The 240,819-nt window shown below is 41.1% G+C and overlaps 8 protein-coding genes, 1 long non-coding RNA gene and 1 other non-coding gene across 23 annotated transcripts; 4 read left to right on the top strand and 6 right to left on the bottom strand.

Annotated features, from left to right (window-relative positions):
- Window positions 1–25,269: 25,269 nt before the first annotated feature.
- Window positions 25,270–28,582, top strand: LOC114443977 (protein CutA homolog). Its single transcript, XM_028418370.1, has 6 exons — window positions 25,270–25,508; window positions 25,851–25,999; window positions 26,557–26,616; window positions 27,269–27,314; window positions 27,412–27,461; window positions 27,910–28,582. The coding sequence occupies exons 1-6, from the start codon at window positions 25,410–25,412 to the stop codon at window positions 28,010–28,012; spliced, it is 507 nt and encodes a 168-aa protein (XP_028274171.1). The 5' UTR covers window positions 25,270–25,409; the 3' UTR covers window positions 28,013–28,582.
- Window positions 28,583–32,285: 3,703 nt separating this feature from the next.
- LOC114444113 (ras/Rap GTPase-activating protein SynGAP) lies at window positions 32,286–44,927 on the top strand. Its single transcript, XM_028418516.1, has 3 exons — window positions 32,286–32,343; window positions 41,758–41,882; window positions 44,790–44,927. The coding sequence occupies exons 1-3, from the start codon at window positions 32,286–32,288 to the stop codon at window positions 44,925–44,927; spliced, it is 321 nt and encodes a 106-aa protein (XP_028274317.1).
- Window positions 44,928–48,384: 3,457 nt separating this feature from the next.
- On the top strand, window positions 48,385–135,514 carry dab2ipb (DAB2 interacting protein b). Of its 11 annotated transcripts, none has more exons than XM_028418630.1 (17): window positions 48,385–48,605; window positions 80,031–80,149; window positions 86,520–86,638; window positions 111,016–111,169; window positions 112,040–112,138; window positions 113,034–113,588; window positions 120,953–121,097; window positions 121,876–122,020; window positions 122,119–122,355; window positions 122,447–122,648; window positions 123,273–123,460; window positions 125,248–126,124; window positions 127,641–127,778; window positions 129,967–130,017; window positions 131,704–131,906; window positions 131,985–132,072; window positions 132,903–135,514. In XM_028418630.1, the coding sequence occupies exons 1-17, from the start codon at window positions 48,566–48,568 to the stop codon at window positions 133,068–133,070; spliced, it is 3,528 nt and encodes a 1,175-aa protein (XP_028274431.1). In that variant the 5' UTR covers window positions 48,385–48,565; the 3' UTR covers window positions 133,071–135,514. The 11 variants fall into 11 exon arrangements, with proteins under 11 accessions (XP_028274431.1, XP_028274433.1, XP_028274428.1 ...); XM_028418632.1 differs by lacking the exon at window positions 48,385–48,605 and adding an exon at window positions 56,401–56,818; XM_028418627.1 differs by lacking the exon at window positions 48,385–48,605 and adding an exon at window positions 70,137–70,761 and having other exon boundaries at window positions 80,031–80,140.
- trnar-ccu (transfer RNA arginine (anticodon CCU)) lies at window positions 88,827–88,899 on the bottom strand. Its single transcript has one exon. It is a non-coding gene; the product is annotated as a tRNA-Arg (tRNA).
- Window positions 135,515–137,617: 2,103 nt separating the features above from the next.
- On the bottom strand, window positions 137,618–147,854 carry ttll11 (tubulin tyrosine ligase-like family, member 11). Of its 4 annotated transcripts, none has more exons than XM_028418605.1 (11): window positions 147,647–147,854; window positions 146,615–147,091; window positions 144,629–144,728; window positions 144,321–144,454; window positions 143,801–144,091; window positions 143,447–143,731; window positions 143,064–143,159; window positions 142,868–142,980; window positions 139,803–140,048; window positions 139,411–139,517; window positions 138,351–138,664 (listed from the first exon to the last, which is right to left on the bottom strand). In XM_028418605.1, the coding sequence occupies exons 2-11, from the start codon at window positions 146,966–146,968 to the stop codon at window positions 138,351–138,353; spliced, it is 2,040 nt and encodes a 679-aa protein (XP_028274406.1). In that variant the 5' UTR covers window positions 146,969–147,091; window positions 147,647–147,854. The 4 variants fall into 4 exon arrangements, with proteins under 4 accessions (XP_028274405.1, XP_028274406.1, XP_028274407.1 ...); XM_028418606.1 differs by lacking the exon at window positions 147,647–147,854 and adding an exon at window positions 138,842–138,927 and having other exon boundaries at window positions 138,529–138,664; window positions 146,615–147,151; XM_028418604.1 differs by lacking the exon at window positions 147,647–147,854 and having other exon boundaries at window positions 137,618–138,664; window positions 146,615–147,151.
- Window positions 147,855–149,765: 1,911 nt separating this feature from the next.
- Window positions 149,766–153,850, bottom strand: dipk1b (divergent protein kinase domain 1B). Its single transcript, XM_028418204.1, has 5 exons — window positions 153,433–153,850; window positions 152,472–152,606; window positions 151,449–151,565; window positions 151,035–151,211; window positions 149,766–150,939 (listed from the first exon to the last, which is right to left on the bottom strand). The coding sequence occupies exons 1-5, from the start codon at window positions 153,499–153,501 to the stop codon at window positions 150,127–150,129; spliced, it is 1,311 nt and encodes a 436-aa protein (XP_028274005.1). The 5' UTR covers window positions 153,502–153,850; the 3' UTR covers window positions 149,766–150,126.
- A 350-nt stretch (window positions 153,851–154,200) lies between these two features.
- Window positions 154,201–155,715, bottom strand: LOC114443995 (uncharacterized). Its single transcript, XR_003671488.1, has 4 exons — window positions 155,654–155,715; window positions 154,871–154,944; window positions 154,563–154,621; window positions 154,201–154,466 (listed from the first exon to the last, which is right to left on the bottom strand). It is a non-coding gene; the product is annotated as an uncharacterized LOC114443995 (long non-coding RNA).
- Window positions 155,716–156,001: 286 nt separating this feature from the next.
- Window positions 156,002–157,757, bottom strand: mrps2 (mitochondrial ribosomal protein S2). Its single transcript, XM_028418087.1, has 4 exons — window positions 157,633–157,757; window positions 157,326–157,442; window positions 157,125–157,245; window positions 156,002–156,997 (listed from the first exon to the last, which is right to left on the bottom strand). The coding sequence occupies exons 1-4, from the start codon at window positions 157,655–157,657 to the stop codon at window positions 156,451–156,453; spliced, it is 810 nt and encodes a 269-aa protein (XP_028273888.1). The 5' UTR covers window positions 157,658–157,757; the 3' UTR covers window positions 156,002–156,450.
- A 294-nt stretch (window positions 157,758–158,051) lies between these two features.
- On the bottom strand, window positions 158,052–164,521 carry ppp1r26 (protein phosphatase 1, regulatory subunit 26). The gene is made up of 5 exons (XM_028418185.1): window positions 164,193–164,521; window positions 159,664–162,865; window positions 158,427–158,541; window positions 158,247–158,331; window positions 158,052–158,162 (listed from the first exon to the last, which is right to left on the bottom strand). The coding sequence occupies exons 2-4, from the start codon at window positions 162,792–162,794 to the stop codon at window positions 158,251–158,253; spliced, it is 3,327 nt and encodes a 1,108-aa protein (XP_028273986.1). The 5' UTR covers window positions 162,795–162,865; window positions 164,193–164,521; the 3' UTR covers window positions 158,052–158,162; window positions 158,247–158,250.
- Window positions 164,522–195,179: 30,658 nt separating this feature from the next.
- On the top strand, window positions 195,180–196,542 carry LOC114444111 (uncharacterized). The gene is made up of 4 exons (XM_028418514.1): window positions 195,180–195,524; window positions 195,780–195,935; window positions 196,030–196,122; window positions 196,222–196,542. The coding sequence occupies exons 1-4, from the start codon at window positions 195,180–195,182 to the stop codon at window positions 196,540–196,542; spliced, it is 915 nt and encodes a 304-aa protein (XP_028274315.1).
- The last annotated feature ends 44,277 nt before the right edge of the window (window positions 196,543–240,819 follow it).

Below are 240,819 nucleotides of genomic sequence, written 5' to 3'. Positions count from 1 at the left end.
ATTTCACTGGGATCTATAGCCTCAATTGTTAATCATAACTGTTGCTAATGAATGAAATGAGAAAAGTGTGGAACAGAGACAAACCCATATGTGATGACTTTGGCCCTCCTGTGCCACAGCAGCAGTGATGTATAAAGAAGCTGCAGCCCATTAGCTTAGCCTAGCATAAGATTGATAAACACATCCAGCACCCTGAATGGTGACTACATATGACATGTAGTTCAGTCTTTGCATACATTAAACCAAACAGAATGCATATATTCTCTATGCTAAGCTAAGCTGCTGAATTAAGACAAAATATGTCTCCATATTTTAAAGCTGAACATTCATGAAAATCCATCAGGGGATAAACGCAGCACTGAATTATTTTCACTAGCTGCCGCAGCTGAGTAGAAATGTCATTAGCATATTTTAAAAAATGAAATCTAAATTCATGAGCAGTCATTAAAGCCACTTCTTTATTACCAAATCCAAGCAATAATTCATATTGGAGTGAGTATTGTCTCTGTCTGTATTAACTCTGCTCTCTGTGCTCAGGTCACTTATTTATGAATCAAAAAATTTGATAAAATGATTTGATATTTAGGATCGCAGGTAATGATCACATTTACACATGTACTCAGGTAGTGCAGATTAGATTTGTGAATTACTGCCCTCATGGGCATTAAAATCAGATTAAAATCATTATTTTTTGCACGCCTATTTGTAAAGCTACAGTGCAAAAACTTTGTCCGCCCCCCTTTATGGTCATCCCTCCATTATCTTAAGCAGCTTTGGTTGACACAGGGTGGTGGTGGAGGTTGGAGCCTTCCAGCTGTCAATGGGCAAGAAGCAGGTGCCAACAGGGAAACACAATCACACTCACACCTACGGCTAATTTAGCGTCCCCAGTTAAGCTTAACACAAATGACTTTGGAGTGTGGGAGGAGGCTGGGGACCATGTAGAACATGAAAAGTAGCACATGGAAGAGTTTCAGCTGGCGAGCAGGTTCAAACCAAGACTGTTTTTGGTTGTACTGTTTCCTAATTGATGCTTTTATATATTGTCCATAGCTGCTGCAGCAGTAAAAAGTCCCAGTTCAGGATTAATAAGGTACATCTATCTATATCTATCTAGACCATCAGCTATGTTACTCAATGTTACTCTTCGTCATTGCGTGGGAACATCACCACAGATTTATATCTCAGGTATTGACCTTAAGTAGGATTGTGTGCACAGGTAACACACAGTGCTGCTGAACTTTGCTAACCCTGTAGATTTTTCTGTATTTCTGCATAAATATGACCCAAAACATCACATTCCTGAAAGCAGATACAAAGAACCCAATCAACAAACAGAAATATAGATGCAGAAGAAAAAAAAAATCTTCACAAACGTCTGAGCACAATTGCATATATAAAAGTTCTGTAATGTAGCTTTAAACAAAAAAAAAAAAGAGTTTCTTCTCCAGGAAGAAGCCAAAAAGAGAAAGAAGCAGATGCTGCAGTAAGCAGACAACATTGGACAGGATATAATGCAATTTCATTAAGAAGTTGTTCCCAGTGTGGGAGTTGGTTCAAGGATAATAACCCAAGAGCCAAACAGAAACTGGCAGGTTTATCTCGCTGCTCATGGACATGTATAGGATCCATCTACCTTCACATTCCTCTCTTTGTTTCAGGATGCGTGTTGGCAGACACATGTTGGACAGCATTCACGCAGCAGCCATGTGCTGAGGATAGATTACTAGAATGAAAAACAATGTGCCTTATTAATTCCTGTCCCCCTCAAAAAAAACACATCACAGTTAAAATAGCTGTTTTAAAGTCCAGGGGAAAAAAATATATATTTACAGAAAGAGCACAGAGTCCTGACATGGAAGCACAAGAGCAAAACCTTAACTTCAAAGATAGTTACCGACCTCTCATCTCACGTCAATGACACCTAACATGTTTGTTTGGTTGCAGCCCCCTTACCAATCAAAACATCTTCACTTACCCTGTCATGCTTTGTGTGTAGAATCCGAGCTGCCTCCTTCATCCTTTTCATTCGCTTCAGGATCCAGCAATCACACGGCGGCTCTGAGAGTGTGTGTAGATTAAACAGGCTCATAACAAGGGGAGCAACATAAAAGTCAGATATGTCAGAGACCCCGCATTCAAAAGAAAAGCAGCGCACTGATAAATACAGTTTGTGGCTCCGCTTTTTGAAATCATGTAAACATAATGTATAAATATGTGTTTTTCCACTAGCACCATGTTTTTTAAACACAGCTTTGAGTATGTGTTTCCGATTCTTGCAGCAATTCCTTTTATACTTAAAACACTAGTTACACTGTCTTAAAGTCAAGATGGAAATATGTTTCTATGTTATGCCTATAATATCTTTCATTTAAAGATAGATAGATACTTTATTGAAATGGAAATTCAGGTATCCAGTAGCAACGCTGGAACAGACAGCATAGCATAAAGAAGGGTATAAACATAGGGTATAGTGTATGTACAGAAGAGACATGTGCATAGGTGGGGATAATACTGCTGTTGGATGCTCGGTACCAGCAGAAATATGAAATATAAGAAGTATTTACTATATATGCAAGATTATATTAATGAATGAGACTGTGAAGTGATGAGAAGACTGTATTATGCATTATGTCATTCAGGTTAAAGCTATAAAGAAAGAGGGATTGCATGATGAAACCTCGTTTGTGGATCTTGCACTTCCCAGTGATGAAGAACACACTGTGGGTCCTGTTGTTACATAACAAGACACAGGTGAGAACAGTTCAGTGATGGAAAGTAACTAAGTATTTGTACTTCGTTACTGTCCTTAAGTAATTTTTTATGTATTTATACTTAAAGTAAAAATAATAGTGCATACTTTATACTTTTACTCCACTATATTTTGCATGTGGCTCAATCATGATGCCGGTGCACTGCCTCAATTAGCTACTGTCTGCTAACACAAATCCATCCATTACTGTCTGATTACCAATAATCATAACTAAAGCAGGAATACTTACACAGTAAAAATGGTGAATCCCTGTTTTTTATCACCAGCCTCTCTGTTCACTTGATGCCCACAGCCTGCCTCATGACACACAGACCTGTCCATAGTTGGACTTTGATTATTTTAACCTGTTTATATATCCTTTGCAATAGAAATCAATAATATATATTGGGTGCATGATTACTTTTAATACTTTAAGTACATTTAAAAATAAGTACTTAAGACTTTTACTTAAGTAGTAGTAGTTGATGCAGCACTTCTACTTTTACTTGAGTATATATTTTGCTGGGTAATTTAATTTGCTTAAGTACCAAGCTTCAGTACTTCCTCCACCACTGGAACAGTTAGGGTGGGGCAGGTGATCCAAAATGGAGGTAGCACAAGAGGAAACAAAACAGACAGAGACACATGGGGGAAAGAGGACTTTCAAAATAAAACAGAAACCAAAAGGCACAGTAAAATAACACCTAAGAAATGAAACCATGACTACATCAAAACTTGCAGATTTAATACCAATATTCCCTCCTCCGTCTTGCTCCGTTGTGCACTCCAGGTGATAAGTGTTCCATTATGTTGACTGGCAAAAGCTGTTAACGGTCCATGTTTCATAAAAAAAAAGTATTTTAATAAAAAAAAAAGAACTTTCCTGCTCTTATGAAGTTGTGAAAAGAGACAGAGAATAGATTTTCTTTTAAGTGTTCATTAAAGACATTCACAGGCAATTAAATAACATTTTCTCTACTATTTCTGGCTGAGACCACTTTTTAAGCCCCAAAAAGTCTCTTAGAAAGCTGTCAAGATGTCATGTGGCTCTGACTCTGGCTATTGTATGGTTTCAAATATTGTTTGGAGAAAATGGCTCAGACTAAATGACGTGTAATAATCAATTAGACGTCTGGAGCTCAGAAAGAGCAGAACACAAAGAAGGCTAATCCAGACAGAACTGGCTTTATCATTTACTTTTTTATATTACAGATATATAATGAACTTTACTAACTGTACTTACTGGCTATTGTGAAATCTTAGCTTTACTTGTGTGTGTGTTACTGCTAATTTACTGCTAAACATCCACCTGTTTAAATCACCCCATGCTCATCTGAGCAGATGGTACGGTCCAGTTCAGATGCTGCATTCAGGATGTTGTAGAGCCTTTTATGACCTACAGCCCTTACGCATCACCACAGCCATGCTGCGCAGGTACCAGAGCTGCTTGCCAAACTGCTCAGTGTCTACTGTGCCCGTCCTCTAAGAGAAAATTATTGCACTTACCTAGGGTTACACCCACACAACACAAGTAATTGCACGTCTAGCTGTGACCTGCAACCTGCCATGTATTGTGTAAAACAGTGGTAGAAAAGCTAAGCTTTCAGAGAACACACATAAAAACACTCTGTCTCGCTCCACAGGACATGAACGCGGAGAAATGAGAGAATTATCTGTCTTATAAATAGGAAGCACACCATGGCACATGCTTGTGGCAGTGCATGAAAACAAAATATTGCAAAGTGTCAAAAGTGGTGAGGGAGGTCAAACACAGTAATGTGGAACAATTGCCTGAATCCATGGGCGTCAGGAGGTCATTAGACACCCTGAGGAGCACAGATCCAGTGCTGCGCTGCAGGGTGGACCGCCACAGAAATATGCCTCTTCCCCAAAATTCAGCCAAATCAGGAATAAAAACCTGGAAAAATAATCTGTGGACAGATTTCCCTGGTGCTTTTTTCTTTAGTGGAACAAACATCTTGCATATGCCACAAAGACAGGTATCAGAATGTGATGATGGGGGGGGGGGGCATTCAGTCACAACACACCATGCAAAATAGCAAAGTTAGAGTCAGCTCATGAACAAGAATAAACAGGCTTTCTGTAAAAAAGAGACAGATGAGCAACAGAAGGAATGAAAGCTGGATCTTTTTCTCCTGGGTAGGTAAGTGCAGTAGGGAAAGGTGGGGGCTTGTAGGAACTGAAAAAACCAGCCCATGCCGAGCTGTGAAGGTCTCAATCATACGAAGAGACAAAAGCCCATGTGGCTCATTATGTGTTTCACACAGCTAACGGGTTTGCAGCAGTGCTTCGTGACTCAGGACGAATTCTGTTGTCACCTTCTTTGTTTAATTCCATTAAAGCCGTGCGCAAAGTAAATACTCATTCAGCATTTAGGGAAGAGCAACAATAATCTTACAAAAGATCAATTTATGAAACAAGCATCATCACGAAAAAAAAATCATTAAAGGTGTTACAGGAGAGCTACTTGCTGCAGCTATTTTCAGCTCTGAAAACCAATTGCACACTCCCTGGCTGCCATCAAAACACACAGGCAGACAAATATTAGCATTTACCTGGTGAGCACAGGGAAGATAAAAAAGGCAGATATTTTCCTCAGCAGCAGCAGCACAGATAAAAGCAGAGTAAATATTAGCCTTCTATTCAGCACAAGTACAACTTCAAATCAGCATATTGCTGCGTCTCCAGGAGGGTAGTTAGGTTGAAGGTGAGACAAGAATAGTGTCCAGTTTGCATCTCCATGCCCCGCAGTTAACATGAATGTCATAGCAAAACATCATTTATCCATGTAAGATATAAAAATACTTCTGTCAGGTGTCTGCAAGTTTGACTCCACTGCAGGGTGACGCATGTCTTCTGTGTGATGACACAGGCTCAAACACCAAATCAGCAAATACATATAAGGTAAGTGAACTTTATTTTTGCCTTTTTCATCTGCAACTCAGTAGGTTTTAGTCATAGCGTGATAACGATTACACATTTGTATTCTTCAAAAATCAGTCTGATTTCATGTAATGTGTGTGTGTAGTGTTGGTATTATGGTATGAAAATGTAAGTTCAAAAAGATCTTTACCAACCCCCTAATGTCAACCAGTAGTTTTTTTTTTTTATTTTTAGTAAAACGAACCTTCTGGGTTAAAATGAAAGTTAACTGCAAGTGAAAACAAAACAGGTTGTGGTGTCAGGTGGGCTAAAAACCTGGATATCTAAGGCCACATTCACACTGGATAAAATCAATCCATCTAGAGTAGGATTGAATCTGGATAGCCTTTAAGCTGGATACGTTCAGACGTATTTTCAAATCTGGCTATCACACACGTGTGTCCGCGCTCAATCTTAACCCAGATTCACGTTGCTTAGACTAAGAAAAACAATCTGGATATATCCAGATACAGCCCGAATCTGGATTGATTGAAGTATAACCCCACACCATTGCAGCCCCCCCCCCCCCCCAACCTTTGGCAATTTAATAATATGTTCTGATAGCATAAATGTAACATATAGTTGTGTTTTGTTGGTATAAACATAACCATGTGTCGTATCTGCTGAATGTTAATTTGTAAGGACTTGTTTGGAATCTTCAAGCTGCCTCTTTTTTTCTTCTTCTTCCGGGGAATGGGTGTTTTTATTTCAACACAAAGTAAAACAAATTGGTAATTATTGTGTGTGTGTGGTCAAACAATTCAATATGTATCCTAACCTATAAATAAGCCTATACAGACTTAATTTGTTATATTTCTAGGCTCCTGCTTATTTTTTTTTTTTATGAATTACAGTGAGCGAAAACAAAGTGCCAGGCAAAAAAAGCAAAAAAAACATAAATAAATAAATAAATAAAGATAAGTACTTTTTGTGTTCAGCAAATAATGTGTGTGAGTGTGTCTGCCTATTCTTCTGATATGTGTGAATCATAAAATGTCTCTGTGTGAAACCTCTCAGGCAGAAATGTGAAAATCCATCTGCCCAACGTGAGCCAGCATTTTACTCATTAATGTCTTGAGAGGTTTTGCACCACAAATACAAAAAAAAACAGCCTGCAGAATGTCTGTCTTTGGTATGAAGATAACAGTATTTTGCAGTGCTGTTTGTATATCTGCATGCATTTTGTTTTGTTTGTTTGTTTGTTGGGTTTTGCCATGTGTCTTTTTCTTCATCCCTTTGTGTGCTTTGACATCCACACTGCACTCGCTTGGTGGAGGGACTGACTGTAATCTACAGTCCATTGTTGGTGAGTCACAGTCTTTTCAGTGCGGCTATTCATACATTTTCAATGGTCTGTCACCAATGAAACAGTGATTAAAAGAAGAGTCAATGAAAAGCATGGTAATGTCACAAAATGTGATATCTACTCGTAAACAGGCAGAACTCTGGAAGCCATCCATACCACAGTCTACTGACAAAACTCAACAAGGAGTCGGATAATTGCTGTAGAACAGTTAAAGTGGAGTAGCAGCTTTTTTGGGCACTCCAATGCATTGCTAATATTTAAGGAGGCTGTAAATAGCAGCCTGACACCAGATCTGTAAAGCAATGTGTCCTTTACTGTACGTGTGCTGGAATCAATCCTGGGCTTGGCCTCATGTTCGTGATTGCCTCAAGCCCGGCTCGTCCTGTGCGTCAGGACATTTGCATACACTTTCTCAGCTTTTCCCTTTGCAGTGCAGCTGGGTGTTTTTGTTTTTTTGTTTTTAGCTGTCAGGCTGAGCTGTGGCTCAGAGTTAACCTCTGGGGCTGAAACATAGAGCCAATGCAGAAGTGTGTGTGTAAAAATGGCCACAGAGTCAATCCCCACAGACTCCAACTTTATATCAGAAATAAACATGTAGAGCTAAAAGTTTTCTGCATACCGTACAGCAATTATAGCAACAAATTCCTCCGTTAACATGGATGAGGTGAGTGAACATAACGAAGAAACCTGTTACTCTCTGCATTTCCACGCATGAGCAGCCAAAGTGTTACTCTGACTGTGAGCACCAGACAAGAGGTTGTCTGGCATATCCATCCATTCCACCTACAAGGCTGAAGGTGAGAGACAGCACATGCAGATCTTAAAGCATCAGCTCAGTGTGCCTCCCACACACTAAATCTCTCATGCCCACTGGTCTCATCTTAGATATAAACATGAACCTGGAGTGAGACCCGAGCACAACACCAGACAGTCAGGAATAAATTTCCACTTCCCACCCCGTCCTTCCTGCAAAGGCAGAGTGTGGGAGGACAGCAAGCCAACAAAGGCAAAATCTAGTCAATGCTGCACATATGTCCTTCTCACGTTCCACTGATTTAGCCTGTTGATGCCAACAGGGATGGTTCTTGCCTGCCAGAATTTAAGCCTGACATATCATTGCCAAGACTATTTTTACACTGTGGGCTTCAGCCTTTGCTCTCCCAGGGCCAGAGATGCTGATCACCTGAAGCTGTGTTGCATATTCTTTTTTCAGTATAGTACAGAAAAGGTCCTTAAGGGCCCTCAAGCTGTTGATCAAGCAGTATGACAGGTGAGACTTTCACAAGGGCAGAGCTCTTAGTATAACTGTTACTACCCAGCACGCCACATGAGATACCTGGAAGACATCCCGCCGCCTCGGCTGGCATCACGCCACTCCCAGATGGCCGTTGTGTTGCTGGTGAGCGAATCGAAAGCGCTGCCGCTGTGGGTCAACCTTGATGACCAGGCTCGAGCCCGAAAAGAAGGGCAGCAAAGGATTGTCTGAATGGTGCGGCATACACATGGGAAATTCTCAGCTCACACAAATGCAAAGGAGATTGGTTAAGCCTATAAATCACCAGCACCCTTCTCTCCACTGGAACACAATGACAGGATGATGTCTGTCCCACCTCTTCCCGAGACAATCACAAGCCGGTCTGTTCTGCTTCAAACAGAATTCACCCAATCAGTGTTTCCAGGAGGAGGCATACATCTCTATCAAATGTTCACACCACTTTGTGCAATCATACTCCAGGCTTCGCCTGGATGACTGAGGTTCTCCTATAGATTTTAAAGAAAAACTTCTGTTAGCACTCAAAAGCTGCTGCTTCTGTCACCTCTTATACAACCCAGCTTCCATCTTTGATGCTTTCTTTGGCAGTTTCTTTGTTCTCCACCATGCAAACTCAGTAAAAGAGTTTTCCTAGCAAACTTGCAAAAGCCACTGGAGTAGGACAGCCCTCAGAATATCTGCTGCAGCGAATTTCAAGTGAACTATAAGACGGAGGCTGTCACCACTGAGGGTATTAGCCGAGTGTGATTTGGTATTTTCTGCTTTATGGGGCCTCAGTGCACTGTTATCTGCCAGTGGAACAGAGGACTTGGGGCTGTCATTTTGCATGGCATCAGCAGAGACACTGAGCTGATAGTGTCAGGGCTGGAAGATCACAGGTAGAAAGGGAGGTCTTTTCCTCTGGGATGGGAGCTGGTAATAAGACAGCATTAGAGAGGCAGGAAAATACAGGCCAGCACCTAGAACTTATCTGCACTGTCACTATGGTTCACTATATCACAATAATGTTACATGGTTATTCTCATGTCAAAGCTGTGGAGCCATATCCAGTCTCCCTATACATTATGTAATTTGCACTCATTACACAATGTTCCTTTTACACAATGCACCAACCTTGAATTGATTCGGCCATTGTATGATGATAATAATAACTGCAGAGCCTTGATGGTCTGACTTTTCCCATTTTAAAGGATCTACATCTCCATTAGATTACGTTGTAGTGACAATTTTCTACGATCCAGTATCTCGCTGTGCTGCTCTGTTGCTCTTGACAGATTGGACCTTGTTTGTTTGACTGCAGAAATGTCAGACAACAGAAAAAACAGCCAAATGTCACAGCCAGACTTTCACCTATAGCAATCTATCTCTGTCTGTCTGTCTGTCTGTCTGTCTGTCTGTCTGTCTGTCTGTCTGTCTGTCTGTCCACAAACACACACACAGGTATTTCATATTTACACTGAAGTCTTTCCAGGACTGCTCTCCTGAGGAAGGTAAATGTGTTTCTTAATCCACCTGCAGAGGTAAAATCAATAGTGTTTTGCTCACCCACTCCGAAAGAGATTGTGAACACGGTCTCATCTGTCCAGTTCACACGGCTAAATTGTTCCATGGTATTAATCCAAATATCAGGGCTGATGGGAGACAACATCCACAGAGTTTGTGGAGTAAGGCATAGTTCACAAAAGTTTTTTTTTTTTTATTTCAACGATTTACTTCAACTAATAGAGAATTACTTGCGGTATTAAAGGGGTATTACACCATGAAGACATACAGCAGCCAGTAGCAAACAGCAGAGTATACTTGGTCAAGTCATAAAATGAATTTTAAAGTTGTAGTTGAAAAACATTACAAAAGGCGGCCCGAAGCTGTTGGCATCCTTATATTTGTCATTAATATAAATGTGTAAGATTATCTGCACCATTTGTTCAGTGTTTGGTTGTCGTGTGTCATCCGTCCTTTCTTCCTGCAGATGCACATGTTCAAAGGTACAGCTTTACTGGTCTCTTTCACCACCTGCCTCTCTTTGTCTGTGTGTATGGACATCGTGCTCATGATAGACAGTCATGTAAATGCAGAGGCATGAGCCCGAGACGAAGCTTTGATGCCGGTGATTCATTCTTATGTGAATGAAGGAGCCCACCCTGTGTGTGTGTGTGTTTGTTTTTCACATGCGTGTACATAGCTGGATGGATTTCACACTTAAACCCCATTGTGCAAGAACCCACATGTCTGCATTGCATCGCTATTGATCGTATTGTGATGCACCGCGGCATCAAGAGTCCAAATGCATAAGGTCGCAGACGTCCCCCGTGGTTATACTGTTTCATTTCCCTCTTCTTCACTCTTCTTCTTCTTCTTCTGTCCTCTCTCTCTCTCTCTCTCTCTCTCTCTCTCTCTCTCTCTCTCTCTCTCTATTTGCTTCTGTTTCTGCCTTTTGGGAAAATCCATCAATCTAACCGCCGTGCCACAAAAAGACGAGCATCATGTTTGCATGTCTTTTATGATTCTACCTTATTAAATTCAAAACAGTATTAATTTTTAGCAGCACCATTTTTTTTTTTTGGGTACAACTCAGCTCCCAACAGTGTCACAACACAGTTGGCAATTGGTGTTTGGCTGCATGTTTTTTTCCCCTCTCTCCAGTAACAGACACACAAAGACACACAAAATCACAACAGCTACAGAGGAAGGAGCCCAGCCTCATCACCAATAATATTCATGACAGACTTTTCTGCAGTTTAAGATTTTAGACAGTAACAGTAAGTAGCTTTTGTTGCCAAGTGTCACAAAGTTTTCTTAAAAAATTTAGATTTCTACTACATTTAGACTCTGGCATCTGTCACTGCTACTAAGCAACGCTTCTTGCTAAATGTTTTGATGATTGTGTTGCTCAGAGACAGGGGAAGAAGGTATAAACTCACCTCGACATATTATTACCTTATTTCTAATATGTTAGAAAACAGTTTACACAACATGTTATGAGTTGCACCACCCTCTATAGCAATGGTGAGTGTGTTGAGAGGGGCCACACCTTCAGGTTCTTGGTGTGTTCTCATCTCTGCTGTCCTCTCCTGGACAGAGAACACCACAGCGATTATTAGGAAGATGCAGCAGCGATTGCACTTCCTGATGGTCCCTCCACTAATCTGATGCTGACCTTTCACCGATCATCCATTGAGAGACTGATGCCGTATATGGGTATCGCAGCTGCACTGAGGCAGACAGCAGGAGGTTTCAGAGTCACAAGCTAGTTCCCACGCTCTGGCAGGCATTACAGGTGTCTCAGTCAGAACAAGGAGCACTTCTTGCACTTTCAAGGAGCTGCTCCTCCTCTCTCATTGTATATTAACTATGTTGACAACATTTTATTCTATTCTTTGCTATCATTTTGAGAATTTTGAGTTAATCCACATTCATCAATACAAAAGGACCTCTGTTTGTTCATCATACTGTCAAATAGAAAACTTTCCTGGACTGTCTATTGATGATCATCAACACATTTGTGTAACTTTGCCACTGCATCACTCAGTTTAACACTGGAAAGTTCAAAAGAGGTCATTTTTTAAACCCTGCAGCAACGCACAAAGATTTCAGCAAGTTGTTCATTTTCATCTGTCTTTTTAAATTAGAGTTTAAACTACATGATGAAAATAAATAGGACTTGAACAAATACAAAATGCAGTTTGTAAAGTTTAATTACGCTTTCATCAAAACGCTCATATTCATTTTAATATTACATAATAAACTCTAAACAGTTCAAACAACAAATACATTTTTTAATTGGGAGGAAATACCATGACTTGCATAATAATGACATTTTACAGAGAGGTACAGAGACACAAGAAATCTTAATGTGGGTATTTTTCACTGTTACTTATTGAAAACATATTAATTGGAGGTTTTGAAAATGAAACATCTGAGTTTCTATGATATGTTATAATATATAATGATCACATATATTATTAGAATCAGAAATGATACAATGTTCTTCCTCAACTTTGCTTCCTCTCTCTTCTGTCATTATGTTAAACAGCATGGCACGTTATGATCAGTATTCAGGAAGTGGCTAGTTTCCCTATTTTGATTTTCTCGTATTGAAACCTAAATCTGTTGGCCACAAATTATATAGTACAAAAAAATATTCCAAATAATAATGCATAATAAAATGCAGTAATACACAACTGACCTGGTCCAGGATGAGATGTCTGTCTAAGAGTGTTTGAACTCTTAATGCAGAAAAAAAAACTACTGAAACATTTCAGGATTCAAACATCAGATCACTTCTGAAAAAGCTATTCCTGACATACATCCCTGTGGAGAAGGCGTGCATATGATTTAATTGTTGAATTTTAATCCTTGTTCATGTTTCATCTACTGGATTTATAGATGGCATCGCTGCAGGATTTATGCCAACATGACAGTGCAGCACCAGCATATGGACACAGATCTGTCTCTGCTGTGCCCCAGCCTGCTTGTGATGATGACACCCCCTCAGGATGCCCCTTATGGACGTGCTCATCCAGTAACACAACATTTGCTTTCTGTCTTTCTTTTGTCTTGTTTAATCTCTCTACAGACTCTCTCCACAGAGGTATGTCAGTAGTTAAAACTTTTATCCCTGCACCTAACAAGACTGCTAGCATTACCTCACAAGGTGAGGTAAATAACTCGTCCATTCTTAAACATAAATACTGCCACCTTGTGTATGGTTGTATATAATTTGGTGCATGTATGAGCTATACATATGAGCTGAACCTCAGGGGTATATAATCTGTCCTCCATCTTCCTCCAACATAGAGGGAAGAATTCATGCAGACATTGGAGCAATAGTGCATAATTTAAATATTATTAGTTTTGAAAGAATTGCAAATTTGAAGGAAAAAAAAAGTCACCAAACTTATTTAGTCACCATAAAAAAATTCAAAAAAATCACATTGCACTGTAGCTAAACGCCTCAGCAGTGCCCCCTATCTATGGAGTTTGGTATACATATGTGATCAATCCAATCAACCTGAAATGTAGTTTTATCATTTCTTTATGATTATTATATTGCTCTAACTCTTATCCGCTTATGTCTATTAAACCCTTTTACTTCTTTACAATACAGCTTCTATTAATACATTATAATTTTACAGCAGTCTGTTTCTAGCTGCAGTTGCATGGACTGATTGAGCGATCGGCCCATGTTCGCATGTCACATTTAAAAGTCTTTGGCAGCAGGACGCATTCTGTGAATTATTCTCACAAACCAAAGGTTTTGTAAAACTAATCACAGCTTTAACAGGAAGACGTTTTCTCAGGAAGTTGGAGCGACAGTCAGTCCTGAAATGTTTCTGAGAGGATTATTAATCATGAAAGCAGCGGGAGTCATTATAAAATATATGGCAAAGATTCAGATACATTTCTTTCTCTTATGTTTTCTTTTTTCATGACATGCAAGACTACTGTCAACATGTCATGTTTTTCTATCACGGTTAAATGTTATTTATGTGCTTGACATCAAAATAAGTGCTGGTGTAAATGACTGACAGCTGACACTTCCCACTGCTGTGTTTTAACACATATTGACATAATTGACATGTGTAGACAAGCAGAGGATTGTCAGTTTTTTTGCCTCCTATGTGTTTCTCTGATATTCTGATGAGTTTATCAAACGTCTGATGACCGTTTAGCATGCAGGCTGGGCTGACTGGCTGCAGAGGGCTCAGCATGACAGCCTACAAGGAACCTGGGTAGCTGACACTGTGGACTGTGCACTGCTTTGGTAGCTGCGCTATGAGTTGAGTTGACTAATCAAGAACATACGTTACTTTTTGTGATTAATAACTCTGGTTAATGATCTGACTGACAGTTCTAAACTTAGTCCGAGTACAGTTTTTTGTCTGCTGTGAAAATCTGTCAGTTGACTGCTAAGCCTGTCAGAGTGTGTGTGTGTGTGTGTTATTTTTCCTTCTCCTGCTCACCTGAACTGCTCTCTTCGCCATTCCAGGTACAACTGAGACTGATGCAACTGCCTTCTCCTCAGATGTACTTTGCAAAGCATGTCTTCAGGCAAGACATCACAAGCCTCCATCACATGTATATGCTGTTGTGTTTTTCAGGACTGCAGATTTTTCTGGTGCAAACTTCGGGATACTCACTGAAATATTTAATACTTATATTGCACATAAAGATGGCTGCTGTTGTGCATGTTAGTGAACTAAAATGTGTGCATAGCACATGCTGGGGAATAACAAAGTAACTTAATATGCATATTATTTAGGTTCAGTTTAATCAGTGGTACACAGACTAGATATCTTTCACTGTCTGTCACTGATTTCTTAGAAGCATTTGAAAGAGGCTTCAAACTTCAACTTTGGACACATTTATTGTCAAGTATGTACCTAACAAACCAACCACCCAATGGAGACCAGCCAAGATGTTGTGAGGACTTGTGAAGTCTGTGATTTCCAGTTCCCTTCCGGTTTCCGCTGCTGGCCGATTCCCGCCTCCAGGCTCTGGCCACGCCCAGACTTTCCTGTGATCCCCTGGGAACTGGAAACTATTTGAACACCCTGCTGACTACTACTCCCTGCCAGATCGTTTTGTGGATTTACCCTTGTGTTCCAGCATTTCCTCAGATTACTTACCTGTGTGTGCTACCCCCTTTGGACCTCGTTTTGGATTACTAGCGTGCTCCTTCTCGGTACCTTTGCCCTAGCCCTAGCCCTAGTTAGTTCTGGTTGACTGTGTTTTTCTCGCCTTGCCCTTATCTGTACTTCTGCCTCGGGGACTGATTTCCCTGGTTACCGAATTCTCGCCTGGACTTTGTCACTGCTTTGGTCAAGCTTCTGTACTGTTGCCCTGTAGACTGCCTTTGGTGTACCCACTTGTACGGACTCTCCCTCTCTGGTGAACCTGTTTGTGCCTGCTCTGGGGTCAAGTCTCAGTGCTACCTGACAGATGTGGAGTAAACCCTTCACTCCCCTGCAGATTTGCTTCACCAACCCAAACATCATCATCAGTAATCTGTGATAAAATACACTGTAAAAAATAATCTCTCCTAACAGTGTATAATTCTAAATGTTGGTAGCTCAGCTTTGTCAAACATCCTGGTCATTTGGTCGTGCTCTCTCATGACTCCCTGATGTGTGGCTCTTCTTTTATTCACGGAATACTTCAATAGTTTTGCTACTTTTCCAGTTTTCACCCACTCCCTTTCTGGCGCCACTCCCCCCCTTCAAATGTCACAGAACGGCTGCCTGCCGCATGGCGCTGCCTCTTGGGTAGCTCTTGTGTTTTTCATCTAAAACTAATAATAACGAGACAGGCCCTTGGAGGCGCTTTGTAATTTTTCTTCCCTTTTTCCCTTTTTCACAGATCACTACGTTTCTTTTTTATACTGCTACACATAAAATCCCTATTATAGGCCAGTCAGGGAGTACTGCCATCTCTAATTTTCACTTGGATAGTGATTTTATTCCAGTTTTATGTCAGGATATTTGCTACAGAGATTTTTCTGTTCAAGAGCCTGTGAAACTTTGCTTTACGTGACAAGGAAGATGAAATCTTGTCAAAGAAAGGATGATCGTCTTGGTTTCATGTCCCCCTTTTACCCACCCACCCCACATTTTGTACACTTTACACTTAATACTTGGAAACTTTTTACCCTCCTTGTTTTGAAAAATGTGACAATTAATGGCTCAGACTTATCTAAGCTTCAGTAAACAGTGAATGAGTGGTTTAAAAAGCCCTTCAGGTGTCATAAATGACTGCTGATATGTTTGACACTGGGCCAGTTGATTTATTCTGCTCTATACAGAATACACTGTGGCAATAGGTTTTCATTATTACAGACATTGATTTTCAATATGATGGAGAGAGAGAGAGAGAGAGAGAGAGAGAGAGAGAGAGAGAGGGTGGCAGAAATTCTCTAGTCCACTTGATATTATTAACTGCATCACCCCACAATGGTTATTACCTGGACCACTGCAGTCAGCAAAATGTTTTGACAAGTGATGAGATTGAGTGGGTGGAAAGAGCCGCTGATGGACAGACAAGGAAAAGAGCACGGAGCGAAAATGAAACTCATGTTGTTACTTTGTTTTGCAATTTGTCCTGACTTGCAAGGTTTTCCGGATTATTTTAAGGTCTGAGTGAAAATCAATGAACTCATTGTGTATCAGGAGTCCATATATCTAAAAGAGAGTGAAATTGGAAAAGCAATATTCTCACTATGTAGCAAAGTCTCCTGTGTGATGCAGTTAGCAATGACAACAAAACTAATGGTCCTCCGTAGTCAGTCCCAATGGGTTTGGAGTAGGCCAAACACATGAATCAAATGCTAAACTTGGTGCCCAGTTACTTCCTTGGAGTGTGAAGTACATCCTCACTTCATTACTCAAAGCCAGCCTGTTACATTCATTCATTATGTAGCCTATATTACAGGTTGATTATCTGAGGCATTAATAATGTATGGAGCTTGATCCAAGCTAAATATGATAGATTAGGCAGTTTTTCCACATAATTTGCTCTTCATATATATGTATGCATGGAGACTGATCACATATGTTGATCATGCTGATGGCTGCGGTGCCTCTTTCTCTGTGTTAGAGACACATTTGAATGTAGTCCATGCAGGTGTGTGACAGCCAGCAGAAAAAAAATATCAGACAAAACAGAGCACAGAGAGCACGTCTCAGAGCAGCTCGTCTGTCTTCATTGTGTCAGGAGGGAGAAACAGGCCACCGGGCCACAGCGCGAACACAGAGCAGGGGTCAGGTAGACAACAACAGGGGGAGAAATCTAAAGAACAAGGTATATATAGCTCAGACTCTACCTACAGTACACTGTACACAAGACACAGCTGTCTTCCCAGGCATCTCTGACAAATATAAGCTAACTGATGCAATAGAAAACCTTTTAAGGTTTCTCTCTCTTTCTCTCACTCTCTCTCTCTCTCTGTCTCTGCCTCCCATGCAGTTGCACACTAATGGATGTATTTTCCAGCTAAGAGTATCTTACCTAATGTGCTATACAGCATTAATAAACCATTTATGACTAGAAGTCTTCAAAAAGACTGATACGTCTGCTGTGAGTGCTGACAGGTTTGTTTGGTTTCAGCTGAAATAATGAGCCAATCAATGTATAATAGGTGCAAAATAAAAACAAAATATGTCCATTCATGTTTGAAACACCTTTTCGGTTTTCATCCATCAACTAACTACTATGTTATTTTGATATATCTTGTTACTGAAAATAAATCACCCAACTTCGTCTCATTATTGAATATATTATCAATTAGCTTAGCAAATGTCTTCTATTAGAAGATAAATGCTCTGAAATTGGATGTGCTATTCCTCCAGAGATGGAAGCTAGCTGTGTTTGCAAACAGATAATGAAATGTACCGTGGTTTAGAAGGCCAACAGGGCATTCGTCTGTGCAGTTTAGTGTTTTTTTTTTCTCAGTTTTTGAAGATCCATATCTGTGAAATAACCATATTATTGATACTCGTTAGTATCCAGGAAACCTGGAAAGAGAGGAGAGATTAAATCTCATCTGGCAGTCCCCTGTGCAACTTTTACACACAATCGGCTGACTGGCGTATCGCCAAGACATCACAAAGAATGGAGCAGAGCTGGAGAGCGGTGAAAACATTCGGTGGCGGAGAGTATTGTCTTGGAGTCTCGAGGTGAGTGCAGGCGATGAGTGCGAACCTCACATTCCTGGAGGAGGATTTTTCTGCCTGTGACTCCCTCTTTCCCCGGCCATCTGTTGGTTTATTCCCTCTCTCATCTGTATGGATAACAAGACACGCATTAGAATAACTAATACAACACGCCTCATATGGTGAATGTGCACTAACAAGGTAGCGGTGATTGCAGAGAGGATGCTCTGCTGGCGGTAAAGCATCATGAAATCATGCTTATTTTTACAGTTTAAAATATTTAATATTTGGTTGAACTGACTCCAGATTAAATACACAGTTTGGGAAGCTAAAGAACAGATGCAAATTACCCCTCATCACAAACAAAACAAAAAAAAAAGTGCAAAACCTGAAAGTGAGAATTCTGTTAGTAACAAAGATGTGATGCAATCGACAAAGAAACCTAAACAGCTGCAAAAGTAAAGAGGTACATGCAACCTGGCAGACTTTTACTCCGAGGTTTGAGTCCCCCTGACACTGCGGGCTCTTTTGTTTTCACCCAGTGTTAAGTATTGTTGTCACAAGGGTTAAAGATCGCCTTAAAAAACATGAATTCATAAGAAAATACCTTTTACAAAGAATACTTTTCCCATTGAGCAGCAGTGATTTTCAGCTGCCATGGTGATGAGTCTCCAGCCCTCCCTCCATCAGTCTTTATCAGCACAATAATTACATCACTGGGGCCTTCCTCCACCTGCTATGTGGCCAAAGTGCTTCGATTTCACATCACACATATATACATGTTCAGCTCACACATGGGAGAAGGTTATGGCGGTGCTGCTCCAACAGAGGGAGAGATACAGAGATGGAGAGGGGGGGGGGGATTCCTCAGTGGTAGAACAAAGTGAGGGTACCAGGGCTGGGCTGGAAGAAGCCGTCCCTCAGGATGAGCTCTGTGCTAAAAAGGAGAAGTGTTCCTGTCCTGAGGGAAAGGCCGTCCACGTCCAGATGTTGAGTGCACGGTTGATGACTGATGCCTGGAGGAAGCGTAGTGATTGCAAATGTGTTCACACACACACACATACGCACACAGTTAATGTGTTAGTCAGGGATTCTCACTAAATATTTCAAAGGGCCAAGAGAGAAAACAAAGGGAAAATGGATATCAGAATCTGGAGCAGCGGTCCCACAAGGGAAACCGAAGGAGGCCCCCTTCTCCCACTTACAACAGAAATAAAATCGTTTGATCTCCGCCGCTCCTGCTTCTATTGTTATCTGCTGTAAACCTCCCCCCCCGCCCAACTACCGGTACATTCATTGTAGCATTGTGCAACTGTTGAGGCCAATAAATAGGAGCGGATAAATAGGCAGAATAAATGTGTTTACTCATGCAACCTGCAAAATACTTGATATCACCAGAGACGCGCTGCTAATTTGTAGCATTTTAATGCACCTTCCCACTTTAATTAGCACTTTTACCGAACAACCCTGCTTTCCTTCCTCCAGCACCACACCTGAATTCATCAAATCATTTGATATTACTGATAGCATCCACGTCAGGAACCTTGTTTTTCTGAGAAAATCCATTGGTTAGGGTTCTATGAGGGTGCAGTGGTACAGTGCAGGGTGAAGTTTGAATGCTGTGAGCTTGGAGAGATGTCTGTTACACATGATAAAACATAAGCAACAGTTTTTGAGAAGCAGAGCGGAGGCTCTTTTTTTAACCATCAGCTCATGTTGGCTGTGCTTTTCTGACTCAGAAGTGTTATTGGTGTTATGAAAGTAAAGATTTTGTTTTTCCTCCTCGCATTGGCTGCATGTTTGGTTCATGCTGTTTCTGCTACATTTATCACTAAAGAGAGACAACTTCAGCTGTCTTAATGTGTTGCAGGAAAAATAACAGCGTTTAAGGATGTGAGAGATTTTGATGAACTTGTAATGCTCAAGGCTCATTTATATACGGAGGGATGCCACAGAAGTGCTATACTGTAGCAAAGATTGTTGAAAAGTGGTGCTTACTTTGTATTTGGCTGTGTAGCTGTGCCCATGCTGACCACGTGACAATGCAGCAATGAAAGGAGCTGGCTTGGTCTGATAAATTAGCTGTGAGTATGTGTCGAAACTTTTTTTTTGGGAAGAGATGGCAGCAGGATCCGCAAGCTGCCGCAGGCACAGTGATGCTCTGCTGGGACACATTGACATGTGCTAATCATCGTTTCCGACCATGCACATTCTTTTTTTTTTTTTTTTAGGTCAGGCCTTTTAGTACTGTGCACGTGTTTTGTACTGAATTGGCTGCCTTGTTTAAATCACAGGAAACCGGGTTGCTTAATACCACAGATATTGACCGGGGCTTTAGTTTTAAACCACTTCCTAATGAGAAGTGCAGGAGCGTGTTGTCCATCCTTGATACCAATCATCCTTATCTGTTTCTGGTCAAACTACATCCTGCAGCATTCTCTTAAACTTTCCTTATCATCACGTTGCATGAACGAACCCATTCATTAGCATTGATTTCCCTTTGAATTACCACAAATCTCTTGTTCCCTCCTCCCTTCTTCCTCCTTGATCTGTCCTACCACGTTCCTCCTCTGGCGCGAAAAAGGATCCATCCTTGAGGACCCCATACAGCAGGTGTACTTGTTAATTGCTCACGGCAACTGGAGGTTATCACCTGACTGGTAGTAAAGGGCTGAATAATAAGTGGAGCTAAACAAGACCCTGATGGAAATATCCAAGAATATGAAGGTGCTGCTTTCTGACTGAAGAGGATGAAGAGCAGATTAGATGAAGCGTTTGCAGGTTGAGGGGTGACTCATAAATAGGGTAAACAGGAGCAAAAGGCAGCCGGTTGGCTGATTATGGGCTTTCTATGAAAGGTTGCCCTAAGCATGCCTCTGGCTGCCCTTTTCATGGTGATTCCTGGATTTAAATAATGCCACTTTCTGATCGTTGAGTCTCGCACATACACGCCTAATATGCACCCAGCACTAAGTTTGATCTGCATTGGACAGCACATCAATGACTGTATTGATTTTTTTTTTTCAGTGCCATGTTTTTTTTCAATGACCTTGCTTTTGCAGACAGAACTTTCTATGAACTTTAAATGTATCTGTGAATTCTGATCTTTGTGCATCAGTGCATTCTGTGCTAGCACGACACCAACCCTGAACCCACCTGTATTGTTCATCGTTTATAATCCTCCTCAGTATTTCAGTTCATTATTTCGAATGCAATTTCAATGCAACTGCTGTGCAAAATACATGTAAGGATTTGTAGAGAAATAGCACAGTAGAGATGTGTTTATCTCCCTGTCTCCTTTTTTTTTTTTTTAGATGTAACCCCCTTTCTCACACTCCTCTTCCATTAAGTCTCCACTGTTCATCCTCCACATCATTGCCTGCAGGCACTCTAACTTGGAGTCTGAACTTATTATACTTCTCCCTTCTCTGAATTTTTTGGTGCACTCAGCTTGTGAATGGAGCGGGAATGAGCTCATTCTACCTGCGTCAGCACAAGGAATGGTTATGCTGCAGACGGCTTGGTGAGGAAAGTGTAATGAGGAAGCACAGGTTTCTCTGTTCACACGCACACACACTCTGGATAGGTTTCTCCCTCTCAGCCAATCAAGAAGGATGTAATTTAAGCCTCTCGCCGTTCCAGGTTAGCTCCATGAGAACAGATTTATGAAAATGTTTTTTTTTCTCTGTAAGCCTGCTCTGGGTTCTTTGTCCTCCTCTTGCAAACTCAATCAACCAAAATGCCCCATTTCACTCCCTTTGTCTTTGCTCTTATCTTTTCCCTCGTGGCAAGCCTCGAACTTTAATGCTTACCCACGGATTTCGGTATGAGGAGTCTGTTTATGTTGCTAAACAAACATAATCGCTCTCCTTTTTGCAATCTTTCGGAGAGCAGAGCAGAAACGAACATGACAGTTCAGTTTTCTGATCAATAGCTTTGTGTGCTCCAATACTTGAGACATGGAGAAAAAATGGAAAATGGAGCGAAGATCGAGGAAGTGAATAGAAGGAAGATGACAAGATATGGTGTTTGTCTGATCCTTGAGGGGAGAGAGGTTTCATTACCTGAGGGACTTCAGCAGGGGATGTCTTGGCGGTGGTGTATTTTTTTCCTCATTGTTTGTCTGAGTTGCGGTGCTGCTACATACACTTCTGTGTTTTTAGTCACTCTGGGATTTCAGTGGCACCAGCAGGAGTCAGACAGCCCAGGAATCATCTGTGATGGATGGCTTTGTCTGTCCAAGAGGATGGAGAGGTCACCGGGGTTCACAGCAGTGGTGGAGACACTTCCCTGCTCCGGCCTCCATGACTTTTTTAATTAACCTCCATGGGAGGAAGAGTCTAGGTAATCACAGCCTGGAAAGTTCCCGTCATTAGGACTTATCTGACCTCTGTGTGTTCAGTAGTGTGCCCAGATTCTTTCACTGCCTCCCATTCAGTGCAGTAATGGCACTGCCACACACAGGGAGGAGAACAACAGCATTCAGAGTCTACACAATCCTCGTATGTGGTGGCACATTGATTTTTTTCCACCGTCATCCTTTTCTGCATTTAAAAACATTGTTTGTGGGTGTGACATCATCATCACTGTCAAAGTGGCCACCACGAACCACCTTCTTTATCATTGGAAGGACATTAGTACTTTGAGGGTGACAAAACAACTAAATATCACAGACACTGCATGAGCACTGACATTTTAACTGCAATACCTCAAATGGCCACTTGAGGCTGGCCTTTAAATAGCAGGTCAATGGCACACATGTGGTCATATCTATGTCGCCCAGGGTGAGGCTTGTTACCATGACAGCCAGAAATGGGGAGAGATGGAACAATTTGGTGCGTAAAATGTGTTTAGGGATTGTGAAAAAAAAATCTGTTTTATCCCTTTTCTACCTTGACCAAGTAGTTTTGATGTCTAAAATATAAATTATAACCAAAGGTCAAGATGATTGCAGTAATCCGATAATCTGGTTGAAAGTCTGCAGTAACAATATAGACACCACCCACCCCTCCATCTCTCTCTCTGGACCTTTGGCTCCATGGTCAAACACATCCATGTGTCAAACTTTCTGCATAGGCACTCTAACGAACTGCACAGAATGCTTTATAACTCATCCCCTCCACCTTTAAAAAAAAACCTCTCCTCCAAGCACTTCAGAGTTTTCATTTGCTGTAACCTGTATTTCCACACACAGCTCACTCAAGGCTTTGCGTTCTGCTCTCTATTCATCTCTCTAATTCTCCCTGCTAGAGTTCACAGCAAGGCGGCTTCATTGATCCTCACCTAGAGACGATCACAGTTTAATGGCAAATTAGGCGAGGCACCACTTGCCAGATTCCTTTGTACCTTTTCTCTTCTCATCTCTCATTTTCTCCTCTCCACTCTCATTTCAGACCTTGTGGCCTCATTACATACAAACAGACAAGAGCATAGACAGAAATAAAAATTATCTTATTTTTCACATTAGACTTCTGAAGGGACAAACAGGCCTCAGCGCTCCGGGATGTGAACCCCTCTGTGCGATGCCCCAGAAGAAGCAGATCAAACGCCTCTCCTCTTGCCTCCCTTGCTTTCTTTTGGTCTCTCTATTTTGGTTGCCTTCTTTCATGTTGGGGAATAGTGGCTTAAGTGGCTCTATTGGAGCTCTCTGATGGGCTCTCAAAAGAAGCCTGTGTGAGCTGGGGGAAATAAATTGGTTTGTTCTGAGGCTGTGACTCCTGTGGTGCCCCCTAGTGGTTGAGCGGTCGAATCTGTGTGTTCAGAGAGAGGCTAAGAAAGGAGGAAGAAGAGGAGGAGGAGGAGGAGGACACACAAAACAATGCACACCAGGCTCATACAGCTTGCTGTGTTGAAGCATTTACATTTCATTTCTATCGATGAGAGATTCATACATGCTAAATGAACACTGCATTTCACTTATTCACACAGGGAGGAGATGAAGGAAAATTCATGAACCCACACCTCCCCCATGTGGCCATCAGTGACATTACAGGAATCACAGACAGCTCTACAAACAACCTGTTTTTCCTTTTCCTGCAGAGGATTGTTTGTGTGTGTTTGTTTGTGTGTGTCAGAGTTTTCCCCACTGTGTGTGTTGCGTTGGTGTGTGTCTGCCCTCAGCCCATCTGTGCGTTTGTCCTCTAGTCCTGAGAAGTAGCTACTGTTTTCTTTTGGTTCCTTTGCTGTTTAATATATATTCCTCATCATTCACTAGGTTGGAAATAGCACACACCACAGTGATATGTTTCACATCACTGTGGGTTTATTATTAATGTTTACCACCATAATATCACCAGGCCACCAGCAGGTGTTTTATAAGGCAGCAGTCGTGGGACTACTGAATGTTTCCTCAACCCTGTGGTTTGTTGACATTAGCTTTACTTCCTTATTGTGTGACATCAGCTGTGACATCAAATGTTTGTATTTTCAGATATACCTTTGTCTTTCTTTTGAGAAGTATGAAGGTAAATCTGCCACTTGTAAAATAAGGTGTAGTTCTGTTGTTGTTACAAATTTTTATGTGTCCCTGGCAGACAAAAAGTCAATCAATACTACTGCTAACACTACTATAAATAATATAAATATCAGATACAAACAAGTTTGATTGCTGCAGCTGAAGCATTGCTTTGAACGCTGATATGAAGGATTGCTCTGAATTGCTGGAGAATCAGAGCAATTCAGAGCTTTGTATGCCTCTGTGTGTCAGCCTGTCACCATGGTAACAGCAGAGGAGACCTCAAAAACCACTCCAACTTTGAGAGCCTGTCGTGTGGAAACGATTCGGAATTAGAAAATTCCAAATACAAATTTGATAGAGCAGCATCTAATGAGCGTTTTAAGACTAAAATGGAGTTTTAGAATTTGTAGGAGGAGATACATTTGGCAGATGACCCTCGTTGAAGGGCTCTCTCATAGACTCCCATGTTAAAAATGACACCGAAATTGCTTAATATTTGAAAAATTATAATTTTTTGAAAAAAACTTGTAGTTGCCCCGGAATGTCCTCTGTGAGATAGTTGAAATCGGTCAATGTATGCTGAAGAGGTTGCCTAGCAACGGCAATCAAACTAACAATAACAAAAGATTTTTTTTTAAACTTACTAAAGTTGTTTATTTTTATGAAACTACTGTACAGATGTGTTATGTGTATTGTGTTGACACTACAAACCCATGCTGCCTGTTAAAACTCCAAAGCCGATTATGACTAAGGCCCTGGAGGCGGAGCTGCAGTGCTAAAGCATCAATCCTATTGGTCAACAGCGTAGCAGGAAATGTTCAGCAGCCAATCACATGCGGCAGAGGTTCATCACGGTATTTGACCCACTGTTTAGTACCTGTCAGCGCCTGAAGGACTTCACAGCGTGGTTTCTGTGTCTGAAGTGGATTTATTAAACTTTAAACATTTTAAGAAAAGTCTGAGTGGATTCACATGGACAAAGTTTAGCACAGTTCGTCCCTCCTGTTAACTGCGCCGGCAGCACTCTGGGAATGACATTTCTTCCAACTATCAGAATGGAGTGGCTGTTACAGCGATGCCATAAAGAGGTGAACTCTGCCTTTCGCTTCGTGCTGCTCCTGTCATGTCTGGTGAGCTATCACTTTTTTAACTTCAAAACTTTTAGTAAAAGTCCTGCGTAAAAATCTGAATGTCATTTGTTCTGGATTGTCGTGCAAACCGGTGCGATGCTGTGCTGCCACAGAGAAGAAGTAGGGCAGATTATAAACTGGTCCCTGCGCCTGAGCCAAGGCCAGTACTCATTTATCTGTGACAGACAGCTCCAAATAATAAGAGGATAAATACTGAATCCAATCCAAACATGGCAATCCCGTCAGAGGGCAGAAGATAATTAAATTGAGTCATAGCTTCCTGTCTTTCAGACATAAAATATCATTTAACCACACATCTGTTGATGTTTTCAACACATCCAGGTTCTGGTCCTGTCTGTGTCCATGTACCCCGGGTTGTGGTCCATCGGGGTCCAGCTTCACTCATTCTTCACTGGGAGCTACGTACCAGGCCACCACTCTGTCCTTCTTATCAACAGTCCCAACGAACAGACAGCCAAGGATATCAGCAGGTATGTTGTACAACACAACACATGTGCAACATTCAAGGGGATTAAATCTCATGTTTACTCTAAAGCTCTAGATTATCCGGCAGATTAGCCAAAATTATTTAAACAAGTCCAGTATAAATTTGCCTTTGTCCCATCCAGAGATGAGACCCAGTGGTGTCAAACACCCCACAGGTGGGGTTAGAGCTCAGCGTTTGCACTCTCCTCTTCTTTTGTTGGCATTTTAAACTGCATGCAAATGAGCTCCATCCATTAAAGACACGTCAGGGGGAAAATAGCCACAGTGCACTTTTCTAGATATGTAAATCAGCTCCTTCAGAACCCCTGGCTTGAGGATGGGGCATGGCAAAGGTGGCAATAAAATATAAAATTAGCTGAGCTGCAGCAGAAAACAAAGTTTGCCGTCTGTTTCTTCGCCTGCATTTACATCATAAAGTCTTTGTGTGATGGGCAGAGTAATGAAGCAGTCAGTCTCACGCTGTCTTGGCTGGCTTGTTTTGATTCTCCTTTCCATGTTTTTTGCTATTCTGTCTTTTTTTTTTTTTTTTTTTTTTGTCCAGGGCAATCATGGAAAGACGGCTGGCAGCCAGTATTAACATTCTCTCCCGGACCTCCACAATGTAAATCACACTTGACCTCTACCTTGAAAAGTCCTTTCTACCCAGCTGATACACACATAACCACGAAGAGTAGCTTACTTATCATGTCTCTCACATGGATAGGTGCATAAATGGACATGCTGATTTCCTAGGAAACCACAAGTTGAATGCTTCTATCAGCTCTCCTATCAGCTGACAGGTGGCAGTTAGGCAGTTTTTTATATGCATGGATTAACTCTACCGTTAATGCGTAACCACAAAATGGAAATAGCTCAGACTTTAGAGGAAGGGGGAACAGAAAGGGACATTTTTACACCTGCAAATAGGGATTCAACCTAAAAATACAGGATGTGATTGAATTAGTTTTGGTGTGAGGCCGTCAGAGTGGTAAATTATGGCATTTATGGTGAAATATGCTAAAACATTGCTTTTTAGTTACATTCTACATCCCACAAAAGCACAATGTTTGAACACACACTGGCACTTTTGCACTTGACACCATAAAAGCCTGTCAGTGTGACGATAACACTGTAAAATCACAGTAGCTGTAATAACTGGTGAGGCCAGGTTAGATTGATGTGTTCTTTTTGAAAGAGTTTTCTATCAATGTTACACAGTTTAATTTTTTTAATACCCTCAATGACATGCGCCTCATGTTTTCTGATCCTTTTAGGTACTATTGGAGAGGCGAAATCCAGGAAGCAAGTGAAATCTTGATGGTAAGCCTGCTGAGGGGTGGCTTTAGCGGTCAGCTTGTTACTCAGGCATGTTGAAAGGAGAAGATCTCTGTAAGATGAGATGTCATTGTTGTTGCAGCTGGTGAAAACAAAGACCTCCAGGATCCAGCAAGTCACAGATTATGTGAGGTAAGAGGTTATACTCAGACAACATTTTTTTGTTAACACTCTGGCATGGCTGTGTTCCAGGTCGACTATTGCAATTCACTGCTACAGCATATAAATCATTCAACAAACAACATGCATGATAATCTGCTGGATAAGCAACACAATCTCAGCCTACTCCTCCAGCCTTTAGCATGCAAGAATACCAGTTAATCCTGGCTTCCAATGGTAGCTAGTTCTACCACGATAATTTAGAATTATGACTGGAAAAATCTTTATTTTCAATTCGGACTGAGGTCAGACTAGATGCTAAAACCCCCTCTTCTGGAGTATTATGATCTGAGGCTAGGTGCTTAGCATGCTACATCAGGAAATATCTGCAATACTGTCACATATTTTGTATACTTTGTTTGTTGTACAGCTTCTCTGTAATATTCATTCATGAAAACATTGCATTGTGGGACTTTTCAAGGTCTGTCCATCCCTATGCAAACCCTGAGGTCCTCAGTTTCCCAGTAGAGGACGGCAGCCTGGCTTACATGAAGTGGATGGATGAAGCAATTCCAGATGACTGATTGATCATTTAAATCACAGCCAATCTCAGCTTGGACTGCATCCCAACATGGAAATGGAGCCATGTGTGCAGACTGCTGTTTGAAGGCTTTGGATCGAAGGGCTCACAAAACATTCTGCTGGAATTACAGTTTGACATTTACACTGTTTTGTTGCTCTGGTCTTTTTCAACAGAAATTCTGTGTACTCTGGAGATTTCAGTCAATTACAGTTATACCTCAGCACTATAGAAAAACACATATTACACCTTGTGCAGTTATTTAAAACTGATTGGCCAACTGCAACAGTGCTGCACACTATGTTACAAGTTAGATGTGGATAAAGTGACCATTTAAAGAAAAGGTGTTAGTATGCAATACATTAAGAAAATAACACTCAGCATCATGCACTGTTTATCTCAGCTCACATGCATTGACACAACACTTCATTATGTAATATTGCTCATGCAGCACTGCTTGATCTGCACGTTCCTCTTTTTATAGAAGCAGGTGTGCAACACAATCACTGTTAAAATGGAAACATGGCATCTTACACTAAACACATCTATAGCAACAGGCTGTTCTTCACAAATAACAAACCACATAATGCCATAGGAACAGTACATTATATATATATATATTTCCATAATTCAGATTCCTGTATTATTCATAGTTGCTTCCAAACTAAAGGTTGCCAGAAAACAGAAATTCGATCAACATTCAGCCTGACAGGAAGTCAAAGCAGTCAGCGTGCAACTACAATTACATAGATTGTCTGTCAGGCTGTAGAGAGGTGCGGAACACAGAGGCACATTGTGCACATAGAGATGTTCCATTCATTTTTACTTGTGTCAAGGATGCAACACCAAGCAGTTTGCCTTGTTTACTGTTTGCACAGGGGGAAAAAAAATAACATAGTGCTGCTGAATTTCAGCCCATCTCTGCTCAGCCTGTACTAATAAAACATTTACTGCAGCCTCAGACAACATTCTAGAGACACACTGGGGATATATACATGGATAAGATTGGCAGTACATCCAGACTGTTTCCTCATCCGCTCTGTGTTTTTACATGTAGTGCTAATTGGGGCTCACAGCATTTGACTGTGTTACTCATTGTAGGTATACCGGTACTTGCTTTTACACATATGAATAAATATGACCAAAGATGTTGCACACATATTATGATGTGCGTCTAATCTGCCACACAAAAGTTGTCAGACATACAGGCTTACCTCATTAAAACCAAAATACACACTAAAGCCTCAGTCTGCAGAAAGTGTTTCCGGCGTGAGGCCCCAACAAAAGGGACGGCAGACATGGTCTTAGAGAGGTGTTGTGTCTGTGTAGTCAGAATAATCCTCACTGTCAGGTCCAGAGATCAGGCCATTTGGTGGCAGTGTGTGTGTGTGTGTGTGTGTGTGTGTGTGAGGTCGTCACTGTAACCACACTGTTTAATTCAGTACGTTTGATCTTGCCATACAAACAAAAGTGAGGACGGATACTTGTGTGCCTTTGTGAGTAATTGAGGCTCTACAATGTGAAATAAAGATTGCCATAAAAATACAATATGTTGTAATTTCATTAGATTTGCACTAGATGGTGCTGTTTCCAAGGTTCAAGACCAACCAATACTTTGACATATTGAATCCATGGAGGTTGGTTGTTGCTTTTGCACTTTGGCTAATAGAAAACCACATAAATCCACTCATTTTTCCACCACAGAAGAAAAGTGCTCATCTCAACACAAGTTTCTATACAATGCTATTATCATTGCACTGGTAATGATACATACTGTACACATACACAATTAGTCTGCAGCTCTCTGCATATAACTACGCTTCGAGACTCCTACGTTCAGTACCAGCCGTTTTAATTAATTAATAGTAGGTATGCCTATTATATGCCGCCTTAAACAGTTCTGACTAATTGGCAGCTAGGAGAAATGCCACGTACAGTATATTATCCACATGAATATTATTATCCAGGTTGTGTAAACACAAAGACATATGGCAGGCTCCTTTTTCTTCGCCGTGTGTGATTAAATTCTCAACGGGATGCAGAGTTAAGAACAGGATAATTAAGAATAATGTGAAGGAAACAGACGTTGATAACATGCTCCCACTGAGCAGTTCAATAAACTGGGTGTAACACACACACACACATGCACACACTCAAGATGTGCAACTAGTCTCCAGTTTATAATTTAACAAGAAATATTTTTGAAAAGTTGGATTAATACACATTTAAGTGCAGTTTTAACACTGTTGATTTAGGCTGTTCATTACATAATCATTTATAATGCTTCACATTTATAAGCCATTTATGGGTTTCCAGATTGTTGGGCTCCCCCTGCAGGATCAGAGTTGTCATTGACACCCTTTTCATTTCTCTCATGTTTACAGACATGGTGCATGTTTCACTGTCACATAATTTTTAATTTCCTGTTCTTCTGTGGTTTTACCTCACTAAAAAAAAAGCATGTCAATGTTTAAAGAATGATTTATCCAGTGATGTGATTGATACCTGATAGGGGTGATAAGCACTGTTTTGGTGACCACTGGTGCCATTTGGAAAAGAGACAGGGGAGGTGTGAATACAGTGCAGGTAGGAGGAATATATCAGGAACAGACACTTTAATAATGAGCTGGGAGGGAACCATTTTTTCCTGGGAAGGTGTAACATGATTATGCAGCACCCAAGATCTGCTTCCAAGGGCAGGTGGTCCACTTTTGGATTTTAGGATTATGCATTAACATTCAAAATTATCTTCTTCTTTCATTTAACAAAAACCTAAACATGTATTGAGTTATATCCCATCACAGAGGACCAAGATGGGATTTTTAAATAGGCTGAGAATGAGATTGTATATTGTATAAGCATAGCCATGGAAGAAATTGAACTTTTCACTAATTCATTTTGAGCATGTGTTCACACGGAGAAATATGTTAACATGCAGCGTACTATGAGTGTCCAGATGGTGTCTGATAAATGGCCAAAGAGTAAAGAAAACAGTGATGTCACTGTCAACAGATGCCATATTTCTTATGCTCATCAATCCATTTTCTTAACTCACTTTGTCCTGTGCAGTGTCACGGGAGGGCTGGAGTCTATCCCAGCTGTCAGTGGGCGAGAGGCATTGCACACCTTGGACAAGTTGCTAGTCTATCTCAACATTCCCAACTTGGAGAAAGCAAGCGAGAAGGAGTTACCATGTGGCTGTTGTTACTATATAGGCTGTCCTTCTACCTAACTGCCAGTACCGCCACATAACTTGTGGCCAGACAATATAAATTGTTGTGAGCCTGTGATGTCACAAAGTTTGAACTCTTTGCAGTTTATGGAAATTGTTAGTGCTTAGCCGTGTCTAAGCACTAACTATTTGTCTCATGCCTTAGTGACCAGGCATGCATAATGACATGCAAGTCTTCAGGCAGTTCACATGTGCACATATTATCCACGGTGTCCTGGAAACAGTTGTTGAATTATAGCTTGAATGCTAAAACTTGTCATCTATCTGGCTTTTAATCAAGTGAAAGAGAAGACATCACAGAAGTAGTGGAGGATGATATTATTATGTGTTATGTTTATTTAAATGACTGCAGAATGGAGCCTTAACGTGCCTGTCTGCACAACTAAAGACAAAGAATATAATGGCACATCTTCTAAGCAGCACCAGCCTCTGACAGTAAGTCTGGATTGCTTATGTGTTGACGTGCTGGCATTTAAGCTGCAAATTCACTAAAGATTAGATCTGCCACACACTGCCAAGCTGATGTAGTGCGTGTAAGCTTTGAATTGGCTTAGTGTTCTGCATTGCAAGGTTACGTAGAGGGGAGGGAAGAGTAATGGCTGAGTGCCTGAGAGAGTAAGCCTACACTATAAGGTGATTGCTTTCTTCCTTTTCCTCAGCACCTCCTCTTCTTCAGCCACTACAACTCCCTCCTTTCCTCATGCTCCTCCCACCTCCCTGCCTCTGTGTACCTCATGAATCTCTATCTGCAGTACATGTGCTTTGTATAAAAAGACACACACACACATCCAGTGTTGCTCAAAATGAGGACAAAAATGAGAGAAATTGAGAATGAGATTGGAGACACTTGGCGAGGTAATAAAGAAGCTCATTTCTTCTACCCATACCTACCTCCTGGCTCTGTTGCTCACTCACTCGCTCGCTTGCTTGCTTGCTCGCTCACTCGCTCCCTGAGCAGCTACACCGTCATCAAAACACACAGTGAGGCGTGCTGGCTTGCTCACTCTCTCTAGCTTGTGGACACACACACATGCACAGTCTTACAATGGAGCAAGCGTTCAAGATGCAGCAGCAAGATGGCATGTCTTCTGACTCCCTGTCAGGTATGTGCATAATGATAAGTGCATGTCTGTCTGTTTGTCATCTGTTCCCATCTTGTTTCACTCATGTAAATTGCCCAGCTTCGCTCTTCTGTTCTCTCCATCTGTCCATTTTTCTGTGGTTTGTTGTTGTTGTTGTGCTGTATGATCTAATAACCATGACAATTATTACTGTGGAAAACAGGAGGTGTGTCTCCATCCATATGGCAGTGCTGAAGGAGTACATTAAGGTGGAGCAGCTCCTGCTACTATGACCGCCTTACTTCCAGAGCGCAGCTGTGAAAGTGCATGTGGACTGGAGAATATTGCATTTTTTTCTGACCTAGATACAATAATATGGCGTGTGCTTTTTTAGCTGCATATTTTTGCCTGAACTTGCGTTGTTTAGTGTGTTGTAGTTGATTGCCAGAAAAGTATTGTTTTAAATGTGTTCTCCCACAGTGTGACAGCAGAATTTGAATGCTGGAAGCAATGGAAATTCAGGTCATGTGTGAATTTTAAACCATCATCAAAGGCAAGCAGCTTAGGGAGAGGAAGAGTGTGTTTACATGTGCTGTGTGTTTGGCCTGTGGAGGATGATAGTTGTCCTTGGTGATAAAGACAATCCTGCTGGATATTGAGTTGGGAACTTGAATGCTTTACTCTTTTTTTTTATTAGTTACATAATTCGTTTGATTAGAGGCAGTAAAACCATAACAGTTGTAAAATTAATTGCCAGTCAGAGCTGAATGCTAACTCACACAGCACAGTCAATGTGACGAGCTTTGGCCTAATTAAGTGTAAGCACTGGGCGTCACTTTGTGTGTGAGAAAAAAAAGTTGTGGGAGACCTAAGTGCTCAGATCAAAAACATCATTTTAAAATTTGATGCAAATGAGGGTGGGGGGGGGGGTTGAGGTCAGAAGAGGGCAAAAAAAGCATAACTGCTCTTACAGAGTCGAGAATAAGAACAAATGAACTCATCTATATGCACATCCACAGCTGCAACACCGTGCTGCCAAAATCCAATAAAGCTCCAGTGCATGTCAGTCAGTGGTAATGATATCCGACACTGCTGCCCTGAAAACATGACAAAACAGAAACAGAACAATAATGTTAACAATGTTAACTTAGCTAGAGATAACAAACATGATCTGCATGTGTGAGCACTCCAGATTCTAATTTTTCTTTTTTTTCTGCTTTTGTTTTATTAATGTGCAAAAGTCTTTATAAAGAGTTAATATTTTTGCATAACCTGTGGTTCACATTACTATGAAATATTTACATATACATACTCTATAAGTGCATTCATGCTTTTGGAAACACGGAATTATGTCTCCACTGATGTGAATTATGTACCTTGAGCACCGGCTGCATTACAACATTATCATTTCATCACAAGGCCCCTGCATCATGTTTTACTCTGACCCTGCTCTTCCATAGTGTGTCACATGTTCACCTTAAGTATAGATGCAGTTCACGAGCAAGGACCACATCCTGAATAGTGACTGAACAGCATTTATTGATCATAAGAAGGGCAGGATGCTGATGATAGATGAGGATGGTGGAGCTGGGTGTGAGCCACAGATAGTATGTGACTATGGATGAAGCGTCCATGATGTCAACCACTGGTTTCTGAAGTGGCGATTTGAGTGTCTGTAGGAGGCTCCGACTGTCCCAAACATCAATATGCATTGGGAATTGACGCCCACAGAGTGAGTTATTCATCAATAGAGACCAAAACCATTTATTTCTGCTATGAAGTTGGTCATTTTTACATTGGATTCTATGAGGACTTGCTTCTGGAGCCAGCCTCTAACTGCACTTTGTAACACTTCTGCATGGGCCTCATCCTTGCCACTTGGTGGGAGGCTGTGATTTGTGGAAGGTTTTGTATTGAGTATTGTGGCTGCTGGGCTTTGCTGATTCCCTAAGAGACACACGTGTGAGTATTTGTGACATTATCCTCAATCATGTCATTAGATAATCATGTCAGGCATCACTGTCATTCCTATATTATGTTTACTTAGTACCTTACATCTCCATATTGTATCCATGTATCATATATTGTGCTCATACCGCGTACTGTACTCTTTTTGGATTATAGTGACACTTATACTTATACTCTGTACTTAACTGCATTTAATGTAACTTAATACCTCTGGCACAAGAATTTCCTTCGGGATTAATAAAGTTTTATCTTATCTCTTATCTTATCTTAACTGCAGATAGAATTTAGTACCTATTAAGGACTGAAAATGCACTCTGTAAAAAACAAAAACGCTGATCGCTGAGTTTGTTTACAAAAGAAAAACATTGTTGTGACTCCACGGCAGTTGTACGACAAGATATAATGTTGTTGTGGCTGTGGCAGTGTTGTTGATTTACCCTCACATCACTCCTGTTCTGACACGGCGCCTGTCACCCGTCACCAGTTTCATCCGAGCTCCCAGGTGAAATCATTATCTGTATATCCTTCACTTCGAGCTGACTCACATCACCTTCGCTGCACTTCATCTGTGCCAATGAACCAGCAGCAGACACACAGCTCCGAGGTGATTGTGGCTGTACAGATGTACTGTGCACTTCACAGACAGATGGGGGTTATTAGTAGTGCGATCTCTGCATAAGGAAGAAAGGCATAATTTACCCTGAAGTGTGTGTTGTATTGGCCTACGGCTGTGACAATAGCTAAGTGGCTGAGCAGGATTGCATAATGTGAGAGAAATGTGAAGGTTCATAGGGAGTTAAAGATGAGAAATAAAACCTAAACCATCAGTGAAAATGAATGTTTAATGCACCACAGAGGTAAACAACATTCACTCTCAGCCTCTTCGACACTTCAGCAGCATTCTACTCTGGTTTTCTTTCTGACAGGAATCTTTTTTTTTTTCTTTTCTTTTTTTTTACAATTGCCTTGGCACAGTTTTCACAACAGTTTGAATGTGAAAACTTAATCAAAGAAACACAGAGCACTGAAAAGAACTGGCAGCCAGCACTTCCTGAAATAAGCTGCTCTGACTAAACATTGGAGACAATCTTCGGAATGATCGATGTTTTTGTTTCAAACTATTTACAAACGTGCACCATTTCCATTGTTGTTCAAGGTAACATCAAGTTAACCCAACACACGGTGCCTCACATGTAAATCATGCATTATTGTGTTTTGCAAGTAATCAAGTACTGAAACATCAGTGTAAACATCAGTGTGAGAAAATCCACAGAAAGTCTCGTTGCTGTCCGGTTGCTGGCACAGCATGCAACAGATAGAAACAAAGTCTGGTTTGCCTTGAACAGATACATCACTGCCCTTTAAATTACTTCCACATAGAAATTTGGTGATTCACAATAGAAAAAACAAAATGGCCAAAGCTTCAGCAGCTATTCTGAAAACCAAGTAACACCTTCCCCTAGTAGAACACACGTCTGTTTTTATACTAAAACTCACCCCTCCACCCAAACCCTCCATGACCACAGCTTATATTGGAGCTAAGCAGGTGCCAGCAATTGAGCTTGATTGCCCGAAGAGAGAGAGAGAGAGAGAGAGAGACAGAGAGAAACATCAACATGACACCTGAGCCAGGACTTTAAAAAGGGAGAATGTGGATTCAAAGTTGAAGGGGGTGCTCATATGAAATTGTCATATTTCCAGGCCACATGTGGTTGTATCTGCTGCACATGCTGCATTTTAAATGTGTTGTTGGACTCATTAATTAAAGAGAGATAGAAACCTATGGCCCTATGACAGGGGACGCCAAACCAGCTGGGTGCCATCATGATATGAAAAAAATACTTTTCATTCAGTATCTGTAGGGGTGCAGTGTGCATAATTTGTCTTTCTAACTTTAACTTTAACTGAGCTAAAGATTGAGTTTCAGTTGAACTTTCCTGTTCATTTAACCCTTTCCACCCTCATAAAGCAGCACAGTCGATAAGTTCATTTTCAAACAGGAATGGATCAGAAGCTAGCAGAGAGAGTTCAATGTCTGGGTCAGTCCGTATAACAAAAAAAACATCCTCTATTCCTGTCAAGTGCTGCATTACCTACGCAACTCCCACTCATCAGTTACAGTAGCAGAGATAACTCAAAATCTACTATTAAGTCAAAGCTATAAGTATGAAGGTAATCTGAATTCAAAGGGCAGAAAAGAGAAATGGCTCCCACTGCTCCATTCACTTGTTTGGTATTCAGAGATCAGCTCTCCTCCTCTGCTTTTGTTGTTGCCTTATCATCACATGCAGGCACACAGGGACACAGTGTTTCTTGCAGGCTGTGTGTTTTCACATATACTTTTCACAGTCCAGTTGTTCCTCACAGAACTTAACAAATGGACATGTTGGGCCTCAAACATTGTCTCAATAACAGTTCAGGAACAAAAAAGAGGGGAAAGTGACGGCTTGTTAGCGCCAAGCAACAACCACTTGTAACTGTGTGTGAGTGAGAGTGAGTGACAGACTATAAGTGGGTTCTTTAATGAGTCAACAGGTGTGCCAGCTGACACAGCAGTAGGAATAAATTCACTCTGGCCAAAGATGCCATGTCTTAGTAATAAACAGCTTGTGACCTTTTTAAAATTGCATCATTTGGCACAAATCACTGAAGAAAAGAGCAGGTTAAAGGTCATGGTGACCTCACAAATCATATAAATATTACGATTTTACAAGCACATGACAACATAAAATGATGATGAGAGGATATTTATATATTTTATATCCAAAAATGTTAAAGGTTAAACCTAACTGTGACACCCCAAAATAGTCGGACAGACATGGGTATAAACCAATGACTGTATATACATGATGAACAATGTGCTTCTGGCTCCACCCATAAAAAAATGGGGCCAAAATATTTTGTTGATGGGTGCTGCCATGTGGCAAAAATGATGCCATCTTGGAATCAGAGCCTGCATAGACAGTGGAGGTCAACGGGTGAAGTTGCATCGTCAATGATCCACCTGAAAACTTACCCATTTCCAGTAGCTTCAATATATATGTGATAGAAAATGTACACCTGAACACAGCAAGACGAACGTCACAACATTTCCCTCTATAGGGCTATTTTATGGCGTCTTATTTTATGTAAGATCAGTACACGACATCCTGTTGTCACTGTATCATATTTGCTCCTCAAGCTGTCAGCTGCTTGGGTTCTATCCGCACCACAGTCTCAGAGAAAACGTCCTGTGTGTTTGCCAAGTAAAGAGACAGTGATCAAGTCATTTTTGATCATGACTTCACAGGACGAAGCTCCAACTGAAGATTGTAGTTTAATCAAAAGCAGGGAGAACTACAGAAATTGCCTCAAATGGTTGATACATTTCATCTAATATCTCCACACATCTTTAGAGGCATCTCTCTGAGCCTGATAGCTATGGTTAAATAAGCAGTTGCTGGTGGCAGTGTGACACACTCTACAGCTACAAATGCTGCTTGTGGGTTTTCATCTCAACCCATGTCAAGAATAGATTGCAAAACTCTTGTTTATTTGTGCATTTGCACCCTTCAAGTCTCCTTCTGACAGGCAAGCTTGTAGTGTGGCATTTCCGGAAAGGGGGGGGGGGGGGGGGGGGGGGGGGGGGGTGGGGTCAATCATCATCTCTGCATGCGGCCTTACCGTGTGGCCTTTTTGCAGAGTTGCTTTGCATGAGCAGAAAACAAGATGAAGCTTTCCATCAGCAGCACACAGCCAATCCAGAGGCTCTAAATCTCTCCAAGCTCCATCGGGGCATACTGGTGCAGCCAGCAGCACGTACACAGGGAGGATTTATAACTTCCTATTTAAATGGATGCCTCTCTTCCTAAGTGCTTCCTCTGCGGTTTATGATGAGCACTTTGTTTAGACGCCATTTCCATTGTCAGTCTGTGTTTTTGAAACATTCTGTTGAGCTTGATATCTGTGGTCATTGAAATGAGAATTGACTTGAAGGTGTGGCCTCAGATAGGAGCTAATTTTATCAGCTTATTCTCCTTCATATCTTGGGATGACTGTGCACATGCCAATAATGTCCGTTTTCTTGGACAGTGCTAGTGAAACAGGTTAGAAAGAGGACTGAGGATTTAAAGAAGAATACACAGACACACACACACCCACAAATAAATCATGGCTGTGCCACCATTTTTGATGTTAGAGTCTTTCCAATCAGTCAGCAAGTGCGAACGCAAGGTCACACCTAAGCGCAGCCATAATTAACGGATTAGGTGCATCTGTGTTTGGAAAGAACCCCCATGAGAACGGCTCTTTCAAAAGCTTAACAGAGATGATTTTTCATTAGTCTTTTCTTTCTATTTCTATTATCATACAAAGGTAACATGGTCAAGATGTAAAACATGTGAATATTGTCTATACAGATGGACATTTTGGTCAAAATAAAACTATTCCAAACTCCAGTAAGAGCCTGATTCAGGTGACCTGGATGGAAGGCTGAAATCCATATCATGTAGGAGGTGTAGATGTGTGATTTATGTGATGTCAAATCAATATTTACCTCTATATTTTCATAGAAAATTCAGCAAAAAAAGTAGATAAATTTAAGGTCTGGCTGTTTTTGTCAGCCACAATCCACTTGGTATTTCAAGCATCCAGCCTACATGCTGCCTCATACCTTCTGAGTTCCTATACCTCCCATTTTCCCTCTGCTTCTTTCAAACACACAGATGTCCTGGAAGCATCTTCACCAAAAACCTCGAGTATTGATTTAAAACTGTTAGAGCTTTTGTTTTGTTCTATCAATATCCAACCGGAGTACTCTGTAGCAGCCACTAAGCAGTGGGGATTCAAGCAGAGGGAGAATAAAACGGTAACATTGTGCAGTTATTGATCCTCTGTTGCCATGTAAAACACAGGAAGGAGCAGCACACCATGGCTTTATGTAAATACCATGTGGCCATGCTTGTCATATGAGTTAAATGATCTCACTGCTATCTGATTGGAATCCTCCTTATTTTGTTACTCGACAACTTATTATTATTTTTACTTCATGATACATAATATGTATTTTATTTTTTATATGTCTATTTAAAAACAAATGTATTTTAATGTTTTACTTCTGTATCCCAGATCAGACCAACTCACCTGCTTTCAATCAATTAATTAAGCTTTGATGCAGTTCCGCCTTTCGCCACTAGGTGACCGTAACCTCCGGTCTTGAAAAAGTCACTATAAATATGCCCGGATGTCGCGTTAACCAGAAGCTAAAGGTACCTAATGCTACCACCATGAAAGGGGTATATCTACCTTTTTGGCTTCGTGGGTAAGGAATTATGCACATTTGAAGTGTTTTCTGTTGTTATATAACGGTTTCATACTTTGTTGTTATATTGCGTAGCTGTGTTTGGCTAATTGTTTAAGCTAGTTTTCCAGTAGAGCTAACAGGGCTAATGTGTTGAATGTTGAACGTTATATTTTTTTGGGTAACGTTTATATAGTTATGATGAGCAGGAAAAAAAATCTATATCAAATTAAACCCGGGAGGCAACCAGGAACAAGCCATGCTTACCAAAAGATAACGTTAAAATAAATAATATCTTCATTATGTCATGTGTTCTAACAGCTGGTGAAGGTGCTGTGCCGTGAGGAAGAAGCAGAGTGTGCATATAAACCTAGTCTAGAGTGAGCAGTGCAGTATTGATCGAAGCAGAATATGTACCTGTCACAAGCTGGATCAATAATTCAGCCAGGGAGTGGAATAAAAAATACCTATGATTTATATCATTTCCATGAGTTGGCCTTGGGTCTCTCTGTCAGAAAGTGTCTGAGGGTAAAGAATTGTGTTGCATGGATATACTTTGCCAGTGTGTGCCTTTTATTTTCACCCTTTTTTTGTCTAGTTATCAAACAGCTGTGTTTGTTTAGAGAGTAGAAAATTGAGACTAACCAAGCAAAACTGCAGCCATCAAAAGACTTTCTCCATCTTTCTATTTCTTGCCTTTTGCCTCTCTGGTTTATTTATTCCTGTCATAATTCTAAAGCTTGCATAGCAGATGTTGACTCGCACAATTTAATCAACACCAGATTAAAAACCTGTCCTCAAAGCAGCTACACTAAATAGAAAACGCAGTGTGCTTGACCTGCTCCTGTCCACAGCATGACTGTAAGCTGATCAGACAGTTGCGGTGTGCAGAACTGTATCTCAGTGTATGTTTGTACCTTAATGTGTTTGTACACTTGTGACTTAGCCTTATCACTGTGACATTAGAGCTTATCTGGAATATGAAGTAGTCACTAAGAGACTATGATCAAAGAGACGTAACAACCAGGGTTGTGACAACCCTAAACCCAGTGTGTGCAGCGTACTCGGTACACAGGAGCTTTAATTCCACAACATTGTAAATTTAAGAAACTTATTGTGGAACGTCTCAGTGCATTTAATATTCTCTGTGTAGATGAGCACGACTGAAGAGTGTCTTAAAGTTCTTTTACATTTCTAAGATCAGAGATCAAAAGAAACAGGAATCTTCTACCTCTTTTAATTAGTCATCTTGTGGTGTTCTACTTTTTTAAAATCAAGTATGGCTATATAGTTGAAGCATGTTATATATTTTACATTATAAAACACCTCGTAGCATCGAGCAGGGATGCTTCTCTGCATGAGTTACCCTCTTTACGACAAAAGCAATGCCTTGTGCTGCATGGTAAGAACAGCACACTCTGACCCATATACTCCACTCATTAGCTTCTAGCTTCAATACACAACACAGCCCACAAGAGATGCAGCAACAGGTGGTCTAGAATGTCACAGTTTCCATCACAGTTCTATTTTCTTGCTATATGCAGTGTGTAGAGGGGTAAACATGGTTTTGAGACTTGGATCGCAAAGGGTGATTAATATGTTTGTGGTCTGACTCTGAGGTTGTAAGAGTTTTATGGTGGAAAACGGGCTGCTGAAGTGAGCATGTGTGAGAAAGTAGTGCCTCCTGTGTCAGGCTACAAACTTCCCAGTCACCCTTCTGCGTTGACTGATCCCGTCACGGTCTCTCTAACAGTATAACCCATGTATGAGCCTTGATGGATATGCAGCCCTTGTGAGAAAAGTGTGCTGCTTTTCTGAGATGTATGTCACCGTATCATTGCAGATGCTAGAAAATCCAATTTATGCCTGTCTCAGTCTTTTTTAAAATGTATTCTTTCTTCACCTGGCATCCACAGAGTGATTGAAGTGGGAAAAGAAGCTAGGAGAGGATGCATTAATCATTACCTCTCTGGTGACATTTCTGATTAGGAAGAGAGTTTTTGCATTCACTGAGCAAAAGTTATTCACAAGGTGAAAATAACATTTTCTCACATTGATTGCCCATTTAACAAATCCTAATTGCTCACTCTCTTCTGCTGCCATCATCCATCATTCTATGGATACTTTTTTTATTATATACCAATTTCTTTTCATTCTGTGCTGTTAACAACTCTGATTGTCTGCAGCTGATATCTTGTTACTCTCTCTAGATATGCACTGTCCACTGAGACACCGGATGTTGCGTGGCCATTCTTATGAAGAACGAACAGCGTGGAACCCGAAGTACTCTGCGGTGGCTGACTGTCAGATGCTGCTCCTGAATGAGGAGGAGGTGGTGAGAGCAGACAGTGCTGTCTGTTGTCTGTCATGTTTCTCTGTGTGCCTGTTCTTGCCAGTTCTGTTTTTTTTTGTTTTTTTTTTTTTTGCTTTGGTGATTTAATTTTTTCCTTTTCCTTTTATTTCCCCCTGCCACCTATTTCCCTATAGGTGTGTATGAATTTAAAAGTCACAGTCTCAGCAATGATAATAATTACTATTGACTACCAATGGCAAAATGTAAGCCCCCGTAATTCATTCTACATTAAAATTCATCTTAGCCAGGTTAGCTGAGCCTTGCTTTTGTCTGTGATTAGTGTCATGCTGGATTATATGCACATTTCTGTGAGATTAGAGTTTTTGTTGTAAAGTGCAAATCAGGAGTCAGCATGATAATGTGAATTTTATTGTTCACTCTGCAGTATGCTACTCAGCTTTGTGTGAGCTCATATTCAGGGCACCCACATTCCCGCCAAACGCCCACACAGGGTTTTCATCCATTTTTGCTTGTCAGGGGTCTCTTCACAGAACTGTGGCTAATTGCAAGAGGTTTAGAAGATAAATAACTAACTAAATTATAGCTCTCTGGAGGAATTTCACAATTTCCTTCTATTATTTTGAAGGCATCAACAGGAAGAGAAAACTGCCTCTCTTTGGGATCTAGCAACAACTCTGTAAGTCTGGCGAGTGTCCCACAAAATCACCCAGACAAGCCATATTTATTGAACTTGCCAAACCTTTTTATATACCAATGTGACCACTAGAACTGGGACGAACCGTGAGGCCCCAGTATTTCCTTTTGTGTTTCAATTACTAAGGTATGGCTCACTGAAATAGATCAATAATTGCATGAGGGGAATTATTTCAATCCACTCAATTGGCAGCATTTTCGTATAGCGGTGTGTTGCTTTGTTCCCACAAAGAACTGCTTATTAAATGCATCCATCTAGAGACCCAGACTCTAGAAGGTCATCTTTAACCCTGCTGGATTTCTGTTTCATGTCAGCAAGCTGCAGGTCAAAAGAACGATGGAGTCTTATATTGGCTTGTTTCAGGCGAAATAGGGATGACATGATTTAGACGGCTAAACAAGCTCCAGTGGGAGGATAGGTCAGAGCATTTACTCATGTCAACATGCAAACAAACCAATGACATGGGAGTGACAGGATATTTCAGTCTTGTCTTTGGGTCTTTAAGTGTGATCGATTGATTTAAAGTTAGGAGCAAAATTTCAAAGCTAATCAGACTGCTAGAATGCATTACTAGACACTTCTCTTCAGCCAAGGCATCCGCAGCTACAATTAAAATGGCATCACTGTGAAAATGGCAACCATTAGCTCCCTGAAAGAGGTCTGAATAGTTCTTGGATAACTGATGATCAGTAGAACAGGATGACACTAATCAGCTCCTTCTTCATCCTAGGCCACCAGCTTATCAGTCACCTCTTTTTAAATGCTTTATTTATGGCCTGCATGTTCTTCCAGTCAGCGTTGTATAGTACCATCAGCAAACACCAGAGTAAGAGGGAAAACAATCAATGTGTAGAAGAAGTCTCTGGACAAAAAATGTTGGTTGATTGTTAGCTGTGAGAAGAGAACTAAAGGGTTTTTATTGTTACTCTTCTGTCTTTTGTTTCAGACTTTAATCTTTTTGCTTTTTCTCTTTCTTGTCGAATTGTTTTTGTCTTTCCTCTAGTCTATTTACATCTTCACACCTGTTCCTGTTCTTCATTATAAAACAGAATTAGACATGCCTTATCACTAAGACTAATCAGATGCTGATATCGTGTAGGAAATTGCTCAGTTAATAAATAAATCATGAAACAAATACTGCATATACACATGCAAGGTAAGCCAAAATGAGGAGAGTGAATGCACAAATGAGAGGATAACAATTTTAGCATTCAGAGAGCGTGTCACATTGCTAGAGGGGTACAATGTGAAGGTAATAAAATTGGGGAAAAAAGTGATTCCGGAGGGCTTTCAGGAGTTTATACCTTGCTCATTTTCACCTTCAGATTGTTGTGAAGCTTTCGATTGTTCCTTGAGCCCACGGAGGACCCTGCACATACAGTGATACAGTAGCTCTGTATTATTGTTCTATTTCCAAGCTGCACAGGATTGCCACTAAAAGAAAGCTTAGAGAAAAATGTCCCACTGATAAATTATAACTCTTTTTTACTGAGCTGAAAAATACATCATTGGACAAGAAGAATAATAATTTATTATTAAATGATTACATTTGATACTAAATCTGACTAGGCCGTGAAGTACTGTACTGTACAAATTGTTGCTGTGAGTAGTGGTTCACATTACAGCACCAAATGCTTAGTCACTATAGCTCAGACTACTAGACATTGTCTTTACGTCAAAGCTGGTGTCAGTGAATGCTGTTCTTAACCTTAAAGTCCCACGAGGCAAGTGAAGAGGACTCTTTCAGAGAGGATCAGAGAGATAAACAGACGGACATGGAAAGAGAGGAACGGAGAAAACAAGACAGTCTTTTTTTCTGTGACTGGCTCACTTCTCACCCTTCTTTCTCCTTTGTCTGTTTAATCTTTTGGAGACAAACATTTGGTATGCAGGCTATAGGAAGATATGAGCTGACACAGACGGATGTGCTGCTAATGCCTGCTTTGTTTTATTCAATAAGTACTCATTCATCACAACCACTGACACTATTGTGTGCTGTTGGCCTGACCTAGTATTAAACATGGTGACCAGAATGCCCACAACAACATAGATAAGAGACCTCAGTGACTATTCATACATTTCTTAGAGCAACCATTTTTCTTCCTGCTAGTGTTCATTCTTCCTCTGTCGGCTCTTTTGTTTAATCTATTCAGGATTTTATCTGCCTGCTGTGTGGCCTCCTTTCCCTCTCGTTCTCAGCAGATGTGTTTCTTTTCCCTTCTTTTCCTTTACAGGAAAGACGCTCTGCGTCATGCAGGGTCCATCTTCTACGACGCACCATCAGTGTTCCAGTGGAGACACAGTTTCCAGAATTCCACAGCCAGATGTCCACAGAGAGCGGTAAATGGCCCGAGGACATACCTTTGCAGTAATCAGGACACACTCACACTCACACATGCATATGATGGAAATACCTACATTTTTGAAACATTTTAATTAAATTAAAATAATTAATGACTCAGAAATCAAATATTTAACACTGGATTATACACATATAATAACAGTGAGTTAACACTGTTGAGGTTCGTAGAGAAGGTTGAAGCAAGGCGTCTGGACTTGTAGAGTTTTCTAGAAGACGTTTCGCTGCTCATCCAAGCAGCTTCATCAGTTCTAACTTTGGTGGGGAAACATGGTTGACTGAGAATCTTCATCAACTGTTGAGGTTGTAGACAAAGCTTTTTTGGCTTTGTTTTGGTTACATTTTTGCATTTTTCTCTGGCCAAAGCTGCAAAAATACACCCTTGAGTCAACTTCAAGCATGCTCATCGCAGTTTACTCCTCATGCTATCAAGCCTCACCGACCTTCTACTTGATATCCACTAGATGGAGCAATTGCAGCGTAAATGCGCTACTCTGCATTTAGGAGGCTTTATTTCAACCACAATAAAATGTAGTGCTTCTTTCCCGGTTGCTTTCATGACAGTTTGATAATACCAATTTTTGAATGCTTTGGAGTTGCAAGTACACAGGGTACTTAAGAAGCTGGACCTCCTGAGTGAAAGCTGTGAATGTGATATAGGGGTATAGGATCGGTCAGAATGAGACACTCTGTGGCAGTTAGGTTTGACATTCAAGCATTTGTAACCCACAGCTACAGTTGCTGGGGTTTCAAGGTGGCATGCAACCAAATGTGACCCACCAGTAAGTCGACATGATTTGCTTAGATAGCTTGTTGATGCAGTCAGTGTTTTGCCTGCTTGCTGTCGAGACTTGCAGTACATTCAATTGTAATTAAATTCAGCATAAAGGGGTTTCTACAGGTTAATCTAACTTTCATAATTAGAGGGAGCTATGTAGCACAATAAGTACAGCTTTACAACTTTCATGATGTTTGCAGGTTTAGTTCCTTATTGTTTTGTCAAAATATATTTATTCTCATAATCTTAGGTAAAACATCCACTCCATTGTCTCATCATGTTATTTTGTGTGATCAGCTCAAATATTTAAATATTTTAACTCCTTGCTTTTATGTTTGGGCAGTCAGGCCCTTTCTCATAAACATGATATCTCATGAACAGCTTGATGATATTCATTGAATTCTGGCATCATGCAAGGATAAAATTTGGTGGACAAATGTCACAGGTCACTGTGAACTCACAAAACACATACTTGGCCATAACTCAATAATTCATGTGGCCTTTTCCGTCTGACCTTTTCTATCTGAAATGCTGTAATTCATGCGCTAATTATGACAAAATTTCACACAAATGTCTTAAGGTCAAAAGTCTTCATTTTATTGTGACATCACAATGCTCTGCCATGGATGTTAGCAGTGGCATATAACTGCAAGGCAATAATTCCATTTTTCTCATATTCTTTAGTAAGGTCAGATTTGTGGCGAGGGCTTAGAGGATGACACAAGCAGAAACGTCCTTCTGTTTCCCCAAAGTTATGGCTGGTACCCAGCATTCTCTGCATTGATCTCATAAATAGGACATTCTTTGCTGCAGTGTCTCAGTGCTAAAATATGAGCATCCTTCATTTGTCATCTACACTCACACTGACACAAACAATGACACGATGATGAGAAATCAGCATAAGATGCTTCATTATTCTGGCTCTGTGTGATTAAGTTGAAGAGACAGACGCTTAAAGAGTAAACACTGTCTGTCAGCTTGTTCACGAATTACAGACTACCTTTGCAACGGTGACAATTGAAAACATTTCCATGATGATTATGTAGGATAATTGCTGATTCAGATTTCCATAGTCTCTGTTCTCTTAGTTAGGTAGAGTGCATTACAATACATAAATATATTATTGTTGTGGTTATTATGCCACAAAATGTAAACACAGTTACATACTTTCTGCCGTTGAACTTATTTAAACTCTTCTTTGACATCTGAGTTAGTTGCATCGGGATTTTGTTTCTGCTCAAACTAAACAGCTGCTATTTTAATGAAATAATATACTCTCTATTCTGAAAGGAGCTCAGACCAGCAGGAGAGGCTAATGAAAAATATTTAAAAAATTAATAAATATAATAAAAAAGAAGAGACATTTTTTGCATTGGTAATAGGGTGAGATAATACACTAGATTTAATAAGCACTCTTGTTGCCTGAACAAAAACAAGTAGCATAACAAAAAGTGCCACTTACGAAACAATACCGACAAGAAAGGATGGGAACATATCCCTGACAACCAAGCAGTGATGTGTGTTCTAGTCTTCTTTACAGTGCCTAACCTTTAAAGCTGAATTTGGGCATGTATACTTTCAAATTATTTGATAATCCACATCACAGTACTACAAACACTCCCACTGGTCTGTGTTTAAACTAAATTATTCATCAGCGTGGGTCCCGCCTGCCTTTGTCCATGAGTGACATGGGGTCTAAATAAGCAGTGTGATGAATAAAAACGACACCTAGATGAATAGGAATCCATAGCAAATCAGAGAGCTCTCTCATCTCAGACTGAATAGTGAGCGGCTGCCGCCCCTGTTCTTTTGAACTCGTCAAGGTTTTCGGCACAAACAGGCATGAGACAGGGGAGCAATGTTATGCTCCCACCAGAACAACTGAGCTTAATTTTTTTGAAGTGGAAGTTTTTGTGGGGAAAAGTTCTCATCTCTTGCTTCTTCAGGCATGTGCTGTCCCATTTTTAAGTTTTCACTTGCTCTTAGCAAACACTTTAGATAGGATTAAAAAGACTGGATAACTGACCGAAGGCCTGAATGATTTTTACAAGCCCTGTAGGCCAAAAGTTCCTCACATTTGTTTCAAGTATTTTATTTTGATAGTGTAATCATCGTTCTCCTCAGTGTATAATTGGAATTAGTTACTATTAGCCAAAGTGGTCTTTGTGGAAGTCACTCTGCCCTTGCACTTCTGAAGATTGGATCTTTTTGCTTTTAAATTTAACTCAAAGCTTCTCAGATATGAGGTAGTTAAACCTTTGTCATATTAAAAGATCTACAGTGCTTATCGTCTAGTGTTGAGAACCATGTTTTCTGAGGACCTTTGTAGAAGACATTGTCTTAAAGTTTTATGCATCATGTGTGCCTGTAATGGAAATAATTGGTAGTTGCAGCTCTAATGTTAACCTATATGTGCTGTTTTTATCCAGCCATTGTTACATTTACGCTGCAGTATTAATTATAAGCCCTATGTTTCAAAAAAACGTTGACTTTTGATGAGAAAAAAAATTAGCTGAGAGTGTAAAATTGATCAAAGTGGAAAGATTCAGTGCTGCCACAAACCTCCTCCACCCATCGTTCTCTCTCTCTCTCCCTCCATGTGGAAACTGCTTCTCTCTCCTCCCTCCCATTCTGTGCTCTGCTCGGCTCCCTCACTCCCTGCTTTCCAGATAGGGGCTCAGTCAGACAGATGTAACACAGCGGTAAAGCCTCAGCTGAGCTGGCAGGCGGCAGGGGCCCGACCAGAGCCAGCAGCTTTGACTGGAGAGGACAGCAGTTGTAGTAGCAGTTAGTTGCTGCTTAGTTATCGTGTAAACTTTTTCCTCGGGACATGGGTGTGTTGATCTGGGCATTCATCACCCTGTGAATTTACCATGGACCCTGACAGTAGCACCCATTTGGAGGCACAGAATGGTAAGTTGGAGGAAAAGATGAGAAACGATGAAACTGATACAGTGGAAAAAGTTGAGGAGTGAGCAAGAGAGTTGGGTCACATGGTTTTCCTGTTAGCTCGCTAATATGACTATGCTCTCCATTCGGCTCTTAAGCTGTTGACTAGGGCCTCTGTGGTCAGTCATGAATAGGACTTCAGTCTGTTTGGTTGAGTAGAGGGTTAAGGGGTGAAGAGTGTTACATCGCTATGTGATGAAGTCAACTGCCTGCTAAAGACATTTTGCTTTAATGATGATTTCATCACTTTTTAACAGGGTTCTAAAGTTTTTTGCTCTGCTGGAGATAAGTAAGTTTAAAATTGAATTGATTATCTGTTGGATTTGCCTTGTGTTCTGTTTTTAGAGGGAGCTTCATGCAGCAGGCAGCCCTCCTCTCGGTCTTTGAATAGAATAATTTGCTGTGGCATATGTGAGGTCCGTGGGTGTACCATTTCTACTCAAATGCAGTGTGATAATTTGATGGTTATGTGAATTTGTATGTTTGTAGGCTGTTGCACCATGTGGGTGTTTGTATTAGAGGCAGCACAAAAGAATGAAAGTGGGAGACACAGGGAAAGAGAAGGGGAGAGACAGAAAGAGAGAGTTATGTACACAAATAAATCCAGGGGGATCTAGTCTGCACTGTAGGCCAGTGAGTGTTCACTCTTTCTCTTCCCCCTCATTTTCCGCTGTCTCTTTTTTTTCCTCCTTCAAATGTTAGAGCCTAAACTAGATAGTTAAAAGGCAGAAAAAATGGTGTATTATTAACTGGGCCAGAAAAGACGATGTTTTGTCTTCATGGCCAACGGGAAGGACTCTGCTGTGCTGCTGATGAAGAATGTGGTTAACGGAATGAGTCAACAGAGAGCATATTTCCAAGAGACTGTAGTTTCTCTTTGCCAGCGTCTGAGCCACATTGCTTTATGCGCTGGGCTGTCTGCCATAACAGAGAAGGAAAGACAAAGAAAAAGGGAAAGAAAACTGCAAAAGGCGAAACTTTAGCACTTTTATCCATCTCTTGAGACATGAAACTTCTGTTAACAATCTAACCCAGAGAACGTTGTGCTTTTTCACACCTTCACGGTAAGGTTTCCCAAAATAAAATGTCAACTTCATGCAGCTAAAGTCACTGTCTTCACTCAGCCACTCTGCTAGACACACAGCATCAGAGGACCCTTCTAAAGGTTCATTATAAATAGAAAAAAAAGCCAAGAGAACGGGCAATAACCTGGTAACATCTGATTACATTTTCATTTCAGCTTGCAAGCCAGGGATGGGTTCACACGCCTAGTTAGGCTTACAGGCATTTTCACTTTCACTGCCTCTCAAACACACTCACTCCAACGCATCAAAGTGCTCTCTGTGCAGTTCTATATGCATGTTGTTTTCTTTGTGTATTTTGCATGTAAAGTAGATGTTGATCTGCTCCCTGCACCTAGCTGACACAGGCACTGAGGCTGCATCTGCCTATTTCCTCTTTCTGTCAACAGAAAGCAGAGAAGTGCTGATGCTGGACATCTTCTCCTCCCACTGTATATTACAGAAAATAATCACAGATGCACAGCTACATGAAAAGCTATTATAAAATGGAATAACAATACTTAGCAATGATATGGAAGCTTCTAAGTTATATATTTCATTAATTTCAGGGACCCGGCGTGGGTCAGTGTAATCAATACTATTTAGATACTCCTGTACATTTGACAACTTAATAACATAAGGTGAAACCACAGCACAACACAAAATATGTGTGTAGCGCAGCCATATTGCTTTATAATCTATGGACTCTTTGCATGTATGGCACCCACTTGTGTGACACCCACAGAGCTGCTTATCATGCAGTACATATTTGAGATTACAACAGACCAGTATTGTCCCTATAAAGACCAATTATCTTGGACAGTGGTGAGGATACACAGCCTAGCACAGCATGGCTATATAAGCTACCCGAGGCCAACATGAAATGGCATGAAAACACAAATATACTTAGTTTTTACACTTATCGCGTGCATATGTATATAACTGCTAAGCCAGTTAATCAGAAATATTATTATAAGCAGGAACTATACAAAAAATCCTGAGTAGTATGTCAAAATTAAACCACCACCACTGTACAAAGTTGTTTAGTGTTGACCTAAGATGATCTGCACACCATGTCCCATGACATGCTAGTATTGCAGAGGATGCACATAGCTGTGGGACTCCCACTTTCCCATGTCCTTGCGTTGTGAAGTGTGTCTGTGTACATTCAACAAAGGGTGTCTGTTGTAAAAGAGAACAGCTTTGGAACAAAACATCTTTTTTAAAGCTTATTAGAATCCACATGTAAAAAACATAATTTGGTGAATTAGGCTTAAACTGAATATCTCAGTGCATCTTGGTACAATCAGCCATGCTTTTATCACACATCAAAACGGTCATTTCTGCTGTGCCAGTTTATAGTAGCATCTGAGATGAGAGGAGAGAAAGAGAGACACAGCACATGGCCCCCATTGACATGTAAATAGGTCTGCATGTTTTTGTCCTAGATGAGAAAGGTTTAATGCATGCTCAAAACACTCTTTTTATAGTGTGACTGTCAGATAAAACTCTTATAGGACAGAGAGATTAAACCAGCTGAGACATTTCAAAGCATTTTTGAGAAAACAAGAGGAGTTTCCATTTTGGGATAGAATTAGGGTTTCTGACTATACATCACAACATTCTGAGATATTATCCAGATGTAACTGTGGTCTCATGGATGAAAGTGCTGCTGGGCTGTGTCATGAAGAATGCTCAGCTTTTAATAAAAGATTTATTCCTGCATGTGTTTTCATATGCTAACAGCGAGACGGAGTTTGGAGCTGGCTGGTACAGTGTGTGTAAATTTAGGAACTGGGCTGTCAGCTTAGAAGTTGTAATCTAGTTTTAAGAGAGGAAACACTATCTTACACCAGGGCTCATGGTCCATTCAGTTTCATTCTGGTGTACAGGAGACTGTCTTTACACTGCAAGGTTGCAGCCTTGGCAGATGAGTATTATCTACAGGGTTTAGAAACTAAGAAAAGCACCATATTTGGCATGTTCTGTATGTGTTTCTTGCATGTTTGAAGAAGCAAATCTGGATCTGATACATTTGGCAGAAAGGTGAGGTGGTTCTAGCTTGTCCCACTTTTAAGGACAGTTTCAAGGATTTCTAAGGGGTTGTGAAGAAGACACTGAGCTAAAACAGGCTAAAGATTCTGCTGAAATGGCAGATTTATTGTCCATGACCCTGTTTAATGCATTGTTGTGGTTGTTTGGTTACAGCAGAAATGCATTGCCAATGTACAGCTGATGGTAATATAACCTTTGAGCTTGGCCAGATTTACAGTAGTTATCATATTTGCAGAATACCTTTGCCCTCAGTATGATGACGGGTTTCATAGCTGCTCTTTATAGGCTTCATGTGTTTGTTTTTGCGCATCTGTTTTCATGTCTTGTCTTTTTCCAGTTAATCCAGCCTTGTGGTGATGACAAACTAGACAAGTTCTGCCTCCTTGACCTAATAAAATAAAATGCTCTATTTTCAATGTAGACACAGCACAGGCTGCAGCATGTGTTGTTTATTAATTAAGTATAGTTCAAGTATGCTTTTGTTCTTAAAGATTATCCTCTTTCACACATTAGCCTTCAGCATTTTTAAACAATGAGACTATTTTGTGTCAAACGTTTTCCTCAAAATACTCTGTAAACTTTTTTATCAGAGAAAACTTTGTAACTCCAAAGACTTGCTTTCTTTTATATTTGGATATTGTTTATTTGCAGTTGATTACATTTCACACACTTGTCAAAAGCATCTCAAGTGACTCTATGTAATGGGATGCTGCTGGCGGGAATGCTCTAAATCTACTGTAAGTGAATGTAGAGGGGAAAACGCACACGGACATCACAGACATTTGCTGCCGTGCAGCCACACAAGAGGGTTGCTGTAGCTATTTGCATAATGAATAGTACTACATCAAAAAAATAAAATAAATAAAATGAAAAAGAAAGAGCTGGAAACCAACAACACCTAAAAAGCAGTGGGGTATCTTGAGACAAAGGTTGATAACTCACCTCAGTTATATATATTTGACAGCTTGGTCAATATAGATATACTACAGACTTCAATAGGTGGTCCTTCAAGGAGGTCAAGGGAACCTTTTGTGTTGACACTAATACTAGCAAACGAAGCACTTTTCCTGATTGTGTCCAAATATGACTCGAACAATGGAGTCTTCTAATATCTGCTGTGCTTTTTGATTGATGCTGCTACTAGCGACCGCCTCAGACTGCCCCTGATATTCAGATATCCTGCCCTTTCCTGTAGACAACAGGGGTAGGGTGTTTGTTTACAGATATATAACTATGCTTCAATTCTTAGTTTTTAAAGCGTTGTGACCATATACTCTCTGTAACTTCAGTAATAAAACTGTGTGGTACATATATAGACTACTGTAGTACAATAACAAAGCAAACTGCTGTGTGCAAGTGTGAGGTACACACAGGATACAGATGAAAAGTTCATCAAACATTTTAGACTGGTCTGGTGATGATATAAATAACACTGTAAAAGCAGACCTAAGCAATAACCTCAGTTAGCTGACTTGTGGCCAGCAGCAACAGTGGCACGACTCCATTTGGCCCCATTTGTCAGAAAGCCTCCCTGATGGGAGACTGTCAGTCAACAGAGCACTGCCGTAGAGCGGAGGAAAGATGGAGAGAAAACATAGTGAACAAAGGACAACAGACAAGGACACGTTCTGTTTTTACGGTTAATCTATATAGATGCTTTGTAGGAAAGCATGTATGCGTGTGCATTTATTTGCATCCATGGTATGTTTTGCTGTTGATGTGTGTGTCTAAGATGAAGTGACTGCATAGAGGAGAAACTGTGCCAAACACAGCCATGAGCTTGTTACATGCTCACAACAAATTTATGTCTGGGAATGTGCTTTTCACGTCTCTGTAAACCTTCCGTAAAAATGCACGAGTCCCACACTGAGCAGCGCGTGCCAAAGAGGCTGAGAGTGGTGAGGAAAGCAAGCGATGGAAAATATTGACTGTGTGATGTGAAAGGTAGCTGCTGAAGTAAGAAGGAGCAGCATACTAGCAGTCTTAAGCCTTTTTTCCTTCTAATCAAAATCTAATCAAAGTAGGATGCTAGAATCGCTAGATAAGCTGATTTTAATCAGCGTTTTGTTTATCCTTCTTGTTTATGTGGCTTACCCAGTGAGAGATCTGTGATTATCCACCACAGTATTTATTTCAGTACCGATACTGGTGGGAAAATGTAGTCATTTGAGCCTGAAATTAGAGCTCTGGAGGAACAGCAAGATAAAGATGTTTGATTTAAAGCAGTGTTGTTGTTACATCTCTGTTGTTTGCAGTTAAATCACACCTAACCAGTGATCAACGGATAACCTCACATAACTGGCTCTTGCTGCTCTCTCATATGGAGGCGGTGGGGTTGTAAAGAGACAGGAAACATTTAGATTAATTGATTAAGACTAAGAACATGCTCCATTTACTCAGAACAGGAGGATTGTTGACAGTAGAAAGTGTCGGAAAACATGTGGAGAAAATGGCTTGAATGGAACATGATAAAGGCCTAATGAAATTAGGGCCCTGGCTGTTGGTGGTAGGCATGTTTAAGCACTGGTCCCCCAGAATGCCCCAGTTTTAGCCTTTCATGAGTTGAATTCCCTTTGGAATCTCTCCACAAAAAGCACTTGCTGGCATGGTAGGCATGGCAGCAGTTTGACCCCGCGTGCTGCACACAAGTGCCTTTGTCTCCAAAATGGCAGATGTTGGCATTCCCAACTGTCTCATGTCCAACTCTTCCTCCAGCTACAAGTTCTCTCTCTCTCTCTCTTTTTTGCTTTAGCAAAAGGAAACAAGAAAAATGGGGCTCATATAAATTAAATATATAATGTGGCTGGGTTACCATAGAGCACAGCATCATTTGTTTATGCGTCAGGTTGTTGTTTTTTTTAAGTATTGAATGACATTCTTAGTGCAAATCATACCGTTGATTAGACAAACTGTCATGCTGTTTTTGTCAGTAATGGTTTGGCTCAGATGCTCCAGTTGTCCTTTCTGTCTTTTCCTCCCATCACTTCTGTCCTTCTCTTATCTCTATCTCTGCAGGAACATTTCTGTTTTGTACATGCAGGGAACTCCACTGACTTAGAAACAAACACACACAAACTGACTCATGGACATAAACAGTGACAAGGAGATAGGGGATTTGTGAGACAAGAGTGGGGAAACAAAGAAAGAGGAAGATGAAAGCAGGAGGTGTGTCAGAGTTGTCAATAGGAGTGGACTTCAGTGCCTTACTTTTTGTCTTGTGTGTAACTCTATAGCACACATACCAAAGTACTCAGTCACTGTGTCATTTCACTCTTTGGGTTTCTAGCTTTCTCACAGTTTTTCGTGGTAACTCATTTGCAGATTGTGGGATCACAATCAAACTTCCACTGGCACAATCAGTCACCTCTCATCTTTTGTTGGAATGTATCCTTTGTATCCTATACAACAGAAATAAATAAGGATATATGTGTGTCCACTCACACATTCAACTAACATGTAAAGAATATAAAGCTTCACTGTCATAAACTGTTTTGGAAATTTGGAAGCCATTACACCATTTTAAAAAAACAGTGATCACTCTCATCACCAAACACATCAACAAGATGTTTAACTGCAGACTTCTACAGCTTTACTGGATGCCTGAGAAGCAAGAAACATATGAAAGTAATAGATCAACATATTTATCCCATCTTCAACAATGCCACAGACTGCCTCTGAACAATTTGTATCATTTTACATTTACTGGAAATATTTGGAAACAGGGCCAGGACTAAAAGCGAAGGCAACACATTTAATTTTATGCACAAAGGTATTATCATTCACACAGAACAGTTTAGCACTGAGATCATCATATGATACTTTTTCTTAGACAGATGAGAGGCTTTAGTGTGACTAGATGTGAGAGAAGAAAGTGAGGTAGCCAGAAGAAAACTAGTGTGAATAACAGAAGGAGGGTGTGGAGTCAGGGTGGAGTTGGTGGGGGTTGGTGGTGGTGGTGGCGGGGGGGGGGGGGGGGGGGGGGGGGTCTGTTGTCACGTCTGTAGACAAATGCCCCGCATGACAAATGTGTGTCCAAGGACAAGAGCAGAAACATGAGAATGGAAACATCACGCTTTTCCTGCATTTTCTCTGTGTGGTTTTCTGCAGTTTCAGACGAAAGCAACATGCAGACAGGCTTGTGTTGTCAGTTTTATGAGTTTATCTATTTCTGCCTTTTTTTAATTTGTACTTTCAGTGAGTTTTCTAATGAGCTGTGGACCATTGACTTTGTATGTATTCCTTGCTTTGCCATTGCAAGCAAAAAGTATGATTAACATGTTTATTACAGTTGTAAATCTATTAATAAGTATTGGATAATGAAAGAGTATCATCATCAGCGACACCACTGTAGAAGACAGCCTGAGTGCCCAGCAAACTTCAGCTAATGCTTTAAAGCTGGAGTATGGTAGTGAGGCCCGGCCTGGCCCCTTGGTTTTTGGTCAGCCGCAACAAGGCCTCTGATTGGTTGAATGTGAGGTAGGAATTCAGTTCTCTGAGGTCTGAACTCCGCCTCATCCTCCTCCCCCTCCTCCTCCTCTCTGCCCCGAGCGCTGAGGCACGACGGCGTTCCCTGTACATAAGTGTGCACACATGCACACACTCACACACTTTCTTTCTCAATTGCTTTCTCATATGAAAGGAGGGATGTAGAGCAGAGTTAGAGACATTTGAAGACACAGAGCAAGGAAGTGAGCGAAAGCAAGAGAAGACAAAGAGAGTACTCTCTGTTTGTGTGTGTGGGTGAGCATTTTTTTCTCTCTCAGAGGGGGGAGGACCTGAACCCTGCTAAGAGTCAATACCCCTGCAGGAGTCCTCAGGACCATACACACTCACACCCTCTCTCTCTCTCTCACACACTCACAGACCACAAGCATTCAGTCCACTGCAGCCACTGCAGTCTGAATGAGTGTAAAGCAGAAGGAGAAACAGCAAGAAAGCAGGAGTGTGAGAGAGGGGAGGAGTAATCTCTGGAGTTACTACTTGTTGCTCTTGGTTGTTTTCTGTGTGGATTGAAGATGATTTTGCTTCTGTTTATCCAGCGGCAGTGGGACCTTGTCTGAGGTGAGTACTTACCCACTCTTGTTTCCCCTCCTTTCATTTGTCTGAGAGGAAAAGGGGGTATGCGCAACATTTATAAGGGTTTTAGTGGGACTGCTCTCTTGATAGACTAGTAGAGGGGGGTTGAAGGAAAAGAGGAGGTGTGGAAGGGAAACTTTTCACGTGCTAGGGAATGAGCATTATCACACTGATCTGTCAGAGAAAGAAGTGAAGTATGGGTAGAAAGGAGTGCAGTGGTGAGAAACATGTGATTCAGAGTTTCTACAAGTGGGACAACAGAAAAGAATCAGTGCAAATCTCAAGTGTCTGCAGAGTTTTTCCTTATTAATGCCTCCCTTTCTTTGGTGTTTGTACATGCAGCTTGGGGCTGCATAGCTGACAGAACCATATGACATTTATTCACGATCTTTGTGCATGTGTGTTAAGAGGAGTAGCCCAATTCCAGCACAAAGTTACAAGGTAGTGTTTAACTGCTTTAGCAGTGTGTAGTCTTCATTTATCAGCTCCAGTGTGATTACAGACTCCTAGTTGATAGTTGTTCACTTAAGTGTGCAGCCTCATCATCATTCCTCCACCAACATGTGTTTACATGCTGCAGTGTATTTACCCGCAGACGCACACAAAGCTGAATGTCAACAGTTCAGAAAGTTGCTCTCTTGGAGTTGGACATGTATGTTACCTTGTCTTATGTTATATAGTAGTGGACTTGTATTACATATCCACAGTTTTTTAGATGTTGAAGCGTATTTTTTTTCTTTTTTAAGTAGTAGTGCAGTGGTGTGTTTCCGGGTGTCGGGCAGGCATTGTTGTCCTATTATTAGAGCTAGCCAGTCCGGCCAGCAGCTGTGGGGAAGGAAGTAGGCTCAGAACAGCCGGAGAAGAGGGATTACTGGGAACACTGAGCGGGAGTTATGGACTGAATGCTGGAATGGCATTCCTAAGGTGGCAGAGTCATTGGAGAGGAAGATCAGTGAGTCAGAGCAGCAGAGAAGGATCAGTGGAGATCATGAGTAGAAGAAAGATATAAAGGTTGGAGGTCATTAGAGATTTGGACCAATACAATCTGCTGTAATTGCAGATTATAGCTCTTGTGAAACTGGTGGTTGATTTATAGATGCAGATTTGTTAAAGCTGATAAATGTTTTTGTTTTCTATGAATGATGAACCATAATGTCCATAAAGTCGGCAAAGTACTGTAGATGTGCTCAGCAGCCTCTAACTGATCAGCTGTGGATGGGGTCAGCAGAATAATATATTGTACCCACACAAAAAATCAATACAATTTTAACTGTACACTAGCCTGAGCGTATTATCAATAATATAAATCACTACTGCCTTTTCTGATAAGGTGTTGAAGCCGTCATATCGATCTACGCAGCCCTGAATGCCGCCAGACTTCATTGACAAAAGCTGTTCCCAGAAAGCGCTGGTCATTGTGTGTCTTTTTTAGTTCTTTTCTGAATGAATGTGTTAAACAAAGTTACTACCACCTGGGATGTAAAATTACTAAAAGGTTTGAATAGTAGCTTCAGTTCCTGTTGGTAAAAAGCTTTCTGACTCCAGGGAAAAGTGTTGATAATGTTGTAAATATAGTGTGGATTTACTTCAGAGAAACTTCAAAGAAGCCAAACTATCCCTTTAAGGTGTTGACAACAAACAGCAAATAAACAGACACAAACAATTTTTGGCACTAGATTTAAAAAAAATAAATACCTTGTAGTCTGTGCTTGTATATTTTAGTTTGGTTAAAGGCTGATGAATAAAATTGAATCTGTCATGGAGGCTGCTCTTGGGCTCTTTTTCATGTCTTTATCTTTACTGGTCCAGCCAGTGGAAGTTGACTAAGTGTTTTTAGGCAGTGGAAGTGGAAAGGGGTTGCTTGCAGATTGTGATTACTCTGAGATTGACTGCTGTGATAAATTGCTGCCACACCGGCTAAAGAGATAATGGAATCCCTGTATTACTCACATATCCCCTGCTATCTCTGCCCCTCTAAACCTCTGGTGTGTATATTCAGTGAAATGTACGTGCTCATTCTGTTAGATAAGTATGTGAGCTCGTGTTGAGTTTTATCAATTCTTTTAACATTCACCTTCCTTGTTTTATGCAGGCTGTAATGTGTTTAATGGTGAGTAATCTTTCTGGTGAATTAAACAGCAGATAGAGCTATTGTGAAACTATTTCATGAAGAAACAGAACAGCACAATCATCTTGATCATACTTGTTTAGATATTTTGAGGATTGTGAAATCAAAGACCTCTCTCCACCTGCAGTTTCTGTGATCAGGAAACTAAAAGTTGTGATTAATAACATTTTAACCTAAAAACATTTTTCTATATAGTCCCCTCCAACATCTACACACCTGACACATTTAGTCCAGCCACTGTGGAGCATGCAGACCTATTTCTTTGTCGAACATAACAGCCACTGATCCCTGTCTTCATCTTGAGGAAGAGGTATTAGTCTGAGGGGGACAAATCGGACGACTTTGAATCTGCATACCTGGATGACAGAATGAAGGCCGACGTTCATGTTCTCAGACAATTTCCTATTATCTGAGCTCCTGTAACAAAGCTGCATATTTTCCTACCTTGGGTTACAGTCAAGAAGAAGCAGGTGTAACTTGGTGATGTTTTATGGAAGAAAACTCACTGTTTGTAGCCACCTTGCTCTGCCTTACAGCCTTAGTAGAACAACTACCTGCCCTCATTTCCTACCCTCTCTTGCCAGCTTTCCATCCCCCCTAACTAAGCCAGCTCTCTGAGAAACAGCTATATAATTAGTTTGAGTAATAAATCACAGACAGCGGCAGGGATTTTAATATATGTTTGACAGCAGTATACAGTGATGGTTTCATCTTGTATGAGGATTTTAGGTTTTGGTTTGGGGGTTAGGGGAGTGTTTGTTATACGGCATACCGTGCAATTACTGTTTCAACATGTGTTTTGCAGGGTACGTTCTGTGCATTTATGCACACACACTCTCTGTGTGTGACCATGTGTGAGACAAATGATCTGCTTATTCAGTTTCATTCAGATTGCATGTTTGAACATGTGGGCGCAGAGTGCACTTACTGCTCATTAGAATCAAAATCACTTAGCTGTTTCATTGTTTTCTGTCCTGTGATGACTGACATCTGAATTTAGGGGGCATCAAAACCTTGTTTTTTGTGGCCTTGCTTTTTTTTGTTTTGTTGTACCAACAAATTTACTCAGACTATTTATTACTGACTGATCATTTATACACTATATATAAGAGCAGAATAAACAGTGAGTCACAAAAATATAAATGATGCATTGCATTAAGCTACATTTAAAACAATCAGTAAGCAATTCAATAAGGTTTCACAAGCACAGATCTCTCTGATTGCCTAAATACAAGTCACTTTTAAAAGTATGTCTCCTAGTGTGTACACATGTGGAGAAAGAGGCTCTTACTTTCATAATAAGATAATATCACAATAATACATTGAAACCTTGACTGTTATTATAGGTCCAGGTGGAATCCATGCTGTTAATTGATTTCTGTTAGCAGCAGTGGACCCTCAGGTAGAGCTTTAACTCTTTTGACACACACACCACTATTGTAACTGACAGATGTATGGGCTCACTGTACATCTGGTTGTGTGGGTGTTGGCTTTGAATCTGTGCTGTGTCAGCATATAGCTGTGTGCCACCATGCTGCATGCAGATGTGGAGGCATTAATATTTCATGCAGCGTCTCTCTGTGACAACTGTTACTTTTTGTTTGAGGTTGACATTTTATATTCCAGTTGAGTATCAAGGTGAAATTAAAATGTTAAGTGTTTTTACCAGCCTATTGGGATTATAAATAGCTATTATGGCTGTGACTCACACCACTTTCACATGAAATTTAAATTTAATTATGTCCAGATAAGTAGATGTTTTTGAGGTTGTGTAATCCTGTGATATTTTCTGTGTAAAGACTGACGAAATCTATTGTGTTGATATATAAGGAAGTCACCCATTAAGTTTTATCATTTAAGAGATAACAGAGCAATGTCACAACAAGAAAGAAGATGTGATTGGGCAACCTTTGTTTCAGTTTTCAACAAAGGGGCATATTTGCAAGTTGATATTCTTTGATAACCATTGTTTAGTCCTCAGTTCAGTTATTTATCAGGTATTGTCATCATTGAAATGACAATTGTGACATTTATGGTAATTTCAGCAGAAACATCTGCCTTAGCTTGAGGAAGTAGGAGACATCTCCCTCTCTGTGTTTCCCACGCCTCTCTTACAAATAGAGAGTACAGTGTTGATTGTCTGTTTACTCGTCCATGCCGAAATGCTGTGAGCGGACATTGAGCTGGACTCGAAACAGCAGCTGCATCAGAGGTTAATGTTGATGTACAGATAAGTAGGCTCTCATCTCAAATTTCCAGTCAGACTGGAAACAAAATAAAATCTCTGGAGGGATAAAGAGAGCATGACAGGCTGCTGGTTGTCTGCATTCACTGGCACCAGAGAGGATGCAAAGCAACGACTTAAGTTGTTTACCTCTATGAAAATAAAGGAATCTAACAATCCAAGTTCATGGTTATCTATAAAAATGGGACAGTGCTTTTCAACTTTAACTTGTCTCTATTCTACCACAGATTAAAAAAAAAATCCTGGAACTGATTAAATTTTCATGTCACAGAAGTTTTAGTGACGCCAAGAACTACTACTACTCATCTTATATAAATATTCATCCCAGACAGGTGGTTCAGGGAAGGTTTATGTTTAGGGATCTGTGGCTGCTACAAAATAATGAAGGAATAAAAGAGAAAATGTCCAGTATATCTTGCCTTTTCATATCACTATCAACATGGCTATGTGGTGTTTAGTGATATTTGTCACAAGCTTTTACTGTGCCTGTGCTGCAAGGGGATCAGTAGGTGAAATCTAGAATAGACATGCTGCCTTGAGTTTAGTTCCCTGAATATAGATATATTTTATATTTTAGTTTGTTCCATAACAATAAGAATTCTTTTTTCTTACTGTTTAAATTGCATTCATGACACTTTGAACACACCTTCCTTGATTGATTACTTTACTTGGCAGGAAAAGTATTCAAGTTCTTTGTTTATGACGTCTTCTCCTCTTCAGTTTATTTTACAGCATTCTCTGCGTTTATGCATACGTTCACTACATGTACACACCGTGGGAGTGAGAGATGTTGATGATGTAAGAAGGCGGCCCAACATGCTGAGACAAAACAGAAAACAGGAAAGAGGGGAGCATGAACTCCACTCCCAAAGGTTCCCCTTTCCCTTCTGTGCACCTCACTTCCTGTCACATAACTCCCCACCTCCCGTTCCAGCTCCCCCCCTCACACACACAAACATTTAAACAATACTACACCACAACTATGACAAATCTATTTGTTATTACTGTATATATGAAAAGGCTACACTAAACTGTTTTTTAACTGCAACATTGGTTCTATGGTTGAGTCTCAGTGTCTTTGTAGAACCAAGTGTTGGTGCACTGTCCCAGATTGTTGTACTCCTGCCTGTGTCCTTCCCTCGATCTCTCTGAATAGCTACACACACTAACACTTGTAGGTGAAGGTACAGTCCTTGAATGAAGCTTAAAAATACAGAATCTGCTTGTTTCCTCCCATTGGCCTTACTGACAATTTCATCTGCGGAAGGACACACACCCATAATGTACATAGATGTTGGAGAGCGAGACTGAGATGACTGTTTATGGCTTGGATGTGGATTCCCACGCTGATCAGAGGGATGTGTGCACTTACAGGCTTCAATTAGTCACAAAAGCGATTCCCTTTAAATGTCTGCTTTGATGCTATTCCTTTGTTTCATGTTCAGGTATGTGTGTTCATCACAAGGCATTTCGCAAACCCTGATTCCACATGACAGGAAATAGGAAAGGTGTAGTCCATCTTAATCAAATGTTTATTAAGCCAGTGTTTCCCAACCAGTGTGTGTTAGAAATCATAGATTTTTTTAAATGTAAAATATGTGCCATGGCTCAATAAAGGTTGGGATACACTATATTAAGCGTTATTTCAAGTATCTCTCAAGTTTATTTCTTCTTAGAAGATTTCTGTTACCTGGCAATTTATCTGATAGATCTTGGTCAAGAGTGATACTCACCCATCGGCTTCTTGAAACTGTGGCCATTGTAAGAAAGTACAAGCAGGTGGTGCAAATGTGTGCAAACTAAAACTGAAAACTGAAAGGAACTTTTACTTCTGTTTTCTCTCCAAGTCAGTCCTGTCCAAATATTCCCTGCTGTGAATTTGTACTAAAATAATGAATAATTACTGCAAGTAAGGCTCTGGGGTACTATACCCACACAAAACAGAGTAAGTCTCACAGGTTCCCAGCCCTAGTCTGTACTGTGTGAGATGTTAAAAACAAACATAAAGCCTGTACTGAGAAAAGTGAAACACTGATTTCTTTAGCCACTCAAACTGTGCATAGTAATAGTTGCAGTACTACAGTTAGAAATGCATGCAGGTGAGAGCTCTATTAACAGTCGGCACATTTTCATACATCAAAGAGAAGTTTTTACAGCACCATTAACTGCCAGCCTCAGTATTGCCCCGCATCGATGCCAAATCTCCAGTCAACCCTCGGTCGCCTCACTCTGTGGGCCACTTAAATTTCACATGCCCATTTAACAAATCTTGCCTATTGTTCATGTGACAATAGAGTCTCTGTGGCTGAATGGGAAGTAACAACCCTTACATGGGCTGCGACTGAATTCCATAAATTCCAACATAAAGGACATGAAGTGTTACTGTGGATAAAATGGGTAACATGATCATACAGTTTCTGATTTGTTCTGTTCTATATTAGCTTTAAAGCAGAGTTCTGTGTACTGTGAGTTTGAATGAGTGAGCAAAGAGAAAGTGTACAATGTACAAAGTAAGGGGATAGCATAAAGAGCAGCAATAAAACGTTAAGGAATGAACTAAGAGGAGGATAATTGAGGCACTACAGTCCCACTTCTGTAATGACATGTTTTGTTACCTATAAAACCAGCTTCCTGGCTCTCTCGGTCCTCTAATTTCTGCTAGCCTGTCCTGTCAAAGCACAGACAATAACAGATTCCTTAGAAGAAAACATTTGTGCACAATATTCCAACACTTTTTTACTGCGGTGCAAGTTCGGTTCTCTTATAATAAAAGTTTATTGACAAAGCTTACAGTTTACATAACAATGTATCACTTAAAGTTACTGTGCTGTTCATGATAAGTGATTTCAAAGTGCTGGGATTTAAAGAGGAGTATCCATCTGGAGGGTGGACATCTGGAAGAAGGATTACTAGACTACTACTACTACTGGACAGTCAGTGAAAACCTACGGAGAGCTATTGATGTAATGTGACTGCACATACTGCCACATGAATATGGGTTCATATCCTCCCAGAGGGGAGGTCAATGGTGTCTCATTCTATTTGTCTTTGATGAAGATGAGTATGATCATGTGATGTGGAGAGAAGTCTCAGGTTGTTTTTTTGAGTCGTTTTGCTGCTGTGGGGGTGGTTATTTGTGTAATCTACAGAGAATTGATTGGAACAGATTTCCCCTGAGTAAGCATGTGCTTAAATGTCAACAACAGAATGTGGACTATTCACACGGTAATCCCGACATTGTCTCTTTTGATATGCATGGCACACTGTTTCACTGTGTATGTTTACAGTGTCACACTGTGTGTCCGTAGAAATGGTAGGAGTAAGGCTAAGCTAATGTGCTACATGAGACTCGATAGCTGCATATACAGCCACCTTTTCAAGCCAGATATTACTGAGTGCTGCATGGCATGACATGGCAAAGAGAAATAGTGTTGGCAGACCTTGGCCTTGTAGGATTCAGTCTCTTTATGAGCTTCACAGTGGCTCTTTGGTGCCTTATGAGATCTAAAGCCCACCAGTGAAGGAAGGAGATGATTAAAAAAACCTCTAAGCCTAAAAGCACTGTATGAAATGACACCATTGCAACTCTACTATATAGTACTATATGCTGTACATGTATATGTAAGCAAGAGTTGTTGTTGCCACTTATTCTCTCCTATTCAAACTTTATTAATTATTACCTCTGGACGTGAGAATTTGTATTGTGAATGTGCAGAACTGTGAAATGTAAGTTGTGAACAGTAGGTGCTTACATAATATCCTTTGAATGATTAGAGCTGGTTCGTTTGATATCACATTTAAAAACAACATTGTCAAAAGGTCTCTCTGTGCTCTTCTCAAGTGGTTGCTTCATTAGTGAGATCTCTCTCATCTCCATCTCCCTCCTTCACTCCTTATTTGTGCTCTTTATTCCTTTATTCCTTTAATCATCCCTCCCCCCATGTTGTGTATCTGTCTGTCTCTGGCCAGCAGTGTCACACAGACTTCTCTGTTCTCTATCCTTGTATAATGAGTTCTGCTCGGGACAGGACATTCAGCAATTTGGCCTTTACTCTCGGGCCAAGAGGTAGTGGGAAGCATGGAAAAGACAGCATGGATGGATAACACCACTCTGTCACTATAGCAGCAGAAGTACTAGTTAGCATGGGCAGACTTACTGTATGTGTTCAAAGAGGAAGTTTTTACCAGGTAACTTTGATGACTATGGTATCTGAACACAAAGTAAGAGACATGATTTCCCTGGCTCAAATGTGAGTAAGATAGACGAGTGTGAGATTAGTAGATACCCTGTGTGCTGGGCAAAGATGGAACAAACACATCATTATCTCAAAAATGCTCTGTGATCTGTTATTGAACCCAGATAAAGACAATTTTAATTGTTGTTTACAATTCTGTGTATTCACTGAATATCACTTCAGCTTCACAGAGATGAAGGCAGCCACTGTGCTAGCATGGGCAGTTAGCCAGCATGATATAATCACATGAATCTCAATAAGATAGTCATTATCAAACCATGTGATGACCTCTGTCTGTGTTATGACTTTCTAAGTGTGTCCATGGGTAACCAAGGTCTAACCGCAACATAAAAAACTCGAGCATGTTGGATTAAATACACAATTGTGAGAGTTTTATATAGTATTTTAGTTTTTCTTAGCTTTTGGTGTGTCGGTAATTACTGGTTCTGTTGAATGGTGAGCCAGTTCCCAGCAAGGCTTATGTCTCTGCATCTGCTAAAGCCATCAAGCAAATGCAGGGCGGTTAAAAAGGCTGTTACAAAAGTTGTACATTACTGTGTTTTCCAGAAGGGGTCAGTATTGATGCAGGTTTGATCTGCTCACAGTACATGCTGTATGTAGTTAGTCTAACCTTGCTGTATGACTGATGGATGCATTAGGAGCACTTTGCAGTAACTAAACCTACAGGTGACACAGTTAGTGGATAAATTACAGCAATAACTGATTAATAAGTGACTTTTATGCCTCAATGCCAGTTCATTGGGTTGTATTTCAGATAAATACAAAGAGTTTAATGGTACAATTTAAGACATTATAATATCCACTGTAACTCTTTTCTCTCCTCTATAAACTAAATAAATTAGAGCAATCTGTTTTTTTAATCATCAAACAGTAAAAAATCTTCACCACAAAGGTCATTAAAAATGAGGGAAAATAAAATATGTATTCACACTACCAGATCCCACCCCCAGGGGGGAGGGGAAGCACCTCTGAGCCCCAAAGGGGAAGCACATCTGAGCCTAACCGGAGGACCACACCAACAGGCACCAGCACCTATACACACAGCCACACATATCTCTCTTTGGCCCCCACAGCCGCCTAAATAAAAAATACAAACAACTAGCACAATAAACTCTGCGTGTCTCGTAGAGCATTAACCACTGGATGAGAATCCCTCAGCAGATCCACTTAGCAATCAACCAAATTCTCTATACCGGACCTGCAACGCCGATTGGACAAGCCCCCAATTTGTTATGACCCGCTCGTTCTGATCACGACAATAGTCGAAGACACGCTATTAAATTAAATAAAGCAATTAACAATTTATTTGATCAAAGCAAAACAAACAAAGAATCATGATGAAAAACAACCAACACGGAGACGGCGTGGCACACAGGATGCAGCAACAGGCAGGTGGTGAATGGAAGAGAAGAGACAGCGCGCGATCAGGCGGAGCTAAATACTTCATCCAGAACACTGGCCAGGTGTTCTGCCTTAGCAATCAACGCAGCTCCACCCTGATAGAAATCTGCAACCAGAACAAAACAGACACACACAAGCAGTAGGCCCTGTGGCCTTCACACTGACAAAAAGCAATATTAGTATTGGTAATAAAGTCTAGTTGTCTTTTAGAGGCTGCTCAAGGTGACTGACAGTAGCTATCAATTTAAACTTTTACTGCTTGTAATCCATGCTAATATAGTTTGCTATTTGCAGAGGAATTGGACTCTAACTCGTTGAATCTCTTCTTAGCACATGCTGGTCTGGTCTTGTTATTTCAAAGCAGTCTAATCTCTGTCACTCGCTGTGAGGTATTCCGCTCCAATGGCTGGCTATATTTCAGGTGGAGAAGCCAATATGGGCCATTTTCTGTGTGGAGACAATAGATTGAGCTGTGTTAGGAATCAATACATCTCTCTTTGTGTTTCGGTTTGCTTGGATGGTGGAATTAGTGTCATTTTCAGAGCAGCATAAAAGGGAGAATTTACTTGTATATCTGCATTTCTCAGACGTCTCTGCCATCTTGCACACAAATGTTTTGGGTTTTTACAATGCATTGCTACTTTCTGAAGTCAAGCTCAGATACAAACAAGTAAAAAATACATGAAAAGCCACATATTGTTATATTTTCTGTGCTAGCTAGTCTACGTTTCTTTTCTCTTTCTTTCTTATTTGTTGCTCTGTGGATCCAAACCTTCCCTCTTGGTCATATATTTGTATTTCAGAGTGTTATACTGTTTGATCCAACACCCTCATACTTACCTGTAATACACTCCCTCTGGTGCTTATCAGCTATTGTTTGTTAGTGTCACTACAGCAATTCCTGCCTACTGTAATATTTTCCCAAAAACGCTTTGGAATTTACATCATATTGACTTGTAGCTGGCAAACACATTAAAACAAAGGCCCACTTTACATCTTTCCTTTTATTGGCCCTTTTCACTGCTCACTGGTGTCTTTGTCATAGAGTGAGGGAAAGCACACAAACTCTTCATGACCCTGATTCTCTGGTCTGCCTGTCTATTAAGTCCTGGCCTCTCAAATAAGGGCTCATTGTAGGTAGATATTCCCACAGTGACCATTATGCAAGCTAGACAAATCAGTGTGCTTAGAAATTTAAAAGAAGGTGCCTGGCTTTACACGTGTCTCTATTGTATGTGTGAATAACACTCAGTGTGCCATATGAGTTCAGCTGCAGGCTTAATTTGTGCCAATTTATGTAACGTTACAGGCTAGGTCTTTAAAAGCAGACATACTGTGTGTATAAGTACCTCCTCTGTGAGACTAGGAGATGCTGTCTTCAGGGTGTTTCATGAGCCCAGCAGCAGCAATGTGAAGCCTGAGGGCTTTTTTACACTCCCTCTGCTTCTCAGCACAACTCTCTGGCTCCATCCTGAGTGACGTATACCTACTAATGGTCGAGCTAAATACCCTCTGTGGAGACCAGGGTAACAGTCAAGCCTATGTTAGGGACATACATACACACGCTGCTACATTCTGTCGCTGGGAGGTTATGGACTGGGGTAATAACAACAACTCCTCACAGTGTAGTGTTATAGGTCCCACAGCTCTCACTAGAATCAAGCGACAACACAGTAAACAACTGAACAGCAGTTGAAAGAAGGAAATGCAATACAGTGAGTGTGAGGGAGCAGGCGAGGAAGACCTTGATTAGATACAATCAACAGATATATCCATTCATCTTAGGAACTGTAGGAGACGTTGATTACAATGAGGTTAATTTTATTCCTGAGTGTTGTTTCCAATCATGCATATTTATAAATGTACATTTGTCTACATTTTTATTAGGCACCTGCTTTATGCTTAGCTTCATTGCCAAGTGCCACTAACTGAAAGTATGTACTGAGCTTTCAGCTGCATCTTGTTTTGATTTTATTATCAGTATTAGCTGTAATGCACCTATAGTTTTAACTCTCCACATACAGCGTAGTCATGTGAAAAAATAATTAAACCATGAAAACTGCTGTTTGAACAAGCAAGCATGATGATGATCCTTTAGCAAGTGGCAGTAGCCTGTATTCTTAATTCACAAAGGGAAACTGGAGGCACCAATAATCAAACTGTAAACAAAGTAAGATTGCTCACCATGTTAACACCTGTCTCCTTTAAACTTAGACAGCCATTTTAAAATGTTTGCTGTTTGTTGAAATGTCCCATTTCCTTTAAAAAAAAAAACAAGAATGGCCCACATTGCATGCCCGCTTATTTTTGCTTAATTTTATTTTTAAAGGTTCTCTTCTGGTGCCATAGGTGGCACCAGTTCAACTGAGTGATCTCTCTCACCGATGCATTGACATGTAGGGTCTGGTGTGCTGTCATTATGTGGAGATCTGAAGAGCTGAGGTGTCTTTGAGTCTGGCAAGGGATTTCAAAAGCTCTCTAAACTATTTGAAATAAATCACTCAGCAGTCTGGTACATCATCTACAAGTGGTGTAAATTACAAACCACTGGCAATTTCTCCTGGACCAGGAAATAGAGCCAAACCGTTTGATGTTGGCAACTGTGACAGCACGATTCTGGTTCTAAGCTAGGACGGTTATGCATAAGGATGGATTGGAATCAGAAGGCATCCCTTGGCACCTAACATTCGTCTGCACATTAAGGTAGAGTTATGTCTTAGCACATATTTATTGAGAAATTAGGGACACAGCGGGACAGTGAGACAACTCAGTCCTAATGTGCAGACATGTGAGCGTCTGTGCATGTGTTTTATTTTAGTTGTGGACTCTGGCTGCCTGACTGTCTTCTAGATAGCACATAGTGATTGGCTGGTAAACACACTTTACAGCCTATTTACATCTGCTTCTGATAGGCTGTCACTCCTAGCCATGCCTTTTTTGCCTAGGAAGGCAAATTGAAGTGGTTGAATTGTAAAACCAGGAGCAAGAGTCAGACTGGATCAGGAGTCACTACATGTCAGAGCGGGGTTGTGACATTTTTAAAAGTCAGATGTGTTTACTGCACAAGCTGCTGCCTTATCTGTGAGCCTGTAATAGAGTAATTTGGTTGGTGGAGGGAAGCAAAACATGCTGTAATCTGATAGCTGTCTTGTTGGCTCCATTCCACAGAAGCCCGTATCTGTGCATGTTTTCTAAGCATCCCAAACTTTTCTCCTGTTGTTCACAACCACATAGCAAGCTCTCTCTCTCTCTCTCTCTCTCTGGTATGTTACAAACACTTACACAGAGTCACAGGAGGTGAAGATGTTTTGTATGTTGGATGTATAGAGCTGTGGTAGTCCTGACTGTTTAATAATTCTGAGGAGCTGGCTGCAAAATTCCTTTAGTGCACTCTTGCACTGGGAACAGGAACAGCTTTCCTGTCATTCAGGATACACACTCACACAGTATTCCGGACATCATGCCAATGGGACTTCACTGTGGGAAACTTTGAGGGGGAGTGTTCAGAAAAGAAGCCTGAGCTTGTGGGACAGGACACACCATTACTGAACAGAAGTGGATGTTTGATGGTTTTCTCTTTTCTCCAATGGGAAATGGTTTCATTTAACTCTTCACACAAGCCATGAGGACATAAGTAGATGTGAATGCCTGCAAGTAGACTCTTGAACAAAGTTTGTGATAACCAGAGTTGGACTCCATGAGAAGTTTATCTGCAGTTAATCTGCACTGATACCACGTTAAGAGGAGGCTCAGAGTGGGAACTAAAGCAGCAGCATGGCTGGAGTTACTAGGAAGGGATCTGGGAGACCCTCATACTACTACAGATTCCTGGGCAAATCTCGACTGCAGCGTCAGCGAAGCCGGTCCCGCAGCCGCAACAGGCCGTCTGCCAGCAGGGGTAATAAATACTACTACGGTTAAAAAAAGTCAACTTGCAGCAGTTTTACTCTCATAAACACCACAGGACACAAGTACAAATCCAGTGTTGTTGTGGGTGTAAAACTCACTGAAGAGGTCAATGAGCTTTTTGACAGTGTCTTTTGATTTTTGATACTATTTCTCTAAGCTATAGAAACAGGATACTACAAAGGCAGTTCACAGTTTCACAATAATTCATATGAGAGTTACTCTTTTTGTACAGTGTATATTTAGAAGCGCATGGCAACCCTCCTTAGTGGCAGATGTGTGTTTTGCTCATGTTTCTATGTTTGTGAGAAGAGTAAGATGACAGTTTGGCGTCGCTCTTCACAAAGTGATGCTGCTCTCACATTGCACCTTCAACACTTGACAGCTCACACTTCATCGTTATAACCTGCAGTTGGTTCCATCCTGCTAAGGCACTTTGCCTGCTGCAAGTGTGTCTGTTCTCAGTTAGTGAGTTAGTTACAGCTTCTTTTCTCTGCTTGTTTTCCACCCAGTACTGATAGTACTTACTGTTTTTCAACTGCAAGGTTATAGTGATAATTCTGCCCCCCAAGGCTTTGCTAAAGTTACTTGGGAGAAAAAAGGTATTTCTGAAATCTTGAGCTTATTGATTTTTTTTTCTAAGGAGCTGCTATAATATGCCAACTAGGATATTAAGCGTTTCTGTTGCTCTACTCTGGGTATGATGCAAACTTTCAAAAGATAAAAACTCTTTAGGAGAACATCTCTCTCACTTTCTCTCACTATCACTGAAACTGAACTTTGGATAACTTTTATTGTGTCTGTGCATAGCTAGTTTTGTATGGTAAAAGACAGACAAACAATGACCTGGTCGTGAGAGGGAATGTGTAGATGCCTGTTTTGTATGTCTTCACTCTGGCTGATGAAAGAGACCCTTTGAAGTCTCCCCTTCTGTATCATTCAGTCCTCTAAAGAGCACACACATGCACACATGCATTGGAGTACAAAGACACACAAGCAAACCCATTCTGCCTTGATCTTTGTGGCTAAGTGCAAGCTCCTCTCACAAAAAAAAAAGTTTTACACACTGACTGCACAATACCACAGTAACACACAGACAAGAAGGGACAGGTTGTGCCCAGATGGAGGAGAATACTGTATATCTCGCAGATCTCAAGGGAAACCAGTGATTGTACCAATGCAGTAGATGGTAGTCTATTGTTTTTAATGTTTTCCAGGGCCTAGTTTCAGGTTGTGATTAGTTTTTATATTAATTTTGTATCAATATGAAGTAATTCGTTTTTTTCAGTTATTATCTTAGCCAAAAACAACCCCATTTGGTTTCTCCAGTTTCATCTACATTGTACCTTTTCTCTAGTTCATTGAAATGAAATCTGCATGGAGCAAAAGAACCTTCTCTCCAGAGAATACTTGGAGTGTGCCTGCAGCAAATTGATGAGATATTATTGAAATGTGTCTCATATGAGGAGCCCAGCAGCACAGCCTTAAAAAGGCTACTTTTGTTCACACCATGTCTATAGCCATGAACAGATCGGTGAGTTTATCTTGAGGAAGTTACTGTAGCCCCTCTTTGACAAAGACACTGTCACTGGCATGGATCAGATGGCACTTGCATGAGCTCATGTGTTATTGTTTTCTCAGCATGTGTGCGTATTGTTATCTGTAAGTGGAAAATCTTATATCAGTTCAGCTCTGTGTCTGTTTCCTCTTCTTTGCCAGGGTTGGCGACATTTACATACAAAATTACAGCTTATCTCAAAGAGAGGCAGGCAGAGAAAGAGAGAGCCGTATTGTCTGATTGGACTTGTCATACTGTGTGTTTTAAAACTCCTGATGCCTTGAAGAAGTTGGGTCTAAATTGTGTTGCTATTAGAAAACTGCCAATCATTTTCTCTTTTGTATCAGTGGCAGAGCTTTTTATAACTTTTAAATTATAAAGGGCTTGAATGGAAAAGTTTGTTCCTCTCTCATCAGAGGGACTTTTGGTAAAAACAAAGTTTAAAGAAAGCGATTGGTGATGTTCCTGTGACAGACCCTTCTTGACTGAGTGACTGAGTGTTGTTGCTTGCTGTCAGATCTTTCAGATTCATAGCAGATTAAGGACAAAGATCATATCAGACTTTTGCTCCTGTAGCTATAACTCTAAACCTGCTGTTTTTTTTTCTACCCTTCCACAATCCCTAAAGATTTTAAGCACTGCAGGACTCTAAAATTTGTCTTCAAGTAATACAATATAAAAAAAAAAATATGTTGGAAGAGTGGGCAAACAGCCCCTGTTGGGAAGTGTTGGTACAGCATATATAGTACAGAATGATCTCAGTGGGCTATGTGGGTATACATCAACAAATAAAATATGTCCATATAGGTCAAACTAGGACAGGTTCTGTTTTTTTTCTCCTCTAATTACACATCAACTGCTCTGTGGCTATTCTGGTGAGTGCACTAATCATAATCAATGCAGTAACAGAAGCAAAGTAACAAGTGCATGAAACTATAAAATATCACAACAGTGAAAAATTACTGCTAGCAGCCTGCAAGAAAGTCTTTGAACCCCCCAATAACAACTCAATAATGCATTACCACTGACAGTTATTGCTCATAATCATATTCTCAATGGTTCATTACTAAGGAGCACTTTTGATCTATGCTACTGCGTCATGCTTATTTTTTATCAGGCTGTTTATGTTGTCGACAGATTTTCGGCCGAGTGTGTCTGTGTTTGTGTGTCTGCTGATGGGAAGTGAGGACCGAATTCATGCTGATAGATGGGAAACATGGTTAGAACAGCACAGATGATCACAGTGACTCAATTTCCAGTTCCTATTCACATTTGCACCTAAACACAGGAAGTCTGTGTCTGTGATTTGTGTCCCCTTTAAATATTCACATGATGGTGGGTAGAAAACCAGAGTGTTTGAGCCAAGTGGTGTCTTTTACAAGCCTTAACTACATTGTCAAAGGAATCATTTTCATGTTTTATCCAAAGCAGATTATCACTTTGATCTGTTTTTGCAGCATCCTTTCTCAGATTAAGGTCGTGTTTTAGTAAAACAAAGGCTTCATTAATCAAAACCTAGCAAAGTCTTTGATGGTTTTTTTTTCACCATACATAGTGCCAGGCCAAGGGGCTGGAGAGTAGATTAGATAACACAGCAGAAATGAACATGGAATAACAGTGTTTCCCTATTAATTTTGCCTGTATTATTTTCTTTGAGAAGAAAAAATGAGAAGGCACAGGCAGTTAATATAAGCCACCAGAACTCTCGTCATCATCTCAGTGTTTAGCCCAGGTTTACTTTTTGATCTTAGTCACATTACAGAAGTCTGTGTCCTTGTCTACCCACTTTTCCTACAGCCAAGTGAATCTTGGAGATAGGCCAGATGACGCAGTGCTTCTCATCACCCAATAACAAGGAGACAGGTGCAGACTAATACCCTCTAATCCATAGATATCAACTCAGATTGCAAGCAACAGCCAGGAAAGTTTTGGGAGAAATAGCTGTAGAACTGTGGAATATTATCTCTGCCTAAAGCAGTCTGTTGACATACAGCTGACTAGACAGTCATTTCCACAGGAACATTTCTGTAAGGGCATGCACGCAATTAACAATTCAAAGTCAGAAAATAATGCTGCTGCTAATGATACTGTTTGTCGTGGAACATGTGGTTCCCTTCTTTGTGGAAGTTGATCCACAGCATCATTACTTTCAAAATAACGACCACTGAGCTCCACACAAGGGTGTTTGCTTCACATCTGTATTTGTGTTGGTGGTTGTTATTGAAGTTAGTAAGATCTCAGTCCATTTGCAGGAATGTTGCTGCTATGTCGATCTCTGCACAAACACAAACTTCCTCCTTTTGCGCCCCACTTCTTCTCGTGCTCCTCCTCTGCCTTCCCATAACAAACTGCAGACAAAGGCATGCATGTGCCAAACCAAACATGAAGCAGAACCCTTTTCTGTGGATATCACTCAAACATGGTCGAATATAGAATTCTTGTGTAGAAAAGAAAACTGCCTTATTAGTTTGCCTGATGCCTCTTTACGCTTTTATTGGGTAACTACAAGCCTAATAGATCCATTCCATATTCCACATTTTAGGCTGAATTTTATTATCCATCCTTACAGCTGTGATCTTTGTATTCAACTCGTGCTGAAAGTAAAGTGCCTGTTGCCTGTGTCAGCACTAGTGGTTTTTGTAGGCTCAAATAATTCTCTTTTATTCCCCGGTGTCTACAGTGTCGCGCCAAAGAGATGGAGCAGCACCTCTTTATCACCCCATCATCTCAGCACTGTGTAAATACTGCATCTCGGAGGTCAAAAGTCCAGTGCTGTCCTCACAGCTCAGTGTTAACACATTATAGTCTCTATGTACACACATGAGGAAACAGCCTCCCTCCTTTCATTCTTTCTCTCTCTCTCTCTCACCCACCACACACATTTTAAACTAACCTATAAAGCTTGACAAGTCCAAGCTGTACCTGTGGTACAGTACATGGTTGGGTGTGCCTCAGCTGTGACCTCCATTGCATGGATCATTGTTTAGCTGGGAGTCAGATATTTCATAAAGAAATGTATGCTTTTTTGGAAAAAAACAATATTTCTTCAGATTGCTTTTTGATTGATATTCATTCACAGTTTACATTTCAAAGGCAGACAGATGTTCATGTAGCACTTTCAGTCAAGCCAGACAACTTCTAGTGGTCTTGTGTTAGAAGAGAAAAACAGAAACCTGATGTATTTGTGAAGGGAGCAGAATGAGAGGCAGGGTGGACCTAGAAAGAAGATAGTCATCCAGGTAGAGAGAACGCGGTAAACACAGCCTGACAGCCTGTGATTTCTTTTTTCTTCTGCAGGGCCCAAAGAGGATATATATGTAGAGGTGTGTGTGAGTGTGTGTGTTTGAATTCTCTGCTTCCCCCCCCTGTCATAACAGAAGAAGTCTGCATTCTGTGCAGAGGCTATTTTTCAGGCCTGAGGGTATAAACTTTTTGAAATGCCAACACATGCTGCTGTTGATAACAGCATCCTGCACTCAGCCTTTCAGCGCATTAGTACAATGAGAACAGGCTGGATTTTTTTCTACCTTGTTCAAGTACAGAATTTAAGTAACTTTGACAGATATTTTAATATTACGGTAATAATTGATACATTTTCGCCCCTCTGCAGTCCCTTCAGCTCACAGAACTCGGCTATGCTGCAGCACGTATAGCCTTGGAATACATAGTGAAGTCAGTAACAAGCCCAAAACCCAGAATGGCATAATTTGATGACACACATTTTACTAGAAGCATTACTGGGCAGATAGTGAGTGATCTTTCAACCTTTCTATCATTTGGAGGTAGATTAAAAACCCTGTACAACAGCGTCTTACTTACAACAACCTCTATGAATATCATCTTTCATCACGGAGTCATCTAGCGTAACCATCTCCTTGAGTGATAATAAAAACATCACTCCAGGCAAAAGAACAATGTGTGTTTAAACTCAGCCACTGTGATTAGCACAAGCACAACATTTTGGCAGAGCCACACCAAAAATAAGTCGTTAAGCAATATTGTCTATTATTATCAGCAGGGCTGTGTGAGAATGTTTGTGACACCTGCCTGCCTGGTCCACACTTCCTTATTCATCTAGTTTGTCTTGCCTTATATAAGGACTACAGTTCATTTTCACAGTTTAGAAAAAGCTTTGAATCCTTCCACCACCAACACCACAACCACCATTTTGCATAGCCACAAGCTGGAATATCCTGTGCTGGTCAGGTCTGAGGGGAAGGAAACCTTAGCTGGCACTGATCACTGGTGGGAAATGCTAAGGAAACATGCAGTCTGACCTACTGAATAGTAATGGAGGGAAGGAAACACTGCAGTGGGAAGGAAGGAAGACAGCCTATGGAGACACCATATGAATTTCTAAATGACTTGTTTCATCAGTATCTTAAAGGCATAGTTCACATTAAGGCCAGTGTTAAGCTGGTTTACTATAGCAGACTGAAATGAACAGATGTGTGCCCTCAGCAAGAAGGTGAACATTTTCCAAAAGTCAATTTAAAGCATCTTCTTGTTTATTTATCACAAAGAGACGGCTTCACTCCCAGGCCATGCTTCCTCTATCTCTTTTGGCCAGACCAAGACACACAATCGACACACTCCAACGTTACACACAGGTAGCTATCATTCAGTCTGTGCTGCTTTAAGCCCCCAAGGGCTCTCACTTGTACTTACAGAGTTCCATTAGCCAACTGTGAGTAGGCCTGGAGGAGGGTTGAGGGATGGCTGGAAGAATGTGATGGAAGATGGAGAGGTTGTTGTAGGGAAGAGACAATGATGGATGAGAAACCAATTTGATGTAGGAAATGGAAATAATATATATATATATATATAAATATATATAAATATATATATATTTATATATACATATTGAATTCGGAAGAAGGTCAAAATAGTGCAGCATATGCTCTGTAGGTCTTGAGACTCGATAGTTTAAAATCACCATTTGACACAAGAAGTCCAACAGCTGTTGGACTTCTTGACCCTTTCCCTGACCTCACAGATATATTCCTTCTCTTGGATGCTTCCAAAAAGCTTCTGAACCAAAATAACTAACACCAACAACTGTTACCCTTCTGAACAGGAAGTGTTAACCAGCCACCGCATGCTGTACAAAGCAGCTCTTTCATGATTTACATCAGGATTATGGTTGGAAATTTGTTTTTTAATTGAACTTTTATTGAGTCTCTGTTTGCTGTCAGCTAAAGGGTAAAAGTCAGACACAGGAGCTATTGCAGCTGACGATTACCATGGATTTTAGCAGATACATGGCACGCAGATGTCGAAAACATGTGGAAGCATGGATGGCAATTTCACAGAGCAATTAGTCCTCGACTTAATGATGTGTGTTTGCGTGTGCCTTCTGTATGTGTGTGAGCTTTCCTTTGAGCTCTTGAAGGAGCCAGCTGTGCACAAGTGGGGAAATTTCCGTCACAAAATTATGAAGTCTAGAGGGGTATATGTATTGAAGCTGAGCACAGAAATTCACATTCACAGACTTAATTCAGTCAGTGGTGATGATTACCTTCATCAAGTCTATTTTCTTCTTCGATTTACTGATTTCGAAGGATTAAATAAACTTGTTGTCATGGCAGCAGACATTTCAATGCTGTTATACTCGGTTCTTACATTGAGGAAGTGAGACATGCAAGTAAATGTTGTTAACAATAGATTGAAAAGGTTTTTATGTACCCACATCCCAGCAGCAATTATTTCTTGTCATCAATTATCGTATTTCCTTTTGTATTTATCTCTCATTTTGGACTTGAGACTTGGCACTTGAACGACGGCTGACACCCCCTGAGGCTTGTGTCCATCTGTGTTGTCTTTCTAACTGCTCATTTATAAGCTTTACATCCTCTAAGTTTCACTGAGGGATGGATCACTGCATAGACGAGAGGGGCTCTCAATTATAGACATTTCATTTTGCAGCAGAGGACGTCTTCTCTGTGTCAGAGCATGTTATATTTTGCTGCCGTTTGTTGTTGCAGACTGTGTTTATGTTTATGTTTGAGCTGAGAATTGTGTGGGTTGGGATGCGAGCCTGTGAGCGCAGCGGGAAGAGCTATTCGTTCTTCAATTACAGTGTATGCTAATACAGTCAAACAGCCTGTTAAACAGCAGACAGCTAATTTAGCAAGGCTCAACTTGACAAGCTAATAAAAATGACAGGACTGACAAACAAAACGTGGTCCAAGTGTGTGTGGATACTCTAAATTCAAATACCATATTATCATACACAGACTGTTTTTCATCCTGTTTTATAATGGCAGTATGTTTAAACCAGTGTGTGTGTGTGTGTGTGTGTGCATAAGCATAACTTATTCCATTATTTCCATAATTAAACATGAAAGTTAACTGCAAAACGGCCTCAAGAGATGGCTGTCAAGGCATAGCTGTGGTGTGACCTGATGTTGCCTGATGCAGATGATCCTTGTATTGGATCACAGTCTGCAACAGGGAGTTTTAAATAAACTGGGTAATGTTCCTGGTGTATATGTTATAAACTACTAGAGTCTGTGTGTGAGAGAAAGAGAGGAAGAGAAGAATTTGCTTCATAACAGTTTCGTTCCTATTAGAGTCACAGACTACCACACTCATTTAGTACTAATTTCATTAGTTTCTAATGTTCCAGACAGTTATAAGGCTCATTTAAGTGATCTTACATGGCCCGAGTGACATGACCTCATGTGTTTCATCAAGGCCTCTTAATGTGCCTAATTATATCACCGTATCTGGCCCAGTTATACATATTTCCAGCTTTAAGCTTGTTTTTATTTGCTAAGCTTCCTTTTATTTTTCTGCCATGTTTGCATACATGCTGAATGTCTGCTCTGTAGCTACAGTATGAGCTAGCAGTTTGCAGTGATGGCTGTCTGAAATCTGTAAGGACTTGCACGCTCGACACCACTCACATTCCACTTGGACATGTCCAGATTTGCTGCTCCTGCACACATACACAGATTTCTTTTGCACTTCTTTCATGCTGATATGAAATGCTGTTCCAATAAGAAAAACACACAGAAGGTAGGCAGATTGGCACGCAGAGGATAAAAAGATAACACAAGATAACGAATAACCTGAACACTGTATAGGCAAAGCATGTAAAAAGCAAGAATGGAAGTAAATGGAAGTTTCACCTATGTCAGAACGTGGTCTTTTTGGAGAAAATGTCTTGAGTTTTAAAATTGAATCCAGGTCTCTCTAGTCTGAACCCATTTGCTGCAGTCAACATCTGTATTTCTATCATGCTGCCGGTGTCAAAGGTCTGCCTTTGGTTTAGAGTTGTAGCTCAGTTTGATGCTCCATCATGGCTGTTTGTGGTTTATAGGTTTCTCCCTGATGTTTTTGTGCGAGTTTCTGTTTTGCCTTTGGATTCTTCCAACAGTGTTAAAAATGGTGGGTCAAGAGAATAGGGAATTTTTAAAAAGCATTGGCAACCAAACACACAAGATCTGCTGTGTAGTACTAAAATTCAAGATGCATCGCTTGGGTGTAAACATGCCAAGAGTTAGGCAAGAAGATAAATATGCTAAATATTAAGGCAGCGCCAGAAGGCAGGAGAAAAACAGAGAGTATCTCTGTCTAAAACTTAGAATACACCCTCCAGCACCCATGCTATTCACTCATTATAAATGGATTTAGGTTTTGCATATATTTATGACAATTTAAAGATCATTTTGACAACATAAATGTTTTAATGTTTGCAGAGTCTCCTCCGGAGAGGACAGGGCGCCGACGCAGTATGCCAGGGTCCTCGGACAAGACCACGCCCACCATGGAGCCTACATCCACCGCTGCCACTCCTTTCAGAGTCACCGTGAGTACTGTGAGTTTGTTTTTATGTATCAGCTTTTCTTTTTCTCTGCCTTAGCACTGCAGGCTGTTTCTAATAGATCAATGGTTTTAGGAAGCTGGTCTGCTGTCCAGATGGACTTATGCCAGTCTGAAACTCATTTACTTCAAATGTTGGAATGATGTCTTTGATGTTTTGGCATCTACACATTTACACATCTTGGGCTTATATTCAGAACACTATCCTCTGTTGCCCTTTTTCATCCTGTGAAAGATGTCATTGAATGCCTCTCAAGCTTTAAGATATAATAAACACATCATAAAATCATTAAACTCATATTCACACACATACACAGAGCCCTCCATTGTCTGTCATCTTGCTGTAATTTTGCCATCCTTTCTGCATGTTTAATTCAATAGATAAACAGTCAGTCAATGAAGCAAAAGATTCCGCTATGAGTCATCAATTTAAAGATAATTAGCAATTAGCAGTGCATATTTCCATTAATAAATAATGAGTGGGGAGATGATGACCCAGAGGTGAACTGTAAATACTCGAAGACAGGCCAGCAGGGCCACAAGCACACAGCAATTCAGTCTCTAGGAAACAACAAAATATAACAGCTTACAGAGTACACTAACAGGAGAAGATGAGGGCTACATGATATAAAGGTATGTACATACCTTTATATCTTTATTTTCTTGTTTATCACACCATCGTGAAAATGTTGTTTCCAGTCTCTGGGACTCCTCCTGTGTTTTGTCAAAGCCTGCACACAAAAAAAACAAATAGGCTACACAAATTAGTGTTGGACCACCCAGTGAGTGTAAATTAATTAAATGAAACAGTATAAAATGACATCAGCTTGCTGACCTACAGATTCCAGGACTCTTAAGTGTTTATACAAAAAGTGGGAATTGCATTTCCAGACACTATTAAGAGCTACGTGCTGTGTGTGGATGTGTGTCTTTTTTGATAGATTTTTTTTTTTATTGTGTCCATTGTTTTTACTGAAAATTATGGATTGGTATATAAATAGATATAGGGAGGAATACAAAGAAAAAGTACAAAAGAACTGAACACTTGTGGGAGACAGGAAGGGTCAGATGGAGCAGCTAAATATTGATTAAGCGTCTCTCAAGCAGCTTCTGTGGAGGAGGGTTTGAGGAGCACTGCAGTAAAGAAGACTTCCCTTGCAGTTGTAGTGACTTTTTGCTCAACAAAAGCAACCATCCCCACAGGATACATCCACTTTCTCTCACACTGCTCCCTTCTGGCCACATATGGGATTACAGCAAATGTTCAACATGACTAGGCAGTAGATAGATGAAGATAGATAATGTCAGTGACAACATAGAATGTAATGTCAGTGACAACATAGAATGTATTGTCAGAGTGGAAATTTGCCTGGGACATCACAGTGTAATTGATAGATGGATGGATGGGCATGCATTTGTTTTCTTCTCCTGCATCTCCTACTTTTAGCTGTAATAAACCACCCCACACTTTTCTTCCTCTACTGAAAAGAGTTGTGGTGACATCTAAAGTACCCCTCCTAGGCCTTGAGCTAAATCTGTCAAAATGTTTTTCTCTCATGTTCTTTGCAGAGACTGGATTCAATGACTGCGCACACGCATGATGGACACCATGCACACTCACACACATAAGCACATCCTCCAGCTCTTCTCCAAAACAACTCTCACTGGGCTAAAACTAAAATCTCTTCAAAGCTTAATCTTCCATGGACCAAATCAAAAATAGTAGGAGATTTCAAATACTAAATATAAAAGTTACAACTCAGTTGTTTTCATTTTGTCAGTGCTTGTTTAAAAGGCAGACAAACAAACCTTATCTTGGATTGTCATGTCCATGTCCCACTGATTGTGCTAGCTGCCTGGATTGATTCTCCATTTGTGACTTAGCTCCTTATCCAATCTCTCCCCAACTCCGTTCTCCCTGCCTCCCATCTCCTTTCAGATAATAGCAGGGGGTCTAATTGGACAGGTCTGTCCCTTGTTTTCATTAGGTTGTGCCAGAGGAGGACAAGAGAGGTAGATGTGAAAACAGGGAACACCCTGCTGATTGCCCAGGCACTGATTCTATCAGCCCCCATTAGGGGAGACTGGAATTGCCAAGCCAGGGGAATAGAATTAACTTGTTGCAAGCATTTGCTGTAAAAAAAAAAAAAAGTACAGAGATAAAATTAAGCTAAACTCTTAGTGCTGATTTAATGGACTTGGACAAGCTGAGATTACAATCAAGTATGCAAGCTTGTTATGCACTCTCACACACAGGCAGGCATAAGGGGTGATTGATAAATTAGTGGCCCAAGGTAGAAGAAAATGAAGAGTTACACAGCTCCCATTACAGTATTTCAACTTTTAAGGGATTTCAGATAAAGATTTAAGCCAATAATTTGCAGAATTCAAACAACTGGCAACAGGATTTGTAAATAACAAACATGAACATACACATGAACAACACATTGACATAAACATGCACATTACCGTACATTACACAATGTTCCAGTAACATCCCCTCTTCCCCCTTAGCTGTCAGCCATAGAAATGAGGAATAATTAAAGAGGTCATTGAAATTCACACTAACATGTGACACTGTAATGTCCCCTGTGAGGTTGCATGTGATACTCTTATATTGTTTCTCTGTGTTAATAAGAGTTTGCATTTGAGATTACAGCAAAAACATCTATGAAGACCAAACACATTGTTGTTGATGTCGGAAATTAATGGAGCTTTTCAATCTTTAGTTTTTTATTCAAACATGATAATTACGCACATTATTCAGCTAAGCTTGCTAGGAATGCTTTCTCATGAATCATTTACTGTATTTCTTTACCCCACAACACAGCCAGGACATGATGTATGACATCTCATTAGGTGTGTGTTTGTTGTGTACATTGGACTCACTGGCCATGTTGCTTTTAGGAACTGATCGCCTACAGAAATGGGCAGAGGTCAAGCTTCCTAGTTATCGGTGAATGTCACTATCTTTTCTTTGAAAGGCTCAGGTGTGATGATTATTTTCATACAGCATGGAAACCTGCAGTAAAGTAAAGACAGTGGAAAAACCACAGGGAAAAGAGAATATTTGACCAGCTTTCGTTTTACTTCAAGCTTGATTGTCTCTGCCGCTATTCCGTGCGCTGCTGAGCCTTCATCTGCCTGCGACCTCCTGTACTTTTCTCCACACTTTCCCCCTCATTTAGTTCTATTCTATTGCTTCTTCTATCAACTCATGCTCTGCCACCTCCACATTGTGCTCCACTTTTTTCCATTTATCCTGCTCCGATATAGCTCATCCCTCCCTGACAGGCACTCACTGTCATTTTCTCAATTTTTTTTGACTGGTCTCACCTCTATTTCTGTTCTCTTTCTGTTTCTTTCTTCTTCTTGCTCCCTTAGTCAACTTGTACGGTGAGGTGAGGAAGGCAAATTAAATGCTAACAATTCTTGCAGCACTCCTGCTGTGTTTTGTCCCGGTGGAGTTTAATCTGATATTAATCATTCAGTCATTCTTTGAGCAGGAGAAGGACCCTTTACCCTGCCCAATAGTTCAGCAAGGACTTGGCAGGCAGACTGATTACGTGTATTTTTAATATCACATGCACTGATGGACGTCAGAACAATCAGGAGAAATTATAGGTGGGTTTGGCCTGTCTCTTGTTTCCTCTTGATTCTGGTTCTTTCACCTATCTGGGGAAAGAGAAGACTAAAAACAAAATAAGCAGCCACTTATCAATTCACCTTGCCTACAGGGACTGGTTTCTATTCACTGACTTATTTCTGTGGATTAAAACAGAGCATTTTGATTTGTTAGCTGTGAATATGTGAATATGAACAGCTCCGGATGCACATGGACACTCTGCACTAAACAAACAGGGATTTACTATGACTTTAATGATCACGTGTAGAAATGAGAAAATTTGTGTATTAGTGTTTCTGCATGTGAGAGGTTGTTACTTCCTGCTACGTGGCTATGTTTTATTTTAGATGGTCAACATCTTTAAGGCTGCTTGTCATGTTAGTGAAAGGAGGGAGCATGCTACATATAGTCTGACTCATATTTGTCATTTGTCATTGTTTCGATTGCACAGAGCTCCTATGCTAATTTAACCACAAGCCCAGAGACACCACATGCCCACACACTCACATACACATGTGGAATGAATTATGTATATTTATACAGCTAATACTGGGACTGAGAGTTTGATTTAGAAAGCAGCCCTGTCAAGAGCATTAGGTGTCTCGCTCTGTACCAGAGAGAGTGACTCAGCCCTGTTCATTTAGCTAATAGCTCCTGAAACACAGTTCACTGGTGGCAGGTAGTAAGCCATTTGCTGCCCACGTCTCTGAAGCTGACGTATACTGTGTTAGATTCAGCTAAATTAGGAGTTACCAACATAACCACACAATCTGATTGTTATTAAGCATAAACACAAAAACAATTGCTAATTCCGTTACATGATGATTATGATAAATGTTAAACAGTAAACCCATTCAACAGTCATTTAAATACACAGCAGTTCCTGGAAACGATCCAGAAATGAGTCTCCAAAACCACCCACATTCAAATATCCAAACTTTACAGCAAAAATAAACATGTTTACAGCCTGGTACTAATATATATGGTATAGTGAGACTTCTGCATACTGTCCGTATCAGTGGCTGTGCCTACCTGAAAGAGAGAACGATGATTGCCTTTCTGTCATTACCTTATACAGCGCGGATCAAGCTCCAAGTATGAAGTCCTACTATTCCCATTGTGCGCTACATTTGTTGACATCCACCCTTTTCAAACTCTGTCCCAGTTTGTAATATTTTTTTCAGTTTTCACTGAGCTCAAACCTCCAGAGTCACATAAGAAATCCTGTTTTCATAGGCTGGGTAGGTCTCCAGTAGCGAACTTAACTTCATGTGTAAAATGGATGGTGTGTACCTTTTGTACTTACTGTTTTGGTCTTGTTTTCCAACATCTTCCTCAAGCTGTGACTACCACCTCAAGTTTGTTTTTGTTTTGTTTTTTTTTATGCTCAGCAGCTGTGTGTAGCTTCTCTATTTCCTTTGAGCCTAGCATTGTGGGACAGCAGTGTGCATCAACAGCTCACCCAAAAATAAAACTGTTGGGAGTAAACAACTTTTCCTCGTGTTAACACACAAAAACTCCAGGAACTGGGACACTTTTACTGTATTCGGTCAAACACCATTGAAACACAAGCAATCTCATGACTGGCATGAGCTTAAGCATACTGACGTTAGCACGTCTTTGTTCTTAGGCCAGAGTGCCTCCTAATGGCAGGTGTTGTTCATCAGGATGCTGCCGCTCCTCTGTGATCCGATGGCAGGCTGTCTGGAAGTTAGTCTCTAATTAGCCCTATTCCATTGTTGCCTGGGGCGACCTAGTCACACTGTAGGCGGTAATTATACAGGTGTTAATGGCCTGAACAGGACAGAGGGAGGTCTGTCACCGTTGCATGAAATGTGTGCATGTATGAGAATACATTAGAATACAGCACTGTGACTAAGTTAAATTGGATTTGGTACCACACTGTATTTCTACTATAAAGATGATCAGTCTATTATTCAGTGTATTTAAGTTACTGTGTTTGTTGGGAGTAAAAAGTTTGAGACACCTGAGTCTAAGCACATTAGTCCTTTTTTTCTGCACACTAGTGTACAAGTTCATTTTTATTTGTACTCCTGTCCCAAGTTTCTTCATCAACTCTCCTATATACCCTCTTTATTCATAGTCTTGATCTCCTTCCCTGCAGTGAAGCCAAAAAAAATCCACAAAAACAAGCAGGTTTTTCTGTCAGAACTTGCAACATCCTACCATTTCTGCACCACATCTAATTTGTTCATATTCTCTCGCTCTTAAGGCCAACCAGCCGTTGCCAAGGAGACGGCAAGGTGCTTGGGGGAGTGTGATTGCAGATGTTAGAAGAAGCAAACACACACTAACTCAGACAAAGAGAAGAATGAGAAAACTAATAAAGGGGTGTATCCACAGGATTAGTGCTTGAAAATGATTACAAAACACACAGCACTTTTAAAATTACAGACATAATTAGGGGTGAGGGAAATGGAAATATTACCTACTTGCTCATTATGTCTCATCCCTTTGAGAATCTTATTTTAGTCAAGGACCTGTCTGCAAATTTGTTAGATGCTGTTTGTCTCTTTATGTTTGGGAAGTCTGCGCCTGAGCTTCATTCTACTCTGATATGAAGATCCATACTCATTTGTCAAGAATTATGACATTCACACTCTCTAAATATAGGAGCATTGGCAATAATATTTTCTGGCCTGCTGCCATGCTTAATGATTGACATCTCTGAGACAAAACAGCAGTGAAACTGGCTCATTGACTGTCTTTCCTCCATCAGGGCTTTCTAAGTCGGCGGCTGAAGGGCTCCATAAAACGCACCAAGAGTCAACCAAAACTCGACCGCAACTCCAGCTTCAGACATATCCTCCCCGGCTTCAGGAGTGTCGACAATGACAGGTATGTTGTGGTGGTGATGCTGGTGTGTGTGTTTGTCCATGTGTCTTTCCTTGCTTGTTATTTAGGTCACTGTTGACATTTCCTGTTGTGTCGTGGAAAAGAGCAAATCCTCACTTTTCAGTCTTGTCACTTGTAATATGCCTCACTATTCTTCTCTTTTTCACTGTAATATATGACAAATCTCCTCCTCCGCATGTCAAGTCATCATGCCATGGCAAGAACTCTTTTATGCAGGGTTGTGGCATTCAATTCCTCTACCTGTGCTGAAACGTTGTTTGCTTTGTTTTGCCAGTGCGCCTGAGCATCAGAGATAATATAAACACTGAGTGTACAAAATCTCCCTGGTAAGAAAATCTAAAACTGCTTTGACTTCTTGACAGTTAGTCACATCACAGAAACAGGGCACTTAATAAGCAATCAGTGAGTGGTCTTTTAAGAACAGACAGCCCAGTTCCCAAAATAGACATGACAGGGCCTGTTAAGTTAGCTAAATCTATCTCACACTGTTACTTTGGTCTCAGGCTGAGAGACAAGCACTCTCACTGAGGAAACAGAACATTATCACACATTATAAGAACAGTCACAAGAACCTAAAAAGTTAAGAGTTGGAATGAAAAACAAAAGTTGAAATGACAAAAGTTGGTGTGTAAGTACATGATAGCACATTGATAATCTGTTATATGAAAAATAGTGTGATATTATTTCTCCAGCCCTTCCCATCAAGATGCCTCCCCTAAATCTTTATTCCTTCTCATGTCTCACCTTACTGTGCTGCACATGTCGCTGTGCTTTGCTCCTGACTGTGATAATTGCCACTTCCTGATAACTTCCCCTAATGTCCTCAGGAGTCCACTTGACAAACATTTGCCCAGGGCCTAACAATGTCAATTAGCATTCTGGAACAGGCCATGCTGATCTGTAATCATACTTCCAGCTCACTCTGGATTTTTGATGTGTCTCTTTCATGCATGCATGAGTAAACCTATCACCTATCTTTCTGCATCTGGGGAAAAAGCCAAGGTGTCCATCTGTGGGGTTTAATTAATGGAGGTGTTGTATTTGAAGAGATGGCTATGGCTTTTGATTTCAAAACTTAGAGCTGAGTTGCTGCCTCTCTTCTTACTTTTAATGAGACATTAACATCACTGTCAAACTATTACAAGGGAGCACCGCCAATTGTTCAGTGTGGAACATGGTGAACTGTTCCTCTGGTGCAGTCGGACAAAATGAGCTCACCTCCTCTTCTTTGTCCCACTGTCTTTTCTCATTCCCTTTCCCACTTCAGCTTGTTTTTTTTATAGGTCCTGTATTTCTAATCTCGCACCCTTCTATCCATTTCAAACTCGTCACTCTTTAGTTACAACCCCCTCCCCTTTTTTCTATTTTTTAAACAATAGTATAGTTTCTTAACCCACCAGCATTGATGTGTTTCCCTAATAAAGCACTCAGTAAAGAGGGCAAATATCAGACAGGAAATTAGAATGTCCAGGAGGTGTCTTATCTCATCTGCTTTAACACAGAGACACACTCCCTATACACACCTGTGCAATGACATCTGTATAATGGTAGGTCTCCATCCAAATGTAGTAGAAGAGAAAAAAAGGCCATTGCGGTGCTTACACTTTTCCAAGCTGTTATATGGGCTGGTGTGTGTGTTTCTGCATTTGTGTGAAAAAGAGGGAGAAAGCATAAAAAAGATGCAGAATGAGAGAGTAATGTGCTGTGAGAGGAGTCAGTGACACTCTCTGTCAGCCTGGGAGCAGCCTCCCCACAGGGCAGAAAGCTCTGCATAAGAAGACGGGCTTGGAAACTGACAGAAGAGAAATGATGAGATGCAGAGAGAGATGGAGGGAAGAGGGAGGAGGGAGGGAATCCTATACCCTGAAAACTCCCTGGTGTGCAAATGTGCAGCCTTGAATTCGAGAGATGCAGTGTGCGCAGCAAACACTTAGTATTCACTGTACATCTCCAACACTGACCACTGTTGTACCTCACTAGTGCAATGGCCATTTGGAACAGCCCCATTAAAGATTGTAGCTTTCTTAAGAAGAAATGTACCATTAACAATGCCTGTCATTGGATAGAACTGCATTAATTGTCATCAAAATGTAGCAGAGGAAGGTTTTGACCATTTTGTCCATTGACCTCTGGGCCCAGCATGTTTCCTTTACACTCCTCTGCTAATAAACACCCCAGATGGGACTCGAACCCACAATCCCTGGCTTAGGAGGCCAGTGCCTTATCCATTGGGCCACTGGGGCTTCACAAGGGTCTCTCAGATGCCAATGATGATATGCTAAATACATGTATGTATGTACAACCAAAGGCCTAAAAAATGTTTCTAGAACGCTTATGAATGACGACTGCATCTTGTCTTTAGTCTGAGGAGCGCATAGGATGGATTGAATAATGTATTACCTTCAATGCTGCCCATCTGTTATATAGCTGCATGTAGTGTTATTAAAAGATAGCAGAGGATGGTTTCGATCCATCGACCTCTGGGTTATGGGCCCAGCACGCTTCCGCTGCGCCACTCTGCTAGTAAACACCCCGGATGGGACTCGAACCCACAATCCCTGGCTTAGGAGGCCAGTGCCTTATCCATTAGGCCACTTTACTCCTTGTTAGTGGAAAGTAGCACTGCATACTTGTGTAAATATTCATGTGTTTTCATGCATATCTATTATTACCATGAGGAAATAATGGAGACACAAAGCATCATGTGAAGACACATTCCATGGTGTGTGTTAACTGTGATGACATTGTTAGGCATTGTCGCCTGAGGCATTCTGCATATGAAGAGCAGCTGGATTTCTGAAATGAAATATTCATCTGTGTTAATCTGGAAGCTGAAACACTTGGTGTCTTAAGTAAAACACAGCGAGTGTGTGGGTGTATTAATATAAAAAATGCAATAAATAATTTAATTCACATATCTCCATACATCTCCAACATAATCAGGTATGTATGTGTCATATGGAAGTAGTAATATCTTAAATAATTGTCAAGTTATTTTGTTTTCTGTGTGTTATTACAATTACAATATTACAGTTTTTTTTGTCTTTTAAGGCTATTGACACTGGACAATTGTTTATTGTTGTGTTCTGCACACTGACCTGAGCTTGCCCTGACTGCCTCTGTGTGCTGCTCTGATCCGCCCTACACATTTTTGTAGCGTCAGAGATAATCTGACCCTGTAGCTGCTGCTCCCCCATCAGATCTGCCCTGACCTTGCCTGGACATGCTGATGAATATCAAAGTGATTTCAATGTGTGGGCTTCTTTAGATTTTCTGGCAACTGCCTTGGTTGGACATTGCAGTAAGCACTGTATGTTGGAGGTGCTCTAGTCATACTGTATATTTTCCAGCTGACAGTGCTGTTGCTTTTGCCTGACCTCCCTGTGTTGCATCATGCTGTATATCACTGGTCATTGTGTGTTTGCACAAACAGGATGTATGCATTGGTATGGTGCATTTTAATTCCATCAGCAGTACCAACCACCTCCCACCTCTTTTCCGATCTATGTAGCCCTTACCAAGTAATGGGAATAGTTGTCTTGGTTGATTTTGTGGCCACAGTAGGGGTTGAATACATGGACTGATTGTGATTAAGTGTTTAGAGATTCTGTAATTGTGTACATATCTGTGTGTGTGTGTTTTGGTGACTGCAGTCCTCATCATCGTGGCACCAATGAGTCATGCGTTTTTATGGAAAGACTGCTTCTGTAACTCAGCAGCCTTTTTTTGTCGTCACTCACAGCTCTGAATATTAGCACATGAATAGCTGTACTGATTTATAACATCCACATTTCTCTTCCTGTTTCTGTCCTGTGTGTCTCCCGGCTGTGCATACGCTTGAATTAATGTTTACAGAGGAATATTACATAAAGGCTACCGAACATACAAGAAAATATAGATGTTGGATTCACACATATTACATTGGGATGTCTTGATATCGATAGAGATACTATGTAATGCACAGTGCAGACTTCCAGGATGCTAAAGGTTTATACACATGTATAGCCACTTTTAACAAAAAGGGTTAGGGCTTTTGTTAAATGGCTGTCACAATAGTCAAGAGTCCTGACATTTTTCTATAAAACTGCACCAATGGGCACCGTAGCAATTGTTGCAGGTGTGGCATATGAGTGCATTTGTCTAAGAAAGAGACAGATGGAAAGAGAGCAGCATAGTGAGGAAGAAAGACATCCATCCATAAATCCAATAAAGTGATGACATTTAGAGTTATTAAATTCTGTAAACATTCCCCAGGTGGTCTGACTGTAATATCCAACCTCTTCTCTTGCTGTTTCCCTCTCTCCCTATTTTCTTCACCTTTCTCCCTCCACTATCTCACCCACTCACTTACTGACATTCACTTTATGCTCTGCCAGCATCCTGCGTCTATCAGCCCCATACAGCATATGCTTCTTTTCCTTTTTCCTTTATTTGTTTCTCAAGGTCCATTTCTGCTTGGCCATCATTTGTCACTTTTCTCCTCTTTCATGCTAATAGTTATGTTTGGAACCACAGTTTACGGGTGGGTTTCTGCTACATTAAACCCAGTCACAGACGTGTCCCTAAATCCACTACACTCTTCCCCCTCTCCTCTTCTACTTTATTTTATGCCAGTGCACTGACGCTGTTCTCCTTGCCCTATTTTGTTCCCTCTTTTACATTTGTATTATTTTCCAACCCTGTTGTCTATCCTCAGTGTTGGTGAAAACTCAACTATACAATCATCCACAAATCTACAATCTCTTTTTTTACTTTCTCTTCATATTTGAGTGATCAATCCTGATGTCTTATTCATTCATTCCCTTATTGATTTACTGACTGCATGATCTCAGCATGTTGGTCCAGTGTTTACAGATGATGATTTCTAGCACAGCATACACAGTATACATGCCTGGATAGTGTCCAGAGAAAGTAATGTAATTAGCAGTCACAACGATCAGATTCTTACTTACAGATCATTTTTTTTGCCAATCTGGAGTTCAAAAACAACAACAACAACAGTGCTTTAATTATGTTCATTGCAGCAGAATAACCAGACAAAGCATCTTTCTTCTTCTGTCTTTGGCATCCTTTTTCATTGTCATCCCATTTACAATGCATCAGCATGATTTGGCAGAGATGAATCTCAGCTCTCAAGATAATAATGTGTTTAACAAAGTGGTTTTAAGTTATGTCCCAAACAGGTCAGGATGCATTGAATGAACCATCAATAGCTCAAAAAATAATACCTTTCAACCTGATGATTACAGCATTATCTCACGCTGAAATTATAATGTTGAAATTATTAATTTTTGAATAATGACATTTTGTTCCATGTGGAGGTGGGTGTCTTCAAAAGCCATGTTTTGGTAAACTGAGTGCTCTTCATTTTCTTCAAGGACAGAGATGGCTATTCAGTTCTGAAGCACTAACACCAAGGCACGAGAGTGTGTTTTTTTTCCTATTTCAAATTTTTTTCAGAGAAAAACAGAACATGTTTTGTAAATCGATATTCAAGGTTAGGCGCTGCGGTACATAAGTAGCTTTAAAGTAGCTTCAGTGCATTGGAAAAAAAGGGAAACTCAGTGTTTTGAATGAAACTAGTTTTGATTACTGCACTGCTGCATGGGTTGTTGAAACACCTTCACGTACAAAGAACATCAGCACAAACTTTGTCAAATGCATTCTGGGATTCTGTGCAGTGATGACTTCATTTTTTGTAACAGAATCGTGTAGGGAGCAATTCTCGAGGTGTTGACACTCACCCAGCTGGTGTGGCTTCGTGGCTTCCTTTATGTTTAACCCTGCAGGGTCCTCTGTGAGCCATGGCGAGCATGGCCAAGGGTCTCCTCTCTTTCATTCACTCCCCGAGTAATGAGTTGTAATGGATAGGGCCCTGAGCGTGACAGGAATACCAAGGATCCCATCAAAGCAGCGCCTTGCACATCCCTTTAAAGGACTGCTCAGTACGCATGCAAACACTCATTTACTCATTTATTCATTTCTCTCTTTAATCTAAGACAGTCTCTGGCCCTTTAGTTATTTATCATGAAGTGATATAAATATTAGAAACTGTGCAGCCTTATTGAAGCATCATTGTTTTTTGTTCAAACATAATGAATGTAGGCTTTATTGAAAACTAAAGGGGCAAAGGTAAAGAGAATGGCAACTGAGCCAACTAATCTATATATTGAAAAACTCAGTTACACATAAAATATTCAGTGACACAGACATTCCAGATGGTACTCAATGACTCTTACAGATCCACTAAATTACCATGGTGATAACTCTAGATGCTTTTTTTCGCCACTTTCACTTCACTAACAGGCCTTTCTGCCACTTTACTGCTCACCCTGCCATTTAATCATTTTCGTTGTGTGTGCATGCAGCATTTAATCTGGTGTGTCTGCCAAGGGTTTTTACTGTAATAAATGACCACATATTGCACAATTCAGGCCCTTCAACCACCATGCATTTGAACTAATGCAGCGGCTTTGTCCAGACTGACTCATTTGTAGAGAAAATGTAAAATTAGATTTAGTTTTTATCTTTGAATTACCATAATTCTTCTTACTTTTGATCTTTGTGACAAGCATAGATTATAGTGAAGTGCACTCATGGCTCAGTCAACAAGGACTGAATTGAAGATGACCGACTTTGTCAACTTCTGTTGCCAGTGTCCTAAGTGGAAAAGTGTTTGGTACAATCTCTGTCCATTACTGCACTGCAGTAGTTGTTGGAAACCATTTAAACATAATACCCAGGTTAAAACCCATATTATTATTCACCTGTTTCCCAGGTGCCTCTAACCTTTGCCATCTCAGCTTTCCATTTTAAAAGGCTGAAGAAGACAGACTGGCCTGTTCTCCTACTGCTTTTTTGCTTACTTGGCAGGTTTACCATGTTTAAACAGCCTGCATATGTGTGCTAATTTCAGTGTCAAAGATGTAGCACCTGAATAGAGTAAGGGTTACACATTACCATCTGTCAGTCCAGTGTGTTCGGAAAATAGAAAAACAATCAGCACACCGAGCAGTTTCTCACTTCTGTTTCTGCATACCAGCAGTGACTTGAATTGAAAGTTGGAGCATGACAGATGAGCTGGTTCTTCTGATTTTGCAGATCCATGTGTTATGTGCATTTGGCCTTCCTGTGCGTTAGCCTCATTCAGCCCATGTCTCAGCAATGTGTTAAACCTTCATGCATCAACCTCTGTGAGAGTGTCAACAATTTACCTTTGATTAATTGCACTTTGGAGCTGTTATTTCTGTTCTGGATTTTAATAAATTAAGATATATTATATGTGCAGAGTGTGTAGAGAAACCTTGGTGTGATAGAGCACTTCTCAAACTTTGATTCCATGGTGATGAAGCTTGATGGACTCCTGGTGTGCTCCATTATCCACCAATCAGCAGGCCTCCTCCAGACACTGCCTCATCAAGGTCAGACTGTCGTGTTGTATGGGTGCGTCTGTATTAAGCCACACTGTGACCTATATCTTTGTTAAGTATTGGCAGGAAGGAAGTACAAGCAGGGACACACTCTAAGTTAAGACACATTACATCACGTAACTCTGCAGATTCAACCATAAATATTAGAGACACCCATTTTTATCCTCTCTTAATAAAATACTATTGCTATAATATTTATCTCAGCTACAGAAAAAGAGAAGAGAGAGATTGGTATATGTGGTCTAACGGTGGCTCAGCTCTGCTGGTGCAGTCTGACCTAGTTAGAAGCAAAATATTTAATTACCAAGGGTGCAAGGCCGCCTGTTTACATCCAAACCTTCACCCTTTAGTGTGGATTGACTATCTCTGAAATCAAAAGATGCTCTCCTGTCACTCTCATTCACAATTACAAAGTAATTATTGTGAAATAGCATTTTTGCAGCTGATTAGAACCAGTCACTATCTATTAGACTGACTCCTTCATTCTCCTCGTTGCAATGTAGAGCGTGTTCATTACACAGAGGATTGTAAATATAAGGGCACTCTGGGAAGTGAAAGAGATGGCGCCAGGCTGTTTCAAAACCTGCTACAAAAAGAAAAAGGTTATGTTCTCTGAGTGCTGTCATCATGAGCTAGATTGTGTCTGGGTCAGACATTCAGCTTTTCATTGTGCATTTACAAACCCTCTCAAATAGCTCCCTGCACTCAGACACAAGCACTCTTGTCCTTTCTGTGAGAAAACCATGCAGCATATTTTTCAGAAGGGACATTCACAGACAGAATATTTTAACGTGTCTTTGTTTACAAATCAGTTGCACAGCAATGCAGTGCAAAGGCAGTGTTACTGAATATCAAAAATAAATCTTTTGATAAGTGGAAGATGCACTATGCATTATATAATAACGCTGCAGTGTTTGTATCTGGTTTGAGGGCAGCAGACTAGACATAAAACCCCCAACATTGATTCTTTTGTTTTACTCTCTCTGGTGACTGTCAGGCACGGTTATTATTGTTATTACTACCACAATGATTGCATAATATTTTCCCCAAATAAACCTTTCAATATACTGAAAAGCATGTTCTATTTCAAGGTACACTTAAAGACATACAGTATATAAGAAAAAGTATGTTGTAGATGGGATAAATTTGGCTCTTAAGATGTGTTTGTTTTAATCCAAATCTTCAAAACCCAAACCTAAACGATCCTAATTCAGTCAATGTACCCTTAAAAGTTTGGCGTCTACCTCTAACCTGTCTTGTGATTCTAGTAAGTTAAAAGTTAAAAAGGGTGGTGATTGAATTTTGGCATCAGCTGCAGGAGCTGAAACCCAGCATGTTTCAGGTGCAGCTAATTGCACTGATAAAGTGATGATGGCGAATTCTGATTGGTTTGTGTGCGGGAAGTGAGAGGAATGGTAGCTTTAGGCATATATAATTGGATTAAGGAAACAAGGAAGAAGATGCATTTTAAGATTTTTAAACTGATAGGATAATAGAGGTGAAATTAAGTGTATGAGTGGAGAACAGCCAACAGCAGTTATGAACAAAAAATGTCATTTTACATGTATTTCTCCACTAGTGTATAAAAACATTCAGTTTACATCAACAGGAAGAGATTTTTGACACATTTTAATTAGATGATGATAATTATCACCCTTCACCTAAAGTCTGAAAGCAGTGGGAGTACATACTGTATGACAGCTGCAATTCAGACTTCATTCACCCAGCAGAGAGACAACAAATGTTGGTATATGTGAAAATGTGTACTGTAGTTAGCATGAGAAATACTGTATATAAGATACAATTATTTTATTAGTCAGCTTCTAAAGGAAACAGGTGTCCAGCAGCAACACACTTGTTCAACAATGTGCTCCTGGCCTATGCTTTTGTTTGGAAAGTGTGTGAACCTGAAGCTTAGCATTTGTACCCTCCTCCACACCCTATTGTGCGATCATTCGGTTTACATGTGTGTGTGTGTGTGTCATGTGTCTGAGAGAGTAAGGGCTAAGGGTGATGTCATTTCAGATGACATCATTGCAGACGTGCAGGGAGTGCAGATTAGCGGCCATAGTTCTTTTGAAGCAGCTCTCCACAGCTGGCCTGTCTTATCGGTGAGTCCCGCCCGGCCCTTTATACCCTCGTGCCAGCCCTGCCAGTGTGTGTGCAAGTTCTAGAAATAGCCTCACACTCACCCTGCCTGTTTCCTCTGCCAGTCTACCAATCCAGGCTCAAATTGAGCATGGCAAAACCCTCCCACCCACATTCCACTGCCACTACCACCAACCCTTTGGCTGGCCCCATCAGCCAAGTGACTTTGCCAAAGCTGAGCTCTTGCCGCAAATGTACAGTGTTTTTTCTGTCTGAGCCTCAGCATGAGTCCTGGCCTCTCAGCTGATCCAAGTCTGTGCTTTGGGTTAGTTGCACACTTACACACACACAGACACATATACACCTAGTCCCAACAACAGTGGTGCCAACAGAGAAAGCAACACACCTTGCATCAGAGATGACAGGACAAAGAGCACACACTTCCACTGAAGCCACACAGGGGGCAGGGCTAACCTAGGCTGCACTACACACACATGTGCCACCCCCCACATACAACATGCGTAGGCTCCTCCCTGTGCGAGACAGAGATGGGAGGTGCAGTCAATCACTGACAGTGAAAGAGAGAGAGAGGTTTAGCTGGAGTTACTCAGAGGGGGAGGGACAGCAGAGAAGAAAGAGGGGGCAAATCCTCATCATTCTAAAATCACATTCAGATGTCAGGGTGCCATTAAATTCATTCATTTAGATTGAATGGAATAAACTGAAGAGAGAAGGGAGTGTGTCCCATTTCAGACAACACAGGAAGTAGGGCATGCACTGTACAGGGTGAGGAAGAGAGGGTGGGAGAAAGAAAGGAGCAGAGGGAGCAGCAAGAGAGGGAGAGCATTGTAGCGCTCATTCTCCACCCCTTGCCTTAAAGCAGCAGCAGGAGGAAAGAGAGAGACGTAGTCAGGGAGAGAAGCAGGAAGAGAACCACAAGTAAGGAGGAGCAGAGGCGAACAGCAGTCTGCATCGGCAGCAGGGGGAAAATGGAGCTGTGAAATCGCCTTTGCCCTCATCCATCTCTGCCTCTCTCTTTTTTCCGCCCCTCTTGTTCAGCATTGGTTTCACTCTCTGCCTGCGATTGTTCTGTGAGATTCCAACAATGCCTGGTGAGTGTTGTCCTGCTTTTCACATGTCACTCGTCATCCTTTGTGTGTTAGTTTGCTTGGGTATGTGCAGTGGAGATTCGTTTGGCCGGTAAGAGGAATGTGGACTGTGGATGCTTCATTGACACTGTTTACGCTCCTCTACCTTGCTGTGCTGTTTATACTCCAGCTGTGCTGTTCTCTTCCTTCTTTGCTTTTCTCTACCAGTTACAATGCAAGGGAGGATGCTTTCCTGAGGACACACAGACACTCAACTACATCCTGCGTACATTCAGGATATTCAGTCATTATTATATAATTGCTTTTACCTCCCAATGGGATTTTATTCAAAGTAGTGCATTTAGTATGTGTGACATAACAGCAGAGATGATTGTGCGAAGATGTTTGTTTGTGAGTGCTGACAATAACCTAAAAGAGTAGCAACATCACACAAAGCTGGCCTATGTGACGGAGGGCACCCAGCTAACACAAATCAGATGACTGGGCCACATTCTGAGGTCAGCTGCTGGTTTTGGCTGGTATTCTCAGTCTGAGTTGTATGTTGGAGACAATTAACAGTTTAAAAACCGAAGTGTGTGTGGGGGGGGCCTGAGACTGTGAGTCTGACAGAGCAACAGCTCCTTTTTCATAGAAACATTATATTGTCTTTTTTGGTAACTGTTATCTTTAATATAATATCACATTTGGCATAATCTTACAAAATGGTCTGTGTAGAAAGTTTCATGACAACCATCAAAGATTTGTTTTTTGTTTCATGATGATGATTTAAATAAATGTTCAAATATCCTCAGTTCCATTAATGTGCCATACACAGTTGCAACAGGAGTCACATGGTCAGAAAACACTTAATACACAATACTTACATTCATGAAATTAGTCTGCAGCCACGCATTGAGCATAATTGAGTCATTCCATTCAGTTGGGTTATTCAGTTTTAATTTGTGTCGATGAAAGAATAGATTGAACACCAAGGATGTCTTATAACTGCACACAAACCAACCGGGCACATAATGGAGAAAGAATTGCTTCAGCCGGAGAGCATCTTCCAACCAAACATATATTTTTCACAAAGCTAGCTCTCTGGTTGTTTGATGGTTGATGACTTGTCTGCTTGTTTACTGCAGCATACAGATACGTATCGGAGTGGGAGCTCAGCTGGTTGTCGCTGATTGTAGCCTGCTGTTGAACCCTCCAGAAACAAACTGAGCTTGACTTCTTCTGCATATTGTGCTATGAGCATGTAGGGCAGGCTGTGTTTGTACAGTGTGATTCTTATTTACCGTTCAAGCACTGGGTTCTGTATCTGCCAGCATGCATGAACAAATGAATCTGCACATAATAATAAATTGATCATCACATATGCTACCTATATTTGCTGAGCATGTATGTTTCCTGGTTTTGGGCAGAGGTAGCAGACATGGAATGGAAGAAATAAAGCTTGTTTCACAGCTTTTTAGATCCAGAGGGAGCGATGGTTAGAGCAAATGTGAGAAAAGGGAAGACAATAAGATGTATGAAATGACAACACATAAGCAACAGTGAGCAATTGTTTATGCTCCAGTATTTTGTGTACGAGTTAATTCTAGGCGACTAAACCTCTTATGCAATGTTCATTCACCTTCCAGATTGTTGCTCTTAATTCTTATTCTTGGACTGAACTTGTGCAATGTAGAATAACACTGTTATGAAATCAAGCAGTTTTGATGTTACAAGCAAAGGAGAGCAAATGTTTCTGCTACACAATCATCACACATCATTTACTGTCTTGATGTAAGCACTGTTATACTGCAGATCATCTCTGTAGTGTCCATTGATTTATGGCGAGCCAATGAAGTGGAGCAGAGCATTTGATCAGACATATTGTACAGGAAGTGAGGAAGGGGAGGAGGGGTGGGAAGTGAGAGAGAGGGGAGGGCCATGTACAGTACTATGCCACTCCCAAGGGCTACACTGGACTGAGGAGTCATAAGGTTTGGACCATTGACTTTGTAGAAATGAGGGAAGAGGGAGGCAGAGAGAGGCATCCACAGTTTAACACTTAAAAGCATTCAATCATGAGCATACAAACACTAACCTCAGTGCAAGCTCAGGTGTTTGCTCAGGACCACTGTATGTACTCTGTATAAATAGATATCTGTACTCTGTATACTTCCTGTTCTTGGATCAGTTTGGATCAGCACATTTGAATTGTACAGGAGCTAGACAAACACAAGGATATGCCAAATAAAAAAAATGAAAGTCATCCCATACACGAGAATGTCTAACTCTAAAACGGCTTGTATAAAATAAATTTAATGCTTTGAAATTCATGATACACATCGGCAAACTGGAGGTTTGAATATCGGCCTCAATCTGTGAATGAAAGATGGTTGACAGCGTGGAAGCATTATTCTGGATCTCTTCATCCCTGCCTGGGAGAGGATGAAAGAGGAACATATGCTCGTGATGAAGCAGCACTGTGCGTTGTCAATAATTGAATCACTCATTTGCTCTCTCTTGCCCTGAAGGCTGTAGTGCAGAGTCAATAGGAACAACAGGAGGGGGGAGGGCTCTCAAAGCATCCATCCTGCAGGTCCCTTTCTGTCCTTCCACTCTCATACTCTTTATCTCTGACTTTATGTGCTTCTTTTACCCATACAAACACGCTGCTCAGCTGCTGCTGCTGCTACTGCCTTATGTCTGTTCTATTTGTGTGCCTGTAAGCTGCTTTACAAAAATGAAAATGGAGGGCTGGCTGTGGAGGAAAGAATGACAGAACGAAGGGAGGGCTTTCTAATGCTCGCTCACTTCTCCTCCTGTTCCTGTCTTTTCATTACGTTGATCTTTTAACAACACTTTAGCCACTATTGACTGACTGTGCAGCAGCACCAAATCTCATTGATTGCGCTCTTCTCTGACTGCTGTTGGATACTGACATTACAATGGCTCGCAATTTACACACACTCACCACACACATTGAGGCTAGGGAGTGGATAGTGTGCGCCGTCATTAGCTGTTGTTGACTCTGGAATAGGGCGGTGGACTGTAAAGATAAAATCTTCTAATAAGTAATGACTGTGTTTATGTGTTTATGTGTGCCAAAGGTCCAACATGGGACAGAGGCTTTTAGACAATTTTCTTTTCTAATATGCTGAATATTTGCCAAATATTTGCCATTTTGGGGTTTACTGGCAATTGATTTGTCCTTTATGTATATATTTAATGCTACAGACAGGAAAGTTTAAGAAAATATTAAGATAATTAGCCAACAACTTGTCATGTTGACCTGTTGATTGTAGTTATCCTTTAACTACATGATTTGCTAATGTTGCAGTAAAGCAATCCTGCAAGTTGATTTGCAACATTCCCCACAGTGTTCTAATACAACCACAGACATTAGCAGGGTAGTTATCTCAATTGAAATGGTATAGCATCGTGTGTGTAATGTCCTTCCCCATCCTTTTAACAACTCTGTCGAACATGCTTACTCCATCCACCACCGCCCACCTCTCTGCCGACTTGTGGAAGCCTGCCTGGAATGTACTGTATCCACTGTTTTTTTTTTTTTCTCTCTTCATTCCTCCCTCCCTGTCTTTACCTTTGTGTGTGCAGGTGGTGCTCTCCTAAACAGGTTAGTGGTTAGCAGGGGAGTAACATCTCAGAGGCGAGGCCTCTTAGGGGCTGCCTACAGACAGGCAGTTAGCCCTGTCTCTCCTACCTTCACACGGGGCCCAGTCCTGCTGCTGCTGCTGCTTCTGTACACTTGGCTTACGACCTCACACCTACCCACCCACACATTCGCTGGCACGATTTGACTTGGATTCCTTCTCACAATATCACATGCAATACAACTACATGTTCTGCTACTACACACTGTTTGTGTGTCCATGCTAATGCACATAGGATGTAAAAGTTGTATAGCCACATGACCCCCCCCCCCCCCGAGTACAGAGTGCCATTGTTCAGAATGTGCTTTTCCCACTGAGATTTAAGACCTCAGTGTTCTGCATTCTTCTCCTGCTACAGTGATTACAAACAAGTTTCAATAGATACAAAATCCTTGCCCTGTCCCACATTATATTTGGGTGCTGTCACACTCCAAACAACCCTATGAGGTATGATATTATCATGGCCCAGACCAGAGGAATGAGGAAATCCCCCCCAAGTGTTTAGTCTCCAAGCTTTGCCTTGGCTTTGTAGTTAACCTTTACCCAGCCATTCTCCAAAATGTTGAGCCATGCAAGTCTGTTTACTCTAGATAAGAGCAAGCAACTCTTTGCAATTCTTTGCATCGGGGGGAACAAGTACATTAAACCTCCCCTAGTTTCACCTTCCAAATAATGCTTAAATTGTTTGGGAGCTGGAAACCGGTCCACATATAATGGGGTGCAAAGGCCTTTCGGCTGCACAGTTCACAAAGAGTTCTGTTGCTTCCAGCTGCTGTAGAATTCTACTTGGGTCCTTTTATATAATGGCTTCCATGTAATGTCTGCAGACTGCTTAATGATTGAGTTATAATATTTTCCTGTCATTCAGGGAGCATTAACTCATTTAAGCTAGTCTCTCTCAGAGTAGACCTGTTTCCATGTAATTATTTCAAGAGAAGTGGCTGGCATTTCTCGGGCTTTGTCTTTTTTTGGAGCTCTAACATCAAGTTGAAGTGAAGTATCTCTTGACAGCATGTCTGAACTGTGACATCAGTCGTTCTTTGCCAGCCACACGATACATCTGGCAGCGGGTCACCTTTCTAAACCTAGCAGGCCTAATTTTCAGCTTCTTCTTTCTCTTGGCTTCTTTTCTATTTTTTTGTCTCCCTCCCTTATTTGTCTCCCTTTTGCTTGAGTCCTTATTTTCAGCCAAGGACCTAACATTTTCCCACAGAGCATGCTGCTGAAGGCTGAGCCATTGTTTTATGCCACAGGGAAAAAAGGGAGGGAGATTGGGGGGGGGGGGGTGGTGACTTCCTGGCTGCCAATTCAGGGTGTATGTCAGTGTGAGAAAAAGCAGTGGAGACAGATCTGATGATGGCACAGAAACCTTGTATCATAGGGACTGACTTTAGCTAGAAAGACAGATTAATTTTTTTTTATAGCTCCCCTTTCTTCTTTCACACTGTTTTTTTTTGTTAATATCGTTTCTTCTCTCTTGGAGTCAGCAAAGTCCCAATTTATACAAAAACATAGCTATGTAATCATACTGATATAATACTAAGGAAACTACCATAATGTACAATAATATCTATGCCTGAGCATTAGATTATTATAGAATATAATCTGCCTGATGATTTATTAGCTTTGCATTATAGAAATCCAGCAATTCATGATAGTAGTTTGTGCTTTACTTCAACAGAGGAGGCTTGGCCTAAATAACTGCACTGTTTTTTTAAATGGGATGTGGAGAGGGGTGTGTTAGTAGCAACAGACATCCTTAGGGAGCGGTGTGGTGTAATTCAGAGGGCAGAGGCTTCAGCCACGTTCCCAGAGACTCAAAAATAGTCCGAAAAACACTGAGACCAGCCGCTGGTGAGGAATGCAACCTAAAGTGAGGTCGTGTGTTTCGGGGATCGAGCTAGGAGAGGCTCTGCTGGACCATGTTTCACATATTCAGTAGATCGTAAGTGTGACTTTGTTTTAATACTTTATTCATGTGTGAGCTCGTTCGCCACAGATGGTTGCAGCACAGCTGCACGCTGTGGTTTATGGAAACCTCTGTTCCTGCATCCACCCAAGTTTTACTCGGGACTGTACATTGTGGGTAGAGCTAACTAGTTTTTGCTGCATTGATGCTGTTTTTGTAATGATTTATGAATGTAAAGAAGTGTTGAGGCAGTTCAAGAGGAAAAGTCTGGCACAGCTAAATAGTTGTGAAGAAAAAAAAACACAGACATGTTAAGACTTGAAGATAAAACTAACTTCAAGTCTAAAACTATTCAGTGCCAGAGGCAAATGTTGGCTTTGGAGTGCAAATAGGAACTCAGCATTGACAGCATATGCTACAATTTAGAGCCAATTATGTGCTAAAGCTACCTTATATATAACCTTGTTATTTAAAAAATGCAGCTATGAACGCTGAAACAGTGGGATAAGTTGTGTCTCCGGAGATCAGGGGCTACTTAGTGTTTTTGCCATCTAATTTTTTTGCCCATGTTGTGTGGGAAGAAAGTCTCTGCCCTCTTTTTTTCTCCTTGTGAACTTGAGCACTCGCCTGCTTCTTTGTCCAATGCCAAGGGGGTGTTTGAATATTCAGGTCAAGAAGCGCAAAACACACTTCCTCATCTCCTCTACTCCTTTGCACGTTATCAGTTCCCTAAGCAGTTACCAGTTATGCAAGACTTCAAGAAAAATGTTTCCGCTTGTAACTAATTTATGTTTTTTTGTATTTGTTTTTTTCTCAATTTGGGTTAAAATAATAGAAGTTCTGATGTGCAGTTTGGTGTATGTGCTAAGCATGATTATACAGTAAGCTTGTACACATACGGCAGACACATTAGCATGACCAGCACAGATGCACACACCATTTTCATGACCTTGGCGTGCCTTAAGTATTCTCAGCCTCATGGTCATGGTTGAGACATGCCCACTGATATGTGACTGTATAACAATCACATATCAGTCTATAGTCTATTATTGTCACTGTGGTGGTTTCTGGTTAAGGAGTACTGACATTTCCTGAGTTAATGGTATTAAATAACAAATCAATATGGAAAAGGTGGAATACACTCAATGTGGGACAATATGTTTAACATGCCATCTTTGTAAAATTAGACTTTGATATTTAAGGCCTGCATTTTTCAGACTGTTGACACCTCCCAGCCTTTCAGAGTTTAACAGCAAGAATTAGTGGATGGCCAGCAGCCAGATGATAAGTCAGTTAATTGGACAGACATCGGTCCAATTAGGCCGGAATCTTCACTACACCCCATCTCACTGTGTGATAACTACCGTACATTATCTTTGCCTTACCCATACCCTGCTCTTCCCTCCCCTCTGCAGTGGTATTTCAGTAGACAATTAATGAGCCCCAAGCAGAAATGGCAGTCATAGCTGCTTTACATTGCAAAGGCAGAAGATAAAAGATGTTTATTTTATTGTGAATGCTGATATATTGGATTTAAAAATAATGAATCAGCCCTCATCTGACAAGGTTATTTGATGGCACTTAGCTTGTTTTTAAACTAATTATGTATACCTTACAGGAACCAAGCCATCAACACACACTTCAGCAAAACAGGCATGATTCATTCAGAGATGCACTATTGTTGAGGTTATAGTTAAATAAAATAGCTGTAAAAATGCATAAACATTATTGTGATAACTTAAGAGTATGTAAAAAAAATGGATTGACCTGACTCTAAATCTGTGAAGTGCATGGCAAGCACATGTTTTTATACTATACATATGTATATGCTGCTAATCATGATGAATCATCATCACTCTTCCTGTCAATTGAAATCCATTGTGGATCAACATAGAAATTATAATGAGTGCTGATCATTAGTGTGACTTTTGCCCTTTCACCTCTGACCTCAAGGAACCGCTAATTAGTGTGACCTCTGACCTCATTAGTCACCTATGCCATTGTAATGTTTTGGCTGCCCCACTTGGATCGCCTCACTGCTGATGTAATTACTGTGAATAGGGTTTTGGACCGAACACCCACACATAGACATTCCATTCAGTATGACAAACCATTTTTTTACTAGAGTAGCTACATGCTGCTCTCTGAGGTCCATTTAACCTGCTTAAACTTCAGCTGGGAAGAGAAATACCGTAATATGAGTAAGAAGTATTTAACACATATCCTTCATAGCTTGGCACATTTAAATAAAAACTACAACAGATCATTGCAGGTAAAATTGGCTTGGTGTGTTTAGCAGCTGCCGGTTTGATCTTCTGTGTCCAGTCATTGTATAAGCAGCCAGCTGTTCTGTTCTCTTTCATTCAGCACACAAGCTCAGAGCCAAACCCCAGTCGTCTCAAACCAGAGCTGCTCTCCAGTGCTCCGTATCGGTCTCCTGCAGTGAGTGTCCTAGCAGATGTTACACTGAATTACCTCCCAGCCTAGCAGGAGGCTGGCTGCACTCTTACTGTAATCAAGCTGGGCACATGTGTGTATGTGTATTATGTGTAGACTGCCTGGCTTAGCTCTCCCAACAGTTACTCTCTAGCCTTTCCCACCATGTACCAGTACTCTGAGTCAGGCATCCCAATAGACTCCTAAAAAGGGGCCTGATCATTTAAGATCCTTTCCTGTGTGCATTTGTGTCTTTTTTTTTTTGCTTCGGAGGGGTGTGTGCGTGTGTTTGCATGTGTGTCATTCTTGCCTTTAAAAGCTTCCTTCCTCTCTGTAAATGAAAGACCTTCTTTGTGCAGAGCTATTCCTTCTATACTTTGAGCTATGTGCTTCCATGTATAGCTGGAACCAGTTATTATTTCCCCTACAAAAGTGGTCACACCATAGTTTCAGTGTTTTATTCCCCCTTGTTTGGCACAGCAATGCCCGGGGCTGTGTCTCTCTTTTCCCTCTTCCCAGTGTAATCTCTCTTTTGTCTTGTCTGCATTAGACCACTGGCAGTGTAAAAGCCTAAAGTGCTTGATGCCGCTAACAACCACAGGTGCTGCAAAGCACTAATGCACTGGCTAGGCACTAACTTCTATGTTGTCCATCCGTTTTAACTTACATTTTTACGCGTTTGCTGTCATTGTTCTTGCTTTTATGGCCGTGCAGCACAGCCAATCAGGGCTCTCTACGGTCATGCTTGGCTAAGCACAGTGTCAGTCTAGATAGGGCATGTGGAAATGTCCCTCCAAGGGTTATTTGGCAGAGGCAATGGTTAGTGGTCTGTCACATTTGCTGCAGCATCTCCAGCTCATTTCAGTCACAACCTCAACCTTTGTCTTCATCTCAGGAGATCATTCATTTTCTGCCGTGAACCTGAGGTTTTCTCTGAATATCCTGGCTTCTTTGATTGGTGTGGTCTCCCAGGTCTGCAGCCACACATCAGTGGCTCAGCTCTCACATCCACCGTTCTGCACCACCAACATTTGACAGGATCCCCTCTGTCTGTTTCCCCTGCCAACCCTTGACTGCTATTCTTTCTGACTCTTGCAATGGGCCAGACGTTTGCTTTGTTGTATATTCTCCTGCTACCCATCACCCAACTGTTCACTCTGGTCCACATGACAGTCGACAGATGGCAGGTTGATGCACAAAAACATACATTTTCATGGGTTTCACCAAAACACAAATGCCATTCCAAATGTGAAACAGAGACACAAATCACAAATCACAAATCAAAACATGTTGACACTGTCTGCACTGAGATTTTAACTTCCTGCCCCAGAAAGATTAACCACATCTGGTTGGATCAAATGAGCGATCAGGCCCATGACAGAGTAGTCTGCAGTCAGTTTGATAGACACTTAGTTGTTTCATCACAGCCTGTGGTCCTTTCCCCCGAGTCAGCGCCAAAGCAGTAGGAATAATGGACACTTCATTGTGTGAGGCTTGATGCATGAATAATGGCTTGTTTGTCCTGCCTGTCTCTGCAGTGCATGTGTTTCATAATCAAGCCCGAACAATTACTGCGCCTGTGTGTGCGCGCGTACATGTTTTTCTGTAACTGTGATGTTTTTCCTCTTTGATGTTGTGTTGGGGCCCAGGTGCTTGCAGAGTGGTTGGTATTGCTAGCTCAGGCTGAAGCATTTTGGTTTGAGCCAGCTGTTAGGAGAGAGCTGCAGGCCTGAATAAGATGGAAATGTAGCATATTGTGACCTTGCCTTAAATACAGTATTACAAGACTCCTGCAGTTCTGACCAAATTTTTTTATATGGACTGCATTAGACAGCATTTATTTCAGTGAGATTTAACAAAGGTGTTTTTGTGCTTGTGAAATTATTGAAGATGTGATGTGAATGAGGGATGTTGTGCTTTTATAATGGGTACAAACTAAAGAAAAAGTGATTCATAGCAATTTTATATATAATAAAAAATAAGCAACTAAGAGACTAAAAACATGTTTGTGACTTGGTATAAAAAAACAATATTTACAAAACCCACTCATTTCAATTGTATTAAGGCTTTAATACATGCATAGCTACGGTAAGAGAGCCACTGCTTTGAGTGGCAGATGAAAGTATGCCCAATGGACATGCACAGTGAGCTCCAAAGACTGTACGAAATGCTATACTTCAAAACGTTAAATGCCTCAATGTGCTCTGTCATTTTTTGACATTATGTTTTCAGTAGTTTTACATTACAGAATACATTTTAATGGACGCTTGTATCCAAAGCAACCTAAAATAAACTAATGGATTGTAATGGAGATTGTAGGTATACCTAAATGTCCTCCTGCATAGCTTCCCCTGGCTCTACTTATTTGATATGCATGCCTACTGGTGCTCATGTGTTTGTTTGGAAAAGAGCATTATTAACAAGTAATTGCTGTGCCAGTCTGCAAGTGGAGAGCATATTGATTGTTGTAAATGCTGGACTAATGGCACAGCAAAACGCTGTGTAAACACTGGGCATGGTAGCATGCAGGGCAAACACTTCTAGCAAGAAGGCTTAACATCTTAACTCAAGCATCAACTACTGGAGGGATTTGTTGTTTTAGGCTATGTCAGAAGATTTAGCTTTAGGCTGCTTGTTTGTTCAGAACAACACAAAGAGGGTATTATTTCATCTGTGAAGATGAACAGCACTTCACATGCACTGTAACGTGCTGGGATGTTAAGCATGACATAGACTGTGAAATCTGAGTTGCACTAAATTAAGTTATCCTATTTTGGCCTATCAGTACATAGTGCCATGTCGTGCAGTCAGCTAGCCAGCAAGTCAGCGTGTTAAAAGTCTGAGTGCTCTGACTCCTGTATGGCCCTGATGTTTTGAGACTATATCAGATCCCAGACAGACTATCAGATGAACTCTTTACAGGATGCGGAGACAAAGTGCACTGGATGCAGCCCAGAATCCATTACTCTCTCTAGTACTTATTCTTAACTGAGTTTCTATTGAACCTCAGCAGAGCCCAGTCTTCTAGTTCTTCACTGTGCTGATAGTATTTGCTATGCAGCGACATAAATTCCTAAACAGCAGAGGTACATCTACATTCCCAGCAGGTTAGGTGTTTGGATATTTTCACAAGTTAAATTTCATTTTACACTTTGTACCGTAGAAAGGTTGGCATATTGACAAAGAAAAGACACATGTGGTGCCTGCTTTTGTGACTTCTGTGATGAAGAAAATTGTGTCATGCTGCTTTGTAATTGTATGCCTCCACTCCTATAGAAGGTGGCAAATATCTACAGATTAAGTGATGTGCAGTCATGGCACAATGAGTCCTCTTAAGACATGATTATAAGAAGTATCTTCTGATGGACATTCAGCGTTCTTCTTTTACTGTATTAATTCAACAGCAGTTTTAGCTATCCAATTAGCCACAGCTGTAGTAACCCGTTGATATTGACCCACTGAGTAGATTAGTGATATGTGTCTGGCAAATATTACTATACTACTACTGTTGCAGCTTCCCTGTATTGCTGATACGAATGGCTTTGTGACCTTTTGCTGTGCATACATAGTCAGTGTGTAGGAGCCAGTGAAGAACCAGATCCTTGTGTATCACCTGCATAACATTTGAAATATTTAGATAGACTGCATGAGGCCCAGAAACAGCACAGACTGACTGGTGGCCAAGAAAAGAAAAGGCAGATAAACACAGTGAGACTGCGATAAACAGCACAACGCAAATGAGTAAAGAGCAAGGTAAAAAGACATGTAGCAGGCGAACTGAAAGAATTCTCCTAACATAAACTGCACCCCCCCCTAACATCAGGTAAACAGTGAATAAGAGAAACACAGCTTACGAGTGGATCGGTGGATTGTCAAGGACATAGAAGGACGTTAGCTGAGAATGGATGCTGGGGGAAGGGAATCATGGAGGTAGAGAAATCAGGCCCTGCTTGTAATGCTGGTTGTCATTTTTACCAGGGTTACCTTGAACATTGTGTTAGACTGACTGATACAGAAGTTATGAACAGGATTCACATTCCCTTGTTATTATCACAAAGTGGGCTACAATAGGCTATAAATTACACATTGCAGTACAGTTTAATACAATGCCATACGGATGACAGGCAGTGTCATTATTTATCAGTTTCATCTCCCACCATTTTCACAGACACTAATGCTCTTTTAATACGATATGTTATGAGGAATAAAGGAAAATATGCAGGAATACAATTTATTCCTTTAAGTAGTTTTATTTGTCTGTGAAGATATATGTTCGAGACCATTTTCACTAGAAAAATACTTTCAAATTTCCTGCTTGAATATGAGAAATGTGTAATTAAAATGTTTGGCAGTGTGTGAAGCTTTGACAGATTGTTTCCCTTCAGAGTTCCCAGCCCTTCCTGTTTGCACATCCCACCTAAAAAAAAAAAAATCCCTGTTTCCTCTCCGTTCCTCTTACTTGACTTACTTTCTGTTCTGCCCGGTACCCAGTCAGCCAATCACAAAGCAGAGGTGCAGCTGTGCTTTGGAATTGTCTCCTAAAACAGCATTTTCATATTCAGAGCCATCCTTGAGGTTTTTCTCTTTTTGCACATGTTGTTTTCCACTCTAGAACATAGTATTGCCCACTGTTAGAAGAAAAGAGCATGCCCAGATCATTATCCGCTTGATATTTGACAGTGGACTTGGAAACAAAGCCGGCCTGCTGTACAAAGAGGCTTCATGTGATCGCTAATCCGTCATTACGGCAGATGCATTTTTCCTGGAATGCTCTTCTTCCAGTCCACAGAGAAGATGTACAGTACACGCACACACACACATACACACACACACACACTTATACACATACATGGGATTAGCATGTAAGCTGTCCATAGAGAGCACTATTAAAAGAATGTTCTGAATTATTACACTAGCAATTGACCCTTTGTCTTTATCTTTCTGTCTGTGTTGTAGTGTCAGGGGCTAATGTTATGTGCTGTGTAGCTGTTGCCGCTTACAACCCCCACAAGCATATTTAGCTTTTCATCCTCTTATCACTGTGAGGCTGGCTGTAGCTGGGGTCATATTAATGGAAACATATGAGCATCAAGTGCTCTATTTTCGACTACATTTGAGAAAATACCTCAGGACTGTACAGTGTTAGAAAAGCCAAGTCTGACCAGCTGAATATAGAGACACATTGGCTGTTCCATTGTCACTGTTGCCCTAAGTCTTTTGAAAACAGAAAGTAGGACAACATGAAACAGAGCAAATAGTGGAAAGCTCTTTATTTTTGGCTAAAAAAATGTCCAGGCTGTCTTTGTCAGAATATTGAACGCTTTTTGATTGACGCAAACAATAATGTTTGTGTTGCGTGCCAGCTAGTAAGTGGAGCATTATCACATCACGAAAATTGTCTAAATCTGACCAATCAATTGGTTCTATTGCATCTGTTGGCGGCACAGTGCCACTTTTTATTCATTAACTCTTTCAAGTTGTAAATGAGAAGTCACATAGCATTCATTAGCAAGTGAGCTCAGAAGTGAACATGTGTTGATGTACCGGCGTGTGTAAGCCCGTCTTGCGGAGAGCTCGCTGACTTTGAGGCCTCCGTTTTCGTTATCTTCACACTCTCTTCCTTCACGCTCACCATGAATTCTTGCTACTACATAGGATGCATATGCTCTCTCTCATTCCCTCTCTGCCTCTTTACGTATTCTGCAGCATTACTCAGTTCTTTCTCTTTCTCCACTCTTAGATCTCATCTGATGCCAAGGCTGAAGGAGTCTCGCTCCCATGAGTCACTGCTCAGTCCCAGTAGCGCTGTGGAAGCCCTGGACCTAAGTATGGAGGACGAGGTCATAATCAAGCCCGTTCACAGCAGCATCCTCGGGCAGGACTACTGCTTCGAGGTGAGGCAGCAAATGTGCATTCCCACACACAACCACACATCTAAAATTGGACACACTGTGGACTCATTACAACAACTTCTGAATTATTTCTCTGCAGTTCTTTTGCGTGCATGACACACAATCCAAAGAAAAACAGGTTTAATTTATTGTTTTAGTTTTGTAAAGTCATGACACTGTATTATGTCGTCATTCGCAACAACACGCCATTTTAAGGCAATTACATTGCCTAGAGAGTTACAGACTTTGCTAGTACCAGAGTGACACATTTCTTTGAGACCTGTTGTAAGTCCATTTCTTCATTAGGTGTTCATCATTAAAGTTAAATGTTAAGATGATGACAGTGACAATGATCGACTCCTGCTGCATATAGAACATAAATAGGAGTGTTGTGAACAATTTGATTAATTGCTGGATGTTACTGGAGTAATTAACAAATTATGCAAAATGATGCCTTTAATTACCAGGACTCACATGTGTGCACAAATATGCAGGTGTAGTGTTAGCTAGTGAGCTACAGGGAGAGAGAAAATATATCTTATGATGCCGACTAAAGACACAAGAAATCTCTGCTAATCTTTATTATCCGGCTCATTACATCACTCTATTGTTAGGCAGTATCTTGCGCTCTGTTTTCTCTCAATCCCACTGTGCGTTTTAAATTGATCCAGGCTGCCAGTCATCCTTCTCTGTTCATTAACAACACTCAGTCTCCACATATTGCGTGTGTGTTCATAAGCTCCTTTTGCCATCAAAGACAAAGTGGTATATTTATGAACTAAGTTTAGTAGAACCTCTGCTCCACTTATTGTTATGCACAAGGTTTTGATCATGAAAGCATTTGTTTTTTTTCTCTCTGTGTCGACGCGGTAGGTCACTACCTCCACAGGAAGCAAATGCTTTTCCTGCCGTTCATCAGCCGAGAGAGACAAATGGATGGAGAACCTGAGGAGAGCAGTGCAACCAAACAAGGTAAGTATGTAAATACACAGTAGGTGGGACAAGAGACAAGTGTGAAGTAATCAAACACAAATGAGTTCATACACAAGTGTCTCAATTCAGGACCACACTTTGCAACACTGATAAAGACAGAGAGCTATATGTGGTGTTGACATTGTGCTGAAATTCATACAGCAGCAACAGTCTGATGTGTTTACATCAAGCTGTGCTCCTCTCACACGGCACACCACAAGAGCAGAGGACACAGAGATCGCATAGAGGAGCGGCAAAGTGCTTTTCTCTTTTGTGCATCAATACCATCTGTAATCTTGACAAACACAGCTGTGGCATGGGAGATGTGACAAACATTTCATGCCAAGAAAATAGTCCTACTCGCACAGCAGATACACTCCTTCGTCTATCATTATTTAGCAAATTACTCACTAATTAGATGTCTGGAAGGGGGGGGCAACGTTCACCATAAGCTTTTTCTTTTTGGATTTAATCTGCAGTATGAAAAGCATCCAGATATTTCAGAGCTTTTTATAAGCATCACAAGCAGTACTTCACACATCCAAAGGCATCCTTGTGAGAATAAAAGCGTTGGGTATTTCTTTTTAATAATATAATTATTAGCTCTTCTTTTCATTTTTCTGAGGCAGTGTGAACATTGGGCCGTGCTCTTGGCCAAGTCAATGTAGAAGAAAAATGGGACAGGATAATATGAAATTTCTTAGTGCAGGAATTTACAGAGAAAAATGGTTTTAAATGAGCTCTATGCTATGTTTAAAAATGTGTTTTTATCTGGTGCAAGTCCTTCAACTCCAGAACAACCAGCCAGCCTTCTCTGAAAGTATATTTTTTCTTCAAGTGTTTTGCTAGGCCAGTGACTTAACTAAACACTTACTAACATCCTCTGTGTCTCCAGGACAACAGTCACCGGGTGGAGAACATGCTGAGGCTGTGGATCATAGAAGCCAAGGACCTGCCGGCCAAAAAAAAATACTTCTGTGAGCTCTGTCTTGATGATTCACTTTACGCCCGAACCACCTGTAAGCTTAAGACTGACAATGTCTTCTGGGGAGAGCACTTTGAGTTCAGTAACCTGCCTGCTGTCAAGTGCATCACAGCCCACCTCTACAAAGACACTGACAAGAAGAAAAAGAAAGACAAAAACAATTACATTGGACTTGTCAACATCCCTGTCGCGGCTGTCACCGGACGACAGTTTGTGGAGAAGTGGTACCCAGTCAGCACTCCTAACCCCCCAAAGGGCAAAACATCGGGGCCGATGATTAGGATCAAGGCACGCTATCAGAGTATGAACATCCTACCCATGGAGATGTATAAAGAGTTTGCAGAGTACACCACCAATAACTACATGCTGCTGTGCTCGGTGCTGGAGCCTGGGATTAGCGTCAAGAACAAAGAGGAGATGGCGTGTGCGCTGGTCCACATTCTTCAGAGCACTGGCAAGGCCAAGGTAAGTAGCTACACTAGAATGTATTTTCATTTTTTTCATTTTTTTTGCTATGTGGCGCAGACAAGACATTATAAAAGCTCGCAGAGGTTAACTATTCCTCCTCTGCCTGCTCATGTTGTGAACTATTGACCTCCCACCGCCGTAACAAGAAGCAGACAAAGACCAGACAGACAGGTGATTTCCTCTTGCTGCACCAGCCTGTATTACAATTTTAATTCAAGCTAATCCCCTACATGTATCCCCTGCAGTGCTTCACGGCATACCGATGCAGGACTGAGCACAATATATCCACCGCTGTCTGTAGCGCTGCAAGCACAGGGAGATTAGTTGAACACAGTAGTAGCTAAGCCTCCTATGACAGCAGGGTGTTGGGCTCAAATAACCTTCCATCCATCCAAAAGAGCTGCATTTCACATTTGTCTGTTGGGTATTGAAACATCATAGTATGAGCTAAGAGGGTGAAGCAGTTAAGAAAAGTGGATTTAAGTCAATCCAGGGTACTTCTAAGGAACAAAAGTTTTATTTAAATTTTGAAAATAGACATCTTGCGGTGTTTTAATGTCTAATAATTACTCTGTGTCTGCTGTATTACATCAGTCTACTTTCATCACTGCAGCATCAATTCCATCTTCTCTGCCTCATCAGTTTCCAGAGACAGTTCAGCTTTCTTGACAGTATCTCATCAGCAGAGATTTGAAACTTTATTTGACTTCATCACGCTCAGCGGGATGATGAATGATTAGTGCTTAAGAAGTGATGTCTATCCGCACTGTACCGCCAGTCTGCTGTTACAGGTTCGACACTGATAACTGCTGATTGATGGGGGTTGAAGGCCTCTGCTGGTCCCTGTAGAGATAGTTACATTCTTAATTACTTTCAATTAATCCCCATCTCCTGTGCAAAGCACTAAAACTTTAACTTCTTGCTTGCCTCCCGGTCAGCCTTACATAGTGGAGTTGTGATAGATACTGCGAAAAGTGGCATTTCAAGCAAAACACACACACTCCATGTGTGTTCCTTTAGCCTTAATGGATAGAGCAGTCTTGTTATGCCAAAAAACACACACCAGCACCACCAAACTAGTTATCCTAATTTGGATATACAATGCTGCTGCTGCACAGATGCTTTTCATTCTGATGTTTCTGTAGTAAGATTTGCTGTTTTACTATTCAACAATGTTCTTTTTCATGTACTGCCAATCTGCGTGCAGTCTTTTGAAAACTGGTGAGTTATATTTAGGACTTTAGCCACAATTTACGTGTGCAAAGATGAACTCTGGAAAATCCCTCAAGCCTGGTTTTATTGTTTTTCTGCAAATGAGCCTTTGGTCATTTACTTCCCTTGTCATTATTGTTAAGACTAGGCTCAAATCAAATCCATGACTTAGCATCTAATTCTGTCACCACTCTTTCAATAGTGTAGCTAAAAAGGACACTATGCATTGCAGTAGCATTAGACAATTAGACACACTCAAGGAGCACCCTGTAGGATACCCAGCGGGGGTGAATTTGAGGTGAATGTCTCTCTCTTGTTCTGAAGTTGTGTTTGCTGCCGTGTTCAGGTAAAAATCTGCTTCTAATTGCTGCTGTTAAAGAATGCAGATTGCAGGTTGCGACAGTCATTAGTATGCAACACTTCTAGACTTCTGTTTCTTCCCGTGTCATTTTATCACCCATCGCCAAATAATTACACCCCACATATTCTGCTCTGTTGCACACTCGCTCCTTTCCTCTCTTGTTCTCTGTCTCCACTTTGCCGTCTTTGTCTTCGTTCATCTCTGTTTCATGCTTCATTGCATCCCAAGGCCAACGCTCTCTGGAGAGATGCCATTACTGATGCCGTATTGATGTCTGGATGCAGCGGTGGGCATGGGCACACCCTGCGCGGATTCACAGAACATAGTACTCACACATCGGTGCATAGTCCAGGCAGTCGTCACCTGGAAAGTGACAGTGGTGGTTCATAGTTTAGGCACTTTAAAATTCAGATGGTGGCCAAGAGAAATGAGCAATAAATTTGCCAGAAGTTTGTATAGGAACACATGCCAAGTAAGAAACTCCAGGTATTGAGTGTATCTCCATCTACCTTCATTAGTCTCTGGCAATCGATCTATTTGCATGACGACGTGTTGGCATGGTAGTGCTATAAGTCGGGTTATATGGAGTCAAATGTGCACACAAAACAAGAGGGAAGATGACAAAACACTCATGAATACTCTCTATGTGGAATCTACTGCTGAAATCTGCTGTGCTATAAGGTCATGACACCCGGTCATCTCCTTTCCTGTGGGACATATGGTCCAAACACCCAGCCTTCACTATTAGAAGCTCCCCCAATAACAACAACAAGCTCACTACTGTATTGAAGAAGTTCACCTTTCTTTTCTTCTGAAAATACCCACTCCTGGCATGAATTCTTAGCATTATTGATCTAGTCTCCTCAACACCTCAGCCCTCAGGAAGATTATGTTCTAAATTTTGCTGCAGCGGCGCCGACTGTGGTAAGCGACGATAACAGGGATTTATTCTTATGATAACTGGCCATTGCATTTTTATGTCTCTTCTCCTTTTCCTCAAGGTAAACTAACAGCCCTGCTTAAGAAGGAGAATTATGTGACTTTCTACACTCTCCATGGTAAATCACCAGCTGCCTGCAGCATGGCTCCAGTTATGTTAAGCACAAGCATTTTATTAATGTATTCAGCACTGTCATCAGTAGGCAGTGATGCTCATCACCACAGCTGTGGCGCACAGGCACAGTTGGTCGTACGAACATAATATGGTGTGACAAATGATTTACTAACGTGACATGAAGGGGCTTGGCTACTTTTGTATTCCTCTGGGATTTTTTTTTTTAATGTGGTTTTCAACTAATATATTTTCCCCTGAGAGGGCCAGTGAGCATGATAGCCACTTGCCTTCCCTATATTATAGTGGCTTCTCTAAAGTATGCCGGCAATTTCTCTCTCTGTTTCATCCATGGCGCTGCTTTGTCTGGGTCACCAAGCTTTTTAATAGCTTAAATCATATCATTTACCATGTAGGAGGCGACCCCCTTTCATGCGATCTAATGTTGGAGAAGACAGAGTGTGGATGTCAGAGGGGAAAATGAGGGCACAGGAAGCCATATGGCTACTGGTACAGACACCCACATGACAGCAGGAAATGGCTCATCTCATTGTCTCCTCTGTGCTACTTGCACCACAATTGCAGCACATCATGTGAGTGATTTCTATTGACCACGCCCTGACAGCTTGGGGTGATGGAGGAGATGAAAAAAACAGAGAAATGTGAAGGCACCAAATAGAGACAAGGAAAAATAGGGAGGGTTAAGATAGAGCAGGTTATTGGCTGTGGTGACATACAGCAGATTCAGCTACATTGATCCGGAGGTCTCTTGATGTATCTCTTGGTACTAAGATTACCTATGTTCTATATTCCTGTCTCCTCCCTTTTAACAATTCATTTCCATGAACTTGTTTTGCATTCATTTGAGTTTTCTGTGTCATGTGAATGTGTGATAACATGATGTTGCATTTTACATATAGCCTACAATACAAAACGGTTCTCACATGGAAAAATACAAAAATACAAGACACACATACAGGAAATAATTGTACAGCCAGTCAGCAAACATGATGTTTTGGTGCTGATGACACTTGCTGTAAGACCCCCTCCGGTCTTCATAATGATCATGTGCACCATAGCAGCTAAATCAGGGGAGTTGCAGCTTTCCGGTTTTTGTGTGCAATGACAAACCTCTGTGCCTTACGGGGGAGGAGCTGCTTCCATTTCCATTCAGCCTCCAGTCCTCTCCGTCAACCCAATGTGACCCTCACAGGAAGAGCTGCTGGCTACAATGCTGTAATACTAGCCACCGGTCTCCAGGGAGAGAGACAGAGAGAGCAGGGTATAGCCAGAAAGAAAGTGATGGAAAGATGAAGAGAGTGAAGGCTGGAATAGCTGGAGTGATTCCGATTTTCTCTCTTCCAAATTCTTGCCCCTGGCAAGGAAACCAGGCTCATTGATCAGTCAAATTATCATAATATTCCAACTGTTGAGCACAACTTTCATTTTGAATTCATATTAAACTCCCTTATATTATACACTATATATATCAACACTTAATAAATGCAAACATCTACCACATCTTCTTCCTTCTCCAGGAACAAAGACAGTTTTAAAGAGGCCAGCTTTTCTGTCACATTCTTCTGTTTCCTGTAGTGTTATCCATTGTATTGCTCTCACTTTTAGATCTCTCTGCTTTATATTACCATAGAAACACACACAAAAAAAACCCATCTGAGCTGGTACAAAGCATAAACATGACCTCTTTTTACATGTACTCTCTCTTCTTTCCAAGACTCAATGTCCTAGCTTTGCAAGGCGCCGCAGCTGGAAAGCCTGCCATTTAAAACATCACTGCGTATAGTTCTTTGTATCATTGTCTTGAGACACTTGCAGTGAGAGTGCTGATCATTATCTTGAAGATTATATTGTCTCTTCAGGCTTCAAAAGGGCTTGTGCATTTAGAGTTCAGCTCCAAAACTTCGGCTGAATATCACTGAACGGAGATGTAACACAGTTTTTACAGGAAAGTAATCCATAGGGAACTTTATCAGCAGGGCTTGCTGCACCACCTACCCTCCACCCGACTTCATATCTCCCTCCTCTCCCTGAGTGCTGTGTGTGTTAGGTTTTTTTGAAGCATGGTTTGGTTGATGAAATGTGGCAGCGTTATAGAGAGCGCTCTACTTCTCCTTATTAGCACTGAAGCAGGGGAAAGGAGGGGTTGAGAGTGTGGGGGGGGGGGCAGGATTGAGGGCGTCAGAGGAGAGGCTGAAGGATGACAGGAAGGAAAAGCAAAGCACTGCTGGCTCTATTTTAAAGACATTATTGGTGGGGATATTGCTATGAAAGATGCAGTCCATGGAATATACGATTGAAGGTTGTGTCATGATAAGGCAGTTAGCAAGAGATGGTGCTGTTAATGAGTTTTGTGTACTTTTCCTCTTGTGCCACCATGTGGTCAAATGTCTGTTTTCATGCGTTGCCTGTTGTCCTTACTAACTTCCTCACTGATCAAGTACCAAATCAGTGGCTGTAGTTTGGCTAATTGGCAGCAGACCGATCACTATGAGTTTGCTAGCAAGAAGCTGTCATGAAAGAAAAGTCGCACACATCATTCTGAATTCCAAACTGAAAATCCTCCAGGCAGTCGCTGTTGACTCTCAAATTAGAGTCAATCCCAAGTAATGAATCTGACATAAAAATAAGTAGAAGAAATAGTCAGCTACTTTAATAGCACACTGAAATTAGAACCAGGTTGCAACAAAAAATACAGTGTGTACAGTGTGTGCAGGATTCCTTACTGTATATCCATGTAATGTAATTTAATCCCATGCATGCTTGTGACACACACGCACATGCACTTTTGCAAGTTAGTATTATCAACAAATGTCTATTTTTGTCACCAAAAGACTATTTGAAGTTTGTGGATCTTTTCTTGGGTTTCAGCCTGCACCAGCAGAAATTATAGCCATTAATTTGGTCTCTCATGATGTCCCTCTTAGTTTCCTTTTCTCTGTCTGCGCCTCTCCGCCTCCACTTCATCTGAGTGTCCTCTCTAATCAGGCCGGGATTTGCTTCACTTCAGTAACCACATAAGGAGTGCAAAGCAGAGAGGACAGAGGGGAGGAGAGGCGAGAACCACAAAAGGGTAGAGGTTAGAGGAAAGATCATAATTGGGATGACATTTCTTCCTATAAAAAAAAGAAAAGGCACAGAACACCCTAGCACTAATGATGGGATGGGTGTCCATACACCACAAAAGGTCAGGTTTCTATAGCTGTCTGTGTCCTGTTCACAGCTGCATTCCTTATTAAATAATGGTAATAATAACATCCTGTGGACCCATGATAAAATGTGCCCTAATATTTTAGGGCCTTTTGAAAGTAGATGAGGAAGCACTCCTTCTAAGTCAGTGGTTGTACATGCAGCAAGTTTGACCTTGAGTCTGTGCGGATAGGTGTCAGCTTGGTGCATCTGGACACTTAAATGACTCTAGTTATAAATATCTGAAGGTCTGTTAGGTCACACAGAGATGGTGAATGAACAGGCTTTTTAAAATGCAGACGCCACATACTCTGATTCGGTCACTCCAGGATATTGTTATTGGTGAGCAAGTGTTGATGAGCATGGTCTGGGTTTTACATCAGCATTCAACAGATACAGGTGTAATTATAATTCCACTGAAACTCAGTAAATACACACAGGGCATCTCATTTAGACTAATTTTTTTATCATTAAAGTTTTGATTTTAAGTTTGTATTTATACATTTTTGTGTGTGAGTTTAACCAAAAATTCTCCTTTCACTGCACATCAGTGGATGATTGGCTCCCTGTGGTTTATCTTTGATTAGGCAGATAACAAGCTTCTGCAGCAGCTATGGAACCTGTCTGAAAGACTCTTTTCTTTCCACCTCCTCCTCCGTTCGTTCAAGACTGACACTCTGTCTCTTCTTCCTCTCTTTCTCCATTTTTCCCCCTGTACATCTGTCACTTGCCTCACGTCTCCCTCGCTGCTACGCTGGTTCCCATAGTTTAACAAGCTGCCAGGGGACTTACATGAGACTACACCCAGAAATTTGTTGAAGGGATCTAAACAAGAGATGATTCATCCCCAGATGGCTCCATTTCCCTCTCTCTCTCTCTCTCTTTCTCTTTCAGACTTTGAATTTTGGAAGCTTTAATGCCTCGTCTCCACCTGTTATTTTTTTCACCTGATGAATACTGTATAGTCCTTTTGGAGATGACTTTTAAATGAGACCGCAAAGCCGCTAGGACAACTAAATAAGAGCGTTCAATCTAAATAATGCACCATCAGCCAGCTAAAAAGGAAGATGAAACACATTTTGAATTTGAGGTTTTGTTTTAAAAGTTAACCCAACTTCCAAAAAAAGTTGCTTCTTGTCTTAAGTCCCATGTCTTCTGTTCCATAAAAGCGGATGTCAGGATCATGCTCTTAGCATCAGAATGAATTCTGTTCAGATATGAATGCATTTTCTATCCACAAACTTAGAATCTAAAAAGGCATAAAAAAGCTGTTGTGTTTGCCTCTGTTGTATTACAAGATAATTGTTCTTTCCTGCATACTACAGAAGTTTAATATGTTGAGAGAGGATTCTTTTTTTATATTTCTCACCGTGTATGGATGCAAGTGATAAAAGTGATTTAACTATATGTTTTTGGATTAAAAATGCAAACAATGCTGGGAGTACATGAAAGACGTCACTCTCCTCAGGGAAAAAAAATAATTTTAAGACGTTAGAAGTTGTAAACCTCAATTATTTTTTTTTTTTGCAGGACTTCTTGACAGATTTGATGATGTCAGAGGTGGACCGCTGTGGGGAAAACGAACACCTCATCTTCAGAGAAAACACACTGGCCACAAAGGCAATAGAGGAATACCTCAAACTGGTGGGACAGAAGTACCTGCAGGATGCCCTCGGTGAGTTCAGCCGAGGCTGAGGCTGTAATCTGGATTAATGAAATCTGTATTTTTACGTGCATTAGCAGAAGTAATTAAGATAAATATGACAAAAATAAGCTTTTTGTGCAGCTGTGGCAGGATAAGTAGATTCTTACTTGGTACAACATTTTGTACAGTGTTAGCCCAAGGTTAGATCCAGTTTGTTTGTCCGTCTCTATCAATAAGCACTTTATATGCACTGTGTGTTTTTTCACCACTCCTAATTCAGAAATGTACATAGTCGTAGTTTAATCTACAGACAACACACATTCTTCCTGGCACTCATTGCTTCTTTCTTTGTATGCTGCCAATATTAATGTGTGTTTATGTCTGTCTCTGTCTTCTGTGTGTGCATGTCTCTCTCTCACTGTCTTTGCCACTGGAAGCGCTGTCTGGTTCTGTGCATGTCGTTTCTGCATTGCTGCATTGTTTTTTTTATTGTTTGACATCTGGCTAAAATATTGAAATCATTCAACCTGCAACTGTAGAATAGAAGGACAGCCAAGCTTCTCTTTGAACCACCAGAGACAGAAGAAATTTTATTTTAATAACACCGATTAGAGTTGAAAAAAAATCCTCAGACCACTGCCAAAATAGAGATGGAATCCCTGTATGGGCTGTTGAGTAGTGGAGGTTTTATCTTTTTATTCACTCAGCAGAAAGATTCACTACTTGTCTCACGGATACACAAGGAAATGAATCTATAAATCCCATATGTTGGTTAATCCCTCTTATATTGTCTCTTTTGTTTATTCAGGTGAGTTCATCAAGGCTCTGTATGAGTCAGATGAGAACTGTGAGGTCGACCCATCCAAGTGTTCATCAGGTGACCTGCCAGAACACCAGAGTAACCTGAAGATGTGCTGTGAGCTGGCCTTCTGCAAGATCATCAACTCATACTGGTGAATTTTCAGCTTCTATTTAATTTTCTTTATAAAACTGAACTGCATTAATCAAAACGCTCTCTCAATAAAATAATGTCTGTCCCATCTCTTGACAGTGTCTTTCCACGAGAACTGAAGGAAGTCTTTGCATCATGGCGACAAGAATGCAGCAACCGAGGTCGACCGGACATCAGTGAGCGTCTGATCAGCGCCTCCTTGTTCCTGCGGTTTCTCTGTCCGGCTATCATGTCGCCGTCGCTTTTCAATTTGATGCAGGAGTATCCCGATGACCGCACGGCACGTACGCTCACACTCATCGCAAAAGTCACACAAAACCTGGCTAATTTCACCAAGTAAGTGTCCGTTTTCAGTTGTTCGAGTCAAGACAACTTGCAGATTATTCTAAGCCTTAACATTGCCCTTCCTACCTGTGTTTGCCATCAGATTCGGTAACAAGGAAGAGTACATGTCATTCATGAATCAGTTCCTGGAGCATGAGTGGACCAATATGCAGCGTTTCCTTCTGGAAATCTCGAACCCAGAGACAATCTCCAACACAGCAGGTTTTGAGGGGTATATTGACCTCGGCCGGGAGCTCTCCACCCTGCACTCCCTCCTTTCTGAGGTGGTCTCCCAAATGGACCAGGTACCTGTCATACTTTATGCACCTACATGGACATAGATCCATTCATAATTAGATATGATAGGTTTTTTATTAGTCCAGCTGGTCAAAGGAAGCATCAAGGTCTTCACAAGCTTCCGTATATATGACTCATCCTTAGACCTCAGGAGGTTTATCCTACCTTAATCAATAATTTATTATTGCGTTACATAAGTAGAGCAAGTGAGGGATACTGTGAAGCCGCAGAAACTGGGAGAGGCATATTAATGGATTTACAAGGGCGTTTACATTAGTTCTGGTAGCAGATGGAAAGTTGGTGATGGTAAATTTGATGGAGTTGTTTTTATTATTGTTATTTTTATTTTCATCATCTTGCTCTCTGAAAATGTGTTTTTCAATAATTCAGAAATCGCAGTTTGGTTGATCTTCCAGTTCATGAGACTGGCCAGCTTATTTCATTATTCAGTATGTTGTCTGAATAGGAGAGTTGATTGCATGGCACAGTGAAAAGTAGCTCGGTCTAAAAAATATGCAAATATGAAATTCAACCAAACAACACTTCAGTGAAATCTAATTAATGCCTCGACTGAAGTGGTCCAGACTAATATTTGATTTGGCTCAAACTTAATTATGTCTCTGTTTTCACAGAGTGCAGCCTCGAAGCTGGGTCCCCTACCCAGGATCCTGCGGGAGGTAAATTCCGCTCTTTCTAACCCGACCAGTCTCCAGATGACTCCCGCTCAGTCGTCAGAGCATATGGGCTCGCCTCCTGCTGAGGCAGGCTGCAGCATTACCACTGGCCTGCAGAAGATGGTCATAGACAATGACCTCTCAGGGTAAGACCATGCTCAGACTAAATGTATTAATTTATTTGGATGACACTGTTTATGAGAATTTTTTGGCATCCAGCTTTTTTTAGCTGCTTAAGATGCTTCTAATAAAGCTGGGAGAGACCAGAACAGAGCTTAAGGATAAGGCAAATATTAGACTTTATGATCAGAAATACTACTCCCTATGAGTAATAATAGTTTTCACCCAAAAGAGCTAACACCATGCCACCTAATGATCTCAGTGTTGTGTTTACAGTTTTATTTCTGCTCGCCCTAATTGGGAAAACAATAATCAGAGTGTCAGATACATACATGCATTACTGTGAGTAAACTTCCAGTTTTTAGGAAGTTGGTTACTGTTAAATAACAATACCACACTATAAAAAGTGTGCAGAAATATCTGGGTTTATTTACAATGTTTATTATTTATGTGTTTTCCAGACAATACCAAGGTTTTGCCTTTAGGCTAACACCAGCCACTAGCTCTAGGATTCTGTGAATGCAAGCAAGGTCTGGCATGTGTCTAGCAGTAAACACACTCTAACACAAAAATCGCAAAGGACCCCCTACTGTCTTAGGTCGACATGTGTCATGTTTGTGCATCAACGCTGAAGCCAACAATGAAAGCGATCCGTTGTTTTTCAGTGTCAGCGAGATTATGTGCTCACACAGTTCTGCTGAGTGTTAATGTTTGTCAGGTGAGGCCGTGACACAGTGAAAGTGTCACCTCTGCTTGTTTAGGTCGGTCTTATGAAACCCTGTTTGCTTTCCAGTGGATGATTACACGCTGAGACGGCACCATATCTCACTTATCTCCTCCATCCTCTCACTCCACTGGCAGAACAATGGCGAAGGTGACACTTAGCGAGATTAACATGAAAGCACAGGGACAAATAGCCAGAGCAAGGAGCACCGTTGAAAACCCAGCATCATTATAAAACATAATAAGAAGATGAGAAAACAGGAAGACAGCTGGTATCATTATCCACGATCAATACAACTAATTAAGTCATGTCCCTATATGACCTGATGCTGGAGCCTACCCTTGTTACTCTCACAATAACTGTTAGCTCTTATATTGACATATACATGTGTTTGTGGGGTGTATCCTCATCCGTAATCTGTGAGACTGAAATTCAAATGAGCTCACTGTTCTCCCATAATTGCTTCTCAGCTGCTAACTGATGACATTAAAAGTAGGGGAATGAAAAGCAGACAGTGGCAACATGGCAAAGAACTGGAGCAGAATAAAGAGAAGAAGGGAGTTAACAGAGGGAAGGGTAAAGGAACACAAGGAGAAGGACACAGATAGAAGGAGGTGATGAGCGTGATGTGAATGACAGAGATTATTGGAAGATAAGTTGCTTCTGTCAAGGTAATCGTCTCCTGGCAAACGGAGAGGCTGACTGCTGCTGGAAGAGAAGAAAGGGACAGAGAGGGGACAAAGCATTTGAGTGCAGACGCCCCATTTCCTCACAAATTGTTTTTTTGATGATGTAACTTTTGACAAATTAAATATACACTCAGCCTTACTTGGTCTGATATGACCTGTTGGGTTTCATGGCTAATAATAGGTAATACCAGCAAAGTTTAAACTAACCAAGCAATAACCTGAGAATGCAATGTCCAACTTTGAGGAAGATTTTGGCTGTGCAATGGTCGTTGTTGTGTTGGATACTGGTGTATTTTGTGGGAACGTACTTATTACATATTGCCACCTGCCACAGCACTCGTGAAGAAATAGATCTTTTATGTTACCAAGACTTTATTTTTTGTGTGTTGTCCCTTTTCAGATTGGTTGACTTCACCAGGTTACCCTCCCCGACCCCAGAAAATAAGGACCTATTCTTTGTGACAAGGAGCTCAGGGATCCAGCCTTCACCTGCACGTAGTTCAAGCTACTCTGAGACAAATGAGCCTGACTTGGGCATGGCTAATGGCAGCAAGAGTCTGTCCATGGTGGACCTGCAGGACCCCCGCAGTCTGGAAGGTGGGCCAGGTCCTAGTGTAGCAGATGTTCTTGGTGAAGGCCCGATTTCTGGAGGAGGTTGGGCAGCCAGAGTCCCACAGGGCAACATTCCTGGGGGTCCCACCCTACGGATGCCAGGTCAGACCTCTGCCCCCCCATGCACAGAAGGCACTCCAGGCCGACCAGCCCAGCTGCTAGCCCCACTGTCTTTCCAGAATCCTGTCTACCAGATGGCGGCCTGCTTGCCTGTGTCCCCTCGTGGAATGAACGACTCAGGATCAGAGTGCCACAGTTCTGTTAGTTCCCATAGCAACAATGACGATGGGCCAGCAGGAGGGAAACATGCCTTCTTGAACCATGGCGGAGGAGGTGGCGGGAGCAGCGGCGACGAGTACACCAGGCGTTCAGGCGAGTTCAATCGCAGACAGATGTCCCTCACAGAGTCACAGCATCAGCCCACCGTCCCCAGACAGAACAGTGCCGGCCCACAGCGGAGGATAGACCAGCCTCCACCTCAGAGCATCACGCGGGGCCGCACACCGCCAAATCTGCTGAACAGTGGACCCTACCCCCGGCCCTCCTCTGGCAGCATGATGACATCTTCACCTGACTGGCCTGGCAGCGGGGCTCGGTTACGTCAGCAGTCCTCCTCCTCCAAAGGCGACAGTCCAGAGACAAAGCAGAGAGCTCAGCACAAACAGGTACATGATGCATGCTGTGTGTACATTGTGTACACGCTGTGGATGGTATTTAGCTGGGTCTTATTCAGAATAGCGGTCTGTGCAATCAGTTGAAATTATGGTGGTATAAAAAGTTGCTATTACAAAACGCCCATTTGTGTCATCGCACGTTGAGAAGGGCTCTGTGGGTGTAGTCAGCTTTGACACTGCACATTGTGCCCTAATGAACTATAGTTACTGTGCGTGTAATAATAGTAATTTGCATACAGGCAGCTCATCACTTTACCACTGTTTTACTGGTCAAGTTTAATGGGATGAGAATGAGGATGGTAAAGGAATAATTAGTACTTTATTAAGTAGGACTATATTTTGCTCAGAAGGAAACAGGAAGCAGACCTCGTGGATCCACAGAGGTATCATGCAGGGTTAGAACTGCATATTGCAGTTAAGTTAGAAACTGTCATTAAAATACAAATCAGTTGTTGCCAGTGATGACTGGCTGAAGGGGAGAATGTCTGCATATCAAATATATTGCACTCTGTGTTGAACTGCATTCACACTTTGCAGGATTGGTTCAATTAAAAGGAATTCAATTAGTGTGAACGCTGCCATGCAAACCAAAAGAAAACCCTTCAGTTTGACTGAGATATGAATGCAGCACAGCCCAACGGCATCTAAACAGGATGTCATGTCACAAGATGCATCCCCAAAGGTAGTGAGTGAGTGGTGTATCCTCTGACAGACGGTTGGTCTGTACACACACAGCATCTTATACCCTCTAGCTGTATGATGGTTTCATCATTATAACGCAACTACCGTGGATTTATTCAGAGACTGGTGTCGTTTTCACCTCGTTTGCCTCAGGTCTTTCTTTTGTTTTTTAACTACTTGTTCCTTTGTTGTTAATTAACACAGATTCACTGTTATTCACTTTGTATGACAATACATTATGATTATACGGCATACATTTTAGCTAACGGGTTATTAAATGCACAAGCTGACAAAGAAAAGTTTGTTTTCCAGTTTTAAGATATTCACACACACTTCAGATTTTACAAAAAAAAAAACATCAATGCGAGTGTTTCGGACGAAGTAAACATCCTCTCATGCTCTCCAGCAGCCCACGGCCAGCTCTCTGCTCAGCTGTCCCTCAGATAGCTGGCAGATAAAAGCTACACACAACATAACTGCCAGGCTTTGCCTCCAGGTTGCTTTGGCGTACTCATTTGATCTCACAGTATTTACATTCCCCCGCCGTGAGTGCGGACTGTTGGTAGTCTCACTCACACATGTCTAAAAAAACAAAAAGTGTGTGCCCGGAGTGTGTATCCATTCCACCTGCTGCTTTCAATCCAAATGAGTTGGTGCATTTCAAGCTTATTTCTGTTGTTTCTGTGGTGTTATTGCAACCTCCCTCCTTGCTCCCTCTCCTCATCACTTGCACTCGGCTCATGTGTGCATGTGTGTGTGTGTGTGTGTGTGTGCGTGCGTGCGTGCGTGCCTGCCTGTGTGTACGTGTATGTGTTGGTTTTACTAGGCCCCCTCCCCAGTGAACCCTAGTGCGCTGGACCGCACAGCAGCCTGGCTATTGAATATGAATGTGCAGTATTTAGACCATGAGGGGATGGAGCCCGAGTCACTGAGAAACAGAGAGGATCTTACTCAGGTGGAGAAGGTAACCTACCATCCAACCCCCTCCTCCTTTCACAATCCACCTCAACCTCCAGCCCTATAACCCCACTGACCTGTCCTTCCTTTCTTTTACCACTCATTAGCTCCCTCATGTACTTTCCTCCTGAAGTCAGCCCTACTACTCTTTAGCCTCTGAGTTTGAGGCTAGTTATTTTCCCACAGAAGTGACTTATAGTGAAGTTCATGCAGTTTATTATCTATTATTAGTTTTAGCCTGTCCACAGAGAACAGTGAGCAGAACAGATGAAAAAGTAGTTTAGTAAATTTACCGTTACATGCAATTGCTACATGCAATTATAAATATCACCACCCTGTATTAAAGGTAGGGTAGGAGATTTCATTCTGATGCACATTTTGTTTACCTTTAATGGGCATATAAAATGTCTGAATATAGTGGGGATGGGGGGGCACAACTGGCCGGCCCATCATGATTTTTTGAGTTTATTAGATGATTTATCGTCTAAGAAATACTTGCTATTATCATCTCTTTAAAGGTAGGTCAGGAGATTTTGAAAACTCAGTAAGAGCCAGATTTCGAAAGTAAACACACGCCCCTTTCTCTCGGAGCTCACTCCGAAGCCGCGCCTCCCAATCACGTTACCTGAAGACGAGCTGCGGTCTGTGACTTCGGCCATCATGCACGTACCTCTCTGGTGCGCACAGAGCAGGAAGAGAGTGACAACCAGCCAATAGTCCACGCAGGGTCGTCCCGGAGGATTGGCTGATGTTTATAGTGTTTTATAGTTTCCACAGATGATTCATATTCTTCGTTTTAATGTGAAACTGCCGAATTAATTGGTTGCTATCAGATTGTAAAGAGAAGTTACACTAATTTAACAAAAAGTGCATCAGAATGAAATCTCCTACCCTACCTTTAAGACCGTCACATGAAATAATGATAACATTAATGCAAGACACAGGAATAAGAAACAATATTTACTGCTTGGACTACAGATTTTTGAAAGATTCGCTAACAAGAAATAATATCTTCTAGAATTCGGGGCTACAGTGATAGTGTAGTTTTACCCTTCATCAAAAAAAAATAATCCTTCACCTTGTAAAACCTTCCCTTCTAACCTTCCCCTTCTTTCTTACTCTTTGAAATACACCTAATAGCCCCTGCTATGTGTGTGTGTGTGTGTGTGTATTCACATGCAGCACATCCACACAGACACGTTGTAGCTTGTGTGCGCTTGCATCTGTGTGAGAGACAGAGACAGAAAGAAGCTTTTCGCTGCCTCCTCTGCCTACATACGTTCTCCCGCTTCTCTTCTCGGCAACCTTTACAACCATTCACCCTCGGCTCCGCTTCCATGCTTTTGGTTGGCTGCCACATGCTCCCTCCATGTTTTTTTTTTTTCCATCCATAATGAATACAAAACTGTCAACCTAACATAGCTCATACTTTATGGAAGCCAGCAGCCCAGGGAGGGAGAGAAACCAAAGAAGGCAATAACTTCAGTCTTAACAAAGAAGCCACAGCCACCTTAAAATAGCCGAGCAGCAACGAGAGAAAGGATTGGAAAACAGCAGCTTAGACTGCAGCTAATGGTCTCTGCTGCCTTAACAATACAAGTCCTATAGCATTATTAGCAAGCTGAAACAAAAATTAACATCAGCAAACTCTCTGCAATAATGAGACACTATTTTTAATCAAACAATACATGCTATATGAAATCAGATTTTGCAATTAATTAAAAGACAGGAATGTTCTTTTGCTAATTCTGCAGATGTCACCTGCTGCACACAAGTGGCTCCTACAGAATAAATGGTCTTATTATCTTATCTTAGTCTTGCTCAGAAGTTGTTTACTTCCCTGTAACAGTTGTCAGATGTAACATCAGGACATCAGGTGCAGGGATGCATCTGTTCACACCACCTTTGTTTTCCCGCTCTCTCTTCTGTTCTGTTGTGTTTTCAATATTTACATGTATTAATTACTCACTTTATTGTTTCAAATGCACATCTGCAAAAGACATCTGCTCATATCTTCTTCTTGTTACTGAGTAAAATACATAAAGGAGACTTTATTGCAGTATTTAACTCATTAACTGTTTAGTTATTGTAATAAAAACCTCCTTGATGTAGTCAAAAGTTGGATGTTTTTGCTGCTTCATGTGACAATGCTACAGTTTGAATTTGGTTCTGACCCTTCTGACTAATACACACAGAGAGAGAAGAGGACGAGGGGAGGAAGTGAAACACACTGGATGAGAGAAAAGGTTTGGCTTCTACTGCAGTCTGATTTTCTGTCAATTGACTTCTGTTGTTTCGGATAGAAGGAGATGTGATGCAGAGGGAGGAGACTTTGGGGGTACGGAGCAGAATGGATATGAGGGAGACAGCTGCAGAGACTGAGGGGCAGGACAAAGGCACACACGCATACTGTAGATGTCATTCATTCTCGGGGGGATCAACTGACAAGAGCACAGGGATATTAAAGATGGAGAAGGGTAGTGGAGGAACAGGCAGAGCAGCCGATAAGATAAATCTATTTCAGGTCACTATTCCCATCGGGAAGGTGGAGGTTGATGGGTAAATGTCCCAGTGGTAGGCAGGAGGGTGACATAGGAAAATAAGTAGAAGGTGACGGGGAAAGATAAACGATCCCAGCAGCACCTTTTGCCGTTTGTAATTGAATCTGATTATTCAGGCTGCTCAGATAGTTTTGTCTTTTCTTTTTTCCTGTTAGCTGCTGAAGGATTCTGTTTTAGAGAAGACAAGAAGTCAATCAACTGATGAGCACTTATCAGCACTCTAGCAGTAATGGTAGTCAGGTGTGTCCACCAGTTTGGCCCAGACTAAAAAAAAAAACAGCTCAACAACGATTGGCTAAATGACATTCTGTACAGGCATGTGTGGTATTTAAGGGGATAAAACCCACTGACCTTTGCTGAACCTCCGACTTTTTCTGCAGTGGCAGCAAGTTGGCATTTTTAGTTTTTAGTGAAGACGGTCGGAATGATTGCCATTAAATTGGATGTATTATCTTTGGTTATTAAATTGTGGACACACCCTGTAGTCACATGTGCACCACAGGCTTTAGCACTGCCCCTTAAAAAGCAGTCTGTTGGCTTCAATGGAAGAAGTTAGCACACATGCTGACAGGATAAAGCTATCTGTGTATTAGATGTGTGTGTGTCTCGGCAACATACTTTGGTAAGAACCTTTGTCCACATATGGGACAGGAAGTGAACCATTTCACATGCTTAGCACAGCTTGTTGTTTTTATGCTCTGGCTGTTGTCTCTGTTTTATGCTAATCAACCAAAATAAGCTGGTGACTTCGCTAAACATTACTCCAACATTTGTAAGTCCATACCGCCGTGCCACAAAGATGCTAGTGTGGTTGTAGAGTAGAATTGATCCCTTCACATGTGGAGGTTTTTGGTCTGAAGACATCTCCTTCAGAAACCTCTCCAAGGTCCAGGAAGGTTTAGGGAGAGATTTTCAGGGATTACAGAGGAGGCTCTTGCTGTACTTCACTGGTTGCATCCCTTCTTTCTCTCATTCTCTCCTGTCTTCATTTATTCTAAACATTCTTATTTTCTTTCTGTCTGCTCTGCCAGTTTATCCCTAAACAGGTTTACTAACCAAATGTGAGGCCTGATTGTGAGGCAATGCCTGATGTCACACTGATTTTATGTTTTTGTGCAGTGAATGCTTTGCTAGTATTGATGACAGCATCATGTCGGATATATAGGTTTATATAAAGGCATTATTATGAGAAGTGCTTGTAAATGAACCGTGTGATTCCCCGATAGAAGTCGTCTCTGTTCTAGGCAGAAATTATCCTCCTGATCGAGTGACATTTTTCCCCTTCTTGTCAGCTTTGGTAATAACGAGAAGGACCCTGCTGATAGGGATAATGATGATGATGATAACAACATCTCTGCTTCTTTATATCAGTACCAGCAGGAGATCGCAGTGCTGCAGGAGAAACTGCGGGCATCAGTGCAGAAGCTGGAGGAGTACGAAGCCCGACTGAAGGGTCAGGACGAACAGGCCCAGAAGGTGCTGATGGAGTATCAGGCTCGGTTAGAGGAGTCGGAGGAGCGCCTGCGCCGACAGCAGGACGACAAGGACCTCCAGATGAAAAGCATCATCAGCAGGTCAGTAGAAGAAGAAGAAGAAGATAAGAGGCATGTTTCTCCATGTGTTCTACTGTAACACTGTCTCCTGTTTCCCAGGTTAATGTCTGTGGAGGAGGAGCTGAAGAAGGATCACTCGGACATGCAGGCAGTGGTAGACTCCAAACAGAAGATCATCGATGCACAGGTGAAAACACAGACGGACAGGAAGTTTCCAACACTCCCTGCCTCCCTGTCAATACTTTCCATTTGTGTATGCTGTCACTTGTGTCTTCTTGGCGGAAACAAAGGGTCACTGGAATACAAAGAGATGTTTAATTCATAGCTGTCACAGCACTGGCATTGACAGGCTTGAATGGATGAGCAGCTTTCTCCCTCTCTCTCTCTTATAAAACATACATTTACAAATTTCCTTATCTAGTTTTCTGTCAATATGGAACTCCTCTATAATGCATGCTGGTTTCTATTCACATAAAACTGAATTTCAAATCCAGAAAAAAAGGAAAATAAGAAGAATTCTGAATGTTAGGAATCTAATTATATTTAGCAGAGCAGTACTGTGCGCTTTGTTACAGTTGTCCTGTATTTTAATTACATGCATGCAAACCGACACCGGCACCAAAAATTAAATTGTACAAATATGCCTCTCTGTTGATTAATGTCACTGTTTCTACAGCAGAAATGCTGCAACAAGACACATTCAGACACAAACAGGAACAGGTGATTAATCATCTGTACGCCCACAGTAATGAGAGTTTGTATCTGCAAACAAATACGCCACTGTGAGGAGAAGGTGTCTCCTTCAGTAAACAGGTGCAGAGAGAAGGAAAATACAAAGACAGAATGGAAGCATATATCCCGTGAAACACCCTTTAACTTTATAATGATAAGACATCCTCATCATCATCATCGTTCGCTGGTTTGAAACCTGTTAGTTGACTATTATTCTGCCCAGAAGTTCTCAGATGACCTCCACCTGTGGATGATGTTTTTTTTTAAACCTCTCGTATTTTGCAGGAGAAGCGCATAGCATCGCTGGATGCGGCCAACGCCCGCCTGATGAGCGCTCTCACCCAGCTGAAGGAGCGCTACAGCATGCAGACTCGCAACGGCATTTCCCCCACCAACCCCACCAAACTGCAGATCACTGAGAACGGAGAATTTAGGAACAGCAGCAACTGCTAGACATCTGGCATCTGCCCTCCGCCCCCGTGAGTGTCTAGCGAGCGTGTACAGTAACTCGAAGGAGAGGATGCTGACGTGCATGCGTGGCTGCATGCCTGACTGAAAGACTGCAAGACTGTGTACGTGTGTGTGTGTGTGTGTGTGTGTTTTAAAAGCAGACCTTTGGAGGACTTATTTGGAGACGGTGTAGGAGTGTGGGCATCGCTCTGATGGGGGGTGGGGGCAGCCAGAAGAGGCGGCACACTCAAGAGAACAAGATCACCAGACAGCCTTTGTTAGGAGGGTGACGGCCAGGGGAGGCGGGGCAGGACTTGTACATATGAACCTCAAACACTTTGCCAGTGGATGTATGAAGCCGCTGGGACAGCTTAAGCCCCTAAGCTCGGGACAAACCACTACATAACCACACACAGTGGCGACTGACACACATGGTTGCCATAGCAACCCTCCTCTCCGCCTCTCCCCATCTCTCTCTCTCTCTCTCTCTCTCTCTCTTTATATATATCTCTCTTTATCTTAGTTCTACTCCCTCTTGACGACCAAGTGGACCCACATAAAAACAACACGCATCAAGGATTATCACTTCAGTTGTCTTGAGAGGATAACTCTCCAGTGCTTTACTTTAAAGCTCACAAAAAAACCAAATAGGAGCTCCAAATATAAAAAAGATATTTTTATTCCAAAACAATCTTTATCTTTATTTCCCTTTTCACTCCTGGGTGTGTTCCTGCAGATCCCACTTCCCCACCATCCCCACCCCCCCTGCTCCTCCATCCCTACGTAGTGCACTTTGAGAAAAAGCTATTGGTACAAGAAACGCCTTAAAGTAAGGAACACACCTCCACTTTATCCTGCAGCCCCCCCTGTTTCTGCAAAAAAAAGGCACAACTTAAACTGTGGATTTGTAAAGAATACGAAAATGTAAATGTATAATAAATGCTAAAGTAAATGAAATCTATGGGATACTATATTAATGAAATTTAATATAGATGTATGCATTTTTTTTTCTTCTTCTATAGAGTATATACACATATACCTATATTTGATAATCTCAAATATAAGAGCAGCCCTTTATTTAGGAGTGATTTTATTTTTCTTCTCTGACGATAAAAGACTGTAGTGTGTAGCCGGCTTTGGAGCCCTGGAGAGGGAGACCACGCCGAGCAGTGATCAGCACCATGACATCCCTCAAACAACCCTTTACATAGAGAACGCACTGCGGTCCATTGGACAGCGGTCAGACGTGATCGGTCCGTCTCGTGGTGCTCATCGCTGCTCTTTGATTCTGTTTGGAGTGTGCGGCCCTCTTCTCTCTGGCGGCGCAGAAGCTATTGAGAGACGTGTTCGGACACACTCGCTCATACTATACACTGGACTGGAGAGCCGTTTTTACAATGGCCTCCTTATAATTGCAACATTTTCTCTCTCTGACTGCTTTATTTGTCCGTGGTAATGAAGTATGCTGCATCCAAACTGTGACTCTATTGATCGTAGTGGCATCATCTCTCTCTCTCTCTCTCGCTTCCTCTGCCTCTTTTTCTTACCCTCTTACATCCCTTGTTCTTCTGAATGTGAAGATGCTAACTCACAGTTGGTCTTAACTTTGGTCCTTCTGCGCTCTCTCGTGACATCGCTCCATCTCAGCATCTGTAATTTTGTATATTTTTGTATCCATTTTTCTGACCTGTAACAAACTATATTCATAAAGCGTGAGGCTCTGCATGCTTCATCCTCGCTCTAGAGCCCACACGGTAGCCTCAGTGATCACCATTTATTATCTTTGGTTGGACAGATGATGATGATGATGATGATGATGATGATAAAGAATGGCATGCTGCAGACATGTGAGTGTATCAAGAGGCTGGACAGCCTGGGAAAGTGTAAATAAAATGCTCACACTATTTTTACCTGATGTTAACAGAGCTTTTTGTAAATGTATCTCGTGCTCAGCCTCTGCTGTATCATTTATGGATATTGTAAATACAAAAATAGCTCAGTCCGTCACCTGTCCTCATTGGGTAGAACTATACAGTTAAATTAACCTTTCAGTGTTCTCTCTGTTAAAGCTATTGTTTTGTATTTAGAGTGTATTATCACTAGCCAAAAAAAAAAAAAAAGAAAGAAAAAACCTGATTAAGTAGGAGTTCGACTCTTGGGATGTATGCCTCATTGGTTTCAGGCCAAGCCGAGTCCAGTCTGGATGAGATTGACAAGCACAATCCTGTAATTCTCATCATCAGTCTAGCTCTATGCACTTTTACGTTCTGTATAATTAGCTTTTCCTTGTTTAAGGTGTTTAAAAACAAGCAACATTCAAAAACCGAAGAAACGGATTTACAGCATCACTCATCCACACAAAAAAAAACCTTCTGATCCACATCCAAACATAAACCACAAGTGTGCAGCTGCACAAAGAAAAGCAAGACTATGTTACTCTGAACAAACACACCTTTCATCTAACAATAATAATTAGCAATAAAACACTCTGCTACTCATTATAATGTATTGCTTTAAAGTAGGGCTAACATTAGCTTGCACTGAAAAAAATTCAGGAAATTTTGCCATAAAAATGAAGATTACAGTTACACTTTAGCTAAAAGACTAAACAGTAATTTAGCATGGCACACAGCAGTCTGCTGACATGTAGCTGAATGTCTATTCTTTGTGATATACCTCAAGTATTAGCGTACATTTAGAAGGATGCACCAAACAGTTTCCTGTTTAGCATACACCATTAAACCCAGAGAGACACAATATGAATTGATAGCTGAGTCGCATAGTCTTGCTTTAAACTGCCTGCTTTGTATGTCCCATCAGCACATCCACACAGGTTAAAGTAAAAGCGGCACTTCAAAGTTTGGTTCCTCACCTCTCAGTTCATTTAACCCAGCCATGATCAGAAACCCACGAGCAGTTCAGTTCAGCCACTCCGACAAAAGATGAATTAAAATATAAAGCTATAAATAAAAGTAAAAGATGTTGTATGTTTTCTATCTTGTAGAAAATACTTTTGTAAGTATGTTGAAAGTATAAAGTATTTGCTGGATTCTGCTTCCTATGACGACAGTGACAAAAACAATAATGTACAGAGGAATTTGTGTTGACAAAATGTGGCTGTGCAATTTATGTACATTTGCAACTAGACCTATTAAAGTTTTATTTAGCTATTTTAACCGTCTCGTCCTCTTGTGTTTCTGCCTCGTGGCTCTGCTGCCATTTTTCTCTCTTGACGCTTTGTTATCCTGAAATGTAAATGAAGCTTAATTTGAGAGCATGAGAGATGAATCACATGTTCGTTAAATACTCCAGCAGCCCTAGATAGATGAAAAGTGGCTGGAGAGAACATATGCTCAGACTGAGGGGTCCAAAAGGCAGGGGAGGAGGGTATGATGGAGGGATGTGAAAGGCTGGTGGAGCCTGACCTACATACTGCCTGATCGTTATTCCCCACAGCGGAGAGAAAAAGCCTGAACAACACAAAAATGGAGAATGTGTAGAAATAGCTGTAAATTGATCTGAAGGGGGAGAGAATTACACTGTCAGTATTATCACATGTGACTTGAGTGGGAGAAGCAGCTCGTTAACAGCATCTTCATCATGTGTGTGTTAAAGGAAAGGCCCCGTGTCATTAATTGCTCCCTGTGAGGCTCACTTATTCCTTTGGCCAAGTGGAACGTGGGCTCCCTGCGGCAAAGACACACATAAGGGGGGGGGGGGGGGGGTTCTAAAACACCACTTCCAAGAGTCCCGGTGCTCACACTCATGGTTCAGAATTATCAAAGGCAAGAAAACAGAGCCAATCGCTGAAGAATAGATGACTTCCTGCCAAGTAAAGAGAGAGAGAGAGAGAGAGTAACAGCATGCATACTTTAACTGCACTCTGTAAGTTTTGCGTCAAATTAACTCATCTTTTAATGTCTGCCCACTTTAAAGTCAGTCTATGAGGGGAAGATTCCCACATGAAGAACTGACAATTACAGCTCCAACCAGCGCAACAGAAGGTCGAGGAAACACTGGCAGATGGTTGTGCTGTGAAACATATCTAAGGTCTTTAAAACATTTCAGAATGAGCCGTTTCAGACTCGTCTCTCAGCCTTGTCGAAGATATAAATAGCTCAAAGTGCCAAGAGTGCTGTGACAAACGTCCTTCAATGAGCTCATTTGAGGGAAAATCAGACAATAAGAACGTACAGAATGTACACTGTATGCATAATGTGGAATAAAAATGGCCACGTCAAGAGCAAAGTCAATTTTATTCTTACAGCTGTTACCAATGCATTCCATTCATATGATCTGTTAATAAAGTGAGACTTCAGATGATCAGACCCACTCTGCAGTAAATACTGCATGTTAACCCAACAGTGTATGAATGCAAGAAAAATATTAAATTCTTGTGACAAATGAATGTAAAGAGAAACAGCCATAACAAAGTCCGTCCAAATCTTATTTACCAAACAATGCATCTATCTAAAATTTCTGAAATTTTGTGCCATGCAACAGTAATTAACTCCTCATGGCTCATGTCGTGTGGCTGCACCGTAATCACATTTTTTTTTTTTTTTTTTTTTTTTGAGGCTGCGGAGCTGAAAGAGGATGAGTGGCCCCCTTTTCCCTTTGAATACTTAACTCGTCACTAATGGGCTCATGGAGGCTGCACAGCTGAGCCTCTGGCTGCCGATAGGCCGCTGAGCTGAACACAAATAAATACAGTACTGAAGATACACACGTGTATACACACGCACACACACACACACACACACAAATGCCCAGTCACCATCACATCCGTTTCTGTGCAAAGGTAAATAGTTTAAAGAACTGCTGTGCAAATTCAATCCCATAATACACTGAGGATCCTCCCTTATACCCACATGTTGATGCATGATGTGTCAATGAAGCTTCTAGCGTTATCCCTGAAAAGAAGTGTACGTGATGTCAGATAAAGGTGAAGGGAAGCGATTAGCTGCCCTTTAGAAGTATGTTAAAAGCAGCCATACCCTGCTCCACCTGACGGAACCACACTGTTCATAAACGACCCCATCAGGAGGGGTGGAGGAAATGCACCAACCTTGATTTTTTATTTTCCATCTTCCTCTGGAAAAAAAAAATAAAAAAGCAATCAGGCTGAGAGCAGCTCAGTCAGCCAGCAGGGGTCAAGCTAGTCCCTCTCAGAAGCTGCAGAGGAAGGATGGACACCTCATTCTCCCTGCCTCTATGGAGACAGCTGAAGGCAGTGCTTAGAGGGAGGGAGGGAGGGAGGCTGGATGACTCGCTACCCTCTCATCAGTTCTCCACATTGGCTCTGAGTGTGCGAGGTTTGAGTCTTTGATGCAGCCGGTACTCCTGGCTGGCCGCCCTTCGCAGGGGAGCTGGAGAGCCGAGCTGAGGGTTGGTGAGGCACATCGTCTGAGTTTTGACGGCTCGCGGCAGCGCCCTGCTGCAGCTCACGGAGCGCCTGTCCTCGACGGCCGACTGGGGCCCCAGCTGGGCCTCGCACAGCTCTAGAAGGGACAGGACCTGCTCTCTCCGTGCCAGAGATTTGAACCTGCGACCAGCAAGGTAGAAAAAGGCTTCCACAAATGCTTGGAGGCCCATTCCTGGAAAAGGAGAGGGGGTGGGGGAGGGGGCAGTCAGCTTAGCTTAGCATAAAGCTAAAGAGGGAACAAAACCGACCCACCAGCAGTTTTGAATACATTGCAGTGAGAAAATGTATATTAAATGTATGTTTTCTGCCCCAAGAGAGGAGTTTGAATGTATGCCCCACAAAAACAAACCTGCATGAGTGAAAGTAAAGTCAGCTCAACACTGCATTAGTGCGCTGAAAGGATCTGCTGCAAGGAGACGTTTGCTTTCATTTGTCCTTCAAAAAGTGACAAAAAATATCATTTGTAAATGCACAAGTTTTATGCCTCCTCTTGGCTCCAAACAAATCCTTCCGTGCACACACACACTCACACACACACAGAAATAACAGACTTTAGTCTCCCTGAATACGTATGAGCTCATTCTGAATTCAGCCCACACTCCTCCTCTGTACAGGCCCTTCTATCCTGGTCCATGTGATCTCCATCCATCCGCTCCGCCTCGCAAACATTCTCTCGCGAGGTGCAATGCCTGAATAATTCATGCTGGATAGTCTCTTCACTGTCACATTGTGATCTCAGCTCATTTCAATTACAGGAGCAGAGTGTCAGAGGGAATCTGACAAAGAATGACAAGCAATTATCTCCAAGCACATTATTTGCTCCGAGTCTGGAGGATGTCCAGCTCTCCGTCCTCTGGATATCGTTTCATTTGTGAGTTTTGTTTTGGTAAGTGTGAGTGTGTGTGTGTGTGCGTGTACCTGCTTCTCTGGACTCGGGTGTTGCTCCTGACCAACGACGCGTGATGTCTATGTAGAGGATGTCCACTGAAGCCATGGTGAAGTTGCTGGTGCTCAGCTTACAGGTCCTAAAAACAATCAGTCAAACTGAAATCACACTCGGGGCCACATTTCCTATAAAAACCTTCATTACTTTTCATTCTAAAAAAATGCTTTTCATCTCAACTAGGTGGAGTGTGCAATACATTTAGGTAAGCAAGTCCTGCAGAGTGAAATGAATAATTTGATGGAGTCTGGTGGCATTAAACTGAGAGTACACATCCCCAGCTTTAGCCGTGCTTTAATGCGCTAAACCATGTGTTGACTTCTGTTTGATAAAACCTGATTTGATACATATAAAAAGAAACCTGTACCTGATAAATGTTCGGAAGGCGGTGGGGCCAAGACGCATGTTGCCCTTGACCCCAAGGAAACGTATGAACAAAGCTGCGATTCGCTCCACCAGCCGCAGGAAGCTGAACTGTTTGGTGTACTTGGGGTAAACCTGCTTCAGACACAGCGAGGGCAGAGCTCCGATTTCATCGCGGCTCCTCTCCTGTGACTCCGCCTCCATGGGAATCTCTTCGCCGTGTTCACCCCCGCCAGCTCTCAGCTGTGGACTTTATGATGGGATAAGAAGAAATATGAAAAAACGAATTATTATAAAATTCACTGCAGACTTTGTGCATGAGCCAGCTGGCTGAACACTTCAGCAGCAGAGCTGCAGCGGACCCGTCCCTTCTTCTGGTGCTGTTCCTGACTGAATAATAGCCTCCAGGCCCTGAGACCGTAGGACCAACCCAGAGAGCTTGTGTCAGCTTAGCTACGGATAGCACTCCAAAAGAGGTAGATTAATGCAACAAGCTTTCCACTTGAATCTGCACTTACAGTGTAGCTTGGCAGAGGAACGGGGGGAAATAATGCAGTGTGAAGGATAAATAACCCGTTTCCTGTCTCACAGTCTCCACACAGACAGTTCACTCATCTGGAATGTTAAAAAAAACTATATTCTCATCAAATGTGTAAACTTCATTATGACTTTAATGGAAGCAGCACAGAAACGCACACAACAATAATCTATACACTGATCAATCCACCTGTAGAGAGAGCAGCTACAGCGGGTGTCAGGTGTGATGTGTTACTACAGTTTCTGAGATGTGTCGTGTCAGAGTTCATTTATAAGCTCGCCCCTCCGTTCCATCAGCAGCCTTCCCCCTGTGGGATACTCTGGCTCTCATACAAAATTAATGTCAGCTTTAAGTTTGGTGTGTTTCTGCCCTTGGGCCCGTGTGTGTGTGTGTGGGTGTGTACACACCAACCCACATCTCCCTCCCTTTTAATTTAGCCTTGCTGTACAGCTGATGGAACAAATGACACATTTATCCTTCTGATTAGAACAATACATGGAATCCAGTGACCTCAAATGATCCTCCTCACAGAAACCCGTGTGGATGTGCAGACCTATGAGTACGCACACATGCAATTAAAGGTACAATCATGTCAAGGGGACACAGTGCTGCAGAGTTTTATGAGGCAGTTTCTTTTTCCATGAATTAGTAAGCAGTGTGAATGGCACCCAGAGAGCACTACTGAATGTTTAATAGAATCAATCATCCCTCAGCAGCCAGAAGGACACCACCCACATCTGTTTAGACAGGATGAGCTATGCTAAAAACGGACACATCTTCAGCAAAAGCTGTCAGCCGGACGGACAGTGAAGGGGATGTCCATAAGCAGCAGGGAAGGGGGGAGAAGTAAAATGACAGAGGGGAAGAATGGCAGCTGATTAAAAGGACACACCGGTCACCAGCGTTAGGCGAGCATGCACGAGGAGGACAAACCCCGAATGTGTAGTCATTAACCTACATAAATGCCGTTGCTGCTCTTTCAGTGAATAAATATGCAAAAGGTGCAGCAGGCCGTCAAAAGTCTTGAAAGCTGTACTGTGCTGCTCTGTGGTCAGACTTTCAGAGTCCTCTGTTTCTTGCCACAAATGAAGCTCTTCCTCTTAACTGTTTGAATCCTCATGTGCACCAGTTAGTGGAAACTTAAACTGAGGTTTACAGGCGCTTCTCCTGACAGGAAGACGCAGAGATGATACTTTGTCCCATATTTTAGTAGGTGTGCCTAATATCATCTTTTTGCTCCTACCCACACTCACCTCTCATAAAGGCTCATAAATCACCTTCTGAGCCATCACACACAGGATTAATGAGCTGGGTGCGAGCAGTGCATGTCTGATACCATCACACACTCATTCCTATACTTCATCATTTATCTCCCTTCTCTGTAAAATGCCACTTTTTTCCTGCCAGTGTTCTGCCATTTTCTATTTACTTATCTCTCCCTGCTGTCTTTTCTGTCCTTTAAACAGCGGCACTGTTGTTACTGTGTGCGTCAGGTCAGCTCTCACCTTCATTTTACTTCAACTTAACAAGTGAAATTCACACACGGGTTGAGTTTTGGGTGACTGAATGTCATCCGTCCCACTGCAGACCAGCTGTCAGTAAAACACAGCAAAGGTATATTTGTTTAGCGGTAAACCATCTGTGCAGTAAACAGACTGCTTAACCTCACATAACAATGCAGGGAAGATGTTTATGATCATTCATTATTCTGAAAGTCTGCAGTGGTAAAACAAATCAGTCCTTCACCAGCAACATGTAGGGTCATAGTTTAGAAATAAGGTCAATGAGTTTCTGTTAGCACCTTAAGAAGTTTTTCACCACATATTCAAGGCCTGAGGTCAAAGTCGACATAAAAAGCAGGAGTCTCTGATAGGAATCAGCTCAAAGAGAAGAGCATTAAAATGTGTATGCAGTGCTGTATTTCCACAGAAGAGGTCCAGCTAATAAATATAGCAATGCATGAGGAATGTAGATTCTATATATTATCGGAGGATTATATCAGTGTTACTGGTCATGAATATAATAGTTAAGTGGATGTAAAGCTAGAGGAGATTTCCCTCTCACAAAGCAGATTAAATAGCTGATATAAGGAATAATCTGTGAAGGAGAGGAGAGCACAGTGAGGACGAAGGGACAAAGGCAAGAAAGGGAAACAGTGGCAGAGCGGAGACAGTAAATCCTCTTGTCATAAAAGAAAAACAGATTGAGAGGAAGAAAAAAAAAAAAACACACACACACCCTAATGGTGGGGGAGATTTATTGCATGGCACCACACAGAGGCAGTCAGCCAGTGAGACCGAGCCTCCAGACTAGTACAGTTATGTGTGAATTTCCAGCCGAGCTCAGCTGAATTTAATTTTTCCATTTAACAAGCTTAGGGAGAGCCGCTGAGTGGTGCAGAGCCGGGCTCAGAGGAGAGGGGTGGGCAGAGTGAGATATCATGTCCTTAAAAGTGGACATGCAGACAAAGAAGTGGAGGCTGGAAGAACTTCAAACTGTGTTTCTGTGAGTGTCTCACTGTGTATATTTACATTGTTGGCTTCCTGTGGCTCGGGTCCATAAGGCGCAGTGTGTCCCTGATCACACCCACTTTGACCTCTTCATCCACAGGACTGGGAACATATTCAAAAACCCCCGGTGCCACCTTAAAATACACAAAGTACTCATTACAACAACGTTCCTCAGAATAACACAACAACACTGTACACTGGATATATTCACTCTGACCTCCTGCTCATGTTCTATTCTCATACTGGGGTTGGAATTGACTTCTAGTAACACTGGTTTCAAGTTCTTCATCAGCAGGATGTCAAAACCTAATATCTGAAACAGACATACACAACATTATTACATAGGTAGGAGCAATATAGATAAAGCTTTTATTGTGTTTAAACTGATATAATTGTACATATATATCTATGCCTATATATGTGGGATTCTAGGAAATATTTCACAATAAAAGCCTGAAAAATGTGAATCATGAATTGCTAGGAGGCTTTTATTTTGAAGCCTTTGACAGGAAATGTAATGCAGATCAAAACAAATATTCAAGTCTACTCACTGCACCCTAACTGAACATATACGCAGGTGCTTCCACACTTCTGACCCACCTGGAAGCACGTAGGTCCTGGTTTTCCAGGTGGTATGTCGGCCTGATAGTACACTTTCAGTTCCGGCGCCACAGCTATGACGGTCTTTATAACGAGGGCGATGATGTCAGACCACACCCTCTTGATGTCGACACCTTTAGCTGCCAGCCTGTACAGCACGCTGGACAGAGTGCGCTTGCTGCCTGTGTTCTGGCTGTCCGAGTGGACGAAGTTGCCACTGTGGACGTTGAGCGAGTAGTTTGTCAGGTGCATGAAGACGTGGCTCAGATTCTTCTGACTTGGCTCCTATGAAAGCAGAATAAGGATCATATGGCATTGCATCATAGTGTCACAATAGATCTTCAATGTGGCTACCTGATAAGGTTCAGTGCAAAACCGCGTCAGGCCTTCTTTGGCAATGTAGATCTCCAATGGCTCCAATGATTTAATCAGCACGTAGAGGCGGATATCAAACTTGAGCTTGTCAATGAGTAGCGGCTTTTGGATGTACTCCTGGACGACAGCCTGTTTGGCCTGTGAACCCGTCATGAGCTTAAGGTCACTAGGGTCACGGATGAGGTAGATACCGTCCCCCTGAGAGCCCCCGTCCGGCTTTACAATAAATGTGGTGTTGACGGTGGCATCATTATCCTTCACCATTCGAATCTATGAGAAAGAAATTATTATAGTGTGGGTTGGTGACATGATAGACACACATGAAGTACATAGGAACAGGAAATGGGGGACAGGGAACAGTTTCATCTGCTGAAAAGTAAATCTGAATAAAAACTGATATTGTGCTGCCCTCTGCTGGACAACAAATATTACCATTACTGCATGTCACTCCTGTAACCATTTACTCTTTAAATTGCATCATAATAAGACTGCAATGTACCTGTGAGGAAAACTGCTGATACTCCTCGGGCAGGATCCAGGAACGGGGGTAGAAGTCGTACTCTTCTGGGAACACCTCCTGCATCGTCCGCATTGCCCGACTCAAGTTGATCTTTCGTAGCATTTCAACCATTCCTGCGAAGGGTGAGGGACATATTCAGGAGAATTAGATTCACAAGAACATTTATAGCTGAGCAAATGGCTTTACAGTAAGCTGATAGAGTGGAGAAAGGGAGAAGTGGCTCATAATTAGAGAACACGTTTTCCACAACTTGCTGTTCATTAAGCGATAGAGAAGCTGTAAAATACCTGGAAACTTGTTGACCTGTCCAGAAACAATATTTTCATTGTCATGGAAAGAAACGCCGTGCCAGTAGATGTCACAGGCGGCTCGTCTTCCCAAAGGGAACTGGTGAAAAGAGAGAACAAACCGTGAAGAGGTGGAATAATAACAACAGGTTAACTCAGAACGTTGTTTTGCGTTTGTAAAAGAGAAAGGAGGCTTGAGTTGTTAGTGTGACTCAGGACATTAGGAAGGTGTTTGCCCCTCTGGGGGACGCCAGAGTGAAGGGATAATCTTGCCTAAAGATGGCAAGCAGTGCGTGTTCGGTTGTGATGAGCTGGTAAAGAGCAGGAGAAGTGATACTATAAAAGGATTTAGATAGCAAGGAAATCCTACTGGCACAAGGCGCAGCTTATGTCCTCTCCCTCTGCCCACTTCACACACTCCAGGAATCACAATTTACTCCCTGATTGTATCATCACGTCACAAGGACTCTAATATCAAATCATAGTGGAAAGTCAGCATCATGTCCTCATCACCCTCTTAAGCTGTACACTTGATGTGACCCGCCTTGCTGCAGGATAAATCTGTGAGTTGCATCTCGTTAACCAGATAGCGTGAGACCGTGTCACGCTGGGAAACCCTGCTCAACAGCCAAGGCCTGCTATAAATACCACCGCACGGATGCCAGCGTATAACCGTCCTATCGCATCAAGGGAGGAAGGCACATTAATGTGAGAAGTTCTTAGGCATTACACCTAAAAATAGACACCTTCTACTGGTGTGGACTTACACATTTGTTTTCCAGGCTACTTTCAGAATGAAAATATCAATTTGATCTTTTGTATTCTCTCTTAACATCTGCAGCCACATCGAGCGCACAGATACTCACCCTGTCTCTCATATAGCATTTATACAGTCAGATATCTAGGTTATTATTTTCCAACCACGCTCGAGACATTTTGAAATCCACGCCGATTAATTTCAAATGTCAGCTTAGTCTGTAGGATGCTTCTCAACACACTAACCCTCTGTTAAAATGCAGTGTTAGTTTAATTTTCTAATGTTGTCACTAAGAGCTTGAGGCTGCCATTCAATCTGCCTCGAAGAGGACTAAATGTTTATTGGATTAAAGGAGCTTACAGCTAATCATTTCCAACTGTTTAAGAGATGCTTAAAAGTCAGTTGACATCTGCCTCTCAAGCCTGAGAATTCTACAGATGTAGAGGCGTATTAATCTGGATGCTAAACTCTCTTTAATGCCAAACACACAATTCATCATCAATCACTAAAATGTTCTATCCAGCATCCACCATCTTGAAAAAAGGAGTTCATACCATAACTAATGGCTGCTTGAATTTCAGCCACTTTAACAGCTATTGACAGCTTCTTTCCAAATGACACATAATCTGTAGCACCCTTGACTTTGCTGTGGGGGGGGGCAAGGGTGCATCACGCAGACAAAAGCGTGGTAATCTATAGGTCCTCCAATGCCTGACCTGGAAGGGGGTTTAAGTGTCACGGCCTGGTCACTGGTGATAAGTAGGGTCTTTACTTTGCCTGCCATTCTTGACTGCTCATACATAATGGAGTGTGTGCTGACAAAAAGCTGCTGGCAGGTATTCATTGCATCACATTGAAAATGACCATATGGTGTTTACTGCTCGGAGTAAGAAGAACTGCATCAATTAGCTCTCTCATAAATTTTTTAAGGTTCACTTTCATCCAAAGCCATTCTATGCTGCTGTGGCTGAAAAAAAACGTGATCATGCCATCTAATCAATAACTTATATACCGGTAATAACCCAGGAAAAGTCAGGGTAAACGCAGCAATCCTGTGCAAACTGTTGGGGCTATCTTTAAACAGGAAAGGCCAGCTGCTAGATTCCACACCAGACATGCCATCATAGGACTGTAAATGTCACATCAAGGCAACACACTCCATTTTGTTTTTCAACATAATATTTATCTATATGTATATGAAAATGTACACAAACTTGAATGTGGCACACCTCTTTCCATTTTAGCTGCTTTATGCTGATCTTCAGCGCCTCCAGCGAGGTTTTGGCTTTGGAGGTGTCCACTGTCACAGGTCTTCTCCTCCTCGTTTTGAATCCTTCTTCACGGCGTGTGTCTTGAGTGCTTTTAGATGATTCGTGGTGAATAGTGACATAGTTGCCATTAGTCTCTGACTTGCCCTGCAGTATCTTGCCAGTTCCCTTAATGTGAAGTCTGTTCAAGTTTTTCTCAGTGTGAGCAGAAACTGCAGACCCATGCAGTGACACCTCTGACATGTGTTTGCCAGAGGACTTCTTGTCATCTTTGCCCAGCTTCATCCGACTTTTACCTCTGTGTTTACATGTCATAGAGGCTCTGGATGCATCTGTGCCGGATATGGTGATGCTGGAGGATTCAGGTGAGAGAGAAGCTGGAGGAGAGGAGACGAGCACCGGCTCCTCTGCATCCTCACCCCGTTTCTCCTCTTCATCCTGCTCAAATGATTTCATTTGCTCGAGTTGAACTTTGACTTTGACATAATGATCACTCATTATGCGACATGCGACGTGTAACGCTGCTTGGCAGGGCACAGAGTGCGATAATCCGACACACCGGCAAGCTAACGTTGATCAGAGATGATGGAGCACGCATTGCTAGCTTAAATGAACAATCAAAGAATAAAAGCCATTTGCTTCATGTCATGTCAAACGCAGAGGGAGTGAGCAGACGATGGAAATGTGCTCAAAGATGTTACTTTGTCCGTTGCCACGCTAGGATCGCTAGTTACCGCTTGACATACCCGGCTAAACAAGCACCGTAAGCTAACGTCGTTAGCTGCTGGTCTCAATATTTTTTTTTACTTCAAAATGCTAACGGCGGCCACAAACAAGCGATGATTTATCCTAGCTGCTACAGGCTGGGAGCAGCACTTGTAACCAACACTGCTAGCTAAACCTGACGTTAGCCTGTCAAAGTTAATTTAGCTAACACATGCTTCTGACCCGTTGGTTAAGCCGACCGTTAACTTTTGGTAGATCTTGTCTTACCGGGACCGTTATCTATCTGTCTAGCAGTGATCTGTGTTTTGCCCACACGATGCCGATAGTCCTCTCTGCTCCTCGCTGCGTGTGTCTGTGTGTCGTCCCTGTGTTGTTAAGCAGCAGAAGGCAGACCAGCCCAGCCTCCATCTGCCTTAAACACCAGCTGATGCTGCCTTTTGAGTTCCTCGTAATCCAGCTTTATACTCTCGTTGCGGACTTCAAAATCTACAGCGGGTCAGGTCAGAAACTGAAGCAGCTACATTAATAACTCCGGCAGTGAGTGTTTACACAGATTTCTATTTTAAATACGGTGACACTCTCTGATGCAGTTTTGTTTACAAATCTCCTTTTGGACGAATGTCCATATTTCCGACAGCACCTGAAGGCAATGTAGGGATGCCATGTTTCTGTGTCCCACCATCAGAGCACAACATGATATCAACAAATACACCACATTTCACCTTCTTCAAAAATCGATTCTGTCACTCAATGGCTTTAATTTTCAAAATATTGATTAGAAACGTTTTGCTTGCTGATTAATTTGTTTCTTTTATATGTCTGCCCAAGAACAGAATAATCACACAACCATGGAATAAGGGCTGCCCTCACAATTTACATAAACATGAGTATTTCCAAACCTTATGGACTAAGGAGTTTGCTGGAGTGTCTGTCCAGAGCAAACGCTCCTAGCACATCCGGATGACATCCTAGACTTTCTGTGTACACATGTGAAGAATATGATGCACAGCAGAAGTGAAGGATTACATGATACCAAGGTGGTGGTCTTTCAGTATCAAGAGCAGTGGGGTGAGTTTTTTAATGTAGTTGTTTTTCAGAGCCAACCCCTTGTTTATACATTTCCTTTGTTTGAATTTGCAGAAAATGTATTCTTGCATAAAGAAAGGACACAGACTCTACAGCCATCTGTGGAAGAATTCCCTTCCTCTACACCCATTAATTAGTAAGTCCTCTATTTCCCTTGTGGTATCATCACATCCCAGTGAGGCAGGACAGGAAACTGGCAGCTTGCCTTCATTCACGATTTTAAGCCAAGAGAAGAGTGTGTGTCCAGCTGCTGGAGTAGAGCTGTTTCCTCCCCTCCCACCAGGAAAGACAGAAAACAAGTTTGAGGTGTCACTCATTTCATACCGTAAAACTGTACTTCCGTCGAACCTTCAGAAGGCACAAGTCTCCAAACAAGTGCAGGGATAAACATCAGCTCGTCTGACTGACTGTCCTTACCACAACAAACCAGCAGCTACCATGGAATCAAAGCCAGTCAGGGCCAGCACCAAGTTTGACACAAAAATAGATTCGCAGCTGCAAAAATCAAAGGCAGAGCCTGGATGGTTTGACCTCCCTGTTTTATACAGGCCTAAAGGAGGGTATGTAATAGATCCAGAACTCATTCCAGTCAGTCAGAGCAGGGACTGTGGCAAACACAGAGTGCCCTGCTTTGCAGCATAAATGACGCCCCCTACAGTAGACATCGCAGGCTGCACCAGAGAACGCTGGAGAACACAAACTGCAGCCTCACTATGCATCTTTATTTGGGGCATCAGCAGGTGGCAGAAAGTGAAAACCACTCTACTCCTATAACAAGAATGTGAACTGTTGTCATGCCTTGTTCTTGTTAGAGGAATTAAATCCGTTAATGATGCAGCTGATGTCATATTGAATTTTCTAACCTTCCACTAAATAAAGGCCCCTACGTGGCCTCATGTTGCCTGAATCTGGGCTACGAAGATGCACTTGAACACACCACAGAGACCACAGTCAGCTAACATGAGCGTTCTGCTCCAGTCTGAAAAGAAATAAGATGTGTAACCTAAGGCAACCAAGTCTGTCAATCATCCTGAGCTAACACATTAGGCTTGGCATTCAGAAGAAGAAGCACAAAAGTTTATTTGTCAAATTAGACATTTTTTTTCAGTTTAATCACATCTGATGTCTCCAGTTCAATCAGAATACAGATATTTCAATTCTTTATATATATATATATATATATATATATATATATATATATATATATATATATGTATATATATATATATATATATATATATAAAACGTCTCTGCTTCAGATGCTGAGTAATTTATACAAAAGAAACAACAACGTCCGACCAATATTCACAGTTGTACAAAAACTGCTCATCACTACGTCTCTACAGCAGAAAGAGGAGTATTCTATGAAACCGAAAATAATCCATTATGTCGGTTACTTTACTTTAAAAATTAATTATTTACACACATTTATTTTACAGATAAAGTTATAGGCAGTGTCCTGAGAATATTATGTGCAAACAGATGAATGTCCTTCGCAAAATAATCCAAAGCATGACAAGGCTTATATTGGGTTTTAAGCCTGCTTTGTCTCCAGTTTCACATTGTTTAATACTTCACATTTCCCCGAACATACATAAAAAATCAGCCGAGCAGACTTTCTTCATGTAATGGTTCATTCTTAGGAGTGGAGTGGGCTGTTTTCAGGAGTACTGAGTGTTAGAGATTTTCTTCCACAGTAACGTCTTCAGGTTGTTAAGGACTAGTGAGTGGTGAACCTCCATCTGGCTTGCCAAACCGCTGAGCGTCACACAGGTGCGTAGCTGCTTTTCCAGATCCCCACGGAGGTCTGAGGGGGCTCCGAAAAGCAGGAAATCCTGCAGCAGCATGCACACTTTGGCCAGATTTGGCTGCACGACCTCAGTGTTACACTGCTTCACCAGGCGATCACAGGTGGCCGTGCAGTCCCGGCCGTAAGTACAGTCTGCATTAGTCTCACATCGCCGCCCCTTCAGATATCCCCGGACGACAGCCTCTGACGCCACACTTCGCAGGTTGGACATCTTGCAATCGTATTTTGCGTTGTAGCCCACGTGGTAAGGATTGGCGTCACATATTAGAAAGCTGCCATATGCTCCGTGGAAAACTTCTTCTACAAACTCCAGCAGGCCGATAGTGATGCGAGCCCTGCGTGGCCAGGCTGGTGCAAGCCAGTGGTTCAGGTTGGAGCTCACAGCCTCTGGGACAAGAGCCTGCAAGTAATGCGGCACCTCTAGCCTGTAGAGGGAGCTGTGGGCCACGGGTTCTGTCACGTACAGGTCTCCGCAGAAGCCTAACAGCTTAGGCGTGTGCTCCTTCTCCTGCAGCGCCACCATCAGGAGGAACTCATTGATCTGGAGAAGTGCCCAGATGGACTTGGCCTCTGCTAGAGACACTTTGCCATCCTGGTTGACATCAGCCAGAGCAATGACCCTGTCCACCAAGGTGCTTAAAGATGGCTGTTCACCGAGGTTAGCCTGCAGGAAGAAGGATAGTTATTGCATGGTGCTTGTGAGAAAAATAAATATGATTTTTATAGTGGCAGATTGCTAAAAAGATTGCTAAAAAAAACCTTGAGAAAACTGTGCAGCATCTCTTTGAACTCGTCCATTGAGGTTCCACGTGTGGGTTTGTCAAATAAGCTCGTCTCCTGTCGTAGCACAGAGTCTGGAGCACCATCAATTTTCACTGGATCTTCAATGCCACACTTGATCACCACAGGTCTCTCCTTCCACAGTCCAATGTATACCTGCAAACATAAAGGTGTAAAATCACTTACAGCATCTTTCCCAACCATTGCCTGTGCAATTGTACTGATTAAAGGTCCCATATAATACATAATCCTCTTTAACAAGCTGGGACCTTTGTAAGTCTCATTATGTGCATGTGTATTTTACGTTTCAGCTCAAAGTAGCATGCAGATCATTCATTCTGCCATACTTAATATTGTTTTTTTATACATAGACACAGGTTAATCAACATGTACCATGTTACCTGTTGTGTAGAGGAATGTGGACATGCAGCGCTGCATGCTCAGGGTTCTCTGATCACACAGTGCCTTGCAGGATGAGCCCGCTATTATACCCCTTCTATAGTGATCACACTGTAAAAAAAAAACAAAAATAAGGAATGCACTACACGGACAACAGGAAACAGGAAGACCCTACAAGTGCCTCGTCCTCTTGTGAAGCTGTTTATACATGAGGTATTTAAGGATATCTCTATATTTACACTCTCTGGTCAGATAACCTTCACTTTGCAGAGACTGTTGGCTTTGAGGAGACATTACACTCCATCCTGTCCTTCTGCCTTCACTTCCTCTTTTGAAATCAACTGACATGTTATGTCTTATCTCTCATTTTTGCTTAGAGTGTGTATGAGAGCACATCACCTCTTTACCAAGTCACAACACTTCATTACACGCTCATCCATATGCTACTCTGCTACTACTTTCTCTGAGTGGTCAGATTATCAGTGATGTGTTGGATAGTCTTCCATTTGGCACAAGCAGCTGGTATGAAGAGGTAAATTAAGGGGAGTGAGGTCATGTGACATTTATAGCCTCCGTACACTCACACAGATGGACGCAAAGGAAGAGAGATGAGTAGCACACAAGCCAAACAGATCTGCTGTGTGCGCTTGCATATAAATATTTGCATCAGTGTGGCAGCATCATAAACTTAAACAGCGTATTTACATAAATGAAACATCAGCTGCAGATTTTCACATGGTTAGAGTAAAGCTTTGCAACTGAATTTTTCTGTCATGTCAGTGTTTGTCTCAGTAAGTGAAATCTTTGGTAACATCTGGACACAGCATGTCCACTGCATCTCGTCCCAGTGCTGTATAACAGAAGGGGGCCCACACACAGCCCAGCTGTCCTGTTTGCCTTTGCTATATTAATCTATGATCTCTGGGGTCTATACAATTACACTACAAAAGAATGTGTTTCTTTTTGTCTTCTGCAACCCACAACAGTATTCAGGTGAAGTGTTTGTGACGTACTCACAATGACCATATGGCACACGTGCCCGCGACAGAGCTCAGAGTAGGAGGCATATTGCATGTAGAGGATCCAGCTGATGACGAGGATGCCCAGCCACGCCAGGAGAAGGTACTTCACCTTAATAGCTGGGAGACGACTCTTTGGAAGGTCAGAGAGGAGAAAGGAGAAAGGAAAATACAAGATTTAGATCTGCACAAAACAATGCACTGAATTGGACAAGGAAACGGAATAAAACAAAGAAGTCTTGATTCATTCATGTTAACATTTAATCCTGTTTTTAGGTACTAAGCCATACTACAAAATGCATTAATAGATTGTTAACACTGATAATTCAGTGTGGAAACAGCAATTTACTGCTGGCACCTTAATTATTTTAGCAAATTTTCAGTCATGGATGTGTTTCTGCTTCTGCCCCACTGTATTGATGGAGCACATGTTGCAGCTTTAGATAGAACAGAAGTTAACTATGCTACACTGTTATAGATTAAGCCAAATAGTGAGTTAAAAATAGCTTCTGCTGCAACATTAAAGTGACAAACAATCTAATGGATCAATAATTCAATCACATGGCCTACATATGACTTTAAAATAAGCCTTACTACTTTACTTTAGTAAATGTAAGCACATTTAAGTGTAGTTAAGAAGGATTAGGACTTAACACTTTTACTTAAGGATGAATGTTAAATTTAAAAACATGCATCATCTAATAATAATAATCATGGAAAAATAAAAGTATGCTGGTAATTTCCTTTTACTCCTAGAGTAACTGTAACGTTTGTAACTAGAAATGTATATTATTCCTAAGCATTGCATATTAAAGCCTATATCTGTACGAGCCATCTTACTGTGTCCATGTGAACTGGACTGATTGGCTCCATTTGCGCACACTAGGTGCTGATGTACCGTGTGCTGTGGACCGACACCGTGCTGTCACACACACACACACACACACACACACACATACCTGCAGGCCTTTGGACAGAGGACAGAACAGCATCAAATGGACCAGTCTGCGCAAAGCCCTGGGCATCATGAGCGACTCTGTTTGACGGAGCGAGAAAACAAGAGATTCCTGTCTGATCACATCCTCACAGCAACATACGTCATGCGTCGTAAATAATCTAATTATTAAACGCAGGGGATCGCATGTTTTTTTTAATCTTGTATGCTACAGCGCTGTGGTCGTAATCCAGTTTTTTTTTCTATTAAAAAATCAAACACCGGACAAAAAAATGATCCAGTGTTCGTCCTTGAAACTGAGCGATTTCTTCTCCATGTGACACAAAAAACCTCCGCTACTGATTAGAATGAAAGTCATCCATCCCCAGCAGCTCGTCCGATTGATTAAAAAGCAGTGTTATATCTACCCCATCGTTTCTAGCCTATCAATTGTGACACAGAAATAACCGATGCGCACACAACCTCCGTTTCCCAGAGACCCACTGCTGCGCTTCTTTAAAGGGAGAGGAGACGTTGTTTTTTTTTTGCCGACAAAAAAATCTTTACTGCGCTTCATGTCTGTTTATACGGCAGCCAATTATCCCACACCACGTATGCTTTCTGTTCAACGGAGTGGGAGGTGTTAGGAGTGATTGTACAGAAATAAAAACTAACAATTAAAAATGTTCACATGTCCATATATCATTTCAAAATAAGACACAACTAAAGACCAACTTGTGCAGCGGCATTATGTTCTTAAATAATAGAACAAATAAACATGACAACTGCAGAAATCATTTTAAATGCTTTATTGATTAATGAAAAAGCTACATTTGATATTATTAAAATGTCACAGTGTCCTTCAAGCAGCGTCTGTGAGCACAGGTCTGTACGTTTTCTGCAGGTTTTCACAGTTTGCAATAAGGACAGGTGTCTGTGGGCACAGGTGCAGGCATTTCCACATTCACTCAGTCTAACTCAGTCTACTTTTAACTGTGTCTCTCCAAAGGCCTGCACATGTCTTCAAATGGCTTCGGGCAGGATGATGTTTTGGGACATCTATAAATAGAAATCATAATAATTTTGTTGGCTGGTTTCAGTCTCCAGTTTCAGAAATGAGTTGACATTGTTAATGTATGGATGTATTTTTCTTACCTGCTGCTGCACAGGTCCATCTGTGACACATGAACCTGGAGCTTCTACATGATCAGGACCTTTATGACAGGGTAAACAAAAGCTGAACGTACCTTTGAGTATCACTCAGTGGTACTGGTATAGAGTGAGTTAAATATCTGGCCCGGTTCCATACCCAAAGTCCACCAAACAGTGGAAATTGAGCTATCGTGAGCCTCTTATTCTCTGCCCGCGTACTGCGCAACAGAGACACTGCAGCCAGAGTTGCGTCTCAAGGGGCAAATATAATAAAATCTGAAGTATCACAAATATGCAACAAGACAAGTTACCATTCTGTGGAACGCTGTCACGTGTCGTCTTTCACAGTGGGGTAAATCTCTGCAGCTTCCCCCCACACATTTACCTACAAACAACAGATCAGATGAACGCAATCATTAAAAAAAACACTGACAATATATCTATTTATTAACATCTGACATGATTTCTGAAAGCTGTGACCACATTGTTGTGATTTTTTAAAATTGATTTTTAAGTCTGTATTTTTTTTGACATTCCCCTTAATTAAGAAATAATAATAAGTCTCACTTCCTCCTCACTGTTAAATGTTACTTATGTAAAACTAATGACACCACTTACATATATAGCTACAGGCTATTTTTAGCTCGCACACTTTCAACCGCAGCCACAAGTTATAAGTATGAGGTGCTAAAAATCCCCTAACAGCATATAAGAACCAATAATTAGCATATAAAGCTAAAAATACAAATAATGTCAGCTGTACAGTTATATGTGACTGAACTTGGGATACTCGATATAACCTGTTGCACACCAAAAGGAAGTAATGCAGTGTTAAAGACAGACATACAACCACTGAAGCGGAATAAAAATGAACATCTCAGCTCTTCTACATATAAACGTCCACTGCGAATTTTTGATGCGTTACATAAACATAAATAGATATTTTAAAGACAGTCGTGATCGTTTTTTAAGGAAGTCTTACTAAGGTTTTTTAAAAAAATCCTTCAAACATCCTGGTATTTAAATAACATCGCACCGTTTAATCAAACCATTCATCTTATGAATTAATTATTAAGCCTCACACTCCCACTCACCATTTTGTGGTGGCAGCTCATCTCCCCTGGCGGCCACTGACAGACGATACCGGAAATCCTGTGATACAACTACGGAAGCCGAGAACGAACTTCGCCACTGCACGTTTACGCCTTTCCGTTAGTGAGAGCAAATTTTCACTTTATTTTTCTATCAATATATGTGCACACATTTATTAAGAATTAGATGACATACTAAAACACACAAGTACCTATAGAAAAAAACAATGATTAAACTGCTTATGATGTCTACATGAATACAATGATCTGCTGTCACCAGACGAATAAAAATGACAACATCACATTTATTAGGAAATCTTTTTACACTGAGCCGGCTTATCATACAGATAATTTGTGCAATCGTGTTAATTTTTATTTCATTTTACTTCCTCTCCTTTCCTTTTGCAAAGACATGTCAGAGCTACACCCTACATATAAATACATATACATAGACTGGTGTTTTCACAGATCTGCAGACACTGCATTACCATGTGCATTATTGTTATTTAGTTCAAAAGTCCATGTAATATTGTATCCGTTTTGTCTGCAGCAATGAGACCTCTGTTCTATTTTTTAAGGGGTGAATGTACAAAAACATGTTAAATAGGAGCAAGAAACAGAAGATTTATTGACTTATATACTGTACAACTTAAGCCCAACAAGTCAGTATTGAACCTGACTGAACTCAAAGGTCAGATGTCTTCCAAGCGCTGATGATCATCAGTGCATGATGAAGGGGGAGCAGCACAGTCCTGACTTTTAATATGTATTTTAATGTTTCTTTTGAAGAATAAAGCACATCAAGAGGTTGGTGTGGAAGGTGCCGAGAGGCCATGAAGAATCTCCATATGTCTTCTTTTTTCTTTTGCACGCTTAATGGTTATCTTGAATAGGCGGCAATAAAGCTCCATGGAGGCTGGAGTGTCATCATTTCCAGGCACAGGGTACGTCACCAGGCTGGGGTTGCAGTTGGAATCCACCAGACCCACTGTGGGAATGTTCATCTTGGCTGCATCTCTGACACCCACGTGCTGCTGGAACACATTGTTGAGTGTTGAAAGGAATACGATGAGGTCCGGTAAGCGGACTCCTGCACCGTACTGGATGGTCGCGTTGGTAAGGAGACCGCCCTGCCAGTACCGTGTATGTGCGTACTCGCCACAATCCTTAGCAGTGGTCTCCACCAGGTGGGAAAACTGACGTCGACGGCTGACGAACAAGATGATACCACCACGATACGCCACATGAGCTGTGAAGTTTAGGGCCAGCTGAAGATGCTCCACGGTCTGATCCAGATCAATTATGTCGTGGTCCAAACGGCAGCCATAGAGGTAAGGTTCCATGAGCCTAAAAATAAAGGAAGTTAAAATGTATATTAAACTGGAGGGCTGAAAAAACGGTTGGTGCAGTGTATGTGTTGGCTTCAGCAGAAAATACCTTGCTTAATAATCAATCATTAAGAAATCACACTGACCTGTGTCTGCAGCCTTTCTTGTGGCCAAGATGCACTCTGGCGTCGAACAAGTCTTTCAGCGAGAATAGCTCTGACACACGAAAGAAATCCGGCTTCTCAAGTGGCTTGTTTAATATATTTTCTGAAAGAATGAGGCATATCATCAATGTGTATGCATGAAAACCATCAATCCGCAGCATCTCTTAGCATTTGTTAGCTCACCTGTTAACTCATCATCTTGGGGCTGAGGTGTCACAATAGACGGTGCGGTGACATAGTGATGTCCGCCACAGGGATACCCGACTGTGACAGCCCGTGAGTTTCGTAACCCCAAAAGTCCTGAACATAAGAAACAAATAACGACAACTATTAGTCGCTAAGCTAACATGCTAGTATGTAGCATAGGTTTACTACTGTAACAAAAACAGCGAAGATAAAAACATGACATTTTATCATATGTATCATATTATACCTGTAATCTTCTGTGACCTACTTTTTTTTTTTATGAAAAAACATACTTTACACATACCTCTTGCCAGTGCCCGAGCAGCCATGCTTGCTTAACCACCACGGAAGGTCAGAAAACTGCGCCTGCGCGTTTGTAGTTCATGGGATGCCGTAAAGTAAAGGTTTTGTCGTGCCGTGTTATATTCAAAACTCAAAACTTTATTGAATTTTGTGCAGAACACAATCAGAGACAGACCGTCTTTATGTTATTTAGCAAAACATGAACATAAACCTCTGAACAAATATTTGCAAACAAATATTGGACAAATTTAGAAAAATAGTTAAATCAAATTAAGATTTTTTTTAATGTTTCAGAAGTCCCTTAACTGGCAACATAGTGACAATTAAACTGTTCTCTTGTGAACTGTTATATAACTAAATAAGGACATAACCATATGTTTACTTAAGAGTGTTGAAACAACACAAAAACAACTTTAAAACAACACTAAGCCTCTAACGATCCACATACACTGCAGTATCAACAGTCTGCGAGGAATTGTGAAAAATAAAGAGTTATTCTGATATGATGCGCCGACTGGGTATTCTTTCATCCTGCAAAAAGAAGCACACCGTCTAAGCTGAAGGAGTTCTTACATGACTCATTCACTCTGAAACTGTTGGTGTGCAATCACATACCTGTTTACAACAACAAATGTAGTTTCCTTTTGACATGTTGCAAACTCTTCTTTTGCACAGGGGTACTACTGAGATCTGCTTTCTCCTGCAAGTATGGTGCAATACATTTATCACACTCTCTGGATTCATATGAGCCAAAAAAAATAACAATCATACCACCCTGTTTCTACATAACTGTACCTTATCACATTTTTTATCCAGGTGTCTCCTGTTGACCATCCTGCATCTGTCCTCGGAGGTAAGAGCTATGTAAGGCCTGAAGGTGAAGCCAGGGTCAATGGCACTGGACAAAGACCTGGGCGAGGCAGAGCAGGATATAACATCAAACCACTGCACAATAATTACTAACAATTTTAAAAGTCTATAAGAGTTCCAACATCTACAATTGTGCTTTAATCAATGAAGAGACCCACTGTTGATCAGATTCCACGCTTTATTACACATATGCACTTAAAAGACACAGCAAAGATTTTTTTTAATCTGAAAGGGTAAAAGAAAAAAAAACACTTCTTACAAAATATTTACAAAACCTGGCAATGCACAGCATGTTCAGTAACATTTTCTGATAAACAAAAATAAATAGCCTTTTTTTCACATAGGAAATTCAAGAGACCTTTAACATATCAAATAAATGAACACACTAAATATCAAGTTTAGCAAGACAAAGAAGATTAATTAATGATGTGGTTTCTGTGGAATCTGGAACAAAACATTGCCCAAGACTGCTGTAGTGGCCTTCAACAACAACTGAACTTTATTTTATTTCAACACAAAGAGTGCCTGAAAATGAAATGATGGTTCAAAGAAGCAATATCCCAGAATTTATAAGTCGACCTAAAAGGTGCCTACCGAGTAAATTTTAAGCATGTACCCTGTTTTTTTTCCCACTGTATATGCAAATGTCAGAAAGGCCTTCCTGAACTGAGATGATGGGATTTTCCTGCTGTTATCATTATTATAAACTTTAGGTGTTTGTGGTAAAGACATAAAGAAGGAACTGGGACCGTCTCTCAGAGTAAACATAAATTGGGTAATTACATAATCCTACTGGCACATTAAAAAGATTCATCCTAAATTTAAACATTCGGACATTTTCTTGGTGCCTCCTTTTTGTTTTTTGTTTTGTTTTTTTTTACAAAACATATTTATGTTTCTGTCAATTTTCTTCAAGAAAATATTCTGTATTGCTTTCCAAATGGTATGAGTTAACTTCAGAACACAAATAGCTGTCATGATGTATAAATCAATAATAAAAAAAAATCTGTTCTGTTTTCATCATTTTAATAAACATTCCCTTAGAGCCTATGAATGGATAAGCTGGATCAGAGCCTACATTATATTCTTGAGCAGGGCACATTCAAGAAATAAACGTTAAAAAAAAAAAAATGATGATGCTGGGTCAAAGAAAAATACTTACAATGTGGAAAAGCCCTGCTTCTTTTCTGGATTTCTCCTGTTGCCTGATTCACAATCTGCCCCATCTGTAAACTCTTCCTCTTTTCTTGCTAGATGTACTTCTTTATTATCTATCTTGACGCTTTCACCTTCTCTCTTTCTCTCACTTAGCATGTCCGCTCTCTCCTTGCCCTCACTCCATTCCCTGCTTTGAACCTGGACATGGTTCGTCCTATTGGCTTCCAGCTCAACAAACACACTCTTGTCCTTGGACATGTGCACCATGCTCTCTTTCTCTCCTTCTATAGAGCACTGGGACCTGTTGCCAGGCGTGAGGCTCCGCATTAAGGACATCCTTGGATGCTGCCTAGCAGTAGAAAAAAGATTTAAAACGGAGGATCTGGGTGTGGCATTTACAGCTGTCTCTGGGGAGCACTGGAAAGGTGACTGGCTCATCCTTGAAGAGGACCAAACACCAACTGGAGTCTTTAATTTATATCCCCCGCTTTGATTTGTCGGACTTGCCGATGCAGTCTTGCTGATTTCAGACAAGGTGATATGGAATGGAGTCCGATTAAGGGGCCTATCATCTGATATGGGGAGTCCCAGGCTCTGTCGCCATTTATTTGACTCTGAACGAGGACTCAAAACCGGTCGAACCCTCTCTGTCTGTGGGGTGCTGTCATGGATGTCAGCTCTCCCAGAGTTGGGCCTCCTTTGCTCAGTTCTAGCTGCCCCCGCTCCATCTGCTGGCTCCAAAAGACTGAGGCTGCAGGACTGGACTAAAGACTGTGGACTGACAGTAGAGATGTCTTGCAGCAAACTCTGTGGTGCTGTCCCATGAGCTGTGATACTAAGAGGGGACTGTCCAGATAGAGGGGTGATAGTTTTTTGTGGAATCTCAGCCAGCTGATTTTCCTGTTTAATGTCTTCGTTTTGAATTGCTGTACAATCCATGGTTGCGCCATTCTGCGACACATCTTCGTCCTTACTTCTCTCCGCTTTGGCCTTTTCAGCCAGAAACCTTCTGATCTCTTGCTCAATGCTATCATCGCTGTCTACTGAGCTTTCATCCTCCTTCATCTGTGGCTCCGCTTGAACATTGTGCAGCGACAGGGTGCCCTGTCCCTCGGCTCCTTTCAGTATCTCTGCTTGCCTTTGCTGTGAAGCACTCTTCTTACTCAGCCCAGACTTGTTTTTTGTGTCTTCTTTATTTTTGTGTATTGTTTTCAAAGCACTAAACTTGGAAACCGGATCAGGTTTGAACTTTTTGGTCTGTAAAGTATTTCCTTGCAGTGGTTCTACATCCCTAAGGCGCTTCCTTGATTTCCTCTTCAAGTCTCTCATCTTTTTCTTTGACTTCTTTTTTGTCTTAAGCAGGTCTTTTATCGCTGTGTCTAGGTCCTCGTCGCTGTCAAGAGAGCTGCTTTTGTCTCCACTTTGGTCTGTCTTGTGTAATCCGGCGATAGGGTGGCTTGATTCTCTTGCATGCTCTGGTAAAGGCTTAGTGGTTTTTTCTTTAACATTGTCATCTGTCCCCGCTGGGATGGAAACACTTTTGTCTTTGTGCTTTCTTCTCTGAGTCAAAGATAATCGATGTGGTTTCTTTTGGATTGCGGCTTCGTTCGCCTTCACTTTCTCTGGTTCAGGTGCGCTGTGAGGCTCTTGTGTCACAGCAGAGCTGGATGGCTGTTTGTGCATTTGGGCCTTCTGCTCAAGAAATTTCCTGATTTCCAGCTCGATGCCATCTTCACTATCGATGGAGCTATCATTGCTTTCTTCATATGGCCACTTTTCAGGAAGAGGAGCCTGCAAGGAAGATTCAGTGGGGGCACAAGTGCCGAGACCAACACCGTGGAAGGCCCCAGGCATCACAGTTTTTGAGATGTCCAGTATTGCCTCGGCACACATGAGTTCTGCCGTTGTGTTAGCCTTTGGAAGAGCAGGGACAGGTTGCTCCTGGAAACCTTCTAATTTGAATGAAAGTAGTCCATTTCCTTTATCTTTTGAGCTGTCTGGAAGTTCAGATGCAGGAGGAGGTTGAAAAGATTTAACTTCTTTCTCTGTTCGGCCCCTTTTTTTCCTCAGTTGGTTTTTCTTAGTATTTTCTGTGCCCGTGCTTCCAACAGTGTGTATTAAGGACTTACTGAGGGCTTTTTGTTTGTGCAGGAATGGTTGTAGGACACTCTTCTCCTTGAGTTGTTCCAGCTGGTAGCAGCGAATAGCTTCTTCAATCCCGTCATCACTGGTGGAGTCAGACTCCTCTTTAAATGCGTGTGGACTGATGGCTTCCTTTTTGTTCTGCTGCTCCTTTTTTTCTAGCTGGTATCTTTGGATGGCTTCCTCGATGCCATCATCACTACTGGAATCATTTGAGTCCTCCTCCACCTTAACTGGGCACTTTGCAGGTTTGCTGATGAGGTTGGCTGTTTTCGAGGGGCTTTTTTCCTGCTCTCTTGAACAGATTATCGTACTTTTAGTCAAATCAAAGTTCTTAACTGTGTTTTCACTAAGGAGCGCCTTATTTTTGATATACTTTTTAATCGGTACAACAGCTGGTGTTGGGTGGGTTTCAGGTTTGACAATTTTTGGAAGCTGGTTGCTGGCAACCAAACATGTATTGCTGTCGGAGCTCTGCTGGGAAACTTCAGGAATGGATGGAGTTTTTCTGGGAATTTTGGATGATGTGAGAACAGTGGGGCATGGCTCCGTCTTACGTTTATGATCATCTTTTTCTTTCAGGTATTCTAATATTGCCTCCTCGATTCCCCTGTCCACAGAATCATCGCTGTCAGAATCACTGCTGTGATGGTTGTTCGGAGAGGAAACATCCACCTGCGGGTTTTCAGCGGAGCTCTTAGATTTGGACTTAGTGCCCACAAAGGAAGCCGCTGCAACCCTGCAGACTTGGGGATGACCTTCCTGTCCTGAAAGCACATTTCCCTCAATCTCGTCGCCCATCTCGAGTGAGGACTGGGTGCTCCTAAGGCTCTCTATGATCATCTGGACCTTGTCTGAGATAGGTGTGCCTCTGGTGGACAGCTCCGGTTCAGAGTCATTGAAGCAGACTGGAAGGCTATAGCCTCCAGGTGGGCCACATGTTCTCCATTCTGTTTGCGCCGCTACGACAGGAGGTACATTCATCAAGTACATTCTACTGAAGTATGGTGAGGTCAGGGACCATTGGAGCGCAGCTGCCTCCGATCACAATCACATTTTTGAATCTGAAAAGAAAACAGAAACAGAGAACAGTCAACTCTCACCTATCCAAGACTGGCCGCATGCATGCATAAAAATAATTTCTCATTTATACACCCAAACTAGACAGGGCGCTGCTGGGACTCTGACAAATGTGTGGAAGAAGGCCAGAGTGCTGGGAACAAATTAATTGGTTTGGACAAAATATTGGGTAATTAAATTAAATGAATAACTGTTATATCTCTGATTAAACATCTTTGTGAACACAGCACAGAAATAACAGTGCCATCTTCTGGGGACAGTTACCACCATATTGTACAAACTTTATTTATTTTTGTTTGTTTGTTTTTACAAATTGCACCTTTACTCACATAAGCAGGATTTATCAGAGAGTACCTTGACACTGTTTTATTATCATTTTAACATTAGCTCTTGATTTGAGATGTAGTTGATGTCTAATTTTTGATGGATTACCACTGAAACCCACGTGTTATATGAGCAGCATAATGTCCACAGTTATACCAAACCACTGGTCCTCCATTATCATTAACCCTGCAGAGTCGTCGCTGCACCTCGGCAGTGAACCCTCCCTTCCAGCCAAGTATGTAGCCTGCCGGAGGAGTCATCAGACCGCCTGTAGCCGGGCTTGACATCAGGCAAAATGTTTTTTTTTTTTTTTTAAATCAACCATTATAACGACGTAGAAAGTGCAAACATCTACAGGAAACCGGAAAGGGTCACCAAAGACGCCCCGCTGACAAAAACCCGTCTGAAAACCACCTAAACGGAGCTAAATGTAGCGCACCGTGTGCCAACTTTGTTTCGAATATCGTATGTACAAAACAAACTTTCACCCACACATGAATGCACAGCATTTTCTAAAATTACATAACAAAGCCTGGCGTTCTGTGTTATTTTTCCTTCCCGGGACGCCTTTCTGGTTTGCAACACAGCAAACCCCGGCAGTCCCCGTATCCCTCTAGCGGCGCGGACTGCACCGATACCCGGCATGCATCGTTAGGAGACACCGCAGAGCAACCATGTTTCTCAGTACCGGCCATGGCAGTCAAAAACACCCCCCGAAAACAGCACTGAACGTAAGTTTGACGCTTTGGTTTTAATCAAACCACATATGTGGAACATTTTTGGGGTAACGTGAACGACATGTTGGGTGAAACATTAGCAAGGATAAGCGAGGCTAGTCGGCGACTTGAAAGACACAGGCGGGCCTCCCGGCTGCTGCAGCCCCGGCATTTTCTCCGGCAAAGAAAGCCTTTGTATTGAGCCACCGCGTACACTCCTTAGCTTCGGCTATTTTCACACAAAGATGGACAGTCCCCAAGTTTAACTCACCTGTAAATGACACAAACGATTGCTATAGCAGCAGTGCGCACATCACAGCGTGGATTTAAGGTGTTTGGAGAGCCGTCGTGTAGATATTTCGGTGTCCGTCAGCAGCTCACTCACACACCGCCTGAAGCTGAGTCCCCCTCCGCTCCGACTGCCGGGCGGACGAGCTTCCTCCAAGCCAGAGTCCAACCAAGCATGGAGCCATTCAAATAGGCGGATTTACCCGGAACATATATCATCACTATGCACCAGACATTTTTTTTACAGTATGGCAGTGTACAAAAAATGAGTAATTTGGATCTAATGAAGTTGTAGCAGTCAACTCACAGAACTTGGTTTATTGCATAATAACCCTCTGTAGTGTACAGAGTGTAACTATCAGATGCCTTCTTGTTAGTTTTATCTTCATAGACAACTCCCACTTCATGTTCAACCCTGATAGCACTATTTAAAACGCAGTTTATTTAATATTATACTGGAATATCTGCATTATATTTAATAAACCAAAACAATTCTTGCCCAGGTCAATTTATCAACAACTTTTGTATTAATGTAAATAGAAACTATATTACTATAACTAGAACTATTATTAAGGCCTTAAGAGTATACTTAAATTATATTTTATTATTATTTTTTCATGTGAAATAATGATGTATGTATAGGTTTATTGATTGAAAATGCATTGGCTTCAAACACCTGCAACACCAAACATTGCATTTATTGTTCAAAAATAAATGCACCCTCTTTTTTTAAAAAAAAAAACATTGCTATATTGATAATGGTTTCTATGCAAGGTAAGCGAATTCAAATCATATATACCCAGGTATGAGATTAATACAGCTCTTTGGTGAAGGATTTCCTACATCTGGCTGAGTCGGCTGACCCTTAAAGAACATTTCCTGTGTTTTAAGCCATATTTTCCCACCCAAATGATGGCAGCGTTTACAGATTAGGTTTAGTATGTACAGTAAAAAAAAATTACACCTCCTCTGTCGTTCTGAATCTACAACAATTTTAGGTGATGCATGAGTACCACTCCTGTTGCCCTCATAGTGTGCAGTGCGTACCACCAGAGCTGTTATGTTTTTTTTTTTGTTCTCGGAGGGATATGACACAGTTTGACTTTCTTTCTAGGGCTCTTGTGTTTCCACAGTGCATCACTGCTTCCCAAGAGGCAATTAATCCGTCTGGGTGCCTGGCTGCTATAGTGCCTTCTGTGTGTAAGCATTCTGTACAGTTTGTCCTTCAGTTAGCCAAAACCAAAGCAATACGTTTTTCTCATTTTGAGTGGCTGGAAACAGAGAAAGTCACCAGTTTGAAACATGATATGACCTCTGTAGTGTGTTCTACCATCTCTCTTCATAACTGCATCCCATGGACTGCATGCTAAAATTTGAGCATCTCTTTCTATTAGAAAATCATAACATGCCTGATCTAGCATCCAAGAGTTGATGGCAATTGTTCATACATTGTGTAATTCAAAGTGCTTTACAGAATCCAAAAAAACATCATCGGAATAGACGGAGAGAAAAAACATGAAAAATTAAATTACCCCTTCCATGGACCTTATCCACCTTATCGTGGTGGAGGGGTTTGAGGTCCCAGATGATCCTAGGAGCTATGTTGTCGGGGGGCTTAATGACCCCAGCAGGGTCTCCCAAGGCAAACAGGTCCTGGGTGATGGGCCAGACTAAGAGCGGTCCAAAAACCCCTTATGAAGAAAAGTCAAACAAGGACCGTGACGTCGCCCGGTATGGCACAGCCGGGGCCCCACCCTGGAGCCAGGCCCGGGGTTGGGGCTCAAATGCGAGCGCCTGGTGGCTGGGCCTTTCCCCACGGGGCCCGGCCGGGCTCAGCCCGAAGGAGCGACGTGGGGCCGACCTCCCATGGGCCCACCACCGGTGGGAGGAACCGTAAGGGGCCGTGGCAGTTGAAGGCGGGGGCCTCGGCGACCTGACCACTGGACGCAGAAACTGGCTCTGGGGACATGGAGGTGGCTCGGGCATCTGGTTCGGATGCCTCCTGGACGCCTCCCTGGGGAGGTGTTCCGGGCATGTCCCACTGGGAGGAGGCCCCGGGGAAGACCCAGGACGCGGTGGAGAGACTATGTTTCTCGGCTGGCCTGGGAACGCCTCGGGATTCCCCCAGAGGAGCTGGAGGAAGTGTCTGGTGAGAGGGAAGTCTGGGTGTCCCTGCTTAGACCCGGCCCCGGGATGGATGGATGGAATTAAATTACATCAAAACAGAAAGAGTGCCACCAATGTCCACAACCAACCACACCGTCACCAGAGGGCTCTGACCTCTGGCGTAAACGGATTTGCACTTGCTTCCACTACAGGTCACAAACTTATCAATCACCTGCCACACTTGTGGTTAGTGCTGGAGCCACTGAATGTTTGCAATAACTACCAGTATCAGCTATTGTAGGAGCAGCCTGTGTCCTCTTCTTGCTATAAAGACTAAAAAAAATTTTCAGATTATGTCCGTCACCTCTGACTTTTCCTGTGCTTACTCAAAGATGGAGTTAACCTTCTTACTGTCTGTCATTGTTACTTTCTCAACACATTTCTTGCATGTGAATGAGGGCCCTTCATAGCGTTAGTGGTGCGTTAACACACATAACACATTATATCAACATTAGTGTGATTTGTGATGTGCTATTGTCATTCATTGTGTTCTGAGCAATTACAGCACATTGAGCAAAGGCTACTGACTTGATTATGAAAGTCATTAGTGGGTAATGAATTGTACAGATGCATTTAGATGCATTTTATTGATATATAAGAAAAGGTGCCATGCAGGGGTTTCTGTCCCTATTTCCCCCTTTTCCTTCAGCCTTAATTTCATCCTCCACCACCATCAGCAGACAGGCAAAGGTGAGCAGTACAATATTTCAGAGATCTCTAATAAAAGGTGCACTTAGTGGTAAATGGTCCTCATCTTGTGTTCGAACATTTTCTGCCATTAGGAATATTGATTTATAGGTTGTCTAACTGAAAGATGCATTTTCAACTTAACAGAGCCTGCAAAATATTCGGACTATAATTTAACGTATTAATGAGGCCAGACCAGCGCAATATATAGGCTGCAGCACTACTCTGAATAGTTTGGAACTGGATCCATTGGCTGCATCGTGGTGGTATTCCCAAAGACCGGCTCACACAACAACACAGTCATATGTTCCTGACCTTGAAATGCTCTTTGTCTGGTCATTTGGTGTTTTCATTTGCATGCAAATAAGGAAGCAGTGTGCTTGTTTTTTTTTTTTTTTGGTACCTGCTGATAATTAAGTCGGACATTGCATTGAGAGGACCGCGCAAGTCGCTCACGCTCATTTATTTGATGATAAAACAAAAGTACGTTACAGGAATACAAACGAAGTTAGTCTTTAATTCTCTGCCGCCTGTTTTTCCCCTAAAGTCCGCTGTGAGCTGTGGATGCTTGAACGTGCAGGCAATGAAGTTACCAAAGAGGGGGTTAAAAAAAAAAGAGGTTCAGCACCATGGACAGCAACCCGGCTCAGTCCACCATCAGTGGGGGAAGAGTGTGTAAATTCAAACTGAGGCTTTGACCACAGGCTCAATAGATGATAATCCATAAATCAATTGTAAAGCTACGGTGGCCCTGAAGGTCAAAACACAACAGCGTTTTAGAAAACCAAACAGAAATTCAGGAGATGGAAAGTGTAGGGACAACACTTCTTGTGTCTGATTGGACAGAACCCGCGCTAAAAGTAACCTGATGCGTTTGGTTGTTTTGCTGCCAGTCAAGAACTGATGCTTTGTGAATGGTCAGCTGCGCGGTTGGACTCTGTGATGCGCTTTGGCTGACACAGAAAACAAAAGAGAGCAGAAAACATGTACTGCCCACATTGCGGAAAAACATATGTCTCATTGCCAAATTTCTAAAATATTCCTGTATTAATGCCATCTCATCCTCTATTCTTTCCAACGCTGTTTAAAACTTGTGCACGGACACAGCTGAGTACAAACAGGAAATGACGTCACACTACCGGGTTCTGTCCAATCGGAAACAAGAAGTGTTGTCCCTACCCTTTCCGTTTTCTGAAATGCTGTTGTGTTTTGACCTTCAGGGCCACAGTATAAAGCAGTTGTTTATGCTTCTGCATTAATCCACTGTGTGACAGTAAAGACCGAAAAAAAACATGTTGAAAAATTGTTCTAAAGCACCACTAGAGGACAGAAACTCCATGTAACGCCTTGCTGTATGGCTTTGGAAGACTTAACAGGCAACCAGAGGAGAAAGGAGCATGTAGATGATAATGCAGGAAGACAATCAGGCTTGTTTGCAGAGGCAGCTGTAACTTGACATCGCTGATCCTTTGTGCTGACTGTCTTTTGTAGGATCCTTATAGTTTGCCGGTTGAGTAATGATTACACAGCAAAGAAAAGAACAAAGAAGAAAAGTCTCCTATCTACATCTAGTCATGTTATTCCATTGAACCAGATTTGGAACTTCTCATGTTGGGAAGCCACTTTCATTCCTACAAACTCCTGTGTGTGTGCTTGTGTAATAGTGCTAAACTACACAATAGACAAAAGATAGAAATAGTGTCACAAAGTTTATTCATTCTGTCATATTTTTAAGCACAGGAAATGATGGTTGATCAGGAGTAATCTCCCTGAAATGTGCTTTGTGACAGTCTGGATAAACATCTTGTTGTTTTAACCAGTGCTGTCAGATACATGTAACAACCACAACAAGTCTGCCTGAGGACAGCTCACGGGCAACAGAAACAAACGCCTCAGGCAAGGCCACAGACGGGACAGTGCAGGAGAGCTGCTTGTAAGGCAGTGATGGTACATGTTAGTAATACTGTGGATGTGTCAAACACATCTGAGTTCTTTTCAAATACAGTAATTAGAGCATTTAATACCTCTCTGCATTCAAATGACGCTCAATAGATTCCCTTATACTACAGTGTTTATGCAACACACCACCAGATGGCAGTGTAGGCCTGTAGATGCTATGCACTTCCTCCATCATTCATGCTTGTTTCATGCATGATAACACCAGAATAGATAGAATACAAATGATGATGTAAAGATAGAATGCAGTATGTAAATATATTGTTACTTTAAAAAGGCAAAACATGGACTTATTGACATATTTAGAATATAAACCCTCTGATATAATATAAAGCAAAACAGAAAGTCAGTGCTGTCACTGTCCGTGTTGAACTGCTGCTACAGGGGGCAGCAGAGATCCACACCCGCACCCTCCGTTTTTGCAGTATTTGTAGTATTCAAATGAGCGAAAGGTAGTGTGCAGTAACAGCCTTAATTATATCACAGATTTCAATCATAATTTGCCTGTTCTCATTTGATATCATCTCCTTAGAGGAGCTTGACAGCCTGATATGATGGCTGATGTTTATTAGCTAAAATTAAACTGAGCCACAGCTTGAAATGCCACTTGGCAGGGCCATTATTTTTCTTAATGCTCCTGTCACATACCAAAAAGTGCCTGTGTCTGGCTGGCATGCTTATATGAATTCAGCGCTGATGGTCTGGATGGGAGAGGAAATTAAAAAACATTTTTTGCCAGCTTACCTGTACAGATGAGGGCGTGGAGGGCTCAGCTGGTAATTGTGAGCAGCCCAGTCAGCGTCTGCTGTTTCTCCTTTCTAGGGGTTCAGCTGAGCCAATACTATATGCAATACAGTTCATGATATTAACACCATACAATAGTAAAAGGAGACAGAAAAAGACAACCTGATGGAAAAAAGAGATAGAGGGGGAGTTCAGGAGTTTGTAAGCGTTTGTTTCACAATGAGACTTTAAAAAGGCTTGAAGATGGTATTCAGAGAGAAAGCCGAGACCCCAGCTGTGCCCCTGCTTCCTACTCGGTGCACATGTATGCACATATGCAGGTCCACCCACGCACAAACAGTAAGCCGGTGCTGTGTTTGTGTTTAAAGCAGCGTATCTTAGACAACCAACCTTTTTCCCACAATTCCTGCAAGACCAGCATGAATTGAATATGCACACTTTATATTAAAAAGTCCTGCGTCTTACATGTCGCTTAGGTCTGGTGCTCCTGGATAAAGGGGGGGAAATAAGTGGTGGAAAGGAGAAAAAAAATAAATGTCTCTATTATACTGACATGACTTGGAAGACATTTTTTAATAAACCTCCTAGGACAGGTCAGTATAATAAAGTCATTTTAAGGCAAGCTTAGATTTGAAGAGGGCTCTTCTCTCATTTTTCTCCACTTGATGAAGGTTTCCAGGTAACTGACCAGGAGTTGTGTAGTATACCTTTGTGTCTTCATCTTGGGGGAGGAGGTATAGTCTGAAAGCTGCCAAAACAGGTGAATAGAGAAGATGTTGGACGAGTTAAATCCATATTGTGTGAACTTGTGTACTGCGTCCAGGTGGAAGAATACTCCTCTGGTCATCCTCACATGCTGCAGCTTCGTGATTCTCTCCTCTTTAGTGTGACCTGTTTGTTTAGAAGCCATCACCCCTTCTGCACACCTCAACTTTTTGGTAAAGCTGTTGTCTCCTCTTGTTTTCAGTGTTTGGATCCTTCTTTCGTCTCTGCTGCCTGGGTTCTGTTTTTGAGTTTCCAAATAGTTTGATCAGTGCATAATAGTATTTTTTTGACTGACATCCTGCCAGAATTATTTTCCTCTTGAGTCTCAGGAACAAATCAATGCTTTTGCAACTCAGGTTTGACATGATGACTCAGTGATTCACTGATCTCTGATATTCTCTTCATGTCAAAGCTTCCAGTGTATGTGTGTGTAGGATTATTGCACAGGGCTGGCATCATGTTTGGGATGAAAAGGCGAACTGTCAAGAAGGTGAACTTGCATCTTCTCCATGGCAACTGCAAACACACTGGTATAAAACTAGCAGCATAATGAAGGAGATAAAAGTGATTAATTCTGAGTCCGTGTCATGTTTAATTTGTCCTTCTGTCCCACTCAGGGCGGAGAACTGTTTGTCAGCATGTTTGCTGTTGACCAGCTAGTAAATATAAGCAGCTTTTCACGCTGCCTTTATATTGCAGCCCTCTCAGGCACAAGTACGCACATTTGTTAGAACACATTTGTGACCTTGTTTTTCCTACACAGGGTATTGTGAAGCTTTGCAAAGTCGCTCAGACTCCATGTTGCATAATCAGTTTGACTTGCTGCAATAAAAACTGATGATTCTCTCCCAGATCCTGCAGATTTTAAAGACAATGTAGTTTATATGGTTTTGTGTCAGACTGTATTTCTGGCAAATTTTGTACTGCCAGCCATCACTTTATGGCATGTGAAGAATGGGAATGTGATGGTTAGGCTCAGTTGATGATGTGGGGGGAGAACATGAAGTCTGTTGCTCTTTGACTGTCCTATTTTCACCGTGAAGGCAGCTAAGTGGTCCAGAACACCCTGACATTTCAATTCATATGCAGAATGGATGAAAAGGAGCAGCTATATAAGGAAGACAAATGATGGAGGGAACACCACATTACTGTGTTAAAATTAATTCCTTCCAGGGACAATTAATGCATTGATTAGCTCATGAAAGAGATGAGATGAGATGAAGACTGATTTAACAAGATCTGTGATGCCCTTAGATGCAGTGTGCGATGACCCTCACAGCTCAGAGGACACTGTCACGTCAGATAAACACTATATATCTCTAACCCCAAAAACCTTCTATCATCTACACACAGTGGGGTATTGATTGGTGAAAAAAGTACATTTAATTTCTCTCTCAGCAGGTTGGCTGTGCCCAGCTGTCCTTCACACCCCCTTTTTTTCTCTGCATAATGGAATATTCCATTGAGATACACATACAGAGAGAGAGGGGATGTGTGCCTCTAACACCTCCACTCCGCAGGGAATACTGATTTGATGAGTTCCTGTTATGAAAAACATAAAAAGCACTTGGGAGTTTTTTTCCCCCTCCATTCGTTCATTTTGTCATTTAAATATGATTAATCTTTTGTGAAAGATAAAGCTCATGATGATGATCTGCATTTGTGCCTGTAATAAGCTGTGTTTCTTCCTTGCACATGCAGCAGTGGAGCTCCACAGAAAGTCGTGTTTTTCTTTTCCTGTCGTTTTGTAGGTAGACAGAAAGGCATAATCTCACGTAATGGCCCATTTAAATGACTTTATTTATCGACTATGACAGATTGTATCAATCAGTGGGAACAAAAAAGCAAAATGATCTGGCTAGTTGTAAATAATATGTTTAAAAATCTGAGTGAATCAGTAGGGAAACACTGTAACAAATGCATCAATGCAATCACTGAATGATGAGATGTGCATGCTGTATATTTCATAAATGTTATAGAAGTGTCCTCCTTAAGCTGCTAAATATGACAAAAAAACAACAGAAGTATTCCAAAGTGGTGCATTATAATATATGGGCTTGTTGTTTTTGCTCTGGTTGAGAGCCCTAATGTAACTACTAAGAGAAGCAATGAATTGTTAAAAGAGTTGTTTTCCCTTCCACTTTTTACTGCATATCCAAAGAAGTGTTTTAAATTTTCTAATTTTTCGCCGTTGACACCTTGTACTATTGGGAGTGTTTGTGAATTTCAAGTTGTAACCATATGTCTCCTAAAGGGGACAGTATTCCCACGTGTCCATTATTTCATTCCTGGAAACTCCACCTCTGGGGCTTTTACAACAACATCCAACCTCATTATAAGCATGGATGACATCATGTGCAGTCCTTTTGTTTCTCCCTGAAGACCCCAAGTGGAGCAGTGATGAACCTAGCTGAACATCACAGATAAACACAGTGAAGGCCATGCGTTTTCATGGAAAGAGTCCATTGTTTTGACCTAAAGCTTTCTGTGCAATTTCTGCAATGGATCCTAGTTTTATCACAAAAACAAGACCTAATAATCCTGACCTAATAATAATCCAAAACCTAATAATATCAAGAATTTCCCCTCAGGGATAAATAAAGTAATTTCTGATTCTGATTTCTGATTCTCTAATAAAAACGATCAATGTGATCAATTAAAACCGCCACATTAGCAGTGGTAGAGGCAATCACACATCCCGCTCAGTTCTTGGCAGGCAGGAAGTAAATGTTTGCCCAGTCGATGTGACTTTTAACCAGAATGCCCCCTCAGGTTCAGGACTGGGATTGGAGTGAAAGGTTGTCTATAAAATATGCATGTCACATTAGGGGCTAGTAGAGGTGTAAGTCTGTGTGTGTGTGTGTGTGTGTTTTCTCTCTCTGTGTGTTTGTGTGAAGGCTGCAGCGCCAGGGGATTACTTGAGAAGTGTAGAGGTGTGGAGGTGTGGTGTAAAATACACTCTCATTCTGTGAGTAGATTTATGCCGTGACTGTGTGGAAATGTAATACAGCCGTAATTCAAATGAGAATGCACAAACACAATGGCATTTTATTCCCATCCGGTGTGCACACAAAATCTCAAATGCCCACTTTGAATTTTCATGATCAAATGCATATTAATAAATGTTTAATGCTCTCACTGTCTATGACACACTTGTGTCATAATTTATATGAGAATGGGGAACTGTTCAAACAGAATCACACTTTGTCTGCTTTTTGCCATTCTCTCTCTCTCTCTCACACGCACGCACGCACGCGCACACGCACACACACACACACACACACACACACACACACACACACACACACACACACACACACACACACACACACACACACGCACACACACACACACACACATTCCAGTCCCCTCCATTCCAGTAATAGTGTGCTCCATCACGAACATTTTAATAATATATATCCAGTAAGGTTTACATAAGACACAGTGGGAATGAGTATTGCTTCATGAGTATTGAATTATTATTTCTATATTTGCTGTTCAGTTCCCATGGAGCAAGTTTCTTTTAACCACATACATATGTTATTATAAAAGTAGTTACACTGGTATGTGATTATTTTGAATTTTCTCCTTCACGCCTCTGTTTGGATTTTTTTAAACATCACACTGTTTATTGATGATGTTCCTCACATTTCCAACACTTCCTCACAAATACATCATTTTACTGACTCCACAAACTACAGATGGTCTCATCCAGCTGCCAGAATGACAAACCTGGGATGACAAACCTCAGGCTGATGTAATCTGACCATGAGGATGACTTGCACAGCCATAAAGTTCTGCGTTATTTTCTGACGGTTTTGTTGAATTGTCCATGGTGGGTGAGATTGGTGTGAACAAAGTAAGCAACCGCTGTTTGGTTTAATTACCGTCTGCTGATTTTCTTATTTATTTCCCTTCATGCGGGTGCAGAAGTTGGCTGTCGCCTGCAGTGTTTATAACGTGTTCAAGTACAACTTTCAAGGCCAAAATCAGTATGGATTTGCAGTTGTCACCAGAAAAACACAACATGAGGTCAATGTTTCAGTCACCATCCCCAACTTGCGGTCTTCCTCCTTAGTGTGTACAGTGGTGTGATGGTATCAGTTTCATATGTCAGTAGGCATATTGTCCATATGTTCGACCTAGCATTAGGTAACCATGTGTTGTATCTGCCGGATGTATTATTGACCAAATGTGGCATTTTTTTTATTAGAAAGAGCTGTGTGTTGGACGTCAGTATTCACTCGTTTTTGCTCTGTGTCCAGCATTCCGTTTGCTTTTTTATAAATCAGTTTTTTGCCGTCCTTATTCGAGGGGCCTGATAAGGGATAAGCCCTTTTGAAACAACACCAGGCTGCTTCCACTGAAGTTCATGACCTGTAAGAACTCCTTCTAGTGCCACAAGAGAAAGTGGAGGATTTGGTGGATAGATGCCTGGATTATAAATTGATTGATAGGACATTGAATATTCTCTTGAAACTTGTGAAGCATGCTGAGTGGAACCACACTCTCAGATAAAGCTCAGCCTCCAGCTGAGCTCCACCGCACTGTTTCCACATTTATCTGACTGCATAACAGCAACAAGCCAACTCATCCTTTCTACATGAGGAGAGAAGAAGTGTGAGGGCAGTGCAGTCTCTATACAGTCGAGATATGAAACCTTCAGAGTTGAGTGCAAGGAGGTAAAACACCGTTTCAGTGTTGGGTATGGTGTCCATTGGGGATGACAGCTGTCAGTTGAAATAATGCTTCGATCATTTGAATCTAAATATATTATGAATGTAAGATGATGCAGTCAAAGATGACTGCGTATTTAGCAACTGGTACCATGGCAGCTGTAGTCTCTTCTCTGTCCTTAGTCTAACCAGACTGGTATCACCTAATGGCATATTTTGTGTGTTATCACTACACATTTTAAGCATATTGCTTGTTATTTTACACCACATCTTCCACTGATGTGCCGTTGTGGCAGCAGAGAGTTCAGTTTTCATGTTAATTTTTTTTTTTTTTTTTTAAATGTGATTAATACTATGAATGCATGTGTTTTAAGGAAACCATGATCTTTACCTTTATGAGTGCAAACACAACAGTTTTTGTGTTTATAGTAACGGTGTCTGAGGTAAACGAACCACAGACTCCTGGGTGAAAGTCTCCAGAGTTAGCTGAAATGCGAGTTAATGCAGGCAAAACAGCACGCAGAATGTCATTAACGGTCTAACCTTTAGCCAATCATATTAATAACCAGGAAGTCCACAATAATACAGTAAAGACAATGATGGCCGTGCTTCTGCTTCCCCTCTGGTAAAGGAGAAATACACTATGCAACAAAATGGCAAAGGTTTTATATACATATTTTTTTTAATAAATAAGGTCTGGTTTCACCATTTTACTGTAATTATTTCTCAATATTTGTTGATGGTCTCATTACCCAGCATGCTCCATTACTGAACCTTCATGTCCCTGTTAAAGGGTCAATTCTGTAGCGGGTACATTAATTGTCCAAGCAAATCAAAAAACAGCTCCCCTGTGGTCCCCTGCCACATATTCTATGCACAGAAAACATGCACTCCAATATAGAGATGGAATCACTGGATGGTGGTTTGGGATAATGTCACCTCACTCTGCACTCCCACCCCTTTTGGTTGGTTGCTAGGAGACAACACTGTAGTGCCTAAAGGTTTTCAGACATAGTGTAATGTGCCAGAGCCCTACTTTTTCAGCTATGGTGTGAAAATCATTTTCACAAAGATGGTGGAGTGAATGGCTCTATCAGCCAAAGTTAGCCAGCCAGGACATGAAAACGATTTCAGTACATAGTAATTTGGCTGAAATACTGCACAGGACAAAGAGTGATGTGATTCAAGGAGTGTTTTGCACTGAGTATCAGCAGGTATCATGATGACACAATGGATGATCATACACAGAGATTAAAGAGACTTGCATGTTTCCCTCTTTTCTGTCAGTATTTGATTGTAAATGACATCCACCAATGGGGGGCAGTAAAGGTCTTTATCAGGTTGACACTCATTCACTGGCAACTTTGCTGTTCCTTTTTGCCTTGTTTTTTCTCTACTCATTATGTTTCAATTTTCTGTCTATCCTCTAACTAAGTTTCCACAACAGGAGAGTGGAAACAGAGCAAGCAGTCAATTGGCTGTCTAATTTGGAGAGGTATTTCCCAAAGGGCCTTTTGGAGTTCATGAAATCCCCCACCCACTTCTACACCCTCCCTCCTCCCTCCCCCCCAAAAAAAGCAAAATAAAAAATTATATGTGCAAAAATATAACATCGATTCAATCAGCTTTGCGCCTTAAGGCTCCGTGTCCACGAGGGAATGTCTGCTTTTTAAAGAAAATAACACACTAATCCACAAACAAGCGTTTTAAAAGCTTAATTTTGAGCTGAGACCACAGAAGAAAACCCAGTCACCTCTCCAAACATGGAGACACTGACACTGCAAGCTTGACACTAAAAGCAGCTGCTTGATGGATCTCAGAAGAGAATGAAGAGGTGTGTGTGTGAGGGATTAAGGCAACGGATTATATTATTTTTATATTACAGGTAGTGGCATAAAAGCTCATTATGGAGGAGAATTCACCATGTGGGATTGTTCATGGCTTCTTGAGAAATTACAAAGAAGAATGTGGAGATTTTCCTGGTGATTCAATTTAGTTCACTTCAGGGGTTCATTTAAGAATGTATATGACAAGACATAGACATAACCCCCCCCCCTTCCCCATACAGTTGAATGCCAGGCTGTGTGTATCCTCTTTTCAGTGGCTACACAGCCTCAGAAAATAATGGATGCCTACAAGATAGATGCAGTGTGAACAATTTAATATCAGCTCTGCAAACAGACAAACCTGCCTGGAAGGGGGGACACAGTGTGAACCAGCACTCACCAGTACAGTTTAATAGCAGCTTCTGAGTCTGTCTGCTGACAAGCTTAGACTTAAAATGAAACAGGGCGTGCACACTAGCACGATGTACTGTTCTGAAATATTCCCACCATGTCAGAGCTGCAGATGTAAAACTGTGTCTTTCTTCCGCAGATTATGAATGATACATGTGTACTTGCAAGTGGAGACAGCGGTTCAGAGGAGCTACAATTAACCATCACACAGTCAAAGCGCCTCAGACTTAATGAAGGTCTGCAGGGGTATGAGTTATATCAGGGTTGTGACATACCCCACCCCTAATCCGTCTTTAAAATATTAGCTGATTGATGCCTTGTCCAGCAAAACGGTTGGTTTAAGTGTTGAATCAATAACAAAAGAACAAAGAATTTGCATACATCTACATTCTGTCTGTTTCCTTGGCATCTGCTCATTTGTTGTTTCAAGCGGAAATCCTTCTCCTTTATCCGTCATCTATCTCAGTTAGCTGCCTGCAGCTACACAGAGGAGGAGACTCATTTTACTGAGTGCACATAATTAATGTGTCTTTTATATCTCTTAAAGTTCAGCTGTGGTTACCTCGAGCTGCGATTAATATTTATTTACCTGCAATCACTAAAATATAAATGCTAATGCCGAGTGCTCTACTGTGCTTACTACTACTATTTTGTGTGCATTAGTGCCTTTCACATCAACAGTAAGGGCACAGTGAGTCCCTGGATAGTACATTAATACATGGATAAACTGATGGACAGCCTAAACGGTTGCCATCTTGGCTATATGAGAGGGATCACCGAGCAACCTTGTGAACGTTGCAGGGAATATTTTGGGTTAGCTTCGCAGATTTGTGTGATGATGCTTTGCAAAATGTGGGTGCTATTGTTTATTCGGACAGTGAAAAGTCATTTCCAGTGAAGTCACAATGTGCTAAAAATATTACTTATGTGAAAAGAAACACCCACAACCTAACACTGACTTTTTAGGCAAGAATAGGCACGCAGTTTGTTTGACAGGAAAAAAAAATGGCCACCATCCTAGTTTAGCATCTTAGCCAGTAAACTCCAAAAATACTAACCTGGTGTTGCTAATTATTACTACATGTGTAGGGCTGTGTATTGGCAAGAATTTGGCGATACGATACATATCACGATACACATGTCACGATACATGATATATCCCGATACTGTAACAAAGACAGTATATAGTGTGATTTTTTTATATATATATATATATATATATATATATATATATATATATATATATATATATATATATATATATATATATATATATATATATATATATAAGAGTATGGAAAGCTTGTTTGGAAAGCCTTATCTGAATACTAGTACATCTTTCACAAGAACAAAATGTTTAATTATAAGTATTTTAAAGAACATTGCACAATGCAACTGAATCTCACATTCAAGTTGTTTTTATGCTGAAAGAGACAGTGTGCACCACAAAAGTAAGATGTTGAAATTAATGTTTGCTCATACATAATTAATAAAAAATTTATTTGGCCACTAGCTCCAAAAAAAATATCGCGATATTTCACAGTATCCATTTTTTCTTACACTCCTATACATGTGCAGCCATAAGTCGTTTTCAGCTTAGTGTTTTGGAGGTTTCCCCATGCAGGCCTCCAGCGGTTTATAATCCCACACAATCTGATTACACTAGTGGCCAAGAGCAAGTTGGTAGAAGTAATTTAGCAAATACAACTAAACAACTACTCAGCTAACAACACATTTATTTTCCTGGTATGTTTTTGGACCAAACCAGACCTAAAAATGCAGTGCTTTCCTCTAGCTGGCAACGTGAGGCTGGTTTGGGATGTGTTTGTTTACATGGTAGACATATGAACTTTGGAAAGTTGTGTTGAAACTTTCTCCTCCCTCAGGCCGGTTTGATTCAGTTTTTAAAATCAGCACTAAAGAACACAGCATCACTGCTTTCCTACTGTCCAAACCCATTTCCCCCTTCAATGCCACAGCATGTCTTAAAAGCTGCCACAAACAAATCTGAATGGCACTTTAAAAACATGAAACAAATCTATAAACCACCAGTTTTGCTTGGTGCAAAATTACAGGCCTGTCTGTTAGGATTTGATTTCTGTATCCATTTTTGTTCTGCGCTTTGGTACGTGTTGAATTTTTTATTAGTGGACTTGACACATACAGAATGTTAATGAATTTTTAAAGGATTGTTTGTATTTTCAACTGTCTGATTAAATGGAAAAAACCATAATGAAACAGTCCGGTTTGATCGAATATGATGGATGACAAATGTGGATATTTTTCTTATTGTCTTTTCTTCACTGTCAACACAATATTTTGTTATTTTATTTTTTTTTATCCACCATGTTCCTCCTGATTTGATCCGCCTCTTTAGGGACTCGAATTGGAGCACTACCTTCAGCTGAGCAAGACGTAGAGTTTCTTGGCATGCCTGGAGGCTGGCGTACCCGTGGTGATTTGGGATTTGTTGCAAGAGACTTTCCTTTAGTGGCAGCATATGGGAGGTGAAGAAGTTGCACTGAGCTAATGGCCCATTCATTTCTGTTGACAGGATGCTGGTGAATCTGGACTCAGGCCATATGCTGAGAGTTTGTGCGGTCGTCTGCGGCCACACTTCTAGGAACCTCAGTATAATCCTCACTGGATCGAAGGCGGAAAACGTATTTGTTCAAAAAGAGCAATTTGTTTTGCGGTGTGCTCTCTCTCTCTCTGTCTCTCTCTCTCTCCTGAGATAACTCGACAACTGAAAAAAAGAAAAAGTGAGATGGGAGTCTGCCGAGTGAATAGAAAGGAGAACAGGAAAATTACAACAGGTGTCACTTCTGAAGGATTAAGCTTTGAGAGTATAGATCAGTTCCTTCTTTGATAAGCTGCTCAAGAATGGTGGTGTGAGCAGCATGCCACTGTCAGGAGCGTCTCATTATACTGACCTTCAGGGCCTGTCACAGCATGATGTTTCTGGATTTGAACCTGCAGGCCAGCCAAGACATTTCTGTGTGGATTTCGCATGTTTGTCCTGCGGCTGTCTGGATTCTCACAATCCAAAGTAGATGCATCTAATGACTGTGTGAGGCTAAAGTGGGAGAAGGAAGGAATGATCGGCGGTACATACCAGTATCACTAATGTAGTGACCACCAGTTGGACTCTACTTTTCATTATGCATTGTTGGATACATTGAGGGCACCATATGAGGTCTCAAGTAGAGACCTGCAATGGGCGGGAATTCCCACGGGTCCCTCTGGGATTGGGCGGGAGCGGTTGGGCATGCATAAAGGTACCGGGTCCCGTCCGGTCTATGGTTCCGTCTTGTTAGGAGTAGGCTGTTGTAGCCAAAGTGACAGAGTGGGCATGGAGGATGGTAGGGGCACAGTCGCTGTGGTCCAAGCTGCAAGGGAGCGCTGTGCAATTAATAAAAGCTTTATTCTATTCTTCGTATCTAATCGTTTTACATTTTATAACTCTTATACCCTAGCTCTTATAAATCTTGCCTATAGATCTTATAAATCTGATCAGGCCTTTTGTTCAACCGATTATCAATGATATGATTACAACACACACATAAATACAACTCTTGTATTCGAGAACAGGTACAAAAAGTATTTATAAATTATATATTAATCAGAGAATATTTCTCTTCATGTCCTGATAAAGACACACATAAATAGCCCCGGTAATTGCCTAACTTGTCATGTCTCGGGACCAGACGGAACTCCACGGGCGGTCAGGTTGGAATAGGCTTCGGGATCGGGTCTGGAGCGGTCAGAGAGGCTTCAGGAGCGGGATTGAAAATTCAGTCCCGTGCAGGTCTGTAGTCTCAAGTTTCTCACTGCACATTCGGACAGCACTACAAAATGGCGAAGGCAGTGATTTCGGACACAGACCTGGTGAATTTTTTTCTGTGCACTTACTTAACTGACCACAAGAGGGTGCACAGCTATATCCAAACTTAAATGTTATTAAATAATTCATTTATAGCAATCAGGGAATTGAATCAGGATTTGTAATTAAACGTCTTTCGTTTGAAGCAAGGAATTGAAACATTTATGAAGTCTTGACCTATACAACTGTATCCAGGAATCTGTCTGTTGGCAGCAGCCAGATCTACTGTACTGTGCACAACTGAACAAAACTGCAGCTGAATAATTAATGTACGTTTTTTAAGCTTGAATAGACTTTTAAGCTTGAACATAGCCTTGTTCTGATCATACCTCTAACATGTCAGTTTTGATGTGTTCAGCATGCACTTAGTGAAGCTTGTTCTCCAGTTGTGCCTTAAATAATTGTTGTACATGTAACTACAGTGAGCATTTGTGTTGTTGCTGTTGTCCCCTTCACTCAGGACGCAGTCAGTCTTCACGGCAGAGAGATGATGAAGGTGGTCAGGTGGAAGCTGGGCTGTCAAACACGGAAACATTTTAGCAGGCCGCATCTGTCATGGTTGTGTCAGAGCACTCAACGCCCAGCAGGCGAGAGGGAAAAAAGGGTGAGAAGCCATTTTACCGCACAATGCCCCACTGTTTAAACACCACTCAGAGGCTGTTCGACTGGAATGTGACTGTATTCTGAAAAATATATTGAGCTCTGCAGACTGCCGCTCTTAGCATTTATTATAACACTTACTGAGGCAAAAGGAAGAACAATAAATCAGAGGCAACTCAGCCTAAATGTTAACCAAGCGAACCATTCCTTTGAGGTGAAGATAATGGTGCATCTCAGGTGGATGAAAACATACTTGTAGCTTTCCTTCTCTGAGAGTTATTTGTCGTTGGAGTGCAGTGTAGTCTCACGCTGAAATCTTCCCACAGGGCTGCTTGGTGTCGTGGAAAATATGCTCTTGTAATCTAGACTTGGATCCCAGAACTTTAAATTCTTGGAAGTGAGGAAATGTTTAGTTCAAAAGTTGAAGAGTCAAGTCATCCAAATATCATATCCAAGTGCTTTTGTTGCATGTGGAAGACAGAAACGTACATTTTTTCATGTTTCTATGTGAGTTAATAGAAAAACAAAAAGCCAGCAGGAGCAAAACATCCCTTAGCAGAGTATGATATTAAAAAAAAAATAGAGAGGTTTTAACATGAGAACAGCAAAGGCCACAGTCAGGGAAACTGTAGGAGGACTGGTGGAGGTGAAATAATTGGAGCGGTGTCACTGACAGGTGTCCAATCAGATGCTCCTTCTGACAGTCACCCACCCTGTCACTCACACACGATCCCCGGCCGGGCAGCTCGGCAAGCTCCCACCGACGCTCACAAGCTCGACACACAATTAGCACAAACAGCACACAGCATCCAAGAACAGTTTATTGACGTTTCTGAGGTCTTTCAACCGCATAAAAAGAGAAAATTGTTGATTGCCTCGGAGATTGACTTGTTTGTGTCTTATTTATTCTCTTTGTTTTATAAAATTCCTCTTCTGATGTTGTATTCTCGGTCTGATGCACTATTAAAATCTAAACCCTTGTTATGTTTTTATTCCCCTTAGACTGGATTCATATGAAACATTAATGATCTCTGTAAAGAAACTGGGCCATTGCAGCAATATAGATTAAGACAAACAGCACCAAACTAGCACAAGTAAAACCTGCTCACACTTAAAATAAAATATATGAAATTAATATCTGAACTTATGTAGGTATACACTCTATACAAGCTCAGAGGTTTTATTATGTAGAAGCTGTTTCAATAGTGTGAAAGCTGAGATATGGGTGAATTATTTTGTGCCCATGCTGCAACAATGATTTTTGCAGTTTTAAACATGCACATCTTCTCCACTTCAACCAACCGCCCTTAGATGTGCCTCCACTGTCAGCCCTCCCACATGTTCTGCTGTGCTCTCTAGTCATTCCTCTGTTTTGGTTTGTTATTTTTTTTTATTTTCTATCTCTTTCCCTGGGGTACAGAGTCCTAGAGGTCCTTGTCTTCTGCAAATGGACTGTACTCTGCAGCTCTGGGGAAAAGAAATAAGAGAGCGTCTCTTCTGGGAGACAAAAAGAATAATGACATGGTGGACAGGTGGTGCCCTGTGGGCTGATTGTGAAGTCAAAAACTGTAGTGGCCGGTGGCTTTCTACAGCTCCAGTGTGCAGTCAATACAGACACACACACACAAGAGCATGCTGATCACACAAAGATGTTGTAAAATTGGACATTGTATTTGCCAACACATCCTCAATAAGAAGCCTCACATGTAGTTGATGCTACATCCGACAGAGACGACGCCCCGTTAAGTGTCTGCTAAAGGGACTTAATGCCTGACGTATGACATATGATCATATTGGCCGATGTTATCTGAACGTTGGACCAAAAAAGCCTCAAGTGTTTGAGAACAAAGGTGGGTGGAGGGTTATGCAACATGGTGGACCTTCACTTGGGAGTCCAAGGCTCAAGTCTTCTGACACCACACCACCTGTTTTGTTTTCACTTTTGTTTCTTTATCGCAGCTGGATATTTTCAGCAGCATTCCTTGATAAAAACATATTTTAGCTCTACTCTCTGTCTGATCATATTGTAAATATATATATTGTAAATATATATATTGGTGTAAATTTTCCGTATACATGATGTAATTTATCCCGTCTGTCACTGATCGATGATGATGATGGCAAAAATGTACCTTTTCTACATTACTGTGATTCATGTGTGCGTTATTCCCATTGTTAATCCGTCAATCTAGGCAGATTAACACACTAAAGATATATTAGAGGTCAGAAAAAATCTAAATTGCAATTTTTCAACATGTTCTGAGATTCATTTCCTGCACCTCTGGGAGAATAATATGTTTCTAGTTAAACACAGCTATGATACAGCTTGTAATTTCATTTCCTAGTAAAGCATTAGGCAGCTTCTTCCTGCCGTCGCCATCTCATAGGAAGGATAGGAAGTTGATAACTAGATCATCATCTCCTAGGCTGCTTTTATTTGGTTTCTACACCCCACAGTTAAGTGCTTCTTCCTCTCCTAAGGGCTCAGAGTGGACCTTGTGTGTGCTGTCATTTCTTTAGGATCTCCGGTCCTTGCTGCTGTACTGTAGTGATGGAAACATACTGGTATACTCCAGTCAGTCCCTGCTGGCTGCAGGCCTCATTAAAGCTGTGGAGGGCTCAATGCCCTGTCACACCACATCTCTTTGCCCATTTATCTGAGGGTGACCATTGTTGCGCTGTCGTGTGTGTGCACTGTGAGAGAGGCAGGATGTGTATCACTAGGTCACCGTGTTAGGGATGTTCATTGTCCGTCCTCTGTTAACGGGTTTCATTTCACCAGAGGCACCACAAGTGTGTTTCACCGATTCTATATGAATATTTTAGTAGAATAAAATGTAATGGAGAAGTGGCTGAAGATCAGTTGCTCACCTCTTTTTCTAACAATAAACACAGGGCAGTCCCTGCTTATGTGGATAAACAGATCATTGGCTCTATATTTTGCACAGTTCCCTTCCAGCTTGTTTAAGTCTCCTTGCACTTTTGACATTGTTCAGTTTATTGAAATTCTTTGCAAGCATAATCCAAGGACACTCCTGTTCTCCAGGTGGATCATTTTATAGCTGTCAGGCTGCATTTCTGCTGGGAACAGTGTAAACAACATGTGAGCAGAGTGACAGGTAGAATTCGGGATTGTTTGTTTTGGTGAGCTAAATTAGGACGCTCAAAATGCATAAATAATATCAAATGGCTCAGATAGCATGCATTCTATAAGGCTCTTTTTTTATTTTACTTTATGCATTGATCAAATCTCAGCAGATTTTAAACCCAATTGCCTGATCTGGCCCAGTCCCAACCTCTTTTAGCCTTTGGCATCCTTGCAGAATGATCTTTTCATTTACTGGAAATGTAATCCTCTCACTTAACTTGTGCTTTCTCCTTGACCTTGAGCAGCCTATATAGCTATAGAGCTGCCTATGTCAGGCACAATGTAAGCATGCTAACCTCCCTAGCAATCAGATTCAACCTTTTAGCGTTAATTTTGAACACATGTTCGGGTGATTATTTCAGGTGAATAGGGAGGATGTTGGATGAGTAGTGGACAACTGCAGAAAGGCTGATGTTGCTACTCATCATTATCTTATTGAGGGTTACCGTGGAAATGCCTGCTTCTAGCCATATAGCACCTTTTCATATGAATAAAAAAAATTATGCAAAAAACAAACAAAACAAAAAAAGCATCAGTAATCATACTGGACTTAATTCTGAATGTTTACTGAAGAAATTTCAAAAATGATCCAATGTGCTGTTTTGCACTTATCCTTTTAAGTTATTTGTTATTTTCTTGTTATGTAGAAAAAGACTAAACGGAACATGAAAAGCACATTCAGAATTTTCTCCCGCTCACAAAAAAAAAACACCCAAAGCTGCTTTATAATCTCATTTGAAGTGTTCCATTTATTTCTATTTTAAATTCTGGTGGTGTTACCACTGAAAAAAAAATCTGAAGCAAATGACTGTCACATCCGATGTTTCATGTTCGTTTAGGAATATTTTCCTGTCAGCGTTCAGTGTTTCAAGTGACTCTGTGTAGGAAGTCATGCATACACTGCTGCAAAAGACACATGAAATACCTTTGGGGTCGTTGGCACAGTAAAGAGCGTGTTTAATCATCCTGGCTATACTGCATATCAATCAGCTAGGTGGAACAAAAATATTAAAACAAAAAGAGATTCATTCAGAGTTCATTCCAGGGTGAAGTGACAGTGAGATGAAAAGACCGAAAATCTAACATGATCAGACACCATCATTACTACCATAATATACGATTAATGGCTGACTTATGCTGCAACAAACTGGGTTTCTGAAGACAACTGCAGATATTTTAAAAACATTTAATAGGAAAATTGTGGGAAAGATGGACAAACATTAGATTAACAAGGGAGACTGCTGTTTGTTTAGAGTGTGGTGCTTTCTGTTTCAGCCCCTTAGTTTGCCTACTTCAATCCTAAAATAGCTATTAGTAGATGCATTGTGGGAAATGTAGTTGCATTTTTGAAGCAAAGGAATGAGTGAATTTAACCATATATGCAAATAGAGTGATGAAAAACGAGTGAGATATTTAAAGCATGATGTGGAGCATCATGATAACATACTGACAGGCTGTGTTGCAGCAAGGTCTGCTGCTGAGGCACAAGTGTTCTGTATGTAGGTCAGGAGGAGATCAGTGCTTGGGCGAATAACAAACTGCAACATGGCTTTGACTTGTAAGGAGTTTCCCATTAGAATAGTGGAGATGAGGAGATTTGGATGTAAACAAAAGCTGATTTGTACATTTACTTCTTGCAGCTCGCGTTGACATGCATGAACTTTATCAGGTACTTGGGGTGATAGCTTGTTTCTATTTTCTCTGGATGTCAAGATTCCTCCTCCTTGTGTTGGCTCTAAAATCTGCATCTTATATAATACAACTTTTGCACTATGCACAGAGAAAGGAAGAATATGTTCATAATGATAATTTAAACTCTCATGTGTCATGCCTTGACAAGAAACATGCTTAATAATGAATATATTAGTCTTTAATCCAAACAATATGCTTTTATGAAAACTTTAAAATGGCCTTCGCTCTCTTTTCTTACCCTTTTCACTGTTTCCACTCACATTTTATCTTCCAAGTTTGAGAAGGATTCCCTTGATGCCATGAATTAGTAATGGCAGATCTCCAAGCTGCAGAGAAAAAAAGGGCCAGCTAAAAGGCATGTCAAATTGATTCCACCCATTACTCTGCCATTTCGCTTCTGAAAAGCATCAATTAGTAGTAAGATCAGATCAGATAATATCAAAAATACCAGCAGTACAAATCATGCAAGCAATAGTTTGGGTGGTTACAAGCGGAAGGTGCTGTTATTTTCACCTATAGCCCTGTCTGTGTACAGCCAGTCATGCCACAAACACCTTTACTGAAGTAATAACCGAAGAAATATTTTAGGAAATAGAGGTGTAAGCAGATGACATGGCTTAGCTTTATGTGGACATCACTCTTCTCAGACCTCATACAATAATGCCTCAGGATATCACAGCTACCCATTAGTTTTTAATAAGCACCTTCCTATCCGCGGTGGGCCATTAGTTGCCCCAAAAATAATAACAGCAGGGTCCAATGAGTCCATTCACAACCTGAGCCACACACACACACACACACAGAGAGAGAGAGTTGGAATGGAAGTGTGGAAATGTTATTCTGTGCAGACATGCAGGAGGAATGAAAAGCTGTAACATCTTTCCCTGAAGCACTTTAAAAAAAGTTTTACAAATAGAGTGAGCAGCTTCAAAAAGGCACAAAAAGATAATAGTTCACCAGCAACATATTATAACAGCATATTGGAAACAGAGAGCGGGGGCAGATGTCTGTGTGACAGTGTGTTAACTGTCTCAGATTGAATTCATCGAGCAGTGACAGGCCCTGAAGCAGCCATGGATCTGAATCTAGTTAACCTCAACAGAGACCTCCTGTCAGAGAAGCAACTGTGGTTGAGATGGCCATGACGCTGCTGCTGCTGCTGCTGCTGCTGCTGTTGCTGCTGTGCAGAGTAGGTCGGTCCCCCACATTCACCCTGACACCTCCTGGCTGTGTGACCCCCCTGGAGCCAAGGTTCAGCCTTTAGCGGGAATTTATTAAGATCAATTGTTTGACACGTATCAGCGGAGTATTTTTTTTATAGCCAAGCCTCTGTGTGTGTGGGTGAAAGTGTGGGTGTGTATCTAGGCAGCACTTTCCTCAGATTGTGAAGAAACATCTGGTTCCTATCAACTGACATGTTTATATTCCCATCCTGCTTTCTCACGTCCGATCGGGACACAGAGTCGGGTCAGATGAGGACAACTAGGCAATTATGTCCTCACACTTCACATCATTTCCTCAGTTTTGGGAAGTACTGAGAAATCAATATTTTTTGGGCCAAATCTAACATCCCATGAACATATTTTCCATGACACATGCCCCCTCAATCAATCAATCAATCAAACTAACGTTGTCACCAGAAGTGTTACTATGTGTGCATAAGTGAGTGATGGCAAACTGCTTATATAAAGTGCATAATGAATGATAACTGACAGTTATATGAGTACATCAATATCCAATATTTGTGTCTATAAATGTAAGCCTGTATATATACATGAGTATGAATGATAACATGATAAATGATAACATGGCAATCACATGACATGAGTGAAAAACCCTGTTGGCTGTTATTCTCAGGGAAAAGACTCTCATTTCCTCAGTTCTGGGAAGTACTGAGAAATCAACATGTTTTGGGCCAAATCTAACACTGTTCACTGGTTCACTGGTGCCCTCACCGATCATTCCTGCCATCATATATTTCTCAGCTGCTCATGCCCTGAAGTCCCAGCCTGTCTCCTTGCCTGATGATACGAACATACATCATGAAAATCTCTTCACAGCGATAAAATGTGAAGGTCTCGTGATCTATTAAGCTCCTGTGATAGTTGCCTCAGAGCTAAGCTGTCGTTCTGACTGTGACGTGCCTCCCTGTGGAAATTACGAGCTGAAAATAAGAGCTGGGACTTTACGACTGTTACGCAGTATAGTTTTTTCCTGTGTTTGCTCAGGATGTGAAACATTTCTGTTGGATTACCTGCAAAAAATATAAAATGAGCTCCACTAAAGTGTCCAGAGTGTTACAGACTTTACTGTTACTGTATGGGATTTTACATACCGTATGTTCATTTCTGCTGTAATTTGATCATTTTTATTTGGACAAAGCCTCAAGTGGCCATTTGAGGAACTGCAGATTTTGGACTTGCCGACATTGTTTTTAGCCCAAGTACCTGATAACAATTCTTGCTTACTTAGCTACTGACAGCTTGTTATTGATGTGGTTCCTCTTCTGTACCATCCAACTATATGTTTGGTTTAGGTTACATCATGATGAACAGATGTTTTCATCCTCAGTGTTTTGTACAAGGTAAAAATGACAAGTTTAAAAACACAGCTTGGCATTGTGTTGCTTAGGAAACTGCACTCAAAAAAGTGAACACAGTGAGTTGTTGCACCAAACAACTGTATTTATGTGTAATTTAGTTAACATTTCTGTGTTTGGCTGCAAAACCTAGCCCACTTTAGTGAGTGTAAGTTAAAATGTATACTTGTTAAAGCAAGAGAACAGAACTAAGTAAATTCGACATAACACTGTTAAGTAAATCGCACATTACCTATGCGCACACTACGAATGTCCTAGAAGGGTTTCCGTAGGCCTGACATTGCACATGCTCAGAAGCTGACTGCACTTGCTACATTTTGGCGGGCCACTGTGGGATCTACCTCCATCTCTGTGAGTAAGTATGTTTTAATATGCTCCATTATGTTGGAAGATTAATGTATGGTGAGAGAGATATATATTGCTGGTCCAGCTGTATTTGTCTTGTGAAAATCTCTTTATTTATGAGCAGGTTAGCAAATGTTATTTAACTAACAAACGAGCCAATTAACAAAATTCTCAGATGACAGACACACATTACATCATCAATTTGACGCTGTAATGTTAGCTTTATAATCTCATTTTGAATGCAACATTACATTAGTTTTGTTTAATGGTATTTTATAGGTTACAGTTCATTCTGTGGGCAGCAGAGCTCCCTGTAGCAAGGTGAGGTCACCTACAAATGGTTCTAATGGTTTTGCAGTTGGGGACAGAAAGTTCGTAAAACAGCTAGTCTGAAAGTGTGTCATTTGCTTGTATTTTAGCTGCAAGCTAACAGCTAAAGGTAAGCTAGCGGACTTTTTGTTAAAAAAAACAAGCGCGTGAGTAAGTGAGTGGGCGATCAAGAGCGAGGGAGATTGCCTTAGCAGCTGGCTCGTTTGAAAATTAGCACCGCTTTGTAAGAATATTATGAGCCACGTTTTGTGATAAAATGTACAATGCAGATGGGGTGTTGGCGATATGCCGGAACAGATAGATCGTTTTATCCATATTTCGTCGATAGAACACCTTTTATTAGTTGCAGTTCTATGTTCACGCAGCCGTAGGAGTTTTGTTCCCCTCGGCCAACTCTCAGTATGCTTAATGTGAACACGACCAACCAATGACAGCCCCCCTGTTAGGAAACCATGGCTGAAAACAAAAAGAAAACGGAGGACTTGTCCCTAAAACAAACTCCACGTTTAAGTTCGGTGCTGTTTCTGCCGTCAGCACGCGTCTTCGAAGGTAAGCCTGAGACAGACACGTGCTGCTGTGGAAGGGCCGCGTGTAAATGTATGTATTATCATATATCATGCTACGAGCACACGCCCACCTCTCTCGACACTATCAGCTCCAGGTTCGCTGCTGTGTCTGCCGTCAGCAGCTCTTCTAAACCTGTGTGCGTGTGCGCGCAGTAGAAAGGCCGTATGTGGAGTTCTGTGCACGCGTGTGTACATCAGATGCAGACAGAGGCAACAGCTAATGACGTTATCAAAAACAATGATAATGTTGATTTGTTTGTTATAGGTAGTAATATAATATTATTTTTTGGAACCTGATATGTTTGTTAATCAACATTTTCAAGCTGTAACTAAGTCTGATGAGTGTAATAAATGAACTGTACCTATATATTACAGATTTTCCCTACATTTCTGAGCTTGAGGACCAGAGAGTCTGCATTTCTAAGTGGCTATTGAGGTAAGTGTAATGTAATAGATCCAAAGTAACATTTCAGGTATTCACAGATCTACAAAGCTAATACTGTATATGTGTTGGTGTTTTTGTTGTTTTGTTGTGTGGTTTGTGTTCAATCTTCAGTATTATGAATGTGGAAGTGCAAAGAGTGTGCTGCTGAAGAAAAAACACGTTACCAATTACTGAAGCACTATAGGTTAAAACATGGCCACTTTGGCCGCAAACACCCTTATCCATGCACATATTCCAATTGCCCATGTACATTTAAAACTTGGAATGCACTCCGAAGTCACCTGTGTAGATCACATTTTGACCAGGCCTCTCAAACATCAGTAGATTGCACAACATTTAGCTGCCACCATTGTTCAAGTAGCCACATTGCTTCATTGAAAGAATTTTTAACTCATGTTAATAGCCATCTAAAAAAAACATGAAACTATATGTTGCATTTTTGAGAACTGTTCCTTTCAAACAAATATTTATGGAACATATCAAACTCACAAGAACAGAAAGCACAGGACATTTGCACTGAATGAATTAAAAGCTGGAATTGTGAAAAAGGCCACAGCAGATTCACTAAATTCTTCTTTCAGTGGTGCATGTCTGACAGATAGTAATGAGTCAGTTGATGCTGAACTTGAGGAACTTGAGGATGATGCATTGATCCCAGATCCTGAAAATGTGTCAGAAGATATAGAACACAAATTGGCATTTGTTTTATTAAAGTTGGAAAATTGTTTCCATGTACCAGCCCTAGCTGTTGATGAGCTATTAAATGAGTTTCATTATTTGGTTAGTTCTGCCCTGGTGCCTGTAGCTAATAACATTCTTGCTGACTTCTTCAGTAAACATAACTTACACTCACTCATCAAAGAGTTAAAGTACACACTATCTTCAGCTAACCCTTTATCAAAAGCTTTAGGGAAGGAAGGGCCATTATCCACTGCGTTTAAGCGGAAGGAATATTATAGACGTCATTTTAATATTGTTGATCCAGTTGAGTTTATACTTGATGAAAAAGCCAAACGAAGCTTTCAGTATGTCCCTTTACTAAAGGTTTTACAGCAGCTACTTAATCAAACAGATGTGCTTAACAAGGTTATTGAAAAGAGAAGACTGCATCAGAGAGTGGGTGATCAGCTGCATTACACATCCTTTGAAGATGGTCAGCACTTTAAGAATAATGAATTTCTGTCAGGAGATGAACTAAGAATCTCTCTCTGTTTATACTTAGATGATTTTGAAGTTTGTAACCCCCTTGGTACATCACGGAAAACACACAAACTTTGTGCTGTTTATTGGATTTTAGGAAATTTGCCCCCAGGCAGACATTCCTCTTTGGCCTCAATATACCTGGCTCTGATATGTAAATCTGATGATGTAAAGACCTTTGGTTATCACAGGATTTTTGAGCCACTACTCCAAGATCTTGTTACCTTAGAGCAGCAAGGTGTTTTTGTCTCACATCTAGGTACATTTGTGAAGGGAACACTTTTGTGTGTGATATCGGACAACCTTGCAGCACATGGAATAGCTGGTTTTGTAGAAAGTTTTTCTCACCAGTATTTTTGTAGATTTTGCACTGCTCAACGGGAAGAAACTCAAGTTAAAGAAGTAAAATCAGGTGCATTTACACTAAGAGACAAAGAACTTCAACAGTTGCATGTTAATTCTGCACAGGCAAAAGGAGGTACGTTTTGTGGTGTGAAGAAAGCCTGTATTTTTACAGAAAGGCTTTCACACTTTTGTGTCACATCAGGGTATCCCCCTGATCTTGTTCATGATCTGTTTGAAGGCATAGTCCCTGTGGAACTTGCACAGTGCTTGGGGCTGCTCATTTCAAAGAAGTTGTTTACACTTGTAGACCTCAATAATCTCATTAAAAACTTTCAGTATAGGTTGGGTGACAAAAGAAATCGCCCTCACTTGGTACCACACAACTTCGTACATCGCAAAACAATTGGTGGTAATGCACATGAGAATTGGTGTTTGTTAAGATTGTTGCCATTTATGGTTGGTCATTTGATCCCTGAAGATGAACCAGCCTGGAAAGTGATTTTAGACTTAAAAGATATTGTAGAGCTTGTGGTTGCACCTGTTCACTGTGATGAGTCTGTGGCATATTTAGAGTCTAAAATCTCAGAGCACAGACAGCGATACCAGGAAGTATGTCCAGGCGAGAGACTGTTGCCCAAACATCACTTTCTGGAGCACTACCCAGAAATGATAAAGCGGTTTGGCCCCATTGTGAATTTCTGGACAATGCGATTTGAGGCCAAACACAGTTTTTTCAAACAGGTTGTCCGACACACAAAGTGTTTTAAAAACATCACACTGTCTTTGGCGAATAAGCACCAGCTAATGATTGGCTATCACATGCATACAAGGAATTATGAAAGATCAGCCTTGGAGGTGACACATGTCTCGTCAGTTCATGTAGATGTCATGAAAAAGGATGTAGTGCTTCATCTACAACAAAAACATCCTGATCTCACAACAGTTACTCTAGCAGAAAGTGTCTCTACGAATGGCATACAATATAGAAATGGAATGATTCTTGTGCATGGATCAGTAGGTGGATTGCCTGAATTTGTGGAGATACTTCAGATGTGTATCTTGGAAGACACATTGATCTTCATATGCAGAAAATTAGCATCATGGTACAGAGAGCACTACAGAGCATTTGAGATCCAGCAACCCTCAGCAACAGAGCTTGTGTCAGCTGAATTAACTGAACTGACTGACAACTATCCCCTGGTTGACTACAAGTGTGGAAGCTGTCGAATGGTCACCCTTAAAAGATACATACACGTGTCTGGTAATTATTCTTGATTATTATTTGATGCTGACTGTTTTTAATAGGATTCAGAGACAACTATTTTTACACAGAAACATTAGTCACAATTAGATCAATGCTTTTTTGTGTCTTCAGGATGAGGTTGTTATAGCCAGTATGAACATTACACATTTCATAATGAAGTGAAGTTTGATACAGCAGTCGTAGATAAGATTGAAGCAAGGCGTCTGGACCTGTAGAGTTTTCTTGAAGGCGTTTCGCTGCTCATCCAAGCAGCTTCATCAGTTCTAACTGTTTGGTGAGGAAAACATGGTTTATATGTGTTTACAGACCTCAGTGGGTGGGTCTGGGTAAAACTTACAAACAATAGCACTAAATGTTTACATAGTTACCTGTGATGATCTGGCTGGGCCAGGTGGGTCTAACGACTGGCTAACTATGTAAACATGTAAACACTATCATAAAATAATACTGACTTACTTTTGACTTTGACTTTGACTTCAATACACAATGAGCTAATTTGGAAGCAAGTATCTGGCCTTTATGCAACATTCTGAGGGATGCTTACTTTACACTAACCCTCTGCTCCCTGTGATTGTGATACTGATGATAAATGGATGCTGTCTACTCAGACTTATTACATATGGCTTAATAATTTTCCTGCTTTTCCTCAGAATAACCTGTCAAGAAACATGACATCAGCAGTGCTTCGCATTGTTTTTGGAGAAAACGACTCGTCCAAAATAAGCCTGCCTTCAGGATTACCTGATTCTGTTGAGGAACTAAAAAATGAGATAAAGAGACAATGTGAGGTGTCAGGTGACTTCCGACTGCAATACAAGGACACTGACTTTGATGAGTTCATAAATCTGCAGTCTATGTCAGATGTTCAAAACAAAGCAACCCTCAAAGTAATTTACCTTTCAAGTACTTTGTCTCCAAGTAACCTTTGCACATCTTCAGTGGAACCTAACCTGAATGAGACTGCTTCTGTTTCATCTGTGGACACTGACATTCTCTCATTTTCTGGCTCATCCTCGTCATCTCTCAGATCTGAGCCATGGCCAGGCATCTTCCCTGTACCTGAGTTTCCTTATGATATTGAGTTGCAGCTCCAGCGTGCAAATACTGACTTTCAAATTAATGGTACCCTTTTCAGTCCAAGTCCAAGCATGAAATCATGCATTCTTGAAAGTTTGGCCTCCCAGATAATCAAATATAAAGCTTATCCATCCAGTGCTGAATTTGATGCAGTGGGTGAAGAACTTGTGAAGAAACACCCATGTTTAAAGGAGCAGGGTTCCGTTTCTGGCTTTTATGGATGGAAAATAAGCTTAAAATATAAGATGGCAAACTACAGGACGAAGTTGCGCAGTATTGGATGCTCAGAGCTGAATCTGAATTCCTTCAAGCGTAAACAAGGTGCTCCACGCACATCACCAAATCAAGTGAAGAAACCTAGAAGAGCAGAGGTGAACTATTGTCCAGATTATCCAACAGGACAATCCCAAGAGAGCCTTGAGGAAGACAGGGTGTCACTATTGTCTGAAGTGACAAAGAGAAACAACCAACAGGTGGTTAAGGAAAAAATGGAAAAGACATTTGCTTACAGGCGTCATGAGGTGATTGAAGACAGGCCTTTCATTGGTGAATTTAAAAAAAGGTGGCCAGCGCTTTTCTTTGAGCATGAGGTGAGTCATGATGACTAAGTTTTTTTATATGAATGTTATTTTTGAAAGATAATAATTATAATCTACCAGAAAATAGCATTGTGTCAAGTTAGGGACTTAGGGAAAAATAATTACGGGATCTTGTTGATAGAATGATTTACATACTTGGTTATGGAACTCCATCTTAGGAAGTCACATTAACATTGGTCCAGTAATTTGATTCTTGTATTGACCTGTATTGTGTTGCTATTTTTATGCTTTTTAAAATGTATGTAGGTGGAAGCTGAGTTTAAGCGCATCACCACTGCCCCACTGAGATCGAAATTCATGCAACAGCTGGATCATCACTCAGCAAAGCTGATGACAATCTTCAAAAGGAAGGGAGGAGCAGCAGGACGTAAAATAAGGAATATCATGGCTGACTTGGCTAAGGTATTTATGAATTTTCATTTATTTTTGATGATGAAGATAAACTAGCTGGTCACCATAATCCAATTGGACATCTTTACCTTATTCTCTGCTGTAGAATGATGCCATTGAAATGAGAAGAGCCTGTGTACTGAAAGCACTGATGGTTTACCTCAATGAAGACCCTGAAGATCTGATAAAAGAGTATACGGTAGGTATTTTGGTCTCTGGTTCTATTGTACATACTTTCCTTCCAGAAACTGAAAATGTCATATATTATAACTTAAAGTTTATTTGTTTTGTGTTTGAGGATGTTGAAGACAACCAGGAGGCTATGGACCAGACAGTACTGGGAATCTTTGCCATAAAGAGGGATGGTGCCGAGCTTACAGATGGCCTGGAAGATGTTGGAATAATCATTGAAGGTGTGGAAGTGCTCCATGAGCTTGATAACATTGCAAATGCAGTTGCAATTTTGTTTGGCCTCATGTACTCTCTGGACTTGAGCTATCCAACAAACCTGACGTACACATTTGAAGTTCTGCAAAAACTTGTGATGGAACTAGATGGCAAAAAACTCTCAACAAAGGCCCAAGTGCTAAAGAACAAACTGTTTGAAGGGACATTTTAGAGTGTACTGGTCCTGAGCATCAGAGAAAGTTTTGAGGAAGGATTCCATCCCAAATCATATGGCAGAAACTGATTTTTTTTTCTTTCTTTTTTTTTTTGCTGTATGTGTTGAACTGTTGGTGAAGAGATCAGATATACTAAATGGTTAACATTTAAAAATGCTTACAACAATAAGAGAGAAAAATTACTCAATTACTCAGAAAGCACCAATGACAAGTTTGCATTTATGTCACAGAAGAGGTGAGCAGTATAAAAGAGTGATAGGTGAATATTTTGTTGTTTGGTCATAGCAACATAAACATGTTTTCTAAGTTACCCTTCATTAAGTTTACTATGATTGCTATGATCAGTTAAAAATTGTCACTGATTGTGGGGGATTTTTTTTATAACTGCTTTGATTTGTTTTTAAGCCCTACAATGCACATGTGACAAGGAGGACACAATTATCTTCACCTAAAATTTCTTTACTGTGTTAATGATGGTTCATCTTAAACAATCTCAACATCTAAGTTTTCAGTGGGATACAGTTACAGTAACTGTGAACGTGGGAAAAGGGCAAGCCCTATAAGCAACTTTTGTTTTCATTTACAAATTAAAGGGAAACATTTTTATTGTGACATTGGGAAATATAACAACAATGTTTTTTGATATTCAGGAGTTTTGAGGTATTCAAAAATGTTGTGTTTTTAAGTATTCCTGGTTGTTGTTGTGTTCCATTGGAAATAAATAATATTTTTCACCGAATTAAGGTATTTTGATTTGTATGTACTTAACAACATTGTGTGGAAATTGTTGACATAACTAGGTTTAATAAGTCCAACACAAATTCACTAGCTTTATACAATGAAAACTACTTAAGTACTGCTTATTCAAGTAAGTTAAGTTGGAACTACAAGGAGCTGTTTAGTTTGTGTTACTAAATACAGCTGAGTTAGAATTACATGGGTGAGTTGTGTTACCATGATGAATATCGGTTTAGTTAGCTGAACACAACCTAATCAGTTAAAGTAAACTTGACCAGGTAATATTGAAATGACCCAAGACAGTCTTGTGGGTTTCACATTAGTTAGTTATTTCCATTGTAATTCTAGGGTTAAATTAGTTTGAACACAACACAGTTGTGTGGAAATTGTTGACATAACTATATTAGGTAGATTGGACAAGTTATTTTTTTGAGTGTGTCCTAACAGCATTAACAGCACTGAAGTATTACCCTTCTGGTGAGGACAGGCTGCTGTTATCCCTGACTGGGTCTCGCAGGCTTTTATTCAATACATACACGTGTAATTATTTTGTCTTTTTTTCCGTCATTTACCAAAACTTTCTCTGTGTTCCCTCTCTGCCTTTATAATCTCCATTTCTGCTCTTTGTTCCACTTCCCTCTGTCTTCTCTATCTTGGATGGAGAGCCAAATTAGTACTTAATTATAGTCGCTGGCACTTGGCTGTGTTGCTGCTGCAATGGATCCGGGCCTGTATACCTCAGTAAGAGTCTGACAGAATCCAAATGAGATGGGCTCACCCTCCCAGATGCTAAATGGTTTCTCTGCACACACCTTGTACAGACAGCTCACAGCATCCAGGGTTTGAATTGGTACAAATGAGATACACAAAAGATTAGATGGCTGATAGCTGTGACATTATCAGTGTTGTTGGAACAGCAGCTGGTGTTGTTGCATCTACTTCTACTGTGATGTTTGCACGCTCTGTGCACAATGCTGCTTTTTGCACAGCTTTGAATAATGAACTAGTTAGAAAAAGTTCATTTTAGGAGTCAGTGAAGTGGATTTCATGTTAGGTCATTAGAAGTACAGTATATTTTCATAAATAACGCCAGTCATGCATATACATACTCACACACACACATACACAGACAGTGATGCTCATTATCTCCTCGGAGTTGTCCCCATTTTCATTCCTCCAGCAGCAGAGAGGAGGGTTGTGAAATCTCTCCTGGAAAAACGCACCACAGAGGCCGATCCTGACCCAGATTCACACTCTCATTGTTTAGAGATAAAGAGAAGATTCTGAGCTGCAGGTGTGCTGTACATAAACAAAACATTTCCTGCTCTTAATAATGCACTGACATCTATCTTTTCACACTTTTTCTCAGCTGGAGGAGGCAAAACAGTTTCATAAGCCGATTAAGAAAGTGGCATCACTGCAAATGGGTAATTTAATGTTTTGTTTCGAAATTGTAAAGATCAAGTCAGACACGTTGAAGGTAAGCATGGGGTTTAGGTTCAAGGGGGACACAGGGATAGAATAAATTACAAAGGCATCCAGGCTCTGCACATAGAAAGCACGGATGAATAGCTAAGGTGTTAAGGGAGCTTGCTGAGATGCCACTTATCTCGTACACTAAGATGTTCTAACAAATATCCCACTGTCATCCCCAAACAGCCGAATCCCCGGAGTCTCCAAAAAAGCAAACAATCTAAAGGAGTTGTTGTGTAATTGCCCTTCTACGACAGCCTTTAAACCATCAAAGAAAACAAAAATGGAAGGGAACAAGCAAGCACGACACCAAGTTTTTCTAAGTTGACAAAAAGACATAAAAAAGTGTTAAGACACAGAAAAACAAGAGCCACCGTGGCATGCAGACGCATTACCACCTATCACAAGGAAAACACAAAAATCTTAAAGCTACAGCGCACAGTCCCATGTCTCCCCCCCTCTGACAGTGATGTAAATTAACAAACACATTCATAACAGCTAAGCTAAGGAGTCAAGAGAGCAACAGTGAGAAGCTGGTCTTGCCTGTAATTCTTTATCTGCTTTATATAAAGAACACTTCTGGTCTCTGTGGATTCCAGCTGGACTTTCAGCAGGGAGTACCGCACAGAATAAACCGGACTAGTTTCAAGAAAAAACATCCAAAATGTCATGCAGTGAAGTAGGTTGTTGGTTTTGCTTTAAGAAAACTTGAAAAAATGAAAAGTTAGCAATGCTGCACATATTATAAAATGAGCCAAGCAGCAAGTCATCGAACTGCTAATCTATTGGTTCTGACTTTTTGATAGAGGTGTCAATCATCTTAATCAACCCGTCCATTGCGAAGTTATGAGCCTGCTTATTTGTTGAGGTATTAGCTGCAATATCAGGGCGTGGCCTATCTGCTTTATACATTTGTTATAATCTATAGATGTATAATAATGTATGTATACAAGTAAAATGTGATGTAAATTGAAGTGATGAACACCAATAGTGACTTAAAAGTGAAATATATATATATATGATATGATGTTTGGTTCATCAAAAGATTCAAATTCCATGTCCTTTAAAAGTTTCCAAGATGGCCGCACAGGTTTCCAAGATGGCCGCTAATTAGGTTTCTCTCATTAGAATGAAATGAAACTTAGCAGAGATGATGTATCTGACCTTCAACTGCATCATTTTAAGAAGATATATTTATTGTAAAAGTGACTTACACATCTGAGCAAATCTCCCAGGTGTCCCCTTTATTGTGACACCAAAAGTATTCAAATACACCCTGTGGTTGATGAGATATACTCCATTCATATACTCTATTCATTTTGGGCATGCCATTTTCAAGCCTTAAAAAAATAGGCTTGGGGTGGAAGGGGTTAAGATAAATGGATACAATCTTGGAGTTTCTACTGGAGAGGAACTAGCTGTGGATGGGAGGGGTTCAATCTCACAGAGTGAATGGACAAAGGACTTTGTCAGCCCTGTTTGACCATTATACACCTGTCATTGATTGATGTCATCTATTTTGTCTTTATTTTTTTATCTCATGAATGTTTCCTGGGTTTTTTTGGTCCACCATCCACTCGTCCTTACACTCCTCCTTTTCAGTGTGGTGCAGAAATGTCACCAGACACGATTTAAAACCTGCACTGTGTGAGTTCCTATGAAAAAAAGAAATGCTATAACTTTAGCATATACTGCCACACTCATGCAGTGAGATGGAAAAATTATAGTTTTAATTTACCATATGGTGCTTTGTATCTCCTAAGAGGTGTCCGCAGTGGACCTGTAAACCCTACACTCTGCTACAGATGAAGTGTTAGTCTGCTTGTTCCCAGCAGTATGGCAACTAGAGCAGCTTCTGATGGAATATTTAATGTTGAAGTACTTTAAGAATGGATTCCTGCAACGATTCTCACATCTCCTCGCTGCACTGGCTCTCTCTCTCTGCCCACCCTCTTTCTTCTCACACTGACATGAGAACAGACATTTGAAAAGAAAACACTTCTTTTATTGTGTGTGTGTTTTTAACAGTAGTATTTCATAAGCGTTACAGTTACTGCATGTACGTTATGCATAACTGTGTCATCTCATAAATTGTGCATATATACGCTGAGATGCAGGTGAAAGATGGCTTTAAATGAAACACAGGAACAGGACGACCAGAGCACGGGGGGTGTAACACAGGAGCATGAGCTAGGTCATGATGAATTATGTACTGCTGAAATGATTCCAATTCCCATTGTTCTCACCAAAGAGCCACCACCCCTCAGTCTGAAGGAGACAGACCCTCACTCTCTCTCCATCAACAGATAAAAGATGCAAAGGCCATGAGAAAGTGAGGGAAAGATGGAGGAATTCAGAGGCAATTATAGAGGGAGAAAAAAGTGGGAGTTTTTATGAGCTGGAGTGACATGTGTGAATATGTAAACTATATTTTTAATTAGTGTCAGTGCAGAGGATAGAAGACAAGGAAAGGATGGGGAGAGATAATGAAATCCAATGAAGGGGAATATGAGACAAGAGGATGGAGGTGAATGATGGAAAAAAAGGAAATATGTGGACTAGGCTGAGAGGTTTTACTGGAAGCATGTTAGAGATGGAGTATCGGCGAGAGAAAGATGGATGATGAGAGAAGGAAATCCATTAGATTACAGCCTGTTTCCTAAGGGACCGCAGTTTTACCATGGAATACACTGACTGAATCCGGCTCTTTCTTACGTCACTGTGGGAAATCACAAGTTTACAGCCTGAAATTTTACTAGAATAATATCTCCATTAACAGAAATAAATACAATTATGTGTTCTTAACCCTCTCTCTTAATTACTGCCAACCAAAGCAAGCCTGCAGTTTGTGAGGCTGTGTGTTTAAATTTAAATGTCACTTTAGGCAGATGTGTGTTAATGTGTTTTAACTGACAAAACAGGATGCTTCCTGTTTTTACTTTGTGCATATTTTTCCAGTCCTGGCTGGGATTAGTCAGACCTTCATCAACACTGCACGTCACCAAACAACAGACCGGTGGCGGCACCTTGTGTGACTTCTTTTTTTTTGGATTTTCTTGTCATCTCCAGATGTTTTCTCACCCTGACTTCACTCGTGCAGCAAAAACATGAGACATTATTGTCTCCCCCAATTCGCTCTCGAGCACCCTTCCCCACCCCCTCCATCCCTTTGTTTCCTCGTCTGTTTGTGCCGAATGCAACAAAATTATCATGGGGAAGTGTTTCTTTGTAGGTCTGTTTCCACTGCATAGAACATGCAGTATCTCCTTCTGTTGAGGCCAAATGAGTTTTTGCAGATTTGCATAATAATGTCACATTTGAAGTTTGCATTATGAATATGTGCTGTGCCTGGTCTGCTGCTGCTGCAGTTTTTCTTCTATACCCTAACAGATATGAAATCCTTACATTGCTCTCTCTGTGCTGTTGGGCACCACCTGTGGTCCACATTTGATAGAAGAGAAGGCACGATCGTCATATGTTTTTCCTTTTTTTTTTAATGTAGCAGTGATAATGTCTGACTAAAGCTTTTCTCTTTCTAGGATTGTTGTCATATAGACTGCTTAGCCACCCTGCTAGCAAGCTTTAAGATCATTTAAACCCATTCCCTCCAATCTTTAAATGTGAATGTGTGTCTGATACAATAGAATAGGGCAAAAAGAAAGGCGTGCCTCAATTGTTGAGCTTTTAATTATGTTTGTAAGATTTGTGTGTCAACAACAAATTAACAGATTATATTATATTACACAAATATCAAAATCCTTGATGGAGATATAATCCAGTCTCGACCCACTTCATGCCTTCAAAGATGGAGTGCAGATTTAACAAATGACTCTTAGATAGGATGAATGGGATCCTGAATTCCTCATGTAAATCTTTAGAACGCCTGGGTCGGGGAGCGCTTCAAGGCTATGGAGAGAATGAGAAAGAGCACAGAGGGAGAGAAGAATTCTTGCAGAGAGCCCGAAAGCGTGCTTTCAATATCTCTGATAAGTGCTTTCAGAGCTGCCAAACTGGCAGTGCACTCTGGTGCCATTTTTGGAAAACAAAAAAAAACAAAAAAAACAAAAAACAAAAAGGTTGTGTGATCTCTCCTCTCACTCTCTCCTTCGCTCAGTCACTTCTCCTGCTGTACTCTCTCTCTCTCTCTCTCTCTCTCTCTCTCTCTCTCTCCCACCACAGAGAAGAACCTCCATTTTTAGGAGTCTGTGTGCCCGTTGTGAGCACACATCAAATTAATGTGCAGCAGTCGGTCCGTTCAGAATAAAATATTAATGCAGTTTTTTCGAAATGCCTATTTCTCCATTATATTTTTGATCTTAGCTGACATTAAATCGAATAATGTTTAGTTAGGAAGATCTGTAACAGGAGTGAAACCCTGTATCATAAATAGAAAGGCTGACCCTCCCTTCTACCAGCTTATTGTTCCATCTTATTGCATCCTACGTTTTGAAAGCACTTCATGGTCCTTGAATCATTTGCTTCCTCTTCAGAGGAAATTGAAGACCTATTTACATGAAGCCGATGCAGAACTGTTAAACATCATAAAGCTTTCGTTTCTCTGGAAAAACTAATGGTGGTCAAAAGTAAAAACACAGCTTTTACCATCCCATCAACTGGCCTGGCAGATGGAGCAATGCATTTTGTATTTGTTGTGATGTGTTTATCTACAAAGACTCTTTTCGCAGCTTTGTTTTCTTGGAGCTTCACTCATAAATCATATACAGCTATAAAGAGATGCTGTGCAGTGATTTTAGAGCAGCAGCCACTAAAAGAATATTTTGTGAGCTGAGAACATTTCTTTAGGGCAATTCGGAGCAGATCTAAAAAAAAAAAAAAATACCACCTCCCAGATTTCTTGCACTGCATGAACATAGGAAATGCATTACCTAAAGGCACTGTTATGTGGAGTGCTGTATTCATCTGGCACACAACCACTCAATAACCCCACCATGTTGTGTTATCCACTGCACAAACCTTCGGATGAGTTCAAAAATAGATTCTTATTGACACTGATGTAATAAAACACAAAATGAATCAACACTGCAAAAACAGAGCGAGGAATGGATGAGACAACTGCAGACAAAAATGTCATATTCTAATTAATATTAAGAAATGTTTGTCTAATGTTTGTTTTGTGGTAATAGTTGTTCACGGAGTATTTTTATGGAGGTGAAAAAGTCCTCTGATTATAGGCTGATAATGTACTTTTGTGAAAGTACGCAATTCTCAGCTCACTTCTCACTCACTTTATATTTAGAAATTGTGGCACTTGCTGGTGTCACCTGTGTAGTGGTGGAGGAAGTACTGAAGCTTGGTACTTTAGTAAATTTACAAATACCCAGCAAAATATATACTTAAGTAAAAACGCTATGTCAACAATCTACTTAAGTAAAAGTCTTAAGTACTTTTAAATGTACTTAAAGTATTAAAAGTAAAACTACTCACGCACCAAATATATATTATTGATTTCCATTGCAAAAGATCTGATCATGGTTAAAATAATCAAAGAAATAATTTTAAAATTAAAACTGACAACGTGTAGTTAATTTACATTTTCAGTACAGAAGCAGCTATGGACAGGTCTGTGTGTCATAAGTCAGGCTGTGGGCATCAAGTGAACAGAGAGGCTGCTAATAAAAAACAGGCATTCACCATGTTTACTGTGTCAGTATTCCTGCTGTAGATTCATGTTATGATTCATGTTAATCAGACATTAATGGATGGACCTGTGTTAGCAGACAGCAGCTAACTAGTTAGCTAACTGAGCCAGAGCACCGGCATCCTGACTGATGCTCATTATAGAAACACAGCTGGCAGCGTGACACCACCTCCATGCAGAGTCTGATCTCACATCAGTCCAGCACAGCTGTATGAACACAACTGTATTCATAAATGTACTTGTAACTACAGACATTTTAAAATTTGTAGTGGAGTAGAAAGTACAGATAATAGCTGCAAAATGTAATGGAGTAAAAGTATAAAGTATGCACTATTATTTTTACTTAAGTAAAGTATAAATACATAAAAAAATTACGTAAGTACAGTAATGAAGTACAAAGACTTAGTTACATTCCACCACTGGACATGTGAGATTACCAGGTAGAGAATGGAGAGGCTTGAACATAAAGAATCTACAGACAATGGGTGAAATCTTACTTTTTAATTATGTTGTGTCTGATATTGAAGGTGTGTTCTGGCAGCTAGCACACTAAACTGTCACATAGACTGTGTCATGGATCCACGGTAAGAATTTGACTGCTCAGTGTGACCTTTGCTGTGCATATGACAACAAACTGCTTGAATCTTAAATCTTAGATCTGCTATGCTACTTTAAAAATAATGAAAATGACTAAGTGCATCTCAGATTTGCATTATTAATGTCAAATCTGTGACCCTCCCTACTTCTGTTCTGTTAAACCAGCTGTGCAAGGAACAACATTCAAACATAGAAAAAACACAACTTAGAGTTACTGCGTGTCCTTGTTTTAATGATGGCACAGCAGCTGCCACAGCTTGTTCCGCCCCTCTTTTTTCCTTCAACCCTGCCGAGAGAGAGAAAAAAATGTTTACATGTATGTAAAAAACATGAAACACAAAGAGGATTGTGTGTGAGTTCACTACCTGCAGAAACAACATGATCACCAGTCTGATGATGGAGATAATAGCATATTTTCTTTGTGGTGGATTGATTAGAATTCTCCTCTCTGTCTCTTTCTGTGTATCTAATTTTTTGATGGCAGGTTTTTCCTCTCCCACGTACCTCCAACTAAATTGGCATCGCCAACCTTAACAATGTCTGGTATCAATGAGCAGAGCCTGCAATGTCTGCAACAGACATGAAATCACTGACAGAGCCGTTCCATCCTCCCACATTTTTTTGCTTCTTGACAGATCGCTGTCATTTATTCATCCAAATGCACAGTTAAATGTTGGTGCAACAGGATGCAGCCCTTTTCTAAATATTGACAATATTGGATTAATCAATCTATTATATCTGCTGTAGCATGCATCCACAGCTTTTTCATAAAGCTGCCCAGTATGTATCCAGCTGCGTGCTTTAGCTCGTCCCCCTGGAGAATCAGTTTGTTTGCAGACGTCCAAAATCTGATGCCCCTCATTGTGAGTGACACACAATGCAGTGGAGACCGACTAAACAGGACACAACTGGACAGGGTAGAGTCTGTGGCAGTCAGTGTGGATAAATCAAGACGTGTTGTGTGCTAAGCAGAGCTGTCGTGCTCTTGGTGTAGGAGCCTCTTTAGGCTGTTTAAGACATGCAGCTCAGGCAGACGTTCTGGACAATGATACATTTCCTGTTTACATAAGACAGTGACTGACAATTTCCACAAACAAGAGGGTATTTTCCATGACACATGTGTCACTCTAATGAACATTAGTTGATGATGTTTAGCATGATGCCATAGACTCAAGACAAACTGTAGCAACTCTGGTTATCTCTGGACCTGCTAAACTGGGGTGAATATTTAAACATCTGACCCATTTAAATCGTGTAAATTCTTTAAATTATGCACACTTATGGGCATGCCCACGTGTGTGGACAGGGCGGAGCCGCCACAGGTCACTAGCCATCTTCATGTCTCTACCTCACATTTTTATGGACGTTAGCTTTGTTTACACAAACACATTGTCTTTGTGTTTCTATAACAGGGATAATGATTAAATTAACATTGTAATTAATTACACAGGAGCTAATTACAGTTGCATTTTACAAGCAGATTAACTTCCTCTACCTGCATTATACCTTAATTATAACTCAAGAACACATAACTATGAAGACAAAGGTCACACACACACGCATCATCGTGGCATTAGTGAAGCAGAAAAGACATTACATTGTACATGTTGCAGCAGTGTAGCAGCAGTGTAGGGAGTATTTTCCTGTCTTTCCTCCGCTCTTTGGTCTCATTTGTTTTTCACTTCCTCTCCTCCGGTATCGCACATTCCCCTCCCTCCTCGTCCACCTCCATCGCTATCTGTCTCACTCTCCTTCTCCTTTACTCTCTCACTCTCTCTCATGTTTATTTCATAGGGCCCTCCAGCATCTCAGAATAAATAAATTATACATTTCATTATGCACACATTTCAAAGCTCCTTTCAGGAAAGGGACTAAGCTCATTTGTCCCTGAGCTTCTGTTTATCCTAAATGACTGCATCAGACATGATCATGAGCATCTGGGAGCCCTGACTGTCCATGCTCATTTGTCATGTACCACAACTAATTCCCATAAAGTTCACATTTATTTTTTTCTAATACCGCAGCCTGGTGCTGATCCTGGGATTAGATTTGGCAAGTAGACAGAGAAAATATGTCAGAGCCCACACCAAAGGAATGTTCCCATAAATTATTATGGTTGGTGCTAGTCAAGTTGACGTTCATACCTGAAGCAGGCAGCTTTCATATTAAGGAGAGATTGTTTCATAAATATTGTTTATACTCCTTATACTTTCCACTATCAACACTTCAGCCAGTGAGAAAATCTCTGCTTCTGCTTCCTAGGTCCTTTTTTTTTAAACGAGTGCTCAGTGGACCTGCTGGGTCCTGTAATCGTGCTCTTGTGTTCGCCGTGCCATGTTGGCTGACCATGTGTGGTGGTTCTGCCACTGACCGACTGACGTTAGCAATGTCGTGTTCTTGGCCTTTCTCCTGCGGACGCTTCGCTCATGCTGGGGGTCAGTTTGACCCATACTGGTGATAATGTCAAGGGCCAGTAAATTGTCCATAAAAAGGACTTTGTTCCCTTTAAACATGGACACATGAAATAGATTTATCAGAACTCACACTTACCCTCTACACACAATCTATAGGTGCACATATGGACCACTGAATCGTATACATGTGCACATGCATGCGTGTGCTTGTGCAGACACACAATGCCAGTACTTGGACACACTCCCCTTCCCATATGGACCCTCGTGGCCATCTGTCCCACTGTGTACGTGCCAGGCTCTGCTCAGTGCCTCTCCTCTCCTCTCCCTCTCTCTCCCTCTCGCTCTGTTAGACCATAGTTCTAGCCCGTTGCAGCAGGCCTCAGCCCTTTTTCCATGAACTGTGGTAACCCAACATGAACACTATCTACACTCCACTGAACAGCACCCCAGAAGAGTAACTCCCAAGTGCAGTAGAGGTTTACTCTACAGTGAATAAAAACAGCCAATATGGGATTTCTACATTGAATTGTGCAATATGATTCCAATAAATACTGAAATATTAAAGAAAAATACTTTGGGTCATACATTATTTAATCACAAAAAACAATACCCGAAAACACACACTATATCATCAATAACATTAATGAATAATTATTCACTACAGCAGCAATTGTGCATCAACCCACTGCTGAAAATCCTGTATTTATTTATTATTTATTTAAGTGATTCACTGCCTTTTAAAATACAAAATGGGTCTACATTTAATTTTTTTTAATATTCATTAAGGGGGAAAAAAGGCTTGAGGCTTATCCACTGGATGTGTGGATCGTTTGTGGAGTGGCTGCAGCCACACTGTACATCCACTATAATCAATGAAACCGACTACATCAGTGTAAGAGCAGCGTGGGTGATATAACATGCTTGTAAAAGTAAAAATAGGATACACACACTTATAGTAAATCATATTTCTGTAAGGCGTGAGCAGGCCCTTTATGTTTGCTACCCTGTAGCCACATCATCTCTGCTGAGCCAAGACACCTACGGTACTACGGTACTCTAAATGTCTTTCAGGTGCATCGCCCATTGTGTTTTATAAGCTTTACTCATCTTTACTGAACATGTGCCTGGTCCCCTTCTGGGTCTCAGGAAGAGCATGACTCACAGGCTGTGGAGCAGGAGCACCTCAGGGGAGCCAGTCTGTTAGGAAGGCTGTTCCAAAGAGCTGATAGGCTCACCTTAAAGGTGTGATGCTATCCTCAGACATGTCACCTCCATCCAAAAAAAGCAACCTTTCCACCAGCTGCCAGGGCCTTTTCAGATAGAATATAAGTAAGAAAACCCAGGGTTATTTTGGAGTTATTTGTTCTCTGCCTCTCCTTTGATCACACGTCTCTTTCTTGTGTAAATTGCAAACAGACTGAAGTCCTCATGGGATAGAACAACAGTGGCGGTGGAGATGGAAGGAAAGCGAGTGGAGGGGAAAGTCACCGGGTCACTGTGACCTCATGGGCAATATTTTCTATTATATTTTGACACTGAATGATACTCAGAAGTTGTTGAGTGTGTTAAGTCTATGAATATATATATATATATATATATATATATATATATATATATATATATATAGCATCTGAGAGTCTCAGTTTATAAGGCTACTGTTTATTACTCAGCCATCCATCTATCATCTGCACCTGCTCGTCCCTTTTGCAGGTTCATGGGGAACTCCCAGTGGCAATTGGTCAAAGAATACAATTCACTGGATCCCTCCCTCAGTGACTCCTATTCTTACTTAAAGCAACTTCTATTTTCAGTGAAGTGTATGGCGCTTTTGATAATCCCTGTCACAGTTCAGACTGCGAAGCGTACATTTTCAGCTCAGAAATGTTTTAAGAACCTATTTAGCAGTGGGACAAGGAAAGAGTTTTAGGGGACTTAAATTAAGCTTTGAGAATAACTGAGCAAAGACGTTTAACCTAAAGCAGACTGTGAAGGACTTCATGGAGCTCAGCGCTCCCAGTGTGTCATATGGACAGGGGGAGTAACAACCACAAACTCCAGTGTAATTACTCTTACTGCCAGAAGGGGGAGGCAGCAGTTCTGCACTGTTACTTTAATATATGCATCTGATAATCTGTCTGAAGTGATTTAAAGCTGTTGATGTTGAATGAATTAGAGACTAAATTATGAATGACAATAGCATGAGAGCAATCAATGTTTTGTATCTTATACTTGGACAGGATCAAAGATGAGTTTCCTGAAATGTCAGCCTCCCTGTGCCTGTAAGTCATGCAGTCTCTGCCAGTCCTCTGCCAGCCCACTGCTGACCTCCAGTATGCATCAAAGATAAGCCAGAACTGTTTGATGTACAAGGAACAGCAACCACTGCTGTCTTGAGGTCTTTTCCTCCAGACAGTCTGGTGTATCATTGTGTCATTCAGGTCATATTTCAAAGATTATCGGATTAGAATATCAGAATATGGCAGGAATTCATCAAGATTTTAAACAAACTTCTCTGCCATTTTTTGGCTACCATGGTGACAAGTCTTGTCCCAATCAAATAGATTTTTTTTAAATTGATTTGACATAACTTTGAAAGGTGCACAGATGCACATAAATTTGTTTGCTGCTTATACTGAGTCATGCAAATCCCCAAATTCGCAGTGGGCTCAATATGTAATCGAGCTGACCATCTGGTCAAAGTCAAGAGAATGCCCTGGTCAGTTGACACTTAGAGCTTCTCTGTATTGCAGAGTTGCTCTGGAGGAGTGAGACAGCCATGGAGCCCACCTGGAGTTTGCCAAATCCGAGTCAGAAATTCTCAGCTAGTTAGGATAAATACCACATAACTGCAATGTCTATGGTTTGACACCCCCATCTGTAAGATCTTTGCTGCATGTTGCTGCTCCCTCACACATTTATACTTACTGTCAACAAAGCAAAATCCTTAAAACTTTTCTGCATCTGGTGTAGGAGCATATGCTGTCACTTCACTTACACAGCGGGATGGGTAGAGAGGCACGGCACCAGGCAGCACCGAACGAGGGGGTCAAAGCAAACTCACAAGAAACATTTAAAGATCTGTACTGCAGCACAAAGATCCAGACAGTGCTGGAATAACTAAAAAATCCCTGTGTATCCACACGTTGTCCAGCCAAAGCCTGGATTTAAATTTCTGATCTCAGTGAAGCTGACAAAAAAGGGAGCTTGCTTCCAGTGACTATACAATGTAATGTAACCAGTAGTGTACTTATGTTTAGAGCAATGTTAACATCATGATGTTGACACAACTCCAACTTTACAGGCAACTCTACAGATTCATACAATCACATGGCAGAAATTCCAGTGGGTCTGTCTGTTCAGTAGCTTTATTTGTGCTATGCTACATGAATGTTAGCCTTTTAGCTTGTAGTCTCACCATATATATATATATATATATATATATATATATATATATATATATATATATATAGTTGTGTCTGTCATTCCTTTTTAAGGTGGTTACAGAGCCACTGAAGCAGGAAGAGGTACAAACCAGCCATGTTCTGAATCCAGGGAGGAGTGACAGATCAGCAAATCCCAGACCCACTTACTGACTTGAATCAGACATGTTTCCTATATAGTCATGTTCAGACAAGGTACTCTGGTTTGATACCTGTCATAGCTCTGCATATCACAGAAAGCAAGGAAGTGTGTGGAAACTAGAGCAAGGAGGGAAAAAGTGAGGATGGGACAAAGCAAACAGAGGAGAGGATCTGATATCTGTTGGCTCTTTCTTAAATGTTCTGGCACTTTTTTTTGGAATTTTTATCCTCAAACAATTTACAGTACATCTAATCAGAATCTTGCTGCTTAATTAGCCTAGTTCAAGCCGTGTGTCTGGGAAATGTTTTCATAAGATTCTTTCCTTTTTGGAAAAGTTTAACAGGTCATTTTTTTCATTTTTAAAATGTGTACTTTTTTCATTAATGGTATCTCTTTTCTTATCTTATATAAATTTCTGCAAAGGCTAATAAAATATGAAGGACATTTTGTGTGGTTACAACATGCACGCAAGCTCCAGTAAAAATGATGGCGTCTAAGCTTCTACTCCTCGCCCGCAGCAGCAGCAGCCACGCAGGATGAATTTTTCATAAGCCCAGACTGAAGAGCAAGATACATAAATAAATATATAAGAAAGAAGAAATGTGTTTAAATCCCTTTTTGACTGAAGGCCATATAGCTTAAGTGGCTCGGACACTCAGACAAAACTTATCAGTTTGTTTGTTTGTTTGTTTGTTTGTTTAGCAAAGCTGGTGATAAATACAAGGTCAGATAAATTTAACCATAAGTTTAAGATTTTCACATCTGGCACATCTGGGTACAGCAGTTTGGGACACATATGCATCATCCGAGTCACTTGTGGTTCATAGGAAGGTGCAGAAGCTTCATGTAGATGTGAAAAAATTTGTATTTTTAATACTCTTGAAAGGCTCTTGAAATATTTTCCAAACTTGTCTACCCTTATTGACCCCGTGTCACTGCTGAGCAGCTGTGAATATGCTTGTGCTTAAATTACTCACTGCTCAGACATTAGCTAATCCATAGGGGGGTATCTAATTGAGTAATATTGATTGCTAAATACACCCAAACTAAATGACTGATTATTCTGTCACATCTATCCTTTTCCAGTGCTCCTGATTTTTGTTTTAAAGCATCACAGTTTTAGACCTTTCCCTGCAGGATTTCCTACATAAATTCCAGTCTTTAGCTTTAATTGTTGCATATTAAGCACAAGCACATTAAAATAAAGGTGTCAGCTTCTGGTTGATACCAATCAGTATAATCAAATTTCTCATCCCCTTCCTGTTAATGGAGGTTCATTAACACAGAGAGAGGCCACTATCACAGTGACACAGACACCAAATCCTCAGGGCACTTTCAGATAATGCCTTAAAATGTCATAAAAAAACCAACAGGATGGATAAAGACTGAAGCCACTGTATGTAAACTCTGTGTGTGTCCTCGGATGAACCGCATTCTCCTGCATACACATGTACTTACTGTGTGGGTTTATATGATGGATTTGTGATCAGTTATAGATTGTTATCAAAGCTGCATATAAGGTTCACTACTATCTCCCCTGCTGGTGATAAAATTATTCCATAAACAATCAAACACATGTATTATAGTAGTGGTGAAGTAAGGTACGCACCATGATGCCACACCGTGAGTGACATTCTCATTAGAAATGACAAATAAGTTTACACAGACGAGCTATTATTAATGCAATATCATTAGTGTAATGAGATAATTTAAGAGAAGTAAATCAATGGCAAATTAGATATGAATTATGTAAAAGGCTACCTGATTAGCGTGACAAGCAGAGTGAATGCCTGAGCTGTTGTAAAGGATTGTTTTCAATAATGCATGTTTACTTGTTGAAAAAAAAAAATTGAACTTGGATTTTAGACTCGTGACTAATTGCTTCTCTCTCTTTTGCTTACAGAGATTTGTCTTTGATTTCCACCCACAGAGAGTCAGATCCACAAACACAATCACAACAATCAATTTGCAGAATCAACAAGTAACAGAAGAGATGACTATGTGCCATGGAAGGTGCTGAGGTGTAGACGGTATGTGTATCTTCTTCTCTGTGATTCGAATTGATGCGTGCCGGACTGCTGGTGTGATTTCCAAATTACATGAAGCTCTGTGGTCTGGGATTGCATTCAAATTACCTGGCAGGTCCTCCTGTCATAAATAAAGGAACTTATACAGGATGAATAACCAGTACTCCCCCACTGCCCTGGTTTGTATTCAGTAACAACTCCACCACTAACAATCTGAGCATGACAGATCAATCAGTGATGATTACTTTTCAGTAACCGTCAGCACCTGAATTTCTCTCTGGGGATCAATAAAGTATCTATCCATCTATCTAGCAGGGGATTAAAACTTGAAAAGTAAACTATTTTTACAGTTCAGGTGTCACATTTTTTTTTATCCAATTAGAACGTTTGTTCCAAATTTAAGAAACTGGGATCTATTAAGTCAAAGTCAGCTTTATTGTCAAATCTGCATATTGCGATGTGGTGATAAGCCCGATGCCCCTAGTGGCTCTTTTCTGTTTTTGTTTTGCCCTGCTCATCTCCTGTGCTTTACCTTTCAGGTGCATGTGATCTGCTGGGCGGAGCTATGGCTGACTCGACTTACCTTATCCAATCCTCTGTCTACGTGCGGATACTTAAGCACCTCTCCCTTTGACTTCAGTGCCAGTTCTTCATGTACCTCGAGTCGTAAGCAACTAGCTGTGAACCTTGCCTTATTCTTAGTGCCTTGTGACTTACCTTGTTTCTCCTTGTTAGGCCTCCAGCCACAGCGCCCAGCTGATCCTCGCCTTGGACCTGGACCTTTTGTTTTTTCGCCTTCGTGGTAGTTTTGTTTTTGGGCTCAACATTTTCGCCCTTGTGGTAGTTTTGTTTTGCACTTTGCCTTTTTCGCCCTTGTGTCTGTTAGCTTTATTAAAAACTGTTAACCGCACACTACACATATACCATATAACTAAGAACTTAAGATAAATATAAAGTGTAAAAAATGTACCTACAATGAGGCACACACAAAAATAAATAGCTGCGTGAGAGGAGAGCTTATACCTAATACCTAATGATAAAATATCACATCCAATATCAGATCCAAGATACTGCAATCACTAGTTTGTGGGTTTAAATGACACTTGCTTGTACCAAATGTGAAGAAGTTTCCATAAAACACATGATATATCAGTCAAAAGAGTGGGAGGTGTGGAAACTTTAACTTTAAGCCACAGCTGTTCTGTTGGTGCATAAGGTTAAGAGGTCAGCAACAGAAGTGTTGTTTCTACCTTGTAATGCTGCACCAATTGTGCAGAAAACTGGTGCTTTAAAAATGCTTGGATCTCTAAACTCTATGTCTTTAGCTACATTTAAAAGAATTTCCAAAACTTATGTTCCTTTACCTCCCTTTTTTCCCATGTTGTTATTGCATTCACCTAACACCCAACACCTGCAGTGCTGTAATAAAATATATACTGCCGGCCCCACAATGTTCGCTGGTTTAACAAGCAGACATGCATGCTGACAGTAAAGCTGTAGAGGAGCAGTCAACAAATGAGAACTGGCCCCTGGCTCCTGTTACTGAAGCCATGCACTGGTTTATTTGCAGGTATTTGGACGCGGGTAAATAAGTACTTGATTACATTTTTAACAAATATGTCCAGTATTGGTCAACAGAATAGCACCTGTGTGTGTGTGATTGATGGCAACAACAGTTCAATTACTACTCAGCGCTGATATTCCCTTAAAGAGTTTGTTGCTCTCACCTTCTGGCTCATTTCCACCACCTGAGCGTGTATCATGTTTTACAAAAATGTCACAGAGTCAGAGCCCCAGCGGAGCCACTTCAGCGGCTTAATGCAACTCACTTCGACACAAACCACACACAGTCTCTTACCCTCTGTTTGCTCTTTTTCTCTTCTTCTCCGACTCCGTCTCCTTCGCACAGTGACTCATCCTTCCACAGACACATTTTTACACACCTCAGGCAGCCACAGTTAACAGTGGAGGTGTCAGATTCTGCTTTATTTTTTCCACTCAAATTGCATCGTTTTCAAACGTGTGAGTTGGTCACGGTGTAAGTTCCCACTATTGTGAAGCCATGAAGAAATGAGAATAAACATGATATGTATATTCTGTATGTGCATTGTCAGTTAAAGATGAAAATAAGGATATACAACAGACTTGAATATGAAGGCGGTCTTATTTATTCATAGATCTTATAGATCATATCTTATTTATTTAGTTTCAGATTCTAACATTGGTTCAAAGGCCTTTCATCGAAGCAATTCTTTAGAAGTGTTGCGCTCAGCTTCTTGAACAGTCCCATCTCTGGCAGTCAAGACAGTAACTCAGGCAGTTTGCTCATTAGCGTCTTTATCAAAGAGAAAAACCCAAAGCGCTGATGACATTAGATACACAAATGTTTGAAAGAATGTGTTTCACTGACCAGAAAAAAAAAATGCAAATGCATTCACGGTGTCAGAGACAACAGAAGGATTAAGGGATGCTAAAAACAAAGACGTTTTCATTAAGGAGTTTTGCTGATTGGGGGAGTTTGCAGTGGCTCTGGGGGATTACCTGTGTCACACAGGAGGGGCAGCAGGATGCACGGCCTTTGTAAGGTTGGACTAAGCATTGTTAAAATAAGGATAAGTGTCTGCAATATTCTCCTAATAAATCTTAGGATACTTAGGACATTTTGTATTGCCCCACATCAGATGTTTCTTGTGTTTCAGACCAAAGCTTTGTCACTTTACTTTTCCTTTAAATTGTTGTTTGATCCCTTTTACCTTGAGCCTACACAGGGGTGGTGGTAATGAATAAATGAGCTTGAGGTTGAATCATACACTCAACAAAAATATAAACGCAACACTTTTGTTTTTGCTCCCATGTTTCATGAGATGGACTTGAAGATCTAAACTTCATTCCAGATACACAATATTACCATTCCTCTCAAACATTGTTCACAAATCTGTCTAAATGTGTGATAGTGAGCACTTCTGCTCTGCTGAGATAATCCATCCCACCTCACAGGTGTGCCACATCAAGATGCTGATCTGACATCATGATTAGTGCACAGGTGTACCTCAAACTGCCCACAATAAAAGGCCACCCTGAAATGTGCAGTTTTGTCTCACAGCAAAATGCCACAGATGCCACAAGCATTGAGGGAGCGTGCAATTGGCATGCTGACAGCAGGAATGTCAACCAGATCTGTTGCTCGTGCATTGAATGTTCATTTCTCCACCATAAGCCGTCTTCAAAGGCGTTTCAGAGAATATGGCAGTACATCCAACCGGCCACACAATCGCAGACCACGAGTAACCACACCAGCCCAGGACCTCCACATCCAGCAGGTTCACCTCTGAGATCGTCTGAGACCAGCCACTCAGACAGCTGCTGAAACAATTGGTTTGCATAACCAAACAATTTCTGCACAAACTGTCAGAAACCGTCTCAGGGAAGCTCAACTGCATGCTCGTCGTCCTCATCGGGGTCTTAACCTGACTCCAGATCGTCGCCGTAACAGACTTGAGTGGGCAAATGCTCACATTCGATGGCGTCTAGCACGTTGGAGAGGTGTTCTCTTCACGGATGAATCTCGGTTTACATTGTTCAGGGCAGATGGCAGACAGCGTGTGTGGCGTCGTGTGGGTGAGCGCTTTGCTGATGTCAATGTTGTGGATCGAGTGGCCCATGGTGGTGGTGGGGTCATGGTATGGGCAGGCATCTGTTATGGACGAAGAACACAGGTGCATTTTATTGATGGCATTTTGAATGCACAGAGATACCGTGATGAGATCCTGAGGCCCATTGTTGTGCCATACATCCATGAACATCACCTCATGTTTCAGCAAGATAATGCACGGCCCCATGTTGCAAGGATCTGTACACAATTCTTGGAAGCTGAAAATGTCCCAGTTCTTGCATGGCCAGCATACTCACCGGACATGTCACCCATTGAACATGTTTGGGATGTGCTTGACCGGCGTATACGACAGCGTGCACCAGTTCCCACTAATATCCAGCAACTTCGCACAGCCATTGAAGAGGAGTGGACCAACATTCCACAGGCCACAATAGACAATCTGATAAACTCTATGCGAAGAAGATGTGTTGCACTGCATGAGGCAAATGGTGGTCACACCAGATACTGACTGGTTCTGAGTCCCCAGACCGCCAATAAAGCAGAAACAAAATGCACATTTCAGGGTGGCCTTTTATTGTGGGCAGTTTAAGGTACACCTGTGCACTAATCATGATGTCAGATCAGCATCTTGATGTGGCACACCTGTGAGGTGGGATGGATTATCTCAGCAAAGCAGAAGTGCTCACTATCACACATTTAGACAGATTTGTGAACAATGTTTGAGAGGAATGGTAATATTGTGTATCTGGAATGAAGTTTAGATCTTCAAGTCCATCTCATAAAACATAGGAGCAAAAACAAAAGTGTTGCGTTTATATTTTTGTTGAGTGTAGTAGGGGAAAACTTCTCAGGGGAGAGTTGGACTGGTTTCTGTAATGGCAGCACATTTTTTTATCGGCTTACAGGTGATTGGCTGTGTTGTGATTTGATGAAGAGTAAGCTAGTGCTGCTTAGTGATTTACACAAGGATATCTCCCTGATTGAACTGTTGCAAACAATTTCAGAGTGAATTCTTGACTTCATGGGGAGATTAAGGATGGATCTTATTCTTATTCTTTTTCATGATTTTCTGTCCTGTCTCGCAGGTCTGTGCCCATTTTCAGTTTAATTTAATAAACTTCCTGCATCCTGTTCTCTTTTCTTTGTTCAAATTTATTGTCTCTCCTCCATTTTTTCTAAGCAAACAAATATTTCTGAGCATTTTAAATGCAGTAGATGACTTGAATAATAAGGACTCTCAAATATGTAGCTCTACAGCTGACCTCCTCCACCCCCAAGCACCTCCCGATCCATGCAGTTCAAGGCCTCCTCTCTCCTCTCTCCTGCTCTCCTGCTTATACACCACCACCACCCGGGGGGGGTCTTCTGATCAGCGGCCTCTCCACCTGAGCTTTCCCCCCTTTCGGACGTGGTCCTCACGACGGGGTCTAGGACGCCAATGCACATTCACAATTATTGTATTAATAAATCTCATTCAGTTCGCTGAGTCTCTCATGATTGAAATATGAGATGAATTCAACGCAGCGTTATGTTGGGGTTTTAGTGTGAATACCAACAATGAACACAGAAGACAATGAAGTTCTGTTTCCTCCAATGACAGTGTAGTTAGACTCTCTGGTCCTGACATCTCATCTGTCGATCTGTGTGAAATGTGACGTTTCAGGTGAAGCTTGATGAGAGTATGTAGTAGTTTACAGACAAACTGACCATCTTGACCATAAGAACTTCAGCAGCAAGCTGCGTGAACCCAGCAGCGTAGATGTAAGATGATGAGAGAGCTCCAGGCAGTTTTATTTTTCAATGTTTAGAAGATAAATTGGATAAAATGAAGCCCAACTAGGAAGAATCCCCACAGAGTTTACAGGACAGGTGGTTTCCTGCAGTAAAATTCTGTTCCTGACAGAACTGCATACGAGGTCAAACAGGTGCATGTTTGTACATCAGCTACCTACAGCATCAATCTGCCACTTTCCCAGTTTGTACTTCTAAATGCGCTGTGGCACACAAAGAGATAAATGAAGTGTGACAGTGCTCAATAAATGTTTACTGCACAGCAGGTCACATTGAGCAGTGAGCAGTCCGATAATGCAGCCCTTGTCGCACAGAGAGAGAGCAGAGTAGACCACTACAGCTGACCTTACATAACCTGGACCTAATACATCATTACAGTGGACTGAACCATATATGTACTGACTTTCTCCGTTTGATCCTCTCCTTCAACACACTGTGAAATTGAGTGGTGTGTTGAGGGCTGTGAGGGGAAAAAAAAGAGAAAAACATCTGTGTGTCAGCTTATTGGGTATTATTGAGAGTAGTACATGAGTGAAGCTGTTACCTCTGTCTGTCCTCTGCTGGTCTCTGCACCTAAAGCCACCCTGCAGTCGACCTTCAGCAAATCTCTGTACGTCAACAGGCTCTCTGGTGCAATGGCAGTGTTGCGCATGAATCCACAGAGCTACACCCCTGGGAAAAACACAAAGGGAAAGGGAGATGAGGGGCAGGATGGAGGGCCAGACTATGCTGAGATTACACAGGTAGGTGAAAATATGAAAAAGGCAGACAGAGAGTACAAAATATATTAAAATAGAAACACATGTATGTTTGTAATGTTTGGCATTTGGCTAACTGCATATCAATACACTATCATTAGCTCTAAAACGCTACAGCCAGCAGCCAATTAGCTTAGCTGTCCGAAGGTAAAAAAGAAATCTGACCCATCCACCACAAATGTCTAATGGCCTGTAATGGCTGCCAAGGTCAAACCCATTTTCCTTTGCACATCTACTGTAATATAAACATGCTGTGCATGAGAATGAGGTGATAAAATGATTGAGACTATTCAGCTAGTAGCCTCGAGCTGGCTACATTCAGCATATCTCCGACTGGATCACCATACAGCAACCAGCACTCTTCATTGATTCTGATGATTCTGCTGATGGAGGTCTGTCAGACAGGCTATCATGTTACTCAGAATCTAATGAAATGGGGTCGCTCCAGTGATGAAAGCTACATCAAAGAAATTGGTGTGCGACTCTTATATCACATCGTATACAGTCAACCTGCAGTAAGACATGGATGTATCTGAGTGCAAAAGGAATGACTTTATAACTTATGTTCATATGTATGGAGGTGATGCCTGGTTTGTCATACTTACTAATTTGATTTGCTAATAGTAGAAATGTGATAGCATCAGGCTATAAACATGAACAAGCAGCAGGATAATTACATTAATAAGTAATGTAAACATTCATTCTGTGTTCTTTTAAACTGTATGTTGGCACAAAATGGAACAAGAAAAAGTTGTATTTTTTCAGTTGGAGTGAATCATTTCCATTTCACCCTTTAATAAAATCCCCATGATTATCCCATTGTCCATTTTCCAATGGACGCTATCATAAGCCAGTTTGAGAGGCGCCGTCCAATCACATTGTTATAATGACAGATTTCTGTGTTGCAGTTCCACCAGGGACTCCCCATTTTCATGTCGCCCCCCCTCCCAAAAAAAAAAACCTAAACACTGGATTGCAGTCAGATCTTAACATCGGCCCAGTGCTGATGAAAACAAAAACGATTCCATTTAACCAGACTTGAGATCATTTATCTGGATAAAAAAACAAAAATATTCTCACTCTGCCATTAACAATGTCAGAGGACAAGACTACAGAGATGACTTAGCATGTGTACTTGTAGCCATGAGATACAATTATTGCAATATATCTTCTGTATTTCCCCGCAAGGCAAGAAATGGCTGAACATGGTTCTCTGCCTTGAGCTAATGAGGTCCCACCAGAGTCAGTGTGATCAACATTAAGACATAAAGCAGCTGCATTACAATGCTCTCCGAGGAGGTATAAGCTCCCGTCTCTGTCTTCACTCCTTCCTCTCAGCTCGCTGCAGCTCTCCACTGATGCAACCTCCTCTCTGTTTTCTTCATGTCCTCCTTTCTTTTTCTTAGCTTTTAATCACAAGGCCTTGTTTAGCTCCTTTTGTTACTGTTACACTCTGTCTTGGTCATGGGATCCATTTGATGTAGTTAGGCACAATGTGATTCCACTACATCTGGGTCAATTTTCTGTCTGAAGATTAATTTTACATGAACCTATTTCTAGAGCTCCCCATCGCACTCACACACACACACACACACACACACCTATTCATCATGCATCCAATCGCACCATCCCCCTCTATTAAGGACTCACACAAACATACATGCAAAAAACCTGCCTTATTTTAACATGCTGACATGGAAAGAGGTAAAAGGCATCATGTTATGATCCTCCAGGAGCAGAATAATCTGCTGAGAAGGGGGGAAGCGGGTGATTTGGATGTGTAGATAATTAAATCCTGGCCTGTGAGAGGACTAATGATGAGATTTTCTCAAAGCTGCTCGACCTTATCGTTTTCATCTGAGCCATGAAAACAGCACTGACTGCGAATCATGCTGGCACTTTTATTCATCACTCAGCAGTTCACTCCCCGAGAGGAACTCTTCTGAGAACGGGGAAAGTCTTGATATAACCCAGTATGAACTTGACGCTGTGTAACCCAGAGCCAAGCACAAAAAGAGGGTCCAACCAGAGCCGCCACACTCGAATCAGACTCCAGGTCGAATTATGTGAACATATGGCTTGTCAGCGCGTTTTGACAGATTCCTTCGGACTATAATGGGGAAGGAGGGAAAGGCTGGTTCTCATCATCTGCACATTGTTTGCATTCAGGAGCAGTAATCTTCAAGTCTGTGCTGATCTTATCTTTCTTTTGGCTCACATACCACTGAGATACAGAGGACCTCGACCTCTACACAATATTTATCATCAAATTGTGTGTTTTGTTTTCTACCCTTTGTTGCTTCAACTTTTAAAAAAAGTGCACTTCCACTAGTTCCAGCCATTGCAGAGCTTCTTATAGATTATGTAACTTAAAAGGAGATTAAAAAAATCCTTTGAAATCATCCTCATTAATAGATTAATATATCAGGGTGCTTCTGCTACAGGCTGACATTTCCTTTAGAAGAAGATCTAAAGCCCCCTCAGACGGTCTAGATACAGTGTGATGTCTTTGTGTGCTTCAGCGGAGGATTAGGTTTCTTTTCTCTCTTTGTTTCCGCTACAGGGGGATGCCCTGCTGTTATGTCCTCACAACATTTTTAGATCATGCTCAATTCAGCAACGTGATAGCTTGGGATATTTTTATCTGGTGCCGTGACGCTATTGATCACAGCTTTGCAAGAGTTGAGGCACAGGCAAAGTGGTAATCTTGGGATGACTGATCAATACCACTAAATTACACGATTATCAGGGAAATTGTTTGTGGGAATGTGTTCTGCTTCCAACATTAGTGGGTGTAATGCTTATGCACTGTTTTTATGTGTTTTTTGTTCCGTAAGCACAGTGGAGCTCAAAGGAAAAAGCTAACAGGATGCTAACTTCATGTCATGATGGCCTTGAAATGTGTTTTTTTCTGGCTTTTTGGAGGGCTGACTTGTGACCTTGGTAACTTCACCAAGGTAACCTTGCAGCATCATAAAAGTAGGTTGTGAAATTGATGTAATTTTGTCTCATTTGCAGGAACACTCATTCATTTTGGTCCTTTAACAGGAAAGTATTTGGGGCCTCTGTGGTTCTGTGTGTTAGCTTTAAGTGTACAGGGAAACCTGTTTCCTTACTGTGCACATGACAAAAAAAATGCTTTGAATCTTTGAATTAGCTGTGGTGGAGGAATCATGAACAACTCCAGATCCTAAAACATTTCACTAGATGAGGAAAAACCTGGACTAATTTGACACTGGTATCTTGAGATCCACATTATTATGGATGAAATATTGTATTGATTGGATGCGAAACCTAATTCATAACAATGGAGTTTATAAATTACTGTAGGACTGTAGCCTGTAAATTACTGCAGTGTGAAGTTCATTTATACTAAACAGCTGTGGTTTGAAAAATAAATGAGTTCAGCACTGAGGTAGAAGACATCTAGAAGAGTCCAGTTATTACACCGCTCCATCTGTCAGGCTCAGATGATGAATAAATAACCTCACCTTGGTCGACCTATGGAATAATGTTTAGAATATAGTGAACAGGATATGAAGCATTTTTGCTGATTGCATTATCACTGATTTATCCGTCACATTCAATTGATTAAACAAATCCCAGATGATGCTCTGTGAAAACCCAAAGAAACAGAAGGCCAGTTTGTCAAATGGCATGATGTGTAAATTATCCCTCTCAAAACTCTACACTTTTATCTGTATGGCTATAATTTCGGCTATTTTCTGGTGCTCTGCTGTCTGCTGTAAAGAATGAGTCCTGAGTGCTTCTGTGAAATAGGTACATCAGTACAACGTTAAACCGGGTGACGGTTTTAGACATAACTATGAGAGTGCTATCAGTAATAACAGTGATTGCTCATGAAAGGGAATAATTACCTTCTTATCAACACGGAATAACTTAAAAGACACAATATATGCTTTTGTGCATTTAAATAGCGTCTATTAATACAGACAGGAAAGATGAGTTATAGCTGTGATGAGTTTCGAGTTGAGTCGAGTTTCGAGTGACTGAACTAAATGAAATGTAATTTACACCTTGTCTGCTAACTTTTTAAGAGAGCTTTGACACTATTTGCCAAATAGCTTAAGAATAGAGCTAGAGTTACAGATTACTGTCAGCACTGATTAAAGTGGATTACTTTTTTTTGCCTCTGTGGCGTGTAAACACAATATCTCAGGAGTGCTTTGTGGGATTGTCTCGATATTTGGCACAAATGTTCATAGACTAGGATGAACTGATTCCAACTTCACTGTGACCTCAACAACTTTTTTTAATATTCTGTAAAAAAACATGTTTTTATTCCTTCAAAGTCTTCTCTACATGTAAGTCTACACTCTAACAGCACTAGTCGGTAGAGGCATACTTGGAGTCATACCTTGCAAGATTTGTGATATTACTGGAAACGCCCATTTTACCAGGCGTAGGAGTAAAAAGCAGAGCTATAGACCAATCAGCATTTATAGGTATAGTATAGTATATTTATAGTTTTTTTCTGAGCCTGAACAACGCAAATCCGGATATATCCGGATAGACCTCGATCCACCTCTCGGAGGTGAATCTAGTTGGATTGGCTCATATCTGGCTCGGGTCTGAACTAAATGCGGCTAGCGACGTGATACTTCGGGTTCACAGGGACAGTGTCCGGGTCGTGTCCGGGTTAAATCCTACTCTAGCTGGATTGACTTTCTCCAGTGTGAACAGGGCCTAACTGGTGTTTAAGTACCCAAAGTGACATCTTTTGTCTTCAGTTGTTCAGTGTGATGACCAGAGACCAGAAAATGACTCAGTTGCAAGGATTGCAGTTCACCAAATGAATTCCAAATACAGACAAATAGGTGGAGCATGAGTAGAGCTAAGGCAAGGCTGAGTTAGGGATGTGAACAGACAAAGTCCGTCCAGGTCATTGCATTCAGTTTATACAATTTAGAATGACAAAATAAAAGCAAAAAACTGTGCAGTCTGAAAGTCAAGAGCCAAAAAATATGGAGCAGTTTTGCTCACTTATGTCAGCAAAGACACTAAAACGCCCCTTTGAAAGTGCTAGTTGCTTATAGTACAATTTCAGGTGTTGAGCAGAATGAATTCATTCATTTTACTTGTGGCAAAATAAACCAATTATTTAATATAAGGAGCCACACTGTTGGACAAACTATAAAGTCAACCATTAGACTTCATAACAAGCTTGATATAGCTAAACATATTTGCACTTTAAATAAATTGGATTCAATTTGTTTTGGGAAAAAAACTAAATGGCAATTATGTTCAACAAATCAGCTACGAAGTTTGCTGATAAGAAAAATGAAATGCAAACTTTTAGCAAAAAAAGATTAACTTGTACAGCCTTTGCAGATAACACACACATGGTAATAAAAGGAAAGCATGGCTTTATTAAAACAAGGATGATGGAGGCTACATTATAAACTGGTGATGGCATTTTCAACTTCAAAATAATGTCTTAACCCTTTCGTGACTTCCATGTAACAGACTGTATAGGAGAAAGTGGCTGTCCTGAACAGCACCCTGCAAGCAGCTAGGCTGACATGAGGTTGAGACAGATGAAGGTGTGTGATTTCAGATCGCTTTCAGAAATAACCTTCACAGAAGGTGAGGCTGCACTATTACACTAATTACTGGCCAGACGCTGTCAGTCGGGATATTCATTATAGCTTCTGCAGAGAGAAGAGAAGGAGACAAGAGATAAACACAGAAGGTGTTTGCAACATTGGTAATTAGAATACTCATAAGTGAATATCTGTAACACTACTACCATGAAGGAAATTACATCAGAAGTACTGACAAGTGTCTAATATAGCTTTGGTCATCCATTGCAGCTGATGGTGTACCTGTGACATCCATCAGTGACTCTATTAGCTTAAAAAGGCACTGCATGAGTGTGATACTGCATATTAACTTTATCAGAGAGGTCTTGTCCTAGATTCCATTCTCATATATATTTCTCCTTAATCTATCTTATTAAAATGAGAATTAATTTGGAGCAGAGGAGGGGTGGCTGAGATATCACACAGAGCTGGTGAGGATGCTAAAAAGAGAAGGTGAATATGGTGTGTGGGAGGTGAGGTGGGATTGGTTGAACAAGAAAGGGACACGGTGTCTGGGACAAATGACAAAAAGGGAGAGGGAGTTAAATGGATGATGGTGTGAAAGAGAAAAAGAGAAGAGGAAAAGATTAGAGACGGGCGGGCTGCATGATTTGTTCCAGCTGCACTTGATTGATCCGTTCCAATAGCCAGTTGTCTCTGTGCAATCGGGCATGTTTAACCACCGTGCAGTGTCCTTGCTGCTGTCTATGGAAGTCCTTAAGGGGCTAAAAAAATGTCCTGTCAGTGCTACTCTGTGCTTCTGCTCTCATTGTACAAATTTCCAGATTGTTGTTGCGTGCATACTGCAAGAATCACTGAAGAGGATAGTGCCAACCAACAGAAAATATAAAGTTCCCCCAAATTCTAAATGGAGAATAAGAATAAAAGTGGCCTAAGTTAGTGGTGGGTCTCAGAGCTACTCCTTATGCATACAGAGGAGCAAGTTAAGGTGGTTTGGTGCACATAGTGAGGATGCTCCCCGGACACCTCTGTTTGGAGGTTTACTCGGCACAGCCCAACTAAGAGAGCATCCCAGAGGTCGGCCCAGCATCCACTAGAGAGACAATATCTCTCCAGTTGACCTGTAGCTAGGGGAGTCCTCTGGGATAAGCTAGAAGAAGCTGTGGGGAACAGGGATGTCTGGGTTTCTCTGCTTTCCCTTTTGCCTGATTGGATTAACTGGTTAAGAAGATGGAGATGGATCCCAGTGACTGCCAGGGATATTTCTACCCTAAACCCAACATTCAGTATTAGATTTGCAATGTATATATGTGCTACACCTAATACTGTTTGTCTATGAGTTGCAGAGCTATTTACTTAAGTTAGCATGATAACAGGTTAACCCCAGACCATTGTGTAAAAGCACTTTGAAACACAAGGTGGGACAGTGAGTCAGTGCAGCATCTGGTCAGCCCTCAGTCCAACAGAGGAAGAAAACTCCAAGATGCATAGGCTATGTTTGAAATCACTCACTCCCTAGTCCCTACTGGCCATATGGGGAGTTCAATTTAGGGGTCTGGTAGCTGAGACAGGGCCACAGACCCTCCAGGGTCTGGAGAGAAGAACAGCAGAGAAGTTATGGACCCTCCAGGGTCCGGGCTGAAAACCAGAGACCCAGTGTTGGACTTTCCTGGGCCCAAACAGCAGGGAACCAGAGATGGAGATTCAGGCCCTCCCGGAACCGAACAGGAAGCTGAAGACTGGGACCCCTCTGGAACTGGGTCGTGGACTGCCAGAAACAAACAGTTGGACCCTCCAGGACCTGAACAGGAAGCCGGAGACTGGGGCCTGGGAGTATCACAATACAGTGAACTCATTGTAAAAGCATTTTTGGACAAATTTTGGGCAAATTAAACGTGTGACCATCAGATGGACACTACTTTTCAAGATGCATTGTGGGATACATTAAATATGGGGTCTATAATTTCTCACTAAGAATTCGGACAGCACTACAAAATGGCGGAGGCACTATATACAGCCATATATAGTGATTAGGGAGTGATTTCGAACAGAGCCACAATCTTTCCTTTGTACAGTCAATAATTCTGACTTGTCAGTCAAAGCATAAAACCGTAAATGCAACAATAGACGAAGCTCCTCCTTGAAACATGTCTTTGGAGAGCACAGACCACTTACTGAGCTTATATGTCCTGGTCCTGAGAGCAGCTTAACATTGTGTAGCTATTACAGCAGGCATCCTGCTGATCGGTTGTTAGATGATATACTTATTGTCTTATAATGCTAGACACAAACTGAACTTTTAATGGCTCTGCGTCCACATCACATAAAAGATTAACTACTTTCCAATTCAGTGCTTCTTTCTATAACTTTAGCACCTTTTTTTTTACTTTAAAATTGTGTTTTTCAGTGTGACTCATTTTTCCTCTAAATGTTGTTTACCATTATAGCTTTCTGGAGCAGATAAAAACACAGCTTCACTTTCATGCATCGTAATTGACCTTACAGTAGGTCCCACTTGGTAATAAGTGTTTGGATTGTGGCTTTGTACTTTCTTGCCAGCTATTGTAAACACATTACTAGAGATTTTTTTTTTTTTGCTCAGGAGCTAACTCTGCAGAAATTGTTGTTTGCTGTCTTGGAGAACCAAACAGAGATGAGAGTGCTATGCATTTTGTCAGTCTGTGAAAAATATGAAATAGAGACGGCTTCATTTTCTTATAATGAAATATACAATGAACTCTGACTCATGAGATTTATAACATGGGTTGTGTTTTCAGACAGGTAATATAAATGGAAAAGCGGCTCTCCTGCTGTTTCATACGGTGTGCCTCATATCGTGGTTTGCCATATTGCATCAATTAAATTATCAACTTTTTTTATTGTCTGCAGTGGCAACAAAAACACTCAATTTCAATAAGTAATTAAAGCCAACACATTTATCAGCTGCATAAACAAGCAGGTATTTCACATCGGAGATTTATCATAATTACACTTTTTTTTGCCATCAGCAGACACACACATAAACACAAACGGTGGCTTTGCTCGGAGCACTGGTGGAGACACAGGTGATAGTTGCCAGTGCAGAGCTCAGACTTGATAGATTGAAGTAGTGTTTTCCTGCAGATGTTACCAGGATATGCCTTTTGGGGGAATTACAAGAAAATAGCTGATGCACGTCTGTAAATGAGAATATTCAGTCATCCAGAGCAGAAGTTTCTCATGTTCCGCTTTTGATTCCCTGCAGCCTGCAACAACAAAACGAAAAATGAAATGCAACATTTTGCCATGAACGGGTTTTGTCGGATCAGCTTTTTTCTTTCTTATCAATAACAATAAAGTAAGCCACAATCATACACACGCTCATCTCCTGAGCGCATGATTTATGTTGCTTAAATCACACACACGCAACTCTTGACATTAAAATCTTCTGTAGATTTATGGATAACAGTCCTTCTTAACCTCATGACCTCCTCCAACATGTAATCCTGCAGGGGTGGGGGTGGGGGGGGGGGGCAAAATCCTGATCAGGCAGGGGGAGGGGGGGGGGGCCTGAAGAGATACAGCTGGATCATCGCGTTGCCTGTGGCACTCTCTATATCGATCAGAGAACAGCCATAATAACCTTTTCAAAGCATGCTCCTGGCAAGAGTGCAGAAAAAAACACCTGCTGGAGTCTGTCAATATTCTGAATTATATTGTAGCAGCTATGAATACACACACACACATGCCTCAGGTTGTTTTACTGATTAGGTTATAGCACAGGGAAGAAGTACACTCTTAATCTGTGTAGGCAAAACATTTACAAGTTAACTAATGAGGAAGAAAAGAAATTAAACAAACTGACTTTGAGACAAATGATAAAACTGTCTGAAAACATATACAACAACACAACACATGGAAACTGTAATACAACAAGATGCTAAAATGACAGGAGCAATATATTTAAACTGAGTTCCAAAGCAAAGGCTGATTTATACGTTTATTACGAAAGGCTATGTTCCACATCCATCTTTGTTGCTTTGATATGCATGAACTGTTGCTCGCCTCGTCTTGAGCTTTCAATCAGGGGCCTCGCTGCTCCGGTATGCGGTTCGTCGGGATATTTACAGACGGTGTCAAAGAGAAAGAGAAAAAAACACACAGGGAGAATCACAGAGAGAGAAAGAGAGAGGGAGAGAGATGATGATGAGAGAGATGTAAACCACAAAGACGATGTTAGAGGAACAAAGAGGATTTGAACCAAAGACAAATACGTGAAAGCAGCACATAATATCAGTATAAAAGCAAAAGACAAAAGTAATGAAGTAGTCCGTGGCCTCACAAAGCCCAGATCGCATCCAAATTAAAAATACACAACTAGGAGAATCTCGGAACCCATCCTCCCTGTGCTTACGTCTTCTTTACCCTGTGGTGCATCGCATTTTTGCATCTTTTATGACACAAAAATCTGAGTGTCAGTCGCAAAAGTAACTCAATCTTACACCAGAATGATGATTTAAATGAGGTAATTTAATATCTCCTCAAAAGCAAAGCAGACAAGGAAAAGCAAAGAAATCCCAGTATGTAAACAGAGCGTGAAGCTCTGGCAGAAACTGATCAAACTGTCAAACTGTTGGGGAGATTCCAGGAAGAACCATTATTTTCCATTTAGAGGAAACTGGTTAGCTGCTCATTTAGTAATGGACGCTGCCAACACACAAACAGAGAGAGGTGGGGTGGGGGGGATTCATTTGTTGTGGTGCATTGCCACTGGCCAACCAACCCTCTTTGAAGACACACAAGAGCCGTTTGGCAGGTCTCACCCGCTGCTCATAGAGAAATGCCCCATGTTGAAAGAGTCTTTTTGTTTCCCCACCACCAGTTCCCAAAGGGAAGCTTCTCCCAAAATATCTCAGTGTGGAGAAGGCAGCATGAACCTAACATGTTCCACTTCCTTTCCAAAGCTCACCCGAGATGCCATGCTCATGAAAAGAGAGAGAAATAAGGCAGCAAATTGCATTACAGGGAATAAATTTGTCTTAGGCCAGCAGATCTCTCTCTTTCTACTCCCTCTCGCTCTCACAGTGTCAAAACAGCTTATTTTCTAATCCAAGCAGTTTGCCGTGTGATTAAATATGAAATGTGATTAGACACTGCAGAGAAAACGATGTGTTTGTGAATGCATGCCTACGCACATACCCAGCATGTGTTTGCGTATGTGTGCGCTGGCTGGTTCTCATCAGATGGGAGCCCTCACTGGGATGATGATCTGGAGGAGATCAATAACCAATTGTAGCATTATGCTTGTTTGCGTGTGGTTAGAAGCAGTCAGGGTCATGGCTGAGAGCAGCACTCCTCTTACCTTGTGCTTTTGTTGTTCATAAATCATGAGGCTGATGTGAAAAATCCATTGAATTAGAATGTTTCCAGTGACAGCGGTGACAAATAGTGGGTGAATTAAAGTCAATAAATTGAGTCCCTGCCTTGTGCCCCAGTGTTGATCACCAGAGTTGCTTGAAGTAAAGGTAATCAATTACTAATTACAAATTACATACAAAGGTCCATTACTTCCCTGATTAATCAGAAGTTAAAGTACATTTCTTGTTACTTAAGTTGGGTCATTTGTCGCAGCTTTGTCAGAGGTGACTCTTTGCAGCTGCATCTGTCATCTACAGCACCAATTCTTGGAAAACTTCAAAGAAGGTTTGTCCAACAATTGTTAAATTGTTAATTGATATTTTTGCTTAGCCTCTGAGACGGCACACGTCTTTCTATAAAACCTAAATCTATTAAGTAAACTAAGAATTAGAACTTCTAAATTACTATTTCTTCTCATTTGGTGGTGTGTTAATGCCACCATCAGCCTTGTTTAGTCCTCAGTGCGACCTCAACTCAAGAGTCATTTCAGAAGTGGAGTGCTTGTGAACGCTCCCTCTTCAGCTGGGTATGCTAAAATGACTAGCTCCCCCTTTTAAGGGCCACATGTGAACCACAGTTCAATGGCAGAAGTAGCCAGCCTACATGTTATTATCCCACATATTTAACATGTTCAGCTCAGCTTCAATCTGCACTGTTTGAAAAAACAAGAAGTAAACAAAGAGAAACTCGACCCCACTACTGCCAAACTAGCATTCGCTTTTCCTCCTGTGTCATCGCGAGATTACGTGCGTGTACCGCGATTTGCCGTGAGACTTCCGCATCTAGTAGCTACCTTGGTAACGGCCGTGCTCCACTGTCAGCAGTGTGTGGGAGCCGGTTCAGTGGGAGCTGCTGCAGGTAGGTCTCCAGCCGCTTTAAACGTCTTCTATTGTTCATGTAACTGCCGTTACTGACTGCCGTGTCTCTCAAACTGCAGATGCCTCCGCCTCTGTGTAAAAAAACTAAGCAGGAAATGGTGAGTTTATTCATTTGTTTGTTAGCTCGGAGCTAGCATGCTAACGCTAGCCACCAATGTGTTTGTATTTGCTAATGACCACTTACACTGTAGTTACTCTGAGTGACTGCTGAGCAGTGTATTGGTTTAGTGTCTTTTCCTGAATTAATTTGTTTACTAGTTGATAGCCTTGTATTGAATGTGGTGTATTGGCTCATAGCTTTTGTATTGAATTCACACTGAAATAATCAAACACTAACTTTGTATATTAACTTATTTAATACTATGACTATTTATTAAGAGTACTCTACTATTGGAAACCTGGTTTATTTTCATTGCCTTTGCTATACTATTGAAAGTGAATCATGTACATGTAAAAATGCTTTTTATAATGGCATTGATTTTGATATAATGGATTTGATTTAGTCTAATGCTAAAAATAGTGTTACTTAATATTGATCCTGTCCTACACAGGCCAGGTTTCAGTGGTTGGATGGTGAGCTACTCAAGGCCTCAAGCCAAGTGCGGTAGGAGGCACAGACACACTCTCTCTCAGTTACACCAACACTGACAGTGCCCCCTAAAGATTAAGATTAACTTTATTCATCCCTGTAGGGAAATTAGGTTGTAGTACACGCAGCATATCTCAATGAACAATAAAGAACAATAAATACAATATATACATATTATGCTCTGGATTATACATATCAAATGAAATATTGAATGTGCAAATTGTAAATACTGTTTCTGCATGTCATTCCTCAATTTATCTCACATCCTTTGCATTGTTCCAAGTAAATCCAAAGCTTAGAGCGTCCTGATACTAGCCTAAAGCATCTAAAATAAATACAATTACACTATAATTACAGCATCTGCATCATATGCCACGTATGCAAGTATAAATCAAGCCTTGCTGCTTTGGTGCAACACATCGCTTAAAGTCTGTCCACCAAATTGTTATCGATCTTCCTCATAACTCTCAATATTACTATATTTTATATTTAAAAAGCAGACTACCACCAGCTGTCAAAGTAATGGCACATTTTTGGTCTCATTCTTATTGTTACTGGTTACTGGAATGACAATCGTACTCTCTTTCCACTCAGTGCTGATGAGTGGATTATTCATTTGCTTGTCTCATGTACTGCGTACAACAGAGTGTTTCTTTTTCACTGCATGTAGAAGCTTCTCCACTTCAGTCACACAGTTTAAATAGAGGTTCTAAGACAGGCGCAGAAGATGTAGGGTTGGCGGCTGTCATCCCGGCTGCGTGTTGTTTGTGTCTCGTTGGCCAGCAGGTGGTCTGATGGTATGATGGGGTCTACTAAGGACAAATGAGCGCTGACAGACTGGCACCTCCAGATGGAAGAGACGAACAGACCTCGCTTGATTTGCTTTTGTCTCTTTGTCTGGATTCCATTTTTTACCCCATGACTCTCCATTCATGTTGTTTTCTTGTTTTTCTTCTGTTCCTATGTATTTATTGTGGGTAACTGCTTCTCATATGTACATAAAAAAACTAACTAGTGCTCATAGAGTAATTTCACTTTTTACACCAAATTTTATTGTATCCACAATAATACTTACGTAGTTTTATTCCCACTGCAATTCTTTCAACACACTTTGTTATTTTCCTCTCTTCTCTAGATTTCATCATCTTTACTCTCTCACTCTGTTATTTCTGCCACCAAAAGTCTGTGTTTTTATTCCTCTCCAGTGGTGTTTCTGCACTCCTCACTCCAGGGACTGCATATTAAACTTCGCCTCACGATCGATCTCAGATAAACACATTATGTTTCATCTGACAGGGTGCGCAGGGACAAAGCGAAAATAGCCACAACTACCAAAAGTACACTTGCATCCATAAATGGTTTCCCCTTTTAGATAATAGACATAATTTCTGTTTTGCAATAATGATGTGTGTGTACTTTTGCATGCTTATATTTTCCCACATCTAAGGTGATTTGATGTAGAAGGCGCACCATGTTAATTACCAAGCATGTGGCTTTAAAGGTTAGCCAAGAAATAGGAGACCTCCATCCTCAAAGCCAGCTGGAACCTTGGAGTGAGATCAAACACTGACTGGTTACAGACGGTGGAAACATGGCCTTCGCTAGCATTAAGTAATTCCCAAACATGCAATATGTACTTGTGTTCTTCTGTTTATAGTGTGTGCTGTGCATGCATTTCTATAACTATCCTAGAATAAACGATAATTCCGTTTCATCAGTGTGAAAAACTGTAGACAACGTGTGTGTGTGTGTGTGTGAGATTACAGACGTGTGCATCTTGTTTTGGTTGGTTAGAGAGCTAGAGGGCTGCAGCCCTGTCTCAGCATCCAGACAGTATTTGATCTGGATCCAAGGTTGAGAGCTTCACTGTTGGCCATGAAGATGAAGGTCTCTGTGTCCCCGGGCCATTAAGTGATTGAACATATACACACAACAAAAAGTTCTAGCTTTAGCATGCTTGAATATAGATTAATGTGTAATCACAAACAGGAGTGCATTTCAGGATATGAGAAGATGGACTGCGTGGTATATTGTGTAATCTATTGACCTGGATCCATGCGTGGACATCCCACCAGGCATTATTTCAGGGGCTTAGCCCCCCCCTTCCCAGCTGCTCTATCACATGCTCCAAATATGGCCACATTTGCTCTGTGAACATCTGACCGATTGGAGCTGAATGACAAGTCAGAGGTGGAGAATAAATCATGTATGTCTAGTTTTTGAAGGTCCTCAAAGCTCGTGATAATCAATATACCATGCCTTGTTGAAGGAGCTAAAAGAGACTGAAAGAAAGTTCTGGGGTAAGCATGACAGATTTAGAAAGACACAGGCTGAGTTGTACTTGGACAGAAATCAGACTTGCTGACAGCTTGTGTGAGACTCCACAGTGAAACAACAGTGGAGGGTGGATGATCAGCATATCTATAGTTTTTTCATACCTTTTTATGGATCAATAATACAGCATGTGACTGCAGGCGGTGTATGTATAAAGCCTACAGAATAAATGATTTGATTTACAGTATAATTAAATACGTTTATACTGGATTGTTTTATTTGTATTTTACTTTGTCACATATAATCTAATATATATATATATATAATATATTATATATATAATATACAATTCAGGAGATTTACAGGTTTCAAGTGTTGTGCTTGTGTCTGAAACACAGGTGGCTTCAACCAATCAGACTCCTGTGCTGTCTTATATTGACAGTTTTGGGCATGTTTTTGAGGATTTATTTAGATTTACTTACAGATGTTGATTACATTTCTCGACACTTAGCACCACAAGATAGCAAATGCTAATTTCCCCCATACTTCTTAATCCTTTATTTAATTTGCTGAACTCTTCTTATGAACTGACATGGCTTGTTTACCACCTGCCGCTGCAAAGCAGCCACAAGGTGACCCTGCTGAGACAGCTCTTTCCATGGGCAGAAACAGGTTTAATGTAAAGGGCAGAGTGGGGGGAAAGAAGGATGGTGTTACCTCACAATTTCCAGCAGCTCTTATTTGTTGCAGATTGAACCGAGGCCAGCTGTGAGGGGAAGGAGGTAATTTAAGCACCTGCAATGGATTGAAGACCCCTTGCTTCTCCTCCATCATCCTCTGTTCTCTCCCTCTTGTGTTTTTTTTGCTCTTCTTTCTCTCTGTTCTATTTTCTCTGCAGTGGTTATTCCTGTCCCCATCTCGTGCAACAATCCCCAAGTCATACGCTGAAATGATATGTACTCTCATATATACTGCAGAGCATAAGTAAATAGAAACTCAGTCCCAGTGTTGAGAAATGCTACAGTGTATGCCAGACAGATCTCCTGCTCTTGTCCATGGGGAGAAAGGTAATAAGAAATGTTTGAGATAACATCCCTAGCCTTTAGCTGACTGAATTCAATCTCTCACCCAAAACTTTGCTCTCTGCTTCACTGTGTGTCAGACGAAGGGAAGGAAAGTGTGAGTAGCCGTGAGAGGCTTAAGTGACTGACACAGGGAGAGTGCAGCAGAGTGCTAACACTTTGAGGGTGATATTGAGAATGTGGGAGTATGAAAGCCAGATTAAAAAGCAATGGGAGCATTAGAGAAGGAAACTGACAGAGGAAGAAAGAGCAAGAAATCATTAGGCCAAGAGTGTCTCTTTTGATATGTGGCTTCCTGGTGTTCTACTGTATGTGCTTAAGTTTGTACTGTATGTATTTGCGTGCGTGTGTCTGCATGTGTGCCTACTTGTTTGCGTGTTATGCATGAGCATGCCTTGGTGAGCTTGCACACAATTAATGATTAATTGAATCTGCTACTCTATTCCAGAAGATAATTGAGGTATTTTCTTTCTCTATGCAGACATTATTTCAGGACAGAAACATTAAAATATGGAAGGAATATCAAGAAAAATTTTATGGTTAAACACATTGTGGTCTTGGGGGTTTTATGGGCTAAATTCATGTTCCTTTCACACATGCATAATTCAAATCCGGTCCAGAAGTTAGAGAAATACATGATTAGGTCTATGTGTCATCTCTGCCAGACAGCACCCATCTGTGCTTCGATGGCCGACATTACATTAGAGCGAGTGTGTCATTGTAGGCTGGTGTGTCTGTATTTGCGCGAGAAGGAGAAAGAAAGAGAAAAAGAAAGGAAAACCAAGATGGAACATACTGCCAGTGAGCATGCACAGCTTGAGTGTATTTTTTTTTTTTTTTTTTAACACAGGAAAGAGATTCTGGATGCTGCTGGGTGTAAGGCGTGTCATTAAAAGTTTTGCAGGCACACTGGATAGCTGTCAGAGCCCATGCCAATTAGTGCCACTTTAGGTGTCAGTCTGGTAGGCAGGAGAGACGAAAGGCGAGCACCAGGAGAACCCTGCTGACTGAGCCTCCCTGCTCAGCTGAGCATCCTACAAAGCTTGATAAAAACAGAAGCGGAAGCCTTTGTTTCATCCACATGGCAATTTCCATTTTCATTCACATATCTACTGTATTGTCAATTCTAAACAACTCCCTTGCTCTCCCAAGCTTTGGGCTGCTGCTGATTTCTACCTTGTAAGCATTCAGTTTAATTGAACTAAGGCACTGTTCATTTGATCTATTAGCCCGTATTAGTTTTGACATCCCTTCTCACTTTGCTTGGTCTGTTAAAGACACCCTGTGGAGTTTTTGACCTCTAGTGGTGCAGTGGAGCAGTGTTTGGATGAGCTGGTACCTTCTTTTTTTTGTGCTGAGCTGTACTATCATGCACTATCATTACCTAACACGGCAAGTCATAGTATGTCATTTAATGCCATAAACTCACATTTATAGGTAGGACCAACCTCTAGAGCTGCAGTTTCTCAAGTAGCCGTCTAGACCCCCATGCTAAAACTAACATTTCTGCAGAAATAAACATATTTATATCCTGGTATAGATCCACAGATAACTTTCTCATTCATGACAGCTGTACAAAGGGTACATTTTATATAACCCACCTGTTTAAATAATATAAGACTTGTTAGTGATGTGTTGTTAAGGTCATGGTGGCAGTTCACTGAATCGATCTGCACAAACATCACCAGCCTGCATCAGCTTCACTCACACCCCACTTTTTTGCACATTTTTGGATTAGCATTGATTAAAGTATAGGGTCACACACTGCCAAGATGGTGAAATACTGAGCCTCTGGAAACCTGTAAGTGATGCATCGAAACACTCCATGCTTTACAAATAAAAGGTTTCTGAAGTAGTGTGCTTTTAATATGCATTTCCATGATAGCCATGAGGACTCTGTTGTAGTGATGTAAGACCCAGTGCTGTAAGCCTGCTCGTAATGTGCTGTAAATGTTAACAGAACACCAATAAACGAAGAGTAATTCAGAGTTCAGTACAGTAAAGTTTGCCGGGAGAGGAAATGGAAATCTTCTAATATGCCATCTGAGGCACAAAATGTATTTTGCAGAGAAACAACTGCAATCAAAACTTTTTTGTGCTCAGCTAAAACCCCAAATGCAACATTTAAACTTGTCCTAATTTGTTAAAAGGGCAGACAAGAGTCACAGACGACAGGATTAAACCGGTGATACAAGCATGGGCGATGCCCTTTTAATGCAATCATCACTCAGCTGGGCCTCTCACAGTTCCACAGTCTGCTTCCTACAAGTTGTTCAGACTCATAATTTCTGAGCTTTTCAAAGAAAGCAGAGGATATGCTGATTTCACTTCCTTATGTAATACAGTAATTATATTCTATAAAATCTGCAATTCCAAGTGGCAAAGTAAACTCACAGAGACAGTAGGGAACCACAAGTACTACCAGGGTCATAAATTCTTCAACAATGTGTAAACAGCTTCAGCCATAAGAACAACTAAGTCAATATTGACTCTATATATAGCATAAACACTCTACAGTAAATCCTGGAACACATCCCAGTGTGGCATAAGTTAAGCACACACACTACAGTCTGTGCCCTGGACAAATATCTTAGTTGATTACTGACTAAACATTGTTTGAGTCAAGCACTATAAAACATGTAGGTGTAGCAATAGTAATATCTGAATAAAATGTGTTAATTCAATCATGAGTCAGTCCCTTACAGTACAAACTATAGATCATATTGTACTAAATGGTCCTGACCCAGTCTATCTGGACTAATACAACCATAAGTTATTCAGAAAATGGGGATTTTAGTATTAGTAGTTTGGGTAAATTGACTGTTTAAATGCCCACAGATTACTTGAGACAAGGAAAAAAAATAATTTTCTAATACTGAAAATCCAGTTTATGTGTCAGGATGCTTTATTTAAATATAATTATTATGAAACCTGTATATCGAGACTCAAAGCCTGAGGATGGCCGGAGGCTACGAGGATCAGAATGCAGACTGGGAATCTGTGTGTGGCAGTTCACCTGTCAGGTCTCAAAACTTTCAGAATGCCATTTACTGTTAGAGCTGTCTCCATGCAGGGAATAATGCACAGCCATTCTCTCACCTTTGATGTGGATGCTGATTATAGCTGCAGGTATATTCACCATAGGTAACCCCAGACATCCAAAATAGCTAAATAATAGCACAGAAGCTGAATATTAGCATGTTCTTGAGTTGATGCTGAGATGATGTTTTTCTTCTGATGTTAGCATTTTAGCCTAAAGCAGTGCAGCTAAAGTCTTTAGGCAGGTTTTGTCCCTTGGAAGCTGTCTGGCAGCTGTTTTGGGGGTTTATGTGACAAAGTCCTTATCTACATAAATGTTAGGTAAGCCATAAAAAGCTATCTATTAGAGCAAAGTAAAATGCCCTGCTATACAGTCTAAATCAGGATTTTTTGTCTTCCACAAGTTATACAAACACACGTGCAAGGGTTCAAAAGTGCAAAGCTCAATCCAAAATATCATGGCATGGCCAGCATCAGAGCACTTGACTTGACTGAATGCCACGTTAATTCACAGCATCTAAAGTCTATCTGCACGTCATTTATGTCCTCATGTCTGTGCAGCCACATGATTATGTTTCCCAGTTTGTCAGCTATAAAGCAGATGATTGCCTGTTTGGGGGAGGGGTGGTGTATGTGTCATACAACAGCCATCTGTGGCGTTCCAGAGATGTGTTTGTTCAGGATTTTGCTCGTCTCTACCTTATAGCATCTCTCGTCAAGCCTGGAATATTTCATAAAATGAAAACATTGTTTGTGTCTGTGGTTTTTACCGAGTGTAAAAGAAGAGTGTGTGGATGGTATTGACCCAACAAACAACTTTTTTTTTTTTAGCTGCAGTGTATTCATAATTAGTGCGGCAGTTTTATAAAAGAGTTTTAGGGGAAAAGTTGCTTCAACAGATGGTTCAGTACAGGTTTCTCCCAGAGTGTGGATGCAGAAATCATCTCCAGCTGATGAAAGGTTACCAAAGCAACGACACTACAATTCATTGTCTTTGTTCCAATTATACTGAGCCTTATGGAGGTGTCACAGAGATTTATCCACAGGCTGTCTTAGTTCATTTTTACTGTACACTTTGTGATAAGAGACAAACTGAAACTGTGAGCGGTCACGTTAATTAAACTGCTATCCAGCTGTCTGCTCACCTTAGAACAGTGCCTCTGTCAGTGTGTTAGTATAGAAGTTTATCTCCAGCAACAAGGTGCCCTTGGTGGTTACTTTTTGCAGGCGTTCAAAATTGTCTCATCGTCTCTAGATGTAATCTGTATTTTCATTTTATTTTATTTTTTTTTTTGTCTTGGGAGTTCAGCCAGAGACATTAACTTTCTAAGCTGACACACTGTAGTACTCTGAAGGGTCAAATTCAGCTGTGCATGCCTGTGTTTAGCAGCATTTTTCTTCCATTTAATTTGGTGCTGACCTTGTGTTTGTCGCAAAAAATAGTTAATTAGAGGAGAGAGGAAATAAACAGAGAGAGAGAATTCTGTCTTTGATCAGCTACAGTGTTTAAACAGCCAAAAATCTTACTACAATTGTGAGCATGTTGATATATTTTTATTTCCCTTGCAAGATAAATGGGCACGTGTGTCTCAGTTTAAAGGCGACATCCTTAGAAGAATGCAGTCTGTAGCCACTATTGACTTGAAAAGTCAAACCTGGATGCTTTAAAAATAAGAGAAATGCAATCGCAACTATACAAGAAAAAAAAAGGTGTGCTCAGTAAGCTGTAAAAGACAAAAACTGAAGTACATCAAAAATGTGGCTGCCTAAGGAACAGATGCTCGACTACTGAAACATTTCCAGCGGACATTGAAACAGTGACAGAACTACAAATGTTCCAGAACAGCTGCATCCTGTGACAACAGTGCCTCTTCAGCCAAAATGATTTGAAGCCTCTAACAAGTTTCAGGGAGTTCTGATGTTAGTGTACACTGCCTGAGCACAATCATCACCTGCAGGTTACATGAGGACTAATGGTCAACCACTTCATCTCCCAGTATAGCACAGGAGCTTCTGCTCTGCTGCTGCTGCAAACCGCCTGTGTATTGATTTAAAATATAAAATGCGAGTAAATATAGTACAGTCAATAACAACATTTTGTGCATTTAATTTTCAGTGTGTAGACATTGTGCATCAATATGAGAGTTATCTCTGCACCTGAAATTCCATATTCTGCCGTGTGTGAATAATAGCCTTGCTGAGAACATCATTAAATGTTCTTTCCTTTTTTTCAATAAAGCAATTACTATAGCAGTTTCAAAGAGGCCTGCTTACCCACAGATTTGTACATATAATGATTTGATTTGGGTGGAGATATTCTTGATGTGGTATTGATCAGTGTTTGTATTTGTATGCTGCTTGGCTATAGCACTGAGATTAGGCTGTCAAAAGGAACTGACTGTACATCAGCATCATATAACATGAGCGTGTAAATGAAAGTCAGGATGCATTAATGATACACTGCATCACCGAAGTGAACTCCTGAGACATATACTGCTGGATCGCTGTCACACACATTTGTGTGCTGAGGTTACTAGGACAACCTCTATTTAAAAAGGTAAATGACACTGAATTATACATAACTGCAATTTCATTACCATGAATATTGCTCAAAGTGATTAGCTCTGCTGCACTGGATTACATTTTTTTTAATGTTCTGCCATTAAAAGCAGCTCATTACTTGTCAATTTGAAAATTACTGGGGTGTAAGGATGAAATGAAAATTGACAACATCCTTCATGAAGAAATTCAGTCTATGTGTTGTGAAAGAGGATTAAATGAAAACAGTTATTAGAAAT

The sequence above is a fragment of the Parambassis ranga genome, chromosome 12, assembly GCF_900634625.1.
Source record: "Parambassis ranga chromosome 12, fParRan2.1, whole genome shotgun sequence".
Classification (NCBI taxonomy): Eukaryota; Metazoa; Chordata; class Actinopteri; family Ambassidae; genus Parambassis; species Parambassis ranga.
The sequence above is the reverse complement of the archived record's forward strand: the minus strand, read 5'-3'. Positions and strand labels throughout refer to the sequence as shown.

What these genes read in the sequence shown, in the direction of transcription:
- LOC114443977 (XM_028418370.1), top strand. Translation starts at nt 25,410, where the DNA reads ATGACATTTCTTCCAACTATCAGAATGGAGTGGCTGTTACAGCGATGC. An exon ending in CTCTCCCGGACCTCCACAAT is followed by an intron (nt 26,617 to 27,268) that starts GTAAATCACACT and finishes TGATCCTTTTAG; the next exon opens with GTACTATTGGAGAGGCGAAA. An exon ending in AAGCAAGTGAAATCTTGATG is followed by an intron (nt 27,315 to 27,411) that starts GTAAGCCTGCTG and finishes TTGTTGTTGCAG; the next exon opens with CTGGTGAAAACAAAGACCTC.
- LOC114444113 (XM_028418516.1), top strand. Translation starts at nt 32,286, where the DNA reads ATGGAGCAAGCGTTCAAGATGCAGCAGCAAGATGGCATGTCTTCTGAC. An exon ending in GTCTTCTGACTCCCTGTCAG is followed by an intron (nt 32,344 to 41,757) that starts GTATGTGCATAA and finishes TACTCTCTCTAG; the next exon opens with ATATGCACTGTCCACTGAGA. An exon ending in TCCTGAATGAGGAGGAGGTG is followed by an intron (nt 41,883 to 44,789) that starts GTGAGAGCAGAC and finishes TTTCCTTTACAG; the next exon opens with GAAAGACGCTCTGCGTCATG.
- dab2ipb (XM_028418626.1), top strand. Translation starts at nt 70,638, where the DNA reads ATGGCTGGAGTTACTAGGAAGGGATCTGGGAGACCCTCATACTACTAC. An exon ending in AAGATCATCAACTCATACTG is followed by an intron (nt 122,021 to 122,118) that starts GTGAATTTTCAG and finishes ATCTCTTGACAG; the next exon opens with TGTCTTTCCACGAGAACTGA. An exon ending in AGAAGATCATCGATGCACAG is followed by an intron (nt 132,073 to 132,902) that starts GTGAAAACACAG and finishes CGTATTTTGCAG; the next exon opens with GAGAAGCGCATAGCATCGCT.
- ttll11 (XM_028418604.1), bottom strand. Translation starts at nt 147,151, where the DNA reads ATGAGTGATCATTATGTCAAAGTCAAAGTTCAACTCGAGCAAATGAAA. An exon ending in TTTGCACTGAACCTTATCAG is followed by an intron (nt 143,732 to 143,800) that starts GTAGCCACATTG and finishes CTGCTTTCATAG; the next exon opens with GAGCCAAGTCAGAAGAATCT. An exon ending in GCCTTCCGAACATTTATCAG is followed by an intron (nt 139,518 to 139,802) that starts GTACAGGTTTCT and finishes GATTGTTTTTAG; the next exon opens with GACCTGTAAGCTGAGCACCA.
- dipk1b (XM_028418204.1), bottom strand. Translation starts at nt 153,501, where the DNA reads ATGATGCCCAGGGCTTTGCGCAGACTGGTCCATTTGATGCTGTTCTGT. An exon ending in CTCTGTCCAAAGGCCTGCAG is followed by an intron (nt 152,607 to 153,432) that starts GTATGTGTGTGT and finishes GACCTTCCAAAG; the next exon opens with AGTCGTCTCCCAGCTATTAA. An exon ending in TGCTGCACAGTTTTCTCAAG is followed by an intron (nt 150,940 to 151,034) that starts GTTTTTTTTAGC and finishes TTCTTCCTGCAG; the next exon opens with GCTAACCTCGGTGAACAGCC.
- mrps2 (XM_028418087.1), bottom strand. Translation starts at nt 157,657, where the DNA reads ATGGCTGCTCGGGCACTGGCAAGAG. An exon ending in CCAAGATGATGAGTTAACAG is followed by an intron (nt 157,246 to 157,325) that starts GTGAGCTAACAA and finishes TCATTCTTTCAG; the next exon opens with AAAATATATTAAACAAGCCA. An exon ending in AAGAAAGGCTGCAGACACAG is followed by an intron (nt 156,998 to 157,124) that starts GTCAGTGTGATT and finishes CTTTATTTTTAG; the next exon opens with GCTCATGGAACCTTACCTCT.
- ppp1r26 (XM_028418185.1), bottom strand. Translation starts at nt 162,794, where the DNA reads ATGTACTTGATGAATGTACCTCCTGTCGTAGCGGCGCAAACAGAATGG. An exon ending in AAGCAGGGCTTTTCCACATT is followed by an intron (nt 158,542 to 159,663) that starts GTAAGTATTTTT and finishes TGCCTCGCCCAG; the next exon opens with GTCTTTGTCCAGTGCCATTG. An exon ending in TGGATAAAAAATGTGATAAG is followed by an intron (nt 158,332 to 158,426) that starts GTACAGTTATGT and finishes CCATACTTGCAG; the next exon opens with GAGAAAGCAGATCTCAGTAG.
- LOC114444111 (XM_028418514.1), top strand. Translation starts at nt 195,180, where the DNA reads ATGGCAAACTACAGGACGAAGTTGCGCAGTATTGGATGCTCAGAGCTG. An exon ending in TCATGGCTGACTTGGCTAAG is followed by an intron (nt 195,936 to 196,029) that starts GTATTTATGAAT and finishes TCTCTGCTGTAG; the next exon opens with AATGATGCCATTGAAATGAG. An exon ending in ATCTGATAAAAGAGTATACG is followed by an intron (nt 196,123 to 196,221) that starts GTAGGTATTTTG and finishes TTTGTGTTTGAG; the next exon opens with GATGTTGAAGACAACCAGGA.